Below are 272,429 nucleotides of genomic sequence, written 5' to 3'. Positions count from 1 at the left end.
TATAGCCTTTGTATAATTTACGGGGGACTGGACCCAAGTTCACTAATCTTGAAATAGAGGAAGAGGAAGGTAAACAGGACCAACTTCAGGCATGAGCCTCGGACGCCGGAACTCCGACCGATAACCCGAGATCTCACATAAACGGCTCACGGCCTGGACGTAAAAGCACTTGGGGATGATTTGCTCTCAGATATTCTGACTTAAATTTTGAAGGGCACTCCTCCGGTGCAAAGTGATTCAGAAAACACATTAAACTTGCAATTGCAGTCTTTTATTTAAAGAGATCTGTCATGCTTGATTTTGCTTAATTTGAAGAACGAGATCAATACAAACTTCTTAGAAAAACTTGTTTTGCTACAATTATGGATCATATTGCAAGCAAGAGGCACTTTCACATGGGTAGGTTGTCGGCCTAAATCCATAGTGCCCGATGGTGCTAAGGGCTTAAAGTGGCTGCTGTCTGTCTAAACGCAGCTTTCCTGTCATAGGAAAAGAAGGGTAGCATCTCTCTGCAAGTGCAAGTTCATGAAGCTATCCAAAAGTTCGAAAACATCTTTAAGTACATAGACAGATAGAGGATTCAGACACTTCCATTTGGAGTTCATTTGTCAAAAGGAATGGCCTTTGTGTACATCAGAAGTCCCACATCCTACGAGTCTACTAATGAAGGTTTTTCTTTTACGCGCAGGCTTTGAAGATCTGGCTTTCTTCAAATTGAAGGACTCAACTTTTTCTTCACGAGGTTGGCCATGGCATCCTAAATGGGTAGAGTTTGGTAAAAGGGTTCTGCATTTTTCGGCTGAAACTGACCGGAATTGGATTCTTTATGCACTTGGCGGAGCTGAATGTTTACAATTTACACCCCAACATGGCCGATCAAGAGATCCAAGGAAATAAAGAAGACTTCTGTGCTTATTCCCAAGGAAAAGACAAGTCAAAAAGAAGCGAAAGTTGCGCTACTTTTTAATCTTATCTTGAGAATAATTTTATGGAGATTATGGTGAAAGGATAAGACCTGCAACTTTGTCACGTACGACTCATGATTGTTGGGTGACGTCTACTGTCGGGTGTGATAGTTCTAACCTGATAAGTCAGGAAACAGGTATAGATAGACCTAATTAAATACAAAATATAATGTCCCTGCAATTTTATTCGTTTTGTATTTTCATCAAGTTATGTTTTTAGATTTTTTTATTCACCTTTAAATCTATATGCATATCTTCTCGTAAGAAGGCAGTCACCCACGGTTTGTCCAAGATGCAGTTGTCGACTCTTAATGGTACAGGTGCCTTTCTTTGCGCCTGCTTTGCCAAGGTTTAGAATGTTGTTGGTTCAAGTTAAAGTTTAGTAATATCTTAAAGGTTTAGTCTTCTATTATGCTTGATGTACTGATAAATGTGATGTACTGATAAATGTGGTTATTAAATGGTTGGTTGTTCTTATTATTAACCTTTTTGAAGTTGAAACTAAAACTAGTAGGGAGCATATTGAGATCGACCAAACTGGGTCGTGACATTTGGATCAGTGTTGACTCAATATTTGGATGTAAAGTCTCACTCGCATAAACATGTGTGCTTGAAGGGGGTGGAAGTATAAAAATTTAGTCTCATATCGATGATTGAGACTCAAGTGGAACCTTCAAGAACATATAAGGAAGCTGGCTGTCTAATAAATTGTCTTAGATTCTAACCCTTTTGAGGGAGGAACCAAAGCTGCTCTAGGCAAATTTGAATCCATCAGACTAGGAGCCCAGGCCCAATGTGGGAGTAGGTTTGGTAGTAAAGAGTCAGTTAAATACTCGAACATGGGGTCTTAAGCATGTGCGTATGTTCCTTAAGAGAGATGGATCGTAGTACTCTAAAAGTTTAGTCTCTTCTCTAAGATTATAAAGAACCTTGGGGACTCATGGTAACTGAAAATCACAATGTGCCTGAAAATTAGGGGGGAAGGGTGGAGAGAGAGAGAGAGCTGATCAAGTATATATCTAGATGACGAACCGGCCTTAAGAATGCTTATGGACAAGTCATAACTGAATCGGGCCGGAGCTCCACTTTGATGAACCAAAATAAATTATTCTTTTTTTCCAACTTTATACGTATATGAAGAGGAAAAACTAAATGGCGACAACCACAGCCCTAAAAAACTATGACAATCTTTTAGAGAGATCAGTTCACATACCAAAAGATTCAAAACTATTGACACTGGTAGAGGTCAACATCCAGTGTCCATACATATAAACCCTCGTTTACATGTGTTCATTATATATGCAAATCATTATTAGAGAGAGTTCAAAATTTTCCCACAAAATGGGGGTGCTTGACAAAGAAAAGGGCTACATGTAACAACTACACGGGGCAACAAAATTTGGTAACTCCCCATTGTTGGACAAGACAAATTAGTAAGGATGGCAGATAGAAAAGGGCAAAGATTATCTACGCATCAAGATGGAAGGAAGATACAGGAAAATGTGGAATATGTCTAAGAAAAGTAATGCTTTAAAAAGAAAGTGGGTTGAGTAGGGTTATGCGGCCCACTGTATTTGATGCTAAACCTAAGTAAAATCTCTGCAAATTCCCTCAATCCAATCTAAATATAGCCCCTTTGATTCTCTGTTTCTGACAAGAATTTGGAATCTTATGTTTGAAAGATGCAATGGTGTAAAACTTGGATCTCAAAAATCCACGAAACTCAAAGTATCCCTTCCCTTCTAACTTGAGATCCACTAATTTAAGACATATATTTGTTTATCTTAAATTCATTCTCAAATCCACAATTTGTTAGAACCAAATATTTAAGATGTGCCTCGTGTTAAATCAGACCCAGGATTTTATCTCAAACGCGCGCCCCTTGGTTTCTCACCCTGATAGCAGACTTGGTGAGTGGTAGCGTGGCACCACAAGTTTTTTGTCCGTCGAACAAGAGGCTAAATTTGGCCGTATGTGAGATCCTTTCAAAGGGGATTCCCGCATCTTTTATCCTAACCATCATCTGGACTTATCTAACAATTTTCAATGCATTCAACAAAGCTTGTCAAAATTTCATCATCCATCCTCGTCAAGGCGACATTGACTCATAAAATAAAAGTGAACTGTGTGAATTTTATACGGTAGAAAGTTCACGCTTTTTTAGAATATCCCCAATGGATGGGAAATGAGTTGGTAGGTGGCGAGCTTTTATTGTGAACTCTCGATGCATCAATTTCATGTGTTAGTAAAAAAAAAATACTGATATACAAGTTGAAGTATAGTGCTGGACATCACCACGGAGACACCAAAAGATGAAATACTATAGAGAATGAGGGAAAGATGAAATTTTGGTTCTCCTGTTGCACACCTGCTTGTTGAAACCAAGAAAGGAAATTAATTTCCCGTACATCAGGTCCTTCTACCTTAGATCTTTTGTCCTAACCATCCACTGAACTCATTAACAATTTTCAATGCATTAGGCAGAGCTTGCTGAAACCTTATCGTTCCACCATTAAAATAAAAAAGAATTGGACGAGTTTTATGAATCGCAGAGGTTTTAGGCCTTTCTCGAAAGACGAAGGGATAAGATTACGTGATCTGATCTGTTATGTTTATCAGAACCAGGGATTCTGTCTATGACCATCCCTTCCGTCAAACGAAAGTCGATGGAAGAAAATTTTAGATCAACGAACCTGGAATCACAAAATTTGGCTCAACAAACTTGGTAGTTGTCGTTGAGTACGTATTGCAGCTAGATCCTCAGTTCCACCTAAAGCTCAAGGGTAGATGTAGTACGAGACAAACTTGTCGCATGCCTCTGGCAAACCAACTTTAGACAATAGTGTCGTGGATTTCTTAGGCAAAAGCCGAGAGGAAAAGTTCAAGCCCGAGGAGAAGCAAGAAAAGTTAGACAGAATTGATGGTAGCGGTAACCACGTTCTTTGGGATTTTACTAATGAAGACCGAACAAGCCGAAAGTCACTAGCGGAAGGGGGGGAGAGAGAGAGAGAGAGGAGAGAGGAGAGAGAGAGTGAGTGAGTGAGTGAGAGAGAGGGTGTGTGTGTGTTTTGGGGACTACCCCAGGTCTGTGATTGCTTTTAGATCGAGCAGTTACTTTCTTCAACTTAAAAGTACCGTTAGCCACTATATGTGGTCTTCTATCAAACTGATGATTGGTCTTTTACTGGTATACCAGCCTGACTAGCTATGCTTCAAAAAATTAAAAAAAGAAAAGTGCATAATCAAAGCTGGATGAACTTTGTGGGAAGGTAAAAGCCACCCTTGTGCTTGCCGGACTATGTACATTCATGTTTCTGGGCACCTCACTGTAGACAAATATGTGCAGAAGCAAGCCGTGCAGATGGCCTCTCCTTGCTACTTATGCCACTTTGTCATTGAAAAAGAAAAGCACTTGTTCTTCACATGTTCGGTTGCGAGGAGAATATGGGAAACAGCCACTCAGCACTTCGGCAGGCGCAAAAGATGTTTAAGATAAAAACATTAGATAAATGCCGGAAGAATTGCTTCCTCATAGCAATCTGATTCTTGTGGAAATTAAGAAACAACAAAGAACACCAAAGGAGCTTCGGTATATCAAATATTCAAGAGGCGTTCTGGCATTATTGCAGGGAACACCTTGGCAGCCTGAAGTGGTGTGATGAGCAAGGGCTGATAGTTCGAAAGTGGCAGGAGTCAGGAATTCTATGGGGAGGGTGGTCCACTGATCGGCAAGCAAAAGCAGCATTCATGTACTGCATGGAGGAAAAACGACAAGTTGGGGGTTGCAGGTGGTGTCAAAGACGGTAATGGCAACTTTCTGATCGGAGCTGCTTGTTAGAAGGAGGCAGCAGCACCGTATTTGGAGGGGCGAAATGTTTTTTGCATGCCTTCAATTTTTGAGAGGAAAAGAGGTAGGAGATGGTGGTATTGCCCTGCGATCTGGTAGTGGTGATTGGAAAAGGAAAGCAGCTATATTATGTAACATTACAATCTGAAACGGATGGCCAGATGCGGCTGCATTACAGCTTTTAACTTTAGTTCCGGACACTAAAAGTAGGTCACAACAGATCATAGTTGAAACCCTTTCGCAAGTCTTTGATCTTGGGTTAGAATCCTTTGGATTCCATTTTTTGTCATGTACATAACTAACACAGTTTTTGTTCAATAAAAGCCAGCAGCCTATCCCCCACGCAGTCTTTGTCCTCAACTTGGTGCTAATCAACGCGCATGTGGTCGGCTATACCCATCACATAGGATTGACGGAGCCGAGACACCGATGTGCACGTCGCCGTGACTTTCTTGAAAGGGAGATGAAGCTCCCTGCCATCTTGATATTTCTGACACAGGCTATCGCCGTCAGCCGTTTGGAATAGGAACTGCTCAGTTTCACACCCTCGTTTTCCCTCTCTTTATCATTGAACTAGCACCCTCACATCTATGAATCATTCGGGCGATAAAGTTCCCTCACTTGAATACCAGAGATAGAGGTGACTTGGATTTTCTCTAGTTTTTCTTGTCCCTCGTTCACCTGTTTGTCTGTGTTAAAAGGATGGCGGAAGCTCATCAGATTGAAATATGTTCTACAACTGCCTTGATTCGATCATGCAAAAATGTTATGCACTGATTGTAATAAATCTATAAGAAACAAAGAGCAATAGAATCTTATTATCCAATTCCAAGTGCAGCACTTCGCAAACAGGTCCTGGAACGGCTCTCATTCATATAATCAGTTGAGACAAGCGTAATGACGGTGCCTTAGCTTGTGTACACATACTCGTTTCAGCAAAAAGGCATTAAAAGCATATGAACGTTTCGTATTCGCTCAAACAGCGATAAAAAAAAGCCCAATTCTTTCTATTGACATGTCAACATACACATCAAGACAAGGGGTTAAATGAGAAAAAAAATGAACCACCCAAATAAGAACGAACGGATTGCTGATTGACCAAAATAAATGTTTCTAAAAGGCTACACGAATTTAAAATGAATACAATCTAAACCATCCAGGGATTCGAACACCACTATGTTACACCCTCTTTTTCCCTCTTTACAGAACCAGGCGAAGAATCTACTTCTAATTCGCAGACCTCGATTGCAAAGGCTCACCCTTGCCCAAGCTCAACCGATTGCCTTCCTCTGGAGAAGCAAAATTGGTCAGTCAACAACATCATCATCTAAGTGGTGTCCATGACCAGTCCCGCATTCATCTGGCAAGCCCTCACTTTAAGCCCATTCATTTGGTTTTGCACGCGTTACAGGATAAAGGAAATAAAAGGTTTTTGCATACTTAATTTTGGGCCATGAACTGCAAGGTGGTAGTTGAATTGTGACTTCGGTCTGGAACACCATACATTTGACGCCCTTGGCAGTAGAGGCTCCTTTAGTACTTGATGACATGCCGTCTTAACCAAAGCTCATACATAACCATGTGGAAAGCATCAAAGTTGACAGGAGGTGAATGCCATTCAAAATGTTTCTGGATCTATTCCAACAAAAATGCAATCAGATGACAATAGAAATTCCGTTTTCAACATTTATTTTCTTCAAACACACGGTTAACTTCATGTTGAAAAAATTGAGTAGAGAGCCCATATTAATACATGTGGACACCTATACACCCAGCGGTATTTGCTAGAGAATTCTATTTGATGAGATCAATTTCACGACATTATTGTTTCCTGATAAGTTTGTGGCCTGAGTACTGCCACCTAGAATGTCCCTCATTGTACATAAGATCACCAAATCGGCAGACCAGTCATGAATATGCAGTAACACCCAGATGATAAAGCATCATTCATTTAAATGCTCTTTACCGTAGATATTTTATTAAAGTTGCCTTATGGTTTAAGAATTTGTCCAACTCAAAGAACAATGCCTGAAGCTATACCACCCTAAGAGACAAGTGTGCTATAGTCATGTCAGATGTATGATTTAGACTGCATGACGCGACAGAGATTTCATTTACCTTTCTCAGCCTCAAATAAAGCCATAAAACATCTCTTGGGGCAGATTCAGTATATGATAAAAGGCAAAAAAAAAAAAAAAACAAGTCATAACATGTTGAACTCAGACTGTAATAAGGGTACCAGAAATCCGAAGAACCATCTTTCACCAAATATGGTAGTCCATAAATCAAAAATTCATTACGAGATTTCATAAAAAATACAGAATACCTTTTTTGCTAGAAGTGATAATGATCAGTAACATAAAATGGGTTAGCTGCATAATTAAGATAAAGTAACTTAACTAGGTAATATTGACTACCATATCTGTTACATCAAATGAGACGTTTACCCTGCTAATTTCCTACACCATACCAATGATAAACCACAACTGTCTATACAAAATTCACTCATTTTATTTGCATACAAAAGAAACCTTCTTAAAGTTTAAGACCTAAACATACACCTTTCCTTGGAAAGCAGATAATATTCAAAACACAGTAAAAGATTATTCCACTAAAATGAAAACTAACATGCAGATTTTCCTCAATGATAGCTGCTAGATACGTCAGCATCTATTTAAATTTCAAAAAGGAATATGCTAGTCTGAGAAAATTCATCATCAACAGTATAAACTGATTGAAAATAACCAGCCTATTTTAGTTAAGGCTATGCAAATGAATCACTTTAACTAAAGAGGTTCCAGCAAAAGGCAGACCAACAGCTACCCATGATGATCCTATACATGCAGATGACATACCTCCATCAAATGCTTATGCAATGAAATAAATCCTTCATCTGACGCAGCCTTCAGGATAGACTTCAGTTGATAGACATCACTTTCCTTTAGTATCAGAGAGAACTTCCGCCAATCAAGGACATCATTGAAAGGCAAATCATAGTAGTTGGAGAGAATCACTGCAAAAAAAGAAGTAAATAAAATTATGAAAGGAGAAAACAAGACCAAATTTACAAGTTTATCTAATGTAATAGAAAGCCAACCAAACAGAAGGGTTCCCAGTAAATATCTGGGTACGTCATGTAGTTTTACATGCACTTATGGCCATTCATTTGCATGTGCTTATCTAATGTAATAGAAAGCCAACCAAACAGAAAGGTTCCCAGTAAATATCTGGGTACGTCATGCAGTTTTACATGCACTTATGGCCATTCATTTGCATGTGCTGGATACAGAGAAGATAAGAGTAAATGAAAATTCAGAACTTCCTGAAATTATTCTGGTGCCAGAAAAGAGGATTTTCTGCTTTGCCACAAGAGCAATGGAAGTTTGAACAGATGGTGGACACTTCCTGATGTTCAGCAATGGCAGGGGGGCTACAAGGGTCTTACTAACTGGATGCCTGCTAATGTGCAGTCGGTGATTTTGGAAATCCCTTGGCTATCCCCCACAAGGATAACTTAAAAGAAACTCATTTATAGATTCTCATTGTTCTAACATGCATTATTCATCTCTCTATCTTATTCCTTTTCCACTCCAGTCAAACATGTGTGCGTTGTAATCACGTTTAAATGTCTTAAGTGCACATCAGCGACTTCACAGCGTAAGGGCAAGTTTAACTGTTTAATTGTTGAATAACTCATCTGTGAAGCCAAGATGTCTGCATCATACAAGAGTCAATAATACTGTTACAAAAATCCAAATAGCTTCTCCAGGCTTAACACATGCTATGTACAGGTTTTTCTATCAATCCTGAAAGGCTCTGACCAAAAATTCAAAACTTTTTCTTCTAGAACTATGTCACATGGGTGTGGATACATGTATGGCAGTGCAATTGCGGGCATGCCATTTTTGAAGTCTAAGGGTACAGCGGTATGGCGGAGTGTGTCTAGATATATATAATGTATAAAAAATTAAAAGTAAAGCAAAAACAGAAGGAAAATACTGAAGCTAGATGGAAGGGGACTAAAACAGAAGGGGAAAATCAAAATTAGAACGAAATTAAGTTCAAAAATAGTTTTAAAATATAGTTGGACCCAAATACTTGTGTCAACAAACCGACATACCAAAAGCGTTATTTGGGCTTTTCACATGTTCCCGCATGACATGGTTCTAGAATCATCTACAGAAACAAACATCCAGGCAATCAAACTTGCCCTAAGTTTCAACAAGATTTTGGACATAAGGAGACATTCCAACACTGTAATCACCTTAATGATAGGTTTTTAAGCAAATTTTCTAGCACTATAGTAATCAAATTCTATATTTTAATTCTTCAAATCAGCTGGTGGAAATCATGTAACTATCTCCCATTATCATGGTGAATCCATTCTTTTCATGATCATGCCTATGTTGCAAGTCAGACAATAAATGCACTTACCATGCACCATTACCACAAAAACAAAAAAAGCAAGGCTCAGAAGAGCCCATCCATAACAATAATGCCAGAAAGCAGTTTGGAGATGTCAATGCTTTTGCTACATAATTAAATAGGCCATTATGACTACATTTAAAAAAAAAAAAAAAAAACTTCCATAACGGGAAAAAGCAAACAATTACAACAGAAAGCACCAAGCACCTCACATGTATTATACCTAGATCCGATCATACAACTACAGCAAGATGTGAAAGTTCTGTCTGCAGAACAAGAAGCTATATTTAGGCTTCCAAGAAAGAGGAAGATAAACTATAGATCAGAATTTTATTGCAATTCAAATAAAAAGAGAACAGTTTTCACATGTAAGGGTACAATGTAGCCTATAGCATGTTGAACAGACAGTGTATATTTTCCTATAAAAACTTGAAGGAGAAAACAGCATTGCATGTTTGAAAAGTCTCACCTGGCACACATCCATAATGAATTGAGTCTGCTATTCGTGCACTGTTAACCTGTGAACCACCAGGGCATATACAGAACTTGGTCCTATAGAATCTTTTTTGGTAGACCAACTCTCCGGCGGCTCTACTTATACGATTATTGCTTATGGCCAGCTCAGTGTCATTTTCCCATATGCGTGCCAGGATAACCCTTATCCTCGAATTGCGATGACCTGCCCAAAATCCAAGAACGGTTCTGTACATGATTTGAAAAAATAAATCAGCATCAATGTGGCACATGAAAAGAAAAAAATAAAAATAGATTGTGAACATTAAATTGACCACCACCTTATTTATCAAACAGCAAGGTCAAATACACTATAATATGGTCTAAAAGTTGGAAAATATTCAAGCAAAGCATTATAATGATAATGTTCAAACTATACCAACAGAAGGCAGAAAACATGTAGACAAAGACACAAATTTTTCATTAAATATCTTTTCAATCACAGAAATCAGCTTGAAGAGATGGATTCAAAAGAAAAACATGTGAATTGACATCCCACTGATGGTACAAAATTTTTGACTTATACATCAAATGATCTGTAGCCGCTAGAATTGCAGCGCAGCAATGGTGCCCATTGAGATAGAACCTTCAAAGAAGAAAAACCTGACCAGCATGGGGATTGATCGGTTAATTAAGCATATCCATTCAATGAATTTTATATCAAATAAGTAAAAAGATTCCCATAGCAAATGTATCATTAGTGTTAAGCTTGTACATATGGATCGGGTCACCTAGACCCGACCCATTTGATCCACACGCCCAACACATCATGGGCGGTGGCATACTTGTAAATCTTATTGTTATTTTGTGTATTTTATGATGTACCCTAAATCGTGATTAGTATATAACGATAACAAGAGGCAGATGTCATTTGTTGCTGCTCTCTTTCATCTCTCTCTTGCTTGGACGTGCAGCCCACTTCTCTCTTCCTCCTCTTGCATCTAACTTCATTCGGTGGTTTGGTATTAGATATCAAAATCTTACAATTAGTTGTATGGCTCCTAATGAAGTAAAACTTCCTGATGCTTACTTTTTAGATACAGATTGGAAGGCTGAGCAATGCACACAATGTTTGAATCCTAAGGGATCAGATGATATGCCTATCAGCCACCAGCAAGGCAGGAGACTGCAAATTAAGAAATCCTCGAAAGGCCAAGTACAAACAGGAACTAGCAATAATCATTAGGCATACACATTTTCAGCTTAGTGTACACATTTTCAATTAACATATTCCGTGACCAAGCCCACAAGCACTTCAAGCCAGCAATCTAGAATTTTACTCTAAAGAACGATCAATCACCTGTTTTCAATGTCATCTCCTCCGGCAGGCAAAGCAAATGGCTGCAACACTTGAGGAAGGGCAACATCTTTGTGTGGTATGTATCCAACATCATAACTTGGGGAACAAACAACTCTGATGGCATTCTTGACAAGAAAAGGAAGCCCCTCTGTTGCTCTCACTCCAACATCATGACAGGTGACAAAGAAGTGATCTGCACCCAGGGTCCTATTCCAATAAGGGTACTTGTTTATAAGCTCATCCACATAGTTTTTAACAATTATAGTCATGTTCTCGTAGGAAGTACCCTGCAAACAGTAATGATATGTCATACACTAAGACTAAGAATGGTCAGAAAGGTGCAACCAATAAATGCTAACCATGAATTTGGACTTGCATGTCTAAGAAGAAACAGACAGTAGCTCATTTTAGCTCACATATGATACAAAGACATTTATAAGAAAACAACTCGAGCCCCAGCCTGCATTAAGCATACAGATGTAACCAACACCATGCAGACGATGTTGTTATCACTGTTGCTCACAAAATATTTTGACCATTTAAACACAATGACCTAACAAGACACAGAAGTCTAGTAGAATAGCAACCAGTAGCCAACAAATACTATCAGAAGGCGAAAAATCAAATTGGTATAAAAAATAAATTAAATATAAGATTATTAAATTTTTATAGTGCGTCATTTAAGCAGGTGTCCAGCAACTTTTATTATCCTTCTATATTTGCGACAACCAAAAACATCCTATCCTAGAGAACTAGATTCACCCTCAGATGGTCGGCCATCTTTCAGGCACTAGTATAACTAGTTCCAATCCCTGACACGCAAAATATTGACTACAAAGAAAACATGTTTAGAACAAAATGAAAAAAATGTGAAACATAACGATTGTTTAAGGGAGCAATGGAGCTGTCCGTTTTAGTTAGATTTTTATTGGTCCAAAAGCTGCAATCAGTACACAAATGAGGTCTCTATGCTCGCCTCGAAGCTTGATGAGAGCAGTGTGCAGCCGGGCAGGTGGATCAAAATGAGAGAGATCTGATCCGAGGCAAATCAGTATCTGAGCTTCGCATAGAATTTCAGCTTTCTTCTTCTCAGTTCAACAGTATATAGAACAGAAGAAAAATGAAGGTAGCGGCGTACCCTTATTATTTACTCACACATAGTATTATTATTGTCTTCAATGATGGATCAAAAAGTAAGCTGTTCGTTATATCACAAGCACAAAAAAACACAAAAGCATAAGAAGAAATTCCCGTAATAGTATATCTGACCCAACCGACATATCACACTTCCTCACTAGCTGGGGACTTCGCCCGGAATGACAAAGTCGGAAGTAAAACCACAGAATTACAGATCTAATACCTTCACAACAGCATAAAAATCGGACATAAAAATAACCGTCAGAAAAGGGGAAAGAAGCGAATAAGATCACCTTCCCCCTCATCTTGTGACAAGAGATCGGGATGAAGAAAAGGTCCGCGCTATCCGGATCAAGCGTTCTAAACTTGCTCTCTCTGATATTTTGAAAGAAGAACCCCTCGCTTGCATACTTCCCTGTGAGCTTCCGCGGCGTTTGGAAGAAAGTGTTCGGATCACCGTCCGGATATATGAAAACCTTGAAATTCTTCTGCATCTCCGCGTAATTCCTCGAAAACACATCGGGAAAGTGGTACACGGACGAGAACCGGGCATCTGCATCGCCATCGACGCCGGCAACGGCCTTAACATAAAAACTTCCTCGTGAAAAAGGACGAACTGCAGAGAATGGAGAGATAAATAACAGATAACAGCTCGGAGGAACGTACTCTGGAGAGATTCATCGGCGGATCGAGCGGATCGCGAGGGGAGAAATGCATGGATTTCAGGGTGAGGATGGTGCAGAAGATTAGGGTTATCGTCGCGAGAGTGAGGATGGAGCGGTAAACTGAGCAAGAGGAGGCAAAACCGGCTGCCATGGCGTGAAGCTTCCCGGGCTTCATCCCCCGGATCTCGTGGAGCCCCCCGGAAAACGATGTGAGCACTGAGTGAGCGCGCGAAGAAGTACCCGCCCTCTCGCTCCACCCTATTTATGGTCTCCCGGATAAGGGGAGAGTTCACTAGCTTAGTCACTTTGACTCCCCACCGTCACAAACTTAACCACCGGTCCGTTCACTACAAAGCACGGGTTAACATCTGGTCGAAAGTCGTTTTCAATTAAAATATATATATTCAAATTGAAAGTAACAGTGAAATTTAATTCATTCTGCCTCCGCCGGCTCAGCTCGATGCCTTAAAAAGGCTCTTGGTCTGGTTAAATTAAATATATATATTTTTTTTAATATAAAATAATAATAAATTATTATAAATTATTATAATTATATATATATATATAAATCAATAAATTATGTATTAAAAAAATCTCATCATATAGTCGGTCTGATAGCCAGGATGTTTTTTTTTTCGAGTTTCAATCGGGTCAAGTACCAAGCTTGGGCATGCGCTCGGTTCAACTCGACACTTATTTTTAAAATTAAAAATATATAATATTTTTAATATAAAAATAATATAATTATAATTAATTATAATTATTTTATAATTATATATGTATATATTAATAAAATACATATTAAAAAAATCTCATCAAGCTAAGCAAGCTTAGTTGGGCCTACTGGAGCCGGCCTTATGGGCTGACTCAATACGTTTTTTTTCAAATTTGAGTCAAGTCAAGTACCAACTACCTGTTGGGTATTCCGACTCCAACTCCCAGCCTCACTTCGGATTCTCTTTATAAAACTTCATGAATGCATGTTTCCAAAAAAAAAAAAAAAAACAAGGGAACACCTAGTCTTCTTCTAACGTTTAAGCCTTCAACTTCTTTAAATATAAACTACAAGACTTAAGCACAGTAGTTTGAACTTGCATCCTTTCACACCACATTGACTGTTAGAGGTGGGCATCGGGCGGGGCCGGGCCGGCCCGACCCGGCCAAGTAAAACCGGGTCCGGAACTACCTGACGGGCCGGCCCATCGGGCCCAGGCCCGGCCCGATATTTGAAACCCAGACCTGGAGCCTAGTAATAATAAAATAATATTTTTTAATTATAAAATAATTTTAAAATATAAAATATATTTGTTAATAATAAATATATATTATTAAAATAAAATATATTTGTTAATCCTTAACAGGCTGGGTCCCGAGCCCCCGCCAGCGGCCCGGCTCGGGGCCCAACCCTATTGATTGTCAGTTTAATTCCTCTGCGCACTAAGTTTATGTGCTAAAAAAAAAGAAAGAAAATATTAGATGACAAATATTACTTCTGGTATCAACATGGCCCAAATTTATTTCCTAACATACCATCATCAACTTAAGAAAAAAGATTGTGAAGTTTATTTTGCTGGAGAGCTAGATGCTTAATGCAAACTTTGTTTTGTCACTATGGTTGTCGAGGAAACTCGCAAGTCTTAACCTACTCAAGTTAGAAAGGAAGTACACTTGATAGCAATTCAACTATTATGATATGAATTCTTCTATAAAAAAAGGGAACTTATAGCAAGATTGTGAAAATGGCTTCTCTTCTTACAGTTGTCCATAGTGATCCATTCAGTTGCAATATATACACGAATATTGTTTCATACAAATGAAAAAAAGACAACAAAAATATAAAATCTAATTCATGTTCATGTGGTCTGGAGGAAATCCTGCCGGAGTGAAGACCGAAGCCTCCCCCACTTTCTTATATACACCAATAAATCAACTTTTTTTAATGATTTTCCTTAAGATTGTCATTCCTAAGATTCGAGAGCCCAAATTTATGAAATAATATTATGAGAAACTCCTTTGTTGCAAATTGGAAGGGTTTAGATTCAAACTCCACTTATTTAGAATAAGTTGTTCTTCTCCATTCAAATATTTGTTATGGCAAAACCTAGAAGAGTGTTTTTATAGCGTGCTTTGCCCACTATATATGGCCTCATATTCTCCTCCTTTCCCATAAGATCCACCCATCGTTTGATTGTGGCGCACTCTACAGGTTCTTTCCACTTTGGCTGAATGTCATTGGCCCGGTCACCGTGGCGCACTCAAAGCATATTTTTTAAATCTCAGTCGTAAACTGGCATCTAGGGATGGATTAGATTCGAAGCGGATATATACCTTACCAAATCTATTCTTTTTTATGTTCAAATATATAATTGGAATTCAAATGAAAAAAAAAAAATCTACACCATGTTTAAATCTGAAATCTGAATTCATAATCAGAATTCAATTTTTGAGACTAAAATCTCAAGCTGAATCAGATTTTTGAACCGAATTCAAACCATATTATAGACATCAAGTATATGATATTTATTTAATATCATATACTTAATATGGGATTAAGGAATCAAATGAAATTCAGTTTCCAAAAATAAGATCGGTAAAATTTGAATATACATAAATATTCGATGAGCCAGATGTACTTTTAAATAAATATCCTATATCCAATGCTCAAATATTTTGAAGTTAGAAAGAATTCAGTCCAAAACCCATATTCAAATTCATACGTGAATGTAAAAACTAAATTCATATCTGATTTCAGATTCAGATCCAAATATGATTTTTCTTCATTTGAATCCAAAACCGAGTACATTTGATTTGGATCCAATCCGTTGACATCACTGGATGGATGGAGGAGGCAAACTGGTTATAAAAGTCGTTTTTGTTGCTAGATCCAATGGGATGCATTCTTTTATAGAGATCTGCATGGATTATGAATGAATAATTATGATGAGCGGAGATTACTTTGCCTCTAAGATTTATTGTTCCAAAGTTTTGTACGACTAAAACTTAGTTGCAAGGAAAACCTTTTCCCCTTGCAAGAAACCATTAATCAATTGAAAAAAGAGGCAGACATATCCCTAAGAAGGAAGGCAATATATATGACCGTTGCCGCCAAATCGCATGATCATGGTGAACGAACCGTCGGCAGAAAGGATGATTAATTCGAAACTTTTTGTGCTTCCTTCAAGGAACACCAATATATACAAATAATCAAATATTTGAAAGCAACAACATAAAAATAAAAGCATCTTTGAGTGCTAGTGTAGGCAATCGCCCACACAAGACCACATGTGACTCCATCACTAGGCTTGGAACATGTAATGACTTATCTTTGCTTGATTGAGGATCCATTTTTTTGATTTGTGTATTGTTCTATGGCGTTAACCATATTTTTCTTTCTTGACTACTTTAGATCCTCACGTTTTTAGATACTAGGATTTGGATATTAGAACTTCAAATTCCTTTCTCCAGGCTTTAGAGGGTATGATTATAATATTTTGTGTCTGAGGCCAGTTCGGACCTTGAGCAAAGAAGTGAAAGAGAAAATAATACTTTTTCCTTTTAAAAAATATTACCAGAAAAGAATAAAGGGATTGAAACAGAAGCAGCAGCAACAAATGGATGAGGCTTCTATATGAGGCCGATCCGAGGGCGGCTAGGGTTTCTCTCTCTCTCTCTCTCTCTCTCTCTCTAAACACCTAACTGGTAGTGGGTTGGAATGCTAGGGTTTCTGCAGTGAGGAGGCGCTGTGCAAACTCTGCCATGGGTGGCCATCGGAATTAGGGTCCGAGTGACCGATCCGAGCTCTGTCTCATTCCTTCTCTATATTTATCTTTCTCTTTCCCTCTCTCTCTCCGTCTTTGTACAGGAGGAGGATGGCAACTGGCAACCCTTTCGATCTGCTCGGCGACAATGACAACGACGATCCATCGCAGCTCATTGCTAAGGCGACGGCTGCGGCGGCTGCCGCGCCGGCTGGAGGCAAGAAGGCCGCGCCTACGGCAGCGGCGAAACTCCCCACAAAGCCACTGCCTCCGGCACAGGCTGGTGAGTGGAACTTCTACGAATTACATTTGGTTGAATTGTCCTTTTGTGTTGGTTTTCGTCTTTTTTTGCGAATGGAGCCATTGTTATTGAATTTGTTGCTGGCTATTGCAGCACATTTTTGTGCCTTGGTAAATTGGCCGAAGTTTGTTGTTGTTATGAGTTTCATTGGATTTTTGCTTTAGTATTCTTAAGTAATTTATACGGTATGGAGGCGTTCCGTGAGGGGCTCTAAAGTCTTTCCCTTTTGCACCTCTTATTGCTTTCTTGTGCAATGCTTGTTCCATGGACTGCTCTGCTCTTCTTAGTCGTTCGCTCGATTCTCATGGTGCATTTTTCGGCTCCAAAATTGGTGAAAGTTCGACTTTTTGATTAGTCTTCTCCCTTATTTAGTTTAGCAAATCACTTGGTAATGCATTTTCTCGTGCAGAGTTTAGTGTAGATTTTATTTTAGAAGTTGGCGTGTTTGTTTCTGAATTGCCTGGTGCTTTGCTTTTCACGTGGCTTGGTGGGTTTTCGTTTGTGTCTCTTGTCTTAATATTGCTATAGAATTATCCAATTATGTTTGAAGAAGTCCGTGTGGGCATGCGTTCACATTATCATTGTGTTTATGTGATTATGTCCGTGTTTTTTTCAAGCACATTGGTTCAGTTTTGGTACCACTGTCCCATAGAATTGCTGGATTGTGGTTGACGGTTTGGTGGTCACGGGGTCTTGACATTTGATGGCGTTGCTCGTGAGCCTAGGAAGCTCGGGCAATCATGGGTTCTAGTTAGGATGAGATTGTTGCTTTAGTAGATTATCCTATTCTACGGAACTTAACATGAAACTGCATCATCTACTTTCGGCTGGATTGCTAGCTTCAGGCATTTATTCATTTGTATGAGTTTGTTAACTCTAAGAATGTTCTTGATGAAAGTTAGTAAGGAAAATGAGAGCTTCGCATGTTGTTAGGGAGGTAAAGAGTCTGTTAGTTCAATTCTATGTGTACGCGAGATGGTGGAAGCCTTGTCAACCACAGATTGTCCATCGGTCTTGTGGTAGGAGAGATCAAAGTGAATCTAATTTGATTGAATACTTATAAGAACTGAATGATATTCTTATGAGTAAATAACATAGGATATTATTGTCAGTTGGATCCAGGCTTGAGAAACTTTTGACAGATCTGTCCCATTGCTTTGTGCAAATTCTTCATCTGTTTATGAAGAATACCTTGTTTGATTTCTTTGGGAGAATGGTTCTTCCTGGAAGGCTGAAAATTCAGTTCTAGCACTGCATAACTTCACGCCTGCCAGTGTGTTAGTTCTTCTCTGGTGTAGATCAATAGATTCAATACCTATACAATTAACATCTTCGGGCAATGCAGTCTGCTCTTATTTTGGTTGCAGAACTTTTCTTACTGTTTAACAAATTAATTCATAAACTGCATAATTAACAGTGAGGGAGACTAGGAATGAACCTTCTTCTGGTCGTGGTGGTCGAGGTGGCCGTGGGGTTGGACGTGGTGGAGGCCATGGAGGTGGGCAGTTTAGGGATTTCAGTTCGAATGAAGGTTCCTATAACAATGGGTTCACAGGAGGCTCAAATTTGGGTGAAGATGGAGAAGTGGGAAGGCCTTCTGAAAGGGGTCGTGGTGGCTATGGTGGACCTCGTCCTCCTTACCGTGGTGGTCGTCGTGGTGGTTATGGAAATGGAGAGACAGGTGATTCTCAACGTCCAAGAAGGCAATTTGAGCGCCGTAGTGGAACAGGTCGTGGCACCGAACTTAAACGGGAGGGATCAGGTCGAGGAAATTGGGGAACTCCAGCTGATGAAACTTTTATCCAGTTGAGTAACTCTTCACATGCATGCTATTGTTTTTCATGTGTATGAGTGCCTTCTATCCTGTACAAAATATTCATGTGCTGGTTATATTGATTAATGCATTTTCTGACCATGGGCTAAGAATGTTATTTATTGTGCAATTGCTATTAATGATTCAGAGCAACAGAGGAGCTTGCAACTACTGAAGAGAAGAGCATGACACCTGAAAAGCAGCCGGAGAATGAAAATGTTCCTGGAGAGGCAAACAAAGAAGATGCTTCTAATGAAGCAGAAGAAAAGGAGCCAGAGGATAAGGTAACTCCTTTGCTATTTTATGTTTTCTATTCACTGTGCTCCTATGATCTATTCTGTATTACCAAATATTTGGGTCTGCAAGGACTCCATTAATGTGGAATAAAGATATATTTTGGTTTTATCTTTTCCTGGTGGATCACTTCTGATGGCCTTGGTTATCAGAATTAGGGTGCTTTTGAGTCTTGTTACTCAGTACTGAAGATTGGAGACCCATGGATCTCAGAATGAAACCCCTTCTGTTCTGACGTTCACAATCTTGGGGCAGTTAATGTATGGGATCCTCAGCTTTTTAGGATGTTGGACACTTGCTTTGCCAAAACAGACATGGTGCTCATGCCAAGTAGATACCACATCAGATCCGTGTATTGCTGATCTGAACTCTCAAAACCCTCTTAGAAGTGAGTTTCTGGTACATAGATTTATGTTGATGACTCGGAGTTTTGTTTGTTTTCTAGATCCTGGAGCTCTTCAATACCAGCTTCAAGCAGGTTCTGAGATTTTCCCATGTTTTCATTCAAGGCTGTTACTTCCAGTTCCAATTCTTCACACCAGACTGAACTGTTGTCTTATAAATGAAATTGTGGGACTGATCCATCTAACAGTATTAATGTCCATAAGATATTTGAAAATCAAAATTATTGTTGGAAAGAAATAACAAAAGGCTGTAGAGAAGAGTATAGAAGTTTGTATTCTTTTTTATCCCATATATTTGTTTCCAAATTTAATACGTTCATATTATTTCTGATGGATTTTCTGATATTATCCTATCTGACGTCGAACTGGCCATTCTCCAGTAGTTGGGATTTGACAGCAGTACGTTCATGTTATTTTCTGATGGATTTTGCGATATCTGATGTCGAACTGGCCATTCAAATCTATTGTTAGTAAGCTGTATTTCTATTACTTATATTCTTGTGCCTCTTAGTTATTGTCTACTAGTAACTGGCATTTGACAGCATTTCAAGCTAGTGCTTGTGCTTGCTTATTGACATTCAGTTGCATTTGCATTACATATCTGTTTTTTGTTTTTCTCTGAAACTTTGAGTACATAATTTCTGAATCTCTGGCTTTTTTTATTAAAAGGAAATGACTCTTGAAGAGTATGAAAAGATCTTAGAGGAAAAGAGAAAAGCTTTACTTGCAACGAAGGCTGAGGAGAGGAAGGTTGTCCTAGACAAAGAGCTTGAGTCTATGCAACAACTCTCGCTGAAGAAAGGAAATGATGATGTATTTATTAAATTGGTCAGTCCACTTTCTTGTTCTATAAGGCTTAACTGTAGTAACCAAAATGTCTTTTTAGTTGAGCTGTTTGATGGTCATTTTTTACAAGTTTCCTTGTTTTGATTGTTTTATATTGGTGTCTCATAGGGGTCCGAGAAAGATTTGAATAAACGGAAGGAAAGTTATGACAAGGAAGAGAGAATGAAAAAGGTACGTGGCACAGTCATATTTATTGCATGTTTTTGGCATAATGTATGCATTGCGAAATAATTCACTGTTGCAGCAAGCCTGGCTGGTCTTAAAAGCTTGGACTTCTCTCAAGAACCACTTCTGAATTCATTAGTTTCATTTCATGAACCAGCATTGTGCATTGTGCTGACAATATGAATCATGCTGACAATTCACACATCTACATCAACGCTATTGCAAACTGAATCAATAGCTCTAGCTTCATTTGTGTATGGAGGACTGCAGTAGGCAGTGGTGGAGCCTGAAATTTGTATAAATTTTGGTGGAACCATGTGGGCAAGTGCCCCACACATGCCTACATGTTTCTCTGCCACTGGCAATAAGCTTATCATATCTTCTGCCAAAGATTCTTGTGGAGAGGGCAATTGCCATTGCAACAGATCCCTAACTTACCTGAAAGTGCTATGTGTTCTCAAGTCTCACCTGCAGCAATGTGACATGGAAGATGGATAATGTCACCATGCTATGAAGCTTAATTGAATAAACTTAATTTGTTCTTCGATATTTGTCACGTTTTCAAGCATGCATTCCTTTAGTTATTTTGCATGCCATGGCTATCTTCTATTTATTTCAATTTTTGATCCCCTTGACAGGCCCTTAGTATCAATGAATTCTTAAAGCCAGCTGAAGGAGAAAGGTACTACAGTGGAGGAAGAGGTCGTGGGAGGGGACGTGGTGATCGTGGAGGGTTTAGAGGGGGCTTTGCTGGTGGCAGTCTGAATGCACCAGCTGCTCCTTCTATTGAAGATCCAGGGCAGTTCCCCACACTTGGTGGAAAGTAGAACTTGTCAATGTCGGATGCTTGTTTCTTTATTTCTTCCATTCCGTCTTTTAAGGAGTTGATGCAAGGATCCACACGAATAATGAGGCTTCCTGTATCTAAAACTGTTTTCAATGATGTATATTCAAACTGTTGTCTTTTTCTATCTGTTGCTTGAACTTGTGTTCAATTTTGATCTAGCGTTCATGGTTAGAAGGTCTTTAGGAGTTGTTATAACCAAAGCGTTAGTCTTTGAGTTTGGACTCATTATCTCGTCAATTATTTGTGTTGATCATCATTTGTGCTTGCTTTCTTCTTTTCTAGACGTGTCTTTTCTTTTTTTGTGCATGTTCACCCTTTTCTTAATATTAGCAGCCACATTTCTCTTGATTGGGGTACCGTTGATTTCCTGATGATGTATAAATTTAGTGCTCTTGAACAGTCTGTGTGCTATTAAACAGCGAGTTTAACAATATTTCTGTCATAAAGACGTCTTGAAGAATTCAGAGGAGGATTGCTACGTGTCGAATGTTGGTCTGCGGCAGAGCTTTCTGCGTGTTTTAAAAATTTGAACCGAGGCTGCTGCCGGCAAATTTTCCAATATTCTCCAATGCTGTCATGACTGAATTTCTCGCTCCAATTCCTCGAAACCTTACTGACAACTACGATTTCTCTCTTAAGGCTGGCAAACAGGCCAAGCTTTTCGTATTACATTCGACTCCGCGTCCTTAGGCTCTTGGTGTAGTTCATAAAGTCGAGCTTGTATGTCACAAAGAAAGCTTTTTGTTTAAGCCGAATTTGAGTAGGTGCTTAATTCAACTCCGCGAGTTTGTAATTCAATAATGGAACTTGTTTAACATATTATACGGCTAATGTATGCAAATAATTTATTGAAATGTCCTCTAATTGAAGATGTTCATTTGAGACTGGCATGTTGTCGAAATATTACTACTTCCAGTGACAAAACAATGATGGCAGTCATAGACTTACGCTGGTTATTTAGGATCTTCATGACGATGAATCCAAACCCTGCCTGTAATTTTTTTTTTTTTGTCCATAGGTGCTTGTAGTGGAACTAGTGAAGCCTTTCCTTTTTGAGTGGTAGAAATTAGTGAAGGCTGAAAGCATCAGACTCAGTTAATACATGTACCCACCCTATTTCTCCAAGAAATTTCAATGTTGCATGATTTCTTTACCTGTTAACTATTGCAAAGTAGTTTCCTCTGCTTCAAATAAAAGGTAACCTAGAGAGCGCACCTCTCTTCAGGCCGGCAACATTGCTTTATAGTAAGTACTGTTCCAAAAAAATTCTCGTATGGGAGGAGTCCCATAGTGGGCAGCAGATTTTCTTAGATCTGAAGATCAAGAGCTCCCGCGGGGGCACAAGTGGGTCTTGTCAGATTTGCCAAGTAGTCAGACAAGATCTCTGGGTTTAGTTTCAAAATAATCGATTTTCGATGCAAAGTCAAGATAATCGATTACTGGTTACATTTGAACTAAAACTTGGACAAAGTCTGTTCTGTTGAAAAACACACTGAAACCCTTTATATACACCCATTATTAATTGCCGATCGGCCATGGAGTAACCGTGATGAGATACAGAGAGTTGACAACTCTTTCTAGGGAACCCCATTAAATTGTCTGACCCTCGGAGAGATCTTTCGTAAAAAAGGTCCCTGGATGGATTCAAAAGAACACAAAGGAATATTCCCAGGCTCTGCAATTCAACAATCTCGAGAGAGTCCTAAAATAGATACTGCTCATTAGCACTTCGGCTTAATCACGCTGTACATGGAAAATATATGGAGCAAAATTGGGACTAATTCACCAAAGTCGATAACTGAAGCTAACCTCAGGCCTTTACGAGAGGTCGGAGGTCAAACCAAGCAGCCAAATGACGTGAAGAAGACTCGGGCTCCGCAGGGCATTCAAGCTTCACTTCAGTCGGGCTTTAAAGATCGTCACACGAGACGCGCCTCATCTACTCATGATCCCAGTAAAAAGTTCTGAGAGACCTGTATGACATGTCCACGCCAGATGCTGAAGTAGTCTCCTCCATGATCGGTCCACTGTTCTGCTGTTGCTGTTGCTCGTCCCGCATCCTTCTGCTTCCCCTTTCAATGGGCAACGGATCCAAGGATTGCAGTGGCAGAAAACCAGCCTCCATCATCACATCGCCCTCTAAAATTCGGAGAACCTATTTGCAGTAGAGGAGTGGAATGTGAGAAAAGGCGAGCTAAGTACATAAAAACGACATGGAGCAATATGGGCACTAAGATAAGCTTTTTGGGATGAACATATCACCTGAGACATACGAGGTCTTGAATGTAGATCCCTCTGGATGCACAGTGATGCAGCATGCAACATACAAAGGACTTCATGTTCTGAAAATCGGCTTCCCAATCTTGGGTCCACTAATTCGTCAATAGCTTGTTCGTCTAACAAAGGGCGCGCCTGAGCATGTATTATAACGACGGGCACATTGTAAGCATAAACGAATGATGGCAATACAAGCACAACCAGAACCAGCAGGTCACAATAATGAACAATATGATTCAGAAACATTTAGTGAGTAATAACAATAGTGAGACCTATTAGGGGTGAATCTACTGACTAGATCTGTTACCCATTCTGTGAGGCACTGTTGGCCTTTGGGGCGATGTATGTCAACAGCTTTCCGCCCTGTAACAAGTTCCATTAAAACAACTCCAAATGAGTATACATCTGCCTTCTCCGTAATTTGGCCACTCTGGGCATACTCTGGCGCTAGGTACCTTTATTCCATACAGTGATTTTAGTTAGAAACATGTCCAGAACCAACTAAAGTTTAGGCATACACACACATGCATGCGCTTACCCAAAGGTCCCTATTACTCGCGTATGCACTCCTCGATCACCATCCGGCTGCCATCTTGCCAAGCCAAAATCACCTACCTGAAAAGGTTTACTTGATCAATAACTGAAGAATCTGGCAAGCAAGTCAAGAACGCACACCAAGAAACGGATAAAAAGAATAAACATGGAAGATGAGTGAAATATTGTCGCCTGAAAAGACTCGTAGGCTGCACACTATAACCTTCACCAGTAACAAAATAATAATTAGTCTCGTTGAGATTTGTTCTTTTTGCAAGTAATGCCAGGGCAGGGAACAGATAACAAGGCAATAATGGCAATGCAACTGGGAAAGTAGAACAGAGTTAAGGATCAGACACTGATAGTACTGTGTTTACAGAAAAACGGGTAAGGGTAAGGAAAGTCATAATGTCACGAAAATAGCAACATTTATACCAGCTACTGCTAAGCCATGTGCGAACTGGGCAAGTTTTGCACATTTGAATGCCCTTTGTTCTTTAGTGCGGTTTGGGAAGAATTTTGATTTGACATGACATAGTTAAAGATCCGGGGATTAGATTTTGCCACTGAACTGACACAAAAAATCAGGAAAACCTTATAGTGGACTGCTTATTATGAAAAACTATTATATGCATTGTTAAATCTAATTGCTGAATCTTAAAACAACACAAAGGAAGTCAAAGTACAGCTAATTTTGTTTAGAACTTTGTCATTAACTGGAAAGATGATTTTCAGCTTAGAGAGCTAAGAACTAAATTATAAAGTGAAAAAATCATGATTAATGGAAATTGAGGAAGAAATACTTTTGGATTCAAGTAAAGCAGGATGTTTTATGAATTTCACCTAGCATTAACTGGAGTATCTGCCTGTCAACATAAATAGCAGATAACTAAACCCTAAAGCTAAAAAAATGCAGTTGGTGCAATTTGATGAATCACAAAAATATTAAAAGAAAATCAAAAGCAGACATACCAAAGGTTCAAAATCGTGGGTGATAAGAATGTTGTTTGGCCTCATATCACGATGAACTATGCAGCCAACTCTACATTCTTCATGTAGATACCGCAATCCTCGAGCAGCACCAATTGCAATCTTTTGTCGAGCAGGCCATTCCAATGGCTCTTTGCTATCCCCTGCAGATGACAACAGCGGCAAGAAAAGAAATCAGTCACATTAGAAACTTAGAAGAAGTGTGGTAAAAAAGTGAGCCAGATATGGGCTAAATGGCTAAAAACAAATCAAGAAGGAGAAATTTCACAAGTTATTTGAAACATGTGGGCTCAATGAATTTTGCAGTCATACTAGAAGCTAATTGAAAAAGGTGGAACCGTGGAAGACTTTGCCACAGCACACAGCTAATAAAACAACGATTTTGACTTCCTTTTTCAAACTAGAAGCATCAGCATTCCAGTTGTCTTCTCTCCTGAAATTTGCTGTTGCTGACGAAAACAATACTAATCCTACCACTACTTAATAATAATAATAATTATTGAATACAACTGTACTTTCACAAGCGGAGGATAGATGTGTTACCATAGAGATGGTAATCCAGCGACCTATTGCAGATATACTCATAAACCAACAATCTTCTCCTGTTCTCTATACAGAAGCCAATCAGCATCACAACATTTCGGTGTTGTGCACAGCTAAGAACTTCTACCTCAGAGCAGAACTCCAGATCCCCTTGGAAGCTTGCCAGTTTGTGCTGCTTGACAGCAATGGCTTGTCCATCAGGCAAAATTCCTCGGTAAACAGAGCCAAATCCGCCTTCTGCTAGAAAATTTGCATGTGAAAACCCACCAGTTGCAAGCTCCAGTTCTGCGTAGCTGAACGACCTAGGAGGTTTTCCAAACACCGGTGCTTTGTGTTGACATATTGAGCAAAGTGGAGGAGGGCCTGGAGGAGCATTTCTTGACAAAGAAATTGCTTCTCTAACATTAGTTGATAAAGTTGAATCTGTCTGATAATTTGTCTTCCCAGCAGAACCAATTTCCATATTTGATATTTTCTCAAGGAGTGCTTTTGTTGTGGCAGTTGTAGTTGTATTGTTAAAATATGAACTCTTGTCTCGTTTTGATGAGGATCTATGACCAGAAGTCCAATATTGGAATTCTAAACTTGTTGAGACTGGACCTGAACTACCACTTTCTGAATCAGAATATATTCCCGGTTCTCCAGATTCACTTGCTTCATCACCATTTGCCGCCAATTCCTTTTTCAAGGACAAACCACCCTTGTGTCCAGTAGCAAAGGGAGATGTTCCAGGATCTGAACTTGACATTGAGGAAATTCCCGTCCCAGCTTCAGTAGTGGTAAATGAGGTCCCAACATCTGGAGTGCTTGTCGGAGTCACCACTGGCGCTCTTAAAGCACTCGATTGATTGGAAAGACTTTTGGAAGTAATCTCAGAGCTCTCCAGCTCAGAGGACAAAGCAGATGCGGAATGGGCTTTTGTTTTTGGGGATCCAGCTAAATTGAGGCGGAGAACTTTTGGCTGTGATCGTTTCATAACCACAATATTACACTGCAGCTCCTCAACACAGTGTTTTTCTTCTTGCTTTAGCTGCCTTTACGAAAGAAAAAGATTGAATTATAAGATCAACAGATGAGCAAAAGTTGGAAATTTAGAGAGCCCAAAAAAAAAAAAAACCTGATATTACTCAGTTCAGAAAATGAATAAAAATGATTATAATTCGCTAAGAAATTAAGTAGCATCCATAACACTTTACATGGGACAAACTATGACAAAAATTTTATAATTAAATATTACTTGTCCAATATGACCCAGTTTGCTTGCGCTCTCTTGGTTTCAGCAGCCACAGCACCACAGGGAGACCCAGAGACTATCTTTATCTTGATGTTTATCTGCACCATGATGAAAATTCTGATTAACATCATTTGGCAGCATCGGTGCCTGTAAGTAAGGTGTTCCTCATGGAAAATTGCTCATGAAGATATAATTGCCAATGGATAAAACTAGAAAAAATGAACTAGCAATACAACAAAATTTGGTCATTCACATAAAACATATCAGTTACAGTTATAACATTAGACACAAAGCAGGCATAACCTCCAAAGGCAGTTACAATTCCAATTCCAGTGCTATGGAATCACCAGACCAGCTGAATGGGGTGAGCCAGATGGAAGTGTTTTGAGCGAATACAGTTCAAAGTATTGAAAGAAAAGACCAGAGGGAAAGAAAACTTTGTTCACCTTATTGGGATCATAAACATCTTGTAGCTGCAGCATCATCTGAGAACATGAATCTGTAATCTCACTTTTATGCTCTGCAGTAGTACCCAGATGAGAAGACTTCTTATGCCCGCTTGCACAGTCACCAGCAAACCTAGGGAAGCCCCAGAACTTTTTACCTGGAATACAATGGGATAGACCAAGACCAGATTTGACAACCAGACAAGAAAGTGTTAGGAACTTCAAATGAACTTACAAGCAGCCTAGATGTGAAACTCATTCTGAACAATCGTACGTTACATAAATCATATCAATTATAAGGCCCTTCCCACGATCAGCTTATGGCCTCACATATTCCAATTCAGTATACACTATACCTCCGGAATCTTCATTATTGCTTATTCTTTTCTCATGGAAATGACATAAAGGCACAGACTTGGCAGGTCCCTCTAAAATGTAGATAGAATTCGTGACGCATCTCTCCTCATGGCAGATTATAGGCAACACTCAGACCAGAGAGCATACTAGGCTAACTAAGCCAAGGGATAGACATAAATATCACCCGATATCGTCACACTAGATGAAACGTGAAGATATTGACTGAACGCAGCATTTGCCAAAGGACACCATTGTGAAATTCCAGAAGAGGTTCTTCTTTATATATTGTAAGTGCTTTTTCCAAAACTTTTTATATATTTTATAAATTTCATTTGATTTATATTTCCAAAGAACCAATTATTTGTATATTGTTTAAATTATCTTTTATAACTTCCTAAAATCAAAAGATACTTTTTCTAAGAAAGACTGCTTTTGCAAAAAAGGAAAAAAAAAATACTCACCAAGAAAGACCGAGCAAAAAAATGTTGACTATTCATTAAAGCCCATATCTAACAAAATCAAAGTTCTCGGTTACCAAAATTAAAGTACCGAATGGCTAAATATTACTTCCTTCCACACTTGAAGCTCCTCAGCATCAGCCGAATCATCAACCACCCATTCGCATGGAATAAACAACCATCTTCTAGCCATAAACAACTACATAACAGTGAAAATCTTACTCCCGTACTTTACTGCTATAGAAGGAAACCCATTTTTATCGCACTGGCCCAAGGGTGACTAACATTAAATCCAGCTACAGCACATCGGCAAAACGGCCAAGCTAACCAGCCACAATTTCTACAGTGAACAAGAAGGAAGTAATGGGGGATCACAGTACCTGAACTTTGTGCCGGAACCACCACCAAGAGAGTTATACAGTCCCCAGGCTGAACAACATGAGTGAGAGCCCAGATAAGTGCTGTCTTTGGAATCTCTTTAGATGCCTTAACAGCAACCACAACCTTCTCCGCAACATCGAACCCTTTCTCCTGCCTTCCGCGCCTCAAATGCAGGTTGGTGCTCATCGCACTGTCTCGACGATCCCGCTCTAAGAACCTCCCGCCGAATCCACTTCAAAAAAACGTCATTTAGCTCTCTCGAACCTCAGGCCCTCCAGCGGAAACGACTGCCCTTTTTCTTTTAATGGTGGAGCAGAAAAGCGAGCAGCAAAAGGGACTCGTCAGAAGAAAGAAAGCAAAAGAAATAGCTCCCTCATCACACCCTTTTCCACCATAAGGGCTCATGCCTCTAAAAATCCTCACTATTCGGCAATAGTTAAGACAATGCCCTTTCCTGTTCTCGATAAATAGGATCCTCTTCGATAAAACTAAAATGAAGCCAGTCAGGAGATTGTGAAAAGCAAAACAGAATTCAGATTGCTGCCCCTGCAGCCTTGTTTCGAAGAAGGTGGAACTGTGGAAGATATACAGAAGACTTAGAATCTTGCTACGGCGGAACAGGGAGGGGTATTTCTCCGCCAGAAGGAGAATGAACAGCTTGCACCGAAATCCTAGCTTCGAACCCAGAAAGGTGCTTCTGAACCAAGAAGCATCGTAAATTTCTGTCCCGAAGATCGAACCGAAATTTGCGGATGGAAACAAGAAACCTCCAAATAGCAGCAGAAGAAAACAAGGTGCAATGTAACCAACCTCGGGAATGGGAAGCACAAGAACCAATATTTAATTCAACAACGTCTACAGAAGTGGTAGCAGAGCCTCTCAAATTCAACAGAACCACAAACTAAAATGCGAGCATCTGTCTGTCCAATGTTCCCCAAGCCAGCAGCAGAAAAAGAGCATTGGCTCTTGCTTGCAAATGAACTAGGCAGTTCTAACACTTGCAAGCTGAGTATTCACAGAAAAGAACCAAACAAGCGTTGGAAGACCGCACTGTATCACCGGAAACCGCGATTTCTCTCCCCCATTTCAGCTAGAGCTCTACAGTGAAAATCCTTCGTAGCAGAAACCTAAAAACTCTGCAACGTTAAAGTACCAGAATTCTTCATGAGCTCCAGAAAAACTGATGAAAAAATCGAAACATTGCTCTGGATAAAAGAAAAAAAATGCTTTAAAAAAGGAGCTCTTCTTCAAGATCTCGAAAGACGTGAAAGGAGCAGACAATGCGGTAAATTTTAACAAAAAAAAAAAAAAGAAAGAAAAAAACGACATCGAGGAATAAGCAGACATTAATGAGTGAAGACACAAACCACAGAAAGTCAAACAAACCTAGCAAGCTCGCAGCCTCCTTCTTCACCATGTTCCGTCTCGAAACGTGTCCAAACATTCATCAAGATGAACTCTGAAAAAGAAGAAACTCAGTTAAAAATCTGAGAAAAACAATGAGAGAGAGAGAGAGAGTCCTGATAACGAAAATGCAGTTAAACAAAATTCGACGAAGAAAGAGAACAGTGAAGCATCTTTAGAGAGAAGAAGAGAAGAAGAATCGCTTGACGGAAGCAGCTAAATAAACAAGGCGAACAGTTGCACATTCACTCGAGATGTAAAGAAGAAAAAGAAGAAGAAGAATTTCACCTGCCGGCGGTAGAACGCAGTCAAAGAATTCACGGAACAAAGAGACCAACAACGTCAAACTCAGCTACAGGAAGAAGAATAAGAAGAAGACGCCAGACTGACGGACGGACAATAACTTCACCAACAAAAAGCAGCATTCTGTTCAAAAGAAGCCGAGGAACAAAGAAAATAATGGAGAGAGAGAGAAAGAGAGAGAGAGAGAGAGAAAGAGAGAATACTTTTGGATGATGGAGGACTCCGTCCGTCGCCGTCCCTCTGCTTTCCCTCTCCGTCCGCTTAACCCCTCCCTCCACTCTCTCTCTCTCTCTCTCTCTTCCTGCTTCTGACTGCCTTACTCTGTATTATTTTTAAATTTTCACCATTCTCTTCTCCGAATTCTGATTTTCTCCCGCAGTTGATAACTGAATTCCCGTCCCTACCCACGTGAAGTACCACAATTTACTAGGCGCCATTCTATCTCGGTTTCTCCGCCCTCCCCTCTGCCGCGAAGTCCGAATTTTGCCGTCGCTCTTCAAACAGTCGTTCCCAAAAGAGAGATGGACACGACGCCGCCGGCCCGCCCTTCCCTGAGTCCGCTACCGGCGTCTCCCCTCTCGAAGGAAGGAGCATCTGTCAAAACCTTCTTTCAAACGGACCCTGCCGCCCGTCCCCTACGTTCTTTTCATTTGTGACCGGCGACCTGCATTGCAGTCGTTAATGAGATATCACTGATGTACTGTCTGCCCTTCCCTTCCGGCGTTCCCCCCATCAACTGACGACTGACGTTTGAACATGAAGTACATCTCCGGTCGCTTCTCTCCAGGCTAGCTAACAAGGGACTCCTGGGACGCGTCCGCACCCTTTTGCTTTCTCCTTGTCAAACATTTTGAGTTTTTACTGCTTCTCTTTAAGGTTTTGGTTGTCTTTATTTGTAAGAATACTTTGAACAACTGGACAACAGGACAAGTAAAATATGTGGACAAAAATTGTACTGCACATTGTTTTATGAATCTGTCATAATCTTTACAACTGTTATGAAACAGTATGTTATCATTTTCAATATTTAACTTGATTTCCATCTTAAAGTAGCTTGCTGGTTCTGCTGTGGCTGTTTAATTGGACAATTACCACTTTCTTTATGGTAAATCGCCCTGCCTGAGAACAACCAAAGGTGTAAAATGAAAACATTACGATTTACTAAAGAGAGTGTCCATTATTTATGTGGAGAATGAAATAAAAGAGTGTCCATTATTTATGAGTATTTACTTGGGTCCTATTTGATAGGATTCTAAGCTGCTTCAAAAGTTGTACCATGTGAGATTTCAAGTTTAAACAAACATAAGATCTCAATGGAATGGATTTCAAGTTCATGCTATATATAAAAAACCATGCACTTGGGTTGCGTTTGTTTCACCGTGGACCCCTTCCCCGTTCCAATTCGATCTTAAATCCATGATTTTTAACATGCAGCATAGATTTAAGATCCATGCTATTGAAATCCTCAAATCTCCCAAAACACGTTTTAATGCATCCTCGAATCTAAGATCTGAATCTATCAAATGCAACCTAAGGTCTAATGGTGGGGAAGTCCGACCTTAAACCCATGAATTTGAAATCCTCGGTAATATCTTGCTACTATTTGTGATATGTGGTGAACAAACTCAACCTAAGGGCCTATCTACTTAAAAGTTACACTAGGTCTTCTAGTTCTAATGCCTATATACGTGGCTAAGAAATTAAACACAAGTACCTTACAGTAGATCATCTTGGAGCTAAAAAAATTTGATCATGGCGGAATGATGCAATTCTCCAATAGGTTTGATTTGATTATCGAATACCATGATAAAGGAGAAGGGAGATTCCAATAAACCATCCTAATTAGGTTCATTAAGAAAACCCAGATTCAGATTTTGATCCATGCCCAATTCTCATCTGACCCAGAAAACTGAACGGGCTCATTTCAGATCCAAAATGATTGCATACAGATTCCAGCTTTCCACACAAATTACTTGCCCGATTCGAAACAGAGAAGACCAACTTTGTCCGTATCGGGTTTTCCACCCTAAGTTTGCAGCCAAATCTTTGTAAATTGAAGGACACCCTAGGCAGACCCGTACGTAAGCATAGCCAGGGCTTCCTGAGTCAATCTTAAGCCATGTTGTTGTTGAAGCCCGTGACAAAGTGTACGTGAAAAATCCCACCCACCATGCAAAGTAGGGAGCTGATTCCTACAACCCGGCATGGGGCAGGGCCCGTCCGATTCTGAGTCAGATCAGTCGGGCTCGGTTCAACTTAGTTTTGGCTTAACACACACATATATATACATATGTCGGGCTTTCGGCCAATAAGTGGTCGCCGACCGATCATAAGTAGTGATCTCCAACCAAATGTTTGAGGAGTTTGCCTTAGATTTTTTGAGGTGGCCTTTAAGGTCGAACCTCTTCCCCAAACAATCAGACCTTAAATTCACGAGTTTATATATACAATGTGGATTTAAGATCCACTTTACTAAGATCTTTAGTTTGTCTAAATTGAAAATCTTTTAAAATTCATCTTTTAATGCAGCATCGGATCTAAGATTTGAGGCTATCAAACACAACTTTACAAGCCATTTGGCAACGAGAACGACTTACTACTGTTCCACGAATAAAAGTTGAGACAAATTAAATCTGGAGGGTAGATTCATAAAATAGTAATGAACTGTTGTTGTTGCCAAATGATTATTTCATGTTTGAAATCCTTGAATTGACGATGTAACAAAAGATTCTCAATAGAATCCATGGTTCATCAAACTCATGATCTAAAGTCAGACTTAAAATCCTCATTTGAAATCCTTATTTTGCTTTTTGTATAGAGAAAACGCTGAATTTAAGATCAAAGGAGAAAGGTTTAATCTTAAATTCACACAACTCTCAAATCCAAGGATTTCAGATAAGAGGCAATCGAGCTTCCCTTCAAAGTAATTACCAAAACCTAGACGCATAAATTAACTTTAAAAAATGGTATAATATCTTAAAATGTATTTAAATATAAAACAATTGCACGTAAATATATAAAATTAATGCAAACGACAAAAGAATAGTTGTTATCGAATAAATATCAGGACGGAAAAACTGTGATAGTTTTGAAACCCATCCCTACGAACAGTGCTCGGTGTTCCTAATGGGTCATCACATGGACGTCTCAAAGATCACGTGACAGCGTTATGATGCATTCATGCAAGCGACGCCGTTTCATCCGTCGGTAAAGCAATGCATGCCTGGATCAGATCATGATCCATCCGTCCTAAAAGGGTCGGTGCGATCACTTAAATGAATGGTGAGGTCCGGGTCCGGGTCCGGGTCGGGGAAGGCATTGATTGCGCCCGTCCACATCGAGAGGGCGACCCGACGGCGGAGCGGCGGGCCGGGTCAGGGTCTTGATGGCGACCCTGCGGCGTTCACGGATGGGTCGTGTGTTCGAATCTCCACGGGCATTAAATGCTTTGTGATGACACAGAACCTTTTGGTGGTAAATTTTCATTTCGAAATTGCTCGCCCGCTTGTTCCTCCTCCTCCTAGCTTATTATATTCCATTCATCGGATCCTTTTAATTGGATCCGGAGTCCAATTCAAATCTTCATTCGAAAAATTGAAACCAAATCTAATCTGGAAAAAGGAAAATTTTACTTTTTTTATGTTAAAATCTAGTGAACATTTTTCTTAGATTTTTAGACTTACATTCATATATTATATTTGAATTACACATCAAATTTGCACCATTGTCACTATTTTGTGTGAGCAAAAGGAAATCTTACTATCAGAGTTACCAATTTTGCATTTTTTTTTCACTATTTCGAGTGAGCAACAGGAAATCCTACTATCAGGTATATAGGTTATAGGCTGCATTGATGTCCGGGTTGAAGCTCGTGCTTGACTCGAACTCGCTCAAAAAAACTTGGCTCATGCTTGACTCGTTTATAAACGAGCTGAATTTGAGCTTACAAAGATGCTCGAAACGATAAACGAGCCGAGTTCGAGTTTTAAGAACTTGATTCGTTTTATACTCGATTCAACTCGCAATCCGAAATTTTATATAATATTGTCAAAACTGGTTCACCATTTTTAACTTTGAGAATAAAAACAAATTTCACAAGTTACACGAGTTAAACGGTTACACGATTTAAACAAGTGACACGAGTTAATACTAAACAAGTTAGCGCTTAAACTAGTTAAATAAGTTCAATGAGTCAAGTTCGAGCTCGAGCTTACTATAAAAAGCTCGACTAGAGTTCAAAACGAGCTCAAGCTCCAGTTTTTTGAGCCGAGTCAAGATCGTGCTGGCCAAACTCACTCTAGACTGTGCAGCCCTTCCTTAGTAGGTCTGAGTTGATTATAGGAGGCTGGTGAGGACGTGAAAGGCTCAAAATCGTGAAAGGCTCCTTAGAGTCTTAAGACTCCAATACATTTGGCTACCAAAAGGACTAATTGATTAAAAAACTGTCAAATATAGATTTAACATGCAGTCTTTTATCTGAGTCCCAACTAAATCCTCAGCATGAATAAGACCAAATCCGGATACATGTGAATATTGGATCTTTGCACTCCGAAGCGGACTCAATAGATTGCTATGCACATTAGGTCTGTGTTCTGGGTAGCACCAGTTTGTCGCCGATACAATTTGGTGATCATACACGATACACCTTTGACAAGATTAGATTGCTAATTGAAATGGACAAATTGGATTCGGAAAATGGTTCAGATTTGAGGAGAAAATATTATCACTTGATCCAGATATTAGTAGCTTAGTTAGCTACTTAAATTACATTTACATGTAAAAAGGTTTCGAAACTGGATTCAAATTCTAATACCATAAGCCAAAGAGCGTATATGTATCCAATTGTTTGGCCCATCAACGTGGTCAAGGCAGATCACTTGATGGTGAGGACTATATGTGTTTGATTGCATTAATGTATTGTTACTTTCTGATGTATATGTATTTGCTAAAAAAAATGAGGTAGATTCATGAAACACTTGTCACAATCTTTCATAAATATGTTTTATTTTTTTTGGATAAATGCATAGAACAATGAATTACTATTACCAAACAACCCATAAAAAATTAAAAATGTGACTTCAAGGATGCCTGGATTCAAGAGCGTAAACCTTTTTGTAATGTAGAGAACCGGTGAGGCTTGTTTTAGTAAAATTGCATAAAAGACAAAGTGCTTGAAACCATACTAAGTTCATGCACTTATGCACAACAAACGGAGGAATCATCTTATTTCCCGTGTTGGGACCAAGAAATAATTTATTGTGCTTGTTTTTTTTTTAATTATTATTAAGTAATTTTTAAATAAAGGAAAAGAAAAGGGCTGATTTGGGCCGTATCGGCTGGTTCGTTTTTGTATCGATCAACAAGCCAATATGCGTCGAAATCGATACTGACAACAATAAAGAAGTTGCTTAACCTGAAGTACTTCCCATGTACAAATTCCAGCTCGAAATAAATTAACTACACAGTGTGCCTGAACTTGTCTTGCTTGTGAAATCGTACCATCTACTTTATTTAAGTACTGTTAAAATTTCATAGGAAAGAATCCAAGGCTGCTTGTCCTTTTATGTTCTACATTTTAGTCTCGTCGTTTTGCAAACACCAATCATGCATGTATTCATTAATACAGTCTTTAAACTAAGGAATGAATATTGAGCAAAAAAACAAGAGTGTCTTGGTTAGAAAATGTCATGTACGAAGGCACATAACTATTATAATAACAACAGTTACATAAGATCGCCGCTTAAATTATGTGGTTCAACAATTTCGACAAGTACTCTACTCTACTGAGGGTGTTAATGCACTAGTGACAATAGGGTTGTTAATGGATCATATTTAGATAAGATATTTGACAAAACTGATTCAAAAATTTGGGATATGGAAAAGAATTTGATGAACACATGATCAGGTTAATTATCCTAGATTCAGTTTTAATGAACACACGATCAGGTTAAGTAAAAGTTAAATAAGTGTAGAGTTCGAAAGTTGGTTCTTAACCTATCATAATGTGGTTCAGATTTGGACTAGACTCCTATTGTGACTTCAGAAATCAAATTCAAGTTCAAATTAAAATATGTGAACATTTAATAAATTGAATATGATAAAAAATACATCCTATTCCAATTCAATCAATTAACATCTTTGGATCAAAGTATACATATTACCACTCTTAGTGAACAGCTTAAATTATTGTTGAAATAACTAGTCAAGCCTTACGCCATCACCTTCATTCTATGACTAAGGGAGTCACATGGTGTCTATGAAACCTTGAGGAGTCATTTGGCACTTGTGTTACTGTCTCACGAATTTGCTAAAAAAAATAAGATGAATCCCTGAGACACTAAAACAAATGTACATGAATCTGCTTCAATGAGATAGATTTATGAAACAGTAATAAATCCATGGTGATTTATGAATCTGCTTCAATGTACATGAATCTTCTTTGGCCCCAAGCTCAAACCCATCTGATGGCAAGTTGGTGACCTGAAAACTGAACGGACAATTTCTTTGTTGTTATTTATTTTTCATCACATATCAATGTTTCTGGCACGTCAGTTTTGATTTTTTTTTTTGTTGATAAAAACTCCTAATTACTTAATTTGTCAACAACACACTGTGCATGTCAGTGGCCCATTTTTACAATATAGAGAGTTTATGCTATGAGAATTCAAAACAAAAACCAGTCGCTTACCGACCCCCACCCTGACCGTTGTTTTAATCCGTTAGGCATCTAAGTACTCAAACAGTTCAACATTGCCGTGGATATGAACGGTCTCCAATATAAAGGAAATCAAGGAGGCCGAACAGCCAATAACAGCTAGTAGTAGTTTGCTGACGACTGGTTACAATCTTAAAATATTAAAAGATCTAGCAGGTTAGACATATTTAATTCTGACGTATGTTGGAAGGTAAACTTAGTTGATTGATTCCTTTGTTGCATGAAAAACTAAAAATCTAACAGAACAGGATTGTCAAATCATGCTGTTTTTTTCACAGCCAAATGCTTCTGTTCCAGTAAAGCCTTTTCCATTGCTGTTTCCTTCGTTGGTTTTCCATACCAACTAAACCCTGTCTTCTTCTTGTCAAGTTCTTGCATGAAAGGCATCACGTGTGGTGTGCATGACCGGCATCATGATAAGTAAAATAATGGAGTTCATGATCTCTAATTACAGGACGCCAACATTAAAGAATTCTACTTTGTGGATTAGAGATTATGAGGTCATGATGGCTATGGTTTTTAAGTTATTATTAACTGCTTGGAATCTTGGGGGACTGGTTTCTCACTTACAGTCTGAAGTTATTTTATATTTTACAGGAGAGCAGATGATCAGATCACTCTTTAATTGCACTTACAAAAGCGAAATATTGTAACCACATAAATTGCAGTACATTTTCCGGACAGTATTAAAATAAATATGAGTATAATGACGGGGGTGGTAAGATCATTTATGTGGCTGAGATCGCCATATGTGTCACATGATTAGTGATCTTATGTCATTCTTTCTGTAACAGTACTCCATTTCAATTGCCAACAGCACGCCAGATGCTGGCTGTCTCTAATGGAGACATCTTCTTCTTGTGGGAGTGTAGCTACACAATCAAGATGAACCATTCCCCACAAATTTCATTCTCAAGATTTTCTAAACTATGAAATCCGTTGCTCGAAAATCTCATCCTCAAGATTTTCCTAGCGATGAAATCTGTCAGGCCCCAAGTATTCGAAGAAACGGAGTCAGCAGACAGGCTAGGTGGATCAGCCTAATATATATCTATAAGTTGAAGGGGGTCGTTATGGAAATGATGGATATTTGAAAGATGTATAATGAAGAACAAGTGAAGAACCAGAATATGGTATGAAAAGGAGTAAAATTGTCAACTAGGTAAGTTGATCATAAAAGAAAAACAAAAAAGCGGCTTTAGAGCCTTTGTTTTTAACAATCTTGTGAAAGAAACAAATAAATGCTTAAAGAAATGCACCATTTATCTTCTACTTGTGAGGCTAGTACCCGAGCTCAGAGGACCCACATAAACAAGAAAGCAGGAGCGAGAGAGAGGCCTATCAAGAGTAGGTGCGAGCAATAAGATGTACTACTTACATGAATATATTTGAAAGAAAGGAAAAAAAGTATCATCTTTTGTTTACCAGGCTTATATGGTTTTCCGCTGGCGTCTGAAAGGAATCTTACCTGTATCCTCTTACCATGACAAAAAAAAAAGTGTAGCTATACATGAGACCATGCGTTTAGGTTAACAATGATGCCGAAAGATTACCTATTTGAAAAATAATGAAAACGTTCATTTTCTAAAAAATGACATAACTACATTTCATTGTGGTAGAACAGGAGGCCATGTTGAGCGGCTTTGGCAGATGCACTTGTAATATTAAAAGTCAATAATGAAAACCAACTTTTTCTCAAATATTTGAAGCACATTGATAGGGGTGAATGATGAGTCCAGTTCGAGCTAGACTCATTAAAGCTCGGCTCGTGAACGAGCTCGAGTCGAGTCATTTGCTTAATGAGTCGAACTCTAGTTCATGAGTCAACTCGTTCAAATAATCAAGTTGAGTTCGAGCTCAACACATAACTACTGAGTCGAGCTCGAGCCTTAATCGAGTTTGTCGAACTTTAATCAAGTAGATATATTCAAACGAGTTTACCAGTTTCCCGAGCTTTAAACGAGTCGAGATCGAGCATAACACGTAACAATGAATATCAATTCTATTTAAACGAGTTTGTCAAGCCTTAATCGAGTCGAACTCGAATTCAACACATAACGATGAACATCAATTCTATTCAAACGAGTTTGTCGATTCCTAATCGAGTTGAGCTTGAGCTCAACATGTAACTATCGAGTCTAGCTCGAGCTGCTTTCGTCGAGCTATTCTCAAGCTCAAGGTTTTATTAGTTGAGCCAAGCTCGAGCTGACTGAACACAGGCTTGACTCAGCTTGTGTTCACTCCAAAGAGATCTTGCCACCTGGTACCGACATAATTGGACGTAGAGTTAAGGGAGGTCTCAACACCTGGTACCAACCTAGTCTACCTAGAGGTAAAGGCAAGGAAGGGCCTTAGCTCTTCCTGTGATGGTGGGATGACCCCTTTCACTACTCGAAAAGCAAAGCCATTTTTTTTTAGCATCTTCATAGGTACAAAGGGTTCAAGAACAATGTTAGGATGACCTTTCACTCACTTGAAAAGCCAATTTTTTTTTTTCTATGTTTGGTTAGCACTTAGCATCTTTATTATATGCAAAAGGGGTTCAAGAACAGTTACACTATCACAATATCTTGTTAGTGAATTTAAAAAGCATGCTTTCTGTGTCCATTCATAGCTTTATATCTGGGATTCGGAGATCAAATTTGTATATTTAATTAAAGCAAAAAGAAGCAGAACATTTCTTAACCTAAAGAGTCAAGATACAATGTTAGAATTTAGAAACAACTTTCTATTTGACGATTGTCTGCAAAAGTTAACTCTTATAAATGAGTGAGGTTCATTTTGTAATTGGGGCTAAAACAGGAGATGTTTGCATGAAAAGTCTCGTTTTTGAAGGGACTTAATGGTAGCACTATTCCTGAAGGGAGTGGGTCCACTTTAAAGTCGACCGAAGCAGACAAAGGAATCCGACGTCATGCCCGCCCTCGTCTCTTCCCCGGCTCGATGGCATCCAAAATCATTCTAAGTGTCATCCTTCGTTCAGATTTGGGGTAATGGGTACCGCTGAGATCTCGAGAGTAAGAAGAGAAGATTGCTACAAGACCAAGCATGACAGTGTCTTCTCCAAGTGGGAGGTTCGGCTTTCTCTTCACCCCCTCTCTTTTGTGGGATCTCTTCTGTATCTCATTTTATCTTTAGAATAAAGCTCTTGCCATTTTTTTTTCTCTTTTCGAGTTGGAAAATGCTTGTTTTCCGATACCATCGTTTGGAATAGATGATATGTGAAAAAAGAGGAAGTTTCCTTCCCTCCCCTTGTCGCTGATGATATAAGAAGGTAAGTCTCTTTTGTGTCTTTTTTGGAGCGAGGTGTTGCTGTCAATCTCAGATTGAACGGAAAGAAATTATCTTCTGTTCGTTCAAGGGTTACTGTTTTCTTTTCAGGCTTGTTGGTAAGATCAATTGATGCCATTAACAATTCCAGTCTGGATCAAGTTTCCTTTCTGCGAGTAGGAAAAACTTCTTGTTAGACTAAAACAGTGACTAGTTTCTACGATGCTATGCACGTCAATGCATCAGATAAGAAGTCGGATCGTCTCCTTGTTGATATATACTATTTTGTTTCTATTTAGTAGATTGGGTTTGAGCCAGTGTGGTAGGATATTTATGATAAGGGGCCATATCGTACGATAAATATCGTCTCTTTTACAAAATACGATACGATACACCCCTTGTAAATAAGGGTGTATCGTGCTTGTATCTTACCATACGTATGATATTAGGCCTCCATATCGTATGATACAGTGCGATACATCCCATATCGTAAGATACATGCCCCCGTATCGTACTATACGGTGCGATACGTCCCGTGTCGTATGATACGGGCTGATTTCAAAAAAAGAGGGTTGGAACCCTCTTTTTTTTATTTTTTTTATAAAAACCCGACCTTTCTTCATTTTTAACCTAGAGATTGTGTTGCCGTGGAGGGAAATCATCGATTTCCATTGTTAAATCATCGATTTTCAAAATAAAATCATCGATTAAACCATGGATTTGTGCATGGGTGGCTGATTCCTGTTGGAAGGAAAGAGGTTTTTTTTAAATAGTGAAGATGAAAATGAAGAAGGAGATGGAGATGGGGATGAGAATGAATATGATGAAGATTATGAATGAGAGTCGAGAGTGCTTTCATTTTATATGTATTGACATTGAACATTTTCACAATTTCATTATCATCTTGTGATGTAATACATAACATCTAAAACTTGTTTTTTGATGTGGTATCTCATAGACTTATGGACTTATGACTTATGAATCTATGTGTTTTTTATGAAGAACATATTATTCTTGATTTTTTATTAATTTTTTGATTTTTTTTCGATTTTTTTTCTGATTTATTAAAAACAACGATACGATTATGATATGTTACGATATTTTACGATACAACGCATCTTAAAGCCAGACCGATACGGCTTACGATACGCTTTTTAAAACATTGGTTTGAGCATTTCACACCGAGTGAAGATTTTGGTGGGTCCTTATTTATTTGTCAATCTATCATCTTTTTTCATCTATAGGTAGATCAAGACACGATGTGTGGAAGTTTACTGCCTCAGAGTTGTTCACTCATATTTAGTTAATGTAGTTCAGTTTTTTCCACTACTCTCTGTTTTAAGCTGTTTGGCTTCATTTCAGATTCTTATTGGGCCTTCTGATTGGGAAGACTACTCCTTGGGTAAGGATGGAGCAGAAAGATATAGAATCCATAACCTCCCGATTTCTTCTTGCCCTGGTCTCTATGAACTTGGGATAGCTAAATATCACACAGAAACAGGTCGAATGATCCGTAAAATAAATTCTGACCATGTAATTGTTGTGTATCTTGGGCAAGCTGACAATGTCCGCGCAAGGTTGCAGCAGTATGGCCGGGCAGGCTCTCATTTGGACCATGGAGTTTCTTTTCCTTCTTCAAATAAAGGAGAACCAACTGATATACCTGCAATTCCTTATATACAGCAAGGACCTGGATTATTCATTGATGTATTTTCCAGAGGCTTCCCAATCGTGTTTAGATGGGCACCGGTAAATTTCTACAGATGTTCCTATAAAAGAGTTTCTTATGTTCCTTTACTAGTGCATGAGCTTTGTTTTGCCTGTCTTTGATGGCACAGAAACTTCATTGAAACACGTTTATGGGTTAAATTTGTATTCATGTAGGAAGAAACGAGTCATTTCTTCTTCCAATTATGTTTTAATTCCCTTCCTTCTCTTTTTGAATTTTGAAAATACACTGCCATCAAGTTGATAGCTATTTGATGCCAGGAGAAACAATGACTATTCACTTTGAAGCTTTTGTTTTCATCTCCTGTTTTATGGGTTGAATTTGTATCCATACAGGAAGCGATGAGTTATTTCTTCTTCCAATTATGTGTTGATGCCTTTCCTTCTCTTTCTAAATTTTCAAAATGCACTTCCATCAAGTTGATAGCTATTCGATGTGAAGAGTAACAATCACTATTCTCTTTGAAGCTTTTGTTCTCCGCTCCTGTTTCTGGACAAACTGGATCTCTGAGAGCTTTTTTGGTTCAGTCATAGGTTTCAGTTCGACCATTTTACAGTAATATAGGAGGTATTCGTCATTTCTCCTGGGTTTAGCTTGGGATGATTTTTTTTCCTGTTTCATCTCTTAAATGTTGCATGTGACCATTCTTGTGAATTTTGATGATGTCTTCATCGATTATTTATTGATCAAATCAGGATATTGCTTGTTCAATCTCGACTCAGTTTAAATTGCGATTGTGTTGAGCTGTGATTATCTACTGCACTACGAAGACTGCTAGGTTTGATCATCAACTTTAGTCATGACCTGACTTGCATAATATAACAATTATGTTCCCAAAGAAAAGTAAGTTTTTGCTGGACATTTCACATCCCTCCTGTCTTACAGAATAACTGTTTAGGGCTTTAGGCTGGTTTGTAGCCAAAATCTATGTAATATAATAGCCTAATTTCAATTCTATTGTGGAAAGCTAGTAATCCTAGTTAAAGTGCACTATTTCTTGCTGCTTGATTAAGACATCATAATCTCTTTCATGTAGTTCAACTGACAAACTCTTAGGCTGGGATAACTTGTCGTAAAGAACAGAAAATCAGAGTGTTCTGGAGCATGTTATTGAAACTTCTGGCTGACCACTGCTTTGGATCATGCATGTACTCAGTACTCTTTGATTAATGCAACAGTCTATTATCACAGATGAAAAACAAGAAAGAAGCCGAGCTAAAAGAGTCTCAGCTTCTTGCATTTTTTGATTATGCTTGGAACAAGGGAAGCAATGGTTCTCGCCGTGCTGATTACGTCCTCCAAAAGTTGGATAAAGCTGGGTTAGGCATCCGTGCTTTCACACTTATCCCTCTGTCATTCAAACAGTTGAAGTGGAAGGCACTTGGATCAAAAAAGATGGGAATTGAGATCAAGTCAGGCAAGCCAATTGTAGATACTGATTCTAATCCTGAAAGGAATCCTGATTTACATGCTCGTGTTCTCAAATTCAGCCATTCACGGCCTAGATTGGTGGCAGAAAGAACTGGTGGTCTTGATGCACTAAATGTCTGTGGTGTAACCTTGGGCAACGGGTCTATCTGCAAAGAGCCTCCTGTTCCTGGAAGGAAGAGATGCAGTGAGCATAAGGGGAAGAGGATTAATGGATTGCACAAAGGGTCAAATACAGATGATCACGAAGCAACAACTGGTGGTCTTGATCCACAAAACGTCTGTGGTGTAGCCTTTGGCAATGGGTCTATCTGCAAAGAGCCTCCTGTTCCCGGAAGAAAGAGATGCAGTGAGCATAAAGGGAGGAGGATTAATGGACTGCACGAAGGGTTGAATACAGATCATCATGGACCACCAAAAGGGAATCCTTGTGTGTGTGGCGTGATCCTAGAAGATGGATCTTTCTGCAAGCAAAAGCCAGTTCCTGGAAGGAAGAGATGTGAAAAACACAAAGGTAGAAGGGTTGGTGCATAAACCCTTCAAATGCTCAGTATTCTAAATCATGGAAGTAGGTCACAGTACATAAATGAATAAACCATATTTCAAAATTTTCTGCTTATAGGGAATATTTATCATGAGAGGTGTGTAGCGATTATTGTTGTAACGTGTTTTTTACATTTAAAATCTGTTACATTACATTGGCTGTACTAGCACTATTAGTGCTGTTCATATAATGAATCCTTCATTTATATTGACTGTGATGATAGGTATTGAACGAGATAACTGGACTTGTTAGTCTTAAATTTTTTTTCCCCTTTACCCTTTGTTCTTATTGAGAGGGCGAGTGCTTGGGTCCAGCAAGTTAATGAGTTGAACATGAGAGGGCGAATGGTTGGGCTGGGCTCGAAAATGAGCCCAAAGACTCGAACCCGGAGTTTCTTCAAACGCAGATCATTAGTTTTGTTTAAGCATTCTCAAACTTGGGTTATGTTCGTCACGAGGGCTCCCATCTGATCACGAACATGGCTTGTTCAAGCTTGTTTCAGAAAGTGTTCAAGCCTATATAGCAAGCCAAGGATAAACTTGACCGAAGTTTGTACTTGAGGTTAGCATAAGTTGACAATTTTTTGAGTCCCAAGGAAATTGCACCGAAGCTGAGAGGTTTGGTTGGTTACGTGACATATGCAGGGGTTAGCACCAACGGGAATGAAACTAGTAATTGGCCTGATATCAGTTCAGTTGCCCATTGTCCATAGATATAGGTGCCCTTAAAAGCATTAAAGTTGTTGAATTAGTGCCCCTCCAGCCAACATTTCCGGCTCTGCCAGTGCCTAATACCAGCTGCAATTTAACAATTACTTGATCCTGCATAAGCATGATTTAGTATTGAAATTTGAAGTTGTTTTTTCCGGCAAACAGCTGCTGGGGGTTGGTCCCTACCTTTATTGGCAAAAAATAGTGTTTACAGAAACAAAAATGGCGCTGGTCAAGGCTCTAATCCACACAATGAGAGCAAAAAAGAAAGGGGATCACAACTCCCTTTACAATTGCTGTTCATGGTATAGTACAGATTCTGGAGTGTTGATACCTCTGAAGCCAGAAAATATCTGTTAAAAAACATCTGTTTGGACTGAAGCCAATCTGGAAGATGATCAACATGGGAGTTAGAACTACATTGAGTTCGCTGTTCCAAATGCCTCCTCCATTTCTGGTTGTTACATTGAAAAACAACGCTCTTATACTGGTCTGGCATGATGGCATGTAGATGCCTCATACATTTTTCAAAAGTATCCACATATGCACTTGGAAGTTGTGACTACCCTTCCCATCGGCCTACTCCATACAAAGCCTCTCCTGAGAAGACTCTAATCAGTCCTGCCGCTCCTAGCTTTTTTTTCTTCTTGTCCATGACAATATGCAGACCAACCTGATCGCTGTCTGTCCAATTCCATTTACCCCATGGTGTACCTATTTCAGTCCATATCAAGACTTCCATGCCAGTATATGCTCCTTGCATTGTTTCCAAGCAGTTTCAGCAATCTGGTTGCTAAGCCTGACCTTATCATATTTGATGTTGTTGCGTAACCTCCATATAAACCATACAACCATATGATAGAAATCCTTCCAGCATTTGGTAATCTCTTTACTCTTGAAACTTTTCTGGTTCCACCATTTTAAACCACGTACCGGTCCAGCCGGCGGCATTACATTGACACCAAACTGCCAGATGACTTTACGCCATGTAGCTCTAGATACTTTTCCTGAAAAAACAAGTGATGCTCCTCTTCCACATTAGCCTTGCAAAGGTGACATCTAGAAGCCATGTGAAAGCCCAACTTTTGCATGAGAGCTGAACTCATTACTTGTTGGACCGAGTCAAAGTAAGCACGGTACGAGCTGAACTGATTCAAGTTACAAACTACTTGTTCAATTCACTGCCCTAGGAGGGTTGTGTTGTGGCTGAGGAATTCACGTTCGGTCCCGGCATATCTTCAACCCCAAGCTTATTTATTCTGAGGGGAAAAGGAACCTGATAAAAGTTTTGTCATATGATGTAGGACTACCTGTTCGAAAGTTTGACAGTGATTCTTCCTGTGGGCTTGCGGCAGATTTTGGCTATAAGGAATGGGCTGATAGCACATTCTCGAGTTGGTAATGTTGCAGGGTTCTATGCGAATTCTCCTGATTCACTCGAACTTTAGAGTCATGGATTGCCATGGAGGTGGCTGAGCACACAGTTTGGATATGCCCTTCTGCTTTCATGACATGATTTGTTAGGGAATGAAACCTTCAAATCTCTTTGGAATTGGATATTTTAGATTATCCGCTTGGGCATTCTCTCTTCCCTTTCCCCTTCTCCAGCATGCACCGGCCCACACAAGCAATTGCATCGGGCTGCATTATACAGTTTCTCCAGCCATCTGGATGCTTCTGCCTCGCTGCTGGAACTTCTTGATGGCCCGAGTATTTCAGCTCATGTACATATATACATTGAATGAAAGAGAATGGATAAAATGATCACATATTACCAAAATAAGTGATCACAAGCAGTTATTAGATGTTACAGAAAAGATGTCGCAATAAAAGAAAAATCCAAAACAAAAGAAATAAGAAAAAAAAAGGAAAACAAGTTCAAGAGAGAGAACTAAGCTGTAGTGAGAGCAAGCTATGGCTCAAGCCTGAGAGCGAAGTGAACCAAACTGTCTTTCTGGTCATCCCAAGAAGAATTCTATTGTTTTATTAATAATTTTTGCCAATTCATGATTGATTCCATTGAATCAGATTATTCTTTTTTTAAAAAAATGTTTATTTAAGAGAAATGGCCTTTGGCATAAAACGACCAACGCAAAACCCTTATATACTTCCAAAGTTCTGGCTTACTTCGGAACCTGGGTGAATCAAAGGTAGGTCCTTCAACTACGCTACTGAAGAGCACACTGGCACATAACAACAACCATGTAATTCAAACATTAAATCCATTTAGACTCGCTCTATTTATGGTGGCAGTAATTATAAATTGAAACTGTTTCCTCAACCTTCGATATACCACGATGGCGAAGGATGTGAAATTGAAAAGGCATGATACATTTCGATCACTGTTTTCTCTGTAGCACCAATGCTTTCAACAAATAGACAAGCTAGCTAGCGGCCAAGATTAGAAGACAAGAACAAGTATCTTTGTTCCACAATATTATTTAGTCTTGCCTGAAGTGGAAAAGTCCCATTCTTCTAAGAGGACAATAAACAAAAGCCCAACTCATGTTGGCATGCTTATTAGGTGACATACTAGTGTTGCTATTCGCATTATTTTTTAGCCTTGTCATCAGTATCCCCTCCACCAACAGCCACATCTGTCACCCGTAGTGGATGACATTCTTTACTCATTAAATAATGAATTTGATTATAACCTTATTCTTTCACATGTGACAACATTCTTTACTATAACTATGGCGCTTGGCCTTCCCATAAATGAATTTGGTTACAATTTTATTCTTTCCCATATGATTGTTACCTACATGTGGCATGTGAGACCACCATAGGTTACCAAACCCTAGGAGAGTAGAGCCAACCCCACAACCAGCAACCAAGCTTTGGAATGAGGTGGGTTCAAAGCCCAATACCCAAAAGGGAATAACCTATATAGCTAGGTGGAGAAATCTTGACCAAGCCACTTTTCATGGGTTCAAACATTCTCACCTTACTTAAATCATATCTTTTAGAATGGTCCCCCTATAACATGTGAGTGCTGATCAAAAGCGTACTGTACTGTGTGTCCCACCCTAAACATTTGAAAAACAAAAGAGAAATCTAGAGTGGAGAGGAAAGAGGTATAGATAAATATATGGTTCGTTTGAATTATTACATTAATAAATATTTAGTATGGTCATCGGTTCGACTCTTGTAATGCTACTTCTTTGTACTACAAACAAATGGTACATGCATGATACTTTAGTTGACAGATGTTTTCGAGTAAACAGATGTTTTGCTCCTCAATCGGGTCCCAAAGCAACCTTACATTTGATAATAGGAGAAAAAAAATGAGGAGCTTCAGCCTCTTAGAAATATCTTCTAATAAGTATTTAATATGCAATAGTTATGGAGGAACCTGGTTGGGAGCCAGCATGATATGTAGGTTTCAGTTTTAGGCTTGGCCAGGGCTATGGTATACCGAACCGGTCCTGCCCTACTTGCATTGGGTCTTGAGCTAGTCAAAGAAAATGGTTGTTTTTCTTTTATAAAGCAAGGAGTAAATGAATGAAATATATCTGAATTTAGATGCAGTTACTCAGAATTGGCAAAGTCAGTCCAGATGTAGCCACTAATCCAATTCTAGTTCTACAAGAAGTTTCATAGCTGAATCTTAATTCAAGTTGGATAAATCCTACAAACGACAGATTTGATCCCAGGCAGCTCCAAGTTTACTAATATAAAATAAAGTCTAAATCTAATTCCAAAACCTAAAATCTGACTAAGCCCAATCTGATAAAAAGTTGGACGCAACCCAAATTCAAACATTTTTTGCCCCATTTTTACCAACCAATCTTCAGCTATCTATGATCTGACACTATTCTTTTTGCAAGAATTTGATGAAAACAAGGGAACCCAAGCTGGCGACGCTTCCATCAGTCTCTTTTTTCGAGTCTTCAAGTCCAAACTTTTTTTTTTTTTTTTTTCTTTTCATGAACTCGATGAAAACAAGGGAACCCAAGTTGGGAATCATGCATCCACAGCTATGCTTTTGCATTTGTAACAACAATATTATGAGTTGTGCATTGGAAATACCACATTTTTTTGTACGCATATGAATTACAAAATGCCCCTGATTGGAGTATGTACGTCTTGTCAATAAAATAAAAATAAAAATATTAATATTAATATCAATAATAATGTCTAGAAAATGGGAAAAAATAAGAGAAAAAAGGATGAGGGTGAGGTGGGGACCACGTGATATGGGATGCGGTTTCGGGTGAGGGGAATCTTGCATAAAGTTCATCAGGGTGATGAGGGATCACGGCTTGGCGGAGGTCTTTGATTTGTTAGACTGCTCACATGACACATGAACCATCTTTTTTTCGGCAAAAGGGACGAGTCCCTTACATTTATTATGCCTCAGACTCTCAACGCTACTCGTATACGTTCCTCCAGCCTTCCTTTTGTACATTGAACATGACGGTAGAAGGAAAACAACAGAAAAAGTTGAGTACTACGAGTCAACCCCAATTCAAGATGATGCAGAAGGGGATCATTAACGAAAGCATCGGCTGTGTGTAATACATTTTTATCTGAAATTACCAAGAAACTTGGGAGACTCATAAAGGGGTTTTTTAAGTGGATGATTTTCTATTTTATAGCCTTTTTGAATCATTAAGAAACTTGAGAGACTTATAAATGGGTTTTTAAGTGGATGGTTGTCCTATTTCATAGTCTTTTTGAATCAAAACTAAAGTTGTTAAGACTGCCAGGTTACAATATGTCGAGCAAGAGTCCGGGCTCAATATAAAAATGGATCAGGTTGTTGTACCATGAATGTTTTAATTGATGGTACCACAAAAACACGCTTGATTAGTTCGAAGTTTCGGTGGCATTAATGCCAAAAGACCATAAATGCAAGTCCTAGTTTATGGACTGAGAAAAGATACTTACTAAGATGATCATGTAGATCACAGCTTGTCAGCTTGGCTAGGTTATGTTCGATTGAAACAGTCACGATCGTGTGATTTTAGTTTCCGGAGGCGGAGCAACAGCAGGTGGGCGGATTCCGGCGGCCAACTTTTACATAAAAGAAAGATATTTTTTAAAAATTAATTTAACATGCAGATTCAAAGTACTAATCAACCGTGTTTTTGTGGTAACATGCAGAAGAATGGTGCACAAGTTGTCTATGTTTTCTAAACAAATTCAAAGCCTTAAACCTCCTTAATTCGATGCAGAGGTGACGCGAAGTTTGACCTATGGCCGGTCGTCCATATGAGGTTATGGGCCTAGTCTGCGTTACTAACTCATCCAACTCCTTCTTGTCTTGAAGTTTGTGTGCTTGTGTTTTTTGGGTAAGTGGCGAATTTCTTGGCCATGATTGAAGATGGTCTGGACGCCGGTTCTTTGAGTTTTTAGTCAAATAATCCTTTTCAATCAATGCTTTTCTATAAATTTGTCAAGCTGGTTGGCTCTAAAAAAAATATTATTTACACATATATATGTGTCTATATTAGGCCAATGAAAGCAGATTGAAGTTTTATGAGGATTTAAGACCTACCAATATGGAACTTTATATCATTTTTTTGCCACTTAAAATACACAAGTAATCAAGAGTCATTTAGTTTTCTAGGTTTTTAGTGACAAAGACCATATCTGCACAGTTGGTTTTCACGAGAAAACAGTGGCCGGTATAATTTTCAACTAAAGAGAATAAAACCCACAAGTGTAGCAAAAAAACTTTTCTCTGTAATTAAAAAACCGCTTTTTTTGGCATTAAAGACACACATAACAGCATTAATATAAGGCAGCCTTTTGCATAGTGGGTTCCCACCTTCCCCCATAGTGCCAAGAAGCCTTCATCCTTATCTTCCAATCTCCTCCCTTAATCCTCAGGCGCCACCTGAAAACCCACATTAGATTTCTGGTCATTCCTCTCCCATGGAGTCCCAAGCAACCCCTCCCCCACATGGCCTAACACAGAGAGAGTTCAAGGAGCTCCAACCAGTCATCAATGGCTGCCACACCATCTCAAACCCATCCCCAAACACATGCACCTCACTTGTATGTCAAAGGGTGGAAGCCCCACTCTCCCATGTGTGGCCGCTAGTGAGGAGATTTGACAACCCGCAGAAGTACAAGCACTTCATCAAAAGCTGCTGCATGGTGGAGGGCGACGGCGGCGTCGGCAGCGTCCGGAAGGTCACCGTCATCTCCGGCCTGCCGGCGTCCACCAGCACGGAGAGGCTGGAGATTCTGGACGACCAGAGGCATTTGCTCAGCTTCACCGTCGTCGGGGGACAGCACAGGCTCAAGAACTACAGGTCCGTCACGTCCATGAACGAGTTTAGGGAGGACGGTAAGGTGTGGACGGTGGTGCTTGAGTCCTATGTGGTGGACATACCAGAGGGAAACACCAGGGAAGACACCAAGATGTTTGTGGACACTGTGATCAGGTTGAACCTCCAAAAGCTTGCCCTTATTGCTCAAAACTCTGCTCATGATCACCAAGCTAGTACTGTCTGCAACCATTGATCATCTCTCTCTGCATGTATGTACCTGTGTCTATCCATGCGCATTCATGTATGTGTGTGTGTTGCTGCAGGCATGTACATGGGTACATGTGCATATGCATGTATATCCATGTCCTTTTATGTGTCTGCATGCATGCATGCATGTCTGCGTGTATGCCTGCTGGTGTCGGGGATGATCAAGGTTCAAGTGCTGTAGGTTCATGGTTGGAATAAGAGATTTAGGTTTTTCAGTTTTTCTTTTCCCTGTTCTCTTTTCTGCTTCTCATTCTTCTGGTTCTGATTTTCCTTCCATTTTCATCCTTCTCTTGTTTGTACAATATATGAGTTGAATTAGCAGCTTCGATTTCCGCTAATTAAGTTATATGTCATTTTCCTGCATGTAGATCTCTTTACAATCTTGCTTCTCTCTCTCTCACTCTCTCTGTTCCTCTCTCTCTCTCTCTCCATGTGATGAGGCATGGGAAGCATGTGAAAGATAGCCACCTCAGCGCAGGAAATCTGCTGCTTCTATTTAATGGCATTGTCTTTTTCTTTCTTAACTAAAGACAACCTGAAAAGGTTTCAGCAACACTCAAAGTTCCAGGAAAGGATGGAAGCTAAAGAGCAGAAGGAAGAAAAACTTCTTTATTGCTTGGATATAATTAACAAAAAATTCAGAAACGACTACCATGCCGATATCGTACAGGTGTTGAACGTAGCCATGTGAGATTTCTTTCAACCTGTTTGAGCGTGCTTTTATTTCAAAGAAAAAGGTGGCTCTTCCTTGCACGACACAGTTCACCTTGCAAGAGAGAGACGTTTTTTCTTACGAACCAACACGAAAAAAAAAAAAATTGAAGTTTTCTAAGCAATTAAACATCTATCAACAGATTAATTTTGTGGCATGTTACGTTTAGTCTTCTCATGAAGATACAATTTCTTGAAGACATTTTTGCTGCATATATAGTTGAGATTTGATCGATCAGCAATTAGAGTTAACATCAATGACATGGCTTCGCAGAATTTGGACTTTTGCGGATTTGCAGTAATTAGAAGCTGGTTATATATTCGTGCTCAAACAGGAACATAACATCAAACAAAATGTGGCTTGTTGTGAAGGGGGTCGAACACATGAACCGAACAAGAGATGCAAAGGGCAAAAAGATCATGTAAATTAGTTTTCTATCTAACATTGTTAGTACTAAAAATGAGCTGTTGATGATATAGACAGTAGGTGTTAAGAACCATGTACAGTAGACTGTCAAAGATCATGCTTGTTAGTATGATTCGATTCCTAAAAGGGGTCACGATCCATCCTTATGTTCTACTGACTGTATGAAAATCTTGCTAGGAAAACAATGAACGAATTGATCCATCTCTAAAGTACAAGACCTATGGAGTTTTAAGTTTTATAAGTAATGCATTGATTGTATAAGAATGGAGTTGATTGAAATTCGATTCTATGGAGAAAAGAAAACTAGATTACAACTGCTTGAAAAGGTATACGGAACTTTCTCAGCTCTTCAAAAGGTCTTCTCTTTAAGTTGTTGAAACTTGTGGAGTAGAAAGGTGAAATTGCCAAAGCCTTCAATCCGCTCGAGAAACTTGGGCGAAAAAGTGAGAGTTTTTGACGTTCAAGAAACCTTCAAGTTTAGATTGATTATAAGTTACAGTATTAAGTTACAGGTTCAACAAACCTCAAACCAGTGTGTATATTGTTAGAGAGAAAAGATGTTCAAAGACAAAATTTAAGCATGATAACATTCTTTAAGGGCAGGGCATTTGATTATATTAGATTCTCAAGATTTTAGATCTACACATTTAAGATCAGATTCTTCCCTATCCTGATGTCAAATTAAACCTTATCTAGTGTAGAACATCAAACGAAAATCTCAAGTATAGATCTTCAACCAAGTACGGATCTTAAGTCTAACCTAAGATTTTTAGTTTGATATGACTTTAACAAATTAGTCTATGTATTTGAAACAAGTGGTATTCGAACTCATAAGCCTTACAGTTATCCAACATTTGATTGCTGATTTTTCTTCGTCTAGAGGGCAAACAACAAATTCCACTTCTTTTGTCTCTCCATTACGGCTCTACAACAGAACGAAAAATTAAATGTTGAACTCAAAAAATTCAAACCACATGATGAGTCTTGCCACATATAAAACTTGCAGATCAAAACTTGAAAAGTTTTACCCTGGTTTGCTCCCTGGCTACTACAATGATGAAGCATATTTTACTCCATTATACCTGCCAAATTCATATTGTAATGAGAAAAATTGTCAATACCGTATCCTGGACTAGCTTCTATTAATATCTAATATACTTGAAACTCGTGTAACGTGGCACATATTCTAGCCAAAATCTCAGACAAATGGAGAGAATGGTAGCAGCTGGAAAACGCTTGGCATAATTTGCCTGCCAACTTTATGGAACCGTTACCGTTTTTCTTCTGATTCGAAATATTAAATTAACGTTGGGTGGCATTTTATGACTACTACTGTTACTACTAAGATTTGAAAGACGAAAATTATTAATCGGATACCACAGAGCCAGGTATGAATGTGTCAGATTCTAATTTTTAGGAAACAGTCATGAGGTATTCACACGAGAATAAGCAAATTTGTGTGAAATGTTGTAGGCAATTTATGTAGGATGGAGTGGGCAATTGCCCACATGTCCCTCCGTCTATAGATGCTATTAAAAAACCAGGATTCAAGTACTAGTCAGATTGGGATTGGACATAGGATTCAGGTAACCAAGCCTGGAATCTGTAGCTGAGTTCAAGATCCATAAAATTTGTGAGGAGTCTGATGTTTGTCAGATCTGGATTTGATTAACTGAATTCATATAAAACCATGAGTCCGTAGGAAAGGCACAGTCGGGTTGGATCCAATAAAGTGGATCCAAATCAGGTCCAAATTTTGCTGTATCCTTATTCCTGAGTGTGTAGATATGTGGCCGTATAATAGGCTAGTTGGATCATCCATCGCAGTGCATCAAATCAACTATTTCAGTATAGTGGTTATAACAAGGGAAAATTTTGGTTCCTCGCGTTCTATCTGCTTATAATAATAATAAAAAAAAGAACAGTTTCCATAATTCTTTTAACGAAGACGATACTTTCTATGAAGACCGTCATGACATAAACTTCTGTTAACAGTAACTTTTATCCAGGATGACTCTCTATTTCAAAATTATATTCTTAACTAACTTAACAAAAGCCTCCTTTCAAGCTCATTTCTAACAATTTTATGAACAATATTCTGCTCATTTAGAGAGGAGTCCTTTTTAAGTTACAGCAAAAAAGTAAGCCTAAAGTTTCTACAAAGAAAACCATAATGTATCTCTTTGCCCATTCATCCTTAAGAAGTTGGTTGCTAAAATTGTCCTTTTAGTAGCGAATGGTCAGCTCAAAGATTGTGTTCCTTTTTTGACTGAGGAAATATAAGTTATTCTCGGGGTTTGGAAAACCTGGAAGTCAGAAGTGAGGTTGCCGATTTAACGAGCCTGTGGTCGACTGCCGGTGTAAGAAAAAATACAGAACATTCAAATGGATTTGTTTTTGTGAGATAAAACCCACTACCCTCTATTCATGTCCCCAAGCAGTCCGTGGTTTCAACCTTTCATCGGTTCGCCAAAACCCACTTCATTTCTTCTAAAAAATCACTTCCCCATTTCAGCTCAGTCATCTCCTATGTTAGTCGAATGTTTGATGGAATTCTCTTCTCCGTTCTTGCTTCTGGTATCCGTTTGTTTATTTTTCCGAAAGCCAGAAATCGTGATCACGTTCGTGGACAGCGTAACACTTGAACCGCACATTTTGATCTTGTGAAAGATGCCTCTGATGGCGACACAGTGATCATCATGAATGAAACGAGTGGTGATCGAACAAGAAAAAAAGTATTGAGATTGCTTTTTGTGAGTGCAGAATGCTCTGTTAGATAATGTCTGATCAAAAAGTGTGAATCCTTGCAACTGTGGAATTCTTCCCACTGGTTAACGTATTACACGACCTTGCAACGAGTTTGCTCAGCATCACAGTAAATAAAATCAGAACGAATAAGACCAACTTCCCTTGTCCTCCCAAGAACTGCTCTAAGCCAAGTCATAAGTTGACAGTAACACTACCGCGTGCTGCAGAAACCACATCCTTAAGTATACCACGCAAAAAGAACTTGGCCCAATTTACCACTGTAGTAATAGAAACCAGAAAGAAAGCCATAACAAGTTCGACGCAACTATAAGAAATTGAAAACCCTCTACGCTGAATATTTTTATTTTTTGGACTCAACCCGACGTTCAACAGAAAAGTTCCGATCTCCAGAAAGAATAAGACAAATAATGAAGCTCCCTTTACTGCAATTAAGACAGCAAATGGTATCATGCTGCTGAACATACTGAATTAGCATTGGTGGGTCCTCAAGAGAAGGCATAAACGGCCAAGAGCAGAATAGCTGCTTGGTAAGGATTAGCAGAACCTCAAAGCCTCAGCTCTCAGAGTAAACGCGAGCACAAATGCAGAAGCATCGCTAGAAATACGAATTCCACCGAATTTTAGAAACTCTTCACAGTCGTAAGAAACTAGATGCTGAAGCACAAGGTACCATCGCCGATCTTTGAACGTGGAACACAAAAAGTGACTGCGGATAGAAACAAATCAGTATAGAATCCGACATTGTATTGGCCACTAGTCAGTAAGACAGGCTAGATGTGAGTAAGAATTCAGCGAAATGATAATTTCTCCAATCTGTTAGAATACATTAGCCCTTACTTTAAGTTAAGAAGCACAGTTTAGCAAGTTCAAACCTAGCAAGTAGCAAGCTCCCTTTTAATTTATTTCTGCGAACCACCAAGTTTTTTACGTTGGCATTGTTCTCATACTGGAAGATGAAGCCGTGAACACTAATTAGCTCAAAACATTGAAGTACGCAACGCGAACACGAATATACACATGGACAGTTTGAGGATTCTATATGAAGTCCGGCCTTCACCCTGTGAGAACCAGGCACAAGGCTTCGTGATTCAGGTGCAACGAACTCTCACTCTTTAAGATAAAACAGTAGTAAAAGAATGAATATGTGAGGAATACCCAACAAACCAATTGCCATGACCAAAACAGAATCTCAGATGAAAAGGAAAAAGATGTAAACATGGGGATAGAGGAAAGGGAAGGGAAGAAGAAGATCAATTTTGAGATACCCGGTGCCTGCAAACTGAAACAGCTATATTTTGATTTGTCATCACCTTCCTAGCAATCAAAGCCACAAGAACGTAACGATATGTAACACCAAAAAAGGGCAAAATTTTCTCCAAATTTATTCGTGAGTTCTGTAATTTCTGTACTATACAACATGCTCATACTCCAAAAATATAAAGCGTCTGCAGCCGCCAACAATGGAAAAGAAGAAGAAAAAAACCATGAAGAAGAAGATGGAAACAGACGACATCAACCAGCGAACTCCGCCAACAGATTAATGAACGAGGTATGATCCATACTCTCGCCGGGGAGGTCATTGTTCTTCGCCGGGTGTGCCCGTCCGCCGACGAGCCTCGCCGGATTGCCAACGGCTGTGGTCCTGGGAGGAACGTCGATGAGCACCACGGACCCGGCGCCAATCTTCGCTCCCTCGCCGATACTCACGTTTCCAAGCACGGTGGCCCCGGCGCCAATGAGGACACCGTCACCAACTTTCGGATGGCGATCGCCGGCAGTCCTGCCGGTTCCCCCGAGCGTGACATGGTGAAGGATGGAGACGTTGTCCCCAACGACGGCGGTCTCCCCGATGACGACTCCGGTGGCGTGGTCGAGGAGGATGCCGGAGCCAAGGCGAGCACCAGGATGGATGTCGACGGAGAACACGTCGCAGATGCGGGAGTGCAGAGCAAGGGCTAGGGCGGAGCGGCCCTGGAGCCAGAGGTTGTGAGAGACTCGATGGGCCTGGAGGGCAAGGAAGCCTTTGTAGTTGAGGAGACAGTGGGAGAAGGAGGAACAGGCGGGATCTCGGAGGCGCGCGGCTAGGAGGTCGGCGACGGCGGCGCAGCGGAGGGAAGGGGAGGACGATAGCAAGTCGAGGAAGAGATTGTAGAGTAGAGTGGAAAGAAGAGTTGGGGAGCAGAGGCGGTTGCCAAGGTGGAAAGAAAGGGCGCGCTCGAGGGAAGGATGGCAGAGGATGGTCGAGTAGAGGTAGCTGGCCAGAGAAGGCTCCGCCTCTGCGTCCCTCCTTGCCTCCTGCCTGATCTGCTCCCACACCCACGCTTCCTTCGCGTCGCTGGAGATGGGCGCCGCCGTCAGTGCTGCCGTTGGTGAGGTGGTGGTGATGCCACTTTCGGCCGGTGGCTCCTCGCTTGCTGTCATCTGTCTCTTTCTCTCCCTCCGCGGGACGAGTGACAGTAATCTAGAGAGAAGACGGAGACAGCTTCCTTCACCCCACCCTTTTTCCCTCTCTCTGAGACAGGGAAGCACAGCTTCGACAGAAAGGGAGAGGATTTTAATTTGTAGAGCGGAGACACCCACTGATCTACGTACCGGGAACGATCATCGCAGCGGCAGCCGGCAGGAGTGAAGGGCCAAGTTTGTGACAGAGGAGTTGGATTGTTGCTTGAAGATTATCTACCGCTAGCTTTTCTTTTTAAATTTCTTCTCTGGCTGTGGTTGGAAGGGAAAGCTCGGTTCTTCGTCAATTACAAGCTGCCATAGTTTCACACCAGATCCTGAATTTTATCACTTCGCTAAAAATGAAATTTTATGTAGAAAATGAAGTTTTTTCTACTAACCAAGTTGCATGTTCCATACCATTCATCGATCTTTTATAATTGCAATCCCATATGTAGCTGTGTCATGTTTTTCTGCAATGCTACGACTCTCATATAAAATGTTGAAAGGCTTTAAATGTATATTTTTTGTCAGAATTATATGATTTAAACAGCGGCCGAATCTGATTGAAGTTGAAGTTGACCACTATGAATTCATCACTGTGTCGTTCCAGCCTGCTCGAAATGCACAAAGTCAATAAATGATGCGCTTCTCCAAGAACTTTCATGGGGAAGTGGAGCAGCCGCCCCTAGTCTTATCCTTGTTGCTTCAGCCATTGCGGTGTAGCTGTTTTCACGAGAGTTCATAGAATGATAACTGGAGCAGCAAGCGGATCAGTATCGGAGTCCTTCAAGTTTTTCTTATTTTTTGCCTGCATCAAATCCGATCACTATATAGAAGGTGAGACGGACGTGAAGAACTTACCAGTCGAGATAATTCCCAATGACAAGAAACGAGTGAAATGGGAGTCCATGAACAAAGGTTTAGTGAGATGGGATTTTGTTCGTGTGTGGTTCAATCCAAGTCGAGATTCAGTTAGGTTGAATGATAGCAACTTTAGTCAAAATCTTGTCAGGCTAAAATCAGCGATAGTGATTCTCGTTTGAAAGTTTTTTAACATAAAGCTGCACTCACTAACTGAGTTCTATTTACTACTAACTAAAAAGAATCGGCACCAATTTGGGACTCATCTCTTGACAGATTCAAAATTTTAAGGGGGTGTTTGATGAGAAAATGTTGGCAAGAACATCGTATTCTTTTTTCAAGAAATATATTGTAATTACAGAATTTGTCCTTATTCGACAATTAAATATTGGATAATAATGGCACCATATTATATGAGGTAAGAACATGATGTTCTTATAACAGTGTTTTAGAAACATATGTTGAAAAAACGCAATGCTTTTCTTATCAGGTACCCTCCAAGAAAATTGAAAACAAATCATATGTAATGCATTTCCGTAAGTGTTCGCAAGTAAGCATTAACGATTTTATCTTTTCTTTTTCTAAGTTTCAACTGATACGTGATTATTATAGCTTGAAGCTAGAAGTATAGTCATTGATGTGCCTACTCGAAGGCTTGAATAGGATTTACAAATTCCATAGTATTGTTTTGAGATTTGGTTAGGATACATATTTATTATATCTAAGATATTCGAATAAAATGACCTAAAAGTATGCTTATAAGTTTCGAACTATAGACACAGTAAGGGGACAGTTGAAGTTTTGGCAAAAGGTTCAAAAATTCACTGTTAAGATGTGTTGAATCTATCCTTTATTTACAAGAACATTACCACGCATTGCTGGAGAATGATAAAGTAGATGATAGACATATTCTAAAGACTGCTGTAGTTTTGGTGGAACAACAAATGCATACTTATGTTTATATTTCGTTAACCACCTCTTTTATGTGTAAGGCAGACGGCCAAATCAAATGAAGAAACTGAAACCTGAGTATGTTTTTGCTACTTCTTCAAAAGTATGCTTTGGTTATAACTCGTCCGAAAGTTGAGCATATTTTCTGTAAAGTTTCATATTTATGTATATATGTGTGTGTGTCTCTATATGCTCAGACAAGCGACCCATAACTGACGTGTTTCTTCTAGCAAGTTGTTTAGCCATTGGCTGTATTCAGATAGATCCACTGAACCTGGACAACAACAAAGTAGATCAACAAATAAATCTGCTGTGTGGTACAAGGAGGAAAGCAGTCTGCAATTATTTTTGCAAATAAATAAATGAATATCTTATTATAGATAAAACTACTGGAGAAAGACGAAGTTTCAAGTAGTCTCATTTAAAGCCTACAATTTATAGCTGTTACTAAGCCTGCCCTCTAAAGGTTTTGAACAAAAGGAGGAAAATGTGAGTTTATATATATATATATATATATATATATATATAAAGACCATATTCGTTACATATCTGTACATACATAACATATTAAACAGTATGTGACATATAATATAGTATATTTAAATATAATATATAACATTATATATACATATTATATTATAGCACAGAATATACATATAATTATAAATCTTGTTAGTTCTCATTATTAATTCAATGCAGAAGGGGAAAATAGAAGAAAAACGAGTGTAGCTAAACTTCACTATAGCTAGGGTGATAGAAGGCAAAAGATCGATCCCACATGCCTCTACAATTAGACAATACAAAGTGATTTCTTGTAGAAAAAGTGATAAATGGGGAAAATGTATTTTCGTAATGGGTTATAAGCAAACATGATAGCAGAAAGTACCTTTTTTCATGTGTGGAATATAAGATTGCAGTCGAGCATTCTATACAGTTTTATAATCTGTATAGTTTTATACAATTCCCTTTTAGGCGAAAAGAAATATAAGTTCTTTGAGTGATGCGGTTCAGGTTGCGATTTCACAAAGTAAACTGAACAGCTGAGCCAAGCGTGCAGGATAGCTTATAAAGAATTTGCCCATCCCGGGTATCAAACCCTACTCTCTTCATCTTGGAGCCCCAACCAACCTACCTAGCTACGTGTACAACCTAGCAGGCAGCAGCTTGTGGATGAGCCAAAAAACATGTCACTCTTCTGGTCCTTCTTTCAGCTAGCAAACTTGTTTGTCATTGCTTGTTTGCATGGCCTGGAAGTTTAATGGAGATTGTGCCTTCACAAGTAGATTAAAGCATTAAGTACTTGACAGGCTAACCAAGAAAGAGGAGACATGGCTAAACAGGAAAGGATGAACTTTTGTGTATTAATGCAAATAGTAGAAACTAGAAGAAAACATCAATACTTGCGACAAGGAGTTTCCATACAACTCATTTTTCTTTTGTGAAAGTACATGTACGAGACTTCAACAATTCGTTAGTCAAATTTTACGTTTTCTGCACGTCTTCACTAGAAAAGACTATTAGAAAGGAAAAACTACACTGGGAAAACTTACAAGCTTTGATTTATTTCACTTATTCTCTCAACCAATAAAATATACACCATATGAATTGGAATATACAAAAAGAATGGAATTTGTAATCAGCTTAAAAATATATAATTTTTGCAGATTCCATCCGAAAAAACCGGTCATTTCCAGTGCAACATCATAGTCAGGACGGCAAAGATGAGGTGTGAGCTTTTCTTCTTTGTGATGCTACTTCAACAACCACATCATCTCTAGGTGGAACTCTTAACCATGATTTCATAGCGTCATAAACTGTAAACCCAATGGCAACTGAAGGAACCACCTGAAGAAAACAAAAGGCAACCCTGAAATTAGAACATAGCCAGGTCCAACAGATTTTGCAAAAAAATTAGAATCGACTCCCACTAACCTTCAAATAGTTGATGCTCAGCCCTGAAAATAATTGCCTCCAACCTTGCTGTTGGACAATTGTCACTAAGGTTTCTACGGTCCCTGAAATCTCCTTTCTGCTGTCAGATAAAACTGCTAGCCTTTGTACCTACAAGCATAAACTCTATTATAAACTGCTATTAGCACCTGCCAACAGCTAAAGATGTTATTAACCTTGAGGAAGAAGACAACACCTGCATTTGCCTCCTGACAACATCAAGTGGGTATGTTAGTGTTTGGCCCAGTAGTCCAGCAAAAGATCCACAGATGAGATTAACATGTATGTCTTTTCGGTGCTCCTTGGGAACACGCCTCTTCGTCTCCTCATAGAAATAGAATTTTAGGCCAGCATATGGGAATATTCCGTAGAGTGATGGGGCTGAAACATAAACAAGTTCTAGATTAGAAATACTTTTAAGGAACACTTCTGAAATCCTGGAGACTGATAGTTCCTGTGCTTATTTCTCCTGTCATATTTGAAGAGAACGCCCAAATATATTTCCTTATATTTTTCAATTATTCAAAGATTCAGCTGGGGACAAGATGAGATGCATTTCAGCATTAAAGCTTTTGAAGCTAAGGCAGTTGAATGAAAGCCTCAAAGACATTTAAGAAGCTTCAGTTATCAAGTAACATGCTTAATGAAATTTCCTGCGGAGGATAAAGTAAAGGAGCAATGGACCATAGATGAACAGATATCAACTACACTACATGAACAATCCAGAACAGTTCTTCATAGTTCATGAACTATAAAGGTCCCCATGATAGCATTAGGCAAGCAAAAGACCGTGGATTTACATGACGTCAGTGTTGAACCAAATAATCAGTCCATCTTTAGTGTTTCTCATGTTCATAGGCAAGTCAAGGAATAAAATCCTTGTGAAAAAGCCTGGGTCAAGCTTATTTATTTACTATTTGAGCAAAACTCAAACACAAATCTGGACTTTTTCTTAAAAGAATCGCGCTCATGCTGATAAGATTTATGAGTACATTCAATAGTACTTTCATGGATAAATTCATATATGTGCACGAAAAAACATGCACATGTATATGATATTCATTTTCTTCTATTTCAAATAGGTAGAGCCTGGTGCAGGGCCAATAAGTGGACAAAGCAATAATCTATATACATGTCATAAAATAAAAAACTAGCAAACCATCAATACAATCTGAAAGCAGCCATGATCACACAAGATCATGGACCAAAAGTCTCCACATTTTCATGCAGACTGGTTTCTGCTCTATTAGTGGACAAGTTAGAGCATGGATTGTAAACTTTCATGCACTGTTACATGTCTTCTCGGTCTGTTTTGACGTTTATCTCTTCTTGACCAGGGATGATATAAGCATGGAATTGGAAGCTACACTCACAACGTATGATGTCAATCAGCAGATGAAAAAAATTTGCGATTGTACCAGCTGGCTTAGAAAAGATTCCCAGATGACAAAAAAGAAGGGCCAATATACACACACACATCGATGCTGACAGCAATCAATTTGATAAATCTAATGAGGAAAACCATTTCGAATGTGTAAAGAAAATCTAAGGTTAGTAAGACAAAAGAACTAATCAGGAATGGTTGTACAATGATGAGACCTCAATGCAGCCAATAAAAAATTCCAAAATCTTGCATACCTGCTCCACGATAGAGACCTCTCAGGCCACTTTCTCTATAGATGCTGACAATGGTGTGAGCGATTCCTCTATAAAATTGATCAGAACAATAAGCAGTCACAGGTTTTAACGAACTGATGCTCATAGGAGTCACCTGGATATTCATGACAAACAATAAGAACTCAATGAAGTCATAAATATCAGCGATCAACATATTAATTTCAAGCCAATAGGATGTGTTAATTTTCTGATTAACAGTCAAGGGTGGATTAAGTAATTCCAAAAAACAGTTGGTTATGCAAGTTTTGAATGGAAGCCAACAACCAACACCAAACAAATTGCAGCGAAGCACAGAACCATCAAAATTCTAAGAGACAATGGCTAGTGCGTGCAGAATTATAAATTTTGTTTCTCATTACCGGCTGAACAGGTGAGAGATGTCCGCATTTAAGCAAGCTTCAGAACAATATGGCATTATATGATGGAATCGCTTAAAAAATACAAAATTGTCGCCACATAGAAACATACCAATATATATAATTTTCTGCCATGTGTTAAAACCTCGCAATGCAAAAAGCAACCATCCTTGACCAGACACCTCATTTTGTAAATTATTTTGAAAGAAGAATGCAGTTTAAGAAATTAATTTGGAGGACCAAAACTAATGGAAGGCAGATTGAAACTTTGATTCGTCTAGTAATCAGACTTGATCAAGACAATCTATCCACAAGTCTATTTTTTATCCAGAATCATAGAGAAAAAAGAGGACCTTCCAGCACCTGATATGCCAATTTTGTTCGAACAAGGTCAAGAGGATATGTAAACAGAACAGCAGTTCCACCAGCAAACGATCCTGCCACCAGGTCAAGAGATGGACCTCTTTTAACATCAGGAAAACCTTCAATAATCCAGCGCCGATATTGTTCATATGCCATATAATGCAAGGCAGCATATGGCACGATCCTTGCAACGCTAGCGCCATTTCCTCTGAAAAGATTTAGGACAGAAAAGGAAAATCAACAATTGAACACCTGAGAAGCTAACCGTAAAAAAATTAAATAGTAACTGCATCATAGAGCAAAGGATAGGAAATTGAATATACCAACTAGACTCAATAACAAATAAAGAATACAGATATCTTTAACAAGAAGCAGATCAAACGTTAGATGCCACATATATCTTTAACAAGAAGCAGATCAAACGTTAGATGCCACATATATCTTTACCAAGAAGCAGATTAAGATTTTCGGAGACATTAAGATTGAGCAGAATATAGAAACACACCTATAAAAACCAAGAATCCCGTCTGTCTTCAAAATCTTTTTAAATGATGCCCGTAAGCCTAAACCACGGAAGTCATCTCTGCTAGTCTGCAAGAAATACGATAGGATCCAAATTATGACAAGGATTTATCAAGAATAAGCTTATGTCTGATTCATTGAAGTTTCTTTTCTTCTAGCTTTCGATACGGAAACGCGTCAAGAAAGGGATAAATCATCCCGATCGAAGGAAAGAATCATCCCCACATTGGAAGGACGTCTAACACTACCAAATTGTTTCACCTAAAATCATGGAGCAAGACTCAATGTCTGGGGATTAAATCGACTTCCAACCAATATTACAGTTGAAGTGACTCACATTTTGCGATTCGTTTTACTTTTCATGTCTTCTCTCTCCACTATTTACGAGAAACTCCCCAGAAATCTAAGTTTAAAAATAAGCTTATCCGGGAAGCATGGAAGGATTTGAAGCCATAGCATCCAAACACTCCAAGTAGTCCAGAAACCAGCGGCTTGGTCTTTCAAGACCACCGTTTGGGTCCAAGCCATGACTAGTCTATTAGGTCGATTTATGTTTAGACCCAAACCAAGCAACAAGAATTGACCAAACAGGATTGGTTGGCTGATTCAGCTTTTTCCTGGACCCATTTGGACATGGGCATTGCCCAGCTAAAAAAGGAAATCAACCAGGTTAGCTATGAAGAAGCTAAAAGATTAACACATATACGGGCTGAAATTATGATGGCGTGACGTATGTCTTGAACAATTCAAGCCTACTACTCGGCTAGCATTCAATTTCTTTTCGGAAATAATGACCTAGTTCCCCTTACAACTTCGGCAAAACCGGAGAAATCTCCAAGTAACTCGAAGATCTTCAAAGGCCTTACACCCCAATTTGGCCATAGACCCGTAGCGGAAGGAGCAGATCGAGTTACCTGGTTTTTGCAGCTTACCTGTTATCAATGTAAAACACCACCAAAAGAAAAGTAACGGATAGCCGGCATCTATGCGTAGTCCCTAAGACGTGTGGCAATGCGTTAGGTCAGAGGCATGAATCACCGGAGACTTGAGGTCAGCTGTCGGCTTAGGTGGATATCAAGAATAGGACCACCGGATGCTCCGCTCCAAGTGGACTTATCGCTTTGCCATTGCCTTGAACCATACGTATGACGTACGTGTTCCTCCGGGGACTCCGTGATACATTTGACAACCGCCATGATAGTGGTTCTTCACGAATGTACCCATGTAAACATCTGTCTTCCACAACAAAGTAATGGCGTGCCATTCAGAGACGGTCAAACATGCCCATCATGTGGACATGGTTCCTCCGAAAGCACATACATATATGAAAAGCGACGGATAAGAGATCACTCGATCGTGCATGCGAAATATTTGAATTCATGCACCAAGAGAAAGATATTTCCATTTCTAATTAGTAGCGGACCTTGTTTTCCTTGTGTAATTTGACTACTTGGAGTCTAATTCGAATAGATGATACCATACAATCTCAGAGCCATCGAATCCTGAAAGCAGCCGCCCAGAAGGACAATTTCATCGTATCCAAAATCCTCAGAAATTAGAATACTTCTGCGGGTAGGACGTGCTCACGAAATTTACTAGCGAAGGGTATGTTAGTCCTTTTCCGTTTACGAAAACTATTCCAGTTTCCACTCCTGCCTACGCTAAATAGTTTCCTACCCTTTTAGTCATGCCCAAACGAACTTCGCCTAAATCATATTAAACTATTTTGTATCCAAATGGCAAGGACTTCAGAGCCAACGGCAACAGAAAGAAGGGAAAAAATAATATAAAACAATTCAATCGTTCAGCCGAGGCCCTAGAAAGAAGAGAATCGAATCAACCCGGAAAAAGAAAGTAAGAAAATCCGGCCAGTAGCTAACCACGGGACTAGTTAGTCATTCTCAAACTTTCGCCTTTTCGCCTGCATTTCCGGTTGAAAAATATTCCGCAACCTACTCTTTCAAAATTATTCATTGTCAAAAGATCAAGAAAAGAATCGGTGCATCGGGGGGGAGAATTCCCCAAAGAGGTAAAGAAAACGCGGGAGTTCCCAAAATTTCGAGAGAAGAGATGAGCAGAGAGAAAGGAGAAAGTCGGAAAGTCCCGGCAAGAAAAGGAACAGGAAATCCGGCGTCTTCTCACCTGGAAGAGGATCTTGACGCGCTCGAGCGGAGCGACGGCCGTCTTCGCGATCCCTCCCGCGACTCCACCGGCCACGAGCTCCTTCACGACCACCGGAAGCTTCTCCAGGGGACTGCGGGGCGGCCCGGCTCCCTCCTCGGCCGTTCGACCGGCCATCGACGAGAGGCCGGCCGGCGATCACCGTCTCCGAAGCCGTCACATGCAGAGTGGAGGAGCCAGGGAGGGAAAGAGGAAGGAGAAGATGCAGAGGAGTTCGCACGTGCGAAGATGGTCTATCGCACGTACGAGCCCTCTTCCCGTCGCCGCGTTTTGCTTTTGCCCTCCTGCTCCCTGACGCGCGCGCGCAGGGGGGGACTATCGAGGCACTTGCAAAAGAGAGGATGAATTCTATGGCACAATGATCCAGGAAAAGGGTCGATATTTTATTGATATTACAATTGTAGTCACTTGGCGGATGTGGACCAATCGTATTCTGAATTTAAGGTTGGACCCGATTCGGATCATATAGGTTGCATTAAAAATTCTAGAACATCAAACGCTCCCTAAGAACATGGTTTTTATATTTATCATTGATTGCAAGGTTGTGGAACTAAACTTCATTATTCATTTGAACTGTGGATTTCGCAATAGTATAAACTTCAAATCACCTAAGATCTTAGAGGACTATCAACCGCAACCTACAACTCTAATTCAAATTAGTCGCTTGATGATGCCAAGTTTTTTATGACTTTGATTTTGTGTATAGGGGAGAGGGAGAGAGACGAAGAGTTGTTGCATTTAGAGTACTACCCACAAGCAAATGTCAGTTTCTTTGTTGGTTCTTTTTAGGTAATTTTTCCAGTTTGGTGTAGTATTCTAAAACTATTTCATTTGCAAGGAGCAAAGATTACTTTTTACATGCCAAAGCAAACTTTCGCTTACTTCAGGATAGTTCCATTATCTTCCATGTGAAAAAAGTAGCTGAGAAAGGGGGGTTCTTTTGGTTGTTTGCTTTTTCTCTCTTCACCAAACTTTTGTCTTTAAATTTAATATAGGAACTGTCATATTCATCACTACTTCTGTCTTTTTTCTTTCTTTCTTCATGAGTTAGAAAAAATATGTCCAGTAAAATCATCTAAGTTTTTAGAGTATTTAAGAAGAACACTCTAGCACATTCAAAGTGTTCGAGGCTCATGGCCACCGTCATGTTCCAAATGTGTTAAATTTTAGGTTTGTAAAGATAACAAGGATGACACTCAAGTTGAAGGGTGTACCATAAGACTACCCAAGCTCCGAAGCAAATTATAATCTTAGACGCATAAGGGTTTATGGTCATGGAAACTTTTAAGCAGAAAGTGGTTTTCCCTATGTAAAAATGAAAAATGAAAAAAAAAAATCCCCTTAGTTACTTGAGAAATCAATAGTTAACACAAAGGGGGTAGAAAAACTACTTCGGGGCATTTGGATGACACCTGCCTCTAACTCAATTTTGTAAAACTAGGTTTTATGAAAACCATGTTTCTTAATGAGTTTTAAAAAGTTTGTTTTTTTTGTTTTTGTTTGGGTGACATCCAAAACCTAGTTTTTGAATAACCTAAGGGAACCAGGTTTTTCACCCTCTTTTACAAAACCAAGTTTTGTGAAAGCTGAGTTTTTTTAAACTCAGTTTTGATGGCACTCAAATGCTGCAAAATCAGGTTTTTTGAGGTAAAACCAAGAGATAAAGCCTGGTTTTGAAGTGCCACCCAAACACTCCCTTATAAAAAATTATTTTGGCACTACAATTCATTTTGCACTTAAAACATTTGATGCTAAATGAATGAAATGTGTAGATCGAAACCTTGGCTGTGTCTTCTATCATTGTTGAGATTTTAGGTTCAGTTTCTCCTTTATTTGAAAGAATGTATTAATGCCTCGATGGGTTTTGGTTTAGGCCAGCCATCTTGGAGGCGCCAGCCCCTTGTTCAAGCTGATCAGTATCAGGAACTTAGGCTTATGGGGGAATGATCATGTGGGATTTATGCCCCGAGCAACAAAGTCTCTCAATTCATGGTAGTTTCTACCAAGTACATGAAAAAAGAAAATCTAATAACTAGCCACATAGGCTCGGGCTCCTGGTCTGTTGAATCATAATCTGCTCCAAAAAAAGCTAGAAACTGAAAAAAAAAAACTAACTCTTTAACAACCACTTTTATAAGTCTTCAAAGATTCCTCACAATCTTATATACGAGACTAAACTTTTCAAAAAGCGGTGGATACAAGCTTCTGTCTGTGTGGGCACCACATCAAAATATTAAAATGTACTATAATTATGCCACTCTAACAACCCAACTTACACTGAGCTTGGGCTCTTGGTCCAACAAATCCCAAACCACCAGTTAACAAATTCAGTTTCAGTTTGAAAAATGATAAAAACTTGTCAATCAACTACTTAACAACCTCCTTTATAAAATCTCTTCGCAATCTTAGATACAATACTTAAAAAAAAAGGTGGGGCGTTATAGAAAAATGTACAACGAGACAAGTTTTTCTTTCAAAAGATATTTTGCAAAACATTTATGAAGATATTTACCCCCATCTTTTTTGGCAATATTTGTCAAAATTTTGAGAGAGTGAGAGGATTAGGACCCACTTGAAAAAAAAAAGCTTGAAAGCCCTTATTCTTCCAGCATAGCATAGGTTCAGCTTATGTTAGCTAGCATATTGCTCTAATCTCATTTTTGACAAAAAGACATAAAACACATGGTGATGGAACTGCATATAACACTATCTAACATAACACTATCTAACACGCTCCAGCCCAACCTGCTATGCTCTATGCCTACACTATTCCCTTCGGCCTAGGAACAATGGTTAATATCAGCAGTTAATGCTATTCTTCAGGGGGTGAAAAAAAAATTGGAATAAATAAAGTAAATTTGGACAGAGACTTCAAATAAAAGGGAATTAAACACAATTACTTAAGCAAGGATTATTTAAAAAAGAAAAAAAAATGTGGGCAAGATTTGATCTATTTAATCCATATGATTTTGCATTAGGGATCCAATTTAAGGGAGCTCCAATGATGAATTCCGATCCGTGGTAGTCGAAGAAGATACTTTTGTAATTTACGTCGAAACATCGGGCGGTTTAGGAATTAGGGAGTCGGCTTTCTTCCAGGAATAATCACCGACAGTGGTGACGTTCAAATATGACGGAGGAAAGGAAGCGATAGAGACGACGAATGCCTCCCGAAACGTCCACGAAAGCCCAAAAAATTGATTTGGATCTAATGAAACTTCGGGGACCAGGTACGGATCAGTTTTATTGGATCCGAATACAGCAAGTCCACTGTAACCTAATTCAATACCTAAAACTCGAGTCGGAGTTTGGCTTTTTTAAATAAAAAAATATATATTTTTAATATAAAATAATATATAAATATAATTAATCGTAATTAAATATTATAATTATATATAAAAATCAATAAAATATGTATTAAAAAATTCTTATCCATCAACCTGAACTTCATTTTTTTTTTGTTCGAATCAAGCCAAGTACTGGGTATCCATAAGGTGCTCGACCTGATGCCCAGCCTTATAATACTGATGAGGCGGGTGGGGTGGGGCTGCACAATGCTCAACTCGCTCCAAAAAAGCTCACTCTGAGATCGACTCATTTATAAATGAATCAAACTGGAGTTTAAATTTAAACTTGAAATGATCAAAGAGTCGAAAGTCGAGTTTGAGTTGTAAAAACTCAACCCATGTAAACATGACCATGAAAAACGGATTCTTGGTAATTGAATTAATTAAACGAGTTGACATGTTAAACGAACGTAAATGAACAAAACGTGTCAACAAAAACGAATTAAACGAGTCGAGCTCGATACTGTATTTTCGGTCGAATTCGAGTTTCATTCTATCGAGCTCGACTTGAGTTCGAGTGGAAATCGAAGAACAGTTTTTTCGAGTTGAGCTGGCCTCTGATGGCTTCCCCCTTGAATCCTTGATCCAGGTCCAATTAGGCTTCCATGAGGAACTGTTCGAGTATGATTTACATGCCCGCTTTGATTGGCTCAAGGAAGTTGCACCTTAGTTATTTGGCTTGAATTTAGCGAAGCCAAATGCTTTTACACCAACACATCTTCCCACCCATAACTCAAGGAGGCTTTTGATGGCATGAAATATTTCTTTCATAGAAATGTTTCATGTTCTATAAGTGGTTAAAGTTTTTTCTTAAAAAAAAAAGGGTTGGTGCTAAAAGCTTCACTTGGAATTATGAAAGAGCCGCATGTTATAAAACAGAGAAAAAAAATTCTTGAAAATATTTTGCATTGTCTGATAGCTTCCATTGACAAGAAACTACATCCAGAAAATTTTCAACCACCCATGAAACGCCTCCTTATGGATCATCATCTTTCTTCATAAACTTACAGGGCCAGAGCAGAACAGCAGTTATTTTTGCTTAGCTCCTTTTCCCTAGTCAGCTACATAATCAAACAGCTTTTTAGATGACGAACTGAGCAAAATTATCATGCTGCTCGGCTTCTTTGGGAGCCGCAACCCACCTTCCATAAAAGTCTTCAAAGTCCAAAAGGACTCGGGATTTGATGCAGAGAAGACAAAGAAGCTGTCACTGTTGCACAGGGAGAGGATGGAGAACAAGAGCTTCGTGATGAGAGGGAAGAGCAGATAGAGACTTGCAGTCTGCCGCAATAGAATCGGATGTGTTAGCGTGGATGAGTTGGACCAGTGTTTCTTCAAGCTCAGCAGCATTGCACCAAGCATGAATTTCTGCTCTGATGAGCTGGGGGTTCTTTTGAATGAGATTCCACAGGGGGTAATCCTTCCTAGGCAACACTTTATCACTTTCATCAAGTTTTAGTGCTGGACAATAATCACCCCTACCATCACCGAGGTATATGAATTTCTTTGCTGCTGTCGAGTCTTTCATGGTAGAGTCTCGGATACGATCAATAATCAAGCCCTGGTTCACAGTTATCAAAATTCAGAGACAAAGTGTTGATGTTACTAAAGTCCAACTCGGGGAGCAAGTAGTCAACACAATCTAAGACAAATTAACAGCTTAAATGCATCACGTCTTTCTCAAAATGGATTGGAACTTAAGATTTTTCAAGAAAGGAATTTGAAATTTTAGCCTTTCTGAAAATGGATTCCAAACTTGAATTTATTTTTAGAAAAATCAAATCTAGTTAACTCAGAAGCCCCATGATTTTGCATTTCATCTTGTTACCTTGCACATATTAGGAGGGCAGAGAGCACATCCATGAACTGAAGTGTGGAAATCATGATAGGGGACGATCGTCAACCGCCCATTGTCATCGACGTAGCTTGGATTGGTGTTAATCTCTGAGAAATAATCAAATAGCTCGTGATGTTTAAGAATGGTTTCAATGTAGAACATATTTGCATCACTAACAACTCGCAAATCACACCTGTTTTTTTGGACACAGAAACACAAGAGTTAGCATTTCAAACAAATGCAGCAAGCAAAATTCTACAGCAGGAAGCTGCAGTAAGCATCTTGTTGCATGATAGGACTCTATTGTCCAGATTGGACCATTCTTGACCATAGATTCCTCGGGGTGACCGGCCTAATCACAATCTAAAATATGAAATAATTTAACCACTTTGAAATAGAGCAATGGAAGCTAACCCCAAAGAGTAGGCTGATTTTATGGCGGATATGATCTGGGGATGCAATGGAATGCTTTTTAAGCAAGCAGCAATGTCTTCAATTGTTCTTCCCTGCTCATTGAGTTCCCCCAAAAGCTTATCCTGAAGATTGACAAAGATAAATGCATCTTGTCGATTTTGTGGCATGAACTACAATAATTTGATTGATCTGAAAAGAAAGACTGATATCCCACAAAATAATAAAGCAAAAGACACGTTCACAGTTCGGTCATGTTTTAGAATTTCATTCTGGGATATTAGGGAGTGGAATGTTGCTGAAATATCCTCTTGCTTGGATAATGTACCAAAAAATAACTGAAGTCCAGGGTCACTGAAGGCAGACTTTCAAAAAATTACTTACAATTTTTTTGTTCTCGAGATTGTTTTGAAGATATAAAACACGGAATAAACATCCACTGACAATAATTGGAAAACTGAAGAAGAACCAGAAGAACGCTGCATTGGTGGAAAAGACGGTGCCAAATTGCCAATTAGCCATGAGCAAGGAAGTCGGCATTTTCAGAAAAACTAAATAAGGGTAGGCCACCATTGCCAAAAGAAAGAGGAATGATCTCAATGACAAAGCAACAACAATCAGGGCACCAAGTAAGCTGCAATACACAGAACTATATAGAGAACCTTCTTTCAAATATAAAAATTTAAGATCATAAGATTAATTTCACGAAACAAAAACAAGAAACAGCGTCTTCTAAAAATATCGCATCTTTTGAAAATCTTATGATATCATGGCGACATTGTCGAAAAAACTAACAACATTTGTGATTACGGGGCATAAAACTGCTATGGTATGATTTTAAAAACTATCAAAATAAACGAAGCAAAATAAATCCCTAAAATCACCAGGAGAAGACCAACCATCAAACAATTCCACGGCATGGTGTGGAGCAGTTCGTTGAACCTCTCAGTAAGTCCCAAGCCATCTATCACCCAGTCGTCACTGTCGACGTCGATGATCGTCTTGTCGAAGTCGAACACGACGATCACACCGGCCATGGGGAGTGAAAAAGGCACCACACCCAAGCGATCCTCAAGCGGTTTTCCGGCGAGAAAGAGTGGTTTGAACAAGGACGAAGCACAAAAGCGCACAATTCTAAGAGTCTCGCGCAACAGAAGGATTACTGCCTCTAGTTCTCGCTGTGAATCCTACGAGAGGCAGAGCTGAGTACTTATAGGCGAGCCGTCACGTGACCCCCAGGCATCTGATTCTCTCTCATCACGTGCCCCACGAAGTTTGGGGACGCAATCAACAACTTAGTGCTTTTGATGCCATCGAATATTTACCGGCACTTGTTTCTGGTAGGCTTCGCCAATCCACTTAACGATTTCGCCGGCTTTGACGGCGGCCTTGGGTGACGAATGTTCTCGCCCAATGCAACTCCGCCCCTTTTCTTGAATACTTTTAATTAACTCTAATTGTTTTTTAAAGTAAATACTTTTTATATTAACTTAAATTATTGTTAAAAAGATCAGAAACAAAATGATGCAAAATTATATGCTTATTCACAATTGATTTAGTGACTAATTCATGATTAAAATCCCTAATTTGATGAATCATAAGATCTTTTGCCTCTGCATTAAATGAAAATTAACTCGTGTTGCTGATGTAGAGCAATAAGGATATAATCCATTCCTTGAAGAAACATGGATTCTGACCGAGAGTGGTTGCCATATGGACCAATTAAAATTGTACATATATAAGCACATTTAAAGAAATTTTGAACAACACACCTAAATAATTTACAATAATAAAAAATACACCTAAACCTTTTCATATCATTAAAAGCACGGTTGAGAGTTTTTATGGTTAACTAAAAAAATTCAGGAGACATACTTTTGAAATTTTAATTGTTAGATAAGTGAAAAAGTAACATGAAAAAATGTTTAACTTCAGGTTTTTCTTGAAGAACTTGCTAACATTAACAACAAAAATGTCACATAATTAATTCGAATGCTATTAAAGATCAAATTATATATTTAGATACAATTAATTTTGTATTAACGTTATTGGATAAGTTATATATATATATATATATATATATATATATATATATATATATATATATATATATATATATATATATATATATATATATATATATATATATAAGTTTCTTTTATCTGGATGATGTTGAGCTTAGCTAGATAAGAAGAGAAAAATGGGAATGAAGATTATCTATGATTTAAGATCATAAAAAAGATAATATGGATAAGTAAAGCAAAAAAAAATGCATCCTCTGTGTCAAGCAAATCTCGAGGGACTTAGCACAGATAATCGAGCTGGCAGGCTCGTAAAGAACACAATCATCAGTTTGATTCTCATGAACACTACTACTGTCGAGTGGAAAGGAGTAACAGTAAGTTAATCCAACTCCCAATTATGATCTGGACTCTGGAGGTAGGGGGAAGGAAGGGGGCTTTATCCTTTCACCTGGGCAGTGGCGTTTCCTCTCGCTCACCAAAAAGTAATCTGATAATCCACACCGGCAGAAAAGCCAACGAAAAAACTTACTCAGATTCAAATCAGAAATCCGAACAGGTCCAACCTTCATGCTTCAATCAAATTCGTCCTGGATCATACTCCCATAATCAGCTGGATCAGAATGATCAAAGACTCAGTTTTTGCAATGGTTCAGCCAGCCTATGCACACTCCACAGGGTTTTGGAACCCACGGTTGTCTTCGCCCGTTCGCCGTTGTAGCATGAGCCGGAGTCGGTTCTTGCATGGTTGGGAACCTGGGATTTGCCTCTGATATCGAATTGAGAGAGGGATTTGCCTCTTATATCAAGGTTTCCAAATCAAACATGGTTGTTCAATCAGTTTTACTGTGATCTTCCATGAATAGATTATCAAAAAGATATAATGCATGGAAGCAATGGCAGAGCCAGGATCTTTTTTTTTGTTGAAGGGCAGTCGGAACTTTTGCTGGTTTCGGGTAATTTTGAATTTTTCCAATGAAACTTTTGTCGGTTTCGTGTAGGCAGTGGCCCACACCAGTGCCCATGTATCTCCGCCACTGCATGGAATGTTTTCCTTATGCGCATTTTCTCTATGTCCATATATGCGCATCCTTGGTCCTTAAAGGCAAGGATGAAATTGTAATTATATGCACTTGTATAATTGCAGATTGGACCATGGAAGCATAACATATCTCCATATATGAGCATCGTTTTCATATTGAGTTTAGGAAAGTCAATATATCCAATTGGATCAGACATCCAACCACACCGTTCAGATATAGAAAAAAATGCAATAACCGATTAAGAAATCGTATTATATAAGAAATGACATCTGATTAGGTTTGGATTTGATATACATAAGTACCATATTGGATTCATATTCAAATTGGATTTAGTTTTAAACAAATATCCTATATCCAACGTCCTCAAAAATCAGATTTCGAATTTGGGATTCAAATGAAAATCAAAATCAGATCAGATTCGGATTATAAAATTGTATTTTGGATTCGTATATGACTTTTTTTCATTCGCATTTGAATCCGAACATATGAATATCCAAAAATGCGCATATGGTATGTCCACTTTCAACTCGATCCATTGATATCCCTGATTGAGTCCAATTATCCTTGGAAAACTTTCATTGATGCCTTTGGATATGGTAAACGCTTACATCTTTATGTGCATATGTAAAGTATTTTGTCCAATTACTCACTCCCCACTTTCTTATCTGATTGAATATGCCAGAAAATGGATCGGTAAGGGAAGAAAAATATTGTTCTTTGATGATAAGAGTCGGCACCACAAGGCCGAATTCGTGCTTGGAACCGGCATGATACTCTTACAGCAGAATGATTTTAGAGCCTTTCTAGAGCCAAGAAAACAGCGACTCCCAAGTTTATGCATCAATTTGCTTCGATTCGTCCCCCTACTGAAACTCCAATGAAATTGTGGAATCCACCACGAACAAGCACAATAACCCAACTCAAGTGGCTATAAAAGACACTAGTGGCAGCCAAATGGCCACTAGAAGCATTAGATAGTCCTGGCTAAGACACCACCCGTTGAGTGTTGAAAAGCAGGCAACAATGGTGGCCAAATCATCTACAACTGGTACACGCATCTTCATTTTTCACCTGCCCTTGGAGAGTAACATGCAACTGTTTCATGCATTTTCTCATGGAACACTTCTTGAAATGTACAATCAATCTAACTAGTTTATTAAAGAGGCATTTTCGATGGGTTTGGCACAACGACAACGGTCGGAATAGATGCTATTGGGCAGCCAGTTTTTGTTTTGAATTTTTAGGACACGAATTGTTTGTACTACAGAAAGGGGTCCACTGATGATATGCAAGTTGAAATAAGGTGAAGGGCATCATCTTAAGACACTGAAAGCAGGCGTTGTTCCGTATAGAAAGAGAGGTTGGGTGGGAGCTTATGCTCTCCTTTGAGCATAGGATGAAATGCTCTTCCTCCTCGCCTAAAATAGCCAAGCAATATACATTTTGTTTTGGTTCCTGGTCAGCAAATGCGATGCCATCAAGTCGAGAGCTCAAATCCGCCTCTTTCTCCTTGCCTTTAAGGACCAAGGCTACATCTGCGCTTGGTTTGGAGTCTGCCAACCCTTTCTAGTTTTAGTTTCATATAGTAGTTGTTATGTTCCAACCCTTTCTAGTTTTAGTTTCTAGTTTCAGTCTGCCAACCCTTTCAAATCTTAATGTGGTCGTTGTTATGTTCCAATGTGCTCCTTTTTTTTTAACTATTATAGGTCCTGAAACAAGCTCTGTGAAACTTTGAGGGTAGTGGGCTCATGGCCGCTATCTAACAATATAAATATCAATCAAGATTGGAAATTATATATACCAATCTTTGCAATCAAGCAAAGAAACATTTTGCCTTTGCTTTCCCTTTCAAAAGCGATTTCTTTTTTTTAACTCATCTACATCACTAAGGCATCAACATAAAACCATCAAGGTTGAGGTCGTCAAGAGCCTAATAAAACGTTAAAGTTAGAGGTGAACTCAAGAGTTCAATCAATGTTCTAAAGCCGAGTGACTTGCGACTTTGACTCGTCTGTTCTCCCTCTATGATTTTCGAAAGGAAAATAATATATAACTTATCAATTAGACTTAAAAATGTTGTAGCATGACATAATTATGTATATAACTTAGAAATAAATCTATATAACATCCCGAAATGTAATAACTAGGTCATATTTATGGAAAATAATATATAACTTATCATTTAAACATTCAAATATTGTAGCATGACATGATTATGTATATAACTTAGAAATAAATCAATTTAACGTCAAGAAATGTAATAGCTAGGTCTTATTTATTCGTCTAATAACGAGAAGCTCCTACTGCTACTTTATAGTTGTAGCCCCCAATATAAAGTATTAGGTAACAATAAATCAATGAAAAACAACTCAACAGCCAATAATAGGTCAAAATAGTAAACATTCACAACTATACTCATATATATTATCTAAATCTAAAAGTCCAAAGATAAAGAGCTCAATGCTCTAAAGGTTGACAATAGAAAAACCATGCCAAAAATTTTAACTTTTCCTTTGCAATGCGCTAATTAAATAAATAACTAATAATTCGAAATTTTATATTTCAACAGATTCAAAGATTTATGCCGGAAATTAAGTAATTAAATAGTTAGGAATGAATCACCTTGCTGAGCTGAGTAAGCTGAGTTAATGAGTTGACTTGGCAAGTTTTAAAACAATAAGTTCAATAAGCTAAGTGGCTGCTTGTTATATGCTAGCAAGAATGAGCGTCCAAAGAGAAAATTGATGCAAAAATCAGCACAGTACTTCTCCTTTTTCCAATGAATGTAATCTTTTATACTTCTAAGGATCATTGTAGAAAAAAACGTTGATTTTCTTGCAGCAGTCTTTCGAGGTCCATATTTATGGAACAAACGAGCTAACGGCGGCGATAGAAATTTTTCATGAGGGAGGCTAAATTATGGTTTCAAAATTTTGACATGGGTTGAAACATATTTTTTTAAAATTTTTATATAGGATACATAAAATTTTTTTAAAATTTTATATGTAAATTTTTTTTTTAGAAGGGTAGCCAAGGCCCTTGAAACCACCCCCTAGGGGCAGACCAGTATATCACCCAAAGTAGGCAGCGGAATTGATTTAACAACTGCCAATCTGCATCCATTGTTTGCAAATGGGTAACCAAGGTTGTTCATTTATGTCTTTGAAATTTTGTGCTCGAATTATTGAGGCAAATAATAAATTAATCGGTTACCCGATATTTACAGGAACACAGAAGAATGAGTACCCACTGTCTATCCGGGCTCCGACACGGCACAAAACCTCAGAAGTAGGGAAAACGATGGGAGGCCTTCGGGCCTCTTTTCTGGGTGGTGGATTGTTAACCTCCTACTCACTCAAAAAAAAAAAAAAAAAAAACAAGAATGAACCTCACAAAAACCTCAAGAAAGAGAAGCGGGAAAGAAGTAACAGAGACACCATTTCTGGTTAGTGGTAGAAGCACATATTGGCAGGCAGGTGCATGCAGTTGCCCACACCAACCCAAGAAAATACGTTTATTTGAACATAGAGGCATTCAAATACTTGCAATTTCTACATATTATTGCATCTTAAAAGCATGAAAGCTTTTAGATTAATGTCTCTCAAATTGCATTTGGCAAAACCAATGTAAATCTAGTGGCTGAGTCAGGTGTGGCCTTGTGTCAACGATTGCCCACATACAAGTAATATATTGTTATAAGGCCGTCAAAAAGACAACAGCTAAGAGAGAGAGAGAGAGAGAGAGAGCGCCTCTATCAGTCGATGATAAACTCGGGCCAGAAGTGAAGTCAAAGGCGTTTTTGTTTTCTTTGCCTATCCATTGGTACCTCGTTCTATTTTTGAGAAAAAACCAAACTGATATCTTTATCTCTAAGACCTTAACTAAATTCCAGTGGGCCGATCTTCAACCACTGGCTAAAACTTAGTTTCATTATAGGAAAAGACACATCGAATATCCAAACTTTCCAAACGACTTCTGAGGAAAGTTTACTATACTTTTCCATAGGTGTGACGACATTCATGGAATTTGAACCACAAAGTCAAGCATTCGTCCTACTATATCAAACGAATGAAAATGGCCTAATCTTATCAATGTTTCTCCCTGAAGATTCAACTCTACATGACTTCAACCCTCTCCGTGACAGAATTTGGTATCCCAATTAACAAACACAACACCCACCTTCCCTTAGAAAACATTTATGGAAAATCAACTTATCTACCGTTTACTTACTACCAAACTTGCCAACTTTATATATTGAGTGATTGTTTGCGGTTCCTCTTGTTTGCTACAGTAACCTTCGTCGTGGTCCTACATGCTCTCTCTGGTTTAATCAAAGGAAGCCATTAATCAAACGTCCAAAAAGCTTAACTTGGTGAAAGAGTGCGACGAGATGTGTGGTGAGTTAAATGATGAACAAATATAATAAACCGAGTCAGAATTTGAAATAGATAAGTTAGGTAAGCAATTGGTGGGAAGTCTTTGGAAATGGGTGACACGCTGGGCAACTGGCTTCCCCTATTTATCTTTCAGTCATGATGATAAAAGTAATGTATCATGTCATCTGAGTAAGATCGCACTTTGCAATGTCATACTGCATAAGATTTGCGCAAGTTGTAACCAATTTCTTTTAAGGCAAAATTTGGTAAGAATTTTCTTTTGGGTGAGCAGGAGGTTAACAACGCACCACCTACAAAAGTGGCTCTGCCTCTGCCACACTTAAGACAGAGAGGCATAGTGATCATAGGAATCGAATTAGAGACCTGTTTTTTGAGCTATGCTATGCCCCTTGATGCCTCATAAGCAAGTTAAACAACACAGTTTGCTCTTGATTACACTTCCTGGAAAAAGTCATTAATTTTCTCATTGGATCTGATGATCTTTTTTTTCTTTCTTCAACTTTTGCTGACATTAATCATATATCGGGAAACCAAGCATTTGAACCCCAACGGATCTGGTGTTCCTTTTTTTAATCTGTTCCTGAAATTACTCCCAATTGAATTGGGAAATCAAGTGCTTGGATCTCCCTTCATAACGCATTTCGCTGTCATTATTAAGTTTGTCATGAAGTTGAACCCTAGTTATTAGGTCCTTGGCTAGTTGGCGGTTGGTCTAGAGCTCACACCTCACTCACCGTGGCATGTTGCAGCAAGAAGACACACCTTGCGATCATGTTTGGAATCAAAGGAGGCCCTAGATGTTGACACCGGCACAGCTAACCCTTGCTACCCACGCCATTACAGAGATATCCTCACAGGCTCACAAATATCATCATTTTCTTCGAGTTTTGAGTTATTCATGACATTTTGAACCTGTTTATTGCTCAAAGTTACATCAAACTACGGAGATTTTAGATATCATATAGTAATGTAATTCTGTCCATCGAGTCATTCCCATAGTGGAGATGCCAGAAAAAGATCATAATTTTTTGTGGTGCGCACATTTTTATATCGCAAGAGTTGGTGCGGAAAAATTAAAAGCAACTACCAGCAAATATCTCAAACCCCTCCCTGCAACTTCAGCAAGATACGTTCCTTCAAAAAAGCGAACGGAAGGAAATGGTTTGTTCTCAAAATTTTCTTGTTCTCTTTTTATTTAATGCCCATCACCTTTCCAGCCGTTGCACTCCAAGCACGAAAACCCTGAGCTGCCCCCCAAGGGGGAAAAGGAAAAGTTGTGTCCTCCCCGATTTGCAGCTGGCATCGAGTGCGCGGAGATCCCCAAGCGGCGAGGACGTTGGATCAAGCGAACCAAGGGATTTTCAACTTTATCTGCAGCTCAAGCATAGTATCTTCGGTTGGGTAAAGCCCCCGACACCGGCCATCCCATGCCCCAACGACGAAGCGACGTGAGCTGTTTAAGGGCATCCTTTCCCCCTTTTTAAAAGGAAAACTGCCACTGCTCACAACAAGATTTTTATGAAAAGATATTGACGAGGCTCCACAACAGCCTGGCTGTAGGCAAAAGGTATTGTATTTGATGTGAAGCGATTTAATTTTTGGTACTAGGGAGTAGGTAGGTACGCCTGGCTACCTTCCTAGGGCCGAAGTGGATATACACATGACAGGCGAAAAGAGTATAAAAATATATAAATATATGAAGTTTTTTATTAGGAAAAATAAATTCGGACCACGTTAGCCTGATTCAGAGAGTTTCTGACAATCATATAATGAAATTGCCCCCAAAGTGGAGGATCCGGCCAACAGGGAGGGATTCAGATAGAACTTTTCCAGACACTCTTCACCCTTATTGTAATCCGAAGATATAAATAATGAAAGAGATAATGTTACAGACAGCTTGGCTTATGACTACAAATGAATTTGGAGTATAACACTTGCCCTCCCTCCTTTTATCTACACCCAAGAATCCCTCTGCCTTGTACATGGATCCGTCCAAGAATTAGCAGAAATGTACACCGGCCTTCTTCCGCCGAACTTGGTTGCTTTCTCAGCTGGAGACGCGGGTCTTTATCGGCTTCAGCTTCAACCCCATGCTTTCTGGAGACAGCAACTCCGGCGAGATGCATGAAGGGCTCAACGGGCTGGTCGGACTGGTCGAATACTGGCATTGCCTGTAGACCCCATATCCCATGAGGAAGTACTCCAACGGAATCAGCATGGCGTGAGGTTGCTCCTCCGTCACCATCGACCCACATGCTTGCACCTGCTTCCGCGCAACTTACATCATTAATTTTCTTCGTTCATATAGTGACATTTTTTTCAATATCTAATGTATCATTAAGAACTATTTACAAAACGAACTTAGATCGAAATCCACGCCTTTCAAACTACCAAATTTACAAAATGTTTTTTTCTAAGGGAGCATCATCCTCTTCTCGTGGATCAGATGGCTGTAGAACCATAAAACTAAGGAGACAAAATGCGCCACGATGGCCTCACCTTCGTGGGCATACATTCTGCCTGCATTATTTTATAGGTTTACAGACTTCGTGCGAAGAAGCTGCAGAAAAAAAAAAGGGAAAAAAAAAACTGCCTTGACCCAATCACCACGGGCATACAAAGTCATATCATACGCGTACACTTTGATCAGTCTCTGACAAGGTGCCAAAACCCGAAGTTTTCTTCGCCCCCACAGTGGACGCCAGATGATTTTGGCCATTTGCAATTGCAGCTAGACACCAATATATCGTTGGACAAGGATTATGATCATTGTCCAGATATTTAAAGCATCATTTTAAATAATAAAAACTTGAACCAACAAAAAGGAGCTCACTGACAATTCACATGGGGGCGAAGGCACAGAAAGGGGGTTAAAGATTCGCAGAACCCACAGACTCTAGTAGAGCAAAACAAGCACTGACCCACACGGTTTCTTGTTTTTGTTCCTTTTTCTTTTCTTTTTTTTTCACGCATGCAATGATGTGCAGAGAAGATGTTGGGAGGTGGAACAAAGGGAACAGGAGAACCCCCATACCTCAACCAATGCCGTGTATTTCCTGTCCATCTTGGAGGTCATATAGAGAGCTTCTGAGTGGAAGGGAGAATTTTCGCCAACAAATATTAGTGTCCGACATCTGAGTTTCTTCAAGCCGTCAGTTACGTCGTGCCTCCTGCATGCACAAATACACACTCAAAACCGAAACCTCTGGGTGGGTGCAAGGAGATGCGTCGTGTGTGTGTGGGTGACAGATGCACTAACGTTAAGGATGTATGCGTGTGTGGGAGACGGAAACCGTAGCACTGGGGCTCAAAGCAACGGCAAGCAACTTCAGTCAGACCAGAACGAGTCGTGGAATCCGTTGGTCCAGCTCAAGGGATCAAGGTGGTAGTCCATGCTCTTAGCCTCCCAAGACCAGGTGGTCTTAATGTTCCCCAACACAGCAATTGACCATATGACTTGGCAAGTTTCCTTCCTTGCACCCCATATAAAACCAGATACAAAGTATAAACTTGTAACCTAAAAGTTGTATTCAAAATAAGTCCACCAGACTCCGAGCCATGCAGCCCAGCTCTCATACGCTTCAGATCTCAACAAAATAGAGACTCACTGTCCTAGCAGGCATGGATCGGATCCCAGTCCAAAACCCCATTTCACACTAAAGGACAGTCTTAGGAGCACCCACATGCAAACGGTCAAATTTGTGATAGCTAGATTGGTAGAGACGTGGTAGGGAACGAGTGAAATGCAATAGGATAAAAGAGACCGAGGGTGGCACATGAATGGCTAGTAACGGCTACTTTTTACATCCCACATGCCGATGATGGTCAAAAGTTCATTTGTCTCAATTGCACCACAAACAAAAGTTGCATGGACCACAAAAAAATTTGCCTATCTAACTATGACATTGACGGATCATGCTCCGTAAATCAAGGTGGGACGGACTAACGTATACACCGGGATTGGAGGACCCCCTGACCAAGGAGATTTTTAGGGACGTATTGAACCCCTAGTCTCAAACCGAAGGCCATAAGAAAGATCCAACCATGTTGACTGCGTGAAAATATTAATACTTCGGCAGCCAGGCCCAACCTTCCGCACTTTACAGCAGAATTCAGCGCATGGGTTTCTAAATTAAAATAATCGCTCAACGGTTGGACCTACCACTAGAGGGCCAACCCGATAAATCCTTTAAAAAGAATCACGCAATCATCATGCTCAAAAAGGAACAATGTTCGCCGATAAATAATACTTTTACGAATAAGACGAAAAAAAATACATAAAAAAATCATACACTTGGGTCTCAATATTTTCATATTGTGGGCATGGTTCATTTAAAAGTGTTAAACGAAATGCAAAAGCCTGAGTTTGAACACAAGAATACAAACATGCCTCAAACCTAACCTTCGAAAAATCAAACCAAGAACCAGGTAACACCGAGAAGAAAATGGCAAGGGGAAGCTCGTAACAATGATTAACATGGCAATAAAAATGCGGTTTGAACTCTTGCATAATTAAGCAGGTCATGCTGCAGATCTAGAAAGATCAGTAGTAAACTCCCATAAAGCTAGATCTTGGAGGACTCTGACAAGCCAATGCAACAGGATTAAGCTTTTGATGATAGTGGAGAACGATGCCAATGCGACTTTGGCTAGTAAGCTATAAAAAAGGCATAAGCTGCCCGCAACTGCACATTTCCAGTGACTGCCAGAAGAAACAGACAGAGATGGAAATATGGCCGCATAAATAGGACCCACGAAAGTCGACTTAACTAATTGACGGTCACATGGCTATGCATTTCAAAGGAACTAATGGTCACAGGTAAATTGAAGTTGGATCATCAAAGGATTAACCAAGATGGCAAGACACCTAGGATTTTGAACTTGCGCCCCTTGGTTGCAACTAGTGCGACCTAAACATCAAGCTATATGATGGCGACCCAAGGTACCATTATTTTTTCAACCAAACAGAACTATAAATGAGGGATGTGCAAACATACCGGCTAATTGCTTCAAGAAAGCGTGTAACATTTGTTCCTTGTCTCTCATCCAGCAACTGCAAGATAATCTCATTAATCAGCAGGAAATCCTCTTTTACTTTGCTTATCATTCATTACAAATGCCAAAAAATGTTCAATTACCCTTCTGCATGCAAGAACAATGTCCGACTCAATAACATTTGCACCACCCCGAGCTTCCTGAAATGATGATGGAAGGTGACTGTTAACCACAGCGTACCAGAAAATTATACCGGGAAGAAATATGAAAAAATATGACTACCTTGCTGAAGTACCTCTGAAGCAAGAACTCCTTAACAACACCACACATCCCATAAAAGTACAGTAAATTTGAAACGACCTGCCAAATCACCAGAAACAACGGTCTTGGTCAAACTGTCAAAACAATTCAATCATGAGATTAAAAGTTGTGCCACTTCAAATGGCAGTCTGTGTTTGACAAAAAGCGGTTGTCATGTTTGACAAGTTTCTGGTTAAGAGTCAAAGGACAATTCAAAAGAGGTGAACTAGCCCACTCAAACCACAGATATCCTGGAAGAGACATGAAAATTGGAAAAAAGAGCTACGTGCTCAGTCCAAGTCAAACCACAGTAAATTAAACTAACACCTCATTCCTTTATTAGTCGGTAATATCTACTAGTTTCTGAAGACATGTCATGAGACTCTGCACTAAATGTTTGAGCACTTTATTATTTCATTTGTAAAAAACATTGCACTACCTTTTGCTATAAGCCTATAATAAAACGCCAATTAACAAGAACTACCTTACTCGACCTTAACATACAGTTATGGGCACCGAATCTCTAAGCAATATATACCCGTAAAATACTATTCTCCATTGCACTACTACCAAGACCGAAGATGGTAAGTATATCATGAAACATGCCTCAGCAAATTCATAAAAATTTCTTGAATAACAGACAATCCGTGGTCCAGTTGTCTGGTATTCTGGGTTCCTTGCACTCCTCACATGGGTCTGGCACCCAATAAACTCACATTTTTGCCAAATGACAAACATCTAAAAGAAAAGAAAGCAAAGAAAGAAACCTTGCTATATATCCACTCTGTCCAAGAGGGTGCTTTGCATAAAGGGGAAACAAGTATTAGACCAAGAACACGCTCCCTATACTTCATCTGCAAGAACATCAAAAAATCAATTTAGAAACTGGATAAGTAAACAAAGGGCAAAAACAGTACGGTTAAAATGAAGAAGCTTTGAACTGATCTAAAAGGCATACGCACCGCAAAGAGGGTAAGGATGTAGGCACCCGCTGTGACCCCCATGCATATAACACTGCTGAGCCTTTTAAAAGAGAATCAACTTATATAAGCACAAAAAAACTTCAAAACACACACACGATCTAAGATTTTGAAGACTGAGAAAATAGCACAAAATCACAATTAGAGACAGGCATGGAATGTTTATGAAAAAACATAAAATATACAACTATTGATCATACACACCCGAAAAAATCCAGAACTTCAGCAACCTGATCTGCTAAATCATGAACAGAAGGAAGAGGTCGTTCAGAAGAAATAGCAGCTGCTCCCAACTGCAAAAACACTTAAAAGGGCATTGCAATATGAGTACAAAGGAGTCATATTCAATGCAATATATTGAGTGAGGAAAGAGGGAGAAAAAGAGAGAGAGAATCAAAACCAAATCACAAACCTCATGTCCAGGAGGATCAATATGATAGATGCAGAAGTTGTGAAGCAGCAAGCAAGCAGCTTCAGGGCAACAGAATAATCCTTGGAAGCAAGACATATCTGTTTCAAAGCCATAAGCAGAAAAAATTTTCATTTGCCACATGATCAAAATTCTAAAGCCGCTCACAGCAAAGCAGATAAATGTGAATAATGGGGACATGCTTGGTGTATAACGGATAAATATTCTAAGTCAAGACAAAAACTATCTTATCACGTAGAAGGACTATGTAGGCATCTCAAATATCCAAAGTTAAGCATGAAATCATTGGGCCCAAGAAGTAAACGCTTGGAAATATATGTGATGATAATTGAAAAGATTATAAGTAAAGAATTATCATGTAGAACCCATGTACGAACCACTTACGATTCAAAGCAACGTCAGGGTAAGTTACAAGTGCTGGCTTATCAACATCTCCGAATACAGTTACAGAGAGAGGACCATGACTTGTATGTAAGATATGCTCCTGTAGAAGTATCAGACACCTCAGAAACGTAAGATAAGGAAAAGGCAGAGTAGTATGAAGACTGCCAACAATTGGAAAATTTTCAAAACCACAAGACGAATTAGATGCCAGTCATAAGCAACAAAACCAGGTTTTGACACGCGTGCATACACAAATAAATGCCCATATCCCAGATCCTGTAAGGCTCTTAACCATCAATCCCACCAGTGCTCTAGAAACAAATGAAGCACAAGGAAATGTTTTTGAGAAAATCTTGGAGGACAAAAAAAAAAGGTAAGATCAAATCTAAACCACTTTTTATACTTGGAAGTAAAAACTAAAAAACTATGAACATAAAACATGTAATTAGCACCATCACAGATAAACAACCTTTGAAACCAATTACCCTAACAGTTTGAAGTAGAAGAAGCGTTCGGCACCTTTAAATCCCATATTTCTAAGAAGATTTACAATCGATTCTAGCCATACGTTAATACCAAAATCAAGAAAGGAGAACAAAAATTTCTTCCAAATAGCAGTAGAAAGCATATCTCGCTTCTGTGAAACGTTTTTTCCATTCACAAAGCACAGAATCACGAGCAGACGAGACAATAGTTTAAGACACAAACTGACTAAAGCGGCGAGACCACTTTTGAGAAAATCGTTCTGGAGAAGGAGAAGACCAAGCTTCCGACTAACCTGGAATTAAAAATGACGGGTATTCAAAGAATCAGATAAAGAAGATGACTACAAATATAACCAATAAAATCGTTAAACTCGGCAAATTAAACCTCCAAAAACTTGAGAAAATGATGGTCCAAGCAATGTTAAACTAAGTTGCAGAATCAAACACTTCATTTTGAGCTTGGAAAATCAATGCCGCTTGAACATGTGTGAATATATCATTGAAACAAAAAAAAAAATTAGTTACAACTAGTGTCAAACAATTGATCCTTTGGACTTCTCCTGGAAACTGATTGGGAAAGAGTTGCAAACACGATGCTGAGGAAGAGTTAAATCATTAGTAAATGCAAGCAATCAAAAGTCAAACTCACAAAAAAATAGAAAAAACAAAAAAAGAAGAAAAATGCATTTCTTAAACATAGAACAGAATCTCTTATCAGAACTCTGGACTTTATAAAACGCCGGGAAAAAAAAAGAAAAATATGCAATACAGTAAGAAAACCAATCCTGACTCTCGAGTTTCGTCCATTCGAATAACAGCGTGACCACACAAAAACCTACTAATCTTCGTGTCATGCTAAAAGCTCAACCTAGAAAACTTCTCAAAGTCCAAATTTCACAAAACAGACATACAAATTCCAATTTACCTAAACAAAAAGAAGGCAGAAGCCAAGACTCCAAAAAAAAAATGAGCCTCATTCATCAACCCTAAAAAAATCATTAGAAACCTCAACAAAAAATGACTCTCCTTCCCAGAACCACCTAAAACACAGAAAAAAACAAAGGAGCTCAAAACCCTGCAAAAACTCATGCTTCGGAGATCGGCATTTTTAAAAGCAAACCAAGAAACTCACCATTTACAGCCGTTCAAAGCCCAAAATTTCCCCAGGAAATAAGAAATGTTTGGAAAAAATCACAGCCAAGGGAATCAGAGGAACTGGCGCACCTGTCCTCCCAGAGGGATCGTCTCCATATCAATAGACACCGAGCTGCTGGAATCTCCCATTGCCTCGGCCTCTGAAATTTTCTTTTCTTTTTCCTCTTTATTTTATTTTCTCCTTCCTTCCCCCCTTCTTCCTCCTCCGTTTCCCCCTTCTTCCTCCTCCGTCTCCCCAACGTAAGATACCAAATCTCAGGCCCTTATATACCCGATCATCACGCCGATGCTTAACCCTCGTTCGACCATGGTTAACCCACCGACGCCTCGTCATCGGCTGCTGACCGGCCGTACGCAATGGCTACCTGCAGTAGCCTGTCGGCCGCGATCCTCTCCCGGAATTAAAGCCACCGTGTCCTCCATTTTCACGGTCTTACCCTTTACCTTTCACGTAATGACTCCCTTGCTCTACTAAGTCCTAACGGTTGTCGTTCCATAAACAAACAAAATATCGCCGACCAAAATATCGCAACATTATTTTTTTTTTCATTTTCCAAAAGGCACAAAATAAATACGAGTAAAAGGCTAAAAACCACTTTCCTGAGGCAATTTTAGAATTTTTGCAATTTTTATCTCATCAATATATTAACGTTTCACAAAAATTCACCGATAAAATTGAGTTATTTTCAGAAGAAAAAAAAAAGCTCTGTAGCGATAATAAATGTGACGCTATCTAAATATCGATCGCAGTTACCGCTTTTCTTGAAAAACTAATTAAGAACGGAGCAGGACTTGATAATTAATTTGGCATTAAATTCTTCTCTTTTTTAAAAATATTCGAATATTAATGGCCTTCGTTGGCTTTTGTTCTGGCAGGATACGGGTTTGCTTGAAGCGGACAGCTTGGATTCGGGTTTGGTATTTTCTATATCCAATCCGAACAAAAATTGGAGCATGGTCTGACCTGTAGCAGCCCGGTTAGTTGGACCAGGGTCTGATGGTATGGCACGCAACTGGATCCGTCGGCTGTCTTCGATCCAGCCTGGCTCTTTTTTTCTGCCTTTTTGTACAGGACAAATGGGCCTATATCCTGGTTTTAGATCCAAATCCATAAGAATCAAACCAAAACAAACTACATTCGATATCATTTTCAGGTCCCAGTTCTGTCCGAAAATTGAATCGAACGGTCCCTATTATCCATAATCCTAAGATACATGTTGAAAATATCTTCTCTCGAAAAAGGAGAGTCACTGACGTGTAAGTTATCTTAACGACCTGCGCAGCAGTTAATGTTTTATGAATCTATCCCAAAAAATGTGGTAAATACATGAGACATTATGTTACTCTTGCCAAACATGCTGGAAGAGGACAAGAGGTTGGATGAGAACTTCGGCTCTCTTCTAGATGATGGGATGAAATGTTTCTCTACCTAAAAACAAGGTGGATAAGCCCGAATCCTTGATTCCTGGGCATGGAAGCCTGCCTTAAAGTCCAAGAATCTAAAACAATCTTCAGATCCCAACCCAATAAAATGCTTCTATAGAGCATCAAGATCCGAGAAAATGCTTCTATGATCCAGATCTTAATGGAAATCCACTATCTCATATAACAGCAGCTGGAATCAACAAAGTAAACTCGTAGATAACGATAATAAAGAGCCTTATTATTCAATCCAGTCAGTTAACTTGGGCAACGAAAAAATTATATCGAAGACTTTGGATTCAAAACACCAATTTTCTGTATAGGCCCCTACGAAAATGTACAGCTCTTGTTTTTTTATGAATGACATGTTTGTGATTTGTATTCACTAAATGGCACGCTTTACATCTGATTCTTTTGACCAAACACCTTTAATGCTAACATTTAAGCCATTGGTGTTGCATCCCTTAATTAGGTACATATTACATCTAAAGTACCTAAGCATCCCTATATATAATTAGGTACATTATATTAATACCGAAAAAATTGCTCCCATGGTACAGACTTCATTTTATGATGTTTATTTAGAAGAAACTGCTTTCGGGAGTAAAACCCCAACAACATACTTTTACGCCTTTAAGATTTCGGTTTGCTTCGGAGTTGGAGTACAACTATAGAACACCCTTCAATTCAAGTGTCACGCCTGTTACTATTGCATTCAAGAGGAGTAACCCAGCATATATCACGACAATTAATTAAATCAAATAATCTCTAAAAATTTCAATGATCTCAGCGCTTCATTTCTCAATAATCACGATCTAAAGCCAACAAAATCAAGATCTACGCATCAAGCAAACGTTCCTTTTCTTGAACCATAAAGTTCCTGGACAAGATCTCTTTCTCCGGCTGGTTGTTTGTTTGGCTGCAGTTGAAAGAGGGGAGGGAAGGACGGAGTGACATAGCCCATGCTCGGCCATAATTGTGTGAGGCACTCCATGAATGATGAGGCCTCGGCCCTCGCCCCCCTTCAAAGCCAATGGCCTATGATTTAGCCTTTCATTTGTACGTCGCTACTCAGAAATTCCGTCCAGTGCCCCAACATCCCATGTTGGAATCCAATAACATTTAAAAGGTTTATGTGCCAATCAAATTTCATTAATTTTAAATCATTGAACTTTAATTTTAAAGAAAAACAACACTAAATCCCACTTATTGGTATCATCAAGGTTTTTGCTTTTCTCTCTCTCTCTCTCTATGCATTAAATTTACAAGTATAGGTGATTATTTAGTAAATACAGGTAAATTTAAAGATCAGAAGTTGTTAAGAATGAATGTTTAATGAAGAGTAACATAAACTTGAAAGTAATAAAGATCAAGATTTTTGTTCCTCGCTGCAGAACATAAATGAGATCCAGGTAGTTGATTTGATTAAAGTAGAGTTTTGAATTTTCGAAGTCCAAAATTAACAATTTCATACACAAGTAATTGCTAGAAGAACAGGTCTGTATTAAAGGAAAATGAACCAATGATCAACTTTTGTCAAACCAACAATACGAATCACGTTGTTGGCTTAAGACTGAGATTAAAAGGACATTCATGAACTTTCGTGCAACCTTTCGCTGTCTCCCAATTAAGTGAGGTCCAGCTTTTGTCAAACATCACAATCTATTTATTTATTTATTTATTTTTTAAATAGAAAAAGTTGTGATTGACTATTCAAGTGGAATATCCTATGGATCTCTTTAAAGGCGTTTGATAGTATGGAATTTGAGATCTACAGGATTTGAGAACCATTCATTTAAGATCAGAGAACTCAGAATTTGAGAATCTTTAATTTAAGATCAGACTCTCCCTCTTAAATCATGGATTTCAAATCCAGAGTAACTAAAAGGCAATGATCTCTCTCTCTCTCTCATATGAAAAAAATTTACTACTTTATATTTCTTTTCTTAGCAACATGGTGCTTAATAATAAATGTGAAGAGAAACTCTTTGATCTTTTCTATTAACTTGGAAGAAGCTAGATAGCTTTTCAACAATTAAAACTATATGGAAATACTATTCGTTGCCGTACAAGTTTGTAGTCTTAAAATAAAAATAAAGTGAAGAAAACTAGAGAGAGAAAGGTTTATTTTTGTCACTCGATTTTAAGGTGCAAGTACACCATAGTTAAAGTACACCCACGGCAACGTCAAATAATCAAACACGGCCTAACTGCATTTATTTAGAAAGTTTAGTATTTTCTTTGTAAAGGACAAAAGCCAAACATACTCGCTTCAAGAGCTACACCATAGTTGGTTGATTTGGCGAGGTTGATTTGGCGAGTACCTTAAAGAGTGATTATTATTCTGAGTACTTTTCTTTTATACTTCAAATTGTAGTAAGTGTGACACTTTAGTTGATGGATATATTGTAGGTCTATTTAAGTCATGAAATAGTTATAAACCCTAAGAAAGGGAAATACTAAACAGATCTAAACACTCAAATCCCAAATTCTCCCATGTGGTGTTTCACATCTTAACAATTAAAATATTGAAATCTGAGATGTTTTTGAAAGTTTTAATTAAAATAAAAAAAAAGTATTGAATATTATAAAAATTCGTGTATTCTTATGCCATCTGTTTCCGCTTGCAAACAAATTTCAAAATCTTTAGTGATCTTGTGTATACATCGTTGTTCTCAGGCTCATGAACTAGTTCTACATAGTAGTTGGGGATGTAATCTAAGTCGGGTTCGGGTTAGATCCTAGCTACTTCAAGTCTTACCTAATTGGATCTCACCTAATTCAAGGGAGCTACAAAATTTGGTTTTCTAAAAAGAATTGCAAGTCCTACTAGCTTAAGATCCAACAACCTACAAATTTCTCAAATACTTGTAGGATTTTTTGACGTATCCAAAGCTTCAAACGGATCTGTATGTGATCCAGTCGTTGGGTCTTATTTTCTTTACATGATGTGGCTAGGGATGCCAATATATCCGGTTCAGAAAAAGTTGGATATGGAAAAAAAAAAATAATATCCAATTAAGAAATTGAATCGGACTCAGATTTAACAAATGGCATCCGATCGGATTCGAATATACATAATTATCCAACTGGATTCGAATACATATATAGACCAGATTAACTTTTAGATAAATATCACACATCTAAATTGGCAAAATCTGGTTCAAAATTCGGATTTGAATTCAGATATAAATATAAAAATCAGATTTGGATTGTAAAATTGGAGTTTGGATTCAGATTCCGATACAACTTTTCTTTATTCAAATTCGAATCTGAATATGTTAGTACCCTAAAAAACGGATATGATTAAGGATATATCTGATCCGTTAACATCCCTCGATGCGGCCATATGCATTCAGATGCAGATTGGTAATCATGATCCGTCGGCACCTAAATGCCACACCTCCTTTGATTGCAGATTTGGATCCACGAAAGAATATCCAGAGCATGGTGCTTTCCCAAACAGGACTACTAAGCGACATAGATGGGGATGAGCTCACAACAACCGGCCATGTGGGTGACAACAACTACTCAGCCTTCATTCATTTTTCATGAGAAAGGAACCCTCCAAGGACCAAAGCGCTTAATGAGATCGCAATCGAAGATTAATTAATCGTGATTAATAAGCAATGGTACAAGAGATCTTTGTCAATTCTAACCTAAATCACAACTTTAAACCATGATGCTTGACTTCTACTACAGCCCTAGCAGGAGGGCACTCTCTTGAAAGCAGCCTCACAGCAAACTCATGTCTTACTCCCTGTTGAGAGATGTTGATATTGAAAAAGATGGTTCAAGGACCCACAAAAAAAGTAGTGTGCCCAAGATTAAACAACACCAATTGGCCCATAATTAAGATTAATCTAAGATTATTGATTCCAGTAATCTTATGGACGTGACGGACATTTGTCGGCACTAGAAGCAAACAAACTTACTTTTTCCATGCCCAAAGGGACTTGAGTTGACATGGGTATCCAACTCTTAGCCTTGTTTTAGCTTGAGCATGCTTAACTAAATTACTTCACTTGCAGGATCATTAATGCTCTTTTCTCATATAAAATTCTGAAATTAGTGGTTAATAATGGAAAGATGGTATGAGTTTTTAGCAATAAATTGTTTTTTGTTAATGTTTTTTGCACTTTACAATGTAAAAAAACATGTCAATGAGAGAGAAAGGGGGCAACCATCCAGTGACAGAGCCAGAAAGTCACTAATTGATCTCTTGCTTAAGAGAATAAATGATTGCAGGGCACTGACTTAGGTCTGGTGTGGGCACCACATAGGGCTGAACCTAAGTCCAACTTAATCACAATGCAAGATTTTAGGAGCTGGCGTGGGCAGTCAATCGCCCACGTCTCTCTCAACCCAACTCACAATGTTGAGGGCAGCGCCCATGAAATCGGAGAAGAAAGGCACCCGATCAGCTCCTCCTCCTGCCCGACCAGCTACGTTACGCCGGAATACTAAAACTAAGAATAAAAGTCAGACTGCAGTTCGTATGAAACTAGTTCTCATGTCACTTGAGCTTTAGGGGGTTGTTAAAGGTTCTACATGCTAAGGTCGTCTTTGTTCAATCTTTCACCAACTTGACCGCGGAAGGACAACGGAGAGAAGAAGCAAACACGTTTTCTTTGGGCAAAACTATTGTTTCTAGAACACTTGAATGGACCGATAACCCTAACTAATAGGGTCGACTATTTTTCTTATTTTCTATGCAGAAAAATGCTTGAAGATTGACTTGTATCTTATCACAACCACTTATTGTGACGTTTGGTGTAATTTTCAGATAGGACCCATTCAAATGCGGAAATTCTACTAAATGCCATGTTTTGGGTTGGAATTTTGTATAGTGGATCGCTTGGCAGGTGCACCTACTCGTAACGACGATTCCAAATGGGTCCGATTCATATATGATCTTGGTTTGGTTCTCCAGGCTCCACCAACTGCCGCTAAGAAGGCTATGTAGGGATGTCGATATATATGATTTGGACTGGATGTCTGGCCGAATCGTTCCAAAAAAATTGGATACGAAAAAAAAAGTTAACATCTGGTCAAGAAATCGGATCGGATTTAGATTTTAAAAATAACATCTGATCTGATTCAAATATACATAAATATCCCATATCCAATGCTTATACATTTTGAAGATCGGCCGGACTCAGTTCAAAATTTGGATTCAGACTCAGACATGAATATAAAAATTAGATTCAGATTGTCAAATCCAATTTCAGATTTGGGTTTATATATATCTTTTCTTTCTTTGTATTCGAATATATGAACATCCAGGCAAATAGATATGGTTCAAGATATATCTGATTTAAATCCGATCCGTTGATATCCCTAATTCAACGTCAAAGGTGAGTTTCTCTTGGTTCTAATAGGGTTGCTTAAGATCCTTTTTTGATGAGATCGTTTCTTATATGATCTGAATTATCGTCCAGTATCTGCGGCGGCCTTTGGGTAAAATATATAAATCTGGTTAGATCCACTTAAGTGGCAAAAACCCCAAATTCAAATCCAAGATCCACTTATAGGGCACAACTTTCCTTTCTCTTTTTTCGTCTCTCTACCAAATATAAGTGTATATTTCGTAGGTAATTGGTGTAAATCTGAATATGAACTTGTATAATATTAGTGTAGTGCATGGATGTTCGTAGTCACAAAAGCTGAGCCCTTAATCATTGTCTTCATGAAGCAAGTATCACTAAGATTCCAAGCTAAGAAACTCCACTAATATTATACAAGTTCCATTATATGTCTGCATACCTTCTCCATAGCAGACACCTCGATTCCAGTCCAGACTGAGGATGAACAAGAAGAGCTGTTAGAACAACTTCATATTCCACGATCAAAAGGATTCATTTTAAATAGAATAAGATGATAACAACTTAACTAACAGCTACAAAGAAGACCTTTTGTATAGAATATAGATGCACTTTCATATTCAAGAACAACAACCCATCTTGTTCTTTTTGAGTTCTAAATTTAAAAGTGAGATGACTTGTTAGACAGCAAACTCCAAGTTGGTAGGTAATTGGTGGCATCCCATACACTTCATCTACATTAGGTGGACATAATAATATTCTAAATGTTAACATTAGTTAGGGGAATGAATACCACCCTATGAAATCGAGAATCTATCTCTTCTCCTTCAACCTAATCGATGAGCAAATGGTATCACAGATCTCGAGAATTCCTTTATCTTTTTTTTTTGTGAATGTGTACTGCTTCTCTAGAAAACTTGATCACATTTACCTGCCTCGAGTTCTATTCTCTTTCTTTTTTGTGCTATGTCAATGATGTTGAACTTAGATCTCTTTAGCCTAATTATTAAGCAAATGTTGTCACATCTTGATCATTTCTTAGACCTTTTGAATGTACTCTCTCTCTCTCTCTAGACTTTTTATCTACTTTTTTAGTCTTTGTGTGTCCTCTCTTTTTTCTTCACCAGATGAGAATTGCGGATTATCCAAACAGTGAAAATTCTTCTTGGTGAAATTACTCCTTCGCCTAAACGGGAGTTTGAAAAGGAATGATTGCTGCAACTTACAAAGCCATAGTAATTACTATTTCCACCGTGGACCGTTCAGCCCTTTTACCAATACCTCTGGTTCTTGATTTAATACAGGTCTATACAATCTGCCGCAACAAAATAAGATGCTACGACAATGACTACAAATGTCAAAATGGAGAAATTATGCATCTTAAATCTTTAGTATTCTCTTATTTATCATCATTGACATCAGCACTCTTAATCCTGGTGGATTTTATACCATTTTTATATATAGAGAGAAATATGTGGCTTCTACACTATGGCTAGTCTTCTTTAAAAAAAAAAAAAAAAATCAAAACACATGCTTGCTTTTATATTAGTTATCTAGTCAATAGCATGCATTGAATAAGGCATATTTAATTTGATATTTTACATGCATTTGAAGTAACTTGCGTCCATGGTTTCGATCATGATATGCATGAAAGCTAAGAACTTCGCTGCTGCATGTGCCAATTACATGGTAAAGGAAGAAAGTAAAAGTAACAAGTGCAATGATCTTCAATCAAGTAGCAACAAACATGCAATACACACTACACTTCTCCCTCTTAGATGCAATACTCTTAAGAGCTGTTTGGTAATAGAAAAAAACATGCCCATGAAATATATTATTCATGAATGTGTCCTAATCTTTAATGCATATTGTTATTATGGTCTAATGACCCTTTGGGTACTAAACCCATTAGGAATAAACTTGGTTTTTAATTTCTTTCTATATTGATAATTGAAAGAAAAAAAAAAGTTGAAAATTGATATATTAAACAATCGAGATGTCTCATCTTATTTTTCTCTTTTTTTTCCTCCAAAGTGTCCATGTAAACTAAATCAATAGTCGAGATGATTACTGAAGGGTATGAATCTATCAAAAGTTTGGAGCAATTTCATGAAACACTATAACTAAGTATCCATGAATCTAACTCAATGTGTGAAGCAGATTCATAAAACATTCAAAAAGTGTTTCATTTGTCAAACAACCTATACGAAAACATTTGGCAACAAGAATACTAACAACAATGCCCTGCATACCCCTCCCAAAGATCGAAGCATATTCATAAAACACTAATTATTTAATAGATGTGCTTTAATCTTTAAACAAACAATCCTAATGCATACATGTTCAAGAGAAGTATGAGTTTCGATGGGTCTATATGAGGACTGAGCCACCATCTTTCTAAAGTGTAGCACTAGTGCATAGTGTTCATTCTGTCTCAAATTTATCTCGATTACTTAGCAGCCATCATACATTTCATGGGCATTTTCGTCACTTCACAATTTATTCTCTCTCTAACCTCAAACCCGAGTTAAGACTTGCAAAGAGGTGGGGAGTTAAGCCGTCGGTGGACGTGGAGGGGCTCGAGCACACGTGGCCGCTCTGAAGCTGACATCCTCTTTTTCTTGCCACGTGGCGGAATGGGACCCACCTTGACCCCGCAGCTGAGCAATCGCCACCGTCCGATCTCATCACCCCGTTCGCATCGCGTGGGTCCCGTTGAGGACATTTTATTCGCATGTGAGATACGTGAGGTTCTCGCGTGGCCCCCACCGAACGTTTGCAGCTTTGCCTTCGTGGACGAAAATGGTCATCCAGGAATGCCCTTGGCCCGATTAGCGATCCAGATCTAAATCCAAATATGAGTCTTACTATAATCCAAACATCAACACGCGCGAGTATCGGTTCTCAGGCTACCCCAACTTGGATCTGCATTTATCCGGTCCACATCTGTTGATGGTAATAACTGGATCTAAGTTACTTGGTCCTGATGTGTGTCGTTGTGGATCCATGTCCACCTTGGCAGTTGGGGAGATAAAGAAATGGGGTCCCATATTCCCCAGTATTGAATAAGGCCCGGCCCGAGAGGGACGTACATGTAATTTGGCTTTTCAATACCGACACTAGGTTAATGACTAAAATAATTGTAAAAGAAATTTTGAAGGCCTTAACCAAATCATATAGAACACAAATGTGAAAAAAGCTCCGCACTGGATCCTAAAACCATGTCCAATATATGGGCCATATTCTCCTCAACGCTTAATTTTGGCCATAGAAATCCCACTCACTTAATAAGGCAGGATATTTGTTTTTATTAAGTGTATACTGCCATGTATGAACATTTCCAAGTCCAGAAAAGCTTAGTCTAATCCACCAAAAACAACATATAAATAAATGAAGCTCATCAATCATGAGTGGCTCGTTTATTCATTTCCTTCATTTCATCACATTTTGTTTCTCACATATATGAAAAGATATATTTCCAAGGCCCCATAGCTATCTCTTCTGAAGGATCTAATGTGTGACTAATAAGAAAAGCCCTTTCCCTACCCACGATGCCAACCTTTTGGACTCCTAATTTATACAGTTTTCGTTTTCTTTCTCTTTTACACCAGATAGACTATGCAGAAAGAGAACCACCTCAAGTATTGAATTCTTGGCCTTTTAAGTCGAAAGTTTTGCATCCCATGGTGAGGGAGCTGTTATCATGACTTTGTATTCTTATATGTTGGGTGCGAGCCTCGACCTTCTTTAAGACGTGAGTCAAACTCGACTCGCTCGAAAGTACAACTTATAGGGAGTACTGCTTACTCTCTAGTAAGCTGCTAACATAATAGTATTAGCTTTGAGGAGTGTGAACTATAAGAACTAAACTAGGCAGGGCCTACCCACAATAACAACCTTACAGTATGTGCATGGGTTTTGTTTTCTTAGTAATGTTCACTCCATTAAAACGGTGTCTGCTGTCGATGTTTATATTATCACATAATCATAAAAATGACCTTCTGTAATGGAACTCTCTTTTTAAAAATTCCTGATACAAGTGGTCGGGATAATGAAATCGAGGACAAAAGGGGAGAAAAACTCAAGGAAGTTTTCTTCTTTATGACATACGACATGAAGTTTCACTAAACGCAGCTTAGGCAGCAAAACGTACAAGGATTTGCTGTCCTCGGAAATGATAAAGAGAAAACCAAGGGATTGTTATCGCTAAAAGGTGCTTATTTGACAATTTTTGCAAAAGAATAGGCATGGAATTGATATTTACTGAAATTTGGTAATTGGAATGAAATATGGAAATATAGTCTACACCAAGAATCAAGAATTCTTGAATTTTTTAATAATGTTTGAGTTACACCTCCTGCCTGCTGCCGACGTCCCTATAATGGCCCTCCTTCATTAGCTATAATATGATGGCCCCACCCTAATATTTTAAGCAATCCAACATCCACACGACTTTGAAGATATTTCTCTGCCTGTACAGTCATGTGGACCTCCTTTTCCTTCCTTCTCTATTTTCTTTCTGATGGATCTTATGTGGAATCTAAAAAGTTCCCCCACATTTAATAGCACTGAACTGGGTAGAGCATCAAATGATATACTTGATGAAGAATAATTTGGTTAATTTGCTTCTGGTCCATGGCCATATAATTAACGTTCGCATTTTTCAAGAAAATAAATAAAAACACCCCCCCATGAGCAGCTTTTGCGTTCATGAACGAGTAGGAAATTTTTAAGGAAAATCCAACCATCAAATCTCTTGAGAACAGTGGCCAACAACTTTCTGACTCCAGATTGGACACTTACAGCTTCGACTTACTCAAAAAGACTGATGTCCATAGAACCGAACCACATGACAGTAACTTAGTTTCCTTTGGCAGCTACAACAATGATAAGACACCTAAAAACAGCTCGATTGTTCAAACAAACAAGGTTGAAAGTAAAACTTTCAAGAGTTAGCAAGCGTTAGGTGATACAGAAAAGGTAAAGTCCTTTCAACAACTTCCATCGAAGGTAACCGCACGAAAACTGAGGCAGTTAATTATCCACAGGTCTAGGGTAAGCTCAACAGCCCGCGTGTGTGCCCTATGACATAAAGTCCAAACAGTAAAAGAAGGGATTTGGGTGGGGGGTGGGGGGTGGTGGACTCTAAAAGGACACCCTAGAATTTTACTCAAGATGTGAGCAGCAAGAGCAGAACATGGCAAGCATGCACCTTCTGCGCTGCCTCATAACTAGTCCAGAAAAGCAATAGTTCCCACAGGAAGAGAAGACCTGCAGTTAGTTCTCAAGGCGGACATGATCCAAGCCTTGCACATCATAACCTTTCACTTCTTGCAAAAAGAATGTATTTAATTGACTACAATGTGACTGCATGATTAATGTACAATGATTGGTCATGGTAATGAAGTTAACATATATCTGATGCATAATGAAGTTTATATTCAGCTACAATACCACAAAAAGGAACGAGCAACAAATTAAGGACTCCTAGATCAGACATACATGCAGTCGTGTCCAAAGTTGACTCCAAACAAACCGACGGTCACTTAAGGTTTGGAGTTAAGACCTGCACATCACATAGACGGTCCTCGCATTCCAGCTTTCCCCACCTTGCTTCTAACCGGTTGCATGGAAAGACGGGCTTCCCAATGCTGTAAATGGAGACAAGTATGAAATAGAACCAGGTTAACCAAATAAACGTCCAAGCATAATTATGAATGACAAAAACTAGCGGCTGTGTAACAGGCCTAGTGGATTTCAGCTTGTTACCACCTTTACCTTCTGTTAACGACATTGTGTACATGACACAACCACAGTGAGAGTTCAGCTTGTGAACCAGCCTGCACAGGATTTGCCCTGATGAACAGAAAGCACGAAACAGAAAGTATGTTTTTGTCAATTCTTGGACACCATGGACCCAAGATAGCACATTTAACTTCCATGTACAAATAAAACAGTTTGAGTATAGATATAACTATATGACCATCTACAGAAAGATTAATTTATGATAAGATGAATTACTTGAGAACTTCCTTGAAATGATCTGCACAATCCTTGCAAGGGTGTAATCGAGATAATATTGCCATCTGCAGACACAAAAACTCGATTGGTTCACTAATAGTTGCACTCATGCAGGAGGCGATATCTAAACCTAAACAACAAAGGGAACTTCACAAATGCAATGTTCAGCAGACAGCAGGAATAAGATTACAGGTTGCCCCATTGTCCAATGGAATGGTGGTAAGCAATTGCATTGAGTTCAGTCTGGAAGAATGTCATTGAGCATTTTATTGCAAATCATAAAGGAAAGAGATTGATGCATTAAGAAAAATCACCCATGACCTAGGCACATCTATTAAGAACTAGTACAACCTGGAGATCAGTTTTTCACATGGCCAGGCAAGAATTTAAGCACAGACGCAAGGAACTGCAACTTTGTCTTCAACAGGAGACCCCAACACATGAGAATGTGTAACTCAAAAAAGAAGATAAAATCAACCCCCATATTTCTGTCTATGCTTGGTTCTACTTTATTGCATAAGGTCAACAACTATCTCATACCATGTATGATGGATTTAGTTTTAGCGCCAGCAAGACGGACCAGAACTACATAATGCAGGTGCAAATGCCTTTTATCTTCACAAGAATAAAGCAAAAAATAACTTAATTATTTAGCAAATATTTGGCCAACAATCATAATAACAGTATGAACACAAAGGCACCATCAAACTGACAAAGGTAAGAAAAATACTGACGAGTGAATACAACATAAACAGATAAAAAAACATAATGTTTATTGAAGGTCAATGTGTCGAAAAGCATAGGCAAGGTGTTAGGGGGTGATGGGGGTGGGGGCAGGGCCAGGCAGGTTGTTGTTGAACGCCTTGATAAATACAGCTCAAGACACAAGTTGGCCACTGAACTAGCTCAATGGCTAGACAGCTAGCTCAACCTGGTTAAAGGTTAAACCTGATACAGTTGTAAGCATCTTCAGCTGAATCAAAAGAAAAAAAAAACTTGGTATCCTTGCAAAAATCACAATAACAGTGTTTGATGGCACAATCAAAGAAGGGTTAAAAAAAAAAAAACCCACAAGTGCACAAGGCACACCACACATATGCATAAAAAGGTACAATTTGAACCCCAACATATATAGCTCAAAACACAACAGAGCTACCCATTAGGCTACCTTCAATGACTAGATTGCTATCATTTGGTTGTAGACGACTAGCTCAGTCTAGTAAAATGTTAAAATTGACCAGAAAAAAGCACCATAAAACATTAAGTACAAGTAACAGAAAATAAAATACAACCTATATACAATTTATACTATCTTACGTACACATATACTAGCTATACACATATGTGCAAGTAGATATATGGATGTACCCATGTATAAGAATTGTGTGTGTGTGTGTGTGTGTGTACACACATGATCCCCAACAAGAGGTTCACAATTTGTGTCAAAGCTAGGACCATAGGATACATCAGGGATCATTAGCGTTTGTATACCATATGAAAGTACTTGAGCCACAAACACAATGAGGATATACAGATCTCAAGTTAAATCAATTTACTTTGACATGTACTAGTGAAAACAATCAGTTTTCTTGTGCGGACAGAGGATGTGAGGGAACGAGGTTTGGCAAACATATTAAATGAAAACTGATGCCCTATGTCAGAGTGGGCACAGTACTAGCAAGAGCAAGAGCGAGCGCACGAGAGAGAGAGAGAGAGAGAGAGAGAGAGAGAGAAAATTCCAAACCGACACACTTGTCATTCTGAAATACATTAATGATGCATAGGACAAGGAAAAAGAAGGGAGGAGCATCTATCAAAAGTTCTTCCATCACAACATACAAAAATTTTGAACTAAGAATCCATGACTGGGAAACCTAAAGAGGTTGAAGCATACACTTTGACCATTGCTTCTACTATTAAAGCAGGGGCAGCTCAGTAGGTGTACACTTCTCAGAACTGCTTCAAAAAGAATACCTATACTTCAACACTTCAGCAACTAAATAATGGTATGATATCAAGTTTTGCCTAGCTGTCAAGAAGAGCTCCATTCACCTGTCTGGGGTTGGACTACAAACTTCAGTGTGAAAGAGATCACGAGTTCAGAGAGTGCTCCTTACATAATCCAGTGAAGGAGGTCTTCCAAAGCTGTATGGAAGATATCTACTAACATGTAAAGGTCCAACGAATTAATCATGTGCACATATGTTCATCATGATTAAATGAAACAGCTTTCAGTTTCAGCAGATTGCACATGACAAGCACAACAGCATGTATTTGGATGAAATGGAGAAGTCCTAGGAAAACAATGTATCACAACTTACCAGCTCTTTGACATCTCTTTTCTGTTGCTTTGTTGGATGATCAGGATACTGAAAGCAGCAAATACAAATAGAAAGTAAATATCAACCAAAGTACCACATGCACAGAGATCAAAATAGGTTCAGCTGCTTTGACCTATTCCTACACCAGGTTGGCATAAAAAATCAAACTTTTAAACAAAAATGATGAATGAACTAAGACTTGAATAATGAGATTTCTTCCTCAAAAACAAATAAGGAACCAAGAAAATATACAACAATTATGCAGAGAGCAGACTGTAACCATCTCTTCCACAGGACATTATCAACTTCAACACAACTGCATCAAGCTGGTGCTAACAGACATATTACAATGGCATCACCAATCTGCAAACCACCAAAATGAATGGTACTGACATGATTCTTAACCATTAAGACTCATAATTTTCTTACAGAAGGATTACTGCTACGGAGTTGACAGAGTGGTACCATTGTTTAGTTGGGGTTGGTTTCAGGTCAGAGCAGGTTCGTTCACACACCAGTGAGACCCAGTCCGGGGCCTATATAAGCATCAACTGCTTGAGTTGCTGAATAAAGCCTGTCACCATTCCCTTCCTCTTTTTTGTTTTCTTGTACCATTCCTTTTATGCAGGTGTTGGTCGGCACTACCAAGTATCGACATGGTTTTTTTCAAGCCAAGGTCATGTAAACCTATTCCATAAGGTCATGTCCAGCTAGATATTTCACGATTCACAGTCCATCTTCCAGTCAACTGAATTAAAACAGCTAAACATGAAATTCATCTGGCTGCAACTGGGGAAACAACCTACCAAGTAGCTGGTCTAATTCCTCCCAACAATGCATTGAATTGAATGCATTGAAGATTTCTCACAATTTTGAATATGAGTGAAACTTCTCATCATGATGCGCACATGTGGAACCCCAACTATGAGCGTTAAACCAGTTTTGGTACCACTATAACAACCAGCACACTCCCACACTGCGGTCAGCCTCCCGATCCTAACCTGCTCCTTAGTAACTTCGGTTTCAACCCCCAAAAAAGACTCTGAACTAAGACAAGCAATCACTTAACCAATCCCTTTCCCTTGAAAATTTCTCATAATTTTTAATATGGGACCAAACTTCTAGCAGTTAAGTGTTATATTGCTCGTCAGTCAGGTTGAAAGTAACTTGAAACTGAAAATGATCCCTCGCCTCATGTGATACCAAATAATGGTTGCAAAACTTTCTTGTTAACTACACAAAATTAGGTTCTTTTGTGTGAAGACATTTTCATCTACTCAATTGTTATCATACAAACTCAATACAACTTGCTTAGTTGTTCAGACAAGAGCATATGTCAATGAATTCCTCTAACAAAGGGACGTTGTGATCCACAAAATGTATTTGTTAACTAGCATTCACAATCATAAGAATATGATCCCGACGGCGTAGCAGTATACACATGAAATGACAGATTTCACAAACACATCAAGGTGAAAGTATGTTAAAACCATATCAACTCTTAAGTTACAACAATAATACACGTCTATCAGGGAACACAAACACCCATAAAAAATCAGGAAAAAGAAACAAAAAGAGAAGGATGGAACGGGTAAAAGTCAGCACCTGGGCTCCAATTGCATGAAGCAGGGTCCATGTACACCTTCCAAGTTCTTCCTTCGTTAAGGGTCTCGGAGCCTGTCGGAAGGAATTATTGAACAAAAATAACACTGTGTGAGAAGAAAAAGGGCCGAGAGTGCTAACATAGAACGAGATAAAGAATAACATAGAACGATTTGGATGCAGTTACAGCAGAACCAGTAATTTAAACTTTAAAGTAGTAAACGATCAATTTCGAAACGATAAAGGGCCGAGAGAGTTAAAATGAGAAGAAAGCGGAACCAGTAATTTACATAGAATAACATAGAATGAGAATAAAGTCTCCCCACCCCACAAGCTGAGATAAATAATAACATAGAACGAGAACCATATGGATGCAGTTACAGCAGAACCAGTAATTTAAAGTAGTAAACGATCAATTGCGAAACGATAAAGGGCCGAGAGTGCTAAAATGAGAAGAAAGCGGACGTGGGGAGTCAGAATTCCAAGTAAAACTCAACAAGCATCCAACAATTTAACAAAAAAAATATTTGAGAAGGGGTGGGTAGCCCCGAATTCCCTCAAAGAACGACTAAGCACCCAAACTTGTCAAAGAAAATAATCGAACCAATAATCACAACCTTTCGCCTATAAAATCAGACGAAAGAATCCGGAAAAGAGAGTTCCCTCGGAAATTTGACTAACCATCCACACTTGCCAGTGACCTGACCAACAATTCAGAGAGAGTGAGAAAGAGAGGAACCTTGGGATAGGCATTCTTAGCGCCATCCTTCTCCCATCGAACATCGGCGGTGGAGCTACGGAGGACCGCCGTAACAGCGTCGCCACCGGACTTCTTGGCTGGAGAAGGTCCAAAAGCAGCAGTCGCGGATGAGAAGAAAGACGAGAGAAATGGCGGCAAGCCCACAGCCTTCGCTCCACCGACTTGAGCCTCGTTAGCGTTGTGGACGTGCTTCTTCTGGATATGCTGGATTCCGTCGACGATGTGGGACACTTTCGACTGAAGGCACTGGCTCATGGAGTCGCACGTCCTGAGGACCAAGTCCAATGGGCTCTGCTGCGCCATTCCCTCCTCCTTCCATCGCACCCCCGAAACGCCTCCTTGCAACTACGTATATAGGAGGAGAAAGCCGGCGACCATAGAATGACCAGAAAGCCGTCCTCGGGTTCGGACCTGAAATATCAAGGCCTCTTCTCCACAACGCCTCATGGATTTTTTTTTTTTTTTGATGAGGAGACCGAATTATAGTTTTAAAAATTTAATATTAACTTGAAATCTAATTTTTTAAAAATTTTATCTCTGTTTTTACTTTTGCCTGTCAAATGTGGAAATTCTGCTCAAACCTGATTTATGGTAATGCGAAAAAGAAATATTCATATTTGAAATTTTATCTCTTTGGGAAGAAGGTAACATTAAATGCATATAGTAGTTAGTAGTTTACATTGTCTACAAAAAGAAAGTTATGAGTTGATTTAAATTAACCTTCAAAACTGTTTGTTTGAAAATATTTATTGGAACTTAATATGTTTCGCAATACATAATAGGAGCATGAGATCGTTTTAATTGTTTTACGTACGGTTTTATGATCGACTTTAAAATACTTAATTGTTTTAAGTCATTTTAGTTGTGTCTTGATGTTTGAACAAAAGAAAAGTTACATTTCTCATTTTATTGTTGTCAAAAAACTGCAAAAATACTGTTTTTGTCTTGAATGATAAAAAAGTTTGCATGCTTCTAAAATCTCATTTTCGACAATTTATGAAGCCAATTTTGGAAGTCGATTGAAGCCCGAGTCTGACCGAATACCGAATATCTATCGGTACCGATGCCCAGACGCCAGCCTGAAACTGCAACGATCCAAATCCAAATCCCAGGATAATGATGATGAAATTGAATAATTGAAAATATCCGACCCGCTTGGACTTTCGTCAAAACCTGTATGCGCTAGGGTTTTTGGAGGGTTTAAGCGTCTCTGTGGAGGTTCAGAAGAAGAGAGAGAAATCCCAAACTATCTTCGACAGCGAGCCAGGAAGCCGTAAGTTGCCTTCCAAGCCCTATTTCAAATCCTTGTGGAATTCGCGAAGAAAATGGAGGACGTTGTCTTTATAGAGAAAGGAGATCGAGCGGCGGACAATTTCGATCTCCTCACGAGCAAGAACTACGTGAAACTGTCAAAGGATTCGGTAGAGAGGCTGCTGGAGGAATTCAAAGGCGGCAGACGCAACTTTTCGGAATTTAGATTGGTTTTCGCTCGCTTGGTGCAGGCGAGAATCGATGCTCCTCTCGAAATCGTCTGGTGCTTCGCTCTTTCGCATTTGCATGAGGTCGATACCGCGGGAATTTCGCTTTCTGATCGAGTCTCCTTCGCCCGTAAGCTCTTTCAGACAATCTCTTCGTGCACGACCTCTTCCTCCGGTGAGAAAAGCGCCGCAGCACTGGCTCCATTGGTTTCTGAGATATTCGAAATCGTCGTGGCGATCTTTGTGGAGGGATCAGGGGTGGTTTCTAGCAAGAGTGAGAAGAAATCAGCAAGGAAAATTCGGCATTTGATAGACGGAATGTCTAAGTATTTAAGCGCGTGCGACGTGAATAAAGGGCACAATTCCATCGCTTTTCGCGATCTGCTGGAGTTCATTAGTGTCTGGAGTATAAGTCGCTCACTGAGAATGAGTGAAGCTTCTGATGAGAAGGATCAACTCGGGGCGTTCTTTCCGCTGGTTGGCGATGAAATTCTAAAAGGAATTTTTGAAAAAGAATGCGGATTGGGAGTTCTGGCTGGACTTGTTATGAGTGAGGTTTTCTTGCTTAGGTTATGCTTGAAGATCATTGACCAGTTCCGCGGAAAGAATGGGATTGCAAAAGATGCATTGCGGAAGGAATTGACGGGGTGGGCTGTTGGTAGCATCATGGGATTCCGAAACTTGAATTTTTTTGGTGATGTTTTGTTTCTCTGGCTCTACATCTCGAAAATTTTTACTACTCGTTTCCTCTTCTTGTGCACTTCAGTTGCCAATTGAGTATAAGTGGATAAATTTAAAATTGTAGCCTTGTAGGTCGTTTCCTTCTTCGTAGGATGATCAACTATGGCTTTAAATTGTGCCGTTTCTATAGTTAATTACCTTGCTAAGTTCGTAGGATTACCAATTGTGGTTTAAAATCGTTTTGTTTCTACAGTTAATTGCCTTGCTAAACTGATTTGGATACGGTTTGGGTTCTTTCATTTAGACACCATCTTACATCTGAGGCTTATAGTGGCAGTAACTTGAATTGTTCACATAACCGGAAGCAATCAACTGGGTTTATGAAAAATTTGAATATCAGCCGCTGGTCTTGCAGCTTTTTAATTCACCATTACATGGCCAGTGATTTCTGTTTTCTTGTTCTTCTCCTTTATTCCTGTGGTGTTAAGTGTTAACCATAGATTTGCAACTGAAGTCTTGGCTTGTTATTGAGCAGTTTTCGTATTTAACATCATTACAGTGCCAATGGTGATAAGAATGTCATCTCCAATTTTAACTTTAAATAAAAAGGATTAAAGGCAACTCAAAATGATGATAACAGATAAAGAGATGCTTCATGATGCTATCGTACCTAATTTAGTTAATCATTCTACCTCTCAGTAAGATATAACTTTTGACTGGTTTTTCTTATCTGTCAATTGCATTGAAAATCATTGTATAATATGCAAGATTCTTTCTCTAAAGAACTTAGTTTTGTTTCATTGTTCTTTCCTTATTCAGGTGGTCGATTTAGCAATAGCTAATCTGCTAAGTTGGTTAATGTTTTTTTTTCCACGGGGTAAAGGCAATCTAGTCATAGAACCACTATATCAATTGGTTGATATCTTGTACAGCATAAGCGATCTTAGGTGATATATTTTTCTCATATATTTCTTCTTGCCAGCGTAAAATTTGGCTTGCTTCTGTCTGTGGCAACTGTGCATTTGATGTTACGTTATGTATATTATCATATATGTAACTAACCCTTTTTTTCTATTATTTCAACCAGGGATTCTCTTGAGGCAGCTGCTACTGCCAACCTTACCCGTCACCTCTTTATTGGTGAGCACTCAAATTTGATAGTTCATAGATGTCAGGTTCATAATTAATCTGAAGTGATATTTGAGGAGATTTTGCTTGTTTTAGTGCAAGTCAATTGGTTTTTAGTGTCTGCAGCCAGAATTGTGCACGATTCTTTTTCATGAATTCTAAACGGGAAATATCGTTTAATGCAGGATATTGAGGAGCAAAAACTACTACGAAGAGTTCTTTATGATGCTGTAATATTACCTGAATTTTCCTTCCTCAAGCCAGGGACAGTGGATGATGGTTCCGTTGGTTCCTTAGGGAGCTTCTTACTGACAAAATTGGTTGTAACCCATAAGGCAATACAGCTGGCAAGGTATATACACACGATTTGTCTCGTGTTAGATGCAAACATACATAAGTTAATGTCATGTGGAACCCAAGTTTGAGAAGTTTTCGATGAATTTCTAGGGTCACATATTTAATGTGATGGACTTTTTTTATTTTTTTTTTATTGAGGTTATTTGCGTGAACAATGCATTGGTAGGTTATTTCCAGTCACAAATTAATGCCAGTGATTGATAACAGGTCTGAGGAGGATCATGACAGGGCTGTTTCGTATACAAATGCATTCTCCCGATCAAATCTTCCTACAAACTTGATCAGCTGTATCAGTAGTGCAGCAGGTGTTGATAAATCAACTGCGTCAGATTTATCAACCCCTCAAGGACTTCTCAGTGAGTTCACTGGTTATATATCTGTTTTCAATTGCCTTGTTTATTCAGTGTTTTGATTTTATTCACAATTTTTGGTGAGGTCAGAGTGGCTTTTCAATCTGGAGGACAAAGGTTTGAGAGAGTTTGTTGAGAACATGTCAAGGCTTGGGTTTGACATGGCGATGGATAAAGAACAGTCAGTTCCCATGCATCAGACTCACGATCAGGAACCAGAGCATGATGCTGATCTTTTCTATATCGATGTTGAGAAGGAAGAGAAACCTGTTGTTCAGGATGCTGAAACGGCTTCCATTCAGTTTGTGACTGCTTCTCGGGGAAAGAATTTTGCCAAAAACAAGGGTAGAAAAAGAAAGGATATCATAGTGCATGGAAAAACAAAAGTGAAATTTCAGAAGTATGAGATCGATGATGACTCTGTGGGGCACAAGTCTCCTATTCACATGGATGATAGTTCTGATGGTGGTGAGGTAGAGAATCCATCTTCTGATGAAGATGCAAATTAGACAGAGGAATGAGATACACTGAAATTTCTCTTGAATTTCTCATCAGAAGAAGAATGAGAATATGCATTCCCGAACGTGCGCAACTACAGACTCGAGATTCTCGACAACGCGGACCTTCCCTCCAATGAAACGTCAAATTGGGCAGTGGAGTACCAGTCATATTGATGATGCAAGCTTTTGAAAATGGAGTCAATTTTTGCGAGTTAAGGACGTGAATTGTCGGGGTTATCAGGGCCTACTATTTTATGAATGAGAGCAGTAATTTCCTGGGAATTCTAGGAGATCTGTATATGTTGCAGATGGATTTGAATCTTCCGCGTTGTTAATTGCATTCTTTAAACCATGTATGGATGAAATGTTTGGCATGACCAGCTGGTTACGTCTATGCTTGAATTTTGTATTTCATGAATTTTACAAGCCTTTTAAGACAATTGAAAACAAGAAAATTACGGTTCTGTATCAGCGGTATATCACATGGATCATGTTTTCTGAATCACAAATATGGTATTTTTTTGTGTGTTTTACAAGCATGTGTTCTAAGAACACACTGTTTTTTTTAGACATCCTCTAAAGTCTCTTCAATGCTCCCCATACCTCGTAAGACCTCTAACTTTGTACCCATGACTTTCCTATGCTAATGAATTTATAGTATTATAACTACTCAAGAAATTTTGACTCCCTTTTCAGATTCATTTTATTGTGTTTGATTTGTGTTTTTTGCGCTATACCGTTTATTGCAACATATTTCAATTTTTCATAACAATAGACTGGAAAAAGATGATCCCCAAACCGAGGAACGTTTTCGAGAGACATCTTTGAAGGCATGCAATGAATCGCTAGATAGCTTCGGCTTCACGGGCATCACTTCATTGTATTCCATTTTATTCACCTAAGCCATATGATTTTAGGTAATGAAGAGAGACTTATGATTTTAGGTAAGCAAGAGAGACTGATCGTTCCTTTTAGAACCTTACCATGTCGTCATGCTTCAACCTATGCAACCATCCTTCTTTTTTTGTGTGGTATAAAGAGTTTGTCACTTTTAACATTTGAAACATAATCAACTATTTGAGAATAAGGCTGGACACCAGATTCGGCCGTGTTGGGTACCCGATGCTCGGCCCGACTCGGGTCCGGATTCAGGCCCAAGAAAAAGGGACTGGTTTTTTAAAATTTTTATTAATATATATATATATATTATTTTATTATAATTCATTATATTTATATATTATTTTATATTTAAAAATACATTTTTAAATTTAATTGGACCGGCTTGGGCCGCCGCGGGCTGGCCCGACTTGTTGTCGGAGCGGGCCGGCCGGATGCCCCGGCTTAATTCCAAACCTTATATTATCCTTTAAAACTTTCGAAAGCCATATAACTGCTTGAAAGAGTTTACAGTCTACACTTGGTCAAGGTCGGCGTTGAATTGGGAGTTGGCCGAGACTGATAGACCCGCATGCACGGCAACAACGACGGAAATTGCCGAGGGCGCCCCAAAAGCTCGCTCTAGGAACCCGTAGCAGGAGAGAAGAAAGACGACTACTTCTAGGGTTTTTACACTTTGCACCGAGAGTGTCACAGAGTGTGACGATGTCCGGGGTTTTCGTGCTCCTCACTCTGGTTCTCTCGTCCCTTTTCGTCTCTCCCTCGGCATCGAAGAAGGAGCAGATCGCCGTCGCCAGAAAGGAGGACATTCCCTTCATCCGATGCCAGGTCTGCGAAACCGTAGCCAGGCAACTTTTCTCGCAGGTCGAGCGTAAATCGTCCGAGATCTCTCCGAAAAAGGTGAACTTGTCCCGAATTGATCGCGATGTCCTCCTGTTCTTTAGGCTCTTGCTGGGATCTTCACTCTATGGATCGATAGATGAGCTTTCTACTCCGTACTTACTATTTTCTGGATTCAGATATCGGAGTATCAGATTATAGAAATCGCCGAGAATATATGCGACTTGAAGAAGCATGGGGGAGATTGGATGCTTCGGATCGACATCGTCGAGAAGGGAGACGCCTTGGAGGTACTTCACTTTGGCTTCTTTTCTTCAAATTAAGCATATTTAATAGTTCGTGCTGCGAAATTGTTTGAGTTCACAACGTCTGGATCTTCCATCGATTTATGAAAATTTAATTCCGACTTGAAATGAAGGGACTTGATGATTTCTACCACGTCTTCCTGCTTGAGCTCGTTTGTGCTTAAGTGAATCCACAACATTTTTATTGCATGTCGATGAGAATAAGCCTAATGCTTTTCGAGCAGCATGATACTTTGCAAGTTTATATTGTTCGTGGGAAACCATGAACTTCGAGTAGATAAAGTAGAACTAGATTTGCTTCACTTTCTTTTGTTTCAATTTATCAGTTGAAGTATCGTTCCAATTTATAAGATGTCTATCAGTTGAAGTAAGGGTGCATAGGTGAAGTAAATTTTTTCGCAGGTTGGAACCTGTCCAGTGCTGTAGCCAAATTGCCAATTAAAAAAAAAAGTATGGAATTATTAGGCTACTCACACACATTCAATGTTTTGCACAACCTTTAATGAGACGCCACATTGTTTGTTTTGGGGTTTTATCTGCTTTGAAGCAATCTACGTCTCTTTAGGTTCTAAGAAATATCTTGAACTGCATTTCAATTACTTCAAGTCATGTATCTAAATTTGGCTAGTGCTCCGCGAAATGGACATTGCCAACCACGAATGTGGCTTGGACCTTTCTAGATCTTGTAATAAGAGCAGATGCTTATATCTGCAAACCAGAGTTTAGAATTTGACAGACTTAAAAGGGAAAATGAGCATAATTTATTGGTTAGATTAGTAGTAGGTATCTAGGGCATATTCTATTTAGAGAGCATAAATAGAGATCAGTAGAATTTTTGCTTCATGTGCGCTATATATCAGAGGCTTGAGCCTGGGTGGGACGTACATACTCTCTCTAATATAATTGTTAGTAACCATGTCAGCTGACATGTAGTTTCACTATTTCAGGTGAAGTGGTTATATGCAATCTTTTTCTTTTGGGGTACTTTGTCAGGTGTAATGTTAACTATGTGGGTGCATGTGTGTATAGTGATTGTTTGATCACATTTTTGTTATTTGTGGACAGAGCCAAAGAGGAAAAATATGTAAACCACTTGGTTAAATTTTTTATTCTTCTTTCATCTGTTGTTCTTATCATTTTATTTCTTCCTCAGGTATAAATTTATCTTTTGGTTTTCTTATTGATGCTCATGTTAATGGCCAAAAGTACTTCAGCTTATGACTTGATTCGTGGGTTATAAATTGTAATATCCAAATTTTCCTGGTTGTATACTTCCCTTCTTTTCTTATTGAAACTAGAAGAGTTTCAGGGTAACTGGGTTTATTAGCACATTACCTTTGGTGTACAAATGCTGTCCGTTATTCATCTGATCTAATTTGTCTTTGGCCTGCTTTTGCTTCTCTATCTGAGTATCAATTGTAAAACTCATGTAACTTTGGTACATGTAGTTGCAACAAACATTTCATGATGCCTTTCTTGCTTTGCAGCTTGTTGAACAAGAATCTGAAGGGCAATGTAACTCAGAATGTAAAACTATCGAGCGAGCTTGCCAGGAGGTAGGTTTTTATAGATTTGGACTTTGCCTTTTTCAATCTGCTGGTTCCGAAGTTGATTCAATCAAGTGGCCTTATTATTAGCCTTGATTGTTAATGCTCAGTCAAATAGATGTTTAGCCTTTCTTCTTACGCTTAACCGTATTGCCTCATTAGCCTTGTTTTTTAATGCTTACTGAGAGGGAAAAAAAAAAACCTTGGAGTAACTTCTATCGCATGGTTATGTTTTTATAAAGTCAAACCTGTGGCACCAAATATTAGGTTCACTTGCTGACCTGAGGTCCTATATGCAGCAAGTGCCATATGGGTTGCCAACAGGTAGGAGCATGGCTTTATCAGAAATGATTGGAAATCTTAGTTCCATTTTATAACCTATATATTCCTGCATGAACTTAGGGCTAGATTCGATTGTCCAGGAGTGCCAATTTTCTTGTGTACTTGGTATGTTGAAATTTATTAGTGTGGGACATGTTACCGGTCATGCTATCATGAAAAGTGTTGCAAGAATAATATCATTTAGGACCTTAGCTTTGTGTGGAAATATCCTTACCCTCCTTTTTTTGGTGCTTCTGCTTCATTCAATGCTTAATTGCTTATTGAATGCATTTTGAACTGTGATTCCTGTATCCTGTTTCCTAGGTTGTTAGAACGGAGAAGTCCATGTTCTTCTAAGCTAACCTCATTCTTCATATAGAACTACAGTTCACTTACAGTTTTTGTGCATTTTGTAGCAACACATGATCCTGTTATCTAGTAGGTTTCAAATGGTTAGATCGAGTGCTGTCCAGATCTAATCCACGTAGAGCTCATAATTGCATATCATGGACTAAGAAAAAGATGATAAAGTATCTTTGGTAGCATGTTCATGTGTATGGAACCAACATAGTTCATACTTATAGCTTCATAGAAAAGCTGTGCCCAACTTGTCTATTGATAGCCACAGATATGAAAGACCTTTATCTGATTTTTTCTTCATCTTGCCATGTAAATTTTGGAGTCAGTGAAAATTGAAGGTTTTTCCTTGTTGAACTTTTTGCAGGTCATGGGGTATCATGATACTGATGTTGCTGAATTTGTGTTTAAAAGCAAACCCCAGTTGAATCAATTGATAAATTATATCTGTAAAGATCTCAGTAAAGCGTGCTCTTCCAAGCCTCCTCCTGTCCCAGTGGTAAATACTGTGTTTGAGAATGCAAATTGCAAATTAAATGCTTGTTCTGTCTTGTTAAAATGCTGAACCCTCGAAGTTGGAAAATGAGGTCCTTCCCTTGGAATTGATCTTTGAATAGACTTTTTATGATAAATAATTTGACTTATTATTAACAAGTATGATTGCATGTCTGTGAAGTTGGTCCTTTAATTTCTAGATGCTTTGAGTTGGATATTTTGTTAGGTTTGTTTCCTATCAAATATCTTTTCTAGAAACAGTGGGATGACCTGCATATAAAATTGCTGGATCTGTTTTACCTGACTATGGGTGCAAAAGTGATTGGGGAACAAAGATATAGCAGGAACAGTGAAAGTATCTAAACAAAGTTTATATTCAATTTTTCATTATGATGGATGAAAGATGTTTCATATCATATACGATATTCATTTAAAGTTTTTGATTTGTCAACCACTTTCCCACGCTAGAAGATTATGGACATGGTGGACATCGATCAATTTAGTATTCTAAAAATCTTAAAGAAACGACAGCTTATTGTTTATTTAATCTGTAATTTTAATTCATTTCTACAGTTCTAGCACCAATTACTTAATTCATTCTGTTTTCTTCAGGATAGGGTCCCAGGTGAGCCTTTTGTTCCTAAATCATCTAAAGAAGCTGAAATGGAAAAGATTTTAAGGTCTATGGAAGTAAGTATCACCTGAAATATACTCCATTTATCATATTGCATTGGCTTCAAATGCAATTCCTTCTACCAGGGTATGCCAGGAGCACCAAGCATGAAAATGTACTCCAAAGAAGATTTGTTGAATATGCAAAACTTTGGAGATGATGAAGATGAGGAAGATGATGAGCTTACCTCAAACTTGGTAAACTTTTAGTCTAATACTCCACCTATTCATCACCTCTTTATCTTTTACAGCTCTCTCATCTTCCTTCTCTGTGCATGAATCAGAAGGATGGAGTGCAGATTTTACAATTATACCCTTTTCTAGAATATTGTCCAAGGGCAGGAAATTTTGATATGAAATAGTGACCATTATTCACTCTATGATTGCAGTTGACTGAAAAGATCTATTTAACCTGATTTTACCGTGCAAAAACTTCATATGTGGATTCTACTTTCACTGAATGCCTAGTCCCATGCCAATTTTCTTACTACTTCTACCCTTGTCATCGTCTTCAGATCTGTTTTTGCATGCCTAGTAGGATTTGTGAAGACCATGTTATTGCCATCTAAACATACATTTTCTTTTTAAGTTGCATAATCTTCTGGCATGCATTTATAACCTATCTATGTTGAGAATAAATATCAACGCCCAATGTTTGTGACTGGATTTTTGCAGCGGAATGCCTGGAAAAATAAAGAACCTAAGAAGGCTGACTGGAAGCAAAAGCTTGCTATGGGAATCAATGACGTAAAGACGGGAGTTTCAAAGCACTTAAGAAAAGCATCACTGAAGATCCAAAAATGGTGGAGGGGGAAGAAAACAGGTTCAAGGTCTTCAAAATCTAGCAAAGCTGAGCTTTAAACTTGCTGCAACTCTGCATTCCCATCAAGCTTGAATACTTTGAAATCACGAAAGGTTCTGATCCCCATATCGCACCTTCAGAAATTAAATTATTTTTGGGTTGTAAATCGGAGATGCAAAAAATTTTGTTAACAGGCTTTTGCTTTGAAGATGAGATATTTTAGATGAGCTGTTCCCTTGGAATCATATTGTGTTGCCATGCGTTGCCCTTAACCTTTGTCCTTATTTTTGACAGTTTTCTCTCTCTCTCTCTCTCCATGTCGCCTATTAATTAGTGCAACCCAGATAATCATGTACGGGTGTCCCTTGCATTGTACTCACAAATGCAGGACTTCCACTACTTTTAGATAAATGGGCAAATATAAAAATCCTCTACACTTTTCTCACACATTGTATCTATCTGTGCCAAAGCATTAGGGATCTTCCTTGGGTATGGCTTGAGGTGGTTTCTGCCCTTAAGAGCCACTTACTGCAGAGAAGAAGCCAAGGATCATGGACCCCGGAATGCAAGAATTTGAAAAGCTTATTGATAAAGATTAGACTAAGTATACTTAAACTGGTCTATCTATCTAGTAGTTGGATTGCTTTTATTAATACTGTTGCATATGCACCACTAATTTGTTGATATTTTAATTAGTTAAAATTAGCTTCTATTTTTTATAAATTAAAAAATTCAGGGTATGGCCCAATACTATTATTCACATTGGATTGGACTTGCAACCTTCGGTTATAAAGGTCAAGAGTAATAGATGGAGAAAAAGTTAATAAAGGTTTTTAAAAAACCAAAGGATGAATTATTCATTTGAATGACCATATGCAGGATTGTTAAGTCTAGATCATTGGGTGCCCATGAACCCCATCGCCTGGGTAGAAGGCAGACAAGAATGTCCGAACTTTCTTGGGCATCTTGAGCATCGACGCCAGGATAGGCTGTAATGCCATCACCGTTGAAGCTAAGCTTCCCACCTAATGGATAAGACAAGGGGTTACCACTAGGTGCTATTTGATTAAAAGCAAAAACTTTTTGGTAAAGCTTTTGCTTTCTGCCTGTTGATACTTAGCAAAGGACTGAACTTGACAATGCAAAACTTATGCCAAGCACTCAACTTTTTTTTTTTTGGTCTTAAAAATGAGGCAAAAGCCAATTTTCCTCCGAAAAAAGGAAGAAAATGTTGCCTAAACGTTGTTCGAAATAATGTTGCATAAGCAAAACCTTTGGCTTTCGGGCATCAATCGAGAAGTCCTTTAATGGCAAACCCTCTTTGTCCATGCATAAGGGGATTAAGATTCAGCATCAATGATTCAAAATTTCTTTACCACCGAATAAAATTGCAATGAATTGAAGAGTATCATCTGCCAATGCATAAAGCAAAGGATCTTGTCCAATTCATAATAAACACTAACGAATATTGGAGAAAGCTTCAAATGCATCAAAATATGATATCCACTATCATCTCATTCTCAACGCATCTTGTAGTGCTGAGTTCTTGCGACTTGGCAATGCTGGCCATTAAGTGAATACTTGAGCATGATGTCAACATCACGAGGGTTCTTCTTATTAGGAGCCACAGTCATGCTTCCAGTTAGTTCTTCACCTTCACAAATGGTTAGCACGTCTTCCAGGTACAGAACAGTCTGCTTCCAATGGGTACCTCGTGACCGTGGTCCTGCATAAAAAAAAAATGAAATGACAATCACCAAGGTTCCAAAACAGCAGTTGCAGATTTGCAAGCACACGAGATCAACAAGATAATCCCTCCGATTAGGACCCCAAGATTCACATTTCTTTTGATATTTTGATCAGTGAATTATCAGTTGAAGTGACCATAAGTATAAGAAAATTTCAAATCACAAACCAATTAGAATGGTGAACGACGAGTTCAATACAAACCTGTAGAGAAGCCCATGCACTTGTGGCATCTTGTGAATGAGACGTCAAAGTAGGCAACAAGCGCATGTATGTAGTCATTGCGCTCTGCCACTAGCTTAAAAGAAGCAGTGAATGAGGCATCACCTGGAGCCATGTTTGAGATGTCCATCGTCTGAACGCGTAAAGGATTCTCATCAATATGTCAAATGCAAACCAATCAAGGGTAAATTTCAAGAATAAAGATGTTACTTTAAGCAACTGGCAGTTTGTGACAATCTGATTCTGATCAACTGTGTCAACAAGTGGTTCCATCATTGCTTGCTTCTTTATGCAACTCATGTCAAAGCCATATACATTATTCCAAACTGAAATGGACACCACGTGATTCAGATTATAGAAAGACAAGGTAAGACGAACAGAAAAGAGTAGTCAGTATCTCACACTCGATTTTGTCATCTTTGTACTCTGCATCCTCAATTGCAGTCAAATATAAAGATGCTTTGTCCGGCAGCATGATACCACCATCAGTCTGCAAGAAAACCAACTCCAGTCAATCGTAGTCTACACTATACAATTCTGAGTTAAAAGTGGTATGTAAAAACCAAATTATGAGTCTACCAGTTATTGTCTAAACAAGAGAGAAGCAATTTTTGGGGAAAAAGGATTTACATGGCGATAGCCAACTGCAGATGTAGTTTCAACCCTAAAGATGGACCAAGAAATCAACCCCCAAAACAGAAGTTTATGTACACCTTTTTCTCTCTAGGTGGTAAATTCTTAAAGAGCAAAAGAATGTTTCAACAACTCAACGTAGCAAACGACAAGTAGCAATTGAGCTTCTACAACAAAATATTATGCAAGAGAAACCAATATCCACATACATCTCACAGCGCTTACCAGCCATTTATCACGAGCATAGAGAACTGTATTCAACATGTTCTCAAACACTAGAAAATAACCCATCCACTCTGAGATAATAATATCCACATGCTGTACAGGCAATGCAATCTCTTCGACCTTGCCCTTCAAAACTGTGATAACTGAAAGGACAAAAGATACAATCTTTATCAGCAAGATAGAGAAGATTATGAACTTACCACTTTTTTATCAACAAAAATAGCTAGAAGGGTCTAATGCGTTGGTTTAAAACAGAGGGAAAAGTAAAATAGAGACAATGTGAAGAAGCTACGAAGAAGTGAAGAACATTATGTAATTCTCACCATCAGCATATCCATTAGCTTGAACAATTTCTTTAGCCATATCAGCCATGAGGGAGCATTCTATCTGAAATTAGAGACAATTAGAAATCACTGACCATTTTAATCCCCATTGATAGCATCCAACAACTTAGGTTTCACAAAGAGAAAAACTAAAAAGCACATAGACAAGAAATGTTGCAGGAAAGGGCAGCCATAACAAAAAAGTCCATAATCCACCTGCTAATACAAACTTCGTTCCTGGTGAAACAATGTGATAAGCAGCTGACTTATAATTATTAGTCTACATAGAGAGTAAGACCAATATGTGCAAGCCAATTCTGTGGAAGTGCATATTCAGTGATATCAAAAGAGAATTGACATAGCAGAAGGGCGGCAAGAAAAAAATAGGCTCCTCTTCTGACACTTAAGAAGTCAGAACTTATCTCAGTTAAAAATGGACATTACATTCCAACCGCTTATAATCACCTTCATATTCTATGCTGGGTAGAGCAACCTGCACTATGCCAGACCCTTTGTGACTTTTAATGCACATTTACCAGGTAGACCAGGGGTTTCTCAGTCCTTTTTATATTAAAATAAGTAATATTCAATATACGAGATACTCGTATATGAAGAAGAAACAAAGGAGGAACATGTCAGACCATGGCCAGATGAAGTAAACGTCATTAAGAAAGAGATTGAAGAACATGTATCAGCATTTTTTCAACAACTTGTAATACTTGAAACTTCCATATACCAGCTACCTATGTTCATACAAGCTTTAACAAAATTTATGAAAGACAAACCTACTTCAGAATGCAAGTTGCAGCACTCACCGCATACACATGTTTGGCGCCTGCTTTCGCGCAGAATAAAGATAAAATCCCAGTCCCTGCTCCAACGTCAAGAACAACTTTGTCTTTAAAGAGAAAAGAGTTCTTGTAGATAACATTTTGATATGTTTTAGTCCTCACAGAGTCTTTCAACATTTCCTGCAACATCAACAAAAGCACCAGATTTCAGCACTAACTTCAACAGTTTTATTGCTTCTTATATGGTTAGTACAATTGGCTACTATAAATGTGTGTCAGACGGCCATGCACTCGGCTGCAAGGACGATGGTAAAACAAGCAAGAATTGATTTGCTCATATAATAGCAATGACTAGCTCAAACCCGCAAGGAATTCTGCTGAGCATCAAGGCATGACTCAGAGGCATAAGGCCAATCTGGGAAATGCTAAACGACAACTGGAGGTCGTGATGTTTCATGGAACAATAAAGCAGTCAGAACGGGCAAGTTTGTAAGTGCTTATCCATCTCACCGAAACCATATGTAAGAAGGGACCAATTTATACTTACTTCATGTATACCTGCAAACAGTAAAAAACAAATTCATATTAGTTTCAAATCATGGAGCTATAGAAACGTCAAAAGAAAGTCGACCTTACTTCAGGAAAAAGCAAGTAACCAATTTCAAACATTCCGTCGAAATACAGAAGTAATTGTCAGCAGAAGTAGCAAAAACACAAAAATGTTTCAAATCATTTGCACGAAACACTACTATCTCTGTTTATTAAAATGAAGCATGAAAAACAAAGGACAAACAGGAAAGTGTCCAAATCATGGATATCAAAAATAACACAACGTTTTCACTTTTTTAACCGATTTCGGAATAAAAGAATAAGAAAGAAGGGAAAGAAGAAGCTCATTGCTGATAGTCATTCAGGAAGAAATCAGAATAAAAAGAAGAAAACACCAATCAACAGAATACCCCACAAATGCAAAGCAGACACTACAATGTAAATAAATAGTAAAAGTGGGAAGCACCAAAGTGAGAGTATGAATCGAAGTAGTAGTCTGCGCTGGTTTTATCGATGCCAATGATCGATTCGTTAAGCTCGCAGCTGGACTCGGGAGCAGAATTCTCTGCTTTCTCTTCTTTCAAATAAGAATCACCAATATAGGTATCATCATCGTCGCTCATTGTGGGAATCGGGGCGTTCTGCGCGCTATTAGAAGAGTTACCCTTGTTGGTCTTTCGACGACGCTGCTTCTCCTTTGAGGGCATTCTATATACTATCACAAAAGAGACTCAGTAACTTGTTCCGAATGTCTAAGCTAGAGCGAAGACAGAATCACACAGACTGGTATCCTCCTAACAGAATAACCATTTAAGACGGGTTCTGAGAAATGGGGTCTTGCCTAAAGCAAAAAGAAAATAGAGGAAAGCTCTTCGGATAAAAAAAAGAGCCTTCAGGTGGATATTGGAGATGGGTATCGTTCCATGAAGCAAATAGGAGTGAAGGCCAGAAGGTACTTTTGTTCCAGTAAGAAGACGATTTCTGGCGGGTACTGAAGATGGGTGTTGCACCACTACACCAGAGCTTGCTTCCGCTAGCAGGAGAAATTTGTGGAGGCTTTTCACAAGTGGGTTACTTCCCTAAGAAGGATAAATCGTTTGGCAGCCAATATTAGGGATTCCTATCGACTGGTCTTGCTATAAAGAGATGGCAGAAAGATATTCGGCAAACTTTTTCTCCGTTTGCAGAGAGCCGAAGGGGCAGTGGTTCAAGGACAGGCCCCGAGTTTACGCGCTCTTGAAAGAATAAGAGCCGCCTCGCCCCTTTTAGGGCACCAACGAGAAGAAACAAATTACCGCCCCGCGGTGATTGATTTGAACTTTGAAGTTATAAATGAAATCTGAAGCCGCAGGGATTTGGTGACAAGCAAAGAAATCCAAGGCCTAAACGTCCCACCAGCGAAAGATACGGCGCTATTCTGAGTTCCGCCTAAACGTTAAAATAGGTGAATTTATGTTTTGAAAATAGCGTCTTGGACCCAGCCATAAATATGTTTCTTTGTGTGTCTGCTTTTCTTATGTCTGCCTCAGTTTTGCTAACGACTATGAAATGAAGATCAATCTCTAGCACCACCCTCTTAGCTCCAGCCAAAGTATTCAATACGAAACCAGTTTATTTGTGTAAAGTGTTCCTGTATTTTGAAAAATTTGAAGCTATACCCAAAATATAAGTGCTAAATAAAACTCTCTCTAGGAAGTATACTCCCAAGGCCGTGTTCATGCCGCTATATGTAAGCTTTTATTGCTTAATCACTAATGATAAAAGGTTCATAGACATTTTCCTAGGGCGAAGCAGCTGAATGCGCTCTTTTTGAGGAGAAAATATAAGAACCCATAACATACTTGTGCGAAAATCTTAAGTTCACCGTGATCATACGCTTCAGCAATAATTCTTTTTAACGAAGAAATCTCTCTTTTTTTTTCCATACAAACTTTTGACAAGTTTATTTGAAATGTTTTCTTGGCATTACAGTGTGCAATGGTTTTCTTCTCTTTCTTGTCGGTCTACCCAATAAACTTAAGAGAATGATTCTTGCTGATTGGAACCGTGTAGTACCAAACACGAGATAGATTTTCCAAGGAATAAAGGTTTTTTGGAGTAAGCCATTTTATTTGGGATCCTCTAGATCAATTCTTTTTTTTATTCAAATATCAGCCCTTTGTCTTTGTGTTTTCACGTGGAGAATTTTTGCAGATGAAGATATATCATAGCTACTTACCTTTTTGGTGAACAAAACAGTTCATGGTAACTGCTAGAAGCTTGAAATGTTTGAAAAAGTGGGTGGTTTTTCTCTGGAAAATTCTCATTTTGGTTTTTCTATAATTCAAAAAATCCCCCTTCTGTAATTTTTTTAAAAGACCTCAGTTCTTATGAAACTTATCAAACAAGAGCTTGAAGTAACCTTACATTAACGTGAGAAATACAAAAAATGAGCTGCAATTAAAATTTTCGACATTACGTTCAATCGCTAAATTATATGTTCTCCGTTTTATGTAAACATAGTTGCACTTCAAGAAGAGATACTTTTTTTTCCTTGAGTTTGTGTCCCGGTGGCTGTCAAACTTATGGGGGGGATTAAATATTCCACATTATTATAACCGCATGTTTACCACCTTCTGCACAAGTTCAAGTAGTTATATGTCTCAAAGCAGAAGTACCAGCCACAGGGTTTTAGATTGCCGGTAGTGTGGCTAAGCATCACATTTCAAGTGTGGGCGACTCATGTTCGAAACAACAGAAACTGACTTCTTTTTTTTTTTTTTTTTTGTCACGGAGTGGACAGGGAGCTCCAAGAGTTCAGTGAACTGAATAAGCGTAGCGGTTAGGTTGATCATCTAAAGAAGAAAAGCAGATAGACGTATCTACTAACAGCTAATGATCAAATGATGGGTCATTTTTTTTCTTTACTTCATAACTGAAGTTTCCTTATTTCTTTCAAGAGTATGAGAGTAGTGATGTAACCGGTATAGAGTGCGCAACCATGAAAAACAGATGATAAAATTGGAGAACATGATGCAGTATATTCCAAGAGATCAAAACCCCTCTCTCTTTCTCCATACCTGGGTGAGAAGTGATACACCCATCAACTAAAATACCATGTATCCACCATTTACAATATAGATGAGTAGTACATAAAAATTGAACTGATGACTGAGCTTTAACTGGTCCACCAGTTTAACTAGCTACACTACAACCCTCCAAACAAACATGTTACACTATGATTGTACTAGAAATGAAAGCAAAAAACAAAATCTTTTGCAAGTGTTCTTGTTTCAAAATTCTAACGACATTGGCGGGACATCTAGGGTCCACAACCTAGAAATTCACTTTTTCGCAATCCAGCTATGTTGATGTGATCCCGTAGTTCCCAACCTAAAACCCGTTCCTTTTATTTTGTTTGCACGTAAGAATAGGATTCTATGAGGACGAAATATCCGAGTATGTAAAATTCTAAAGTTTGATAGTTTATCAGATCTTATCCACGTATTCAAATCATACTGTCTAAAAATGCATTTTTTACAATCTCCATTCGTATGGGTAAAATTTTGAAGAAAACACATTAAAAAATGGAAGAGATTGCCACAAAATCCTGCAACTAATTTGCAGCCTCATCCTTTAATCCAAGTTTGATTAGTTAATAAGACTAATAGGCCACCACCAACAAAAAAGCGTAGAGACGGGCACCACACTCAGTTCTTCAACTTCAATAGAAACAACTTTGCTCAGTGAAAAGATAGAGCATAGATGGTGTTTGGTTTCCGTCGACCTTGATAAATGAATCAATGGAGAATCAGCACTCATCTGATCCTCCTAAATATGACTATGTCTGAATCTTGCATTTAAAAGAGAGAGAGAGAGAGAGAGAGAGAGAGAGGGAGAGCGAGAGAGAGAGAGAGAGAGAGAGTTTTTTCTTGAGCATACTTTTATTGACTGGTTAGTGATAGACGAGCGGCTCTAGGCAGACCTAGTGTAAGCACTCGGTTCCTCACCTAAAACGATGCAAAATTTACCGAACTGTTCTATAACAAGCTTATTCTACCCAACCAAATAGTAAAATTAGAGGAATCGTGAAGGGACAATTGCAAAGGCGAGCAACACATCATAGCAACTTTCGAGATGCATGGCCCATCAACACAGTTCGCCTACCAGCAGCCTTCGTTGAAGCCTGTAAAACAGAGGCTGCTTGTTAGGACCTTTTAAATCATGCAAATAAAAGTAAAGGCGATAAGGGAAATGGAAGAATCTTGCTGGCCAGTATACCCAGAAACACTAAATCATTTCTACCGCATGCCCGAAGAAACATCACTTCCTTAGACAATATTAAACTAAATATTTAATCATTCAACAAGTAGCTTCTTAACTGGTGAATTCATGCAGAATGGTTGCTAGAAGCAAGCAAACCCTTATCTAGAGGCCATGGTGCCCCCGCCATAACAGCTTCAATTTCCCAGGCTTCCCGTGGACAGTCAGTGAGATTTTGGCATCCATTTGCAGTCACATGCTGTCAAACAATAAAATATCGGCAACTATTAGATCAAGCAATGACATCGACTGATGGCAAACGAGAAGTACAAGCAAATTTGCATTCATCAAAGCATGTCACGGCACATTACTTGGAGATAAGAATTATGGATTTAAGCTTGGGTTCAAACTTCAAATACATTACACATGCTCTTGGAGAGTTGAGACATCAAAAGAAGGAAAAAAAGGACTTTCTTCCAGATTATGGATATTATCCCTCTTTTCTAGGATGCACACGAGGGGCCATAGGACCAGCAATATAACACTTGCAAGCACAAAGCTATGCAGATGAAGATCAGGGTTACATGGATAAAAATACAGAAAACCGAGCCTGCAAACCTTCAAATCTCTGACAATTTCCAAGAAAAGTTGGATTTCCACCACCTTCCTGAATGACCCAATCCGTTAAGGGCGGTTCTTTCATAATCACGCATGTCTTTTCCCTCAAAAGTAAATAACAAATTTTAATTGCTAGTTAACAGTTTCTTTGATAAGGACACCCTCAACCACCATCATCTTGGTTATGACACACATTTTTCTGTTTTCCAGTTAAACTTTGTTGAGGCAACATTAGATGCTGACATCCAGGCCACCTCATTATATGCTGTATTTCAATCTTAAGTACTAAAAACCAAAGGACATCCTTACCACATCGCTTTCAATTCGGACACCACCAAATTTCTTGAATCTGCATATTTCATCATGGTTGATGAACTTTGACAGATTTGAATCTTCCAGGGCTGGAACAAGAAGGGCATCAATAAAGTAGCAACCAGGCTCAACCGTTATTACCTGTGGACAGGAAAAATTTTTGGAGCCATTAAGGCAACATGAACGATATAGTTTCTCATTGAGGCTACAAAACAAGGCACATACAAAGAGACATTACAATGGTTGCCTAAGACAGACTAGCAAATGTAACATCAAACAACCAATAACCTCAAAAGATAGAAGCACAAGAATTTACAAACCTGAGTTGCAAATGCATTAAAAGAGAGAGAGAGAGATTGGCTGAGAAGGTTCATAAAGAAAGTCAAAAGCAAGGGCACATGATATAAAAGGAAACCAGGATTTGCAAAATCCAAAAATTTTGGGACGTTGATTTTTACTGGTTCATTTGTGTTACGATCCATGTATGGATCGTAGTACATGGGGGTCGAGCATCAGTATTTGTGTTCCTTAGTTGTGTTCTTTAAGTTTTATGATAGATTGCTCCAATACAGTTCTGTTTTCAGTAGGTGTCGGTCCGGTCCAGACCCATAGTTGCTTTGTACTTAAGATTGAGATTTGCCCTAATTAATCATATTGGAAGTTGATTGTCTTTTCTCTCTTTCTCTCATCTCTTCTTCTTTCTCCCTCACGCCGCTTGTTAGTCGCCGGCTAACAATTTGTTACTACAAACATAAAAGAACATCATATATGTAGTTTTACACTAAAAAAAGGACAAGATGAGAGCTAATTTCCTTAAGTTGAAAGAGTTTTGGGTGCCACAGCATAAACATAACCATATAACTTCCCTTATATGTGTGTGAAATTTAAAATACCTATGACATCGGCTATTTTGTTTACTTTTTTCTAAGTAAAGTGTTCATAACTTCATAGTAAATAACCAGAATGACATGGATAACTCAAGCACAATTCAAGGGGACCTAGCCAAGCAACAGCTTCACGCTTAGTTCTGATACAGATTACTCAAGTGAATCACTAGTACAAAAAAACAAAAAACATGAAAAGAAAAATCCTAGGAAGCAGAAGTATGACAGGGTTCTGAAGAGAAATGCACACCATGTCCTCTTGAAGCACCCGCACCGTCCGAAGGGACTTCAGTCCTGGTTCTGTTGGCCTGTCCATGCCCTACAAAAATAAAGGAAAACATAACCATAAAATTTTATAATGGTGCATTTAAATGGATGAAAGTGAATAGCACCAAGCTACAGTACCCTGATGCTGACTAGGAAGAAGATGATATCTAAAACTAACTGTCAACAAACATAAAATATATCAACTCTTGCTATCAATAGATCTCAGATGCCAGCTAAATGGGCAATTTTTAAACTAACTCCCAACATTTTTGAAAGCATAAATCCTGATACTATGAGTGTGTGAGGGGGAAACAGAGAGAATACCTTCCCATAGCCACCAGGATCATGAGTATCAATCCCCAGAAAATGTCCCAGTCCGTGTGGCATGAAAACAGCACCAAGTCTTGCTTCCATCATTTCATCAACATCACTTCATGATCCATATTCAATAAAATACTGTGAGGCATGATATTTCAGATACTATTTCTAGAAAGGAAAGTATGAAATACATACAAATTGCACAAGCTTACCCAATAAGGATGCCTCCTGTTCTCAGGGAGTCCAAAATAGTTTTCTCAGCTAGCCTAAAAAAAAAATCAGTATTTTTCACAATCCTGATACGCTCAAACTACCACTACAGGAATACAATTATATCATCAGAAAAAAGAAGCCACGAACTAAAAATATGGCAGGAAATTAGATGCAAATCAGTATGATGAAAGGAACAAAAAAAAAGAACCAGTGACTCCCTTTCAGACGTTTGTCTTAATTTGGTGATTAAACCTTACATTCATCATTTGATTCAATTTAGAGTGTTTTGTCTCTTGTTCAACAATATAAAATAGCATGGATGAACTCTTAGTTACTTGGAATTACCAAGTTGCGTGAACTCACTTGTGCATCTCTGTCCAGCTTACTCCGGGTCTCATTGTAGATATAACAAGATTATGAGCCTTCAGAACAGCCTAAAAAGGTTCATATTGATTTATGGATGAGTAGACAGCATTAAGGAGTTTAATAATCTCAATAAAAGAGAGAGAGAGAGAGAGAGATTATACACTAAGTCTTTTTTCTTTTAAATGTACTAGGACAATAAAATTCAGAATGCAAATGGACATATTTATTTTGCTTGGTCCATCACAGTCCTAACAAAAAGAACTTTACTAGTCCGAAATTGGCATTCTCAGTGCACTTACATCATACACAAGGCGCTGGTCTGCAGTAAATTTACCATTAACCTGCATCAGACAAGAAGGAAACTGGCTTATAAGCAGCAACCAACAGGACAATCAGTACAGCACAAATGCAAACAAATTAGTAATATGAAACAAAAGAAGACGATGAAGACAGCTTGTGCTTTTCTTATATGCGAACAAACAACATTCAAGTTTTACTGGAATCCACTATAGTTTTGGTAATACAGGGAAGATGATTTTATGGCATTTAATTAGCTTTGCAGTTGCTTTGTATCTCCCAGAGAATTCACTCACAGGGAAAGAACATGTTATATCCGAACCATAGAAGTGGTATTCTGCTCCCATGTCAAACAATGCCATGTCTCCGTCATTCAAGATCTGCAACCAGAAGAAAATATTAAGATACAAAACCTGAGAAGCATTTCTTCTAAAGAAGAACTGTTCTATATACAACACAAAAGTTCATCAGATGTAAAAGAGATGGATTTTGCAAGCATACAACCAAAGCAGGAAAATACACAATACAAGCTTAGGTTAAACATCTGATCTTCTGGCACATAAATCTATCAAAATATAGAACTCCGTAGCATGGTAGGCAAAATACTGAACAAGGTTACTTCAGTGCAAGTGATTAGACTGCACTCGAGCACGATTGTGCCCCATGTCTACTGGCTGGAGGCCACAAAGAAGGACATCAGAATTAGGTAAGAAGACAAAAAGCATTCACTAAATAAGGGAAAATTTTCTGATAGTTCACTCACTGTGTAGCTCACGAGAACAACAGATTAAAACACCTGGAGCAATAGAATCTAACCTTTGTAAGAATTGAAGTCTCAAATGCCCAATACGAAAATAGATAGCTTGTACAGTACTTCCATAAAACATTATCTCATTGATATCTCACTATGAATGCGCTCTATCACAAATAAGAGATATAATCACACAAATCAATAAAAAAAGATCTTATTATCTTGATGCAGGACTAATCCATTTAGACTAGATCTCCGAGTGGAAGCTACTGTAACCATGGTTATAGGTACTTCTCTTTTTAGAAGCAGTTTAAGAGCATTGACAAGTTGGGTAGTAGACATGGATCCAATGTCTTCGCATTACTGCCTACAGTGATGATCCTTTTTGAACTTAGGATTACTATGTTTGGTCTCTCCACAGTCGTGACAATATATCTTTCTTGAGTTGAAATATTGACACTTGAGGTGGTGTATATGGTCTAACATTACTTCCAGGCATGGATACAGCCATGATGGAATCTATGCCTTTATATGAGAGTTCCTTAAGTCTTGTTTCTTCTATAAGCAACTTGGATAAGGCTTCTTCTATAGAGGGAAGTTTGGCTGCTGGAGCAAGTCAGACCTAGCTTGCTCAAATTCTAGCCTTAGCTTATGTCATGTGGGTGCAGACACCAGTGCGAAACATTTTTCAAAAACCTTGGGTGTAGGAACACAACTATATATACATATATATTTACATACATACATACATATATATATATATATATATAGCAACAGGGAGCAACAATAAGATTTTAAGCAAACAAATACATCCATTCATTGCTTATATTTATAAAATACCAAAATATACAAAAGATACAAATGAGCCAGCCATGACCAAGCCGTGTCCCATTTCCACGACCTGTTCAGCCATCTCGAGAAGGGTACAATGCCCTCCTAGGGGTGTCTCTGTGATATAAGGTCCCTCGAACCATTGAGAAACTGGAAAAACTATTGCTCCTCAATTTGATGTTTGTCTAATTTCAAAATCTTGGAGACTTGGATACATCCCAACCTGAGTTCTAAGAATGACATTTCATCTGACAACTTGGTGATGGAACACAAAAAGTCACTTGGCTTGGCACCATGAATGCTTTCTTCCAAATGATATCTTCCAAATGATATTGGTACACAATATTTTTTCTTGAATTCATTTTTCGAAGATGCTCTCATACTCAGCTCTACACTATTGAGATTTCAAGATATTACCTTGAATGCTTTTTATGTCAATTTTCAAGCTATTCTCACAATCCTCCAAGGCTTTCATTCTCTTATCTCCATCCAAGCCCTTTGATGTTTTGTCCCACTTTCTTAGCAAGTTCAAGAGAAGGCTTCTCTTTGAAGCCATCACTCAAATGTGATACTTCATAGTCAAAGCTCACATACATAGTTTTGTGAGTTGAGTTTGTAGGAGACAATTGAGTTGTTTTTATCTCCCAAGATGAAGGAATAAGGAGAGACCACGGGAGTGAAGGTAGATCATAACAAAGGAGAAGCATAACCTTTGGCATAGAACCCAAGGCAGCACCACTATGCCTTCTTAAGTCAGCCAAAGTTCTTTGGCATGGATTGGAAGGCAGAACCAATTGTATACTTCAAGCAGTCTTAAATCGGCCCAAGCTCTAATACCATGTAAGAATTGAAGCCTCTCATACACAATACGAAAATAGAAAGCTTTTAATTTTTTAAACCATTTCTCGCTTGATATCCCAAACCATCTATCACAAGAGAAGTAAGGGATATAATCACATAGATAAATAATAAAGAGATCTTATTATATCCGTAACAATGCACACAAGGATGCATTCCTAATACAAGAAGAGCGCATTTATTTATAGAAAAGAGAGGCCCAATAACTAGCTGCTGGAAGTGCTCAACGGCCAACTCCCAACAGCTAGACTAGCTTTGACTGCAGTTCCCCTGGGACATTACATATATTATAGAAATAAAAAAAAGAATCCCCATAAAGGAGAAAAAAATATTTACATGAACAAGAAGCAATATTTATCAATATTTACATTAATAGCATAATGTGACCATATATGTTAGTAGCTATGATAATATATATATATATACGTATGTATGTATCTTTTAAGAATCCTGAAATAGAATGGGCAACTCAAACACAAAATACGACTCCTATGGTCACCTCAAGAAAATCATTTTTACGGTATGCATCATTGGAAGAGCCAGAATTGATGCAACAAATCTTGGTAATGAACTCTAGCCAGTTAGCCTGCAGCTTCATCTGTGGAAAAAGCCAACCAATTGATGCAAGTGATCAGAAGAACTTATAAAGGATACAGATGTTTAAGTGAAACAAACAAACTAAATATTTTCCTTACTTAAAATAATTATAATAGCTATAAAACACAATAAATACTAATAACAATTCTATGTAGTGAAATAACTGAAAATCAGACTGCAATATGACAAGTGGCAATTGTTCACAAAACTGCTGAAAAACCCTACTTTCCTGAAAAGGAAGAATGGATGGTCGGAAATGGCAGTATCACCAAGAAGATATAAGACGCTCTTTTTCACCAAATTATTGCCAACTTATGTGAATTTCTTCAAATTTTGGCAAATTTAAATATATCATCAAATCATTTAAATGGCAGAGTTTAATGAACCTGGCAGAGTTTAATGAAAAAGCAACACCATGACAAATAGTTGAGAAGGCATGAAAAGATGAAGAAATCTCTAAGTTCCTTAGAGATGATTACAGTGTAGCAAATCTCTCCAACAAAATCCATCATAGTAGCCATAAGGATCCAACAATTTAGAAGAGGAGAAAATGCATAGTGATCATAGTGATTACTGACGATGAAAGGTTCAGGGAGGCCACATAATGAGGGTCCATTATGGAAAATTCACAACTTATATTTCTTTTAGATGATTGGAGGAGATGGATGTGGTTCACATGGTAATCCTCAGAAAGACGAACAAATAAGCTAATTGCTATGGGAGAGATAGCGAGGAAAAAAGATTGGCCACAAGGAGACTGTAGTCACCATGCATGGCTCTTATTGCCAGCTGACAGAAATTTATTATGAGCTTCATTTTGGAGATTATACTTGTTTACCCAAAATGACATAACAAGCTGGAGAGTATTCAAGAACTGTGATATGAAAGAGAAAAATGAGGGCTCACCACCACCATTAACTGGATGGGGAAGCGATAAAAAAGATGGCATGTGGGGGACACGTACCAGGATAGGTAAGAGCAAGTAGGTGAAAGGGGGGTGGGGGGGGGGGGGGTGTGCTTAAAGGAATATCAAGAAAGAAAAAGAAAACTGGACATTATGTAGAGTAGATTCAAGCCTAGCATGTTTATGATGAGGCAAATCAATTGGGCTACAATTCAACACAGGATGCTTAGCTGTTCAAAAGCAACTTTGCCCCTGCTTTTGCACTTGGGGACTTCTGAGTATGGGTCATCTGGGTTTCTGATCTAAATTAACACATTTAATCCATTTATGATACAATCTAGATTTAATTAATAATGGTTAGGGACAACAGCCTCATTCAAAATCAAGCATGAGACTTTCATCTCATATGGTTCCTAAGTGAGAAAAGAAAGATTTTTTTTTTTTTACCTTCCACGTGCATGTATAGAACTGAATCTTCTAAAAAGGAGTGCTAATCCTTTACTTTTTGAGGTCATTAGTGGTTGTGCATGACTGACTTTTTTCCATCTTTCACCCAGTCAGAAAGATTGTGCAATAAAACTAACCATCTGATTGGATTTGTTCTCCATAGCCACAAGATTATCAACTTAGAGTGATCTCAGTAATAATAGTACCCATTAAGTCAGTGTTAGGCTGCCCTGTCCATAAAAAAGAGAAGAACAATTGAGTGCTCCACTCTGGAAAAGAATGAACAGAAAAAGCAGGTGGCATCTCTCGTTGCCTTGCAATGTGTACTAGATTTAGACATAATTTAGAATTTTTGGTTGCAATTGACATCTGCAACTTCATAAAAGGTAATACCACCACGAGCCCCATCCACCTGGCTAAATGGTAGGACTTGAGAGTTGAGACTCTTCAAGTTAAAGGAGGTTAAGAGTTCAACACCTGAGGTGTGACTCTTGGCATCAATTGACAAGGGTCTAACTAACACACGCATGCCTAAAAGGACATAAATCATTATGGACATTTTTGTACAATTTAGTACAATTGTAAATAATTTGTGTTTCTATATGCATATCCCTCACTTGTTCCCCTTTTCTGTTCAAAATACAAATTTTGAACCAAAAAAAAAATGGCAGGCATATCTAGTAGACTAATATCCATACCCACACCTATAGGACGTATTCAATTTCATGGTTGTACCCACAACCATCAAATATATATAGAAATAAAGAGACAGAGGGAGTAGGTCATACCAGTACGTTTTTTTTCAGAGATTTCCTTTCCTTATGCCCTTTATCTATATCCGTATCCATTTCCGTGCCGCATAGCTTGACAGGGTTAATGCACCTCTTTTACGTAGGTTCGCAAGGATTTATCCAGTTTGGACACAACAATAAGCGTGATTAGACTAGTTTAGCCTAAATCTTAGTCTCCTAGTCCTATATATGACATGCTAGGCTTTACAAACAGTAGGGAAAACTTCCACCTATTCATTTGGCCTTCAAGATTTATAGGATGAACTTACTCCAAGCTTTTAAAACATGTTGCCCTTGAGATGCAGACCACCATAGGAGAAAACCATAGCAAGTGGGCATGATTTACTCAGGCCAGGGAAGTTAAATGGAAAACTAGGGTAAAAAGTGACCGTTTCACCCAATAACCAACTTTACTAATTCAAAATCTCTTTTTGGTTCTGATCCTCATCTTAAATCATCATTCTTCCAAAACTATTAAGTGCTTTTTTCCCTAAAAAACCAAACAAAATCCTGAGACATGATTAGCCATATAAAACAAGCATTATTTCATAAGAAACATATTCAACACAAGACAAAGAATCAATAACTGTAAAGAGAATAATCATGTTCATGAACATAGCCAAGCTGCCAAGACTTAAACAGGTCTTTGAAGAAAATGAAGAATTACATTTTAAATAACAAGGAAACTTTCTCTAACGACAACCAGAAGAAAGACTAAGGATTGAAACCATACCCTATCATTTGGAGCAGCAGCATGGCCATAGTGAAGAACAGCACTGAAAGAAAAAAGACCTTTAGAATAAATGAAAACATGACAGAAAACTAACTAAACGAAGGAGAATATTAGCACCATAGGAACTTTGCCAATTATAGTAAAAATGTAGAGGCATGCTTCTTGCAGCCAAGGCCTAGTGCTGTTTATGATAACCAAAATCCAGCAAGATAATTATGAAGGGAAGTTATCAATCTACAGATAATAACATCCTCACACACTATATTCAAGAGCAGAATCAGATATTCATTCTGCATTTATTTGCTTCAAATAGAGACTCAGCATGTATGAGACTTGGGAAAAGTCCAAGTACCCAACCTATTTTCACCTGTGGCACAGATACAAGTATATGAGCAATGCCTGCAACCACCATACATGTAGACATAATGTAAAAATATGCTTTCTAGCTGATATTCTTTCATTCCAACTTTGGTCCTCTGCATTACCTGAATAAGAGAAGGGTGAAAATGTGACACAATGCCTTCATTAGTACAAGAATTGAAGACAAAGACAATTTTATGAATCTCAAGAGGCATAGAACTTCATTTCATAACTAATGTGTAGATACAGATACAAAACTGTATAAAGAAAAGCAAAAATACAAAATTCTAGATAAAAGAATGTGCCGTTTACAGATTATTATTTCTTTGACCAATAAGTCCAACTTAATCTTATAGGAGCATGCAGCAGCCTTGGTCACCCTAATGGTGGTACCTGTTTGCTAAATTAAAAATCCTGCTAATGAGTATTTTAGCAAAATTAAAGCCAAACAAATAATAAAGGGGTGTTCATAAGGACTAAAGGTCAACAAGTATGTACCAGACGTTTAACAAATTCACCACATTTTTATGGCAATAAAAATTCAAAAAGCTTGGTTATCCACCGAAGGGGCTTTAATGATTTTAACATGCTCTCTCTCTCTCTAAAACACAAACACACACATATGTAAAAGGAATTCATGGTTTTTCATAACTGAAAGCATAAACTTCTGAACCCAAAATGTCCTCATGCTAACCTTTGTTGCTAAGAACATGCCTAGGCCCTCCAGCCTTAGCTGGGTGTTCCTAGATGACCTGCTCTCCTTACTGCTATGCAACCTTTTAACTTTCATTGCTCAACCTTATTACATTTTCAATAGTCAAACTTTTATACATGTTTATTGTCATGCTACGGAATCTTTGTGTGCATCACATGGATATTAGTTGCTTGATAAATTGAAAAATCACAAGTCTTTTATTGTGAAATGTTTCAGTTTTATTGTTAATTTCAAATATTGATATTTCATTTTAAGAGGGGACACTTTACCATACCTAGTCCCAACTAATCCCACCTAGCCTCTAGGCCCAGCTGACAGCCTAGGCTGCACTGAGCAGTTTTAAGTTTTAACAGCATAGATCATGACATAACATAAAACTAAATTTATATAGTTGTAAGAGCTTTACAAACAAGAGAATGGAGTATATCTACTAATCTGTTGCACCCAAGCATCCTAGTACTACCACATAACATCAATAGAAGTTGCAGTAACAACTTCATAAACATGAAAGTGCAATTTTTCTATTTGGAGTTTCCGTATGAACTATATCTACTTCTACTTATTGTTGGAAGAAACAGTCGCATGCCATTGATGAGCATGTCAAGAATGCTAAGTATATGAAACAAACTGCCAACTCCTAACAGACTAAAATTTCTGTTAACAAACAAGAAGAGAGATGAAATATATAGATAAAGCATGAGCATTGTGAACTTTAACTATATGACTTCAGTGAGAACATATCCTACTGCGCACTTAACAAACAAATCCCACTAGTCCACAATGAACTAACCACTAAAAATGACATATTCATGATATTACATTTCATAAACAAAACCTGTAGCACATAAAGTATAGTAATACATACACAAACAGACACACACACTATATTTAAGCACCCAACCTACAGGATACCAGAGGAATTGAACATTACCTCAACATGAGCAGCTGAACTTATGTCATTAGCATACTGTATGAGGGCAAGCTCCAACTCAGACTTGAATACACGACACTCTGACAAAATAGGATGTAGGAAACTTTGATCTGTGTCAAACTTCTCCATCTCCTACATTATGGGGAGAAGATAAACCAAAACCATGAATCTTTTATACAACTATACATGAGTATGCACACGTATTTGGGCATGAGAGAGAAAGAGAGAGTAAAACTACACAAGATTAAGAAGTAAAAATCATGTCCAGACCAATTAATGCAGGCAAAGGTTTTACAAATATAAGGAGTTCCAAAAATTGGAAGTAGAATCAAGAAGCAACAGAACATGAGGGAGACAAACAAGGATCTTCATATGAATGAAAGGGGAAAGGGGGAGCAAGGTTATAAGATGCAAACTAAGCTGTTACCCTGTTAGGTGCATAACATTTTGAGAAATTATAGAAAAAAATATATGGAAATCTCAGATTATGGGAATCATATTATATGAGTTATGAATGACACTCATGAAGTCTATAGCCTATAATTTAGTCAAAATCCCTTTTTAGGTTGAAAATCTGATGCTCATCAAACCATGAACCCTATGACAAGTGAACTGATTTTAGGAGATGCCTAGTTTCCCACTTTCAAAGTAGCTTCCCAGGAAGAGAGCCTTCCAAGGTAGACAGAAGTTTCCAGTAACCACAATGTCAAATAGACATACTGTTGCCAAAGCGTAGGTAAAGGACACGGTGGCACAGAATTGCACAATAAGATACGTCTTACAAAATTTCTGGATGACTAGCCCACCAAGACACATGGTTATGGGAAACACTACAAAGTATAATCACACGATTAATTAAAATAGTTCTGTTCAACTTCAATTTTGAGGCAAAAAAAAATGATAATAGCATCCAAGATCGATGACAAAATGGCGGTGGCTAGACAAGCCTTTTTGGCTGTGCTCCTCAAAAGAGTAGATATGCATCTTATTGTTCATGAAGGCACCTGCCACAATCATCTTGTACGATGATCCTTCCACAGCTATTGGTTTCTTAAGTTCAAATACTCTTGTTTGGCATCCATGTTCCTTCACCACACTTAATATGCTGTACAGGTTATTGTCTAAGCCTCTAAGGTACTAGAATACATATTCCTAGACTATCCCACAAACAAAAGTGACGACTATAGGACTGTTAGTCCTAGACAAAAATTATCCTTTTAATACAAGAAAAATATATCTTATGATTTTAAGTCCAATCTGGACCAATCACTGATAGCATGCAACAAATTATTACTTTTACTTGGTGTACCACTATGAACCATGATAACTTTTAGCCTCGGATTTGGAAAACAAGAGATGGTGAGTAGCATACAAACCGTAACACCAGCAGCGTTATTTGTTTGAGAACTTTGGCATATTCAACGGCGTTCTTCTGAACTTCTTAGAACGCAAGACAAAAAAACTTAAGATATATAATGCTGATGTTTCCACATTACCTCAAATTGAGCAGGCTTAGAGAAATTATTGCTGTCTGTGTTAAGCCCATGCAAGAGAAAGAGCAATGGTTTTCCAGGGCCACCATAATGATCATGTAATACAGCTGAAATTTCATCTCTGAAGCACACCATACTGACCATGTACCTTTCCTGCAGTGCAATGCTGCTGTTAGTGAAACTACAATCAAACAATTAGAAGCAGACAACAATGCTTCAGAAGCTCCATACGCCTGACTACGTGGGTAGCTCCCAAGTTAAAGGAGGTCCAGAGTCGATTTTGTGAAGTGTACATCCTTTATCATAGGCCAAAACAATGAGGACACTTTTTTCTGGAAGGAGTTTCTGGACTGGAAGTTTTACACCAAAGGACAACCAGAACAGAGCATGTTAAGCATGCACTCCTGGGTCCACAGGCTTGACACATCCAAACTATTTCATGGTTTGCATTGTCATCAGAAGAAAAAAAGGATAATGCAAAAAAACAAATGACTCACCTTGAAATAGGATAATGGCTTTATGGGCCCCATCCAAACGGCATAATCAGGGTCTAATCTTGGGGCAAAAAGAATTGATTTCCCATTGGATATATCCTTTGACAGCACAGAAAACATTGCTTACATAGTCAATTCAATGGATTCAGCAGATACAATAAGAAAAAGTAACTATGTTATTAAATTACTTTTGTAAACAAAATGCAATGAGTTAGATATGGTTGCCATAGGGCGTTCATATTTTCATTTTTATGGATGTAAGTTTCTAAACAAGCTGAAGCCTAGGTATATAACTTAGGGACAATTCGTTACATTGGAGAGTTTTTGATATTGCTTCCAGGACAGGTTCAGGTCCAGGCTTCCTTTTGAGGTCAGAGAGAGAGACAGAGAGAAACAGTTTCTTTTATGCTTAATCGTCTCGTGGGATGCACCTTGGGATTATTGTGGAATCTAGCCTAGTTATTGTAAAATGGCTGTTTTGACTTGACTAGGCAATGCCTTTTAATCTTTAAATAAGGAAAACTTTCATTAGAAGGATCAAGGAAGACATCAAGTAACAGTAAGCTGGACAAGAAAAGTTCATCCTGAGTAAATGAGAAAAAGGAAACGAAATGCAACATTAAGAAAATAAACTCTTTCTTGTTGGCATCCCAGTAACATGATCTACCATATCTATCTTAAATGGGAAAAGCAACCATGGAGTCTATGCTAACAGCCAGGGACAAGCCAAGGGGGGGCTGCAGGGGCCACGGTCCCCCTTCAGGTTTGAAAATTTACAAAAATTTCACTCAGCCCCAGTGAAAATGTTTGAAAATACATAGTGTCCCCCCTTAAGAAAAAATTTTAGCTCTGCCTCTGGTAACAACTAATTTTCAGTGAGGAGCAGATACACCATGTATCTTACGATACACCCCGTATGTTTAAGAGCAAAATTATGTTGATTCATTCACATCTGTCTGAATACTTAACCGGGTAGACTTGCATTTAGTTGCTGCTTGCATAATTCCTGCTTATCACTAATTTTCTAGCAAGGTGTTAAAATCATATTGTAGAACCCATGATTACCATGTATTCTTTTGTACGGTCATCTTATTCTCAGTCTTCTTAGGAAATTTTTTATAAACCAAGATTCTAAAAATTCAGACCTGGAAAGCAAACACTAGCACCAAAATCTGAGAAGCCATGGAACTCATGAAGGTCACCGCTACACAATCTAGAGAACTCATACATAGAGCAGGTTCATTATATACCAATTGACAAAAAAGAAGAGAAACATGAAGAATATCTGCAGATGGAAAATTTATTTCAAAGAATTATTTAAAAGAGAGCTGACAAGACTCTAACAAGTTATTTGTCGTTCAAAACATATAATTTTTCTGAATGATGCAGTTAATAAGGAGTCCAAGATAAATTAACTGAACATCCAAAGTCTACAACTCAAGAGAAACACTGATCTCAAAAAAATGTATGTCACAAACTCACAATAGCCCCATAGAAACCTGGTTCCCTCACTCCAAACAGATATGCGAAATAACTCTCTTGCCTGTGAAATGAAAATATGACTAGCTATCAGTACTAGACCAAGTAGATGCAGTTCTGGGGAAGAAAGACAAAAATGGAAAACCAGGTAGGAGAAAAAAATATAATATTTAACTGAAGACCATATTGCTGTCAAAATAAATTTATTGAAGGTTATCTGTTGCTTTCATACTATTATGGCTGAAATTTGTACAGGCTGTTCTTTTTTTTTATCATTAATGATACTATCATAAGACTTACTGATGACCATATTTATGTTTGTGTAACAAGATTCATTTAAAATATCTTGATTATTGAGTTTTTCTTTTGTATATTAATTTACTTATGAAAACTTAAGGCACTAACGTATAAAAAGGCTAAGGCATAACAAAATGTTTGCCACAATAAGCAAGACTTCTCTATCCCAATACAGCATGCATAAGCCCAGTACCTACACGTGGATCATAGGAGCAACTTGGGACGTTCACATTCCTAACATGCACTAATTATCTCTCATACAGTTGGAACCATAAGTTCAGGTTGTAGAGCCTCCTGCCCATTAGCCAGAGAAAATACAAAACCGTCTTAGCAACAGACGGTGTACCGTGTAACTGCACTTTGTTTCCTTCCCTGATCAGGACATAAACTTAAGGGACACGTTTTCTCAATCTACAACCTTAGATCAACATATTTCTTCAATGGTTACCGCAGAATGTCATGTTTGAACATCGAAGCATATCATGTTTGAACACTATCTCATCGTATCCTAAAAGAAAAGTGCTATCATGTAACGAATCCATCCACACTAAGAAAGCAGTGTAATCAAAGAATGCAATTAAATGTTTCTTGAATCCAGAAAAAAAAAAAGGATCAAGCGTGAACCCTGAAGGAAGAACCAATAACCATTATACCTTCAAAATCTTCTTCGGTACGTTAGCATGCTTAGCGCGAAACAGAAATAAAGATAAAAAATCAAGCCAATAGGAAATAAAAACAAGCGAAGGATATGGGTAGCCACGATCAAATCAAACATAAACCCAAATATAATAAGAATCGCATGTACCTTTTTCCAATAGCCAGTTGTGGATTAACAAAAATAAGGAAAGCAAACAATTGAGAACTAAAAAACAAGGGAGACAGTTACCAACATGAACCAAAGAAGTTTCAGTTTCGTACCTGAAGAGGATAAGGTGATCGGTGCAATAACGCGTTTGCTCCTCTCCACCCTACAAGTCAGAAATTGGGTCGTCAGAAAAGGCGGAGTTAGCAACAAAGAACACAAACACAGAGGGGAGAGAGACAGAGACAGAGACAAAGACAGAGCAGAGAGACAGACAGACAGACAGACAGACAGAGAGAGAGAGGGGGAGAGAGAGAGAGAGAGAGAGAGAGAGATCTGCTACTGACTTGGAGGAAAATGAAACCGTGGAGCGGCCGTGAGAGAGAGGCAAGCTGCTGCCTGATCGACCTCACGACCTTGGCTCTGTTTAAGGCGTGGAGCTCCATCGCCACCTCCGGAGGCGCGGGAGGAGGCCGCCCAACGTAGTCTCCCGCCATGGGACTCTCTCTCTCTCTCTCTCTCTCGCTCGTTCGCTCTTCCTGCTGTTGATGTACGAGCCAAAGCGTGCGGTCAGATTCTCAGAATCTACAGCCTGCGGACAAGTACCGCAGGCGTAGAGCTCGTGGGATCCAAACTCCGTGACAAGGGTTGCGGCTGCACAGTCAGAAGTCGGCGGCGGACCTAACCATCCACGGTCCGGCCTCATGAACTTGCATCTAACAGTTTTTTAGCCCGAACAATTTAAGGGGTGTCAGGATGACATCCCAAAAACTGGTTTTCGTTTTGGAAGTAAATTTTTGTTTTGCCTTTGAAGTAAAGAGCTTGTTGGAGGTTAGGCCCTTACATTTATTTCAGGAAAAGTTCAAAAACAGACTTTAACAATACACAAAAAAATTGGCCTAGCCCTTCACCAAAAAATTGTTAATAAAACATAGCCTACAAGCTCATATTTAAGTAGAAAAATAGTCATCAAGGTCGGCATGATCCTTGTAGCAGCATCCTGCTCCACATAAATTCTTACCTGAAATTGATCAAAACACCTGCTCAAACCTGCATTTGAACGTTGCTCTTCCAATCTCTTACTAATTTTCCTCACCCAATCTTTGATAGGAGAAATGATAGCATAATTGCCACTATATTTTTTATGGAATCTGAGAATGCGCTCCAAAACTTTCATTTCTCCTTCGTGTATCATTTCACGATCCTTGACAGCCACCACACGACCCACTTGCCCATTACCCACATAGCTCCAGCAATTTTCGGTTCATGCCTGGTATGGGCTCTAACAATGTTGATTAACCAGCCATTTTTACCTGAACTGATGGTGTCTTCACAGTATAACTCAGTTTTCATCCAAATTCTCAGTTTAATTTTTGTCTCAGGAGGCCGCTTGACATAGGAAAAGTTTTCCATGTAGCTCCGTCAAACCTCTCTTTTAAACCTGCTTACCGGGGGTTCAATACTACCATGGAAACATTTGTTCATGAAGCGCTACATATTCTAGCAGACAATTAAGAATGACATCCTCCAGCACTGTCGCCTCCACTTCCCTAAGATTTTTGCTTGCAGCTGGTTTGTTTTACCCTTTAAAAAATGGTTTTTGAAGTGTTTAAGTGTCATCAGAAATTGTGTTTAAAGAGTTTTGACGAAACATGGTTTTGTAAAAGTTAATGAAAACCTGACACCCTCAAGTTACTCAAAACCAAGCTTTAGATGTACCACCCATATAAAGAAACCAAGTTTTTAAAGTTCATTAAAAAACTTGATTTCATAAACCAAGTCTTTACAAGTCTGGATTGGATGAAGGTATCACTGTCGCCCCACACTGCACCCTGGCAACTGTACGTGGTTGGTTTGCATATCATGTGGAATTACATCCTTAGCTGCATCAATTTTATATCGTTAATCTCACTGTATATTTATTAACACGAAGATGATGGTGATGATTACCAACAGCTTTTTTATTAAATTCAAGTATAAGTAAGTGTTCAAAAGTTTTCCCATACAAGTTTTTCCAGAGATATTAAAAATCTTCATTCACCAAAAAAAAAAAAAAAGTGAAGGACATCTGCGACCATTCCAGGTGACATTGAGGACGTATGCTGGATGAAAATTTTGAATCTTTCTTGGTAGCCAATTTAACAGTTCACCATTACTTCCAAAACGGTTTAGGTCCTAGTTTCATTCGGGAAAGGCTTAAATTGGGTTAGGCCAGACCAGACAGCAAAACAAATGATCAAAGGCAGTTGTTTCACATGTTGGGTTGAGATCAAGCAACAAAGTCTAAAAATGGAGACAGCTCTCAGCCACAGCTTGAAAGTAGACTTGGAACAAGGCTGCACTTATAATTCCGGCCGCACCCAAGGAGACAAAGGCGTCTACGACAAACTAGATCATGTCTCTCGCCCACCTGAAAGCTCGATGAACACAGACCCAAATTAAGTCCACATTCCAGAAAACATAAGGAAACTACATGCTTGGTTTCTTATAGAAGGGAATTTCTTGCTTGTAAATTTGGAAACATGAAACCACAAGCCTTGTCTGAGTAACGATAAAAGACTCTTCGATAGATCGTCTTCTGTAATTTCTATCCCCCAACCAAGCACCGATGCTGCCGCTTTAGAACCTGACCATTTCCATGGTTGTTGTCCTCACAAGGCACAGTTGCCGGGCCTCACCGGGGGGTTTTACCTCGTGATTGGGAAGCCTATTAGAAGGCTTGTTCCTGAAGCTCATCAACCACAATTCAGAAAGAAAGGCAAATAGAAAACATTACGGTCAACACATGCTGAGGAATATCACCGGTGAATCGGTGATTCTCATTAAATGCTTGAGAGTTGAACAACTCATAAACCCAGGGATCGAGAAAGGAGGGCGGAGTCGGCGCTTACATATGATGCAAAACTTCTTGCCTGTGGATATAAAACCAGAAAATTGGTTTATTTTCTCCATCTCTCTTTTCCTCTTTAGATGGCTATTGTCAAAATGTTCCTCAGCCGTTCAGCAAGTTAAAGGCAAAGCCAATGACCGCGTAAATTAAAAAGGGGACTTGATCTTAGATACTTGCAAAGAATTGCCATTTTAATCAACGTGCCGTGTGGCCAATGTCGGCCTGTGCCCATCGCTGAGGGGTTCAGGGACCAGGGCAGAGAGAGAGAGAGACAGAGAGAGAGAGAGAGAGAGAGAGACGGAGAGTAGTGGATTAATACATGGTTGTAAACAATAGACAAATTGAACTTTGCATTTGTTTAAACAAATAAGCATACAATCCAGGAGGCGGACAGCTAAATACACATCTGCCACGGTTTGAGATTGGCAGCCCATCACCTGGAGATATATATAGAAAGGTAAACTAAACCCACTTGCTTCCCTGATCAACACCACAAAGTTGATAATTAAAAACATGGGATTCATACAATATATTAAACTAACACGTCAAGAATTCTCATTATCCGAGGAATAAAATCAGAAGATCAGCATAGAAAATGCACAAGAATGATTCGTGATATAACTTCCCATGTGCCCAAGCGTTAGTCCAACAAATACAAGCCCCAGGGGCCTCACAGGCCACACAGCAAAGGCATTGTCAGATTCCCTGTGGCGTCCAGAATTTTGGGTAGTGAGAGACTTCCTTTGGTTGTTGTAGAGCTAAGAGTCAGAAAAGACCTCAAATCTTTTCTACAAAGAAATAGAATTGAGCAACTTGCTCTGAAACAAAAAAGAAAAGGACATACTTTACTTCCTCATCAATCCGCACTGCATCCTGTGAGCCCCATTCAGTGAAATGCTACAGAGAGGCTCGGAGGCACTTGGGCCCATTTTCTTCAGTTGAAACACAATCACCTCAACTAATCACCTCCAAGAACTGGCCAATCAGCAGGTATGTGGAGGCTGCTATTATGCATAATACATGTAGAGGCTGTTTGCAGCTGCACATGCAATTGAATTCTCTGATGGGTGCCATGCTAGGTGTAGCAACTTTGTTGTGAAATCAAAGGCACCTCCATTTGCATCGACACCTGGGCTCTCACTACCTGTTACAGATTCATATCTTCGTAAGGGAAAATGAAATTCACAAGTAGAACAAGGAAATTTCTGCACACAAGATGGCAAGCATCAAGCAACAAGACAGGACAATATCATGACAGCACGATGCTTACCACGTCTAACAACTCGTGTTAAGCTGCTCAGTGATCTGGAGGACCTTGCAGGGGTCACCACTTGTCTCCTGTAAGAAAGCAGTCAATATGAGTGAACGCAAACATCAAACTAAAATCATGGCCAAGACCAACAGTAAAGCACAATAAAAACTCCAGATATTTCTGATTACATATGTATCTATCACTTTATAATTGTGTTATTCTTGATGTTCAATGTAAATCAACCATAACTATGCTTTCTGTGCATGCTTACACTCTGCACCGTGATTTATAAAAAGCATTTGATATAAAGAATATTGTGTCTTCCGAACACGTTCCAAGAACACTACGTTCTTTCTTCAGAGAACATTGCACAATTATGTCTACTGTTTAACTGTCAGATCTAGAAAGAGACATTTTTTCCAAACTTCCTAACATAATGCTCTTTCCAAACACCTTATGGCATCCAAAATCCACAAACATGCACCACCATCCACAAGGTGTCTGAAGCAGCAGCTCGTGGAAGTAAAATGTATAGCTAACATAAACTACCGAAAATTTCTCCCACTATCAAAATCATTGAGAATCCAAAGACAGGTAAAATTAAACTAGTTATCATTACTACAACAGACACACATATCACAAAATGAGACTAAATTTAAGCCTCTTTCTCTTCTTAGGGTTAACCAATCCTAAGGCAGAGAATTACCATGTTCTTTCTCTACTTATGACACATGGGCTCCACTATGTGGGTTTGGACTCACTATGGACACTGTCAAGCCGTATGGGTTCAGCCCCACACCCATGGCAAGAGTTACCCTGTCGATCCTGTCAACTTTGACAGAGTCCATTTATGTCTTGCTTTAGGGTTAACTTAAATTAATTTACTCATAATAAAAGGGACAAAATCAAAAGAAGGCCAAAGTTAGACCCTCTTCATCCTCCCCAATGGTTGAAAAGCGGTTTGCATCTTCCCCATCTCAGGCACTCAGGTGATGAATATATATATATATATATATATATATATATATGAAGTCACATCCCTGCACCCATGTGACATAAGTAAAGCTGAAAATAGATACGCAAATGTCAAGCAAGAATTACCAAATCAAAAAAACAAAATGCAACTCGACAGTTATTTCAGGTAAATAAAACATGGGATAAGAACAAGAAGCAGCATTAACAGTTCATTAATATGAAATGCTATAGAGGATAATACCTCATAGGATTTTTGCTAGCTTCCAAAGTAGTTGCTTCATTGCTCCCAGGAACACAACCAAACACCCGAAACAAATTGCTAAGACCATGCACACAGTCAGGGCCATAAAATAAAATGGTTGTAGCTTAAAATAGAAGATTTCGATAATTTTGCCATCAAATACAAACCTGTAAGAACCTGTGGCTACCCGAAGCCCATCTCCACTCAGACAACATTCAAATTTATCAAAAATTGCATCATTTTCATATAAATCACATAGCTGCAAAAACATCATTTCCAAAACATCAGCTTCTTGACAAGCATGAAAATATTTTAGATGAAAAGCAAGGAGATACCCTTGGTCTAAGATATTCGTGAACTTGGAAAGTAGACACGGGCCCAGAATCCATGTTTATGTCCCAAAGCTATCAGTCACAAAACCAGCAGATGTAAGCATAATAAAGTGGGGAAAAGGTATCCGATCACAAAAATATCATTAAGTGATACACTATTTTTTATGAATGTGCTAAACTAGTTGCAGACTATCCACAAGGAGGAAAGATTTCAAACGTGAACACATTCATAAATCTTTGCAAATTCCCGCTTTAACAATCACAGATACAAGAACTTGTAGATCCCCATTGAGAGGGACTAAATCCAATCTATTTTATTTATTAAAATATGCTTGCAATTAATATACATGCATAAATGAAGTCAAATTCAGAAGCTTCAAAAGAAAGAAGACACTCAAAACAACCAATCCAGATTTTTACTGAAAAAGAGATGACGAGATGTTTATCATATTACGCAAATCAGGAGACGCAGGAGCAGGGCAATGATTTATAATAAACTTATCTATCACTAATCTGAAATTTTGCCAACAACATTTCAATATAAAGCATCTGCTAGCTGCCAATGAGACAGACCACGTACTGATTCTAATCAAAATAATTTTCAATTTGCTTAAACATGATAAATGGATCCAAATTACTTTTTGGCCATTGGCTCCCTTTTCCTGTCTAACTTTCTAAGTCACATTGTTGAGACTACAAGTGCAGGAGCATGTACAGATAATAGTTTACAAATTCATGCATAATCCTTTGTAACTGAAGATGCCAAAAAAATACGCATGATCTATAATAATAACAAAGTTAGAGCTAAGAATGCCTTCAAGATGGATCAGGTCTGTATCTGATCCAGGATAAGGTAAGAACCATGAGTATTCAGTACAGTGTAAGTACCAGTATCCTAGACCCACATGCCAACACAGCTTTTGTCACCCAAAATGGTATACTCTTGTACACTTAGCTTCCTTCAACATTCATCTTTCTATTCCACATTGGCAAATATTTGCCCAGTAAAAATATAAGTGAAGATGAAGATTATTTAATTCATCATAAAACCTATTAGACTCTCTCTTTTCTAACTACAAAATTCCTTAACACTATAACATAAGATAAACTAAAATTTCATCACACAAGATGGTACTGTTATTATTATTATGCATATACTAAAACGATGGAGAAAAAGGAACGTGGAACCAAGTACCTTGAGAGTCATATAGTCACGACTAAGAATGTATCTCCCATCCTTGGCAAACTTAATGTCTGATATGGAAGCAATAATTTCAGTGAAAAAGGACCTTGAACTAGGAGCCTCATGCTCCTCAAACCTGGGAAGATGGATAAGATCTATCGTCAACAAGTCACCCGATTGTAGGGACACAATTTATAACTGGAGGACAGGTAATGAAAACCAAGACAACTAAGAGACAATATATAACTGCCACGGAAAAGCTTACAATTTTGCATGAGTATCACATAAAGCTGATTGTCGCAAGTCAATGAGACGAATTGAACCTTTTGAGCTGCTGTATGCTAATGTATTGCAATGGATAGGATGAAACTCAGCAGAAGTAATTACCTCTGTAAAATACCAACCAATGTGAGTTGTGAGATTAATGATTATTCAGCAAAAGTGCTTAAACACAAACACATATTTTCCATTACTAGTCTAACCCAAACATGGATATATAAGCATTGAAACAGTATGGCACAAATGAAAACCATCAGACAAAACTTTGCAGTAAGGGAGGAGAGGATATTCCTCATACTAACAGATGACATAAACCAAAGAGACTTTTGAGGTTAATATTGACTACAAAGCCATAGATTCATTTCTTTACGAAGGGCATTTAAGCATGCTATTATTATGCCCTTCCATCTTGACAGTTGGCTAATTGGAGTAATGTTGCAAAACGTGTAACACAACTCCTATGTGTTGGGCCCAAAGTTAGATACTTAATGTAGAATGTTGTAAAACATTGCAAATTTAACTTCTAAATTTTAAAAATTCACCAAAAAGTTAAAAAATTCAGAAAATACAAAAAAAAAAAAAAAAAAAACGAGGAAAAAAGTACTCTCTATGAAAGAACCTGAATTTCACAAAACAAAAATAACAAACAGATGTTACCTACAACATGCAGGATTGCATTAGAAATAATAAAAAATAACAATTAAATCACTTCCAAGTTCCAACACTCAAATGGTTACCAAATTAAATAAATACAGGACTCATTACTTGGAGCGTTTAAGCAACTTATGGTCACAATATTTGATTTTTCCTTGAGAACAAACATAGGCACTTACAAGAAAGAACATGAAAGCTCTGCATTTGTTGCATTAATAGTTTTATTTTTTTTATTTTTAGGATTTTTTATTTTTGAATTGCCGAGAAAAACCTTGCCGATATTTTCCCATGTTTGTGACAATTAGTAACATCAACATTCCACAGTCAGAAGCAACGAGAAAAAAATCAGGGTGAAAAACAACCGACTAGCTGGAATTGGCATCAAATTTTGCCTCGTCACCAAATACAGCTTCTTGATTATGAATCTTTTCTTAACTTCATGGTTCTGAATTCTGATGATTCTAATACCCTACTAAAGCAACTTTATTTTACAGTAGCTCAATTTTTTATAAATAAAAAACCTTATCATTTTCAAAATCTACCTTCTGTGTGAAAAATAATCAGATGAGCACATTCAACAAAATATTTTGTCATCAACAAATAAGAGTATAGAAAACTGAATATATATTCTGTCCATTACTCACATTCTTGTGGTGTATGTGAATGGTGCTTTGAGCAGCTAATTTTAAAAATTTCTGGTATTCCTCGAACACATAGGACAAGTATATGGAGTCACGGACAACAAGACAGTAATAAGCATGCCCATAAAATTGACAAGGCTCGTACCAGTGAGATCTTCCATGTTTGCTGGCTTGACATCGACTATGTTAAAACTCTGGTTGCTTATTTCAAGGTTCCACAAATTAATCCGCAAGTCATCAGCAGATATAAAGGTTTCTCCATCACTGGAATAGAAAAAGTGACAAATCTATCATAGGTTCAAGAATTGTAAATTATGCACTTCTAATTAGACGATTAAAAGTAAAGCACTGCTCAAAAAGTATAAAATATTGTTTTTTAATTACCAAAATTGCGGATAAGTATTTGCCAGATCAAATAAGAATAGCACGCAAAAATGGCAAGAGATCAGATAAAAGTCATCCTCTAAAGAAAGTAACAAGCAGACCAAGATTTGTAAATATACCTTATGAGCATCAAACAAGCAAGCTCAAAAGAATTGACAATAGCAACAACAGCAATGGCCATCATGATAGACAAATACTCATGATGATTGTTTATGTAACACATTCAGGTAAAAACTACACAATAGAAGCCAGAACTTCAGATCATCTAAATTTGTAGTGTGCAACCTATTATTGAGGACTGCATGATCACAAGACCATCTGCTAATAAATGCCAGAGATTTTTAACGACATGATTACTCAGAAAAAGATAGGACTGCATCCTTGATGGCTTCTTATCCCTAAAACCTACACATTTCCGTCATGAAACTGAAATCGGGGAAAAGGCCAGCCATTAATGGTTTAAGACGGGCAGATGCATTTGGCAAGCAGGTTTTGGTTTTTATGTGTGTATGTAAATAGAGAGAGAGAGACACACACAGAGATAGACAGAGAGGGAGAGTGAGAGAGAGACAGAGAGATTTGCTAGACGAGAAAAACCTAGAATCGCTCCACATAAATTTGGAAAAGGCCAAAAAGGCAAATTCATAAATTCAAAAAGAATCAATTAGGCTGTTTCCATATTTAGAGTCTTAGACACAATCACACCATCCGCGTGACTATTGCAAAATTTGATTTCATCACATTATTCAATGCAATCGTATCAAAATACTGAGTAAGTTTTCATCCTGACATTTCAACTATATTAACCTACAATAGTAAAAGCTGCCTAACAAAGTTTATCTTACAATGTGGTCTTCTGCCAACTTCACAAAAGGCACCTAATTGGAATCCATAAAAATATAGAAATACAACTCGCAATAAGCCAATAGGATTACCAGGATTTTTAGTTGGTAAAGTATCAGACAGCATTGATTTTTATGATCATGTACCCAGGCAGGCAGCAAAACTCCAACAGCATATACCACTTCACTAAAACTAAAATGTTGCATGAATCTCAGGCTCAAGCTTAGTTCTCACAATGCACCAGAAGGCCGCATATTTTCTCCACAATCTTAAGCCTTGTTAAAACTCCCTCAGTTCCCCTTCAATCCCCCCAATTAAAATAAATAAATGAAAACTCTTGTTCGCCACAAGGACAGGCATGTCAAGTAAAATCATTTGCTTTTTGCTCACCACGTAAGTCAAACTGGCAAGGATCTGTCTTATTACTTTTCGACTTTTAGTAATTGTCCTGATCTTATGAGGCAGAAAAGGAAGGAGACAGGAATTAGAGCTCATAAGGTATGTGCCTCACCTTAACATGCATAACCACATCCCCCATATGGATCAGCTAGAAAATAATGTAGCAAAGAAAGCAATTTATGTTCAAATACACATATGAAACTGCAGAATTCAACATGTAAATTTACAGTACATGACCTTGAGATGCTTGAAAGACATGCAAGAATATCATAGCAGCACAAATGGAACTATTTCAAGGAACTGAAAACAACTAAAAGAAGATAACCAGATGGAAACCATAGATTAATAGATATAATGAAGATGGGCGTGAAGCTGAACAGAGAAGAACACACCTGTTGTTTGAAATGGAGTTGATGTGATAGTCATGCGCATGAGCATACACTCTCCTGCATCTTGCAACAAGGCTCGTTTCATTGCTAGCCACCTGCCAATAGGCGATAGGATTGTCTCAGAACACTAAATGTAATAACAGTATAAAATGATTCCACAACGTATAAGTTCTTCAGACATGTGCTTAAAGATGAGATCATGAGAGATACACAGCAGCAAGTGAAATCAACAGAACCCAAAATTCCAAAACTAAGGCATGCTATATTATACGAAGCACATCAAATCTCCAAAGACTGACCATTTATAGAATTAACCCAGTACAACTGAATTACTGAATTAGTAAAATAGGATAATTAAACAAAAAAAAGGGCTAAGATTGAGTACAACTACCACTGGCAAACGAAGAGATGGGATTCCTCCTACAGGAAACACAAAGTCGTTGTTCAACAAATTGTATGGGCCTTCAGAACATCCACCATTAGGAAGATACATCTTACGGCTGGGTGAGGAACTGCTTGAACCAGTCAAACTGCCATTCCCCACAGGTACAGAAGGGTCTACATTCATGTCACATATTTTCTTCACCTTCTTCTCTTGGACCTGCCATGAGGCAAGGCAGAAAGCACGAGTATACAAGGATGAAATTTCAAAATCAAAAGGATAAAATGAAGATATTCTTCATGCATCCAAATGCATTCAATTAAATGTACACATAGGCCTAAATCTAAACATTAGTGGTAAAGCAATCTGCATCCATTGACTTTCATGTCATAGTTACTAGATTAAACACAAAATATATGGCATGTATGGCCACATACAGGGTGTTTTCTTCAAAACTGCACAAGCAAAGATACATACCTAACAGTGACCTAATGGTCCGACGAACTATTACACCCTCCCCCCCCCCACCCCGAAAAAAAAAATCCATTTTTTCTAAAATGAAAAAATGAGCGCTCACTTGGCACACAAAGATACAAAAAATCTTCTACCTATGGCATTACCACCATTATGATAATAGTCATTTGAAATTACAAACTACCACTAGTTTGTTTTTCACCAACGAACATGAAAAAAGGTTCAGCATGCTTGTTTATGACGTCTAGAATTCAGCATGAAATTCATATATTCAACTAAAAGGAAGAGCTTCAGCAGATGCACTTAAGTGAATCTCTGTCAAATAAATTTCCTTACCTTCCAATACTTTATTGTTTTGTCATTTGTTGAGAGAAGAAACAATGCCCCATTGGCTGTTTGGCACCACCTGATCTTATTGATCTTCTCCTCAATTTCCAAACTTTTAAGATAATCAAACTAAATAAAAAAGAACATACAGTCAATAACCTATTTATTCACAATTAAAATCTCCAAAAAGTAGATGATAAGATTATGACCTCAGGTTCATGGCTTTGGAACTCTGTTTTATAACGAAATTCAGGATGTCTGTTGATGGGATAGTCCAGCCTCTCCAGCTCTCTTTGAGAATGATGCTACATAACATGAATGCACAAAACTTAACCTTGGCAGAAAAAGAACACATCTGAGCCCAGAATATAGAATTTGGACATGATGAGCAAAGAAATGATTACAGAGGCATTGACTTACATCCTTCACATCTGTCCGTTCAAATAGAACTACGCGCCCTCCCCGGTCTCCAGTAGCAAGATGGTCACCAGTTTTATCGAATTCAATTGCTGAGATAATATCAACTGCAGCAAGAGACCAGTTAGTCCAAAGTACAAATAAAAAAGGAACTAATAAACAAATTCCACCCCATTGAGAAAAATAATCAAGTCAACTGCTGATTTCGGCAGAATAAGTAAAGATGCAGATATAAAATATGTTCTTCATTAAAAGGGCACATAGTAAAAAAGAAGAAAGGAGTTTATAAGAAAAAGAAAAGCCTAAGAAAACAAAATAAAGAAAGTACAACAGAAGGAAACTGAAAAGGCATAACAAAATATTAGAAGAAAACCAACAACATAATGTGAAGGCACACCAATTGATAGTCTGATTTAGCATATTTGATGTTTCAGACAACTAAACGTTTGATTTATTGGGCCCACTGAGCTCAACAGTGACACAACAAGCATAGGACTAACAATGTTTTACTCTTCAACTACTACCAATATATAGATGCCCATAGGCCCACTGGGTACTGTGGAATTTATTCAGGAAGCCTCCATATAGTATGTCACAAGGATACCCTTTTGGCCTTTTGAAACCTGCTTTGCTCTTCCATTACTCTTAAGGTGCAAGGCTCAAATTCTTACTTGGCTGCAACTTATATATTGCAAGAATTTGGAGAATACCATCACCCATTCCAGTCAGTGCACGTCTCAAGAACATTGACCTTTTCATTTATATATACATATATATACACACACACACACACACACACATATATATATATACATATATTCCCAACCACGAAGAACAGTCAATAAAAGCTTCTCATTTTTTATTTCAATCCTACACCATAAAAAGGCATAGTTGGAAAATTCCCTCCAAGAAAACCTGTTCCTCAGATTGATCATGGCCAGCAGATATACTTTGGTGATACAATGCATCCAGAATTATGAATTCCTCCTAAGAAAACAATATTTTCCCACGTATGACAGCATTTTGTAAGGGTTTCCTATGATCTCAAAGAGTAAGTGTAGTAGATCGGTGTTCTTTTGTGCGCAGACTACAGAGTGCACCTAGGGCACTGCCAAGTTACCTTGTCGTCAGCTCTTCGTGTTCTTCTAGTGAGTTCGTGCAGCATTTAACTCTGTTATCTCTTTCTTTTGCTTCAAGCATCTGAAAATGTAAGACATAGCCCACATACCAAGAAATTTCACCTTGGTAATGGATAACGAATAGATGGAAAGAGATGGACCAAAGAAGAGGCTCTCTACACTCTACAGTAATAATGACTTATGTGTGAGGTGACATTTAGTCTGCTCATACATTAAAAAAAAAAAACCATTTGCCACTTAATAAGACTGGTGGAGAAATCCTTTTACAAATGCCAAATCTGACCCAAGGGAAGAAAATGGAAGAAGCAAGGGGTTGGCAGAGAGTGACAATGGCAGCCTCATCGGATGAAAGTTGATGGCCTTAAAATGTGATGTTTTTAAGGTTAGGTTACTTGTAACTTAAGCCCGAGCCAATCTATTACCACGCTAGCAAAAACAAAGGCCAATCAGAAGTTATGATATGACAAGCTACCTTCTTGAATGATTCAAAAAAACCAGAATATTCAGTCAGATAAAGATGACAAGACTAAAGCAAAAATCATATAAAGGAAGTGATTGTCACGATACTCTGACAAAAACAGTGATGACCAAAACAGGAAAAGTATTGCCAATGGCTACGTATCACCATTATATGTATGCAATAGCTGTATAGGAAGGTTACTTTTCCCATCTAAACATGCATGTCATATTGCCATGTTTTGTTTGTTTAATATCACTTTGAGGAATGCAGTAGGGAGATCTTGCTATCTCTTCACTTTATATTTATGGCTCAGCATAAATCATATTATTAGCCAAAATTTCATGTGCTACAAAAACAATGTCAACGTCTTGACTATAAAACAATTTTGTTGCACCACTGGCATACAGTTATTTTGGATAAATAAACTGAAATGAATGCATTGTACTTAGTGGGTACCACAAACGGTAAGCTCCTTTTGGAGGGGCTCAACTTGGAAAGACCCAGCAGCAATTTACGCATTGCAATACACAACATCCTGAGAAGGCATAATTGCACCAGAGCAAGATGATGTGTGCCACAAAATCGATATAATATATACTTACGTACAGATAAGCAGCATATTTATTTAGATCTACACACAAAAGTAGTATAACATAGCCAAGACAATGCGATGATCTAGCCAAATCTAACAAATAACAAACATATATCCTCTATTGGTAAATAGTGACCACATACCATAAAAGTTCAAACTACAACGTGCATTTTCTCCATCGACGAATTCACCGCCAAGGTGAACCACCGACTCTTCCAATCCTATCATACCTACCGCAACCATCTTCCGGCTGAGCTCAAAGACAACTACTAGTCAAATACACGAAGACAAAAAGCCTGTGGCCAAATGTAAAATATTCCTTAACCAATTGCCGAGATCCTAAAACCTTCTAAGTTTCTGGACAAGTATCCATGATAAATCTTGCATTCAGCACAACTCAAGGTTGAGCTCAGCGAAAAATGAAACCGTGAACCAGTCATTAGCTCTACTGTTTCTGACAGAGAAATACACGTATTCATGAGAACCGAAGGAGACTAACCACCCAAATGTTGACAAACACCGAAACCTCGAAGAAAAATGAAGAAACAAGAACCAAAGTGACGAATTTTCCCGCATAAGTTATCAATGAAAGGTAACCAAAGCCCTTCAATCATAGATTAGTTATTACGCCAGAATTTCTCCGTAAAAAAAACACCCTCATAAATAAACCGCGCAAATCCGAGCTTCCCCCTAAATAAACTTCGCCCAAAAAGTATCAAATCCTACACCCTCCGACAAATCCATAACAGGAGAACCACCCATCTAAGATCGATCGACGAAGCTAACAAAACCCTAGCCTTGAGCCCACCTCAAACAATATGAACCCGAATTCCCTAGAACCAGAGGCCTGTGAAGGGAAAAAAACAGATACAGCAAAACTGGAAAGAACCAGATCGGAGAGAACGGAAAAACCCACACCTTCCTGCACCTCCTCCCCGGCCGTCCGCTCGCCGAACACCTGCGAGAATTTCCACTCAAGCGGCTGTGGCGGCGGGCCCCCGGAGCTCCCGATCCCGTCGACCATCATCCTCCGGTCGAATCAAGCACTCGCACCGGCGAAAAACGGCATCCGGCACCAAAGATCCGTCGCGTGATTGGCGATCCCTGCGGCAATCATCAGCCGCGCTCCGGCTGGAGGCGGCGGGAATGCAGCCAGCCTGTCATCCGCGGGAGAAGCAGCTCGGATAATTCACGAACAACGACCGGCCGTCCGATGTTGGGCAAACAGACGATCGATCGGCGACGATGAGGAGATGATTCGAGGCAGAAGCAGAAAAAAAAAAAATCGGATTCCGGAAATTCTTCCCCCTTTTCCTTATTTTTTCCTCTTTGCAGACGGAAAAAATAAAGATTCGAGAACGCCACCGCTCTCTTCTTCTCGCCCTAGCCGTTCCTCTCTCTCTTCTTCTCCCGTATAATATAAAAAAATACACAAAAGAAAGAACTAAAGAAATTTAAAGGAAAAATAATTATTGGAGAAAAAAGTAAGAGAGAGAGAGGGGAAAAATCAGAGGGGGTATTCTGGAATTTCTCTTTAAAATGATAACTTTTTACTCAGAAAAAGCGTCGCCTTTCCAGTAAATTTTGAAGGAGAATCATGCTTTTAAAATTAATCAGAAGAAGATAAAAAGGAAAATTAATTTAATAACAAAAAGCCAGAGAGAGAAAATGTGTGTTTAATGAATTCTTCCTGAATTTAAACGACCTTCAAGAATTTTTTCCGTATATTGATGTTATAAATTGTTTGTTCTGCACATCTCCTATAAAAAGAAGTGCTTGTGAAATATTTAAAACTTCCAAAAATCGAAAAAAAAAATCCCATGATGAGATGAGACGGCTACACATCAAATCTGATTTATTTTTTTCGAAAAAAAACATTTGATATTTTTACTTTAATTTATTTTATTAAGAATTTGTATATTAAACATGAGGGAATAATATACAGAAACTCTCCTTTTTTATAAACGATGAATCTTCTGAATTTTGTTCTATTGAGTATAACTGAAAAATAAATTTTCAGAACCATTTTCCATTAACCGAAGTAGGGAGCGAGAAATTCTCCGCATAATTAGCAGAGAAAAGCAACATTTGGTTTCAAAATGTGAGAAAAGAAACTCCCAATGAATTTTTATTTATAAAATGCAATTTAAACCAAAAATTTCGGTTCAAGGATCAAAAGGGTGCTGGAATTAATGCTTGAGCCTATATGGATATTGTTTTTGTCCTTAATTCCTTTTCTAAATATATTTCATATTGGTCATAATTGAAGTTTCAACAATCATAAAAAAAACACAAGAAGCAGAAAATTGTTTATTAACAAATTATTGGATCGAAATAAGTGATTTGTGAAGACAATTACGGGTTTTTATTAACGATGGAGTTAAAAATATAGAGAAATCGTGAGAAAGATGGACTATTTCGTATAGTTAAAAAATGACAGGTGAATAAAATTAGTGCTGATTATTCTTCCAAACGAAGGACGGGGCATGAAAGTGCGTTAGAAAAATAAGTTTACTTAAAAATAAACGAGTAAACTCTAAACAAAAAAGAGCAGAAATTTATGGAAAAGAAAAACTGGCTACTTAAAATTCGACAAATAGATGACACGGAAGTGAAGAAAATGAAATATATGACGCCACTTAGAAAATAAATAGACTGATGGGGGCATTAGCGAAAAATACAAAATGTATTTGCAAACGAGGGGAGATGTGGATGAGGAGGAGGAAACAGCATGACATAACTTGGACATGAGAAACACAAAAATGCCATATCTATCCCTTGTGGGACTTTAATGACAAAAATGCCTGGGCAGATCTTTTTTAATGCACGACTTGTCCCCTTGGCCCACCCTCGGCTTTATTGATGTCATCGCTTCGGGGAGTAAAATTGGATCGGGCTGCAAACGCAAACACGATCCGACCCGAATTATTAGATTTGGATAAACAAAACAATACATCACGTCTGATCTCGGATATTATCCAAAGGAAAACTAACTAATCCTATTTTGAGGAGCGGACATACCACTTCTAGAATACTAGCAAAAAAGTATTGTTTGAATCCGTATTTATCTTATCTCTTTCGTATCTTCCATATCAAACATTTGGCAGCACAGGATTTCAGTTCATAACTGAATCCAGATCCGGGTATAAAATTGGATCAAATTACTGAGAAAGGTTTTCGACTATCAACCGTACAAATCACGGGTTTTCAATGATTTGTGTATCGACCCAAATTAGAGTCATCCGTAGTGAATCCAAACCCTTGGTGTCCAATCAGATCCGGCTAATAAGACATGCCTGAACAGTTTAATCAGGATCCAGTTGGAGAATATTTGATCCGATCACCAACTCACTAACTAATATCCAGATTTAGTTTACAATTTCCATGGGAGAATCGGATCTCGAGATAAATGGACCGGTTTGATGAATGATCTGTCTGATCTGAATCCAATTAGTGGGATATGAAAGGTGACTATATCGGGCCCAAATGCCAAATGCAATACGATGGATCCATGATCATCAACCACCATAGGACCGACTTGAAAATTTTTCTGGGCTTGTGTTTGTGGGTCCAAAGTTCAATGGCGTTTCCTGTTGACGTTGATTTGGGGCCAATTCCTACCAAATCTATCATCGATCTTTGAAATGACAGATTATCATCAAAATTTCTCTTTTCCAAATCCAAAGATTTGAGAGCTCTTTCTCTCTCTCTCTCTCTCTCTCTCTCTCTCTCTCTCTCTCTCTCTCTATATATATATATATATATATATATATATATATATATATATAGAGAGAGAGAGAGAGAGAGAGAGATATTGATAAATATCAGACTATTTGGGTAAGTGATAAAAACCGGGCCTCTTAAATTTGAGCTAAAATGTGCTTCAAACAAAATGTGAACTTCATGATGTGTTGATAAACACTAAATTTATATAAATCAGGTTTTGGTTTATATTATTATTTTTTAAATATTTATCATTTCTACCATCACAACTTTCATGTTATAAAAGCAGTTCATTTTTCAATCATTGCAAAAAGAAGTATATGTTAATATATGTTTCTCAATAAGTTACTCTTAAGATCATATCTATGAGGCTAGATTGCACAAAAAAATTGTTTTAATAATTAATTTTAATATGCCAGGATCTACCCAAGTGGTCAAGTTTTTACCAACTTATATATATATATATATATATATATATAACATAAAAGTTCTAACTATTTAATATTTCATTTCACATTATATGAACAGTCAGGGTAAAGTGATCAAGTATAACAACAGTCTTTGCACATTGAACATGCGTAATCGTGGTGCGAGAAACAAACAAAGAAATGTCCAAAGTAGCGGGCCCTTGGCCGCGGGCTTTTCACACACAGAATTAGATTTTCTATGGATTAGGTCTAGTGGTGAAGTCCGAAATTTCTGATTAAAGGGCATTAAAAAAAATAAAAATTTAAATTTTAAGTTTTTAAGGGGCACTAATATGTAAAAAAAAATGAAAAAGGCATCAATATGAAAATACAGTAAATTTTGTGCGGTGGTGTGGGCAATTGCACACACGAACCGAATTGCATGAAAGAGTTAGAACCATATAAATTATCGTTAAATACATCATGAACCATCATGACATCATAAACCATTGTTCATAATCAAGGGCGACGGAATTTAATATTTAACACTAGACAATATTAGACATCCGACAGATTTGAACTCCGGAGTAAAAGTACGCCGCGTTTGTAATGTCATTAAAAAAAAGGCAAACAGGGTATAAACTGTAGTCATCACATTTAATTTGGAGTTTATGGTGGTTAAGATGTCATTCTTGAATCGTCGAATGCTTTGTCGAGACGCCGGCAATTAGGACGAACATGGATTTCCACTATTCTTTTCCCCCACATTTTTCCGAATGTTATTGACATGTCGTCCTATTTTTCTAGTTAATTATTAAATTATTAAAATGGTATTTTTTTAATTTTATTTTTTTGTTCTTTGAGTACTTGTGTGCACCTAGAGCTACCACTTCGAAGCATGGCACATAAGCTACGCACACAGGTTAGACTGATGAAGGAACAACTTTGGCCTTTATTTTTTAATATTATTGGTTAAGAATAAAGAAAAAGAAAAAAGTATGAGGCATTTGTCTAATATTAGTTCATACATTTTTTTCATTATATTGATTTGCATAAGATAAAGTGCTAAGATTGTTCATTCTTCATATAGCATCTAAGAGTTACCTACTAGTTTTTCAGTGCGTGCGCACACACACACATATATATATATATATGTGTGTGTGTTTAAAAGTAAAAAAAATAATATTTCCTTGAGGCTTAAGATGTTAAGATCTATATGCAATTTGCTTACTTGTAATTTGTTATATAACAATTAATAAGCAAAACTTTAAGCAATCGCATCATCGATATATGATTTTTTTAACTTTTCCTTCTATGTGATGATTATTCTTATTACAATTTAGAAGTCCCTTTCTATGAGTTTTCTGGTATTTACGCATTGTGCTTGTTTTTAGTTAATCATCGCTTCGAATAACTTAGCTATTAGGTAACTATAAACGACCATATAAGTCGTTTATATGGCAACAAGATGTAACTACTCGTTAAAAAAAAAAAAAAGTAGTTGTGTCTTTAATATGGCATTTGAGGAGAGAAGCATTATACTTTTGATACAAGTGCTTTAAGCACTATGTCTTTATTCCAAGGAACGTGATGAAACTATTCATAGATGCAAACAGTTTAACCAATAATGTCAATGTATCTGATTTAAGCAATCAGGTCGGATTATGAGATAAGAAATGACATTCAATCATATTCGGATTTAGATTCGGACATACATAGATATTATTCAGATACATATAGAAATTGGATTTATTTTTGTAAAAACTAACATGATCACGGCTCCTAAATAAGTTAAGATTTAATTCGTGCAGGCGTACATTTCTAAGGAGCTAGCAATTAACTTGGACCCGAACGCCAATTTTTGTAAAAAGCGAGACCATTGCTTCATTCCTGCTCACTATGAAAAGGACGTGAACCGCTGATCTCTTCTCACCAATTATTTTGCGCCGTCTTTTGGAGCTATTAGATATACGGTAGCAACTTTAGTTTTTTTATTTTATTTTATTTGCATCATAGCATATATATATATATATATATATTGGCTAATACACATTTTTAAGACAGTCTTTTGGGATGTAATAATAAATATCTATCCGGCAACTAAAAGTAGCTGGCAGATTTCAACCTCTTTTCTATCTCTCTCTCTCTCTCTCTCTAGATATATATATATATATATATATAGAGAGAGAGAGAGAGAGAGAGAGATATTGATAAATATTAGACTACTTGGGTAAGTGATAAAAACCGGGCCTCTTAAATTTGAGCTAAAATGTGCTTCAAACAAAATGTGAACTTCATGATGTGTTGATAAACACTAATTTTATATAAATCAGATTTTGGTTTATATTATTATTTTTTAAATATTTATCATTTCTACCATCACAACTTTCATGTTATAAAAGCAGTTCATTTTTCAATCATTGCAAAAAGAAGTATATGTTAATATATGTTTCTCAATAAGTTACTCTTAAGATCATATCTATGAGGCTAGATTGCACAAAAAAATTGTTTTAATAATTAATTTTAATATGCCAGGATCTACCCAAGTGGTCAAGTTTTTACCAACTTATATATATATATATATATATATATATATATATATATATATATATATATATATATATATATATATATATATATATATATAACATAAAAGTTCTAACTATTTAATATTTCATTTCACATTATATGAACAGTCAGGGTAAAGTGATCAAGTATAACATAAAAGTTGTGATGGTAGAAATGATAAATATTTAAAAAATAATAATATAAACCAAAATCTGATTTATATAAAATTAGTGTTTATCAACACATCATGAAGTTCACATTTTGTTTGAAGCACATTTTAGCTCAAATTTAAGAGGCCCGGTTTTTATCACTTACCCAAGTAGTCTAATATTTATCAATATCTCTCTCTCTCTCTCTCTCTCTATCTATATATATATATATATATATATATATATATCTAGAGAGAGAGAGAGAGAGAGAGAGAAAAAAGAGAGGTTGAAATCTGCCAGCTACTTTTAGTTGCCGGATAGATATTTATTATTACATCCCAAAAGACTGTCTTAAAAATGTGTATTAGCCATGGTTTTTGTTTGATTCGCTGTTTTTCAAGGCATCTAACAATGATTTTTAGTGTTTTTCGTGACAGAAAATAAAAAAACCATCAAAGAAACAATAAAGATAGCCGGCAGATTTCAGTATATGTATATGGAAAGTCAACACTGCCCATGGCTGGATGAAGCAATTTTAAAATTCATCGTTAAAATGACCATAAATAATGGATAAAACATTTGTAAACTATCGCCACAATATAAGCCGTTATAATGTGAATCTACCCACTGTTTTTTCCAATAATTTTTTTAAATTTAGCGATTCGACACACAGCATTTAACTGTTTTACACACACATATATATATATATAGGAAAAACTGGTAAATACCATACCATTAAAATTAATTACTAATACATATATATATATATATATATATTATAGTCTAATCGTACAGATATGTTTTTAAGAATGAGGTTAGTGAGAAATATATATTAAACTAGTTATTTTTACTATTATATATATATATATCCATTAAAGTAATAATATTTTATAGATATGCAGATAAGGTATTATATATATATGGCAGTTTCTAGACACTATTAAAAAGGTGAAATGACTTTTATGTTGATTGTTGAGCTTTCAGATACGTATGTTTCGCCCGAGTGGTCGGTTTTATAAAAGCATTACCTGAAGTTCTAAATTTAAAGCAACGCATAGATGGACCAGCCTAAAACATAGGTCGGCTTTACACATTATATATATAGGAGATTATATATATTTATTTGTGTAAAGTCGTTGATGCGAACTCAGGTTGGAATTAACATTTATTTATTTATTTGTAAGTGGTTGACCGCATGAGTTACAATAGCTTGTTTATTTAGGAGAACCTGCCATTAAAGTAAAACCTCCAAGCTAGAAAGTTTTTGGTTTACTTCGTTACTTGAGTAAACTTATGGTACATTTCTCAATTCTGGTGTGGTATCTGCCATCGTTTACAACTAAAAAAAGTAACACATTCGAGCATGATAACGACCACGAAATTCAAACTTAGAACTCTTTAAATGTGAGTTGCTTTGCTGCCCAGTTGCACCATGCCTCTTGAAACGAGTGTACAAAATTAATAACCAAAGTTTTTCCTTTTTAGCTGTCAAAAAACACAAATAGAGAGCCGGGAGTTATAGACTTTCAAACACGGTGAAACCTATCCACATCGTTGGATTGGATCGGACACAACTTAGATTATAAAATCTCAAACTTGGTTGCGCATAAGATGCACAGCATCCCATATTTTTGTTTTTCCTTTGTTGTTTTGATATCACATGCACACACGTGCATTTATATATATATATATATACACATATATATATGACTTCAGTTTTTCAACGTCACCCAATCATGTAACCAAGGTCATTCAATCTAACATGATGAATTGTTAAGAAAGAAAAAGAAAAAAGTGATGAATTTAAAGAACAAATAAAAAAGCAGAAACAAATTCATTAAAATGGGGCACATCCAAGAGAAATGAATGGCAAACCATACAATAAACAGGAACAAAATGCTGAGTGAATAACATCTGGGTGCCAAAATGCCTTCACACTAGCTGTCACATGAGCATGCATGTTGAAAAGAAGGACCAGAAAGTCTAGATGTTGAAAGCAAAACATATGTTATAAGAAGCACCATACTGTAAACCGTCACTAAATACTCACGTTGAAGCGTTAAGCTAGTGAAGTGAGACAAAGCATTGCGAAGCGTAGGCTTCTGAACAAAAAATGTGAACAATATAAGAAAAATAAAAGCATGCCACAGAGGGACATAAAAATAAAAGAAGTTCTGCCCAAGTGGATATATGCGTAAGGGAGAAAGGCAAGTTTTGCAACTACCAAGCGGAATGAGGATGACCCAAATCTGACCTTGACCCTATATATAAATACTTGTTGGGTCTACCCAATAGACTAAACCCCCAATCCAAAAAATCATTGTGAGTTGTTATTGAGTTTTTTAGCGGCTTGATCTCGTTTTTAGCATGGTCTTAGTTGTTTTTAGTGCAGGTTATTATCCTTTTTTGTTATGCTTGAATACAGCATACATGTTACTTGCCTTGGTGTCTTGATTCCTTATGTAAATGCAGCTTCTTAGGTCTTCGCTAGTAAAGTTTGCTTTGGTTTTTATAAAAATTTAATTAAGTAGATTGGGTTTCAATGCAGTTTTTGTTCCATTGTATCAGCCAGGATTTCAATAATGTAATTGCTTAGGAATTTTAATTTTTGTCTTCATTTGTGTCCTGCTCTTCATGTTATATATAATTCACTTTTTTTGCCCTAAAGTTTAAGCTTCGGCTCGTAACATTTAACAACATTGCTTACACCTGATTTGATATCAGAATGGTAGGAGTTGAAAATTGAAAACTTCATAGTCCGTGTCTTCTGACTCAGGGGGAAAACTTCATAATGTAATTGTACTTAGGAAATCTGTCTCATGTTCTATTATTTATAGACATCGGGAGATCTCCATGTTCCTAAGGAATGATAAAGCAGATGTTTATGACCACCTGAAACAGATTTCCTAAATACAATTGGCATGACTTAATGAGAAATGCAGGTTAGCCTTTCATATATGAACTTATCAGACCTTTTGCCAATGTAAAAAAGTAAAATGAGAATCCCAAGTGTAGCTTTTAAATATGACAAGATTTTTAGTTTAAATGAACCACAAATTTTAGCGTAAACCTTCTGTGAGCAGCAAAAACAATTTGAGGTAAACAAACACACCCTTAAAGGACAAACCATGCTCAAAACAAGCCAAGGGGAAGATTTGGTCTATGATATGCTCACCACTCAATCACTCAAGACTCACCTTTTGCTGCATTGATTGATTTGAGAGGAAATTTTCAGATTAAGCTTGTCTAACAATGGTCGACTGTAAAACTACTCAATATTAACCCACCATTGTAACCAATAAGCAGAACACTAGTGAGAGCACGCCTAACATAATCAATAGACCCATGATTCAGCAAGAACATCAATTTCAGAATGGAAAAGCCGCATCAAGCAACATAAATTTAAGGATCCTCATAAAAACAAACAAGGAATGCTGAATGAGAAGCACTATCCAGGCTTCCTCATGATGCAGCCAATTGTCACATTATGTAGTCCATGGCAAGATTGAGCCTCGCGAAAAAGATGCAATCAAAGATGTGAAGTTAAGCATGCATCGAGAAAACTGGAACTAAAACATTGAGAAATCCAACCAAGCTAAAATGCAGTGCAGGATCCATAGTAACCAAGTAGGCTTACGGAATACAGATATCTCAACAAGCATGGGTTCCCCCACTTCCCATCAGAGGTCCACGTATATTTGGTGGGAGTACATCCAAATTAAAAAGATCAGGTCAGTTGTCAAGGCACCGGCCAATGAGGAAGTCTGAAATTGTTCATGTACGATATCATCCTGTGACAGAACATTTGCCCAAGGATCAGGAACACTGCAGTATGAGGCCACAAAAAGAAGCCTCTGATTAATTCAGCAGCTGCTCAAGTCAGAGCAAATATCCAGGGGGATTCTAAAGCCTCAGCTGTGCATTTGCCAACTGGCTCATATGACCAAAACCAGTTTTCAGTTTTATTTGTGAACTCAGCTGACCTTGCCAACTATACAGTACAGTAAAGCATTACAAGAGGCATCAAATATGTCCCATCTTATTGCCAAAGAAAGATTCATGACTTTTGAGCATCAACTTCAACTTTATTCTTCTGCTCCTCAAATTTGTCGATTGCCATCTGCAACTCATCTGTGCCACCTACAGCTCTCATGGTGTAAAAATATACTCCCGTGACAAATCCAGTCAAGCCTCCAGCAACAATAAGGTTTTTCATTTTTGGTGCCAAGCTAGAAAACCCCGACATAGCTGATGTATTCTGCCAAGCAAGTGAAAGGCTGAAAATACAAAAACATCAAACTTCAAAACAGTCAAAACAGCGCCTATTTACGAAAGACAGAACCCATTATGATATGAGCTTTTATAAGGCCATTTTTGCCGAAGTAAGCAACAAAACAGCTTGGATAAGCCACATAGTAAAATTTTGAAGTTCTTTAACAAGTAGCAAAGAGGATATCTCTTGCGGTGCATGCACCATTGGATGCTGGAACAAACAATTCTCATGGACTAAAAATAGACCATGAGTCCATGACATGCTTCACAAGTCACAATCTCACTCGGTAAACCATGCTCTTTCTTGTCCAAGGTCCATAGCAAGTCTTTTTATGCTGTTACCTTGGTCCCTCACTTGATTATTTTGGGAATCTGGAGCCACGGGAAAAGTCTGATGTTGATGACTTGCAACTAGAATTGTGGCTATTGAATAAGGTTATTCCTACCAAAAGTTGCTCAAGTAATGTAAGAGATATTTTTATCTTTGCAAGTTCCTCTAAAAGTTGGCAGTATCATGCTGGGGCAACCATCTTACGAAAACATTTATATCATGATTTTGAAAACCACCACAGACCCACTCCAACAACTGAAGATAATTGTCAATTTTCAGTATTGCACTGGAGGCAGGCACTAACGTACTTCATCAGCCATCCATCTAGAACCACTAGCACGTCTTTCAAGCATCCATATATTTGGGAAGTAATAGTGGATTTTTTACACTACATACAACTACTGTTTTGAGAGGACAAACCCCTAAACAATAGAGCTTGCTTGCTATGATTCAACTGCAGCTGCATATAGGTTACGTTAGAAATCCATTACTGGTATTCCAGGACTATCCGAACTCCAACCCACAGGCCAGCTGGAGGTAGACGATAATGTACTTCATCCGCCATCCATCTAGAACCATTGGCATGTCTTTCAAGCATACATATATTTGGGGTTTAACACTGGATTTTGTACACTATAACTACTGCTTTGAGAGGACAAACCCCTAATCTATACAGCTTGCCATGATTCAACTACAGCTGCATATAGGTTGTGTTTGAACCCCGTTTATTGGCATTCCAGGACTATTGGATCTCCAACCCACAGGCCAGCTATTGCTGCCATGCTCTGTTCCAACATGTTCTGCCAAAAATAGAAGAATGCATGATTAGCTTGGTTCAAAATGCATGGAATTATGCATTCCATGCATTCAACATCCATTACCTGATTCATAGCATCGGCCTCACCTTTCAGCGGAAAGGTGATGCATGCCCCTTGGAATCCAGTGTTATGCAGGTATCAAACATTCTCATAGGGACTTGTATATCAAGGAAAAGGGAAGCAGAAGTCTATCCCATAACCTACTATATCATGGAAAAAGTAACCTTTAAACCTCTAACCAGACAAAGTGAGGCAAATGTGCTTTTTGGCAGAAAAACAGCTATTTCAAGCCTTGAAAGGAACAAAACTATTTACGTACAACCGGATGAAGAACTACGTAAGTGTAAAGATAAGCATAGCAAAGACAAGAAAATAAGCTACCTAACATACTGAAGACCCAGAATACACAAGAGAAGCAACTAAGCTGAATATGAGAATCCAGTAGAAAAAAAAATTGAGGATCCCATCCAACCAACTAAAAAAGAAAACCAACAACATCAAAGGCAACAAGTAAAAAAAAAAAAAAAAGAAAAAAAAGAAAAATCAAATCTAAGGAACATTCTTCAGTAGTGAAAACTTCATTCTTCCCAACCTGTATGACAAAAACTGATAATGACTATGTGATAGTCCTGCTACCAGCTTCAGAAAGGTACCCCGTGCGTTTCAGAAAAGTGAAAACAACGTCAAAACACTGCTTCAGGGATGTCCGTGCTGGTTATACTAACACAAAAAGTCATATTCTTGAAGATCATAATTTCACAGTGAGAATGAGGGGTCCAAAATTGGTGAGGATAGGGTAGTGCAACCAATATATCTAGCAGATTAGCCTTTACGTATCAAGCCTTCAGCTTTAACTTGTAAACAAGATATCCACTACGTGGGGATCTTGAATATTTTGCATCAACTGAATTGCATTTCCCAATTCTCACCTTGAACTAACGCTCTAGGATTTTCTGCGGTGAAAACAAAGTATCTGACAAAATGACTTGCCAATTAGTCCGTGCCAAACACCTTAGCCTGTCTATTCCTTTCAGAATAAACTTACATCAAGATGCATGCTTCAAAGTAAAATTCTAGCCTAAAATCAAATTCCATAAACAAAAATCTCAGTAAAGACCATTTTCCCTAGGTCCCTATATAGAAAAATTTCTGTTTGAGTAACACGCTTCATAACGAACACAAGACCTAGCCTGACCAGAGACCTCAAAACACACACGCACACAAAACTGTGCAGAAAAGTGCGATAAGTTGACAAATCACGTTCTCGCCAGCGGCACAGTTACCAACTTATCCCCATTTCGGATGGAGAAGTAAGCCCGAAACATCATGTCAGCAACTCAACATCCTAAAAGGAATCCACCAGTCCCAAATCTTCAAAAGACAACGTTCAGTTCATTCGCAGAACGCAATAAGACAATCGTAGTTCAAGATTCTACAGCCTCTATAGCAACCAAGTACCAATTTCTCACATGAATCTCACCAATTAGGACTTCCCTCGATCATCGACTAAACTCACAGCCGAAAAAGTACAAATCAGAAGAGACACAATGCGTAAATAACCGGAAAATTCATGGCCAAAATAAAGCATACGAGAGAGAGACAGAGACAGAGAGAGGGAGACCTGAAATTTTCCTCTGGTCAGTCGGAAGGTGGCCTTCACCAGGAGGCGACTCCATCTGTACGCGGTTCTCTACTGCTTAGCGATGGGTCGGGTTCTTACTCAGAAAGAGTGTCCGGACCCGGCCGTGGAAGGAAACTCAGGTGTACTGGTTAGCGATGGGTCGAGTCAGTGTCCGGACCCAGACGTTGAGGGAATCTCAACTGGCAGAAATTTTGAGCAGCCGGCAGATTTCAAATACATATATAAATGTATATAAAACCGGTGCCTGGATATATAAAAATAAGCCAGTGTTCATGTATGGCAGACCGGAGCATCCATAACATACGGACAATCAAAAGATTTCAGCACACACACATATATATATATATATTATATACTAACACAACCACAGTTTTATTGTTCATCTAAAAGTTGAGCATATTTTTTGTGAAACAATCCTTTCTACTTAAGGTTCTTTAGAAATAATATTAGAAAATGATAAAGCAAACTTTCTTGATGAATGTTTCACGTTGCAACATTGCTTGAGCATGTACGTGGAAGTTTCAAAACCTCAATCCAGACCTAGCGATACGTGGATAAAATGCGTTCACAAACGCAAAGAGTCAGATGATCTTAAATCCAATACTGCATTGTTGGACATTGTTTGAAGAAATTTTAAATTTTTAAGAAGCACCAACATGTAAATGAATAAATTTTTTCCAAAATATCAATATTTAGACCATACTTGAGGCTAATTTTGGTAGGGCTCACTTAGCTAAATCGAGCTGACTGGGTCAACTTGGTGATCAAAATCAGATGAAACAACCAACTCATTTACATGGTAATGGGTGTTCATGAGATAGTTGCGCCAACTAAGCCTTGACAGGCGATAGTCGAGCCTAGCTCAACTCAAACTGCTCGAGCTAGAGTTCAAAGTATGAGTTTATTCGAGCCAACCAGTCCTTCTCTCTCCCTTAACCTCTTTTTATTGCAATATTCTTCACTTTTATACGTGGGAATTCGAACTCTAGACCTTCCTTGTGTTAGTCACGGGACAAACCACTCAAGAATCTTGACATAGAAACGTCTTCTACATTTTTTTTTACCATCAACTGACATGGAACTCGACAAGTTGATGTTCTAACTTAAATTTGACCTATTTATTAAATAAGTCGAATTCAAGTCAAGCTTAGTTTAGCTTAATTAAGTGAGTTCGAGTCAAGTACGAGTTTAACTGCTCTAGTCGAGTGCGAGTGGACCTAGCAAGTTTTAAGTTTGAGTTCAAATGCGAGTTCGTTCAACTCAACATCTTTAAACTAAAAAATTCTTATGCACGTATGAAGAACACCATTATAGCGCGTATAACTAAATTTGCCATACGAAAGGAAGGGATACGTTTTGGATCTCGATCCCAGTTGGCAATCCCGTCCGTTCGCGTGGCAATGGTGTTCCCCGGTGTTCGGAGGAGATATAAATAGCGAGCCCCTTTCGTCTGCCCCCCACCGTTCGCCTGCTACTGCCGTGCGTCAGCCATGGCGCTGCTGCCCAGGACCGCGCGCCTTGCCCTAATTTCGTCCGAGAGGGCGATCCACACCACGGTTCCCTCACTTGCCTCCCCGTCATCCGGCTCCTCGCCGGCCACTTATGCTCCGTCCCGGCCTCCGGCCGTGATGTCCTCTCCGACCGGCCTCTCGAAGGCCGCGGAGTACGTGATCTCTAAGGTGGATGACCTCATGAACTGGGCCCGGAGGGGCTCGATCTGGCCGATGACGTTTGGCCTCGCGTGCTGCGCCGTCGAGATGATGCATACTGGCGCCGCCCGTTACGATTTCGATCGGTTCGGCGTCATCTTCCGTCCAAGCCCTCGCCAGTCCGACTGTATGATCGTTGCGGGGACCCTCACCAATAAGATGGCTCCTGCACTACGGAAGTAGGCAGTCCTTTTTCCTTTACCCGTTCTGCTATCTTCTCATTCTCTGATTGCAGCAATTATCGATTGCGTGAATTCTGCGAACTGTGGATTTATTTTTGCCTATGATATCATTATTTGGAGGTTTTTGAAGATAAAGTTTCCCTAACTACCAGTTTTAGCTTTATATTTTTCTTTTATTTTGCCCTCCCTGCTTTTGGTTGGCATTCAATGTGTAAGGTTTTATGTTGGTATATCTTCTTCTTTATCCTATTTCTGAATTCTAGGATGAAATTATAGTTTTTGGTGGGGCAGATAGCCTTACGGCTGACAAACTTTGAGATAAAAGCGAGTATATGAAGAGACAGTTTGTTCTTCTGCTGGGAAATTTGGATACATAATCGTTTGAATAAGTTACACCACCTATCCTACTCCAACCCTATTTTATGGCTCCATTTAATGAGTTTTAATCGTTTATTTAATGTGGGTTAGCTTTTCGTGGATATGTCATTTATTAATTACAATCAATTTTTGTCTTTCCCTTCTCAAGGTCTAGACTCCAGCGTCTAGAGAGGCTGCTCTACCCTTCTTTTGGGTTTCTTAATGGTTGAGCAAAATACATAAAATGGAATTGATTTGTACTTGATAATTGGCTATTTGGGTAGATGGTTTTGCTTCTTTTGTTTAAGCAATGATAAATATCGGTATTTCTTTCTAGGAGGATTGTTATCCTCCTTTAGTGATCTATAGGGCTGGGGAATGAGAAGCGATACTCCAAAGAGCTTGTCTGAATTTGTAAGATAGGCTTGGCAAACTGAACATGAAAGTTTACTTTTTGGCTTGTCAGCGCATAACAGACCCATCTTATACAATATACTAACTGTTCAGCCTGCAATGGGTAGACTTCATATTGAGCTACTTAGAGCTGTGAAACAATGCATCTATTTTGTTCACAAGCAGGTTCAAAATCTCTCAATAGGTATAGTTTCTATCATTCCATGTTTTATTAGTTTTAGCTTATATATATGTGCTCGTGTGCATGCACATTCTGTGGCACGCACACAACATGGGAATGACTTGATTGAAGCCTTTGGCTAGTTTACCAAATGCTGCTTTCTGGTTTCATTAGAAGCCTAAACATTGAAAGCTGTTAAAATTTTAAAGCTGCAAAATCAAAAAGTGCTGCTTGTTTTAGTGTTTGTTCAATGAACTCATGGTAGCTTGTTTGTGGGACATCAAGATGGAAAGATAGGGGTTCATATGAGTTTGATTCAGTTTGAGCAAGATATGGGGTATCATCTTGTTTTTCTAAGTGGCACGCCATGAGCAGGGCTTAGCTCAAATTTGATCCAAATTGGAAACTAATCCAGTTGAGTTCGAATTTGAATGTAAAAATTATCATAAGTTCATAACCTGACTTAAATTTTCCGACTCTATATATATATATAAAGAACTTCCGTCTCTATATGGTGAATATCAAAGATTATGAATGGCTGTGTTAGTAATTTTTTTTTAAATAGTTACATTCTTTCTGGCAAAGTAAGGTTCATGTATTATATTTTGTTATAGGACCTTTTCATCAAACTATTTCTGTAGATTGGGTGATTAGACATATGGGGAGGCAAAATGTCAAGTTACTCCAAAGCATGAAAAAGTAATGCGGGTTCCTCCACCTTGACAATATCCCAGGCTGAATGTTTTGCAAATCAATCCAGACCAATGTTGCTGGACGGAGAGTCTGAATGCCAGTGCTTTTCTTAGGCACTTGCTTGCTTTCGTAGCTGTGGAAGCAAAATCTTCTTTCTGGTTTTCAAGATAGTTCTTTCCTGGTGTTTCTCATATGCAAAGTGTATTGGCAACTAATATTTTATCAGGACAAAGTCCTCTGCATGCGAAGTGAATTAGCAACTAATATTTTATCAGGACAAAGTCCTCACAATTGCAAAACAAAACTATCGGTTATAAATCTATGAACTGTACTTCTTTTGGAGTAACAAAAACAAGCTTTAAGCTGCAAAAAGTTAGGTTGCTGTTAGGTTGTCTAGTTGTGCAGTGTTCTCTACTTGTTCCTTGCTAGTTCACTGAGAAGGTGACATGGGGTAACCAGAGAAGATTGTAAACCTTTCTGTTGGTGCATGGATTCTTATGTGTATGACAACTAATGTCTGTTTCGGAATTTCCCTTCAGCGATGTCCTGCGGAAACTTTCTGAATGTTGCTTCCATTTTGTAAAAAGGGCTTGACATACTCTGCCAGCTATTAGGAAGCATCAATTGTTCATTTTTCCTAAGTATGGTCATTTCTCAAAAGTATTCCGGACTGCTAAAAGAACGAATCGTCAAGATAATTTTGAAAATAGTAAGATATAATACTTATATTTTTGCTCTATTTTAAGTTTTACATGGGGTTTAGTTCTTAGGAATGCACAGATTGGGTGGAACTGTTTTTTCTCTTTTACATAGAGATCATATAGCAACATACATGCAATCTTGCAGTGTAGAATTTCTTCTTTATACCAACTGGATCAAGTTCTAACATAAAAAAATTTCCCTTTTGTTGGTTTTGATAGGGTTTATGATCAGATGCCAGAACCTCGCTGGGTCATATCCATGGGCAGCTGTGCTAATGGTGGTGGTTACTATCATTATTCCTACTCCGTTGTAAGGGGCTGTGATCGGATTGTGCCTGTTGACATATATGTTCCTGGTTGCCCACCTACTGCAGAGGCGCTTCTTTATGGAGTTCTGCAGCTGCAAAAGAAAATCAATCGCCGGAAGGATTTCCTTGTCTGGTGGACAAAGTAAATACCTTCATCTCTGCAACATGGGTGTGTCAGAGTCTGAAACAGGAACCATCCACTGTGTTAAAATAAATTCTAAGTTCAAATCACTTAGAATATGTTCGGAGACCTGATCTAATTGCTCGGACCTTAATTTTGTATTTGAGTTTCTGTTTGTGCCGCTGTTTACTTGGATTAGCTAAATATTTGGAATTGCTATCCATTGGACCATCTATGTCTTCTTTGTATGCTATATTCCCTGTTCTTGTTTCAATTTCAAGTTCTAATTGCTAGGGCCTACCGGAACTTCTAATCTTTTGGTGTTCCTGCTGCCCATTTACTTTCTAATGGATAGCAGTAACAAATAACAATACAAGGTTCAGTGGTGTCACTGCTGTCCATTTATTTTTCCTTTACTCCGTAGCTTCTCCCTGGTACTGTGACTGAGCTTCATGTAGTCAATGGATTGTGGTCACCCGTTTCGAGGTTTTTTTTTTTTTTTTAAAATAATTTGAAACCGCCAAGGATAGTGAGAAATGATGCAACGATTGATTCCGGCCTATAAATGTGCCGATTGGTAGACTCGAATTTCATCACGATGAAGAGCTAATGCTCGCATATTTACTTGCATATGCATGCTTGCTTGTCCATATGCATGCAGGACATACACATGCATGATTCCTCTGTGCTTTCAACAACCAAAAAATTATAATCTCGAATAGCCTTGGATTGAGTTTGGGATCAAGTATTTTCCTCGTTGGTGGGCAATGGATTATCCATTATAATAAGGAAAACTATACCAATCTCCCGTTTCTTAAAGAAGAAACTGCAATTACGCAGTGAGCTTTAGTTTGTACTCTCAAAGTGTAAGGTCCTCAAGTAAGTACCTTCGCTCATAGAGCTTATGCATGCTTTAACTTGTTCTGGGATCTACCCTCTTGGGTTTTGCAATTCAATTGCTTTCCTGATAGCTGAAGCCCTCCACACTATACCAAAGCCTCGGCGGGAGCGGAAGAAGCCCTACCTACTGAACGGATGCCCTGGCATAAACGAGGATTCTTCTCGACAAGTAGAACTGGTGTAAGTGTTCTCTCTTTTAACCAATCCTGCGAACCAGGTGGAGTCGTCAGGGGGGGTCTCAAGGAGTGGCACGAAGTGAGAGAAGGTGTAGGATATCGATATCCAATACATGTCCTTTGCCCCTGGCGAAATAATTCAGTTGCATGCAGCCTTCAATCAGAAGTGCCAGTGTGCGCGAGAACTGTTGTCTCCCTCAGTTCTCAATGATGTAGAATCTTTCAAACAGGAAGCAGCCACTGTTAGCCACTTAGCCTCATTGACAGAAAATGCCCATACAGAAGAGGGAACTCTGGTGTATGTACAGTGTACACACACACACACGCACTTGGTGGCAGTGTGACTGTCACAATTTGCCCGGTAGAAGTATACATCTCTGTTATCTTGCCTGATGATAAATGGAGGAGCAGAAAACTGGCTAGACGAGTAACATAGAAGTCTTGGCTCTGTTACTACTCAGGAAAAAGGGCTATTGAAAACTGGGTGGTCTGACTAGGCATATGTTTGATTAGCTTTGTAACGGTAAGGCTGGACTGGTATCAAGAAACGGGCCTTTAGTGTTCGTAAATGTGCTCATGACTGCAGAGTTAGCAGGGAGAAGTTCCATTGGTATTTGCTCTTGCCTTGCCTCTACAAACTCAATACTGTTTCCTTCGAAATTACCTCAATATTTTCATGGCTTCTCTGTCATTCCTTGTCCCATAGGTAAAGCAATCCATAGTGATTGGTTGGTCCATTTTTTTGACAGAGAAGATTCTATATCACCATGAGGTGCTTTTTGTACAAAGTGCAATTTGGGCTATTGACTTGCAGAAGTTAAAGTTGGTCTCATCCCACTGGACACGCTGCAGAATTTACCTCAACAGAAAACTTGAAAGAATGAGAACATCAGGTCGTCTAGCCAAGTGGTCCTTTACATAGAATTATTGATCCAAAGATGTGTCACTGGCGACATTTGAGAAGACAAAACTGTCTGAATTATGGATGGAACAGGTCAAAATTGTTTGAATTATGGATAGATCCAAAAGAAGCTTTTGTTTTTGAAGAAAGAAAAATGAATTATTTACATTTCATTTGGTTCATACTGCTGCTCTTTTCCATTTCTACCTAAACAATGTGTGGTGTCATACATTACATGTTGACTTCCTGGCACCCTCACATACATGTGGAGTTGATTGCCTTTGGCCTCTTTCATTTTCTGAATTGTCATGTTATGTGCTTTTCAAATGCAAGTGCTACTGTGTGGCTGTAGCGAACTCGCATGATCTACCTTAACTTGATCTTTGAATGATGGTAATTCACACACTCACACACACACACACACACACACACACATACACAGAGAGAGAGAGAGAGAGAGAGAATGGGCTAGTGGGCCTGGTTTTGAAACTCAAATAAAGCCAAGCATGGGCTTGCGAATCCCGCCGACAAATTGATCAGACCAAAAGTGTAGGACCAGGTCTTTCCAGTGTTTTCCTTGTTCCACGCTGTTTCTGGTTTGGCTGAAAGCCTGGAGCATTTTAAACTCGAGGGAAATGAAGTTTCGCTTAGCAGATATGGACCATTATGATTCTGTTTGTCACTTTATGACAACGATGTATGGCATATGCAACGAAACCAGAAGCAGTCAAGGTAAGGTTCATAGCTTGGCGCTGCGCTGTAACCTAAACTTCATGTCATTGAGACAGTGGCCATCTTAGATGGGACTTCTGGGAGGGAAGGGATTAGACTTGCAATTGCTTGGAGGAGGTAAGATTCAAACAGAACATGGAGGCTGAGCCTGATGCTTGCCCGATGAGGATTCCTGGATTCTGTCACTGACATTTCAAGCCTTGCCATGCACAGGTCGAACCATGGTCCATATCAGAAAGCAGGAATGGACCTAAGCGCGTATAGGTGGGCGTGGCATGGCCCACCTGGAAGTCTGCCATTTTTTCTTAGGTGAGTGCACAATGGTGGGGAGACATTAGCTCAGTGCAGTTCTGCACTTTTGGTTGGTCCAGGAGTGTCATGTTTGTTGGAGGTCAACAAAATTATGTAAGCAATGAGAGGTTGCTAGCACCATGTCAGTGAAATATTTGTATGTCTGGTGTTCTGATGTTCATACTTTTACATATGAATCTTTTGCCTGTGTTTGATATGAAAATGCTCACAGAGAGAAAGAGAGAGAAGGGGGTGTTGGGAGGGTGAGGAAGGAGAGAACTATCACCGAAGATATTGTGGGAGTCGTCTTTTTTTCTTTTATCCCAATGATGGAATTCTAAGGACCAAAACGCTTACCAAACAGATGCTTCAACATTGATAAAAGAACAATAGTTTATCAAGCAACAAGGAGAACACATCAAATTGTTGATTCATTGCCAAAGGCAATTTATAACCATGGCAAAAATTGCTTTCTTTGTGAAACAGAAGCTACTTTAGAGCACCGGTTCGAGATTTTAAGAGAGAAAACTTGTTCAATGACATGAAGCTATTGATTCTGTAATTTGAGAAAGAGTTCTGGACGGAATAGAGCATTTGATTCATGAAGCGGGGGAAAGATTTTCCCATTCAGAGGACCACAACCGAGATTTTAGTTCATAAAAAAGGATTGGGTGCGTCGTAGGAAAGTGAAAAGTTAAAAAATTTCTTATCGAACTCTTTTCATAACACGAACATGTCAATGACTCATTCATGTTGATGCAGAAAGAAAAAAAAAGCTAGTGCGGCAGAATTTGGCGTCAAAAGTTTGGCTCAAGTCAATATAATCGATGGTAGGAGATCACTTAAACTGCCTACGCAAAATCAATTTTCACATGGAAAACATAGATTCCTGGGAGAAAGAACATTGAAGATTGTCACAGTGTCACCAAGTTGACGGGACACCATGAGTTCAAGTGCCGTGAGTGAACATCTCTTGCTATTAGGCTTGCATAATGAGTCAAATTAAGCTTGGCTTGATCCGGGCTTGTTTATTAGGTGTGTTGAGATTGAGCCAAGCGGTTGATTCGATTAGTCAAACATGTTGAGCTCCTTCTAAGTAAACTCCATTCATCTAAGCTCATTAAAAGCCCATATGTACAAACTGTTTTTACCTTGGACACCTTTGTGAACAGTTTAAGATAGGCCTTCTTTTCAAGAGATGTTATTTCCTCAGCCAAGTAAATGTTCTAAATTGGAGGTCTTTGATACTCAGCCAGGATAGACTCAAGCTTAGCAGAGCTGAGCTAAAGTTTTCTCGAGTATGCTGAGCCGAGTTCGAGTTTTCTCGCGTTTCATAGAGCTGAGCTCGGGCCAGAGCTTCTAACATATTTGCCATGAGGCTGAAGTTGAGTGTATGCTAGATTGCCGAGTGAGACCCACCGCCTGGTAGAAAGCCACAACTCCTACCCAATCCCTGGTCTCCATAAGGTACATGGCCTGTGTTTAATGCCTTGGGGTGCCGCCCTTTATGCGTTTCAACTTATGCAACGATGACCCCTTTTTTTGCAGCATAGGAGGTTGACACCTCTGACGCTCAAAATGGAAAGTGGGTGCCTTGGGTCCACTTGTTGTGTGTACTCTTACATAGTGTGAACGGAAAAACTTTTTCGACGTACCTAGCCGACATGGGAAATCAAACGTTTGATTCGCGATGTGGAAAGGCAACTTTACATTGAATTCAGGGTTCATAGTTGACACCATCACCTTTGACTTGATCACATCTCCAACCATTTCCAATGCAGAAGAAGCAAGGCCAATCGAAAAAAATACGCAATCAAGGCTCGTATTAATGTCGGCCGTCTATCTTCAAAATCAACGGTGAAAATCGTAGATCTCTTTCGAAATGTGATTTGACAGATCGTATGATTTGCTCGCCAAAGAAGCGCGTAGTCTATGAAAATGTAGTCAAAATGTTGGCCATCCTAAGAGAGATCTGAACCAGGACTTGGGTACACTTGTGGATAAGATTGAGATAAGCTCCGCGTTTGGCCTAGATCTGGGTCTACCTTCGGTTTGTCGTGAGCATGTCGCGTGTTTGCGGCCAGGGCTAGGAGTTGTCATACATGTCTCTTGTACCCATCCACTCCAAAAGGTCGGTCTGGACCCAAGTGCCTGACCAAGATATGGGGTGTTGGCTCTATGTGAACCTGAAGAACCAAGCCAAGGTTTGATGGGTGAAGGTCAATCTTGTGGGACCTTGACACCACCCTTTGATGCAGCCCGCTGACTACCTCATCTAGACTAAGACATGAAATAGACTCGATATGGATATGCACTACCTTTTCTTTTAAAATCACGGCATGTCATAGGCTTATTCTTGATATTTTTCTCTCATAATAAGAAATGATGTCACTTTCAGATTTATGAGCATTAAACTTGAAAACCTTAAACCCTAAAAACCTGCTTCCTTGGCCGAGCGTGACCGGGCTCTCCCTGGCGATCGACTACAATGAAGTTTGAACCCACGACCTTACTAGCAATTTTTTGAGTTGCCAATGTGAATATTCATGTAAAAAATGGGATAAAGCTGGATATATGTCTGCAGAAGAGATGTGATTTTTGTGATTCATACTTGTTTGGAAGTCATGGGAGAATTGTAAGGTGGAAGTATCTTGATCCAGTAGATTGGCGTGTACCTTGTGCCTCTTTTACGCGTGAAGGCATCTAGTGATTGGAACGTATGCAGGTCTTATAGGGATTGTCCTCACACTCGGACTTGGGTATTCGACAAATATTGCAGGCTTTTCATGGTTGTACATGTTCTACCCAATGTTGGATTATTAAGGATGTCAACGGATGGGATTCGGATCAGATACCCGATTAGTGGACATTGTTGAATCAGTCAAGATTTCAAAAATATTCTCAAGTTTGAATAGAAGATTTTATCAGATTTGGGATCGAGAAAATTGAATAGGAAGTCGAACTAGATTTGGGTTTTGTTTGTTCTTAAATCACTATCTAATTGGATACTCACCGATCAAATCTCAACCCCGGTGAATCTGGATTCGGTTTAAAAACCAAAAGTATGAAAACCCAAAATGGAAAAATCAACCTTGAAACCAAATAAAGAAGATCTGATTAAATCAGATCTGGAAAAGCGTATATCTGATCCGAGTCTGAACTTGGGATCCCTAACCTGACTAGGTGACTTTGCCTTGTTACTTGTTAGGGAATACCCTCCCATTGGTGATGCAACATTTTTTGTTAAAGAAAGTCCTCCTAAATTAGGTACTTAGCAGGTAGGATGCCAGAAGTCTATTCCTAACCGCTCCCTACCCAGGTCTCGAAGCAGCTCTAAACTTCAAGATTAGGCAGAAAAGAGGAAGAACTTCGGCATCTTCAGGATTCCCCCCACCCCTTCCTTTTCCTTCAAGTGATTCGTGAATTCGAACACGAGATTCACAATTCAGAGGAATTAAAACATAGGGTTCCCGGTGATAAGACCGTCATGCCACACAGACTAAAGGAAGGTCGGCCCATGACACTAGGTTCTCAGCGACAAGGAAGAAGGCCATTGGTCCATGACACTAGGTTCTTGGTGATAAGGAGGACGGCCATCGGCCCATGACACTAGGTTCTCGGTGATAAGGAGGACGGCCATGCCACACGGACCAAAGGAAGGTCGGCGCGTGGCACCAGAACAGTCCCACTTTTTTACCTGGAAAACTTTTCTAGCAATACAGTAGAAAGATTATTCGGTTGAAATAGTTCTTGCCATCAAACACACTTACAATGTGAAAGGGAATATTGTCAATAAACCCAAAATTGATCATCACCTTTGAAAGCAGGGATCTAGCATCAATTCTCTTGGCATGTTCCACATTGGGCTTAGATGCAACCTTTTTCTCTTTCGCAGACATTGATAGACCAAAGTGTTTTTGGTCCCCAAAAGATGTCACTGTAGCTTCAAAAAATTTATTCTCTTTCACAATGTTGTTGTCGAAATTGGTTTGCTACCGTTTTGGAAATATTTTTTTTTTCTATATAGAATTTTAAAAATATTAACATTTTATTTATACATAAGCTGAGTTAGGGTCGTATCGGCCCGATACAAGCCAATTTGGCCAGTTTTCTAAGGGTCATCTCGGTTTACATTCAGGGTCAGAGGCAGGTCGGGCTTCCATAGGGCATATGGCTCATGAAGCCTACTCTTTGAAACCTTAATTTAGTATTGAAACTTAAATGAACTTGGGTTCGGGACAACTTATGAGATTTTAATCGCTGCCTCATGTCAATTGAAAATTTGTTAATAATATATTTAGTACCTCATGAAAAAAGAATTTCGACTTTAAGTGCTGCCGATACGTGCAAGAATTAGCAAATTTCTGTTGCAGTTGTTGGATTTCTAGAAATTATTTTTACGCTGAATGCTTGTTTTCCATATGGTTGAGACCCTTACTATCACCATTAATGCTCGCCTCATTTTTTTTTTGTTTCAAAGTCCTTTTCTATAACGATCCATGCCAGATGGCCTTCCTTTTTCATATATCTCTCTCTCTCACACACACACACACGCGCGCGCGCACAACTGCATATGCAATTTTCAGGTCAAAAAATTGATCAGTAGTTAACATACCAGTAATGCATTTTAATATGTAATGAGATTCAAGGAAAGCTTTGGCTAAGTTCTTTCTTTCCTTCCAAAACTAGCATGTAAAGATTAAATTTACGAAATAATTGACAGAGAGCAGTTAACATCTTCTTACTGCTATTTATTGGATCTTATTAGTAACAGGGAGAAAAGATCAAGCCATTTATTTTATGGGTTGTTACAATTTCCCCATATATCTATGCATGCAATCAATGTATTCTCCTCATTTTTCTTTCTGTGTACGTTATAACCAGATGCTAGATATTGCTGGATGACTAATGTTTAAAATCTGTGGCTAATTGTACTACTAATTATCGTTAAAAAAACACCATAAATTGGCTTCTATTGCTTGATGTTTTTAGTGACAGTTTTTTAACATTTTATCATCCTACAACTTTAGCAGCCACCTGCCGGTTTATTGATTTATTAAACTGATTGTGAATTGGCAATAAAATGACAAAGATATATCCAGTAAAGAACTGCCGCTCGAAGAACGAAGAACGGTCGAATACCTCATCTCTTTCTACTTCCCCTAAGTTTAGGGCTGCTTAGCAACTTAGGTAGACTTGTGATACACCCATAATCTAAAGTCTTATGCTGCCATCATTTGTAGTCTCCAAGAATAACACTCACGAGAATTTAACCAAGCTCTCCCCAGCCCACCAACCCAATCAACCTTTGCCTTTTAGGGTTGTTTGACGACAATAACAAATTGTCTTATGAAATATGCCTAAAAAAATGAAGCAGATTCATGAAACACTTCTTATAGTGTTTTATGAATCTCTTATAGTGTTCTATGAATCTGTTCATCTTCTGAGTACCATTCATGGTATAGTAGTAACGTGTTACTATTGCCAAATGACTCGTTAAGGTATTACAAAGAACTGCTCTTTCCTTAGCCAACAAAAAAAAAGATATTTTGTTTTTAAGGGTGGTATTCTTGTTAATTGGTACAAAAAGTTACCATATTTTAAGAACATCTTTCTGCATGATTAAATGTTAACCATCATTATGTATTTTCTTAGAAATGATTAAGAGATAAAAAAGTTTGAAATATGTAAAAAACCGACACATGCTTATGAATCTGGTACTAATTGAAATCGGTTTGCCATTGATCCGATTAGAATCAGCTAAGGGTGAACACGAGCCGAGTCGAGCCCGAGTTCAGTTAGCTCAAGCTTGGCTCAACTAATGAAAGCTCAAGCAAGAATAGCTTGACGGAAACAGCTCGAGCTTGACTCAGCAGTTACGTGTTGAACTCGAGCTCGACTCAATTAAGACTCAACAACCTCGTTTGAATAGAATTGATATTCATCGTTACTTGTTGAGCTCTAGTTCGACTCAATTAAAGGCTCGACAAACTCGTTTGAATAGAATTGACATTCATCGTTACGTGTTGAGCTCGAGCACGACTTGATTAAGGTTCGATAAACTTGTTCGAATATATCGACTTGATTAAGGCTCGACAAACTCGATTAATGTTCGACTCGACTTGGTAGTTATGTGTTGAGCTCGAATTCAACTCCATTATTTGATTGAGTCGACTCATGAACTTGAGCTCGACTCATTAAGCAAATGACTTGGTTCGAACTCGTTCATGAGCCGAGCTTTAACAGGTCGAGTTCGAGTAGTTGTTCACCCCAAGAATTAGTTGATCTTAATACAATGGAGCAAACATTAAGCTTTAACGTTAAAGTTACTCTGTTGGAATTGTCATTTTTTGTCTTTGTAAAACCAAAAAAAAATTAGAAGGTCCACATCAAAATGCTAATCTTTGAATGTGCACGTCAAAAAAGGCATTAAGAGGTACCTCCACGGCCTCCTCCCATTCATTCTCTCTCATATTTGAACAAGAAAGGTGACAGATTTATGTGTGTGTATGAACAAGTGAACGCCTGACTATCTAAGGGTCAAACGACTATTTAACCAAGGCCGTCTATTTGATACTGATAGGTAGCTTAGAGAAAAACACGAAGAAAAAAAAGTAAAAAGCCTACATGAACAAAATGTCTCTCACTTTTTTTTTTTTTTTAATTTTGATTGTTTTTATCTTCACCATTCATCAATGGTTGGATATGATCATAGATGGATGACTCTAAAAACCATAATCACAATTTCATATATATATTTGCAGTTTATAAGTTAGTTGCTGTGGTCCTCCTAAAGCGTTATCGCACTCTTTTCTTCATAATTTTTTTTGGTCAACTTTAATCACTCCAATGGTTCTTTCATACGACACTCATGGAAGAAGCTCCTTTTATACCAGCCACGAAATTAATCTAACGGGTGCCCAATTGGACTTATCCATACTAAAAAAAAAATAAAAAATTGGAAACCCGCCCACCAAGAGCCAACCTAAAAATTTTTAACTAAGGGGTGCTAATAATAAATTTTTAACTTTAGAGAGGCATCAACATATAAATGAAAAAAATTACCACAAAGAACCAATATAAAAATAAATATTTTTTTATTGAATTGTGTAGGTAATCACCCACGTGGTGCCTACACCTGCCTTTGCACTTGGACCTGACCGATACGATGTCTCGCCCGATACGCAAGAACGAGTATCAAACCCGCACCGATTCTTTGTAGTTGTTTCTATATATATATTTTTTTAAATTAATAAATTTTATTTGTATAATCAGATCGATTCAGCCTATATGATTCTCATAGTGGCGGACATCCAAAGGAAGCCATTTTTGTTCATTCATATGGACCATGCCAATGTTCTCCTTATCGTTCCATACCTTCTTAGGCAAAAATCATCTTTTTCCAACATATGCTTTTTTAGGCTTTTAGCATAGAATCTATTTAAATCTTTATTGGCAAATTAGTCGTTTTCTTCTCTCTTTTCTTGTTAAAAACCATATACGCGTTCAATATTGGGAGGAAGACAAAATGTGTCGCTTTGATAAACGTGGCTGCAGGGGAAGATGAAGTCTTCCGCCAGCCTGTTCAACTTTCCTACCCACATTTTGTTGGGGGAGCGATTCAAAGAGGGACAGAGTTGTCCGAATCGGTGGCAAATTGATTCGATTCGCCCAATGAAATATTTTACATTTTAAATTTTATTTATTTTTTCATATGTTTATTTTCTTTAACATTTTATGGCCAATTTAAATGAGAATGTTGTCAAAAGATGGTACCGAAGCCGTATCGGTTTGCTTACCAATATGGCGAGATTCTCGGGCGCAACAAAGTTGCCTGCATGAGTAGCGAGACATAGAGCTCGCCCATGCAAGTCGGATCAAAGAACTCAAGGGGTTATTTGGCAATCATATATAGTTAACAAATTTTCAATTGACCAAAAAGTAGTAACTCGGATCTCATAAGATTACTCCATAAAACTAACTAGACCCACTAGACCCACGTTGACTCAAGTTTCAACACTAAATTGACCTTTCGGAGATGGGCCACACAGTAAGAGTTTGTTACTCGTTCATGAAATTGTTTCAACGATTTTACTGAATTTAATGTTTTACAAATCTGTTTCAATCTTTAAAGCATATTCATCAAACAATTTGTTACTCTTATCGTCACCAAAATTTGAACCATATTCATCAAACAATTTGTTACTCTTCTCATTACCACATGGTCCTCAAGAATCAACGTAGGTGAGTTATGGGAGTCATTACATGGACCGGTCGACTCGGTATGTCCCCGGACTTTTGTTTGGATCGCTCAGCAGTGAACTGTGAAGAAGGAAGGCTTCGTCTTGCTTACGTAACGGAGAAAAGGCACTCTTTGTCTACACCGGGACGAAGACGGACCTACCTAAAATTCCATGCCAGATCCAACACTTTTAACCCTTATTAAAGAAAACTGTGTCGCATTGTTGGTTTTTCCATCACATCTAAATTTTTGGAAGCTGCTCAAATCTTCCTTACCACGATCCATTTTCCTCGGATTGTTTTGGTCAATTGAATCAAAGAAAAGTGATTGCATTCTCTTCTCCTCTCCCGCGTGGTAAAGGGAGAGCCTTCAACTGTGACAAAATATTAGGTAAAAGGAAAAAGAGTTTGAAGAAGACTGTCCAGAGGCCTCTATTTGACAGTTTCCAGGATGTTATGGTTCCCGTCCGACAATCTGAGCTTGCATTTATGAGGGCAAAAGGTAAAGCCCGTCAGGCATCAATGGAGTTTCTCCATTTCAAATTCTGCAATTTGGCAGACGCCCGTCGGAAGGATCTCAGAAAACTGAAAGAACAAAGACCATTTCAAACAAATCATGTTCCCAAATCCGTCACATTCTTACAGTCACAGTTTTACAGTTCCTGTATAACTTTACCATGACTCCCACAATATGTAATACAAGTAAATTAATTTCTTTACATTTCTATGTTTAGAATTCCCATTATTAATTTTATTATAACTTCCTTTGAACATCAAGGTAAAAAGAATAAATTAAGGGGTTGAAGAATTTCTATGCACTTGGGTGTTGCAAATTCTTGTTCTCCAGTAATTCCTCTGCATTTTGCAGAATTTCATGGAGATGGGTGCTTCAGTTTCTGCTTCTCCACGAATGCCTGTATCCGGTTCAGTGCAATTTTCAGTGTCTGGTGGCTCATGTTGGCAAAGCACACCCTGAACCAACCTGGGTCAGAGCAATGACACGATGAACCTGGAGAGACGTTCAATTTTGCTTCATGCAGTATGGAGTTCCACAGATCTATCTCTCCTTCCCTGGTTTGGGTCTTCAGCAGTGGGCTGAGGTTGATCCAGCAGAAAAGCCCAGCATTGCCCTTCAAGCACCCAATCCCAGCTTTCTTTATTCCATTCACAAAGATCTCATACCTCTCTTTCAGTCTCTTCCTGTTGGTCTCTATGTAACTCTTTCGGAATTTTGAGTTTGATAGCATGGAGGCAAGAAGGCTTTGTGTTTGAGAGGAGACCAAGCTGAAGCTTGACATTCTTCTGCATGTCTCCACCACTCTGTTGTTGTAGGAGTATAGAGCTCCCACCCGGAATCCAGGGAGGCCCAAGTCCTTGGAGAGGCTGTAAACTATGTGAACTCTTTCACAGCCTTGGTAGTCTCTGGAACTCAACACCTCGGCAACGCTGGTGAATTCAGGTTCCTGGAAAACAGAGCCTGAGTAGATTTCATCAGAGATCAGGTGAATGTTTTTCTCCACCGAGAAGTCGAGAATCTCTTCAAGAACAGGTTTCTGGATGGTTATGCCGAGTGGGTTTGATGGATTTGTTATGAGAATGCCTTTCACAGTGATGTTCATGTCTTCTGCTTCCCTGTACGCATTTTCTAAGGCTTCCCTTGTGATTGTGAAGTTGTTTGAGCTTTCACAGTGCACCGGGACTATCTTCACTCCTGTTCTCCATCTGATATCTCTGTCAAACCTGGAAAATTATAATAGAGTAGTTTAATCTCCGTGAAGCCCAAGATTTACCCAACCAGCCAACCAATTTTTTTACTCGAGTTTGCTTTGAAAATGGCAGTCTTTATTAAAATAATGATCATAGAATCATAACATTTGTTTGTTAGCTAAATTTATTGCTTTTAACTATTCTTTTCAAATGATAACTGCAACATACCCTGGATAGTATGGAGTCGGTACAAGGAAAGCTTCTCCTGGGTCAGCCAAGCTAAACGTCAGTAACTCATTGGCTGCAGTTGCTCCAGCTGTGAGAACAATCCTGTCAGGATCAAATTTAACTCTTCCTCCTCTTATGTCCTCCATGAAAGCAGCCATCGCCTGTTAAAATTTAAGAACCGTCAGACATTAACTTAACAGAATGCTAAAGTCACTCAAGAAGGCAGGGGAAATTTGTTTCATCTAAAGCCATAACGGGAAGAGCTTCTGCAGAGTCATGATAAGCACCTGTCTGAAAACCTGGAGCCCATGGTAATCTTGAAACAGTGCGGTCTCTCTGAAATTTGATATGCCACTTCCCCAGTCCGAAGACTTGCCTTGAGAAAACAACTGTTCTTCCAACAAATCAAATGAGACCTGCAAATAGAAGGGAACCAGTCAGAAGCTTACATTCAAAATCAAGAACTGATCAGCATTTCCAGTGATTTTCTCTTTCCTAAACTTCATTACTGAACATATTCTGCTGCTGCCAACAGAATTCCATCAGACAAGAAGCAGCCTCACATGCACGCCATGCTCAGATGAAGCCAAAATTTAATGAAAGAATCCATTAATGAGGCTCACCTGGTTCTCTGCTAATCCCATCTGGATGACCCCTGATGGGTTCTTGACTGCATCATAAGGGTCCTGATCGTAGGCCTTCCACCCTGCAAAATAAGGGGAATCTTCTCCATGGGTATCTGACATCGAAATTCGGGACAACCCAACTGGGTTTCTGCAGATCTTGCCGTTGGTTCTTGGACCACCATCCTTATCAACCTTGCAGAACCCATTAACCAGCATCTCTTGCCCCATGGCTGCTTCTGTAAAGCTTGAATTCTGAAGGCTTTGCCTTGTCTCTTGTGTGATGCCCCGCTTCAAGAGAAATCCTGTCTGAGGAGAGGCTTTAGAGAGAGCAGACTGCAGAGTTCATTAGAATTAGCCATATTTATAGGGCCCATGAGCCCTACAACTGTGCAAGCTTACTCAATCTCCTCCCCCAACTAGGCAACTTCCAATGATTTTTCTAAAGAGTTGTGAACTACAGAAGTCACTCTCCACAGCCAGCTGTTATGCTTCCATGCATGGACAAAAGTCTCCCTAAAGCAGTGAGGTGGGGTGAAATCCACAATTATCTAAAGCTGGTGTCAACAGTTTGGTTGTTCATTTATTTATGAGAATAACCCACATTTTTTCTGTTGATGTGACTCCAAATTAGGACCTGAACTTGTCTGACATTCTTTAACTGATTTTGATATACAGACGTATACCAGTATTTTACAACAACTTTGAAAGAGAAGTTCTTTTTACCACATTGGTATTACATTTATCTTTCTTTTGCTTGGGAGAAAACATACGCATTTTTCTCCACTAATCAAAGAGAAGACAACCAGAAGACAGTGAAGATAAAGTTATTGTGGACCACATCTGTAATTCTCTCTCTACCTATACACGCAATAGCCACCAAATTCCCAAGGCCCAACTCATACACAAAATAGACCTGAGGTAGAAAGAGGATCATGGCAATATATAATTATTTTATGTATTAAGTTTCAGATATTCTAATGGTTGCCTTGTCACTGTAGTAGGACTCCAAGGCATATGACGCAGGCTCAGCCTGGTGATTTGGAAACATTTTTTTGGAAGGACACAGTTGTCAATAAGAATAAAAATTCGATATTCATTTTCTTCCTTCCAATAGTACACAAATTAAACTTCTGATTGCTGTGTCAAGATGATGAATCTGATTCTGTGTGAAGGGACACGATCGATTGCAGAGTCGAAACAAAGAATCCCCGTGATGGGCATCAACCGGAATCTCATATTTTTACTGATCTAATCACCTCTACATTCTAGAATGAGAACAACATGAAATCTAATGAAGTTTGAAGGGCAAAAGTTTAAATGCAGAAGGATCCAAAGGTGGGGTCTGACTCAAAGATATGTGACAGAGCCAACAACCAAACCAAACAATGGCTATTGATTACATGGGTAGTGTGTCAAAAGGAAGGAACGTAGCTCCTGCCTTCTAATTCTTCTATTGACAGAATTATTGGCACTGCCGCATTCAATATTAAATACTTAGAAGCTTACTGGGAGATCAAATATTTAATGGTTAGGTGCTTACACTATCTTACCACAAAAAGGGTTATAAAAGCCAAAAACTCGTGCCACGCGATCTTTCATAAGCCTCTTCTTAATAGAATGTCTTGTGATTAGGAAAAAATTGAAAGAAAAATTAAATAAGCAACAGCATCGTTTGTGACAACTAGATTGGCATGGTATGGTTGGAATAAAGCATATATCCCTTTAAATAATAACCCCATGACTCTGCAGGTTCAATATAACAGCTAGGGCCGCACCGACGCCGGAAATACGACTCTTGCCCCCTACACACATATATATATTATATATATGTTTGTGTATGCGTGTGAATACACGTGTGTATGTCTCACTATGTATCATAGACCTGACAGAAATAGTTATTAATAATAACTAATGTAGAGCTAGTCTCATATTTTTCTAGTAGACCTGACAGATAAATATAAAGTTATTAACACCGCTTTTAGGGTCTAGGGTGCCATAGGGACCGGTGCTATGGAAAATCAAACCAGATATATACATATATATATATTTCTAGTAGACCTGACAGATATATATAAAGTTATTAACACCGCTTTTAGGGTCTAGGGTGCCATAGGGACCGGCGCTATGGAAAATCAAACCAGATATATACATATATATATATTTCTAGTAGACGTGACAGATATATATAAAGTTATTAACACCACTTTTAAGGTCTAAGGTGCCATAGGGACCGGTGCTATGGAAAATCAAACCAGCGACTGTCCTTCGCTAGTCCGACCAACTACACCAAATACGTTGAGGGCACTTGGATATTTATTTACATAAGCATGTATTATACACCTATATAGTTTTACAACGACAGCGCAGACATGTTAAGCTCTATATGATAACCATTAGAAGCAAAGCTCAAGATTGTAAAAATTCTATTATGGATCTCATCACATGGATGTAGTTCCTCTGAACTTAAGTTCAAAAAGCCGACAAAGGGAACTCTGTTGTGATCTAATTTCTCAACTAAGTAAATTGGCAGGATTTGCATTCAATTGTTAGAAGAATGCCCACAAATGTTAGACGCATTAATTTTATCTGTTTGTCGAGATGCTTGTCATCTTTGACCTGATACCCAAGACGCGTTGAAGGGGAGGCAGGTGAACCCTTTGGCTGGAACAAACAGCTACAGCCCGGCCGGCCGGCGGGCCGGCCGGCTGCCCCCACCAGGAAGGCCCTATACACTACGTCTAGATAGGTGGTCATAGCTTGTACTTCATCAACTGTACTTTCCTCCCTCTCTTTCTCTCTCTTACAGCCCCACATTGCTTTTATTATAGATTTATATCTTCAGATGAATGTGTGTTGGTGCGTGCACGTGCAGGGGGTCAAGCTAGAAATCTTTTTGTTTTTTTTTTTTTGTTTTTTGGCAGTCAAGGTTGGTCTATGTATTAATTGTCTCGGGTGCCCAATATATTTTTCAAGATTTTTAGGAGAACAAATATTTATAAATAAAATTTAATTTTTTAAAATCTTAGAGGATGCCATAGCTCCTAGGCTCTCTTGTTTCCGGAGGTTGAGCGCGTCAATTCTTGGGATAACTACCATTTGAAGTAGGAGCGGAGAGGTAGAAATATGAATAACATACAGGATCTACCGAACAATATTTTTTAAAATTTTTAAGTATGCCAAATTAAAAAGTTTCAAGAATATAAACATCAAAATGCGAGGAAGACATGGCCTCTGCCAGCCCACCCTAAACCCTAAACCTTAAACCCGACTTCATCCGCCCCTAAATTCAAAACACCATTTTCCTTGAATTATATTGGAGGACGCTTTCTTTTAACAATATTTTGGAAAGTCGGCCGGAATTCAAACAAAACCGGTGGCAGATCGATTCAATCCAGCAGCCCATGCAAAAGCGCTATCTGTCATTTACGACAAGTTTTTAAAGTATTTTAAGGTGTTTTCAGCCAATTGCAGTTCAGTTACTGTTTCCATGTCATCAACATTTTTCCAACCATCCCCGGCGCTTTGGTTTCTTTCGCTGTCAAAAAATGAAGCTTTTGATTTCATGAATCCCCGGCGGTTGATTCACTCACTGTCTCAAAAGTTGAACGTTATCATGCAATAAAGATGATTAGATCGTCCAACGCGACACTTGGAGCCCTCTAAGGGCGACAGCATGGTTAGGTCCCATGGGAAAAAGCTATTGGCATGAAAATAATGGACGCTAGCCATATAAATTCGCTTCAGCGACGTTGAGATGCTTACCATGTTCTTCATCATCGGATTTCAAATCCATGCTTTGCTTTTTATACTTAATAGTGTGGATATGAGATTCACGTTAAAGGCGGACATTAATTGCAGATTTCTGCCATCATGGATTTCAAATCCTCTCTCAAGTTAGAGATTCATAGAAAATCAAACGTAACCTAAATTTCTGATGTAAAAAGAAAAAATGCCGAAGTGTATCGTAAAGTAACTTTTTTTTTTCTAAAAAAATAATCATTAACTTTTTTTTGTTTTTATATGTACACACACATAAAACTTTTCTTGATCAACCACATTAGGGGTAGACTTGAAAATCTTTCATATGGGAGCCGCTATGTAATTTTTAAAAGCTTTTACATGAACCAAATTAAATTTTTGTCAGATTTATTTTTTGAAAAACTCAAAGGGCCCAGCCCCCACATAGTTAGGGTGCAAGAGCGGAGCCAAGGGAAGGCCCACATGGCCCTAGACCCACCTCAATTTTTTTTAAAATAAATTACATGTAAATTTTAGAAAATTTTACTCGTCTTATATAAAAAGTTTGAAAAATGATGTTGTAACCTCTGTCAAAATTTAGAAACTTTAATTCAGCCCCCTGATGAAATTTTTTTTTCTTGATTCGGGACTTGAGTGGGTCTATAATACTTCGTTCAACTCGAGTGTCATGCTTGTCACTATTTTTAATATAGACGAATAACAAAGACATCACACCTTTTAACCTAAGTAGTCGTGCTGCCGATTGCACTATAACCCTTCAAATTTTAAAAGCTGCCATATTTTTCTAGGGCGACGCCCCTTAATTACTTACCTTATCTGCGTCAACTTGTATCGAACCTTTAAATTCAAAAGAACTGTTTGCATAAAACAAAAATGTACAATTTTCTATTCAACGGTTCAACCCTTTTTGCTTATATAAAACATTTGTCAATTAATTAGTAGATTTTACTGCATTCATACAAAGAACATTGTGTTCACATAACAACACACTTCTCTTCCTTGCTAACTGTGATGCTGCAATGGCGGTGACCGCAGGGGTGCCTTGTACGAAAGCAAGACAATCCCCCGAGTGAGCCAAATTCTCGGTTCTTTTATATGGACTAATATAATAAGGAGCAGACTAAAAGGGGCAAGAAGTACTCCATCTTCCCTTAATTTTGTACTGGCAACAACAGTTGGCTCAAGGCTCCCCTGGCATCCTCCTCGATCCTCCCCAAGTCAGAAAAATAATATTACCAACAACACAGCGCACGCTTGCTATCATTAGAAATATAATAGAATTCATATCAATAAACAAAGTTTCATACATAAGAGAGAAAGAGAGAGGAAGTTGTGAAGAAGGTTCCAAGCGGGTAAATGTTGGACTACATTTCTACCTAATAATCAGGTTGCCTATTTGATTTGATCTTAGCTTCCTTCCTTCTTTTTTTTCTTATTGCATGAATATCACAAATATTATTGAGTTTTCTTAACATAAAAAGGGTTCACTTTTAAGACTCTCAAAAGTGAAGAATAGAGTAAAAGGTGACAAGGAGATCAGTTGGGAGGTGCACTTTTTGGCATAATTAATCTGTTGGGCACCCCCAACTTGACATTAAAAAGGTGGCAAAAACAAAGAAAGAGGAAAAAGACCATTGATTGTAAAGAAACTTCTCAATTTTTCCAGCATGTACCGATGCCGACCGGAGTATCGAACTCTTGACCTCTTTCAAGTACGTCGTAAATCAACCCGCTTAATTAATGAAAACATAACAATTACCTGTTGCTAATGATGCTTGATACATTAATCTTTTGTCTTATTACGATTGTCACATAATCAACACTACCATGATTGTTCTTACAAGCTTTTCAAACACAAGTTTGGTCAGTCATTCTTGAGATGGAAGGTGACCAAGGTGACTTGAGAGGCTAAATTGGCGAACAGGTGGGTGCCCACATAAGATCATGGAAGGTCCAAGCACCCAATCATGTCCCCCAATATCTATCATTGCCTGGAAAGTGATTTGGTATGGGCTACTTTATTCTTTTAATGGCTCCTGATGTCATCAAGGTACTTGCTGTACTCATATGGGACCTGGAATTAGGGCACAAGTTGCACATAAATGTGTGATGCAGAGCCGATCAACGTACTACCATGGAATCCATAGGCCTACCACTCATAAAATATAATTTCTTCTTCCTTGTTTGACTCCCAAAAAAGCCTTGAAGAATAACACAAGAGTGTGAGTAATCGTAAGCATCACAGCTCTGCGCCAACCCATTGTGTTCCATCCTCTTCTCACCGTGTCTGCCATATCACATTAATTATCCATGTGTTTGCTTCGAATTAAAAAAGGGAACGAGAACGAGAGAGAGACAAATGTTGAAGCTAAGCATGTTTATGTGTTTCCTCTAATTAGAGGACATGTCCCCATCAAACAAAAAGAAGAAGCAGCTGGCAATGCCTCTTGTTTTGTCACTTATTGGGATGCTAACGCGTGAATATATAATATAGGTTGTAGTGATTATGGGAATTATATATAGTTGATGTTAATATCTTCATATCCATGAATCGTATCCTGAGGATTGGATTTTGGATTATGGATTCAAATCCAAAAACTGGTATATGTTTTTTTTTTTTTTAGGTGAGATGAGAGCTGAAAGGCCCTACCCAACCCCTCATTCCCTTAAGATACAGGGCATGCTTTCGGTGCCTCGAGGGTGCTGTTCCTGCCACACTTTAATTTGTGTGTTAAGTGGTCTCCTTTTTGCAACATAAAAGAGTTGATACATTAGGGATTCAAAATAGGAACTGACTGCCTACCAAACCTGCTTAACCGTTGCGCCAAACCCCCTCGGGGGACAGTATCTAGTTCTTTTGAACCATGACTTGCCACCATTATGCTTGGCTGGAAACTTAAACACCATAAAGAAACAAACCCCATGAATGTTCAAATCAAAGTAGATTAATTTCGTTTAGCTTCTTCTTGTTTGATCTAGAAATTCCATCCCTATGCCAGGCCTTTTGTTATTTTGAAATGATACCTTGTGGTGGTAATTGGTAAAGGCCCTTGTTTATGTTAAGCTAACCTTTAAATACTCGAATTGTACTTACCTTTAGGGGACTTCTATTTTCCTAGGATCTCAGATCTGAGGTCATCAAGATTACTAAGGATTTCGGATATGAGTGTTTGAGGTCACCCCCACCCCTCCCCAAAATCTGATATTGAATATGAGGTTTTGGTCACATATTGAGTATTTCAAATCCTCATTTTCGTTGAAGCAGTGGAGATACCTCGAACAGACCGAAGCCCCTCCTCCCTTTCCCTATCTCCAGTTCGAGGTTGCTTCAGGACCTAAGTGAACTTAGGGTTACTCCATTCAAATCCACAGAAGCGCATACATCGTTTGTAGTATAGAAGAGGAACACTTGTATGAATCAAAATGATGACCGGGTTTTTACCAGCCCACCAACCCAACGAGCCATGCTACACTCCTCGGAGCCAAGTGTGGTGTGTTTTCACTGTGCAGGACCCACACTAAAAAGATTTCAGATTGGTTTTATATCTCAAACAAACCCACATACGTGCCAAAAAATTTAAGGAATTTCAATATTCAACTACAAATTTTAGAGTATTAAGAAATGGTTTAGTAAGCCTTTCTATATACAATAAGGCTCGATCTTTCTTTACTTTTTTAAAGATCAAACTTATAAAAATATAGCGTGCACCTCCATAAAATATGATAAGATATCAGGCTACTAGCAACTCGTCAGGAGAGTAGAACTAATAAGCTCGTTGCGACTGTGAAGTATCAAGCATTAAAAGTCCTCCAACTTTTCTACACCTGTGCAAGTTTATGAAGTCACTGAAGGCAATCTTTCGAGGCTTGCAACAATTAATAAGGCAAGGCCAGTACAGATCTCATTGGAAATCCATCAATATGAAGAAAGAAAGGAAAACGAACTATAAAATATGATCTAAAAAGCTGTTAGCCACAGTGTTACAAGCAACCGAGGCATAAGCTTGAGTCATCCACCAAGCTGTTCGTGGACATTAAATAATTTTATTTAGAACAAGGAGAAGCTGTACTATACCTGTGCATATATATATATATATATATATATATATATATATATATATATATATATATATATATATATATATATATATATATATATATAAACACACACACATGCGCGCATGCACAACCTTATAAAGATCTAAAAGCATTGAAGTATGGCAACATATTGGATGGCAGAAATGAAGCTTGCAGGCAAGGCTCTTGATCTTAGGTGCTTTGGGATGATTTAGATCTACCTGGCCATCATTTCATGAATTTAAGTTGAACCTGTTCATATCTCGAATATTAATAAAAGGCACATGCACATGTTTGGGTCATCAAGTAGAGGTGGAAGAAGAATAGGGAGATGTACGGATCGAGAAAAATGAAAAGGTAGAGAGAGATCGACAAATTGAGAGATTTAGAGCGACAGAGAGGCGAGATCGATGGATAGATCGAGAAGAAAATCAGAGACAGATGGACAGATCAAAATATATGTTCTAAGAACTCCCCTTGTTCTTCTTACCAAACACCCTCTTAGGCAAACTCTATGCACTTGTCTAAGGAGTGCGAAGATGAGATTGTGGAGTACAACAAGGTCCAAAGTTCAACAATTAGGGTGCTTTTGCTGACATAATTTAGCTAGAGTTTGTCTAAAACCCAGCTTACCAATCAACAAATGAAGCTAACTAACCCTAACAGTCTCAAATCTGTGGTTCATGTGAGGGGTGTCTCTAGGAATGTACAAGGAGTCCAGCCAACTTGGGCTTGACTGAAACTCACTTGTGTAAACTCGACTTCTAATTGAAGTCGAGCTGGAGATAAAACTCAAGTTATAAATGAGTCGAGTTTGAGTTACATGAGCATGTTTTCTTTAAACTCGACTCAACTTCTGTCTTCCCTGATTATTCATTTTCAGAAGCTTGGTAAAATTTTCACGAATTTTAATGCCCTTTTGTGGCTTTCATTTTTATTTTATTTTTTTTTTTAAATATGAATCAAGTGACACGAGCCTGAAGGACTCGAGCGAGCTCGTTTTATAATGCTCGACTCGGACTAGGGCTCTACTTTCTCCAAATCAGTATCAACGAGTCTTAAGCATCTCGTCTGTTTCAGGTCTCTATACTTTTGAGCCGTCCATTCATTATTTCTAACACGCCGCCAAAGTCGAAGGTGCATGATGCCTTTTCATAGTGACCATGTCTAGAGCCGCCCAATTACTACTTCCATTCTGGACCTCTTTCTCCCTCCTCCTCCTCCTCCTTTGATCCTGTACAAGTCAAAAAGAAGTCCAGATATGAACTCAGTCGGAAGCAGAGAAAACTCCTCTTTTGTATCTTCTAGACTCAAGATTATACACTGATATTGAACAAAAAATGACACATGGTAGTTCTACCACAAATATACAGATGACTATATCATCAATGCATGATTATTTTCTCTGGTTATTTTTAACTTATGCAAGTGTAACCAGGAATTTTGGGCCGAGGGACAGTAATTCAAAAGCTCTCGCAATTTTATGGGCACCACTACATGCAAATAAGCAAATCACTTAAGTAACAATATGAAAATGAAGAAATTTTATAGGGCTGGCGTGGGAACTGCCCACACCTGCCTATATGCGGCTCTGCCACTGCCAGGGGCTGGCAGATAATCTCATCCCAGGTAAAGAATCATGCGCATAAACTGGTGCCACTGGCTTATGGGACATGCATTTTTTGGTGAAGCACTTTGGATTCTTTCTGTGTATTGCAGTAAGGACCATTGAGGTGCCTTATGTTTCAAGTTGAGCAGAGAAAAATGGAGTAAACTGGAGCTCTGCAGGCCCATTGCAATATGTTAGGAGAGTTCAATTTATGTTCCTGCAAAATTCACACACGGCTGAAGGAGTTTCGGTTGGCCTCAAGCCAGCAAAAGGGTTACTTAGGGGTTTCCTTTTCTTTCAGTTTGTTTATGGTAGTGAGCACGGATATCGCTTCAAGGTCTTAGCATAGCTAGTCGGGCACCGGTCGCATACAACTCACGTTGTTGGTTTGACTCATATGAGTACTATACTCCTGGACTGTAAACTGTGAGGTTGTAACATCTAGTTGATGGGTACACCTTATCCCACCTAGGTCTCGAGGGGTAATGAGGAAGCCTTCGGGCCTCTTTTCTAGACGGTGGGTTGTTAACCTCCTACTCACATGGATAATAATAAGTATGAATATCTCAACCACGGACAGGCGCCCAACATTTAGTTGGATCCGAACTGTAATGAACACATCAAGCATGAAGATATTGAAACTTGAATTTGGTAATAAGCAGTTACCCATGGTGCTTAAGCAGGAGCCGGCCATTGCCTTCATAGAAACAGGTAAAAGAGAAGGTTGCAACCAAAGCCAAAACTTGTCCTGGCATCAATGGGGAGCGACACAGCACAACAGTTGGAGATGCATATTTAGATGTCCACGGGGACTATTACAGCAGATTGGCCTCAACTTCAGGAGGGTGAAATCTGCATTCACATAGCGTCTCACTGCAGGGGAGTTAAGTATACCTGTCTGTTGCTGCAGGAACTGGCTTGGAGAAGAGTTAACATCAGGAATCAGCCACCTTCACGTAGAGCTGATATTTCCTGAAAATGATATGCTTTACTCTATTCTTGCTGCAGTTAAGCTTGGATCAGATTGCACTGTGCTCTTAGTGGCTAACAGGAAGATTGGGTTCGCCGGCGGCGTGGGTGACTAGAGGATAGAGCTCTCCTGTGCAATGGGTTTTCTTACATTAAAAGATACAGAACCCAGATTAAAGTCGTGGAGAGAGGTCCGGTGGAGGAGCTGGCAGCTAACCTATACCACATTATATAGAGCTAACAATGAGCTAACTCCTGCTTGATTTAGTTTGCCTAAACAGCATTAAAAACTCACACGATGGTGAAAACTTGAACAAGCTTCATAGGATCAACTTGAGTGAAGCCAACCAAACTCAAGAATTGACTGAGCATGGGGGTTCTTGCAGCTGCTACATTCATCTGTGACAAAGAAGCAAATTGACAAGCCACTTCCTTAAATCAACCATGTCTAATCTGAATGGAAAAGATTTGAAACTTCGGTATTTTAGCCAAAAGAATAGAGGAACAACAAGAATATAGACACATTCCTCTGTAGAAAAACGAATCTTTTTTATCTAGTTTATATTTATGAAGATATAACCGTAAGTTGACTTGATAATCCCCGACATCTGCTTGGGCCTTGGATTTTACTGCAACCACTAAGGCAGCTGCAGAGTTCCATTTGATCCAACACAGTGAAGATTCTTAATCCATTAAATTAGGAACTTCATTTCCTTGCCTTCACATAGAAGCCGCACAGTGAAGATTTTTTCTTTTTGGGAGAGGGGTGGGGGGAAATAGGTACGTTCTTCCCAAGTATTGATGAAAAGAAGACTAGCATATGGAGTGTAAAAAATCAATGACAGTCCTGTTGCTTGGTTGAAACTTGGCCAGAGCTGCAGTTACGAAATGATATTTCTGACTATATATTGAATGAAATTGTTATGGAACATATCTTAGAGATAACAAAACATATTATGCTGAACTGGAATGACCACCATATTGTGGAATCAACTAACCATCTTCCCTAAGGACATTTTATCTGCACATAATAACACTGCTATTAAGAATTAAAGAATAAATAAGACGAGCAGGTAAAGATTTGTGTAGCAGGAACACCTGGCTGTGGTTTGACTGCAGAAGGAAGAGAGGGATGATTTTGTATAGTTGATTGTATTTTTAATTGTCAATTTGTCATAGTTGGAGAACAAACGGGAATTGCATTTTATTTAACCTAAAATCACAAAATTTTCTTAACAGTGTCGCCAAGACACTGAAAAGAACTTTCTTTTCTGGATATATCAGCATATTTCAAAATAATCAGACATGAAAATGCAGTACAAACTGTTGATAACCAAATTTGAAATGAATTTCACAGTATGCTTTTCAATTAGATGAATTTAAAAGATTGGAGATCTTTTGGACATAGGTTTACAATGTCGATAACTGATGAAGTGGGAGAACACTAAAATGAAAATCATCTAGCAGCACTCAGAGAGAGAGAGAGAGAGAGAGAAAGAGAGAGAAGTTTAATCGTTCATTCTCTGTAACTCATTCGTTTTGTTTAATCTGATCAGGAAAAGCATTGGAATCACAAGAGGAAGTCCTACATTTATTTTCAACCTTAAGAGGAACTTCATCCTCTCGATGCTGCTGGGCCTCCCACCTCCCTATTGTATACTCTTCAATAGTCCACTCATCCAAACAAGCAGGAAACTCATTGGAACTATTCACACCAGATATGCTAAGCACCAACAGTGACTTAGCAACACTGCCACAAAGTCTAAGCATACAATGCCAGTCAGACCACACTCGCATCCTAGCTTTGCCGAATTCATCATCACCATCCCAGACCACCAGAGCCGCATACTCAGAATGAACAAGAGCAGGGTGGTGACGATACACAACAAAGTCAACACCATATTGTGAGCCCGGGCGCACGACCCAGTTCTTCATCCTGAGATGTGAATATGCCTTGTACATCATTGGAAACATGCTCTGCCTATCTTTCATACATTTTGCAAGTTTTTGAGGATCTTTAGGACTTCCATCTTCTCCGACAACTGTAAGACAGTTGAGTGCATTACTCAGATAGAAAGCCTCTTCTAGTCCCAACTGAAACCACTGCCTCCCTTTTGCAACTGTTGCCATTGGACGGCCAAAGCATGCCCGGTTCAGCAGTTCTGCCTGTTCTGGTTCGGCTTCACAAAGAACAACTTCATTGCTCAGTGATGCACAGCTTTTGGATTCCGTCAAGCAGCTTTGCAACTTTGAAACAATTTTGGACATGGGATCAGCAAGGGCAAGTTGTGCCGAACCTTTGCCTTTCCATCTTGGTCTCATGGTCAACAACCTGCACTTACCCCAAATTCACATTGTAACAAGCCACAGACTAGTTTCATGAAGTATCCTAATAGATATGGAATAAACATCAACATCGCAAAAGCGAGCTAGGCTACTAAATGTGGTGAATAAGCTAGGTGTCGTTTATAGATTCCATAGTGAGTTCAATCTTCAGCTAATCCCGTTACACAACTAAGCAAAGATCAAGCCGATCAAGTGAAGGACTGTACTGAGTTTGCTTATGTGGGAAAAACAGATAGTAAAGAGAGAAAAATCTGGATAGATCCCAAATTTCTCAAAATGAAATATTTGAGATCCTCCCAGTGATTGCTTAATATCCACGCACAAATCGGTCCCGGAAGTCACCAATATGAAGCATCAAAAGGTACAATGTTACACCTTCGAGAGAGATGTTTGTTGTTTGATAGAAACTAGTGTCGTCTTGGTGATTGCCCACCAACTTCATCACCGAATTGTTGCAAGGCCTACTTTGATGTGAAATGCGTACTTCAGTAAGTTACTTCTGGTCTTGGTGCTTTGCCCACCAAATTCATTGCCTAGTTAGTGAAACTGTGAAAGGCCTTTTTCGATGAGCAATAACGAAAAGACTGCAAAAAAATTTTATGACAACGAACAAAGGGCAGAGCATTAGAACTACGCCACCAATTAGTGAAAAAGCGATCTCTCGATGCTCCTTCCATTCTGTGAACTACATGAGAACTTTCACGAGGGCATTTTAACAAACGGTTACATTGTGTACCCAACCTATGCTGTGCGCACGCACACACGCACGCGCAGAGGAGAGAGAGAGAGAGAGAGAGAGAGAGAGAGACTTGCCTGCGACTGGGAGATGAAGAGGGTTTCGAGCAGCAGAGGTCGCCGCAATGGAACTCCCGCTGCTGTGACTTCGTCTTTCCCACTTTCACGCAGCAAAGAGGGGGAGGTCTACACAGAATCCATCTCATAGGAGAAAATTAAGTTTTGGAGGGGCCCAAAAGGATATCACGTGGATTCTTTCAAAAACTTTGACCTTAATTCTTCGAACTAAAGTCAGGCCGACAACTGATCTGAGATCAGATCGGAGCTTTCTTCCTTCTTTTTAAGTAGGCGATTGAAGATTTCCAAGTAGCGCTTCAAATCCGCCACTAGAAAGTAGAAACCGTGTTTTGTTTTTTCACGAGATTTTTGCTGTGCTTTGGTGCTTAGGTTCAACTGGTCTTGAGTTTGCAAGTAGTCTAGCTTTTTGATCCTATGATTCTAGTGCAGTTTAAATCGGAAGTGTTCATTCAAAGGATCTTCTAATGAATTCATATTCTTAAGTTTGCACCTATTCCAAAATCTCATATCGTGTATTGCTTCCGTCAAATCAGATAAATTTTGGTGCTGCTCATTTTCTATTATACTTTACCCCAAAGCATTAATCTCTTGAAGGGCATTTGAACGACATTCAGAAATATTTTTTGAACGACACCCAAAAATCGTAGACAAAACTTGGTTTTATCCAAAACTAAGTTTTTTTGAGTGTTATCAAAGCAAGTGAAGAACTTGACCCTCTTCAACACTCGTCAAAAATTTGTAAGGAGGTTTTTGGATGACACCCTCATCAAAACGTTTTTGTGAAAACTTATTTTATGAAAACTTTTTTTTTTTAATGAGTTCTGAAAATATGGTTTTTCATGAACAACTTTGGGAAATAAGGTTTTTCACTTTGAGAAATAAGGTTTTCAACTTTCTTTTATAAAACTTAGTTAAGTTTTCACCCGATTGAGTTAGATGAGGATGCCATCAAAACGCCCTAAATACAAAATTCACTATTGACCATAAAAAGGACATGCACACACTCATACAAATTACTCAGTTGACCTTCAAAGTTAGAAGACAAACTAGAGTAAAAATGTTAAGTTTTTGCCTACTTTTATTATTAGTCTAATCATAAGATTCATTTTTTTTAATTTAGATTTTCATTTACGTGTGCGCATTCATTATCATTATGCTACTTAGGCCGTGAAGAATAGAATAGAAGTATGCAGCTTGTTGAAATGTTCTTCATAAAAATACTATTCTGTTTGGTAACAGCATTTGATAAGAAGAACGAAACACATACTTTAAAACACATGGTTCATAAATAATATGCGTTTATTTTCAGAAAATATAGTATAATTGTATATATTGTTCTTAGATTCATCAACCAAATGTTTGACATACTCGCACTATATTCATGTTTGTTAGAACAAGAACACGATGATAAATAGTATGATATCTTTTCTCGCCTTAGGTAAATGGCTTACGATGATAGCTTTCTAATTCTATAATCTATTGACGAAGAGAAAGAAGACCATTCATCAATCCTCATGGGTGTGTTTGTTTCATCGTGAGTTTGAGATCCATGGTGATATGAGATCGTTAGGATGTCAAATATGCGGATTTAAGGTCGGACTCTCTCCCCTCTTTCCACCTAATCCAACCTTAAATCCACAAGTTTTTACATGTAACATGGGTTTACAAGATTCTAAAACATACCTTTTAATGCAGCTTCAAATCTAAGATTCAAGGCTATCAAATGCAACCTGTAGGACTTGGCGTAGCCACATTGTGGGCAGTTGCCCAGACCAGTCTCTTAAAAGTTTTTTATCTTTAAATGGGAATCATAAATATTTATCTGTATATATATATATATATATAAGTGTCCCTCTATATTTGAGTATTTTTAAACAAGTGCCCCTTGAGTGAATTTTTCTGGCTTCGCTATTGCCAACGGCCTGTCCAAGATCATAGTACTTTAATAATTGGCTATCAATGTGCAATCTCTATATCTAAAAATCACTCCTCCGGCAAGTAATATGTAAAACTTAGCCAAAAATCAACAATTCAAAACTTTTTCATTCTACATATATGTATGCGTGCCTGCATGTCTAAAGTGAAAAATTGTTTCATCTACTCTCATGGAGCACTAGAACTAGTGATCTTCTCATCTTTCACTGTACATTCGTCATATATATTTTTACTAACACGGCTATTTTTACAAGTGTAAACGTTTGAATCACTTGTCTTGTCTTCATGAAAAAGTACGGTATTTGAACAACTGCTTTTTAGAGTAATCACTCATAAATTAATGGTGTCCCTCAACAAGAAAATTCTGGTTCCGCCACTGCTAAGAGGAGCCAAATTTCTGGCTCCGCCACTGTTAAGAGGAGCCGAGTCTGGGCTCAGTCAAAGCGCTCACACGTTGGCTTTTGACTGGACCTGCATCCGAGTCAAAGTGCTTAACCTTAAAGACATGAGTAAATGCGCTAAATGACGACAAAGTGTTCAACCTTGTTGCTACTAGATGAGATCAATGGCGATAAATATCAGTAACGTCCAAGAATTAAAGGCAACCATGATCATAAGAAGTTTGAAATGGAACCAAGGACTTAAACATGCGTTGGCAACCAATTAATACTCATTTTATTGATCTTGATATGATGAAAAGGTAACATGTCCTTCAATCAATGCCTGCATATCTCCACCAGTGACTGATGTCCCGTATTAGAACTTATGTGCCACTAGCGCCATGTTCTCTCTCTTTTGAGTATCCGGCACATTTCTTATTCGAATCTCGTGGGTGCTACTCTTCTGACGACATTGAGCGTTGGCTTGAAGGGTATTATTCAATGGTTTTAGCATGGAGTTCTTGGTTGTCTTCTCCTCTCTCTCTCTCTCTCTCTCCCTCTCCCCTCTCCTTCTCTTATATATATATATATATATATATATGTGTGTGTGTGTGTGTGTGTGTGTGTGTTTGAGTATGTAGTTGATTATCTCTCTTGGGGATGAGGGAAATCTTATATATGTTTCGAGTATCTAGTTGATTATTTATGACATTAGATCAATGAGTGTGTCTTATTAAACTAAGATCTCAAGGTTTTGTCCACCCCTTTATGTTGCAGCATTAATGAAATCTTGCCTCCTTTAATCTCCACATGACGCTTTAGACTACAACAGTTTAGATCATGGATTAAGGATTTTAGACATTTTTTTTTCTCAATTTTGGTCGCCAAGAGCGCTGGCCAAAATTTTTGGTGGATAATAAATAGCCATTAAAAGTAAAGAAGAAATTAACCACAAAAGGGGCATCCCAAGTGAGAAGTACCATATTCATAAACAGCCAAGAAAGATTAATATTGTTGAACACAATTAATGCAGAGGCAGTGTCATTAAGTGCTTGTTTAATTGCACTATGACTTCGTAAAGGAAGCACATGAATGCATCCAAGGAACTATACTTGATTGATATCATCTTGCAGGCCCCTGAATTTATGTTCATGTGGCACACTTAATCAATGATTAATTATGAAGTCCCCATTAATTAAGGACTGCACCGCACGCACCGGTGCCAGGCATGCCCTACCGGGCCTAACCTAGACCACTTTAGGACACAGCTCGATTTGGTTCGATTCTTATTCTATCAGGCTGGGTGTAGTTCTGTTCTCCTGAGTCATGTTTTACTCACATTGAATCTGAAACTCAAGAACTATGTCACATGAGTGCGGAGTGCGGGTGCAGATGCGGCCCATGCGGGTGTCAGTGTGACTTATCCTAAAAAATTTGGATGCGAGGATGCAACGAAGCTGTATATGCATAATATATATATATATATGTATGTATTCATATCATTTATAATTTTAGCTTGTTTCTTAGCTTAATATGTCATTTCTTTTTATTTTATTACTATACATAAAGAAAAAAAGGGACAGAGAAAAAAAAATAAAAAATATTTTGAACTTACATAAGAAATGATGTGATTGGGGTACGTCTCAGAGCAGCACCAGCACCAACACCAGCACCATGTCAACATGGGTGCAACCATTTTTTTGAAGAGTTCGTATGACATAGCTCATGAAGGATCAAGGAAAATGTATACAAGATTCAACCACTTATTGGAAAGCTAATTTACCTAACTGTAAGTATGTAACATGCCAAACAATCAGTCGTTGCTAGATCAAGCGCAGAAGCAAAGTACTGCTCTATAGCACTAGCAACCTCCAAACTACTATGGATGAAATATACTTTAACAGATATGGAGATCAGGACAACTGAAGCTATGGAACGAGACATATAAAAGTGGGCTGCCACTTTGTTAGGGAAAAGATTCAGAAAAAAAAAAAGTTTTCCACGATGCTACTATGCAATGAAAACTTCAGCAAAATCATCAGCAAGTTTAGAATCACATTACCAACTTGAGGGGGAGTGTTAGTAAATAAAGTCTATATCAAATTAACTCTCTTGGCTCCTCAGCTCTCTCTTAGACTGTTGCAAGAACAGAAGAACTTACCAGCTTAGCTGTACTCTTTAGAACTCTATAAACTGTATATATTTTTCCAAAGTTGTATCATTTAACGTTAACCTAAATAGAGAATTCTTCTCTATCTTTCTGTTTTTCCTCTGCTCTTTCTCTCAATACTGTGACCTTCTCTGCCTTTATCAGTTGCAACATCCACAGTTGTCACTGGTAACAGATCCAGAAATTTAAGTGGAACGACAAACGAGTGAAGTCGTCTTTTATGCATTTCTGTTGAACGCGCTAGCAAGAAGAAGGGAAGATGGGAAGGAGGGCCAAGCTCGCCCTAACTCATGTGCATGGTTCAGCTACTAATTCCTCGCCTTAATGTTCGAGATGAAGGCGCAGTGGGAGCCAGATGGCTCATCCCATTCCCCATTAAGGTAAAACCTCACATTTAATTGTCTCAACTACATATAAGAAAATCGCTTACATGAAAAAAAAAAAAAATCATACTTAAGCATGTTTTTGTTATACCACCAAAGGTTAGGCATGTTTTTGAATTTCTTTGAAAGTTTTATGTTGACAAATTATATTGGTTTTTGAAAGGATTTTGGGCTAGTAAGAAGCATAGATATTGCAAATGGGTCACATAAAAAATAAAGAATTTGAAAATTTTAGAAATTTCAACCAGGAATTAGACTCTCTAGACCCAAAAATTAGAGTAGATTTATAGAGCAATGTAACAAAGTATTCAATGAATCTGCTCCAATTTTTTATGCAGATTGATTAACCACGCAAGCTCAGCTCAATTAGGTTTTGAGTAAGCTTGCCTAAAATTTATTAGACCATGTTTTTCACAATATTAGCACTTGGCTGTCTTATGCTTAACCTAGTCAAGCTCGAGGGCGATCAAGTTGAGGTGAGCCAGGGTGGAGTTGGTCCCGCTTGGCTCGACTTGTGGACAGCCCTACCCATATCCATATGAGATAGTCTGGTGGATCAAAAACCAATCCCACCAGTTATGACATGATCCAATCACAATCATTCGAGTCAATAACCCAAGAAAAACTTCTTATTTGAATCTGTCTAATATGCAAGGGACAGTTTTTTTCCCTTCTTTTTGTGCAAGTGGAAATGGCACCTGTGAAACAATAAAACTTATACACACCCTTGCAAGAGTGTCCCACAAATCTGCTTTAAAAAAATGGGGCGATTCATGGAACACCAGAATCCAGTGTTGCATGAATCTGTCGCAAAATTGAGACATTCATAGGACACTCCCAAAATGTCGCTGCTGTCAAGTAACATTTCATGGCTGTTTGGCAAGAGTCACACTTTATTACCATCCCATGCTTTTTTGAGGAGCATTAAACAATACAAACACTGTGTTAATATTTCATAAATCTATTTCAAAGAAGGAAACAAATTCATAGAACATATATAAGTCTGCTCCAATATTTGGGACAGATTTATGAAAATATTAACATGGTTTCTTGTTGCCAAACACCCCCTTATTGTCATAAAACCTCGATGTAACGCCTCCGTCGCTACAGCCAATGCATGCTTTTAGCAGCTTTTTTGATTGGCAATTGTTGTTGTGATAGCCAAAACCCTCCTATCATGCTGAATCCGCTCGGGACCGAAACAAACAGAGCTAGAAAAGATCAAATCTTTGATGATATGTTGATTGCTAGCATATGAATGAGTTCAAAACTGAATTCTTTGTTATTGATGAGGGAGTTGTGATGGGTAGATGTGGCTCTTTTTAATATAACACAGACTTTTGCTTTTAGTGGAAATAAGTCCATTCAACCAATATTTTCTAAATGAATCCAAGATCCACCAAAGAAAGTCCTAGATCCAGTTGTGTCACAACCCCATCTCCGTTTGGTTCGAGATCTGAACTGGGACATGTAGAACAAGATGTACCTAACTTTGCCCCCCAAAAAAGTCAAAGGGCAATTTAGTCATTTGGATTGACAAAAACCTGTCCCCGTGCCAAAAACGGTCGTGACCGAAATTTCAGGGCACGCAACCCGTCGTTGTCCGCATGGGCAAAACCAAATCTTTACGAATCTTACGTTGTCCCTCGCACGGGCAGCGCCCCTACCCCTGCCCCATGGTCACGGACGGATATGTACCTGACTTTCTGAAAACGACCGAAATGCTCCTCATCATGCAATGCCTTTGTCACTGCATTGAGAGCGCTTCCTTCTCATGCTTAATACGTATAAGTTTAATCTTCTAAAGTACTATTGCACATGATGATATATTGTCCATATGATCAATAAATACATGGCCGTAGAAATAAACCTTTTCTAGAAATTTAGATTTTGTAAATTAATATTTTCATAGTAAAAAATTGAGAGAAAGAGGTCCAGCCTATGGGAACACATTTTCCACAACGAAATTTAGAAGAAAAGGAATTGGGGATGCAAACAGGCCAGAACTAGGTTTCGTCGTGATCTATTATAATGAGAACACTAAGTCTGTGTTTGATAGCGTCAGATCTTATATGATGTTGATCAGTTTAAACAAGTAGTGGATCTCAATAGCATGTATCTCGAATCCATGCTATGTATGGAAAACCATAGATTCAAGGTGATTTGAGATTCAAATTTACAAGCCATTCTTATAATTACATCACATTTATTACAAGAAGAACATAATAGCTTTAGATTGTGTATTTCAAGAACACAATGTTCATTTAATCGTCTCGGATTCATCCTGTTTGTAATCACATTATGAGCTTTAACTCACAGATTATTTTAAGTTTGGTTCTTTTTGTTAGGAATAGTTGAAACCCACATGCTTATTCTACTGTTTTTTTTTTCCTTTATCTCTAGACACTGAAGATTGTTTTCAGATAATCGGCACTCTCGTACCATTACAAGATTTCACACGCCCTTCACGGAGCAAGTTGATCAATTATATGTTTCACATGTGGTTCAACTTCATGTGAATGCATGCGATTATGTCATTTCAAGTAAAAATTCTACAATTTTAGATTAAGTTAGATCAAAGAATCAAAGCAATCAAACACAAGCAAATTGATTGAAAGCGACCAGACTTTAATTAGGAGTAAAGTTTTTAGCTTTCACAAGGCTAGCTTGAACTTTAATTGGGCTACAAAGCATAAGCCATCCCTAGGTTAGGTGCCGAAGCTCGTTAGTTGGGCCTCGCTAGTAGGACCACCGACAAGTTGGTGTGGCCTACGCTTGAACATTAACATGGCAGGGCATAATAAAATAAGAGGTCCCATTAACTAGTGGGTTTGAATTCGCAAGAATTCAAAGTTGTGTCGACTTTGAGATAAACATGCCAAATTTTCAAGCATTGCACTTGTTGAATTAGAAGTGTATTTTTTTTTTCTAGTTAAAAGCATAAGAATATGAATTGCTAGGTCTGGTTTGAATTATCTCTAGTAATACTTGGATACATGGCGATTCTTTGAGTTACATAGAACAAGTAACATTAATTTTATCTTTTTAGCCCACTAAGGATCGAACTATTGAGTGTAGCTATGAAATAATCAGTTTCGTGTTTGTCATTGGTGAGCAAAAAAAGTATCACATCCGACCACCCAAATGCAACCGAACCTCTACCCACCAACTTAGACTAAGACTACATTAGTGTTTTGTGTTTGTCCAATGTACATCAGCGAGTATACTACTTCCACAAAAAGCATAGCACCCATAGGAGAACAAACAACACGAGCATTCACTAGTGCCAGTTCGACCAGCTATACTTATGTCTTGTTTGTTAATTTTCTATATGAAGAAGGATATTGGTGACCTCCGAACCCTACAATGAAGCAGTTTTGCATGAAAAATTGCATTTTGATGCAATAAGGATATCTACTGGCTTATAGACAATAGTGAAGCTACCATGGGGCTAGAGTGGGCAAGTACCCACCCAGCCTCTGTAAACCTTTATAAAAGTTTTATTATTATATGTTGGACTAAGGCTTAGCCACATGAGGTGTCCACACTAAACCCACACTAGTGACTTCTAACTTTACAATACACCCAATCCATTATAATAGTAAGATAGATCATTGCTCCTCAGCTAAAACTTTCTATCTTCAATGCTGCTTATAGACAAAACCAAAAAAGGCACTTGCGTGAAAAGATACATTATGAATGCAAAAATGACATCTACTAACTTGTAGAGACGACAGGAAAAAAAGAAAAGGATCAGTCCGCTTAAGAAATGATGTTATTGATGTTATTGTACACTCTGCATACATAAGAACTTAACTACAAGTAACTTCTTGACTTCTTGTGAAACCAAGTGAATTGAAATTTACAGAAACTTAGTGTCCCAAATCCATTTTACTTTGGTTCATTATACAAAACCCCTTCTAAACACGCTAAGTTAAGGCAACCACATCAAGCTTCCTCTTCTAACTATAAGGGACATAAAGTAGTTGGTTAGGATAGAGTCATAACAGACATGTTAATAGTTCGATTCTCATAAGGTAAAGTGGTAGAGCACAGTACTTAAGTTAAAGTATATGCTGCGATTATCATTGACGTTGTCAGTAGATGATCTCAAAGGCAAGGGGAATTGAAGCGCCTTTGAGCTTCTTTTCAAAGGATGGGCTGTGCTAACTATTAGCTCACTTAAAACTTATTTTTTTAGATTAAAAAATAAAAACATATATATAAGGGTAAATTAGGAAATTTATAATTGAAGGTCACCTAATGGTAGACCTGGGCAGCATGAGCTGACCGACCGCTTGCACTCCGCAATTTCGGATGAAATTCGGTCATGTACGGGCGAACGAATCGCCATCATACACGTGTACGGCGGACAACTAACCATCGGGGGGGGTGGGACGTTAACATTCTGATTCGCAGCTGCGGTACAAACGCACGGTACAAGGGGAGCAGTTGAGGCCATCGGACGGTCCACATCGCTTGCTTCCCCCTCCCTCGAGATTGCTTCGTTCCCACGCGAGCCCCCGCATGTCGCATAACAGTTATACCATCAATCCACCGCCTTGTTTTCTTTCTGTAACTTCTCCTGCACGGCAGCCCTGCTCCTTAACGCGGTCGTACGAAAATAACTTCTTCTTCGGTCGAAGCCGTTCCCTGGTTTCTTCGTTCGCAGGATAATGGCATTTCTGTTAACTGACGTCGGGAGTCGTGGCAATTGGGTGAACGGAAAATATGGGCATCAGCGTCTGTTCCGCGCCGCAGTAGCCATAGACCCCAAAGAGGAAAAAAGGAAAAGAAATTACAGTTTTGTGAATTCTATTAAAATCTTGTCCTTTCTGGAAATTATGGTGCGGATGAGCGCGGACTCATTTGACCCAAACGAAGGTGTGAAAACCGTTGGGGACTTCCAGCGCCCAATTCCACATTGATTGAGGGCTACGATTCCTTATCGAATTACTTAGAGGAGCCTTTTGGTTTCTCAATTTCCTCAAACAACTCCTATAAAGCGATCCAAAGGCAGTTGAGTTTTAGGATTTTCTTGTTTATTGAATTCATCCAGCCCTAAACGGCGTAGCGTAACTATAACTGCCATTGGTTGCGCTAGGGGCGCACTAAGCATGTTCCCAGTTTGATTCATGTGGGCACTATGTTAAAAATAAAGTGAATTCGTCGATGTACATTAGGTCTACACTAGGGACCAACACAATTTTTAATCTTGTGAGTTGGGGGCTTAAGGCCTTTTTTCTTTTTTTAATGTAATGGGTCGTAGTTCTCTCTCTCACTTGCTTCGATCCGGATTTAGATGGATACTAGTTATTAATATGCTCAACGACTAATCCTCAGTCTGACTATTCATTGAGATCTTGTCTTGCCAAACTTGTGATTGGGGACTTGGTCTGAGTCTGTAGTTCCTCAAATCCGATCAATTGCTCAGCCAGTTCTTCCTCTTGGAGAGATAGACAGTTCATTCATGAACACTGCCATAAGATGTACAAAAAGAATCTGTAATCTGTATTACTGCACCAGGTCATCGTAATGTACTGTAACGGGAAATAGCGCAATGGTCGACATTTACTATGCCTTCTTCATCCATTGGCTGTTGTCTGATCCGCCATGGCTGTTGCAGTGGGGGAGTTACATGTGAGGCTGGGAAAAGACACGTGCCTGTGCCTCCACGGAGTCACTGTAGAATGCATTGAAGGGCGAGGCCAAGGAATGGGGTGGCCTTCCTTAGACTCGGCCCCCTCGGCCGCTGGCTTAAGTGCTTCCTCTGACTTAGATTTATGGCTCTGCCACTGTACAGTTTAACTTTTCTTTTTCCTTCCTTTTTACAGTGAGGTTGTTGTTGGGCAAGACTTGAACTTCCACAAAACTGCATCCAAGATGGTTTAGCATATTCTCTTGTATTTAAAATTTGGAACAATTCTTGGTTTTTGTTTGTGGTTATGCTTATCTTCTCTGTACTTTTCCAATTTTATCAGATAAGAGAAGGAGATAAGGAGAGTTACATGGAGTTGAGGGATATAAAGATACTAAATCTTAAGGGAAGAGAGTTCATCAAGAAATGCTTTGAGGAATGGAGTGATTTCAGTTCCTTTCAATTACCTGTAAAATATGAGTTTTGGGTATCATGAGATTTACATTTTTCATATGGAAAGTCACTTGAAGCTCACTTAGCAAACCGTGTGAGGTGAAGATTCAGATCTAATGCCTGAAACAATATTTGCATCTAGAAAAGCAGGTGCCTTTGAGAAATAACATAAACAATGAATCCTGGAAGAAATTAGAGAGAAAAAGATTGCCATGGGTGGTAAATACAGCATCTTGAATAACCCAACAGTAATTTACAATAATAAATCTCCATGAATGCCAATAATTACAGCTTCAATTTGGTGGAGTTGCTATGAACCATGTGAGGTACTCAGGAAGGTATTTAAATGCCAGAAAGGTAAAATTTTTGTACACAAATTCTTTTTAAACCCAAGTCTGATTTTCATCCTCCCATCTCCCTGGCTCCTCCTCTGCGCCTTCACTCACAGGCTCCTCCATTCCCTCTCCTCTTCTTCTGCCATTGGAGATTGTTAGTCCCCAACTCTCAAATTTATGAAATCTTTGGACTGGTTCTCTTCCAAGTGAGAAGTACCAGGCTTTGTGAAGCAGTTTGTATGCGTCTTTGATAGTTTTCCGGTTGGAATTCCTTGAAGCAATTTCCTTGGGCTTTCTCTGTCGTCCTCATCCTCCTCTGCTGAAGAGCATCTCCATAAAACTGAAATTCTCCTGCTGAACCCTTTTGTTGGGATGATCTGAACTTGGGTGTGATTCTTTTCCTTGTACATGAAAATTTAAAAGTGTATGGCCTGATTTTCTTTTCTATTTTGCAGTGTGAAGAGATTTTTTTTTTTTTGCTGTTAGTATATTTATACCTGCATATTTTTCATGTCAGGATGAATTCTAGTCAGGGAAATTGAATTGGTGCTCTTCTCTTCCATAGTTTCAGTCTTTGATAGGGAGCGAACTCAGGCCTTATCACTAATATCTCTCTGTCTGGACAATTCTTTTCCTCCATAGAAAGCCAATCCAGATCGGAGAACAAAGGCTACAAACCGAATTCTCTCTCTCTCTCTCTCTCTCTCTCTCTCTCTCTCTCTCTCTCTCTCTCTCTCTCTCTTCTTATTTTCCACTCCTCAATTCAGATCAACAAACCTCACAGGAAAGGGAACCATAAAACAGAAACCCAGTTTCCTCCATGAAACCATACTCCTGAAATCTCAAAAAAACCAGCAATATCCCGGAAAACCAAAAAAAAAAAACCACCAGAGAATGCAGGACCCTGGGTTGTTCCCGGAACGGCGAACCACCAAGCCCCAATTCCCCGAGCAGGAGCAGCAGCAACTCAAGTGCCCCCGCTGCGACTCCACCAACACCAAGTTCTGCTATTACAACAACTACAACCTCTCTCAGCCCCGCCACTTCTGCAAGAGCTGCCGCCGGTACTGGACTAAAGGCGGGGCTCTGCGCAACGTCCCCGTCGGCGGCGGCAGCCGGAAGAATTCAAAAAAGTCGTCAGCCTCGAAGCTGAAGAATTCTGTCAATACAGGGACCAGCACAGCGGCCGCCGCCGCTTCCTCGCCATGCTCGTCATCTTCCTCGTCGTTCCTCAAGGCGGAGCAAGACATTCCAGCCGGAATTTACGCCCCGGCGACGGATTACGACCACCGACTGCTAGACATCACCGGGACTTTCAGCTCTTTGCTGGCGTCGAGCGGGCATTTTGGGCCGCTATGCGAGCCAACGAGCTCGAGGATGGGGAGGGCCCAAGGGGGAGTGAATGCGCCGGAGAACGGATGGGGTTTGCCGGAATATTCGGATGGAACGGTCGTTGGGGGCTCTAGCGACAATGGGGAGGCACTATTAGGGGATCCTGCTTGTTGGGTAGGCGGCAGTTGGCCGGATTTGGCCATGTACGCTCCTGGTTCTAACTTCCAGTGAGGTCTCTCTCTCTCTCTCTCTCTCTCTCTCTCTCTCTCTCTCTCTACTGCGTTCACATGCACACGAATACAAGTTAGAGACATGCTATCTATTGGCGATTTAGAGCTACAAATAGCATAGCAGAAAGAGAAAAAACATGCAAAGGAATGCAAAAGAGAGTAGTGGTAGAGTCAAATGAAAAAAAAGCAGCAACAGGTTGTGGAAGAGCAATACAAGCATGTTTTAATGGAAAGTGGAAGGTATTAAATGTTCCAGAGCTTCTTCTTTGTGGGGGTTTACTGCATTGTTTTGTTTTAAATTTTCTCTTTTTTTCCTTCTTTATTCCCCAGGTGAATGTTGTTGGCGTTTTGGTGTGGTGTCTTAATGAGGATGGTTGTTTTTTGTTCTTCTTTCAACCTTTGGTTTATGATAGGCATTGTTGTTTATACTGAATGAAAACGATGAACATTTTGCTAGAAGTACTTCTCTTTGTTTCCAGTCTGTCTTTGGTAACGTTTTTCTCATGAGTCCAGTATAGATCTACAATTTTCTTGAATGTGTGTTATTATTGTGAAGTAAAGCTTAATTTCTTCTATTTAGAGTGGAATACAGATCTTTACACTCTGGATTTACTTACCGACTTTAGTTAGTTTCCATCTCTCTCTCTCAGCCTAAGAGGTTTGCATAACTGGTCGAGCTGATGGGCTTTTAAGAAACCTGTTATTAGTTCAATTCTTGTGGGTGGTTCACCTTATTCCTTTCTGCGTTCAAGCAGAGTTTAATATCAATTCCCTTCATTTTTCATTCGATTCTCCTGAATTCTGATTGCTCTCTCTCTTTTAAAGCATGCGGACGTTCGAAAGTGGGGCTTAAATGCTTACAGCTTAGGATGTTAAAGCTCAAGTAATGCTTATCGGAAAAAACAGCAATTTTATCAGGCAAAACAACAGATTTGAACACGTCGAACACTTTGATGGGTCAAATTTGTCAAAAAGGTAAAGGCAGAATCTGCTAGTTGATGAGTCCAAAGCCCTTCTGTAGAACTTGGTACATGTTAGGCATGAGAGTCTTTTTTAGTTAAAGAAGTAATACTAAATGTCAATGAAGTATGAATTTACATAAATAATCTTTAACAGAGTCCACATATCCAGCTAGAAACTTGAAAAATAAGCAATGCCCTTCCTCGTTTACTGTAATGGCAACACACACACACACATTTTGTATGTATGCGTGTGTGTGTGTGTGTAATCTTAACCTTGTTGTTTGTTGACAAACTATGTAAATCATATCTATAAAATTCTTTTACTTGCATGATCATTTCATCTAACGATTTTGAAGCAAGAAATTAACAAACCTATTCGTTCTACAATTTCTTTGGCTGCAAAAAGGCTGAGGTCATTCGATTATACAATGTAACTTGAAACATGATAAAAGCAAGCTTATACTGTGCATGCAGTATTCTAGAACTGGGGGTTGGTAAGTTGCTATTCAGTAAGCCCCAAGGAGGTTGACAAGCATAGGGGAGTCAGGGCTTGGCTGTTAATCAAACAGCTGCAACTCTCAAGTTATAGTTTTTGTGGCCTCTCCGCAAGCAAAATCATGTACAGGCCCTAGAGACGGGGTACGATTGCGGGATCTCATGATCATACGAACGCGACTAAGTCTCTCGACCCAGGTGCAGTTTTCATATACAATAAGCTCACGAAAAAGACGAAAATATCACTGTAGAGTAGTGCTGGTCCCACTGGACTGGTGGATGATGATGCAGCTAGTAGACACCGCCAATGGAATTTCTTTCCCATAAATCTCTCCTCTACAGTTTGTATTCTTCCCAAAGGGAAAGAGATGGCCAGAAATCCTGCTTGTTTTTTAGTACTGCATTCAGGTTGGAGTTGTTCTCTACAACCAGTTTAGTCTCAATACTAGTGGCGGAGTGGCAGAAGCATACTATTATTTAAATTTCAAAACTAAAAAAGGTAAAAATAATAAAACATCAAAATATAACTAAAGTAAATTTTGTAGGCTAGTGTGGGCAATTGCCCGCAACGGCTACAGTGTGGCTTTGCTAGTTGGTACCAAAGAAACACACACTACACAAAAGGAATCAGAGAATAAGCACAAGATGCATGTTCCCCTATTCTTTTAACAATTTCACAAGCCCAAAGTGGTTCCAATGGAATTTTCTGAAGATGACAAGATAGCTCATCTGCTCCTCTCATTGTTCCTTCTTGTAGAAATAGATGTGGAGAGAGGGTCCCACCCTCCCTATCTTTCTCCACTACAAACACGAACCGAGTGAACTTCCACGTATTTGTATGGTGCGCTATCTTGTCACAGAGGGATTGCTGCCGCTCCGACACCACTTTCTCCAATCAGGGGTCAATGTATGTAGCGGCGGAGCCAGAAATTTGGGCCGAGGGGCACTAATATAAGAAATCTTGGATCCGAGGTGTACCAACATCTAGTAAGCTAAATTATATGGAGGAATTGATATGTAAATAAAATAAATCATGTGGTCTGCATGGGTAACTGCTTGGATAAGTCCACACCTAGCTCTGCCACTGGGTGCATGCATGCATCTGCGGTTCATTCTGCCTCAAGAATATCTTTTACAAAAACTAGCTAAAAAGATGAATTGAGAGAACCTTTAATGCATTCAAAATCCTGTGTTTGTGACCAATGGTTCGGTTACTGTGCATCGAGGGAAACTTACCCCTTTTGTATAGCTTTTCATACTCAAATCAAACACATAAAAAATTACCCTGCCAAATTCAATGGATCAGGGTAATTTTACCCTGAAAAAAAAGTCGGACCTGGGGAGGTTTAACTTCTTACCATCCATTTTTTTCCACAGTAATTTTACCACTCAAAATTTTACTTGTGCATCAAATGAGGCCTTAAGGGATCGTTTGCCAAATGGAATAGCTTGTAATTGTTTCATGAATCTGCTCCAAAAGTACAACATATTTATAAAATACTTTTTAAGGTGATCCACTAATCTGTCCAACCTTTGAAACATATTGATTACATAATGTTTTGTTTGTCAAATGGACCATACCGAGCTTTTGCTCTTATAATAATATCCCATTTATGTAAGAAGAAATGATCTTTAGTTTATGCTTGTGTTTGTTAACATAAAGATCATATCCACTTGGTAACTTGCACTTGGGGCTACGGAATACAATATTGCATCACGTAGTGTATAGCTGACCGTCTAAAGTGCACAAGATGAGACACACCACCTGTTTGATTCTCATGAGTGATACTCTTTGTTGTAGTATTAAGGTAGAGTAAAAGAAGTCTTTAGGTATTAATGATCTCCAAATTGGAGTTTGCTTTATATTTTTTGTATAAGTAGGAAATTGAGACCAACAGTTTGAAAATTTTATTTCATCTGCCCGTCAGAAAAGCATATTATTGCAATTGTTTTCGTTTTGTGTTTTTTTTTTCCTTTTTTTTACCAAAAATCATGGCCGCACCAAAGATGCACATTAGTGCATCGCCTTCACTTCTTCGTTAACCTTGCAAATGTGCTTCATGTAGTTGTTTACTACTAAAACTATACTTTCATGGACATTATTAAATTGTTTTCCAGTTGTACCCAAATTTGTGACTCAAAAAGATCTTACTTTACACGAAAAGTAATTATGCGCGGATGTGCAATTACCATCAAGCGAATCCTGATGAGAACATCCGTAAGGTTAAATTATATATGTCCATCAAACAAGCATTTATGTCTTCAGCTAGATAGCGCAGTTAGTTGATATGACATATATATATATATATATCATATTTTTTAAGTCTTGATGAGAGCTAGTCATATATATATATATATATATATATATATATATATATATATATATGAATTCATATTTTCTAAGTCTTGATGCGAGCTAGTCACTAAAATGTGATCTCTACTACAGGAAAAACCGGAAATCGATTCCAAAAACATATTCTTTGAAGTATAAAGAATTTGTAATTAAGAAAAATCCACACTCTCGTTCTGTTAAGCTTAGTGATGGCATTTATATTATGATAAATTGGGAATGATTCCGCTAGCTATTTGGGAAGGGAAAGCATGTCTCTGTGTTCATTGGTTTCATTAAAGAATATATTAAATAGAGGGTGAAGCACTAAATGCTAGAGCGGTTGGTCATATCAAAAGGTGGGAGCCATGCTCCTTACTGCTGCAGCTGGCTGGTTGATGTCCATCTCATTCCCACCATAAGACTTCATTGAGAGTGAGAGTCGTGTGGTGGAAGTCCCTCAAAGCAATAATCCTCCGCCTGCACTCTATGATAATCTATATAATAGGGAAACCAGTGGTGGAGCCCGAAATTTCTGACTTAAGGGTAGTGTTACATTAAATTTCAAATTTTAAGGGGCAGTTATATGTGAAAAAACGAAAATGAATGACGTTTATATATGAAAATAAAACAAATTTCATGGGCTGGTGTGGGCAATTCCCCACCACAGCCACAATGTCGGACCAGACTTGCATCATCGGGGTCGTGTTTGGAGGTTGTGGCTCATTTCTTCTTGATGGTGCATTTGGGATGAGCGCAACAACAGGGTCTTCAGGGACACCTTGTCATCGTCGGAATCTGTGGCACGCCTTGTGTAGAGAGATGTCTTCTTTGTTATTCGGCTGCGACGCCGTCCTTCGTCTACTGCTGGATGACTCTGTTGTTCCGTCTGTCCACCCTATCTTCACCTCTCTTATGATGTTTTCTTGTGCTACTAACTACTCTCTCTCTCTCTCTCTCTCTCTCTCTCTTTGAAAGAGAGTATCTGCAAATTGAATCTTAACTGAACCCGATTGCTTGTGATAATGGATTGGATTTGGCATTAATGTTCTTACATCCAAATCTAATTGGGTTTCTAATGAACAGGAGGAAATCCCACTATGCAGCCTAGTGAAAGTTGAAAACCCCTTCTCCCTGCGCCACGGGTTCAAGGGTGCAGTGGTTCATGTCTTACGAAGATCATACTGTGAAGATTAAGGTAAAAAAAACAAAAACTTAGTTATATTCACAAAAGAATGAAACGCGCCTCAATGGAGGCGAGGTGCTCAATTAGAAAAACTCGATATGTTTTTCATTTGAAGGGGTATTTGAGTCTCTTTATAATGTAATTATGTTTCTATTTTTTCATCTTCATTTCCAGTATCATATAATCTTTTTAAAATCAATGACTACGTCACCATTTTTTTTCTTGTTTTTCTCTTAACTATCCATCACAATGGATCGGACCAGACGGCCCTTATGAGTAAGAAGGATCGCCTCATGTTGAGAGCAAGAATCCATGAAGCTTTGTCCCACCACTCATGGCTGGTTGCCATGAAGGCTTATCATCATTCTCTCTCTGCCCCCCATGTTCTCCCCTGCCTAATTTTCTCTCTCTACGTTGCTTGTTCAGAGGACTGAAAGGATGCTTCACGGCACCGCAATCTTGTGATGACTCTTAATCGAATTATTGCAATCATGCACGAGGAATGCCCTTCTTTTGCTTCACCTGATCTCGCCCACGCCCACGGTGTGTTGCACTCGATGGCTTCTGAACCAGCGGTGGCCTTAATCAAGGAGCCAGGTACGTAACATGCAGGCATCACTTGTTCTTGTCCACATTTGCTCATTTTCCATTTATGAAGGGCCAATATCAACATATTTGAAATTGTTCTTTTGATCTTCCAAGGACGGTGAAGCTAATTTTTTATGGGTAGTTGGTTATATTAGTCAGTAACTGAAGCAAGATAGAATTGAAGCTTTTAAATTTTGACAGAGGTTGAAACAATCGTTGTTTTAAATTTTTATATAAGACAATTGAAATTTTCTAAAATTTACATGCAAATTTTAAAAAAAAAATGTGAGGGCTAGGGGCCCTGTAGGCCTCCCCTTGGCTCTGCCCCTGACCAACAGTCACCTGTTCAAAATTCAGATCACCATTTAGTCTCTTTTCAAATAGGAGCAAAGACATGAAGTTTTTTGTTGTAGGTATCAAATTATAGCTTCAGAATTTTAACAAGAGCCAAACTAAAATTTTTCAAAAATTGTTGTATAAATTAAACTAAAAATTTTAAAATTTACATTTAAATTTTTAAATTTTTTAAAATCTACACAAAGTGGAGAGGCCAATGCCCCTCCTAGCCTCCTCCCCTGCCTTTGCCCTCGGATATAAGTTGAATGCCGCTTGCTTGGCATTAAAAAGAGTCATCTAACAACAACAATAATCGTAAATACGGGGCCGGGCTTGAATGGTCGAAGGTGCATCAAGCTCAACCCTCCTTCGTAGCACAAACCGGTGTTCGAGGCCCAGAAGGAAGTGAGTTGAACTCGAGCATCGGATTCTCTCTCACCATTCATCCGCGAACCCGTGTCATGTAGGAAGTGGCTCCAACTTGATGCACATTGGAGCATTGGCTTCTCTCTACACATTAACAATTTCAACATCTAGCATGATAATCTTGATAAGAGATGACCTGCTCGACTTTATTTTGAAAAGATGTTAAAATTTAAAATACCTTTGCCTTGGAGTTTTGCGCCATTAAGAATGAAATGATAAATACCTAAACCCAATCCATGTTGTTAGATCTTTGAATTTAAAAATAATTTCTCCATTCTCAAAAAGGGTATAGGAATTATTCATATTTTCAGTGAGGTACACATGAGCTCTCTCTCTCTCTTTTGTATCTAGGGGACCTCTAGTCCCCAAATTTTGTTTATATATTATCATTTTATCGTCTCTCTCTCTGGTTGGATAGCTACTGTCTGAATTGCATGGTGCAATGTCTACATTGCAATCCAATTTTTCATTTTCTTTTTATACTGTGTTCAATGAGTTCAACTGTTTGAATGAACCCCAAACTTTTCAACTTATAGGATTGTTAAAAATCATGAAAAAATAATGCAGATATCAGATCAATTATATATCTTAATCGACAGTTAAAAATCTGATCTGTAAATTGAAATTTTATGTTTATTTGAGCATACCGTTTTATGTAGTATGAGTGTTATCCATGTAGTTGAATTCATCATAAACAACTTCATAATGCTCAAAAGCCAAACAACAATTTAAGGACGGCATGTGTGAGTATGTGTGTGTGAGAGAGAGAGAGAAAGAAAGAGAGGTGAAATATTCTGTACCTCTGTCCAATCACAGCCGCTCGATGCATTGGGCAGTGTGTCATGCCGGAAAATTTTTGTTTCTAAACCCGAATAGAAAAATCCAAGGATCCTAATATATATAGTCCAACATTCTAACTAATCGCTTAGTGTAGAAATTAGTTTTTAAGTTCTTTTCACATGGCATATCGACCAAAAACAACCGACCTTACCCCACATTTTCTTTTTGTCTTGCATTAAGGGTTGAAGATTACTGCATTTGCAAGCTTATTAGCATAATCTGTCCCCTTGCTCATAAGAAGTTTGGCTTTTCTAGCCAAGAAATACTTACTTGTCCCATTCGAATTCATGACATATCCCTTCAACTTGGTGATATTCACTAGCCTTAGAGCCTATGGGTGGTGCGAAATTTTAGGGGAAAGAGAAGTGCAAGGAAACAAAGATGCATTATGTTTGTCTTTGGATCTGATGCAGAAGGAATCCACATTATAGAGTCACTGGCAACACCGCTCATGTCCTGATGTTATCATGGGTCTGCACCAATATCATCACAGCCTCGAGTTCTATCAGAATGTTGGAGAAATATTATCAAAAATTTCGTGACATAATTGAGGCGTATGGGGCATTGATCAGAAGTCACGTGGTCCGCACATGTTGATTCGAAGAGATCAATTTTCGATTGTGACAGTGGAGGAAGCAAACTTTGCAATGCCCCTTGAATTCTGCATTCATTCAAGCAAGTTAGAATGGACAAAGGGATCGACTCATCGTGTCCTTTTTTGTTGTAAATTTGTCTTTAGATTGGCGATTCAGTGACAGGTCGGTCGAACTGCCCCTTAATTCTCCTACCCGAGGTTTAGGACTGCTTCAAGACTTGAATAGTGATAGTAGTCCTTGAACTTTGAATTAATTTAACCAAATTAGAATGTACAAATGGATCGACTCGTCATATCATTTTTGTTGTAAATTTGTCTTTTAGATTAGCGATTCGATGAGAGGCCGAAACTGCCTCATTTACTCCCTCCCTTTAGGATGTAGGGCTGCTTCGCTACTTGGATGACAATACCTTTTTGATTATGCATTCATTTGAGAAAATTAGAATGTACAAATGGATCGACTCGATATATCATTTTTGCTGTAAATTTTCTTTAGATTGGCGATTTAATGAGAGGTCGAAACTTGGAGGGCAATACACCTTGAATTCTGCATTCATTTAAGCAAACTAGAATGTGCAAATGGATCAATTCATCACATCATTTTTTTGTTGTAAATTCATCTTGGCGATTCGATGAGTACTCAAAACTGCTCCCCTTACCCTGCCCCTAGGGTCTAACGCTGCTTCAGGACTTGAATGAGAGAAGTTGACTGTTGGGCTTTCATTGACCTGTAGTAATTCCAAACTTCTTTTTTTTATGAATATATGGCTTTTTTTTGTTTGGAGAATTATACTTGCAAATCTGATTCCTGAAGGCAAATTAGTATATTACCAAAGCAGTTTTTAGTCTTGGAGTTAGGAGAAGAAGCGGGCGCCTGATTTTACGTTCTTATCTTAAAGATAGGAGAAAGAAGGAGCCATGTGATTTTATGCACCTAGATGAACAAGAATCTCCGAACAGGCTTTTGCTTCGGTGTATAAACATCAGAAACGAAAAAAATCTCAGATTAAGAGAATGGGGACTCGTCAACGTGACGATTTATGAGATACCAAGCTGCAGAGACGTGCTGTCATAAATTATGATTCGTTTACCATTAATATGCAATACGGTAGAGCAACGAATACGATGCCAAGGACAAAAATCGCGATACGAAGCTCCTTCAATATCTTCATGGATTCTGCAGGATTTTATTCTGAAGAGAAACAGGAAAAGGTTATGGTGTCCATACAAGATCATATCTTGAGTTGATAGTTTCTAGAAAGCTCGATCGAAGCACTTGAACAGTTCATCTTTGAAAAGAAAAAATGATGCATTTGGGCATGGATTTTTTTTTCTCTTTCTCAAATAATTTTTGCCTAAAATTTAACTGTATTATTATACTCTTTTTGTTTGTTTGACGACTGCCATCGTTTCTTTTCAATTTTTTACCCATTGTAAGTGTTTAAAATCTGTTTCTTACGAATCTGTTGGAATGAATGAGTCTGGTTCTGGGAACTTAAAAGCAGAAATCTACTTGTGTTCTTCGTCATAAGATGTTCGGCAGAATGTAGCCGGAAATCTGTGAACATGTAGACAAAGATTGATCTGACATTGACATTACAGGCCATTTAGAGTGTCCCACCACATTCTCCACCATCTTCGAAACGAAGAAAATCCACTGATTTCAGGGCAGATTTTAGAGAAGAGAAAGAAGGAAGAAGGAAGAAAACTCCACATACATATCCAAGATCTTAAGATATCTGGTCAAGATCGAAGATCCTAAGGTCAACATGCAAACGCCATGTGCTGCATGGCTCATTCCTTTTTTGTTTTTATAGTCGTGTGACCCACTTGTCCTCAGTCCTCACGCCAACATGAGTGATTAAATTTTGGCTTTCTTCCTCGTGACAAACTTTGTCAAAGATGCCAAACTCGAGGAAATTCTTGGTCTCTTGACTTTGGCTCTATCTCATTGAACTCCAAAAGACTAGTTTGTTCCAAGGCAAGTGGACAAGAAGAACTCTTCAACTGGTCAAAGTTGGTGATTTGTGAGAGCAAAGGAAATTTTTTTCTTCCGAGAGAAGCAACGGCTTTTCACAAACCTTATTTTGCACATCACACAGGTGTAGTATAGCTGGTCGGCTTGAGTGGCGTGCTACGTCTTCAATTTGATTCTCTATAGGTGTAACTTTTTTAGACTATAAACAGTGGCATGTATCAATTCAATTCTCTATAGGTGTTACTTTTCTAAACTATAGACAGTGGCACGTTACACTTGAATTGAACGATGTACCGTAGGACCACCCATAGGGGAAAGGAGGAAGGATTTCGGTCTTTCACTCTAACAATGGATTTCTCTCCCACTCACTGAAATTTGTATGCTTTTCCTATAAAAATTTACTCAAAAACTTATCAATATTTAGCACTTCGAAGTGAATCGCATGAACCAAACAGCTCATGCTTGGTCTTGGCTTTGCCTCCGGCAAACATGCTTGACCATCTCTTACCTCGGTGAACTGTTAACAGGGTGTACTTTCAATTTAAAATCAAAAGAGAAAAGTGTTCAAATTTCTTCAGAAGTATTTCAGGATAATGTAGAATGTGATGAATTATCTGTCCTTGCGTTTGTAGCAGGGTAACTTCCATATGAAGTAAAAGTTATCCGGATTCCCAAGTATATATGCCCGTAAGGGAGTATTTACATGCTTGTACAAGTATCTCTAGATAACTTTTCCAGCATGCGTCATCTTGGGAGTGGATCAGCCAGAGAGAACTTCGACATAATGAGGTAAAGAGAGAGAGGGAGATGTTTGCAGCCAAGAGGGAGGGAGAGAGGTCCACGTTTGCGAGGGTGAAAAGATCATCAGTTCAGCGGTGAAAAAGTCGGTGACTTTTGGCACCCCATTTTCCGGACAGAATTGAAATTTTTCTTTTCTGGGTGCCAAAATCATATGATCGGTCCCTCTCTCTCCATATATCCTGAAAATGCAATCGAAAACGCACACTCTGTTTGATAGGAAAAGTTCCACTAAAACCTGGCCAGTTGGAAAGAGCAAAGTAGGCACTGTTCTAGCTTTTGATCCTCCAGCCAGATGCTTAACTATATATGTATATACACAGCCAGACAGACAAACTTCTCCCTTTTTCGTTTAAAACACATTCAATGTCATGGGAGATAGATACAAGCTCACGGTGTTTAAGATCACAATCTTAACAACTCTGATATTATGTCTATTTTTCTGGTTGTTAAATGTACTTTTAAGTGAAGAAATAGATACACTACTCAAGGTATATGTTTTTATGTTCTTGCAGAGGACTAATATGGATATAATCATATAAATTGAACTTCGTAAGTCAAAAAAGCTAACACCATGAATTTTAAAAACTTTATAAATCTAATTTATACAACTGATTTACATGATTTTTTTAAATTCTTATAAATTTGAACATTTTGCTTCCATCAATGATACTAGATTTGTAAAAACAGCATCTATAGTGTTTGAGTGTCATCAGGCATTAAGAAGCAAGACTGATTGAAGAGAGAGCGACAGAGAGATTCTAACACGGCGATGTTAAGACAACTAAGGAACCTCTCTTTCTTACCTTCCTTGAATGCTAAACAATGAACATTTGACAAAGAACAAAAGAGAGACTTATTCAAGTTGTTTGAATTGAAATTGTCGATAAAATGGAGTAACGTGCATAAGTTTAACCAGGTTTATATGGAACCTGGTTTTTTCCCTCTTCCTTTCCTCTCTCACTCTTCCATACACTTTTCTTTTTCTTTTTCTTTTTTTTTCACTGCAAACATGCTCGTCACCTTGACATTGGTAGGTTCAGAAAAAAAAAAAGGGACCTGAAAACGTCAGTTATGATTTACATTTAAGAATCAAAGTTCAGATTATAGGTTTTCATGTGAAAATCTGGTGCATTATGATCTGTACTCCTCAGGCAATGGATTATGGAAGAACAGCATAAACAGAGCAACATTGGGAACAAGGAAAGGGATGAGCGGATGGACCCTCGAAATCCACCGCTTCCTGTTGAGAATTTTCCTGGCCAGCTCTCTTTTCTTCTCGGTGTTCAATTGCAAAGAAGCAGGTTCTACACCCTTAGCTATGGTCAGTGGGGGTGGCTGTTGGAAGGGGCACTTGCACCTCCATGAAGTCTCGGGCAGCCCAAGCTTGACACATCTTCTAAAGAATAGAAGCAACCCATACTGAAAATGAAGAGGAAGCCATCCATTGTTATTTCTTTTACAAAAAACGGGTGGATAGTCCCATTTCAGATAACAAGGCATCTGTCTTGAGATGAAAAACTGGTCGTAGAGGGAAGGCTGAGTTGTGGGTACTGTGAGGATGTGAGCTAGAACGCGGCTCCTTTCCTCTAATGTAGTTTCTTCCATGGCTACGCCAGAGGAATGGATGTCTTTGGTGTTGATGATCTGAGAACAGAGCAAACTGTCAAAACAACAACAAACTAGAGCAAAAGGGCATGAGCGTCAAGGGAGAATAAAATGATAACTGTATATGCTGTCTAAAGAATAACACTGATTTGGAAGAATCTACTGTTCATTGAAGAAATTTACCGGATAGGCAACAAAATAATGAGAATAATACATAATCAAACGATCTGTTGCCAGCTTCTGCAATAACTAGAAAAATCTAATTCTATATAAAGGGTTCAATGTAAAACAACTTTAAAGAAAACCCAAAAGCCTAAAAATTATAGAAGAAACGTAACTGGGCTTCACTAATTTCCCCTCAATCCTCTTATTCAGTTTCTTAGATACCCACCGTTCTTATGTAACTTCTGAACCCTTCTCGGCAGATGCGTAACTTGAAGCAGTAAAACTGGAGAACGGCAACTAGGTTCCATCAAAGGAAGAGAATGTTGTGAATCAAACAAAAACAATGACTCTCTGAAATGCAGAGGGATGACCAACCTCCTTGTGACATTCAGAATATAAGTGAGGCTGATTCTAGGCACAAATTGCATTAAAGAGATGTTCACACAACAATTCCATAAACAAAAGCAATTTGTGGGAATGCATCGATGAACAAATGATTCTGCCAATCAAAGAGGATTGTGAGTTTTGAAGAGGTACACGCATAAAGATTCACCCAAACCCAAGGATTGAACTCCTCAGCTCTGTCTCAACACTCCCCAAAACAAAGAGCAATGTTTCGAATTTCGAGAGATGCCCAAATGTCAGATTGTATGCTTCCAACTCAGAAATGTCTGGATCGAAGAGGGTTTCGAGAATTGAGAAATAGACAAGCAATGAAATCTAAAAAAAGACAACAGCTTGACACTGAACGCTCAATAGTCACTAAATCATAAACTACGTCTGCCTTTGAGGGATTACCTTTACTGGTGCCGGCAGAAGAGCTCGATCCCCTTACTTCCTCGCCACAAATGAGTTAACATCTTCATCCTCTCTCTCTCTCTCTCTCTCTCTCTCTCTCTCTCTGCGTGAATTCTTCCATGTACTGAGTAGTACAGATAAGGTTGTATGACTGATCACGGATTGTATTCAATCTTCACCGTACATCTCCGGCCGCCTTCGGGTTCGTAAAATGAGCAGACGCCTGGTTTGCGGGTCCCCGTGAGCCGCGAGATAAACTGGGTGGCAAAAACTAGACATAATCTAAGCCTAAACTTAATTTGGTCATTGATCCTATATTCCGGCCACAGGGATTCGGACTCACCTGGTGCTCCACAGACAAAAAGATGGAATTAGCATGGACAGGGATATAGCCAAGTAGTTCTTGGTCGATGGGCATCTCACCGTCGACAAGAGTTCGTTTCACCTTCGTTAGGAGATTCTATTTGAGAAATCGAAGTTTTAAGCAAATGTCAGAGTTCATATTATTGAGGGTAGGTGTTTTTCAGCATAAAGTGGTAGACTTCTGATAGCATAAGCAAGCATCTTCAACGTGTACAAATCCCACCAAAGTTTAATCTTTTAGCTTTTGACAATTGCTTTCTTCTTATGAATAAAAAGTTCTTTTTGTATATAAGTATGTTCTGATTTCATTTCCGAAGGATGTTGGCAAGTGTTTCCAAAGGAGGGGAAATGATAGGTCAAGAATGTATTCGCAAGAAACTGCCCGTGACTTGGGAACGCCAAAGGGAACCAGACTTGCACTTAAGCCTCCATGGCAGCACGGTGCCAATGCAAACATTCTTCTCAAGGGCCGCGCTAAGCTACTAATCATGGCTGTCTCTTCAGAGGCATCCGATAAAATTGCAACTATAGTAATCATGCTTAAAGCAATGAAAAGGTTAAATCTTCTTGAAAGTGCAGATGTGTGAGGCGTCAGATGTTGCTGTGGAACCTACAGCAGCACTGGTTTATGAAGAAGTCCTCGCCTTCTACTTGGGGACAAACTATGAGGACACTTTTTAATTGCCACAAGAAGTTTTACTCCTGACGTGGTGAGAAAGTCTAAGATTTCACAAGAGCAAACAATTGATTGCAAATAAGGAAGTATAGCTTTTTAACTTTGAAATCAAGTGAAGAAAGTCGAAAAAGGAAGTCCAAGGTGGCATACACAGCCTTACGGTTTACTTGTCCTCAGGTAAAAACAGTAGGAGAAAAACGATCAAAACGGTAAGAAAAAACGAAGAGGCAATCGATCAGCCCTAAAACACGACCAGCCACTGCTGTTAATTCGTGACGAAAACTAAAAAGAAAGAAGACGCTTTGCATCGTTATAATCTCATAATCAGTTTTCTCTCCTTTTTGTGAAAAAAAGCAAATCCAAAATTTTTTTTTTTGGAGTTTTTATCACGTTTTTTTTAGTTTATATTTTTTCTGCTTTAAATTTTTCGACTTAATTTAACTATTTATCTTCGTGTCTACTCTTACTAAAACAAGATTTTTATCATTTGTTATTTATCCTTTATTGTTTGTTTTTATTATATTTTACGTTTTCTAATTTTTAAGCTTTTTTTTTTACAACAAATGCTAAGTTTTTCATTTTCACGGTTTCGCCTTCGCAAAAAATACGCAAAAAAATTATCACCGTCCAAAAATCGTTAATGATATTTGTGACAATCCTCCAAACTAAGCCCGTATGAAGAGAATAGGTTCCTCATCACCTGGGACTTGCTGATCCTTAAACAACATAGAAACCTGAACTCGACAATCGGACTGAGACTTAAAATAGTGGAGGTTTCAGGAGGATGAATACAATCTGATGGAGAATCCAACTCCAGGATATCATAAAAACGAGCTTTAATAAATAAGTTACATCACACTGAAGACCACTTCCTCACTTGTTTCACTCTCTAACGTGGATCCCCGCTTTCCCGTCGCATGAGTTGTCCCTACCGTAAAAAACAAAAGCAACATAATACAAAGTTACCAGCCTTCACCTGAACCTATCAAGAAAGCTCGGCATTCACAACCGATCAACTTCCAACTTCTAATTACATTCCACCAGTTATAAGCCGTCTTCGTTCCAAAGCATTTGGCCGTTCTCAGGTTAGTTGCTATACCATTTCCAACCAGTTAGCCTGCCAAAAACCTACAGAATCGACACTCATTACACGCAAATAGGAAGGCGCTGATTGCAAAAACTTTTAGTTCCATAGCACAGTGTGCACGTATAATTCTGCATAAACTAGAAAATCCTGTGAAGCAGAGACTATCTAAAAGAATATCAGGAAGTTCAAGCTCCAGATTGCTGGATCACATATAAATACACTGAAGAAAGGCTTTTAGTTCCATGGAAACAAACTTCGGCTGCTTCATGGATATGCTGGTCATAACCAGAAGCTCCACCTTTATTACGCTTGCACTGCAATAACCAACAATTGTTATATCAGCATGGGCAAAACAAGCAAACCTTCTGTGCATGGAAACAAGCACGAGCATGAGAAGGTAGAGTCCAAAAACAATTTACAGAGGCACCTTAGCTTTTAATAATATAGAAAAACACGCTCAAGCTTAAAAATAATCTTAAACTGCCTTTTCTCTAAGCTCAGTAAGGAAAAAAAAACTGAAGCTTATGAACCCCAAAGTGGAATATTTTGAACTTTGAAGTCACTAACAGGTGAGAAATTTTAAAGTTCAATAACAGAACTTGCTAGCTCAGTAAGAAAAAAAAAAAAAGACAGCTCATATAACCCAAACGGAAAGACGGCGAAATTTTGCAAGTTCAATGGCAGAAGCATGGAAACATACTATATGTAGAGCTATCAATTTCCTCTGGCAGTTCCTTTATATCCACTTCAAACCTTTCTTGCACCTATAAAAAACACGAAAGCAGCAACAGTTAAGAAACATGAGAAAATAATACCAGCAGCACATTTAAAGAAGCAAACGCAAAGCATTAGAACCTGATTAAGGACATCAGAATCGGCTGCTGATGACACAAAAGTGATTGCAAGTCCTTTGGTGCCAAATCGGCCAGCTCTCCCAACCTGCACGGTAAAAGAGCTGTGACCACATTGAAGCAGCCAATTGATCAAATATCGAGCAAGAGAAGAACCAATAAATTACCCTGTGCAGATATGTGTCTGCTGAGTCAGGCATGTCATAGTTGATCACAATGTTCACTCGCTCAATATCTATTCCTCTCCCAACCAGATCAGTTGCAACCAGAATCCTCTTATGACCCTCTTTAAAACCCTTGTACCTTGTCAATCTGTACAACAGAGACACCGCTATCGCCATATCAAAAAGCAGGAGACTTACAGAAACAACCACATCAGTAACAAAGTGATTTGCAGAGAAACGTCATTGTAAACAAGAAGAAAATGTTAAAATTTATCCTCCATAATTTTGACGAGGGGTTGATGAAGGATTCGCACACCCTGTGACCTTTGGGGTTTGTGATGAGACATCATTAAAAACAGAGAAAAATGTTTAGGAATTGCGAAATGAAATTACAGCAAACACTGCAATTCGTTGCAGATGGGCCATCTATGGGTATGTGAGTTTAACTCAAGATACCCATGTCAGTATGTATCGGCAGTGCTCGGCAGGTTGGTATGATTTGGACTGGGTCCAGGACCCAGATAAGATCCAGAACAAACCAAATATTATGCTCAAACATAGAAATCCTGGATTGCATTTTTCTTCCCCACTCATCTTCTCCACTCGTCGATGAAGTACTCACCACCCATTAGATGAGGCACATAAGAAGTTTTTGTTTATTTTTCTTCATGATTTCTAGTTTATGCCTTGTTGAGATTTTTTTTCCAACCAAACAGCACTTCAACAATTTCTTTTGTTCTTTTTTTTTGGTTTGGCTTCAAACTCTTTCCTTCTTGTTTCAAACCATTATTCCTTCTCTTTCCCTGTTTTCTCTTTAAAACCTTTACTTTTTTTTTCTTTTCCATTTCAAGACATACTCCTGTCTTGCTACCTTTTTTGACATTTTAATTTGTGAAACCTTCATCATGTGGATTCATAATCTCAATTAGTCAAACTAGTTCATCAACCGACTCTACTAGACAACTAACATGTTCAGTCGTTGGATGCAGACTAATCCCTGACTGGCATGTATATGTGTGATATATATATATATATATATATTGTGTATATTATATATTTATTTATCTGTATTTTCTGTGCATATTAGATATAATTATTTATTTCTAGTCACCCAACTTGGACCAACTCCAACCAATGGACTGACCTGTATCCGACTTCCCGTGTTGAGAATTCAGCCTTTGTTATTTGTCCCACAAACTCTATTAGAATGCACAAGTCAAAAATAATACGTTTAGTCACATTTTAGCATTCTCAAAAGCTGATTCTTGATCATTTTCTGTTCTGTCATATTTTATGACTCCAACAAATTTCCGTTTAATCACGCTTTAGAATTCTGATTTCTTTACTTAAATATAAAATTGTGAAAATATTTAGCATTTTGTTCAATCACATTTGGAAATAACGTTCCCTCAAAAATTGCTCTCTAGTCACGTTCTAGCATTTTGACGAATTTGATTTTCTTTTCTTTTCAGTCATAGAAAAGGAGGAGGAGGAGGAGCTAGGAGCAGGATGAGCCTTTCATTATTGATTATTAAGAAATATGAACAATTTTTTTTCAACTTCAATTGCAACAAATTATGTACGAATTATTTTGCATAATTCTATGGTCCATGATTTCAGATATATATATAATGTATTCATTATTTCATTTATTCATCTAGTGTATGTCAACCTTGCCATATCAGAATACCATGTTTTAAAAATTTACACGTCATACCCTCCAAAACTGTCCCAGCACCTAATAATTTAATCTGCGATGTTTTAGGAACAAGATTAGACAGTCCCGTAACTATATGGAAATAGGCAAGGTTGAACACAAGAACTACTTAAATTCCTTTTTCATTCCGTAGCATTTAACAAGAAGCTTTCAAGACTTTCCACTTCTCATTCTTAAAAGTCACATATTCCCATCAAGCAGGCTCCGCTTCCTGCCAAGATGATGAGACAGCGACTGTTTCAAACCCACAAACAGCTTGGCGGGGATGCACTATGTGCTCTCTGTTAGACGGTAAAAGTCATGCACTCCAGAGGCTGCAAACATGCTGGTCCGTGTGGGAGGCTGGAGGAAGAAAAGTTCCCCATTACAGATTGACCAAGCACGAGTAAAGTGTTCTAGGATAAATGTAAGAAAAGTCCAAAAACACAACCAACAAAAATAAAGAACAAGTTACCGATAAAAGAAAGTCAGATTTCAGAAAGTTTCAAGCTCTAAATAAATCGGGACAATGGAGAGATGGAAAGCATATCGAAGTCCCAGTTCTTTCCCACATCAACAGAACAAAATTCATATTTATAAATATATATGATAATAAACAAAGAATTGAAAGTTCAAACCTTTCTTCCTGAGACATTCCAGAATGAATGCAAATGGAAGGAAAATTGCATTCCACCAGCAACTTGTTAAGTTCTGCTGCTCTGCTCACACTCTTGACAAAGATGACAACTTGATTGAAGTCCAATGCATCTAGGAGATCATTCAGCTTACGGTTCTTCTCCATCTCACTCAACTTTATGTAGTGCTGCAAAAAATGTAAAAGTTGAGAACCACCACAAGAGACGCCCCGTCCTCCCTTTTGTGAAAAACTCACTAGAAGCGCTAGACACTGAAATCACAAACGAAAATGTAAATATAGTACCTGAACAAGACCATGCAGTGTCAACTTGGCCTCATCATCCACATAAATTTCCATTGGCTGAAAGGGAACAAATGTCAGGTCAAACCAGATTAGTGCCTGCCCACAACTCTCAAGGGAACCCAGAGTCAAAATGAATAATGCATCAACAGCTTCCACAACCAAAGAGTCAGTTCGATCTGATCCAAGTTCGCAAGAACACTCCCTTGCCAGCTTACTAACAACTGAGTTGTTCACTGAACCTACAAACAAGAAGAACCAAGACCACCATACACCTCTGCAAATAGATGCCACACTGACCTCAATGACTTTCTCAGGCCCACAGAACAGAAAAATAAATGTAATACACCAAACAGAACAAAAGATTAGAGGTCCATCTAACTTGATTGCAGCAGGAAGAGATCAGATCTACTAGAAAATTTAAAACCCAACCCAGAAGACACTTGATCAACAACAACATCCCTCTCTTCACGCACACCTCCCTTGAAGATAACTACTGACAGCAAAGTGAATATGGACTAAAAGGCCTCCTGGAGGAAGCTGTCAATTATAAATGCAACTGAGTTTTGGGGAGTGCTGCCGCAGGACATTACATCTTGCATAAACTTCTTGCAAACAGGACGAATTTCTTTGCTGAGTGTTGCCGAGAACATCATAACTTGTTTGTCATGAGGAGTCATCTTGAAAATCTCCTGTACATCTCTCCGCATGTCTACAGTGAATGGACAAGCCAATATCATCAAAGAACAAGGGAATCAACAAATAACTAAAGAAACCATGACCCTGGAGAACCTTTTCCCATATTTGTCTAAGATCACAAATAGCTAAGAAATGATTTAGCATCAAAAGAGAAGCACACATACCCAGAGATTCAAGCATTTTGTCACATTCATCCAGAATAAAATGCCTCACATTCTTCAGAGAAAGGTCTTTTTCCCTAGCAAGAGCTAATATCCTCCCAGGTGTGCCAACAACAATATGTGGGCACTCATTTTTCAATAGATCTTTGTGTATTTTGATGCTAACCCCACCGTAGAAAACAGCCACCTTGATATCAGTTAGGTAGGTACTGAACCTCTCAAACTCATTGCAGATCTGCAAAAAGATGTTTCAATAAGAGAGAATTCAGGCATGTGCATCGTGCAGAAAAGATGCAGAATCTACCATACAGTGAAAAAAACAAGTAATATAAACATGCACCTGGTAAGCTAACTCTCTTGTATGACATAGCACAAGGGCTGCAACTTGACCTGCAACAGGCTCTATTTGCTGCAGGGTTGACAGAACGAACACAGCAGTTTTGCCCATCCCAGATTTCGCTTGACAGATGACATCCATCCCCAAAATCGCCTGAGGGATGCACTCATGTTGCACTGATGGCAACAACATGACGGAAGGAAACCCGCAGTAAGTAAAAAATAACCTTCAGGTCCTTCTTTGTCCTTTTATTTTAAAGATTTACAATACCAATTTTCTCCTACAATAGTAGGAGCAAAAAAATAGCATATTACCTGTAAAAAGACAGCCTTGCCTTAGAGAGAATAATTGACCAATCATAGAAGATAAATGAAAAACATGAAGGCAAATGCACAATAAGACCAGAGGAAAATCAGAAATATATCCCAGGCCATGTCTAGACATTTGAAAGTACCAACGCAACAGAATAGAAAAATGCCTGTGTTCAACAGCAAGAGGAATAGAAAACAAGCACAGGTTCATGATGCGATTACTGCTATGACCCAGGAATACCAAGTGTACTGGCCATGATATACAAGTACAACATATGCAAGACAGAAGTATTCAAAAGGATACAAAGGTAAAGTAAGAAGCCATCAATATTCTCAATTTGAAATTGTTCTTGTGGAATGCAAAGAACCATATTGTATTATTGTTAAGCATGTGGAGCAAGAATTTTGACACTTTAAGAAAAGATGATAAAAGAGTGCATTAAACATTCTCCTAGGACCCACCTGCATGGACCTAACCGCAAATTATCATGGCAACCTATAAAGGTGTTTAACATGGTTTATTTACTAAGGCACTAGATGCAACCATACCTAAAATACCATCCAGATAAATTTCTAAAATAAAACACGGTTGAAGCACAGGCATCAAGATCTCATGGACGCATTCCAACCTGCCTCCCTGATACATAAAAATAAGTTTACATCCACATATCTATGTTACACTGATGTCTAACACCAAGACAAAAATGGTCTAGAAGTAGACCAATCCTCATGACGGAGTTGCCTTTAACAGATGAAGACAGCAAATACCATTCTAGGCATGTAATGAAGAACAACTTTGGCATTTGGACATTAGGCCCATGTATACCAAGATGTAGGATGTGTCACATTAGCCATCTATCAAGGAGGTAGACAAAATAATTCAAGGACAATCAAGCCAGGCAGACAAAAAGCACAAGAATCGATACACTGTAGCAAAGGAAGTCCAAGAAGAAAGAATTTCAAGGAACAAAGGGTCACGTCTAAACATTCTTAAAAGGAAGGTCGGACCTACACGTTTAAACACTCAACAGGACAAGAGTTCAGCAAGTAAAAATTGTTCCAGACCAAAAAAAGAAGTAAGCAAACGCCACAAAATCATACCCTAGTTTTGTCTCCAGAAAGGTTTCCCATTGCAAAACTTTTTGCCACCAGTCAAAAGCCCCTCAAATAATTTTCCCAATCGTTCTAAAGAGCTAATTTATGGATAAACATAAGCACACATTCATCCAATGGGGAAAAGGAAAGGCGAAATCTGAAAATTGTACAAAAGGTCAACCTCCCAATCGCATGCATTTTTGTGTATTGAGTTCAGCAAGACAAAGACGATGTAATTGAAAAGAATAAGCCTAATGTGTGCCGCCTACAGTAAATTCATCTGTGTGCTAATATCAGAAGAATACAAATCGCGGACCTTCAGAAGGATGCTCAAACCCACAGTCAACAATTGCTCGAAGAAGCTCTGGTTTGAGAAGGAAGTCTCTGAATCCTGAACTGTGAATTCCAACATAGCCTCTGCGTTGAAATAAAGCAAAATACTGGACATCAGATTAAGTCAATATGACATCATTTTCTCAAGTATGACATCAAATAGCATTCATGCAACCATTCCAGAAAAAAAACGACTCAAGTTCTCCGCCTTTCTTTCCAAATTGCAGATAAGTATTTCAGTTAGCATACTCAACAAAGTTTCATCAACATAGGCCATTGTAGGTCAAGTGCAACTCAATTCATCTCAAAACTTAGACAACGCATGCACCAAAAAGCTACAGTAAAAGAAAATTACATCCCCAAGAAAATACAAACATCAATTAGTAAACACTAGCAGCATCTGAGGCATGTTAATGGCTGCCATTAAGTGGAAAAAAATGGTCTACCGACCGTGACAAAGGACAAAATAACAGTAACGTACAAATTCTATAACATTAAAAAGCAAATGAAAATGATGACCATTCTCAAACAAAACGAAAAAAATGCATTGGTAAGTTCTCCTCCATGTAAAGGCAATGTTACTGCCCCGTAAGTCCAGACGAAGATAAGTCTCCCAAGTCAGTTACCAAAACCTCAACCTTTTCAACAGGAAAAGCGAAAACATAGAGATCGAGAGAGACACATACTTCTTAGCTGATTCGCCAGCGGTCTTAGTAGCAACGGCATCGGCGGCCAACTCCTCTTCTTCCTCGTAATCGATAAGCTCCTCCTGGTAGTTGTCGTTGTCCCTTGCTTCTCCCATCCTTCACAACGAACTGAAAGTAAGAAGTAAGAACCACAGACTCCCATAAAACTACACTAAAAGCAGGAAAAGAGAGCGATGTGTCCCCAATCTAAGATCTCGAGACGAGAGAGATCATACCTTCAATAGATTCAATGACGCCCTAGATCCGAGCTTTCGAAGTAGAAAGCTGAGTTGATGGTACGAAGAAGGAAAAGGATAACAACCCAAACCCTAGCCTTAGCCCTTGCACTACCACCTGTAGAAACACTCGCAGAAGCAAACCTCGACGCTCGAAACTTCCCTTCCTGCCCATGGCATTTATAGGAGGATTAGATTGCCCCTTTTCATCCACATACAGTCGGATAATGACAAATATACCCTCTTTTGTTTAAGCCGGTGTGCCATTATTGAAGGGGTGATTTCGGAAATTAAAGCTTGAAGCGGCTAATCAACTCCGAATGGGGCTTATCCTAACGGAATTTGACTTCATTGGGTTTATTTAATCAAATTTCTTGACGCAATCAAATTCGGATATTGAATCAGATCCAAATCTTTTCTTTTACATTGAGGTCATATATAACTATCAATCGACCCTTGATGAATCTCAGTCGAATATTTGAGGCAATTTTGAATTTGTTCATGAATTTGTCTACTGATCTTGAATTTAGTTATTAATTGAAATCTATTTTTTGTGAAAATCCGACTAAATACACTTATAATGGAATCGATAATCAAATACATCTGTTCCATTTATATATCCAACCGTGTTATTTGAATGTCATATAATCCGTATGGCATAGAATTGCATAACCCAACATTTATCTAAAAGATGTACAACTTATAATTATATATTTCTTTTCATAAAAGTTCACTATTTAGCATTAGATGGAAGCTATTATTTAATTTCCTTTTTAATATATATACATATAACAAAGATTTATTTTGAATTACATAAATAATATAATTTGTTACAATAGGTGTTAGGCATTTAGATGCTAGATGCACAAGAAGCAATCTCTGGTTTTGATTCATCTGTATTGATAGTTGAAAGAAAAATAATGAGAAAAACTTGTGAACAAAAATATGATATCATATTTTTCTCTTTGTTTTTATCTCAACCTCAACTAAATGATAAGATAACAAGATATTTTTAAGATAATCAAATTAATAAATATTTTGATATGCTTCAAAATTCCAGATTTCCACTTTTTGATATGGATTTAAAACATGAAAAAACTTTTTGAGCCAGTGTGTTTTTCTTTTTGTGAGTTTAGTGAAAACTATAAGTTAAATCGCGCATTTGCTCAAGTGAGCTTATCTCGCCCTTTCTTCTTTTGTTTATTGTCCATTTTTCTCCTCTTATGAATTCAAATATGTTTCTATAAACCTGAAGTAGTATTCTATCTAGAACCATTATTATTTGCACAGGAAGAAATAGTTGAAAGTTCCTCATATGTATGTTACTTCCATATATAAAACGTAGAAGAAGATTAATGTAAATAAAAATAATTTATAACTGGTGACTACGATTTTGGTGGGTACCATTGAGATTTCGCATAAAGGGATCACATTTTTCAAAAGTTAAGAGCATTGTAGATGCTATTTAGTAGACACCATTTCTTTCTTTGTCACTCTCACTGGGAAATCTCATTTTGGATCCAGAATCTCCATCGCTCTCTCAGACTCTCACTCTCTCTGTTTCACTGTCCCCTTGCTCCAGTTTTTCTGTCTATCAGACTTTACCAATGAACATTGATAACTCAAGTCTACGTATCTTAAAGCATGTCAAAATCCCATGCATGATCCGCCTTAGTTCCGAATCAATTTAAGTCCTGTAAATTTTGACTTATGCATTTAAATTTTCCATTTTTCAACTCATTAATTTAGGTCATCCAAGCTCAGATACAAAGTAAGCTGGAATCTGGCCATAAGATATTGGTAGGTCTCCCTCCTTCCCTCCCCCCCTCTCTCTCTCTCTCATTCTCTCTCTGTCACACACACACACACACACACAAAAGAAAATGGCTTCAATCAGTCCTAATTTAGGTTGGAGGTGAGTTAGAGCGTCACTCCAAGCAGCAAATGGCAAATCAGGAAAAGACAATATTAGATTATTCGTCGGAATTGAGAATATAAAAAGTGCATGCACACGAGACTGAAACCTGTCATTCGCTACAAATAAGCTGACTACAAAAGTGTTTTTCTGCATGAAACTACAGGAAGGTAGGTTTGCAAGAATGTGAACAAGAAGTCAAGAACCTTGTTCCAAAACACAAGGTTCATCAGCTGCTTGTAAACAATAGGCCAACTCTTCCACATGCCGATCTCTTGCGACAGCAATCTTCAATAAGGACTCAGGCTTTCTTCACTCTCTTCGCAAAAGTCTCAGCTACCAACAATGGAAAGGCAATGGTTGCATCACAATGCACCTGCTCCAGATCAACTCCATCTTTTATTCAATTGAAAATGTGAGGATGGCAGGAAATGAAGTCAAAATTACAGCAGACAATTACCTTTACAGATTTTGCAGAACTACGGATTTTGCCCCATGAAACAGCTTCATCTGGACTAGCACCAGAATCACTACCATCAAATTCCTGACCTGTGTTGATATAAACAGTAAAATCTGCACCATTCCGCATCATCATTGCATTGCAAATATGATGTTTGGGCAACCCAGCTCCAAGAATCACCATTCCTGCTTTCCTGTTGCCGGCATGGACTGCCTCTCCATTCATGCCTCTTATATCTGTCACAAGGAAACAAAGAAAAAAGAGAATCTTCAGCATAAGACATCTTCACCAAGAACAAAGAAGAAAAATAAGAATCTTTGGACATAAGTCATCTTCCTCAAGAAAAAAGAAGATGGGGAATACCTTGCACTATGTCAACGACCAAACCAGGGTTTCTGTATGAATGAAAATATAGCATGTCTCCAAGAGAACCATCAGTCAAGCCGGGGCAATATACTGGAATCCCGTTCTTTGTGAGCATTAACAATACAGATCAGTTAACTATAGCAGAAACCATAAGGTATACATGAAGTGCATTTTCAATATCATCAGTTTATATACTGCATATGTTGGGAACACAATGAAGGATAATTGACCAGGACAGATGATATAGCAAATCATACCGCAAAATATTCAACAGTCAAAGATGAACAAAGTAATGACCTAATAGGTACCCTCCTTTGACTGGCTTCATTTTATGCATTCGCAAGGGCTTCCATGGATTTGGATCCACATGTGATCAGAAATCTCAGCTAGACTTTTTAAACAACAATAGGGTGCTGAACCTCATGGACAGGTTGCCATTTTTAGGTATCAAAATAGAGAAAAAATCTTGACTGCGAAAGACTCCTTGCTATAACATGAGTCGGTATGCTATATCAGAGAACTTTTAGGAAAAGGGCACTCGGCTTGAAACATTTAAATGAATATGATAAAAACTGAGGCTATTTCAATTGAAAAGGGCCATCCTGGTGTTCTAGGTTGACACTTAATTCTATGGGCTAAGATTTAGAAAACCAAAACAGGTATGACACTGTCTTAGACAAACCCAGATAACTAGATCCTAAGATCAATCACAGGACTCAGATATATTTTCAGAAGCAAAGAAACATCAACAATAATTGCATTCCCAACTTTAAAAAATCATGAAAAAAGAGAAAATGAAAATGAAGGTAATAAACTAACATTTTCACAAGTTCTAACATAATTCCACAAAATTTAACATTCAACCGTTTCATGTTCTTGCATGAGCTGTCCTTGGATAAAAATAAAAAACAGAAAGTACTGTGTCAAATGAAGAATAAAATGTCAAGAAAAAATGATGTGTATCAGAGGCACAGCGACTTTAGAGATGAAAAAGAGCACAAATACAAGTCTACATTCACTTCTTTTCTTCCTCTTGCTTTCAAACAGACAAGTGTAGTATATGAAACATGATGCCACACATTTACCTTGTAAGCCCAGTAAAGGTACGAACTCTCATCATTTATTTCTTGACCAAGTCTGGCAATGATTTTGGATGGACTCCAAATAATATTCTGTGGAATGAAAAATCAAGTACTATCAATTTGTGAATCACACCAATCACTATAAGCTAGGATCTTCAGCACTACCACTTTTTCTCAATTCCTATAGGAGCAGAACTTAAGAACAATTGACAAAAAACACAAACATTCAGTTCTTATAAGTTTATTAAAGCACTCTACTCCTTTTATAAATGTCACTGGGCTTACTAGAAAGCAAGTCTATGACTCGATAATGACAATACCCCAGAGCACTGATGCTCGTATGGCACATCAATTTGACAACTACACACAAGTATTATGCTAAGTTTACAGAGTAATATCCAGAAACATGACAAAGTTAACTTGGAAGAGAACAACAGATTAAAGGTCAACCAATTTTGCTGCAAGAAGTGCCTTCATAAATGTGGCCTATGGGTCCTCGGCACTGTTGTAAAATGTGTACCGTAACCTGTAATGATCAGGTTGAAATTTAGATACATAACTTAATGTAAAAATTTACAAATTTAAATTTTTAATATCAGAATTTCACAAAAAATTAAAATCCAGAAAAATCCAAATAATAGAAAAGGAAAAAGATAATCTCTGTAAAAAAACATGAACTGCATAAACATAAAAAGAATAAATATATGTTACAACATGCATACCATTTAAACTACCCCCAATACTTAAATGTATATCAAAATATATAAGTCTTCATTATCTATGACTTACTCCTTGGAGCCTTTAAGCACCATAAGCCATAAGGTGACAAAATTTGAATTTTTATTTTTTTTATTTTCTGAATAAAAATAATATCTCATAAGAGGAACCAAAGTACTAGTTTTATTGCATGAGTCAAGCTCGATTTTTTTTTTCTTTTTTGCTTTTAGATGTATAAGAATGACTTTCACATTGGAATAATATTCAATCTTACAAAATTTGTGCAACTTTAAATTAAAAGAATAGTTTTTGGACACTTTTTATGTTTTAAATAAGTTACACCCGATATCATACCATAACACACGATATGGGGGTGTCTCATAAGTTACACCAGATGTGGTATAGTTGTGCCCCTGAAACCAGTTTCAAAGTCGATTGTTCTATTATTTACATTCATAGTTACGTTAGATAACATAAATATTGTACAACACCTTGTGTTACTTACAACATGAGTCCTTAGTTTTCCACTTATGCCTAATTTGATAAGGCATTCCCATCACACAGCAAAGTGAATGCATGTGACAAGAAAAAAAAGAGCTGGTAAGGGCTAAGCATATAACAAGCCGGCCCACACCCACAATGGGCTCGGGGCCTCGAGCTCCTGGTTCGGTGGATCCCAACCTGGTCCCTAGCAGCTTTGGTTTCAACTCCAAAAAATTATTAACCATGAGACCAAACACTTAACAATCTCTTTTATAAGCCCAGTAAGATTTTTCACAAATCTTAGATACAAGACTAAATTTCTCAAAGTGGGCCATTAGATTCCAACCCCTTTAAGGCATACACGTTAGTGTATGTAGGACCCTAGGTCTAAGTATTAAACCAACTTTGATACCAACTGTAACGACACAGCCGACTCCCACAATAGATTTGAGTTCTAGGTATGGCAGTGATCCCAACCCACCCCCTAGCAGCTTCAATTTCAGCCTCAAAAAGGCTAGAAGCTAGAACAAACAACCACTTATCAACTCTCTTCATAAGTCCCTTAAGATTCTTCACAATCTTAGATACAGAACTAAACTTTTCAAAGTGGGTGTTACCTTTTCTGTTTGTTCTTGCAGCATTTGATCAAAAATAGGCATTATCCAATCTTCAAATTTGCAATAGTTATCATTAGGTACCATCAGGTTACCGATCCGGTTTATTCCTCTTGACCGTAAATAAGCGCCGGGTAAAGAAAACTCGCCTCTATATGTTGGTCCAAGACATTTTATAAGGTCCTCCTCAATTCCACCAGCAGTGGTGACAAATACATCAACCTGCACAAGTTTCGAATATAACAAAGTGAACTAAAGATATACAGTTTCAGCTGTTGAGGAAAGACAACTGATAACGACATTTGTCCATTGTATCCAAATTATACTTTTTCCAACAACTTAAGATCAGGAAAAAGATGATGGGGCTCCCCCAGTAACGCAATTTAGAGACGTTCTTCAGAAAAAGCAAACCAGCATTTATACCAATGAATTATGACCACTCAGGTATGAACCTTCAAGCGATAAAATTAAGAGAGAAAGAGATTAAATACAATCCAAATGAGTGCCAAACAAATTCCTTTGCTGTCATATATCAGAACTCGCTAAAGTTTAGAATGTAAGCTTGAAAAAGAATGAGCTATACCCACTGAATAGCATAACTTCCATAATTTTTCAGAATGTAAAAACGATTACCAAGTGATGCTCGGCAAGAAACCGAATAGTCTCTCTCAATCCTGAGGAAATAAGATTCGAAGTGAACCCAAGAAACACCTTGCACTTGACGGATTCCCTGAACGACAACACCTTTTGTTCATCGTCACAGTCTTCGGTTATGGGTTCATCAGAAAGCCGCCAATCTAACTTCAAACAAAAATAACGAACTAATTTAGGTGAAGTTATGATTCACAGCTAAGGGACATTAACCCCAAGTTAGGCCAATAACTGAAGGAACTAGAGAGGGGAAGAGAGAGAGAGAGAGAGAGAGAGAGAGAGAGAGAGAGAGGGAGACCATTCGATTAACAATGTCTATGGCGTCACCAAGATTCGAGGCCTGAAATCCGGTAAACCTCATTGAGCGAAGGATCATTCCGTAGTCGATGCCATTGTTGAAATCGTAACCCGCGATCTTCTCGCACTTCCCCTCGAGGGACTCCGATTCTTTGAAGACGATGCTATGGACAGACTCGACGACGCTTTTGTCGTTTACACCGTCCATCTTCTAATACAAATGGTTTGGCTGCACAGCCAAGGCCGCGATGGCGGAAGCGGTGCTTTTCGGCGAGAACCGGCCAGCGGCACCGGGAACGCCGCCAAGAGAAGGCGGGAGATTACGCGGGAGAGGGGAGAGACCAGGCTTCCCGTTGCGTCGTTGCCACGCTTTACAGCCTAAAACTCGTGACCCAAATGGATAACGGGGTACAACTCGATATCCAGAACCCAACTGGAGGTGTCCGTACCGTGATTCTGAGTCGATACAAAATTCCGATACTATATGAACTGGATCACCGAGTCGCAATTCTTACTTTTGCGCTGAAGCCACGTGGACCACCACTTGGCCGCTTCCGCCCGCAACCTCCGGAGTAGAAGAGGAGAAGACGGCCGAGGCTCTCTTTCCTCTGCCAGTGGCCTCTGGTGCAGCGGCGGCCATGGAGGAGCTTCCGGAGCAGCTGATCGTCGAGATCTTGGGGCGCCTGAGCGACGCCCGCGACCTCGCTCGCTGCCGCCTCGTCTCCCGCACCTTTCGTGCGCTTTCGTACCTCGTTCACTCCGTCTCCATCGTCTCCTCCCCTCTTGCCTCTCAGCACCAGACCAGCGGCACGACGGCCGTTCCCTTCACGGCTCTCGCCGGCCGGTTCTTGAGGCCTCTGACCCGGCTTGAAGCGGTCCGCGTCGCCGTCGACGAGCCACGCCTCGGGCCTTTCGGAGATGGCAGCAGGGAGGAGGACGACGACCTGTTTCTGGTGGACGTGGGATTCGTTTCTGGCTGGATCCCGGCCACCTGCGGGGGACTGAGATCGATTTCGATCTCGAGCTACTGGCCCCAGTCATGCTGGCGCAGATCCACCGTGCTAGCGGTCGTCTCCAGCTACTGTGAGTCTGTCTCTCTCTCTCTTTCTCTCTCTCTCTCTCTCTCACACACACACATACTATTAGGTACTGACAAGAAAATTTCTATCCCAAATTTGTGGACAATTTCCTGAATCCAGAGGAACTCTCCTCGGATGGTGATAGCGTGTTCAATTCAATTGAAAAAATTTGGGTTAGATCTGGACTTCTTTGCTTTTCAAAAAAAATTATGCTTCATCGTGCAAAATCCCGATTTGACCTTTTTTTTTCGGGTATGTGGGTGCAGCTGAGGATCCCCATGGGTGGGTGGGATAATAAGCATAATCTAAGCTATAATGTATAAAAACATACAAGATAATCCGCTAGAGTAAGTTTAGGTGGAAGATGTTACTAGAGAACCCATTTTTTGTCATCTTATTAACCTCACGGCCCTTAGACAATGTTTGTAAAATTTGTGTTAGGATCTTAAATCCAGGCAGCAGAGAAGTTGCCATTAGTTGCTTGTATTGCACCCTGAGCAACTGTTCTCTGATTGTTGATTGTGTAAAAATTTACAAATTTGTTCACACATACAACCACTATCATTTAATCCAGAAACCTTACTAATTACTATTATCATTCCAATTTCGATAAGTTTCTGTTAAAGTATAAACGGAATCTACCGACAGGAAGAAGGAAAAACACGCGTCTATAAGTACAACTTTTTATGTGTTTAAGCTTCTTGTTGGCATGCATAATTTGCTAAATACCTGAAACGAGTGGCAGGATCTCGCCTAGTTAATATAGAAGCAGCAGTCCTGTTGGTCCCATTGCTTTGATTATAAAATAAATCTGATTGTTATTATCTTGGTCAATAATGTACTACAGGTAACAGAATAATAGTTTGAACTTTGAAGTGTTTAACTTGCAAGCAATGATTTTGCAGTTCTACTCCAATTCATATCGGGAAAAGATGAGTCTTTAAATCGTAATGCTGTCGAAAAAGAAGAGGTCCTGCTACACTGTGCAGGCGGACTCAATGCTTAACAGTCTGTACTAAAGGAACCTGAAACTTTTGTAACTTGGATTGCGCATTGAAGAGTCTTGGTGGAAGATAAATCATGAGTATCTACCTGTCTGATCTTCAGGATAATATTTAAGCTTTCTTATGTCTCCGCGGGTATGCAGTTTTCCTTATGTTAGGCAGGTCGCTCTGATTGTTAATTGGGCAGTTTGAGTAGCATTTGTGTATGTGTGTGCATGCCTTGGTGTTAGGACTTGAAGTAAGATCACACTGTCAATATTAAATTGATCAAAGGCTCTAGAAATTGTCATCTAGAAAATTCTCAATTTTTTTTGTTCCTTTTCTCCAGGTAGTGTGCTGCTCAACTTGGAGTTGAAGAATGCTTGGTTGTCGGTAGAGAGGATGAAGAGAATGCCCATGCTTACAAGCCTGACGCTTGAGTATATAAGGTTAGATGATGAAAATCTCGATTGTCTGAACTCCTGTTTTCCAGCTCTGCAAAAGCTAAACCTAATTGATGTTGGCGGGCTTAAGGATCCAAAACTTCAGTTCTCCGAGCTCAAAACCTGTCACTGGGTGGCATCTAATTGTCCAACTTCGCTGACTATAGACACACCTAATCTTATTGAATTGAGGCTGAGATGCGTGAAACCAAGAAGGTTCATTCTGAAGGCTCCATCACTGTTCTCCTTCTTCCTGTCAATGAGCAACATAGGTGACATCTTCGAAGTGGAAAGGTTTCTCAACTTAAGGACACTGCGCGTTGAGTCTGCAGACCTTTTTGGGATCATTCCCCTGTTTTCAGGAACTGAAACAATTGAAAACCTGATATGTGAGAAATCCTCTTTCTTCGTTTCGCATGGCACTCTCAAGCAGGATGTGCGTGGCTTCAAGGATGTAGTATGTGCTGCCACGAATGTGAGGACCCTCTCTCTTGGTCCTGTGGCTTGGTCTGAACTACAAGAATCCTTCTACAAAGGGGACCTTAAGATTTGGTGGAGCTGGGAGCATCTGAAGAAACTAGTTGTACATTTACTGATAAAGGATGTCAATGCTGTTTGTTCATTCATTTCCTTTGTATTAACCCGATCTGCCGCATTGGCAGAGGTGGCCCTGTTCATACACTGTGATGTGGGCCAGGACGTTCGCAACTGTCTCATTTCCAGGTGTACCAGCGATTTCCCCAGAGTTAGATGGAAATGGGGAAGCTGGAGTGAGCTGTATGGAGGTAGTGCAGCTTCTTCTAGCTAGCATTATCTGGTTTTAGTAACTGCATAAAAAAATATATATTGGAAGAAAACTATAAACTGTTGGATGATTGCAAGCTGAAGGGTTATACTAAAGCGTTATGTAGCCTGCAAATTGTTAGAGAGTTTACCTCTATTTGGTGTTGCAGCCGTAATTTGATTATGTTTGTGAATCTACTTGTGCAGTATGGACAGATTTCGACTTTCAATATGCTTGAACTATCTGTTCTTTTTCTTAATCATTTGACAGGGTCATCCATGCCATGTAAATTTGTAATTGTTAAGATCTGCTGCAGAAATTGTTACACCTCAGACTGTATTTAGCAGAAAATGCCACTTTCTGGGTTTGGCATAGTCTGAACCACAGGAACTTGTGGAAAAAGGGGGCCAAAATCCCGAATAAATTCAGGTGAAACTAACTCAGGTCCGGTCACATTGTTGTCGGGCACCGTGCATTTGCCTCTCATGATCTCGTCAGGTCAGGTCATTATCTTGCAACCGTCTCTTTGAGGAAACAAGTTAGGGGCTCCTGAAACATCTGAAAAAGTAATTAGTGGTTCTACCAAACGGATCACTGATGAAGCTTCATCTCACGTGAAAGATTCATCTCCAACTACAGTAAAGGCCAAAATTTGGAGCAAAGTTTCGACTATTTTTCTCGACAACTTTCCCCCTCGAAATTGGTACTAGAAAAGTCGGTTGCCTGCATAATGTTTTCGTGCTGTCAACCGTCCCTTAAATCAGATGGTGGAAATATTTCCTCACACGCAAACGTTCACGCACATCGAGTGTTTGAGGACGTAATGTTTACGTATTCCTTGAACCCTTTTTCAGTTATTCTTTGTACGAGTTGCCTCTGGGATGCAAATGGTTTGCCATTTAACAGATTCGACTTCGTGGGATCTTTCTTAATCTATAGCAGCCGAATTTAGATATGACGGTACAGAAATCGAACTTTACGTATGAACTTGTCGGGATGTTAGATAAGGTTCGGTTTCCTATCTTGCTGATCCCTTGACACCACGTCGTTAACTGAGAGGAACTCCATCCTAAACTAACTTTTCTGCAAGGGAGAAACGTTTTTCTGTTTTTCATTCTTTTTATTTCTGTTTGTTGCATCTTTAGTTCTTGATGTTGTCTTAGTCTTTCATTTTTTTTTTTGTAAGTTTTTAAAAAGTTTTGCCGTGCTTTTTTCCCTTTTTTTTCCTTTATTTTTAAGCTCACTGTATTATATCAAGAAAAACCTTGCCCTTTTAAAATTCAAAAACTATATTTGAGACTATGATATTGCGATTGGAGAATATCATATTGTATTGGAGGCCCATGCGAAACCTTTAAGGACAATGGCAGGAGTCTCACTAGATTTTGAAACCAAACAGGGAACACTACGAACTGATGTTCAATTTTGTTATGTTTTTTTTTTTTTGGCCGGCGTGAAGTTGGATCATATTGTTTAAATATCTGTTACGGTACCTTGTCTACCAGAAAAACAAAATATTATTGCTTGGGGTCCTCATAAAACAAACACAGCAAAAAAATGTGGCTTAAGATATATAGAATTCGATGCACATATTATGAGGAACGAGTAGAATACTTCGGACCAAGTTCCAACCTTGCCTTCTATTGTTTGAGATCCCTGCTCATTATCTTTATCAAAATCACATGCATATACTAATCTATTCATGAACTTGTATTTAGTAAAAGTTATTTATAATATGTTTCAAATGCACACTTTGGGGGATGTTATTTATTAACTTATGCACGATATTTGAGGGCTTCTGGCTTCATCTAGTGTCGGAAATTATAAATTCAATGACTGTGAATTTAAGAGATCCAATACATGTAAAAGGTGATTATCCAAAATCGAATGTGATTTTCATATTTATATTGACCACATATTGCGCATGCACACACGCACAAGCATATAACGAATTATATGAATGAATTAAATAAAGGACATTGGAATTGATTATGGTCAACCTCACTATTTACATGGCGTTGCATGTGCCATTAATTTGTTAATATTAAACTATGAAGTGCTTATGCTTGTTTGGGTGAAAAGTTCATAAGAGAGGCATTAGGGCCTCCTCTTATTGCTTTGTCTGTGGAGTTTTAAGCTGCAGAGAGATCTTGTTGGACTAGTATTCACTTTTAATAAAGTGTCACAATTTCATCATTTATGATTATAAAAGAATAACACCCATGAAAGTCGGACCTATGATATACCATCTATCTACACTCCACTTATTTATTTAAAGAAATAATTTGAACTTGTGAATTATCAATGTTGTCGATAGATAATCAATTTAGGTAGTTAACAAGTTTATTTTATTTATAGAGCTCTCCAATATGTTATATGCTGACTTCTTAAGATCCCGGGAGCTCTTTATATACTATGAACTACTAACAATTTCAACGGAAAGAGTTCGACCAAAAAAACACTCAACTGGGGAAAAGAGAGAGGGACTCCCCTCCGGTGAGTTAGTTTATTTGGGGAAACAACGGCGAGGAAGTGGCGGGATAGCAAGGGAGGAGAGTCGGGAAGGTGGGAGTTCTCAGGACATTGATGATCGTCCCTGCCTTGCAAACTGTTACGGTTCTGATGATCCATTAATTGGCGTTGCTAAAAGTAAAACCCAGTTGGAGAAAAGGCTCTAATGCGCACATACTCTTTCGTTACCTCGCTCTCTCCCTTCCGCCTGTCCAACAATCACCCAATGCTCAACAGTGGAACTTGGGTGCCCATTTCTTTGCGTCAAATTTTCAGGTACTTCGGTGATTTTGGCTGTGGGTTCTGACGATCGCCATGATTCGTAGCACGCGTAGGCTTTCTTCCTTATTGGTGGGTGATGGATTTTTCCTCGGATAATTCATTTTGATTGTTCGGTTTCTGGTTTTTTTCACTTTATAGTCTTTGGTTGGCAAGGAAAATGGTGATTCATGGGTTTCTTTAGATTATTTTAGGAAGAGAGAGGGCGGGGAATGATTAGAGGATCAATTACTTGATAGCGAGAGAAGAATGGGAAGATTTAGCGATGGCAGAAGGCTCTGGCGATCAGGAACAAAGTGGGGGCTGTACTTTTGGTTCGCAGTAACGTGTGTACTTGGAATGGGTTTGGTGGGAAGGTATTGAGGTTATTGCTGTTGAAGTTAACGGGGGTTGTCTGAACTGGGTTGCTGTTTCATGCTCTGAATTTCCGGCTTTAGGGTTCAAGTGAGGGCCTGAAAATTTTGTATGAATATAGGCAGGATCAAGCATATGAAGTGAGATTCTGAGGGTAGTTTGATAGACTGAATGTTGATATCAGGGAGGGTGCTAGGGATGAATTCTGCAATGGATGAGATAAATCTTTTGCGGCAAGCGCAGAGACATCCATTAGTTCGTGAAATCGGGGAAGAAATCGACTTGGAAATAGGGCCCGGCGACGATGATCCTTCCTTTGCTCACGCGCCGCTTGTGGACGTCCCTCAGGAGCCTACTTCCGAAGAGCAGGAAGATCACAAGCATTTGCTCATGGCTCCCGGGCAAGACCAAGAGTTGGTTAGGCTGCAGCAAACCAAGCGGAAGAAGAAGGTGGTGAAGAAATGGAGGGAAGAATGGGCCGATACGTATAAGTGGGCTTATGTGGATGTATTTGAGGGAACAACAAGGATATTCTGCTCAGTGTGTAGGGAGTATGGGAGAAAGCATAGGAGGAATCCGTACGGGAATGAGGGCAGTAGAAATATGCAGATGAGTGCGCTCGAAGAGCATAACAATAGTTTACTTCACAAGGAGGCGCTTCGTCTCCAACTTGCCTCCAAAGATAAAAACCTTGCAACTGTAGAAAGACCAGTTTATGTCAAAGGTAATAGCTCTTGTTTCGTTCTCAGTTCTAAACAATTTAAGTTGGTTCACCGTTACTTGATTGATGAATGATGCTAATGGCAATCAGCTGAACTTTTTGTGTTCATGCGGTGTTTTTCTCTAGGCTCTAGAGTTGCTTTCAGTACAAAAACAGATTCTGTGGTCTTTCAGCTCCTAAATAGTATGTCGGCTTTTTACAATTAGGGTTGTTTAATCATTTTGGGTACAGTTAGCGAGAAATGTTCTCTTTCTGAACTTTTCTTTTTGGGATCATGTATTTTATTGCTGATATCTTATAGACTTTCAACATCCTTTTTAAGATTATTTCAGAGGAGGCATATCTGAGCCATTGAACATTGACTGGAATTTCATCATCCAATAGTGAGTATGATGTCTTATTGGGGAGATATGGTTGGGAACCAACATGATGTCTAGCCTGCAATGCCAAAATATTGGCTAGAATTTATTGCTGCCTTCGTTGCATTATGATATGCTCGAATCATGTTATCATCAGATTCATAATATCTATTTACTAGAAATAATTAGGATTTTCCGTGTGTTTATTTATAGACAAAGATTCGATTAAAATTTCACCACCCTTCTTAACTAACAATTGCTAAACCATCAAGAGAAAAAAAATTCAGAATTTTCTCTTTCAACTCAAAAACTTGTATGACACAATAAGATCAATAGTTGTCCTACCATGCATTCTTAGTCTACTTAGTCTGGTTTTAATAATGTTGTGGAAAATGCTACTTTTCATCGGATTCACCCGATGAACCACTACCAGTAGTTGTTGGCCGTGTTCATTGTTTCATGGGTATGACCTTGATCCTGTTCGTATAAATTAACCTCATTATATTTTACAAACTCAGTGAGGATTGAAGCAATTTTTAAGTCAGTAGGGATGACATGTTAAAAGTTGAAAAATAAATGTCTTAATCAGCATGTCTTTTGGTGTATAAATGATATCACCACAACTATGCCATCCTACCAAGTGTTATAAAACATGATGCCCGTACATTGCCTTAGTAAGCAATTATACTATGCTTATTCAAGTTATATACATGTTTTAACTATGTAGAGAATATAAAATTTTCTTGAGCCTTTTTCCTGGACTTCCTTATTTACTCTGGTATTTCCTTATATCTGGTGGGCAATGGACATGCCACTGAATGTTTATTCATAATCATTCAGCTCTAATGTCCAAAACTGCTGGATCCATTGTTGAAGCAGTTCTGAGAAGAGATCCTCATGAAGTTGAATTCATACAGTCAGTTCAAGAAGTGGTTCATTCCCTAGAGCCCGTCTTAGCCAAGAGTTCTCAGTGAGTATCTACATAAGCCAATTGCATATTTGTTGGTTTTCAAGATTTCCCATGCAAGTTATTACTTCAAAAATGGTTAATGTAATAAAGGGCATGGCACTGTGAAGCATGAACTTTGACCATGTGTTGCCTATCTCTAGGTTTGTCCACATTCTGGAACGCCTACTGGAACCTGAGCGGACCATTGTGTTTCGAGTCCCATGGGTTGATGATAAGGGAGAGACACATGTAAACCGAGGATTTCGTGTACAATTCAGCCAAGTATTGGGCCCTTGTAGAGGCGGTCTTAGATATCATCCAAATATGAATTTAAGTACTGCCAAGTTTCTTGCATTTGAACAGGTAGTTCTCGTTGGTCACTCCTTCCATGACCTTAATTTAGCATATACATCTGTTCCGTGATTATTTGCAGTTCATATCAGCCTTCACTTTTCTCCTTTTTGTCAGTTGTTTTCATATAATACTCTGTTAAGGTTGAAGAATTATGTCCTCCTAAAGGGAACTTGGAGCACTTATCCATGTAATAAGTAGAATCTAGTTTTTCTATGGAAGGAAAAATGATCCTTACTTATACCATAGACAAATGGGCGACCAGCTTCTCTTTCTGTCAGTTGAGGACCAATTTGCAACCAAGTAGTATGGCATGTACATACAGGCTTGCCTTTTTAGCACATTACTCTTACTGTAGGATCCTTCAGAATATGTGCCTGCTAGGTTTTCAGTTGAACATTATGTTACTCATTTAGCAAGATTCAAGTTCATCTTACTCTGCCTTGGGTTTCATGAAGGGTATGCTTTTGTTGATGCAACATATTACCCCCTTTAGTTCCAATGCTCTGTGTGCTGATAATGTAATTCTTAATACTGTCTCACTGCATCTTCATGTTAAGCTGCTTCTAGAATGATCTCTCATTGAAGACTATGGGCTAATCACATGTCTGAACATTTACTTTATCTTTGCCTTCTTTGGTGATAGACAATGAGAAATGCTTTATCACCATATAAACTTGGAGGTTCTGGTGGTGGAAGTGACTTTGACCCAAAAGGAAAAAGTGAAAATGAGGTACTTTTCTTTATAATTTGTAGTTATCTATATGTCTTTGAGCTTTGTATTTCTGGATATAGCGTTTTTTTTTCCACCTTAAGTATTAGTTCCAAATGGTGCAATAAGGACTGTCATTGCAGATCATGCGCTTTTGCCAAAGTTTTATGGATGAACTATATCGTTATCTGGGCCCTGATCAGGTAAGCTGCAGTGGAGTACCTGTGTTCTTTTTCTCTGATTCTTATTTTTTGTTTTTTATTTTTAAATTGTATAACTGCCACATATAACCTTGGAGTGAAGCAATATTAATGCCTTAAAGCACCTTACATGCTTTGGTGCCTAGAAGGTTGTTGTCACATAGCATGTAACTATGTGAGGCATGAATCTTCCCTCCAGGTTAGATGATTGAAACAAAATGTACTGATTAGCAGAGATGATGTTTAATGTTCTAATCTCCTGAAAAGCTAACACATTGATCACCTAGTGAATTCATGTTTATTCTTTTTTAAAAGATATAAATTTTGTGCCCTTTTCTGTTATAAATTTCATTTCTACCAAAAGAAAGTAAGTGGTTATGAGTTCAGAACAAATTCAATAAGAAGTCCAATGATTGTCATTCCCCATGCAAATGGCGGTCCAATTTTTTTTCCATGTTGTTGGTTTGGCAACCACAGGACAATATTGTTCCTGTTCATCCTGGCAACAGTTTGTTTATTGTATTTTCTTGAAAATAAAATGTGTTTTTTAGGTGTCTCACCATATGATTGATGAACATCTTATTGGACTTTTTAGTGAAAAGGGATTATAGGTCAATTCATTAATCAATAGCTCGCAGAAGATGGTTTTGTACTTGTAATGATCTTCAAGTTTCAATTCTGAGCCACTTATAGTTTGCCTACTTGCATGCCAGTATCCTCCATTGAGATTCATGTTATTCTGATAAAGGGATTATCTAGCGTGCACATTTGAAAGCTAGTCATTATTTTTTTCTTCTTTCTAGGATCTTCCTGCAGAGGACATGGGTGTTGGTCCTCGGGAAATGGGCTATCTTTTTGGGCAATATAGACGCTTGGTTGGCCACTTCCAGGTATGATGATGTTATATTATTTGATGTTTAGCTAATTATCTATAAGTATTCTAAGTAAAAGTGCCGTTATCTTGTTTTGTACCACAAGTAGTATTCGTTATTAATATTGCTTAATATTGCTCTCTTGCGACCCATGCAAATCATAACACTGGCTGTTGGTTGACTTCAGCCATCTTCTTTAGAAATGAGTGTGGTGTTGATTCAAATATCTGATGATAATGATATCCTGCTTCTCAGTTTGTGTGCAAGCTTTTGCCTTCAATTTGGCTTCGGGACATAGTTCATTAGTTCTCCTTGATGGTACAAGAATGATATGCAACATATGTGGAATGGTCAAACTTACTTTCCCCCTAAGCCTGCTGTTTGATTCCAGGCAAAACCTTTTTTAGACAAAAATTTTGTTTAGTAAAGTTTTGCCATGTGTGATTGATAAACACAAAAACTTCTTTAATGCTTAATTAAGACTTAAGAGCAGGTCCTAGAGGATGAGTAGCATAGTTTAGACAAAAGTTTTTTAAGGTGGAAAAAATAGGCAAAAGAGAGCCAACGAGCAAAATTTTGCCCACAAAATGTTTTGCTTTATTTGATAAAATAAAAAAAAATAGGTGGGACCCAACACTTTTTTGGTAAAACTTTCATACAAAGCAAACTTTTGCATAGTTATCAAACAGGGCTAAGAGAAAGTACAAGCAACAACCAAACTGACTTGGAAGATAACAGTTCACTTTTTGGTGCATTTCTCAACAGTCTCCTCAAATTTAGCTTGATTCTAAAGGAATCGTACAATGTCCCCAAATAACTTTGATATATTGATGGAGTTGGGCTTCTGGTGAATATGTACCTACTTGCTCTTTAGAACTTACATGTTGAAGAACCATTGAACCTCTGTATATATCTTATTCATAAAAGGGAAATGCCTTTCAATATGTTTCATCCTCTCAGGGGGCTGCATTTTAGAAATGTGAATGGTGATCATGTTGCCCAGGATGCAAAGTGGTTTATCATGCATGACTATGCCTAACTCCTGCATGACAGAACCAAATGAACCTGGCTGTGGTTTGGCTTGTAGCTGCACACCCATCTTCACCTGTTGTATAATACCACCCTTTCCTTATTCTTTCTTGAAAACATGGAACAATCAACAAGATACAGGTGCAATCGAAGTCCTTATTGGGATAAGCCTTAAGTTCTGTAGTGGCTGACAAGGAGAACATACCATAGCGCATAATGCCCCACTGCCACACATTATAGTTTTGATGACTATTGGAGGGCACATTCATCTGGGATCATATGCTGACAAGCAAGCATAATCTCCAATTCCTGCAGGTCCATTGATTGTCAGACATATCAAGCTCCCTACAAGGTGTCTGAGTCATCCAACTCCGTCCAAAGCCCTAAGTTTGAGTGGCTTATTTTTATGCCATTCTGAAGCCTAATGGCCATCCTGTATCTTGTAAAAGGATAGATCTCTAATTGAAGTAAGGTAAGAGTTCTTGTTTAATTGGAGTTGGAAAAAAGGCCAAGGACAAATCCCCAGGTGTAACTTGAACTTAAAAAAAGGAAAGGAATCATGTGAATGCTTCTGAATGTGATGTAAAGCACAAAAAGGTTGGACACTGGTCTGGTCAAGTAAACAATTGTCTTATGTTGTCTGTAGAGCATTCATCATGTTTCTACAGTATTTGGGAAACTTACATGTCTTTTTTTATTCAGGGAAGTTTTACAGGCCCAAGAAACTTCTGGTCAGGATCCAGTCTCCGGACAGAGGCTACTGGTTATGGACTGGTATCATACTTAACTAATATTCTGTATAATTTGCTTGGTTAATTGCCTAAAATAAGTTTCACATATTTTTACTGTCTAGTGCCACTTAAATGGCTTCTCCTTTTCTCCAATCTTTCATCAGTTTGTCTTATTTTATGCAGGTCTATTATGCACAACTTATTCTAGCGGAGATGAATAAAGATCTCAAAGGACTAAGGTTCCTGGCTAATCTGAAATAGTTTCTTCGTAACAGTCAATATTTTGTTTTTTGTTTTGTCTTGTACTCCCAGCCTGTTATGTGAAACTTAATGACTTAATCATCACCTTAGTATGTTAAAGTTGGGCATGTATTTGAACAGCAACCTAGAGTTTCAAGACAACAACCCCAAGAACAACCCTTAAGAGATGTTAGACCCAATTAACAAATTGATCATGTTTGCAGCATTAATGTAAATGACCACCAGTGATAATGTCCTCTTATATCATTTTTAAAACGTTGGCCAAAAAGAGCAGAGTATTACAAAACTTCAATTCTCCATTTTAGAGTCCCTATCCTAATGAACAGCGTAATGATGATCTGGTTGTCTAAGAGCTTTAAAACAAACCTACAGGACCATAAAGACCTGGAAAATTTTTTTTGCTAAATGTCACATATTGAAGTATTGTAACATGGCTGTCAGGAATACGATTCAATACACAATATGCAAAAGCATATTAGACACTCTATATGATAAAGAAACAACAATCATCCTAGTGTAGTTCTAACAGTGTCCTTGATTTGGTTTAGGCCTATTATGACCCTTGTTTTAGGATAGCATGTTACAACTTACATAACACCGGTGTGCATAGCTAAAGCGAAATTTCTCGATCATGTGTGTTGCTGTAATGTGTTTCTGAAATGGAGTTAAGATACAAGAGTTTCTCATTCAACAAAAGCAAGTTCTCTTTTTAGAGGAAAAATCAATCTATTGAAGTTCATACTTCATAACGTAGCATTATAAATGTAAATTTACCTTCTTGTATTTTGATTCATGATATTATCAGAGACAAGAAGGTACCTTTGTAATCCTTGCAGAATGGTTTCTTGTTGTGCTTTTGGTATAAGTAATAGGATCATTAATTTGTCATTGGCATCCTGTGAGGTTGGTTTCAAAAATAGCATAAATGTTGGTGTGCTCCATAAAAAAGTTATGATAGATCAAAGATTCTAAGTGCCAGTGAAATTGTCAAAAATCAAATTTAATATAAACCATGTTTTCTCAGTATAGCCTGATATAATTTGAAATATTTCTGTGGTTCAATTTCTCCCTCTTGCCTTCTTCCTGCAACATATAAATGCAATAGACTCTTATAGATGTTCTGAATGTTCTTTTGAAGTCTATGATGTAACATACTTTTCTGAAGGTAGTTTATTCTGGCAGATGATTGTATTGAAGTTCTGACTGTTTCAATTTAGATACTCACAAGGAAAAAAAAGTTCACAAGCATTGTAATATTATGAACTTGCAGATGTGTTGTCAGTGGCTCTGGAAAGATTGCAATGCACGTCTTGGAGAAACTTATTGCCTTCGGTGCTATCCCAATTACAATATCAGGTAGCTATTTTTCTTTTGCAATCATATCATGAACTGGTACATTTCTTTTGCTGCTAAATCTACCAACCTGCATGGTGGTGACTGTTAAACCCCTCTGTTGTCAAAACATGTGCAGCTCACCTAGGTTTATCCTATAAGGCTATAACACATCTCTAAACCCTCTTTCTCTTCCCAAATTCATTCGCCGCTACAAGTGGGCATTTATCTGTGACCACTTCTACTCCTGTTGCAGTTTCCATCACTTCTATCCCTGTTGCAGATTAACAGTCACTTTCCTTCCTCCTCCTTGGCTGTCCTTGAATCTTCTCAGTTGGTGAAACAAGAATTGTGCTGGGTATAACACTGAGGGCTCAGTTTGTGAAAGAATAGCTATTTTGGGCTTAAGACTAAAGGGATGTGGCAACTTTGCATTTTATCCAACTTATGGGGAGAGTCATGACTTTTGCACTCCGTCAAATGCGAAAGGCATGTGCCAAGTAATACAAGCCACTGCCTACTTTGCTGCAGTCATGTGGGATTAAGATACAATTAGAATTTCTGGTATGCAGGTCAAAAGTAGGCTCCAATGTGTAACTGCATGCTGTCAAATCATTGTTCTACTGAAATATGGCTATGAGAAATGTATTCATGTGCCCTGTAGGTTAGGTTTCTTGGGATCAGACTTGGTCTATTTGTCTAATATATTGACGTCTACCTTCTTACTGTACTTAATCAGATTCAAGAGGCTATTTACTGGACGCAGAAGGTTTTGATTATGTTAAATTTCCACTTTTGAGAGACATAAAGGTTCAGCAAAGAAGCTTGAGGTGTTGTTCTTTCTTCCTGTTCTCTGTTTGTCATATTTGATTGTTTTATCTAATTGTTGATATGACACTTGACAGAGATTATGTAAAGTCATATACTCAAGCAAAGTACTTTGAGGATGCAAAACCTTGGAGTGAGCGGTGTGACCTTGCATTTCCATGTGCATCACAAAACGAAATGGATCAAGCAGATGCATTAGCTTTGGTTAATTCTGGTTGCCGTATCCTGATAGAAGGTACATATTATATCATGATGCAGTACTTGTTTTTACATCTTTTTTCTACCAATGGATTTTTTATTATAAAATTTATGGTCATACATTATTAGGTTCAAACATGCCATGCACTCCACAGGCTATAGATGTGCTCCGGAAGGCCAAAGTCCTGGTTGCTCCAGCAAAGGCTGCAAGTGCAGGAGGGGTATGGACATATGAGTAACCGCACACACTCTCTCACTCCTCTTTTTGCTTTTTGTATGGCAAGCTGTGCCATGAAGTATTAATTGAATCTGAGAATCTCATGGGTCCATTTGTTACAAGATGTCGGAATCGGAAACTTAAATGATGGGAATGAAACAAAATTTATAAAATAAAAGCCATTCTGGGATCTCTATGAGAACATCTCTCAAAGGAGAGCCAAGGAGAGGGATGTAAAATATGGTCGTGCAAGCTGGAGTCCACTGGTTTCCAACTGAAAAGAATGGAACAGTCCTTGAACCTTGGCATTTTCATTTCACATGCCTGTCAAACAAACAGCCTTATTGGCATTTTCATTTCAGATGCCTGTTAAACAAACAGCCCTAAGTTAAATTTTGCACCTTTGCTGATCTAGCGATTCTAGCCATCATATTCTGCTGCTGCTGATGAAATCATTTGTATCACTAAATGCCTTAAAAATGTTAATGGGTCTTTGTCATATGTTCTACGGTTTAGAGTTGTGGTACCTTATCTTGTTAGTAATAGTGTAGAAACTACCGAGTCCAGAGCAGTTGAAGAATGCGTGATATGTCCAAGTTGTAGTACTTTCTCACATCCAAGTATTACAATGCATTGTTCAATTCTTGCCTAAACTTGCGAAAATTGACAAAATGGCATTTGGTTCTTCCAGTGCTAGATTCTTTTTATGCTTCCTTGTATTTTGTGTCTTTAGTATCTATGTTTTTGGTCTTCTATTTTAATTCTGATATTTGTTATGCTAGCTTCTATGTTCCCTTTAATTAGAAAGTGCCTAATACGTGCAAGGCTGTAAATCTTATCTAGACCAATCTCTGGAGTTTTTAGGTTTTTTCCCCTTTGTTTTTAGTAGTTTTTACTAAGGCTAACCATATTGCACTGTTCACCAAAAAAGACTAAGGTACCTCATATTCTAGAATTTTGATGTTAAATCCAGTGTCTGACATATGTTCTGCAGGTTGGTGTAGGAGAACTTGAATTAAGTCAAGACTGTAGTTCAATACACTGGTCGCCAGAGGAGTTTGAAAGTAAATTACAGGTTATTTTTTTGCATCAATTGTTCCTTAACAACCTTTTAATTTTTCTGGGGTTTAGCATGCCATAATTTATGTTAATGTATTTGTTGTTTTCAGTGTTGCTATGTGCCAGCGGTATCAGCAGGGTTTTATCTGTGTCAATGAATTCTTAACTTTTCTCTGGAACATAATTCTTAATTAACTAAAGTGGACTAAGACAAATCCAATAGAATTATTGTGGATGCATTTCCTACCAGTTGTTTTGTGAGTATCGACAATTACGCTGTGAGATCCTTTAAGTGACCCTTCTCCATCTTTTACAGAGCTGATTATTCTTTTTCCTTCTAATTTTCCACAAATTGGGATCTGGTTATTTCTCCTTTGGCTAGCAATATAACCAGAGTTACAAGGAAGACATGCTTGTGCATGTTATCTGATCCTGAAGAACTGAAAGTAGGGATTAACCATGGTGCAACTTAGGTCTGGACAAACTGCTGTTTGATTGAAAGTCCAGATCAGCTGATTTGATGATGCCAAAGTGATGGTAATTTGGCAATACCTTAGGTGAACATTTTCCTTTTTGCTATTCTTTCTTGCTGAACTAGAGTATCTTACCTCTGTGACCAAGAACTAATGTCTCTCTCTCAGTTGCTGGAAATTGGAATTTTGAGTGTATTGAATGTCTTTTTCGATACTATAGGTTAAAATTCTCGTTAAAGTGAATTCTTGCTGGGCCCATAGGTTGCTTGTAAAATTCTCTTGAACCCTTCCTGGGAACTTGGTTCCATGCCTGGATTCCTAGAATAGGTAAGTGGAGCAGAATCCTTTTGCGTGTAATTAAATGTTTTCATCTTTAGTAATCCTCATTACAGGGGAACCTAGGACCTGCTTTCTCTAGGCAAGGCTCTATAAGTACAGCTTAGTAAGTTACTTTGTGAAAACTGTTTAGTTGAGTCAACAATATATCAGTGTAGCATTTAGTTGAGTCAACAATAAATGTGATTTTCTTGCCATACTTTGTTACTAATGTTCCATTTCCTCATTTTACTTTAGGAATCCATGAAGCAGATCTACCAGAAATCTGTAAAAGCAGCCAGTGACTATGGATTCATGAAAGAGAACCCAGAGTATGGATCCTTCAATGTTTTCCTTATTTTGCAATTATGTGTACTGTCCTTAGGGAATCTCACGGCCAATTGTTTAAAAAATTGTATGCTCTAGGTGCAAACCTTTTTTTTATTTTCAGAAGAATATTGCAAATGTGTTCCATTGGACTGATAGATCTTTCTTATGCACAAATTAGTAACAAGTTTTGACTTCACCACACAACTAATAACTCTTTCTAGTTTCAACTTAAAGGGCTATAGTTATTGCACTTTATGTAATGGAGTGTTAGGGGCCTGTCTGGGATTTGGTTCTAACCTTCTTCCTTTGGAAGGAGTAGCCATATCAGGATGAAACCAATATTCTCATTTGGCAGTCTGCCCCCCTTAAATTGAGCCAAGCAATGACCCTCATCCTTTTAGCGTGCAATAATTCTCTGGTGTGAGTAGGATGGAACTCATGGACATTATCCAGAATCGCATTTGAACTTTTGTGCTGTTTTTGCTTTGTTCATGTTTCAGGGCTTTGGTTCATGGGGGGAATATCTCTGCTTTCCTCAATCTTGCTCAGGCCATGATCGAACAAGGATGTGTTTGATGGTTAACTAGAAGCCTTTGCGAAGGAGTAGAATATTGTTGTTCAGTAGTAACTTTGAAAAACTGGATCGCTTTGTTCTGCATCCGTGGATGGACTTCGACGGCCAGCATCCTGCAGAGCAGATTTGTTGTGGAGCATTTGTCTAGTAGCCTGTTGAGCAAGAGAGCTCTGGTTGTTTGTAAAATAGGCGCATGTTTAGTAGAAGTGTAATTTTCCCCATTTGATAAATATTTGTTTAAGATAGAAAATGGCCCCATGTAGAAAGATTAGGTGGATCATTTTCTATTTGATACAAATCACTGTACTTGTCTATCTGCCATGATGCGTATGGCATGAATAAGATGATAATCCACTTTCTTGTAACTTTATATATGAAAAACTGGAGTCCAGCCATTCATCTTCAAAATTGGAGATAGGAAATGTTGTGATGGTTCTAGGTGGCACCTCCCCTTTGGAGAGCAGATGACAAGAAGGGCACTGAAGTAAGGCCCCGGATCAAAAATCCAAATTCCTGCATTCTACTCATGACGTTTTTCATAAAGGCGTTCCATTCTTTCAGCCTTCTCACGGCGTTGTCCTTGTTACGAATAGTGGTGGCTACCCACTCCTTTATTTTTCCTCCGGTAACTCTGTTTTATTAGCTGTTTCTCCGTCATAATGAACAGTCTTTACGTACCAGTAAGCATTATCTTGAGCGCCCTCACGCTAGGAAACTTTTACATGGTAAAAAATGGTCAGAGCTCTGCAAGTTTCAATGTGTTTTCACTTGGGAGTTATAAGGCATAGGCATAGCAGAAACATTATTTCATCAATCAATCTAAAAAATTTAGACAGATTCATGAAACACTACACTACTTTTAGTGTTCCATGAATTTGGGGTTGATTCATAAAATACTCATAGTGTTCTTGTTAAGGCATTTGATAACTTTTGCAAAAAAAAAAAAGCAAAAAAAAAAAGAAAAGAAAAAAGAATCAGGGTGTACTTAAAGTATGAAATTTTACCTTGAACTCATTTGGAATGAAAAAAATGGCCTTAAGGGGGTGCACCATTTTTTTTCCTTAAAAAAATTCTCCAGTCATATGAATGGGTTTACTTTCCATCAAGCACCCTTGAAGGGTGATAGTTTATTCCAAATCTTAAATTTGAAAGCATGGATTTAAAGCTGGTGCCCTAATCTTTTTTTTGTGGGGGGGATCAGATTCGAGGTAACCAATCACAAGCAAAAGTGAATGAGCAATATAGCCTAGGGATGGGCCGGGCCGAGCGGTTCTGGCCCGGTAAAACCAGGCCAGGATAGGCCCAAAAATCGGGCTTGGGCCCAACCCGACCCAGCCTGGTTTTAATAAAATAATATTTTTTTAAAATTATAAAATAAATTTTAAATATAAAATATAATTCTTAGTAATAAAATATATATTATTAAAAACAATAAAAAATATTTTGTAATCCTTAACGGGCCAGATTTGGTCGGGCCAGGGCTGACGCAGGCCGGGTTTTCTTTGGCCCAAACCCGGCCCCATACCGGGCTAGGTCCTAGGCCCCCGCCAGTGGCTCGGCCCAGGGCTCAGCCCTAATATAACGTGTTTACAGTGTTGTTTGACAAGAAACATAATAATATAATGTTCTATGAATCTATCCAAGAATTCAGAATTGATCCCTTTGCCAAGCGCCGCGAGACCGCAGTCTAATGCAAATTCTACTACTAGATCAGCTTTTTTCTTTTAAAATAGTCCGCGGCATTCCCAGCAACCACACCACACCCATGCAACCAATTGAGTTACAAAAACACCTGATGATAAAATATTAAACACACACAAGCTTAGATGAGCTAAGCCCATAAGTAGCATCCATTGCCCGTGTCCTGTCCAGATCAGGATACTCCGGAAGGGCAGGAACCCAACCCAGCCGAGCCCAGCCCACCCCACTCAGGTTTCACTTCCATCAGCCGAGCAAAGTGGAATGTGGCGTCCCTGTAAACCATCTGCTATGAGTGAGGACGTTTTCGTCATATAAAGTTCATACATACCTAGGGTTTTAATGTTGGCAGGGTCGTTATAAGAAAAATCTCTCCATTTGCTTCTCTCTCTGCCCTTCAGCCGTGGACGAGAAAGGTTTTTGGGAAGACGCAGTGAGCGTTTCCTTCATCTCGTGTACTGTAAGGATCTCTTTTTATTTATCTCTCTGGCTCGAGTTTCTGATACACATTGTAAATTGCTTTTCTGTGGGACTTTTTTACTGTACCTCTGGGTTCTGTCTTATTTGATATCGACTATAGATCTTCTTCTGTGGGTCGAGTTCTGTATTGTGTTAAGGGCCTGTGGCCTTTTTTATTTGGGTTAAGCTGTGTGGGAATGTTGTTTCGCTTATTTTGCTAAATTGGGGAGCATTTCTGAAGGTGAAGATGGCCGGTATTCCGGATCCTCTTCTCTGGGAGATCGTGAAGAAGAACAACTCTTTCCTAGTCAAGCAATTTGGGAACGGCACCGCGAAGGTCCAGTTCAGCCGAGAGAAGAATAATCTTTACAACATCCACTCGTACAAGTACTCGGGTGAGCCTAACTTAGTGTCTTGCTAGCTGTAAAACCCAGCCATCTTTCCGTGATTCTGTTTGCCATTGCGATGCCGTGAACTTTGGATTTAGATATTTTTGTTCTCTTGCTAGTAGCGGTGGGGTAAAAATGTGCTTTTTTTTTCCTTCATCTTCTTCCGGCCTTTGAGGGTATTACTTGGTAGTCGAGCGCATTTGTTTGTCTTTGTTGCGTTTATTGATTAAGTATCACATACTTCTGAATCAAGATACCTGTCGTGCTTAACCGAATTTGCTTATCGAGAACTTATTGGTAAGGTTGGGAGCTTGCTTAGAAGACCACGTCTTCTTAATCTGTTTTTGTTTTGCATTATCAGGGTTGGCAAACAAGAAGACCGTGTCGATTCAACCTGGTGCAGATGTTTCTGTTGTGCTGTCAACTACCAAGACCAGAAAGCAAAACAAGCCTGCTTTGGCTCACCACAAGTCTGTTATGAAGAAAGAGTTTCACAAAATGGCAAAGGCTGTTGTTAACCAGGTCTGTTGTGATGTTTTTCCTGGCTATTTGCCTGTTGTTTTTCTTTTGCGAGGATTTTTTTTTGTGGTTCCATATTATTTTCTTTTCTCCGTCACAAATATTGGCATGTGATACTGCACAAAATGCATTTGATAGTTAAACCTTTCCAGAACCGAGTCTGCTGGTGCAACCGTCATTTCGTGATTTATAGTCATAAATACTAGACATGGGGCTCCAAAAAGGGCACGAAATGGCTAGCTAAGCAAAATTATGAATATGATGTCGTGATGTATGTACGTATTTGTATCTGTGTATCTCTGTGCCCCTCTATTGAAAAGTGTTTGTCCAGTTTCTTTGCTATGATGAGGAGCTAACATGTAAGAATACCCCTTCATAAGGGTTATTTCAATGAAATATACTTGTTACGCTTGGCTTCTGAGTTCTGAGTAAACCTCTTTTTCTTATTTTTCATTGCCCCTTATTCTGAGTAGTCCTCTTTTCTTTATTAAAACCTTCCACTTGAGAGGTCTGTGGCTGGTTACCCAGTGGTTCACTGTAGAATGCACTCAAGCTTTTGAGTCAAAACGCATGTGGTTTCCTGTTAAACTCGTTGGATTTTCCAACTTTCAAGAATCAGTGTTCTCTTCTTATCTCTGGTGTCAACACTACCGTTCTTCTGGTTTAAATGAAATTGAAACAGGAGTTCTTAATCATTCATGTATCACTTGGTAACAATTTGGCTATGCCATGGACACTCCTGGAAGGGTACCGTACATGGGTGTGAGTATTGGAGACTAGTGCTTCGTTTTTTGTAATTTTTTTGTATGCTTTGGTACTTTGTTAGTAATTTATGTTTTATGTATGCCAATAATGAATGTTTAAATCTTATTGTTGCTATATATATGCATGGCAGTGTCTCCACACCTAAGTTTTTTGATTGCCGCTCAGTGTCCACACCCTCACCCATGTATGCACGCATACATGCGCATGTGACATAGCTTTTCGGGAAGTCATTTTATAGTCACTTGGGTATTGTAGACTTCATATTTTCTCTTTTGTTCCAACTGATCTGTCATGGGCGCTGATCACGCAATTGGCGATTAACCAGATCAGGAAGGCAAATCATTTTTGAATGAAATATCAATCGCTGTTGATTCATGAAAAGTAATTTAAAACCTATTTGATTTTAGGATCTGCATTTCATTAAAATTTTATTACCTGATTGTTGATTGACTATCATTGTTTTGGATTTCAACGTACTCTTTGTTAACCAGGGTGCTACATCTCTTATCCATGATTGGCATTCCTATTATTTGATAATGGGCTTTAAAATGTTTTGTGTATGCAATTATATAAACGTAGAAGTAATGTGCATTTCTGTTTTCTTCCCTGTATTTAGTTGAAATGAGTTACCACTTCAGTTCTGAGTTATTTTGGCTCTTACTCAGTTTTTTCTGTCTACAGGTTTCTGATAACAACTACAGGCCAGACCTTAAGAACGCTGCTCTTGCAAGGCTGAGTGCTGTTCACAGGAGCCTGAAGGTTGCCAAATCTGGCCCCAAGAAGAGGAACAGGCAGCGTACTAAGATCTCCTTTACGAAGTGAATGAGTGCACACAAATTTTTTGCTGCTTTCAGAATGTTTCTGATACTACCCAATATAGGTGTTTTGACGTGATGATATTTTCTCATTCCCTCTCTTGTTTCTCTTTGTTAAGTACATTCTTTTTCTAGTTTTCACTCTTCTAGAGACCGTTTCCTCCCATATCTGTATTGTTTCGACTTGATAATGTGATTATTGGCATGAAAAGATTCTTTCTTTCATGTGAATATATGTGCTATCAAATAGTGGAGGTCTAGCAGCGTCTGTATATAGAGCTGTGACGCTGTGAGATGATAATGGCAGTTGGATTTTCCAACATGTGATAATGCAACCTTGTCTGAGCTATATCCCTTGTTCACACGGTTAAGTAAATCAGTCCTGAATCCTAATCTCAGTAATGCTTTCCGGCCATAAAAGTTTTCGGCTCAAACATGACAACACGGACACGTATTTTTGTGATTCCGTTTAAAGATCGCCTTTCCTGCTATAAAACGCGTCTAGTTGCTTACTAATGACCAAGAACTCCTCCGGACTCTTTCCACGTGCGAGTTGCATCTGGGTTTTGTACCTTAGTTCATCTGACATAAGTGAAGTTGAAGAAAATGCTAGATTGCCACGGGCATGCTACAAACCAAGAGATGGGGTTTATCTGAGTAAAACCAGGTTTTGGAGGTAAAACCTGATTTTTTGAGTGTTAGAGGGTCGTCTTGGCTCCACTCGTGTTATGTAAAAACTAAGTTTTGGGTGCGTCACCCAAACAAAAGGTTTTTAAAACACACACAAAATTTGGTTTTCATGAAACAAGTTTTCACTAACTTTATATGTGTTTTCGCAATAATGAGAGCGATAATTATCGTTACATCATTCAAATGCACCTTCGTAGTTTCCGCAATTTTATTTTACCTTCATGTAGTCAAGCAATGCAGCTTTTTTTAGTCAAGCAGCCTTATCATTTAATCACTTAACAAGTTAGTTACCGACACTCCCATGCTGCCATGCTCGTGTTATTTTGTATCCATCATGAGGGAACGACTCCTTCAGCCTTTTAGGTGCATTATCCTATTCTAGCTGTCGCTCAACCCAGGGCACCTTGCCGATGTCTTTGAAAGCCATAAAGATTCACTTCTGAAAAAGGTCCTTGACCGCTCGTTTATATAGCAATTAATATACGGAATATTTTGGGCGAGTCTCATTTATGAGCTTCGACCATGCCCTAAACATGCATCCGAACCAACCATGACGCAGAGTCGGCCTCCATTGCATCCAAAGCCAGCGGCCTTCTCTTTCTTGTCAAGTTCACAAGCTAGCTTTATAGCTCGTCTCGGTTCGCAACGTTGAACTCGTGAAGAGTCGGGTAAGGCGGATACCCGTGTTGCATCTTGCACAAACCCAAACCATACATTGTACAGGTTGCCCCTGCTCGATGTTTCCCCTTTCCAATTCAAGAAAAGTCGGAGATAAATTGTCTTCAGGAAGCAATAATAAACTCTTAGAAGTGGTAAGTTTCTCAAATAATGTGAAGTCATGTGTTTAACAATCGCGTGAAGACCTTAAATAGATAATGCATTATGCACTTCAAAAGGCAGTTCTTCCATTTGTTAAATATCATAATTCAACTAAGAGAAAAATAACTCATTCAAGAAAGAAGAGTTCCATCTCTATATACTCTTGGCTACAAAACTGACTACTTTGAAACATAGTAAAACGGAAACCCACAATCAAAACGATATCATGCATTTGAATGTCAATCTGCTCTCTACATTTCAGGATCCCAACCTGATGGTGGTGGAACGACATCGACCGCAGGTGCAACAGTTGGCGGGGGAGCAGCCGTGTCCCATCCATCACCAGAAACAGCAACTGCAAAGAACGAGAACGGTTGTCACATCATACTCAACAGGAGAAACAGACAGCTTAAGCATTGTGATAAAATATTTCATATAATGCACAGAGCAGATTACGGTAGCTAACATTACTAAAGATTTATAGAGAGTTAAGGGCAACTGTATAGGTTTATGTGGAACCAAAATAAGTACTTGATTCTGAATGACGAGCAAACATGAGATTGTACCTGGAGGAGCAGCCCACTCGACTGATGGCACTGCAGCAGCAGCAGCAGGAGGAACCTCCCCACCCCACTGGGCATCGCTAATTTGGCCAGGCCACTGGTCTGTGGCAAGGCCAAGTGCTGCTGCTGAAAAATCAGTGGCACCATAATCTGGGGCAGCAACAACTTCCTCTTCTTCGTGCTCCTTGGCCTCCTCAGGGTCCCTATAGAAAAACAGGTCCACCTGTGGTAGAAATTATATAGTGAAACAGATCAGAAATTGGGCACCCAGTAAAAATTGTTCATGCCTGCCCCCCACCCCACTCCTAAATTGTGCACCCAGCAAAAGCTGTTCATCCCTGCGGCTCTTAATAAAATGGGAAGAAATGGTCCAGGTGTGCTTCCACAGCCCATGGGCAAAAAAGATTCTGTTTTTTTTTCCCCTTCCAGTAGGCTATCGGCAAACCAAAGAAATCCAGGAGTTGTATGACATAAAAAAGATTCCCAACTAGAAGTAACTGGGTGACATTGAGAAGTTCAAAATTCAATGATGTTTTTGAATAACCTTAGCCTGTTACCAATGTCAGCTGTCTCATAATAGGCAGCTAACAAAACTCTTTATTGGACACAATCACTATTTCAAGTGTCATTTAATTGCTACAAATCATATTTCAAGGGTCACAGTCTTCAGCAGTTCAGCTACAAGAACAACTTGGTATATTACAAGAACAACTTGGTATATGTGTACGGGATACAAAGCAAATATTGGAAAAGAAAATTAATAATAGACAAAGAGCAAGGGACACATTCTCTGGTTACTCTATGCCTGTGATTGCTGTCCTACACAGAAGTTTTGCTAATAATATATTGGCAACTAAAGTCGAAGGCGAACCACCATATTGCTATGCTCGATATTAGATGGCAGGGTGCACTTGTCGTTTGAAATGAAAAGAATAAACAATGGCAAACTTCAAATATAAGTTGAAATATAACTGAATCTGTAAATTGATAAATGAGGATTAGTAGGAGCATACCATGACATCCCACTTGTGATTGGGAGGAATTGTTCCCCTCATCTGCAGAACCATTCTAGCTAGCAACCAAAATAGACAACCTATGCTGTGCTTTCCCTTGTTGTTCGCTGGAATACCAATATCCACATAACGCATAGGTGAGTCTGTATCACAGAAAGCGATGGTGGGAATATTTCCCAAAGAAGACTCCTTAATTGGCTGCAGAGAAGTTTTAGCTATAAGCACACAACAAAGTATAAGAAAGTGATAAGTGAAATCAGCTTGATAATCCTACCTGGTGATCTGTTCTGGGATCAGTTAGAATAAGAAGACGTGGCTCATTAAATGATGTCTGAAGCTGATTTGTGAATGTTCCAGGGGTGTGACGCCCAGCAATTGGATGAGCTCCAGTGTACTGTGCAAACTTTAAAATAGCTCGTTGACCATATGGCCTCGCAGACTGGACGATGATGTCCTGTGGATTCTCTATAGCAACAATAACCCTTGCAGCCAGTTGAAGTTTCTCCCATGTTTTTCCAAGGTTTATGATGTAAATACCTTAAAAGAATTCCGCATAAATATTTAATGACATCATGCAGACCAAAATGCTGAAAGGTTTATTTATGATAAGCAGCAGAGTTAAAATTAAAACATATCAGTAACAGGAAAATAGTAAAAGGAAAATAAACATCTTCTAGATTCATCTGTCTTTAAAGAGCAGAAAGATATCGTGGAAGACACATATCAGAATCATGATACATATTAGGAAAAAGAACGTGCAGGATCATCTCAACCACAATTTGGATTAAGTAATAAGAACCCAATTATACTCAATAAGTCAATAGTTTCCAAGAGATCTCAATGATATAAAGTTGACCTGTATTGGATGGGTTCAAAGTTGGATATTTAATGTAATGAGAAGTAAGATTCAATGCATTGCAAATTCAATTTTTAATACAAAAAATCAAAACTAACAAAAACACAAAAAAATAAAAAAATATTAAGAAAATTTCTCTTTATGAAAAAACTCTCAGAAAATAACAAGTATATGCTACATACAACATGCACATCTTCCATTAAAATTAGTCAAAATTGACCGCTTAAAAATTATTCCCACTACTTAAATGTGTACCAAAATAAATAAGTTTTCATCATCCATGACTTAGTTCATCGAGTCCTTAAACAACTTAATTTCAGAATTAACCCTCAGGAAACCATAAAAGTATCTGGCTTCTCTTTTATCATCAAGTCGCAGGGCATTGTTATTCTCAAACTCCTAAATCTGATGGAGACGCATGGTGACTAAAATCACAAATTTGTTAGACACTTAGAAATATAAAAAAAATAAGGTACATTAGCAGTAGTACTTGGTCCCAACAAACTACGGACCGCCAGAACATAATCGCCAAAAGTCACTAATAGGAACTTCAAAAAAATTGAAAGACTGTCTAGCCATGGGCCAAACTAAACACTTAAACACTCGAAGGAAACTGCTCAAACAACCAAAATCTAATTTCTGCATTTTTATCTCACAAAATCGGCATACGAATTGCACCAATCACTAAAATCAGTTACGGATCCCGGCAAGCTTAATCAGATAAAATCTCTAACAATCAACTAAATAATCCAATAAATAACGATGCACGACTATCCGCTTAATACAAATGCAACATTATAATCAGCTGGCCGAAAAATTGTTACCAACTAATAAATGCAGATAACAAATGAAGAAAGAAACTTAAGTACTTAATCAGTCTTTTCACAAAAGATCAACATCTTCGAAAGCCACCGGAATCCATAGCAGTTTGCGCATGATAACAATATGATAAAAATAAACAACAACAATGACAATATTAAGAAGAAAGAGGAGAGATCAGCAGGGAGGGGAATACCGTCAGTCCTGCGCTTGAAGACGTAGCGCTCCATCTGGAAGTCGCAGTTCTTGGTGCCAAGGTGGACGTCAGCCGCGAGCATCATTTGTATGTCCGCCTTCTTCTGCGAGAGCGTCGTCTTTCCTGCCGCCATTATCGCTGAGCAGACCAGGACAACAGCGAGAGGAAGAAAGAGAGAGAGAGAGGAGCAAGAGGCAGTGACAGAGGATCTAGGAGCTCCGGGGAAGGGAGGGTGATCCAAGAAGAGGGCCTCCGGCTGCTCTCTCTTCTTCCTTTAACCCTAAATGGGTTTAGGGTATTTTCTTTCCAAAGTACTCTTCGATTATCTTAAAATTTCGGAGTTGCCACTCCAGCGTAACTGGGTCGGATATGCCCTACTGGTTTGGTGATTTTAAACCAACTAAAACCAACCCGACCCAGAGCTGAATTGGTGGTATGCAACCAGGGAAAGGGAAAGTGTAGAGGTGGGCATCCGGCCTGGTACCCAATTGTTTTTCGGTATCCGGCTCGATTCGGCCTGGGCCTGGGCTCAAAAAAACATCGGGCCTGGTATTCAATTGTTTTCCGGTATTCGACTCGATTCGGCCCGGGCCAGGGTCCAAAAAAACCTGCTCGAGCCGGACCAACCCAATGTCTAGGCCTAGGAAAGTCACTCCTTTCTGCCCTAAGTGTTTAAGACTGTTATAGAATTTGGGTAGTTATACGATATACTTTTTCATTTGAGCGACACATGTTACCATTTGCAGTCTAGAAAAGTAATATTTATGAAGAGCTTTGCTTGTGAGAAGTGCACAACCTCGTCGTCTGCATGTCCCTCTAAATGATGAGAATAATGTCAAATAGCAGAAGAAATATAGTTAGACACTTAGACAATGGTACTCCGTAATCAATTCATTAACACGAGTCTATTCAGATAGATGCAAATTATTTTCATACTACTGTCTTTTTTAATAAAGAGAAACTTTGAAGACCAATCTCTTTTGAACCTAAGAAATCATTCATACGAACTTAAAGTCTTCACACGATTATCATGCTTTGAAAGCAACGATGCATAACCTTTTGCCAATAAGGGCTTGGTAACACCTGGTTACAGGGTTGTTTTGAGTTTTTCATAGCAAAAAAGTGCAAGGAATTCTGAGCTTAACTACAATAAAACCTTATTCACTCTCTAAAAGTTCAACTTAAGACCTTCATGTTGAAGAATTGATGACTTCAATACCTTAAGGTTGTGTTTGATAGTCTTGGATCTTATATCCGATGCTGCGTAAAAAGGTGTGTTTTGAAAGCTCGTCAGTTTAAAAGGGGTGTTTGGGTGGGGGAGGGAAAGGAAGGGGGGCCATCTTAAATCCATGGATGTGAGATCACTAACAGATGTGAAATCCGCTGTGAATGAAACAAACACAACCTAAGACCTGAAATCTGCTGTGAATGAAACAAACACAACCTAAGACCTAAGTATATGCATTTTAGAGGGCACAATTTGACAACAATATGTCCAATTCCTTCTTTATCCATAAAAAATTAAGAAAAGGGAAAGTTTGAGATCAACCATATATGTTGCTTTAGGTGCATAAACAAAACATGTAACTTGAACTCTTAACTCTTCAGTTCATTAACTGGGTTGTGTTAAAATTCAACCTCCTGGCAACAAAATTTCTCGACCTGAGTATGGTTTACGGAACTCAATTTTCTTTTACATCTTTAAAAGATAAATTAATTTTTGTTTTTTGTGAAAATTAAAAACTAGGCCAATATTGCTCTATGCACAT

General features: G+C 38.6%; 27 protein-coding genes and 1 non-coding gene across 38 annotated transcripts; 11 read left to right on the top strand and 17 right to left on the bottom strand.

Annotated features, from left to right (window-relative positions):
- Positions 1-5,872: 5,872 nt before the first annotated feature.
- Positions 5,873-13,101, bottom strand: LOC116245778 (probable glycosyltransferase At5g03795). Its single transcript, XM_031617333.2, has 6 exons — positions 12,854-13,101; positions 12,481-12,768; positions 11,051-11,337; positions 9,707-9,939; positions 7,668-7,825; positions 5,873-6,447 (listed from the first exon to the last, which is right to left on the bottom strand). The coding sequence occupies exons 1-6, from the start codon at positions 13,025-13,027 to the stop codon at positions 6,346-6,348; spliced, it is 1,242 nt and encodes a 413-aa protein (XP_031473193.1). The 5' UTR covers positions 13,028-13,101; the 3' UTR covers positions 5,873-6,345.
- A 3,357-nt stretch (positions 13,102-16,458) lies between these two features.
- Positions 16,459-21,404, top strand: LOC116264080 (RGG repeats nuclear RNA binding protein A). The gene is made up of 6 exons (XM_031644041.2): positions 16,459-16,893; positions 18,329-18,716; positions 18,873-19,008; positions 20,092-20,250; positions 20,377-20,439; positions 21,072-21,404. The coding sequence occupies exons 1-6, from the start codon at positions 16,722-16,724 to the stop codon at positions 21,258-21,260; spliced, it is 1,107 nt and encodes a 368-aa protein (XP_031499901.1). The 5' UTR covers positions 16,459-16,721; the 3' UTR covers positions 21,261-21,404.
- A 1,573-nt stretch (positions 21,405-22,977) lies between these two features.
- LOC116266776 (inactive protein kinase SELMODRAFT_444075-like) lies at positions 22,978-31,035 on the bottom strand. The gene is made up of 12 exons (XM_031648128.2): positions 30,411-31,035; positions 30,193-30,307; positions 29,887-29,959; positions 28,500-29,636; positions 27,305-27,462; positions 26,862-26,956; positions 25,625-26,658; positions 25,064-25,224; positions 24,096-24,172; positions 23,853-24,012; positions 23,543-23,692; positions 22,978-23,435 (listed from the first exon to the last, which is right to left on the bottom strand). Exons 4-12 carry the CDS (start codon positions 28,684-28,686, stop codon positions 23,220-23,222), a joined length of 2,238 nt encoding a protein of 745 aa, XP_031503988.1. The 5' UTR covers positions 28,687-29,636; positions 29,887-29,959; positions 30,193-30,307; positions 30,411-31,035; the 3' UTR covers positions 22,978-23,219.
- An 8,786-nt stretch (positions 31,036-39,821) lies between these two features.
- LOC116245923 (protein EFFECTOR OF TRANSCRIPTION 2-like) lies at positions 39,822-44,110 on the top strand. 2 transcript variants are annotated; one of them, XM_031617537.2, is made up of 3 exons: positions 39,822-39,996; positions 41,555-41,941; positions 43,113-44,110. In XM_031617537.2, the coding sequence occupies exons 1-3, from the start codon at positions 39,916-39,918 to the stop codon at positions 43,881-43,883; spliced, it is 1,239 nt and encodes a 412-aa protein (XP_031473397.1). In that variant the 5' UTR covers positions 39,822-39,915; the 3' UTR covers positions 43,884-44,110. The 2 variants fall into 2 exon arrangements, with proteins under 2 accessions (XP_031473397.1, XP_049931591.1); XM_050075634.1 differs by lacking the exon at positions 39,822-39,996 and adding an exon at positions 40,003-40,196.
- Positions 44,111-50,393: 6,283 nt separating this feature from the next.
- On the top strand, positions 50,394-51,444 carry LOC116266306 (abscisic acid receptor PYL2-like). Its single transcript, XM_031647467.2, has one exon. It carries the CDS (start codon positions 50,484-50,486, stop codon positions 51,075-51,077), a length of 594 nt encoding a protein of 197 aa, XP_031503327.1. The 5' UTR covers positions 50,394-50,483; the 3' UTR covers positions 51,078-51,444.
- Positions 51,445-56,346: 4,902 nt separating this feature from the next.
- LOC116251336 (serine acetyltransferase 5-like) lies at positions 56,347-57,878 on the bottom strand. The gene has a single exon (XM_031625541.2). The coding sequence runs from the start codon at positions 57,417-57,419 to the stop codon at positions 56,511-56,513; it is 909 nt and encodes a 302-aa protein (XP_031481401.1). The 5' UTR covers positions 57,420-57,878; the 3' UTR covers positions 56,347-56,510.
- A 2,911-nt stretch (positions 57,879-60,789) lies between these two features.
- Positions 60,790-66,663, bottom strand: LOC116258647 (mitochondrial carrier protein CoAc2). Its single transcript, XM_031635923.2, has 7 exons — positions 66,263-66,663; positions 64,104-64,189; positions 63,599-63,806; positions 62,841-62,973; positions 61,399-61,583; positions 61,185-61,313; positions 60,790-61,097 (listed from the first exon to the last, which is right to left on the bottom strand). The coding sequence occupies exons 1-7, from the start codon at positions 66,416-66,418 to the stop codon at positions 60,960-60,962; spliced, it is 1,035 nt and encodes a 344-aa protein (XP_031491783.1). The 5' UTR covers positions 66,419-66,663; the 3' UTR covers positions 60,790-60,959.
- Positions 66,664-70,498: 3,835 nt separating this feature from the next.
- LOC116258654 (thiamine phosphate phosphatase-like protein) lies at positions 70,499-73,123 on the bottom strand. The gene is made up of 4 exons (XM_031635936.2): positions 72,796-73,123; positions 71,900-72,021; positions 71,477-71,678; positions 70,499-71,209 (listed from the first exon to the last, which is right to left on the bottom strand). Exons 1-4 carry the CDS (start codon positions 72,931-72,933, stop codon positions 70,856-70,858), a joined length of 816 nt encoding a protein of 271 aa, XP_031491796.1. The 5' UTR covers positions 72,934-73,123; the 3' UTR covers positions 70,499-70,855.
- Positions 73,124-81,044: 7,921 nt separating this feature from the next.
- LOC116262517 (protein NDL1) lies at positions 81,045-88,317 on the bottom strand. Its single transcript, XM_031641969.2, has 11 exons — positions 88,156-88,317; positions 86,447-86,546; positions 86,045-86,142; positions 85,837-85,925; positions 85,615-85,675; positions 85,420-85,506; positions 84,635-84,712; positions 84,496-84,552; positions 84,355-84,410; positions 82,392-82,527; positions 81,045-81,620 (listed from the first exon to the last, which is right to left on the bottom strand). Exons 1-11 carry the CDS (start codon positions 88,213-88,215, stop codon positions 81,405-81,407), a joined length of 1,038 nt encoding a protein of 345 aa, XP_031497829.1. The 5' UTR covers positions 88,216-88,317; the 3' UTR covers positions 81,045-81,404.
- Positions 88,318-100,109: 11,792 nt separating this feature from the next.
- Positions 100,110-105,873, bottom strand: LOC116248398 (FAD-linked sulfhydryl oxidase ERV1). The gene is made up of 6 exons (XM_031621171.2): positions 105,516-105,873; positions 104,780-104,851; positions 103,175-103,222; positions 100,854-100,918; positions 100,611-100,688; positions 100,110-100,483 (listed from the first exon to the last, which is right to left on the bottom strand). The coding sequence occupies exons 1-6, from the start codon at positions 105,837-105,839 to the stop codon at positions 100,375-100,377; spliced, it is 696 nt and encodes a 231-aa protein (XP_031477031.1). The 5' UTR covers positions 105,840-105,873; the 3' UTR covers positions 100,110-100,374.
- An 856-nt stretch (positions 105,874-106,729) lies between these two features.
- LOC116247927 (uncharacterized) lies at positions 106,730-110,498 on the top strand. Its single transcript, XM_031620390.2, has 5 exons — positions 106,730-107,708; positions 108,783-108,835; positions 109,009-109,175; positions 109,388-109,536; positions 109,621-110,498. The coding sequence occupies exons 1-5, from the start codon at positions 106,862-106,864 to the stop codon at positions 110,037-110,039; spliced, it is 1,635 nt and encodes a 544-aa protein (XP_031476250.1). The 5' UTR covers positions 106,730-106,861; the 3' UTR covers positions 110,040-110,498.
- A 937-nt stretch (positions 110,499-111,435) lies between these two features.
- Positions 111,436-116,511, top strand: LOC116250261 (uncharacterized). The gene is made up of 7 exons (XM_031623863.2): positions 111,436-111,827; positions 111,947-112,057; positions 113,560-113,628; positions 114,665-114,796; positions 115,405-115,482; positions 115,552-115,662; positions 116,140-116,511. The coding sequence occupies exons 1-7, from the start codon at positions 111,633-111,635 to the stop codon at positions 116,323-116,325; spliced, it is 882 nt and encodes a 293-aa protein (XP_031479723.1). The 5' UTR covers positions 111,436-111,632; the 3' UTR covers positions 116,326-116,511.
- A 1,101-nt stretch (positions 116,512-117,612) lies between these two features.
- LOC116246230 (probable protein arginine N-methyltransferase 1) lies at positions 117,613-122,072 on the bottom strand. Of its 2 annotated transcripts, XM_031617991.2 has the most exons (10): positions 121,712-122,072; positions 121,222-121,470; positions 120,754-120,764; positions 120,231-120,386; positions 119,416-119,479; positions 119,093-119,235; positions 118,637-118,724; positions 118,445-118,560; positions 118,217-118,367; positions 117,613-117,992 (listed from the first exon to the last, which is right to left on the bottom strand). In XM_031617991.2, exons 2-10 carry the CDS (start codon positions 121,460-121,462, stop codon positions 117,787-117,789), a joined length of 1,176 nt encoding a protein of 391 aa, XP_031473851.1. In that variant the 5' UTR covers positions 121,463-121,470; positions 121,712-122,072; the 3' UTR covers positions 117,613-117,786. The 2 variants fall into 2 exon arrangements, with proteins under 2 accessions (XP_031473851.1, XP_031473850.1); XM_031617990.2 differs by having other exon boundaries at positions 121,222-122,072.
- A 2,568-nt stretch (positions 122,073-124,640) lies between these two features.
- Positions 124,641-141,467, bottom strand: LOC116245913 (uncharacterized). Of its 2 annotated transcripts, XM_031617525.2 has the most exons (18): positions 141,103-141,467; positions 140,872-140,921; positions 139,660-139,720; positions 138,181-138,276; positions 137,687-137,836; positions 136,191-136,322; positions 134,542-134,669; positions 134,185-134,227; positions 131,212-131,310; positions 128,569-128,652; positions 128,275-128,316; positions 127,973-128,043; positions 127,609-127,662; positions 127,403-127,508; positions 127,062-127,130; positions 125,925-126,068; positions 125,117-125,256; positions 124,641-124,920 (listed from the first exon to the last, which is right to left on the bottom strand). In XM_031617525.2, the coding sequence occupies exons 1-17, from the start codon at positions 141,250-141,252 to the stop codon at positions 125,125-125,127; spliced, it is 1,611 nt and encodes a 536-aa protein (XP_031473385.1). In that variant the 5' UTR covers positions 141,253-141,467; the 3' UTR covers positions 124,641-124,920; positions 125,117-125,124. The 2 variants fall into 2 exon arrangements, with proteins under 2 accessions (XP_031473385.1, XP_031473386.1); XM_031617526.2 differs by lacking the exon at positions 131,212-131,310 and having other exon boundaries at positions 141,103-141,465.
- Positions 141,468-144,143: 2,676 nt separating this feature from the next.
- On the bottom strand, positions 144,144-156,430 carry LOC116257143 (serine/threonine protein phosphatase 2A 55 kDa regulatory subunit B beta isoform). 3 transcript variants are annotated; one of them, XR_007573500.1, is made up of 15 exons: positions 155,927-156,430; positions 152,821-152,924; positions 152,610-152,705; positions 152,410-152,529; positions 151,606-151,818; positions 151,221-151,312; positions 149,348-149,466; positions 147,894-148,017; positions 147,641-147,764; positions 146,449-146,517; positions 146,281-146,372; positions 146,114-146,191; positions 144,916-144,983; positions 144,490-144,789; positions 144,144-144,350 (listed from the first exon to the last, which is right to left on the bottom strand). XR_007573500.1 is itself a non-coding variant. In XM_031633758.2 (14 exons), exons 1-14 carry the CDS (start codon positions 156,033-156,035, stop codon positions 144,653-144,655), a joined length of 1,545 nt encoding a protein of 514 aa, XP_031489618.1. In that variant the 5' UTR covers positions 156,036-156,430; the 3' UTR covers positions 144,144-144,652. The 3 variants fall into 3 exon arrangements, 2 of the variants coding, with proteins under 2 accessions (XP_031489618.1, XP_031489625.1); XM_031633758.2 differs by having other exon boundaries at positions 144,144-144,789; XM_031633765.2 differs by having other exon boundaries at positions 144,144-144,789; positions 151,609-151,818.
- An 8,968-nt stretch (positions 156,431-165,398) lies between these two features.
- LOC116246288 (uncharacterized) lies at positions 165,399-168,871 on the bottom strand. Its single transcript, XM_031618088.2, has 2 exons — positions 168,757-168,871; positions 165,399-166,132 (listed from the first exon to the last, which is right to left on the bottom strand). Exons 1-2 carry the CDS (start codon positions 168,777-168,779, stop codon positions 165,913-165,915), a joined length of 243 nt encoding a protein of 80 aa, XP_031473948.1. The 5' UTR covers positions 168,780-168,871; the 3' UTR covers positions 165,399-165,912.
- A 1,447-nt stretch (positions 168,872-170,318) lies between these two features.
- LOC116246456 (NADH dehydrogenase [ubiquinone] iron-sulfur protein 7, mitochondrial) lies at positions 170,319-173,794 on the top strand. Its single transcript, XM_031618345.2, has 2 exons — positions 170,319-170,806; positions 173,354-173,794. Exons 1-2 carry the CDS (start codon positions 170,409-170,411, stop codon positions 173,586-173,588), a joined length of 633 nt encoding a protein of 210 aa, XP_031474205.1. The 5' UTR covers positions 170,319-170,408; the 3' UTR covers positions 173,589-173,794.
- Positions 173,795-185,412: 11,618 nt separating this feature from the next.
- Positions 185,413-187,712, bottom strand: LOC116250006 (1-aminocyclopropane-1-carboxylate synthase 7). Its single transcript, XM_031623327.2, has 4 exons — positions 187,363-187,712; positions 187,027-187,155; positions 186,740-186,900; positions 185,413-186,544 (listed from the first exon to the last, which is right to left on the bottom strand). Exons 1-4 carry the CDS (start codon positions 187,591-187,593, stop codon positions 185,677-185,679), a joined length of 1,389 nt encoding a protein of 462 aa, XP_031479187.1. The 5' UTR covers positions 187,594-187,712; the 3' UTR covers positions 185,413-185,676.
- An 11,564-nt stretch (positions 187,713-199,276) lies between these two features.
- Positions 199,277-201,246, bottom strand: LOC116266633 (tRNA-splicing endonuclease subunit Sen2-1-like). 2 transcript variants are annotated; one of them, XM_031647935.2, is made up of 2 exons: positions 200,939-201,246; positions 199,277-200,111 (listed from the first exon to the last, which is right to left on the bottom strand). In XM_031647935.2, exons 1-2 carry the CDS (start codon positions 201,064-201,066, stop codon positions 199,310-199,312), a joined length of 930 nt encoding a protein of 309 aa, XP_031503795.1. In that variant the 5' UTR covers positions 201,067-201,246; the 3' UTR covers positions 199,277-199,309. The 2 variants fall into 2 exon arrangements, with proteins under 2 accessions (XP_031503795.1, XP_031503803.1); XM_031647943.2 differs by lacking the exon at positions 200,939-201,246 and adding an exon at positions 200,501-200,707.
- An 11,020-nt stretch (positions 201,247-212,266) lies between these two features.
- Positions 212,267-214,253, top strand: LOC116247640 (dof zinc finger protein DOF3.1-like). 2 transcript variants are annotated; one of them, XM_031619874.2, is made up of 2 exons: positions 212,267-212,619; positions 212,750-214,253. In XM_031619874.2, the coding sequence occupies exon 2, from the start codon at positions 213,127-213,129 to the stop codon at positions 213,793-213,795; it is 669 nt and encodes a 222-aa protein (XP_031475734.1). In that variant the 5' UTR covers positions 212,267-212,619; positions 212,750-213,126; the 3' UTR covers positions 213,796-214,253. The 2 variants fall into 2 exon arrangements, with proteins under 2 accessions (XP_031475734.1, XP_031475739.1); XM_031619879.2 differs by having other exon boundaries at positions 212,267-212,656.
- An 11,117-nt stretch (positions 214,254-225,370) lies between these two features.
- LOC116252155 (uncharacterized) lies at positions 225,371-227,174 on the bottom strand. Of its 2 annotated transcripts, none has more exons than XM_031626258.2 (2): positions 226,899-227,174; positions 225,371-225,974 (listed from the first exon to the last, which is right to left on the bottom strand). In XM_031626258.2, the coding sequence occupies exon 2, from the start codon at positions 225,933-225,935 to the stop codon at positions 225,462-225,464; it is 474 nt and encodes a 157-aa protein (XP_031482118.1). In that variant the 5' UTR covers positions 225,936-225,974; positions 226,899-227,174; the 3' UTR covers positions 225,371-225,461. The 2 variants fall into 2 exon arrangements, with proteins under 2 accessions (XP_031482118.1, XP_049936199.1); XM_050080242.1 differs by lacking the exon at positions 226,899-227,174 and adding an exon at positions 226,327-226,892.
- A 1,934-nt stretch (positions 227,175-229,108) lies between these two features.
- On the bottom strand, positions 229,109-236,693 carry LOC116261009 (DEAD-box ATP-dependent RNA helicase 15). Of its 2 annotated transcripts, none has more exons than XM_031639584.2 (12): positions 236,531-236,693; positions 236,295-236,423; positions 235,592-235,692; positions 233,873-234,045; positions 233,536-233,767; positions 233,266-233,384; positions 232,676-232,732; positions 232,374-232,558; positions 230,043-230,187; positions 229,880-229,963; positions 229,725-229,788; positions 229,109-229,338 (listed from the first exon to the last, which is right to left on the bottom strand). In XM_031639584.2, the coding sequence occupies exons 2-12, from the start codon at positions 236,408-236,410 to the stop codon at positions 229,328-229,330; spliced, it is 1,287 nt and encodes a 428-aa protein (XP_031495444.1). In that variant the 5' UTR covers positions 236,411-236,423; positions 236,531-236,693; the 3' UTR covers positions 229,109-229,327. The 2 variants fall into 2 exon arrangements, with proteins under 2 accessions (XP_031495444.1, XP_031495450.1); XM_031639590.2 differs by having other exon boundaries at positions 236,295-236,411.
- A 1,782-nt stretch (positions 236,694-238,475) lies between these two features.
- Positions 238,476-243,473, bottom strand: LOC116248473 (deoxyhypusine synthase). The gene is made up of 7 exons (XM_031621317.2): positions 243,117-243,473; positions 242,801-242,968; positions 242,171-242,389; positions 240,357-240,443; positions 239,269-239,374; positions 238,906-239,141; positions 238,476-238,821 (listed from the first exon to the last, which is right to left on the bottom strand). The coding sequence occupies exons 1-7, from the start codon at positions 243,321-243,323 to the stop codon at positions 238,747-238,749; spliced, it is 1,098 nt and encodes a 365-aa protein (XP_031477177.1). The 5' UTR covers positions 243,324-243,473; the 3' UTR covers positions 238,476-238,746.
- Positions 243,474-243,675: 202 nt separating this feature from the next.
- LOC116252763 (F-box/LRR-repeat protein At4g29420) lies at positions 243,676-246,597 on the top strand. The gene is made up of 2 exons (XM_031627312.2): positions 243,676-244,198; positions 245,527-246,597. The coding sequence occupies exons 1-2, from the start codon at positions 243,754-243,756 to the stop codon at positions 246,426-246,428; spliced, it is 1,347 nt and encodes a 448-aa protein (XP_031483172.1). The 5' UTR covers positions 243,676-243,753; the 3' UTR covers positions 246,429-246,597.
- A 2,230-nt stretch (positions 246,598-248,827) lies between these two features.
- LOC116256961 (uncharacterized) lies at positions 248,828-261,467 on the top strand. Its single transcript, XM_031633521.1, has 15 exons — positions 248,828-250,272; positions 251,469-251,598; positions 251,739-251,940; positions 252,575-252,661; positions 252,784-252,843; positions 253,644-253,730; positions 255,444-255,515; positions 255,656-255,711; positions 257,004-257,089; positions 257,805-257,895; positions 257,971-258,128; positions 258,221-258,312; positions 259,303-259,383; positions 260,414-260,487; positions 260,986-261,467. Exons 1-15 carry the CDS (start codon positions 249,720-249,722, stop codon positions 261,059-261,061), a joined length of 1,905 nt encoding a protein of 634 aa, XP_031489381.1. The 5' UTR covers positions 248,828-249,719; the 3' UTR covers positions 261,062-261,467.
- A 1,605-nt stretch (positions 261,468-263,072) lies between these two features.
- LOC116249134 (60S ribosomal protein L28-2-like) lies at positions 263,073-265,935 on the top strand. 2 transcript variants are annotated; one of them, XM_031622290.2, is made up of 4 exons: positions 263,073-263,217; positions 263,458-263,611; positions 263,967-264,127; positions 265,571-265,935. In XM_031622290.2, the coding sequence occupies exons 2-4, from the start codon at positions 263,464-263,466 to the stop codon at positions 265,709-265,711; spliced, it is 450 nt and encodes a 149-aa protein (XP_031478150.1). In that variant the 5' UTR covers positions 263,073-263,217; positions 263,458-263,463; the 3' UTR covers positions 265,712-265,935. The 2 variants fall into 2 exon arrangements, with proteins under 2 accessions (XP_031478150.1, XP_031478160.1); XM_031622300.2 differs by having other exon boundaries at positions 263,075-263,217; positions 263,464-263,611.
- Positions 264,460-264,550, top strand: LOC116246518 (small nucleolar RNA R24). The gene has a single exon (XR_004170703.1). It is a non-coding gene; the product is annotated as a small nucleolar RNA R24 (small nucleolar RNA).
- A 1,315-nt stretch (positions 265,936-267,250) lies between the features above and the next one.
- On the bottom strand, positions 267,251-270,926 carry LOC116246474 (40S ribosomal protein SA-like). Its single transcript, XM_031618368.2, has 5 exons — positions 270,661-270,926; positions 269,064-269,326; positions 268,790-268,987; positions 267,780-267,999; positions 267,251-267,568 (listed from the first exon to the last, which is right to left on the bottom strand). The coding sequence occupies exons 1-5, from the start codon at positions 270,791-270,793 to the stop codon at positions 267,465-267,467; spliced, it is 918 nt and encodes a 305-aa protein (XP_031474228.1). The 5' UTR covers positions 270,794-270,926; the 3' UTR covers positions 267,251-267,464.
- Between the last annotated feature and the right edge of the window lie 1,503 nt (positions 270,927-272,429).

The sequence above is a fragment of the Nymphaea colorata genome, chromosome 1, assembly GCF_008831285.2.
Source record: "Nymphaea colorata isolate Beijing-Zhang1983 chromosome 1, ASM883128v2, whole genome shotgun sequence".
In the NCBI taxonomy this organism is placed as follows: Eukaryota; Viridiplantae; Streptophyta; class Magnoliopsida; order Nymphaeales; family Nymphaeaceae; genus Nymphaea; species Nymphaea colorata.
The sequence above is the reverse complement of the archived record's forward strand: the minus strand, read 5'-3'. Positions and strand labels throughout refer to the sequence as shown.

Coding starts and splice junctions, on each gene's coding strand:
- LOC116245778 (XM_031617333.2), bottom strand. CDS start 13,027: ATGAAGCCCGGGAAGCTTCACGCCATGGCAGCCGGTTTTGCCTCCTCT. Junction 11,338..12,480: donor GTCACAAGATGAGGGGGAAG/GTGATCTTATTC, acceptor TACTGTTTGCAG/GGTACTTCCTACGAGAACAT. Junction 6,448..7,667: donor TGCATAAGCATTTGATGGAG/GTATGTCATCTG, acceptor TTGTTGGAATAG/ATCCAGAAACATTTTGAATG.
- LOC116264080 (XM_031644041.2), top strand. CDS start 16,722: ATGGCAACTGGCAACCCTTTCGATCTGCTCGGCGACAATGACAACGAC. Junction 16,894..18,328: donor ACTGCCTCCGGCACAGGCTG/GTGAGTGGAACT, acceptor CATAATTAACAG/TGAGGGAGACTAGGAATGAA. Junction 19,009..20,091: donor AAAAGGAGCCAGAGGATAAG/GTAACTCCTTTG, acceptor TTTTATTAAAAG/GAAATGACTCTTGAAGAGTA.
- LOC116266776 (XM_031648128.2), bottom strand. CDS start 28,686: ATGAGCACCAACCTGCATTTGAGGCGCGGAAGGCAGGAGAAAGGGTTC. Junction 26,957..27,304: donor ATGTTTATGATCCCAATAAG/GTGAACAAAGTT, acceptor ATCATGGTGCAG/ATAAACATCAAGATAAAGAT. Junction 24,173..25,063: donor CCCACGATTTTGAACCTTTG/GTATGTCTGCTT, acceptor AAACCTTTTCAG/GTAGGTGATTTTGGCTTGGC.
- LOC116245923 (XM_031617537.2), top strand. CDS start 39,916: ATGGGTACCGCTGAGATCTCGAGAGTAAGAAGAGAAGATTGCTACAAG. Junction 39,997..41,554: donor GTGTCTTCTCCAAGTGGGAG/GTTCGGCTTTCT, acceptor GCTTCATTTCAG/ATTCTTATTGGGCCTTCTGA. Junction 41,942..43,112: donor TCGTGTTTAGATGGGCACCG/GTAAATTTCTAC, acceptor CTATTATCACAG/ATGAAAAACAAGAAAGAAGC.
- LOC116266306 (XM_031647467.2), top strand. CDS start 50,484: ATGGAGTCCCAAGCAACCCCTCCCCCACATGGCCTAACACAGAGAGAG.
- LOC116251336 (XM_031625541.2), bottom strand. CDS start 57,419: ATGACAGCAAGCGAGGAGCCACCGGCCGAAAGTGGCATCACCACCACC.
- LOC116258647 (XM_031635923.2), bottom strand. CDS start 66,418: ATGGCCGGTCGAACGGCCGAGGAGGGAGCCGGGCCGCCCCGCAGTCCC. Junction 61,314..61,398: donor TTGTCAGGAGGCAAATGCAG/GTGTTGTCTTCT, acceptor TTATGCTTGTAG/GTACAAAGGCTAGCAGTTTT. Junction 61,098..61,184: donor TGAGCATCAACTATTTGAAG/GTTAGTGGGAGT, acceptor TGTTTTCTTCAG/GTGGTTCCTTCAGTTGCCAT.
- LOC116258654 (XM_031635936.2), bottom strand. CDS start 72,933: ATGGCCGGTGTGATCGTCGTGTTCGACTTCGACAAGACGATCATCGAC. Junction 72,022..72,795: donor TGCCGTGGAATTGTTTGATG/GTTGGTCTTCTC, acceptor GTCAATCTTCAG/GATAAGCTTTTGGGGGAACT. Junction 71,679..71,899: donor AAATCAGCCTACTCTTTGGG/GTTAGCTTCCAT, acceptor CCAAAAAAACAG/GTGTGATTTGCGAGTTGTTA.
- LOC116262517 (XM_031641969.2), bottom strand. CDS start 88,215: ATGGGAGATTCCAGCAGCTCGGTGTCTATTGATATGGAGACGATCCCT. Junction 86,143..86,446: donor CCCTGACGTTGCTTTGAATC/GTAAGTGGTTCG, acceptor GCTTTGAAACAG/ATATGTCTTGCTTCCAAGGA. Junction 85,926..86,044: donor TTGATCCTCCTGGACATGAG/GTTTGTGATTTG, acceptor GTGTTTTTGCAG/TTGGGAGCAGCTGCTATTTC.
- LOC116248398 (XM_031621171.2), bottom strand. CDS start 105,839: ATGGCGCAGCAGAGCCCATTGGACTTGGTCCTCAGGACGTGCGACTCC. Junction 100,919..103,174: donor AAAGAGATGTCAAAGAGCTG/GTAAGTTGTGAT, acceptor TTGTGTCTGCAG/ATGGCAATATTATCTCGATT. Junction 100,689..100,853: donor CATTTCAAGGAAGTTCTCAA/GTAATTCATCTT, acceptor TCTGTTCATCAG/GGCAAATCCTGTGCAGGCTG.
- LOC116247927 (XM_031620390.2), top strand. CDS start 106,862: ATGGAGGACGTTGTCTTTATAGAGAAAGGAGATCGAGCGGCGGACAAT. Junction 108,836..109,008: donor TACCCGTCACCTCTTTATTG/GTGAGCACTCAA, acceptor CGTTTAATGCAG/GATATTGAGGAGCAAAAACT. Junction 109,537..109,620: donor AACCCCTCAAGGACTTCTCA/GTGAGTTCACTG, acceptor TGGTGAGGTCAG/AGTGGCTTTTCAATCTGGAG.
- LOC116250261 (XM_031623863.2), top strand. CDS start 111,633: ATGTCCGGGGTTTTCGTGCTCCTCACTCTGGTTCTCTCGTCCCTTTTC. Junction 112,058..113,559: donor AGAAGGGAGACGCCTTGGAG/GTACTTCACTTT, acceptor CTTGCTTTGCAG/CTTGTTGAACAAGAATCTGA. Junction 113,629..114,664: donor TCGAGCGAGCTTGCCAGGAG/GTAGGTTTTTAT, acceptor AACTTTTTGCAG/GTCATGGGGTATCATGATAC.
- LOC116246230 (XM_031617990.2), bottom strand. CDS start 121,462: ATGCCCTCAAAGGAGAAGCAGCGTCGTCGAAAGACCAACAAGGGTAAC. Junction 118,725..119,092: donor ATGCTCGTGATAAATGGCTG/GTAAGCGCTGTG, acceptor GTTTTCTTGCAG/ACTGATGGTGGTATCATGCT. Junction 118,561..118,636: donor CAAAGATGACAAAATCGAGT/GTGAGATACTGA, acceptor TGTCCATTTCAG/TTTGGAATAATGTATATGGC.
- LOC116245913 (XM_031617525.2), bottom strand. CDS start 141,252: ATGGCGGGAGACTACGTTGGGCGGCCTCCTCCCGCGCCTCCGGAGGTG. Junction 136,323..137,686: donor CTAAGCCTGCTCAATTTGAG/GTAATGTGGAAA, acceptor CCCATAATGTAG/GAGATGGAGAAGTTTGACAC. Junction 127,509..127,608: donor ACAGGAGGCATCCTTATTGG/GTAAGCTTGTGC, acceptor TGGATCATGAAG/TGATGTTGATGAAATGATGG.
- LOC116257143 (XM_031633758.2), bottom strand. CDS start 156,035: ATGATGGTCGACGGGATCGGGAGCTCCGGGGGCCCGCCGCCACAGCCG. Junction 152,706..152,820: donor AACGGACAGATGTGAAGGAT/GTAAGTCAATGC, acceptor CATGTTATGTAG/CATCATTCTCAAAGAGAGCT. Junction 151,313..151,605: donor CTCTTCGTTTGCCAGTGGTA/GTTGTACTCAAT, acceptor GCCTATTGGCAG/GTGGCTAGCAATGAAACGAG.
- LOC116246288 (XM_031618088.2), bottom strand. CDS start 168,779: ATGATCGAGGGAAGTCCTAATTG. Junction 166,133..168,756: donor ATCGAGGGAAGTCCTAATTG/GTGAGATTCATG, acceptor TTGTATTTTCAG/CCTTTCACTTGCTTGGCAGA.
- LOC116246456 (XM_031618345.2), top strand. CDS start 170,409: ATGGCGCTGCTGCCCAGGACCGCGCGCCTTGCCCTAATTTCGTCCGAG. Junction 170,807..173,353: donor ATGGCTCCTGCACTACGGAA/GTAGGCAGTCCT, acceptor TGGTTTTGATAG/GGTTTATGATCAGATGCCAG.
- LOC116250006 (XM_031623327.2), bottom strand. CDS start 187,593: ATGGGGCAAGAGATGCTGGTTAATGGGTTCTGCAAGGTTGATAAGGAT. Junction 187,156..187,362: donor TGGGATTAGCAGAGAACCAG/GTGAGCCTCATT, acceptor TTCTATTTGCAG/GTCTCATTTGATTTGTTGGA. Junction 186,901..187,026: donor GGCTCCAGGTTTTCAGACAG/GTGCTTATCATG, acceptor AAATTTTAACAG/GCGATGGCTGCTTTCATGGA.
- LOC116266633 (XM_031647935.2), bottom strand. CDS start 201,066: ATGAGATGGATTCTGTGTAGACCTCCCCCTCTTTGCTGCGTGAAAGTG. Junction 200,112..200,938: donor TCTTCATCTCCCAGTCGCAG/GCAAGTCTCTCT, acceptor GGGTAAGTGCAG/GTTGTTGACCATGAGACCAA.
- LOC116247640 (XM_031619874.2), top strand. CDS start 213,127: ATGCAGGACCCTGGGTTGTTCCCGGAACGGCGAACCACCAAGCCCCAA.
- LOC116252155 (XM_031626258.2), bottom strand. CDS start 225,935: ATGGAAGAAACTACATTAGAGGAAAGGAGCCGCGTTCTAGCTCACATC.
- LOC116261009 (XM_031639584.2), bottom strand. CDS start 236,410: ATGGGAGAAGCAAGGGACAACGACAACTACCAGGAGGAGCTTATCGAT. Junction 235,693..236,294: donor GCTGGCGAATCAGCTAAGAA/GTATGTGTCTCT, acceptor ATTTCAACGCAG/AGGCTATGTTGGAATTCACA. Junction 234,046..235,591: donor GTTTGAGCATCCTTCTGAAG/GTCCGCGATTTG, acceptor TGTTGCCATCAG/TGCAACATGAGTGCATCCCT.
- LOC116248473 (XM_031621317.2), bottom strand. CDS start 243,323: ATGGACGGTGTAAACGACAAAAGCGTCGTCGAGTCTGTCCATAGCATC. Junction 242,969..243,116: donor TAGACATTGTTAATCGAATG/GTCTCCCTCTCT, acceptor TTTTGTTTGAAG/TTAGATTGGCGGCTTTCTGA. Junction 239,142..239,268: donor GGTCGTTGACATAGTGCAAG/GTATTCCCCATC, acceptor TCCTTGTGACAG/ATATAAGAGGCATGAATGGA.
- LOC116252763 (XM_031627312.2), top strand. CDS start 243,754: ATGGAGGAGCTTCCGGAGCAGCTGATCGTCGAGATCTTGGGGCGCCTG. Junction 244,199..245,526: donor AGCGGTCGTCTCCAGCTACT/GTGAGTCTGTCT, acceptor CCTTTTCTCCAG/GTAGTGTGCTGCTCAACTTG.
- LOC116256961 (XM_031633521.1), top strand. CDS start 249,720: ATGTTGATATCAGGGAGGGTGCTAGGGATGAATTCTGCAATGGATGAG. Junction 251,941..252,574: donor AGTTTCTTGCATTTGAACAG/GTAGTTCTCGTT, acceptor CTTTGGTGATAG/ACAATGAGAAATGCTTTATC. Junction 259,384..260,413: donor AGTTTGAAAGTAAATTACAG/GTTATTTTTTTG, acceptor ATTTTACTTTAG/GAATCCATGAAGCAGATCTA.
- LOC116249134 (XM_031622290.2), top strand. CDS start 263,464: ATGGCCGGTATTCCGGATCCTCTTCTCTGGGAGATCGTGAAGAAGAAC. Junction 263,612..263,966: donor CCACTCGTACAAGTACTCGG/GTGAGCCTAACT, acceptor TTGCATTATCAG/GGTTGGCAAACAAGAAGACC. Junction 264,128..265,570: donor CAAAGGCTGTTGTTAACCAG/GTCTGTTGTGAT, acceptor TTCTGTCTACAG/GTTTCTGATAACAACTACAG.
- LOC116246474 (XM_031618368.2), bottom strand. CDS start 270,793: ATGGCGGCAGGAAAGACGACGCTCTCGCAGAAGAAGGCGGACATACAA. Junction 268,000..268,789: donor ATCACAAGTGGGATGTCATG/GTATGCTCCTAC, acceptor TTTCTACCACAG/GTGGACCTGTTTTTCTATAG. Junction 267,569..267,779: donor CGAGTGGGCTGCTCCTCCAG/GTACAATCTCAT, acceptor CGTTCTTTGCAG/TTGCTGTTTCTGGTGATGGA.